This window comes from Chelmon rostratus, chromosome 5 (assembly GCF_017976325.1).
Source record: "Chelmon rostratus isolate fCheRos1 chromosome 5, fCheRos1.pri, whole genome shotgun sequence".
Lineage (NCBI taxonomy): Eukaryota > Metazoa > Chordata > Actinopteri > Chaetodontiformes > Chaetodontidae > Chelmon > Chelmon rostratus.
In genome coordinates this window covers 17731937-17963953 of record NC_055662.1, presented here as the reverse complement: position 1 = coordinate 17963953, position 232017 = coordinate 17731937, and the positions used below count along the sequence as shown (strand labels likewise).

Genomic DNA, 232017 nt, shown 5'->3' with positions numbered 1-232017 from the left:
AGATTGTCAAGGAAGCACTTCTGACCTGTGTTCAAGATAACCTGGACCCACTGCAGTTCGCTTACAGGTCAGGCAGAGGTGTTGAGGATGCATTAGCCACCCTTTTAAATCTTGTCTTGACTCATCTTGAGGGAGCCAAGACTTTTGCTCGTCTTTTATTTATTGACTTTTCATCAGCTTTTAACTGCATACAGCCACACATTTTAGCAGAGAGACTGAGGGACTTCCACAGCATCGATCCTGGTCTAATAGCCTGGCTAATGGACTTTTTAACAGAAAGACCACAACGTGTGAGGGTAAATGGTGTTTTTTCAGACACTCTCGTCTCCTCCACTGGATCACCTCAGGGCTGCGTCCTTTCACCATTACTGTTTGTTTTGTACACGAACGAGTGCCGTAGCCAACATGTGGGGCGTCACATCTTGAAATTCGCAGATGACTCAGTAATCGTGTCCTTACTGAGCAGTGACGACCCTGACCATGGCCCTGTAGTGAAGGAATTCACAGACTGGTGTTCCTCATCTTTTATGTGTATTAATGTGTCAAAGACTAAGGAAATGCTGATAGACTTCCGCAAACATCTGTCAGCCACTCCTCCTCTTGTCATCGAGGATCAAACCATTGAGCTGGTCCATAATTACAAATACCTTGGTACTAACATTGATGACAAGCTGTCTTTTGATCTCCATGTTGATGCTGTTTGCAGGAAGGCACATCAACGCATGTACTTCCTGAGGAAATTGCGGAGTTTTAATGTTGACTGCACTTTTATGAGAATGTTTTATTCTTGTTTTATTGAGTCTGTTCTGACATTTTCTTTTATTTGCTGGCACGGCTTACTTTCCCTCAAGAACAAAAACAGACTGCAGGGAATAGTGAGAGTGTGCAGCAAAATTGCAGGCATTCACCTCAATGATCTCGCTGACATGTACAAGCTCAGGACCCTGAATAAGGCCCACTCGATTCTCACTGACGAGTGTCACCCTTTGGTTGGTGAGTTTGTGCTGCTCCCGTCAGGCCGCAGGTTCATCCTGCCAAGATGCAGGACCAACAGACTTAAATACTCTTTTGTCCCTGCTGCCATAGGTCTTCTGAACAAGTGACTGACTAATGTACTGTCCCATCTATTTTCTCTGTGCAATATGTTGTTGTTTTTTTTTTTGTGATTGTTGCCTGTTTTTGTTACTGCTGGCTGTAGAGCAATTTGCCCCACGGGGACAATAAAGACTCCTTGAACTCCTTGAACTTGAACTCCTACAAAGCAGCTGACACTACACTGTACATCCACTAGTTATAGTTCTGCTGATATGAAAATGGACCATTTTAAGCATTTCTCGTGTGTTCCTACTTTTATCCTGAACTGAGTGTCTCTTTTTCCATCCCTCTCTCTCACACACAAGGCATTGTCTACTATCCTGTTTCTCTCATACACATGGCCCCACTATGGCCAAATGACATCACTGACCCAAGGCAGAAGCAGGCCCTGCAGAGCTAGGGATGAGTCACTCCTGTCCATACAGCCCAGCATAAAACAGCAGGCACGCAGTGGTGAGCCAGGCACTGATGACCGACTGAAGACAGCAATGCCTCTTAATCTCAAGGACGCAAAGCCACTCTTAGCGGTTTCTTACCGTCTAATGACCCAGCTAGTTAGAGAATGACTGGAAATGTAATTAATGCTGAATGCCTTGCCAGACTTTTTCCATAAGTTAACGTAGGCCTGGGATAATATACCAACCTAAACACAGAAACAAAGACAGATTTATGTTGGAGGCTGGCATTATTTATCAAGCATGATGATAGGGAGTATCATGCTTACTTGTTTCATATAGCGTAGATCAAATTTGAAATTGTAATGATTGCAATGCTGTGTCGTCCCATAATAATATAATAATGAAAGTTTGATTTACTTTCCAGTTTATTGTTTCCTTATTGTGAAGCTCACAGTACACAGTCCTACCATCAGGGGTTTGCTGCACACACACACTCCGAAATGCACAAGCTGAATAAAAACCCTGACGCTGCACCCAGGCACATTAAAACATTTTCACCCAAGGCACAACACGATTTGTCCCTTGGTACAATAGCTTCAGCTCCTGTGAATGTGTCTGCTCCGTCTGTGCTGCACCTTTTCTCTCCCACAATATTTTCATAATAGGTAAAATTTCTTCTCCGTGAACACACTCACAATATGTAGAGCTAACAGACTTGAACAAAGTATTATGTATTAATTTTAAATATTGAAAACTATGTACTGTATATAACTACAACCATTTTAAGTATTTGGCCACACTCAACTGTTTTAGGTTTGGTGTCCAGTTGCTAATAGCAACCGCTACTGGGCACAGTTCTTTGCTAGCGGCTTAAGCGATATTGTTAGCATACTGTATATGTAGCATTTTTCCAGAACTGATATCAAGCAATTATTGACATATACTGACACTTGTAGAAGTGTTATCTGTACATAGGCTACTTTTTTTATCATAGCTGTTTTGTAATTGTTGATTCGTCATTAGTTAACTTTTTCAGTTTAGTTCTACGCAAGCTAACACAAGCCATTGCAGCATAACTTACCAGTAAGCAGTGTGAGGTTAATGTGTTGTTAACATAACATTCTAAATAACCTTTATACTATTAATTATTCATTTCTAAATATCTAACTTTCACAGTCACCGATCCCATTAAAGCTCTGTCACTTCAACATTTTGTGTGTCGGCTTGTTCGCTTTCTTACCGAGAGTTTGATGTGCGTGCAGTGGGTAGACTGGTCCAGATGTGCTTGCCTGCTGGAGGTACAGGCTGTTAGCTTCCAAGTACAGAGAGATACGCCTCCCACGAACAAAAAAGTTGTCTAATTAGCTATGTTATTAGCAGTCTTACTAACCTCAGCCACTGGTTGGGGTACAGTCAAGAATATGTGTTTTGTTCAGAGTTAGCTAGTCGGTGTGTCCAGCTTTACTTTCTAAGTGCTGGCTGCAGTTCCAAATAGGGCTAACGTTAAGCTAGCTGTTGGTGCCTACATGCCTCCAGACTGAAGGCTAGCTGCTTGTTAAAGCTCTCGATTTGTATTTCCACACATGGTAAAAACAGAAATGTGGACATGGAGGCTTATGAACTGTTTAATGTAAAGTTTTTTACTGCTGATACATCTACTACTTCCTTCTGGCATGACAGACATTTTAACTAACCTGACAGCAGATCTTTGGTGTGTAAATCCAGTTTTCTTGTTACAGTACTAATTCCTTTTAACTATTAGTCTACCATGTGTTCATACTATTTAGCTTTAGTAAAGCAAAGACAGTGCCTTTGCTTGAGCAAAGATTTTCAGAGCTACCTACCACTGACCTACAAAAGCCGTGCTGCTAAACAAAGCAAGAAAAGAAAGGCAGATGGAGAAAAAGCTTTGACCAAAAAGAGGTTGGCTAAAGAAAGAGGTCAAACCAGAGTCAACATCAGTGAGGCTTTTCAATGATGGCGAGAACTGAGGGAGTTGACGGGCCGAAAAGTGACGCCACGGTTGCTGCATTTCTGTTGGACAGTTAATCATCTGGTTTGTTTTGTTTGGGGGGATATTCGCTATGTTCGTCATTTACTTTCATTATGATAATATTAGGCCTGTCAACCCTCCCGTTTTTCCCGGGATTCTCCCCTATTTTACCCCTCTCTCCCACAGTTAAATAATTTTCCCGTTGTCACACAGAGGGAAAGGCGACCAATCTACCAAACTTAAGCATGTCCAAGAGCGCAGAAACATGATCCAATGATTATATTTATACTATCTCAACCATTTATTTAGCTAATCACCCTCCAATTGTCTCACCATAAATAAATAAACTTCCCTTTTGTATTTTCATTTGTATAAAGCAACCACATGTCTGACTCTGACCACCTAATTGTAGTCACTTTCTGTATGTAGGAGCTAGTTAAGCCAATCCTTGTTGCCCTGATATTTTAAAGCAAGTTGTTGCCTAGTGGTGATTTTAGGATCCACTGTGTGTACCCTCGTCTAAATGTAAGTGGTATGTCGCCAGTGGAAAGGGGGGGTGGACAGCAAAGGGTGGGGTACTGGAAAATTACCTGTATTGTCAGATGCCATTGTTGGCAGGTATGTATAAAAATCCAATTTCTCTCCATAGAATTGTTTTCTAGCGCAAACGCACATGGTGCAGCTAAAATCAGCCGAGCTGTCCCGAAACATATGGTTGAAAGAAATGATGGCGCATGTAGTGAATTTTTTTGCCAGTGGAGGAGCTCCCTCCCCTGGGCAGGTTGTGTGCACGTTACACAGGGTGAAGTTAAAAGAGAGGTCTAAGGTAAGCAAATCAGACAAACCAATCAAGTGAGGAAAGGACTGCCAAAACCCTGCTGCTCTGAGGTGATATGTCGTTTCTCATTTCTCATCATGTTATGTAAAGAAGACCCACCCTCTGAGGCTTAGTTTGGCCTTGGATTACATGAGGAGAGCCAGAAAGCTGATTAAATATCTGTAATCTTATTTTTATAAAAACATTTCCAGTGGCAGAAATACAAGGAGGGCAGGGCCCGTTTCTCCAGTGAACCCCTGCGATGGTTCAGATTTGCCAGTTTGAAACTGCATCAAACCACAGAGAAAAGCTGGCTGCTGTTTACGTAATACCAGACAACCATAAAACCAAATATTTTCCAGCAGATATGCTTAACCAACATGCCCATCCAAAGAAAACATGTCTTATTAATTAGGGCTGAGCAGGATAGCCAGCATCTTCTCGGTGATTCAAAGTAAACTCTCGATTCCCCTCAGTTATTACAGGGAATTGGTGCATATAATGTAAAGACAACCCTTAGTGTACCCTGCATTTTGTCAACAAGGCAATGTGTGCAGCACTAAACTTCACCAAAGCTCATTCCTGCAGAAACTTCAATAACTCCATGACAGATGACCTTAGTATGCAGCAAAGCACACAGTCTATACAGTATATGTATTGAGCAAAATAATGCATGTTATGTATCCATTAAATTATATCCAGTACAACTCACTGTTCAAAGCCCTGCAACTGTATAACTTGATCATTTGTTTGACCGATTTATGAGACAGAGACAACTGCAAACCCATCTCTACACTACAGATCAACATTTCATGAGATATGAGATTAATTTAGGTCGGCCTGAGGCTTGTGAGCCGACATCCTTAGATGGTCAGATGGAATTAGACCCTGCGACTTCATGAAATACTCCTCGGCCCTCTGCGTCTAGAGAAACAGAGAGTAGGAGTGAGAACGCAACAAAGAGAGTGACGTTTTATTATAGAAGGCATTTATCTAGTTTGAACCAGTGAACGAATGAAACCAAGGAGAGCAGCAAACCCAAAGCTAAAACAACAATGTACCCTTTTTACACAAGGGTCTTATTTTGCTTAATTACTTGTCATTGTCAGGAGGGCATTTAGTGTATCTGTGTGTACTCCCATCTCGCATCCGTGTGTGGATAAATAACAGATAAATGGGATTATGAGGAGAATAAGAACATGATGATACATTCAGATATCTGTGTGTGATGGTGAACAATTATTGGCACTGTATTATTGCACTGTAACAAGAAAATTATGTGTTCTCAGTGTAAATGACATATTAGATAAGACGTTATTAATCTCACAATGGAGAAATGCACTATTTTTGATATTGATATTGATATATTGGCTTCTGCATTCAAGAAGGACTGTGTGCAAAACGGTTTGATGGTGAATCAAATACACCCAATTAAAGCCAATTGCAAGGAGTATATCTATTTACATGAGTGCAGAACACAGACTACAAACAAAGCTGATATTTAGTGTATGCGGGCTTTGACCCCATGACTCACACCACGCTCGCCATAGCAGACTGAGCAGCGATGATGACAGATGCCCCCTCAAAAACCGCATTAAATGAGCAAGGTTTATTTAAATCCAGAAAGCCACCTCATAGGCAGCAGTTGGCAAAAACAGGTCACTAATACAGCACGTTGCACACATATGGATGTTTATGTAAAACAGGGAAGGTCATAGAGAGCAAGCTCTCTTTTGCAGTCACGCCCTGATGACAACACATAAAATCCATCAAAAATTGCAATACGTATAAAACAACTCAACAACAACGCCAAAAATGCTTGTTTTGACATTTAAACGTGGTTTGGATCTTTGTAATTTTGCGTCACAGATGCATGCTTTTCAGCCGTAACCACTGAAGTCAAAAGAAAAAACATGGCTGGATTCATAATGCTGTGGTCTGCTGGTTAAGACGACATCTAAGAGTGTGGCCCTTTCTACATTTTTTGGATCTGGAGTGGTGGAGGAAATGAGCTGTGCGAGATTGAATTCAGCACAGAGATTTTTTAAATGACTGAAAGCATTAGTTAATTAATTAATGTCCATATTACTCAGGATGATAAATTCTGAACCATCACAGCAAATCATCTGTTGCACCCGTAGGTGCAGAGGATGAACAATGAACCCCAATAACTTTCCCAGTATTATTCTTCTTCAGACAAACACTTAAAGCCAAGAACCAACAGAGAAAGACCAACAATTTTTCACAAAAAACGGCACCTCCCTAAGTAGACCGATCGCACCGAAAAACAATATAGTTATCAAACAAAACAGCATTTTTAACTTTGTTCAACAACCATGTTTCAGAGAATATCAAAATGTCAGGGTCAGTTTGTTGCACCCAAACTCTAGCAAGTCCATTACTGATATAATACTATCACATTCATAAGGGAAATACCCACGCCATTGCAATGCAACAAGCTTTGCATGCTAAAATCAACGTTATGAGGTTCTTCCAAATCCCAGTCACAAAGTCTGGAGCCACAGGCAGAGTTGCCGACTGTAGCAGAGTCAGGCCTAGGATGGCTTGAGTTATCAGGTCTGCGACTGAGAGTCTGTGGCAGGTCTCACACTGGTAGAACTGGATGTGACAGTGGGAGACGAAAGGTCTGGATTGAGTCTTTCCGCAGTGCATATCAGAACAAGTTAGCAGAGGCCATTCCCTTTATTATGCATAACTCTAATATAATCAAATAGAGTGAGTTATATAAAAATTCACCCCCTGTACAGTTGCCATGAACTGGGGAAATTTCCTATAGACCAAAAGCATTTTTTGTACCAGGCTGTAAACATGTTTATTTCTGCTGTAAAGTTGGCCATTTTTATACTACATTTTCTGTGGGCACTGACTCACTTTTAGAGCCAGCCTCAAGTGCTGCCCAAGGAAACATGCTGGCTACATTATTCAGCCCTGGAGTTTGCTGCTTGAGAATAAACCGAAAAGCTCGGGAGATTACATGTGATGGTGTGAAAGCTAAAGCAAGCTATCACACTAACCTATTGCTTTTGATGATTGGAGGAATATGAAGCATGAGGCAAGAAAATGTGAATGCGACAAGCCGTGTTGTGTTTCACATGAAGCCAATATAACAGGAAAATAATTATATGAATGGACCGGGGACAGCTAACAATATGTTCTTAATTGCTGGCCCACGTGTGCAGTTAACAGGAAACAGTTATCAATAGTCTTATTGTTGTTTTGTTTCGTTTGTTTTTTGTCTTTACTCATAAGTCACCAGCATGACAAGACAAATAAGATCAGCCAACACAAGATATAAAAGCAGAGTTAATACTAATGCAAGGACTATTAATAGGTAAAAGTCTAAAGTTTAAAGCGGAAACTCGCTGCCAGCAGGTGCAAAGGCATCACATCAAGAAAGCCAGCACTGATACAGTCGAATAAAATGACATCTCTTACAAATATTGCCACAAAGACACAAGGGCAGAGCATAGACAACGACTCTTGTTATGCATGTTGCTGAGTTGAAATCTGTTTTCCTATTGATTTGTGTTTTTCTTTCCCTTATACTAACCCCATCCTGTCATATCTGTGATAGCGAACCCCACCCTGACCCCTAACCCCAGTACACTCCCACAGAAGTGCTAATCTGATGGGCGACAGGGTTCAAACTCTCTTTTTTGATTTACTATCTCTGTCACCTTTTGCGTGAACAACCGAGTGTAACACTACAAGACTGCCTGAGCGTGTGCGCCGTGATCCCCGTATTTCAACAATCATCGCATCTTGTCCTTTCAGTGACAGCAGGCTTTTCACCCCGCCTTCAAGTGTGGCAGTTCTTAATGGCTATAAACAGGTTTGCCTGTTGATGTGGCCAGACAACACGTCACACAAGTTTGCTCTTTTCAAGCATACCCCACCCTTTATTTGGGAGAAACATAATTCAAGGCAGCACAGTTGTAAAACGCGATTATTTTTACAAAACCTGACAGCATAAAAGAGAACATAGTTAGTTTGAAAAAGGTGCATTGGGAGAATTTACCCCATTCACAGCATTCTAGACCAACCAGAGTTCTTATCAGGGCCATGACCTGATAAATAATATAGGACACCTGAGTAAATGCCTGTGTTTTAATATAACTGTAGCCAACTGGCAAGCCGCCTCTACTGGCAGGAAAGCATATATGCAGTTGATGTCATTCAGAAATGAGGGTGGAGGCTCAACCTACGTAAATATCAAGAGTAAGCTCAAGCAAATCCTTTTTGGCCCTGTTGCAGGAAAAAAAAAAAATCAAATAATCCATGTGCCACCCCTATGTTTATTCATCCCTTCCTTGCACAAACACTAGCTGTCAAAGGCACTTAACTCCAATTACTCTGCGGTGTGTGTGCTCACTCCAGGCAATGCAATCAGTTCTCAGTGCTAGACAAGTTGATATGTTACAGTGCAACTCTATCCAGTTGTTTGGCTCGCTGTGGTGGGACTGGAACAGTCATTAAATTCTGAATGCGCTTATTTAGACTGTTGAAAGCTGCGTTCTTTTTTCGCTGTTGTGTGTTACACTGTCGGGGTAGTGGTGTTGGACATACGCTCTCTGTGTTTGTGTGCATGCGTGATTGCGAGTGAATATGGACTAAAAAACAAAACAAAACAAAACAGTCGGATTTCAAGGAAAACATTGCTGCAGTCTGCAGGGGCACAAAGCTTTCTTCATCTTTCGTCTTGTGTTTTTAAGAGCAACATTGCCCTGACACAGTCTAAACATAGAAATTGTCAACAGTTGTTTACGGAATTTTTTTCCGCAGCGCAGGAAAAACAAAGTATTCTCGATTTGTTAAACAAAGCGCCAGGATGTGCCGTGTGAGAGATGACCAAAAGATGACCAGCGCATACCATCACTCTCTCGAGACACTATAAAGCCCCCCCCCCCCCCCCCGACCCATTCCCTCCACAATCCAGGCCAAGGCAGATCCCAGATCACCAGCTCGGCGTCTGTTAAAGTAGAGTCCCTGTTACTGTTTTATTGTTTTTTAAAAGCGAACAAACACAATGACAGGACTTCCAGTGTAACAAGGGGAAAGTACAAGTGAACTCGAGGCCCCAGCTGTTTCTCTCTTCTTCTTCTCCTCTCTCATGTCCCTTGGAGGTCATTCTTCCTGCCTAACGTAACAAAGTCATCACACACAGATGCTGCAGCAAAGGCAGAGACCCTCAAGTATCGTCATCTCTTTCGTCAGCCCCTGCTTATGTTGGTGTACATGACATCAATTAAAGACTAAATCTGCCCCACTGCTGACCATAACAGTCTGGCTTAATAGTAAGACGTTGTGTTGTGGTTCCCTTGATACCATCCAGCTGTGCTGCAGGTCAGTGTTTATCGGGCTCTTCTGCAGAAAGGGAGACAAATTTATCCTCTTGCATGTTTTCCTCTATGCTCTTTTGGACATGTCTGTGTAGCTCATTATGTGTCATGGGATGATCTTCAGCCATGCCTATGGTGCTGCCTTTTAAGGCAGCGTGCAAAGGGAGAAGAGTCCATTAAAGGTTGAAAAGTCACGCTTGTCTTCGGATGTCATATCAAACAGCACATTCGTCACTGGATTCATGACAATATTGCCAAACATCTGGAGACAGGGAACATCGTTTACCTAAGCAACAAACCTTTCCTGGTTCCAAAAACCTGTTTCTTGTCACTTTAAAGTTAAAAACAGATGTACAAGTAATCGGTGAAAATACCTTCCAAGCATCTATTTAAAATGACTGGACTTCCACAATCAATCAGTCACCTCAGTAAATGTTATGTTAAACTCAATAGGCCAACAAAGTCCCAAAATGACCTAAAACCCTAAGTACACAGAGGCTTTCCTGCTCATTGTTATGGGAACAGAGTTTCCAATAAAAAGATACTTAAATGCCTTTGGCATTGCTTGCTTATACGTGTGCGTGCGTGCATGCGTGCATGTGTGTGTGTGTATGTATGCATATTGCACTAGAGCTTTAGAGGACTTTTGCATACTCTCCCTTGCCAGAAAAACAGAGGAAAACAAACACTGCCTCCATTACAGTAATGAATATGCTTTGGGAAGCAAATCATATAATTTTCCATGAAGTCCCACTCTTAAAATGCAAAGAGTGGCTCAGGGAAACCTGTGACATTTGACTTTGCTGGCACCAAACACTGCAGTCTTCCACTCTCACTTGACCTCTGACCCTTCACCTCTGGAAACTCATAATAGCTACATCACTCACTATGTTACTCGTAGCTGCTCCCACTAACAAAGCCATCTGAATACAACAAAGTGATGCATACTCGAGTCGACATTGTCTCTTTAAGCTGAGGTCTTACAGATTGTCGTCTTTGAAGCCACTGGAGGATTTGTGCACGTACAGTACATGCAGACACACACAGCTGCAGAGACTGATACTAAGACACTTGAGCAGCAGTGCAGATGCTTTTTGTCCCTCTAAAGTACACACAGAGTACATCGAGCCAAGCTCATTACGCTGCACTCCCATTCACGCAGCCACACTCATTCACAAAAGAGACCTTGGGGCAGCATTGCAACAAGGATACAAACAAAGGTTTTAAGAAGAAAAATTTAACGCGTGCTCCGTAATGACTCTCTCTGATGCTGTGTGGTTTTAAGGCAGTCATTGTCGAGTCAGCGCTGCCATCCATTATTCAGCCTAATCTGACTTGGTCTGATCTCTGCACCATAGATGCTTCATCACTAAACTAGAACTGAGGAGGAGGAGAGCGCGGACACACTGTCATATATGTCAGAGCTTCTCAGCTTGTGACTACTGCCTCTATCTCAGCACTCAGGTGAAGCACAGGTGAAACAATGGGCTCAGTGTGCGACATCCACGTGGAGGTGGAGTGCAGCACTGGCTGGCAGTCTGACAGTATGTATTTGCATAGTAGAGGTCAGGTACAATACAAGGCTCCCTGTGTTCTAGGCTGCAATAAAGGGGCTCAGACGCAAGAAGGCTGACAGACAGGTAGATATTAGAAACTACAGGCTAATTCCCCAGCTTTGAAGCAACAAAGGGCAGGAGAAAGCAGTTTGTTTGGATACAGTGTTTTTGTTGCTGTCAGATGCACAGCTTTTAACTTCTCATCTTTAGATGGCTTCAAACCAAGTAAAGACTGAAGAGCTACCATGGCAAACAGCTTTTTTTTTATTAAACAAATGTTATAACAATGCCCTTCAAGTCATGGTCTCCACCTACAATGGGGGCAGGGATATGAAACATAAACAGGTCCATATGTTTGTTAGCTGGTCAGCTGGCTCAACATTAAATCCTCCTGGGTCTAATTTGTGTGTAATGAAATGATGTAACTTTTTTCAAACTCACTCTTCCCATGCTCACACAAGTGAGCGCACATCATAACAAGACACAGCTCCGCTCCCCGCATGCACTGTAACGCTTGCAAAGTCGTCTGTGTCTACAGCAAGCTGCTTTGACTGCTAATCTGATAAGCCGTGTATGAAAATCAAGGGAGTTGTTCTTTGACTGAGCAGCAGAGGTGATAACTCACTCAGCTCAGAGGGAACTGTGGAGGGTCACCAAGTGGTGCTCCGCCACATGTGGCGGTTTAACAAGGAAAACTCTGACACATTTCTTCTTCTTCACACCGTTACATCCACACGTTCAGTACATCCTGACAGAAACACATGCATACACATACACTGACAGACACATGCTGTCACCTTCTGTCTACTTCTATTGTCCATCTCTGCTTATCTGTGTTTGCCCTGCTCTCACTCTGCTCCCCTTGCTGTTGTTATAATATTGAAGTTAAAATAAGGTATTAGGGCATACTCTAATTTATCTGCGTTTACGCTGGAGTCAGATTGTATTTCTGTCGTTGCTTCAACAATCAAAGTGCTCCTAACTCAAACATAAACAATGACTGTGTCATTTCTTGTTCCCTCTGAATTTACGTGTGACTGCAGTACAATTTGGAGCAGGCCTATTTATAGCCGACTACCACCACCACCACCCTGCAGCCTGAAAGTCACACCAGGAGATTTTGGGAGGAGAGTCCTTGAGCTCCTCTGTCAATGCAAAGCGTTGCAGTGACAAGTTTGCTGATGAGGTTGGTCACTGTGAAGTCGCACTGCACCGTTCCCTCCCCGAACACACCAAGGCTGCATCTTTCAAAGGCACAGAACGTAAGTACCTACTCTAAGTAATCCAGTGCATGTACACATCCAAGTGCATGCACGCCCATGCATGAACACATAAACACAAACACTCATGCACATACCATGTGCACACACTTGCACATGCACGCATACAACTTCTAATTTCAGAGTGTGAAATGTGGTAGAGAGATTATGTTCATGAATCTATGTGTGCATTTGTTATTGCATTAAATTTTGTGCCAATGTCATTACAATTAATGACGTGCTATATGTGACGTCTCACTTTGGTCCAATTGTAAGCCCACAGCAAGAAGAGCTACTGTACTACTGTTACAGTTATCACTAAAGAGGAGTCACAGGGAGGAAGATAATAAGGGTAATATAAAAACTTACTTTATATCTTTTTGAGAAAGTTCCAGAAAGAGTTTATTTATCCACTCCGGGCTACCGTACAATGTCTTCTGTCTCTGAGAGTCCCAATCAGAGAAACCAAAACAAACCAAAGTATCTGGTGTGCATCTCTAACACAGCAGGACCCACTCTGCTGCTGACTGATGCTCCCTGGAATAAGGAGGGAACTGTGCTCACAGCTCAAAGGCTCACAGCCAATCACATCAGAGTGGTTCCTGCCTCTTGGCCAATCACGTGCCTCTCGTGCTCCGGCCTCCCACCACCCCCCTCCTCCTGCTTAAAGTTCCCATGGTTGTGGACAAACTCGAGAGGAGAGGAAAGGAGAGCAGAGGGAGAGGAGTTTGACAGAGTGAGAAGAATGGCTGTAGTATTTACAGTATGGAGTAATCAGAATAAAACAGTTGTGGGAATATTTCCATTGCGAAAGAGTAACAAGCACGCAGAGAAACAAGACGGAATTGTGTAATCCTCTAATGGTTGCTAAAGATCCATTAACCTGGTTAGACAGCAAAGACGTCTTCACTCAGTTCTGTACTGTATTTTAGAGTTTATTTATCAGTTTTATCAGCATGCACTGCACTATTTCCTGGCCTGGAGCAGAGACTTCCTGAAGTCTGTGCTTGTAGGTGGATTTTGCTTCCTTTGGACTGAGCCAGAGTCATGTCCCCCTGATTGCACTCGTTGTGCTAAACTAAGGGATTATTTTACAGAAAACCAGAGATGATTGACAGGCCAGTGATTCCTCAACTTTTTTCCTTGTTCAACTTTTCAGGAACTAAATAACTCAGAAATAAAGACTGTGACATACAGAGAAATAAAGACTGAGTGTGTTTTGACCCGTAGTGCTAGTAGCACACTAATGAGATGATGTGACTCTCCCTTGCCTCAGCGACCTCAGGGAGGACAGCGTACCCATAGAGAGACATGAATTGCAAATGTTCTTTGTATGTAACAACACAGCGACAAGTCAGATATGGCTTGTGCTGCAGAGCCAATGAGCGTCTGCTCTACTTGTATACAGCTGAAGCAGGCTCTGTCATATTTACTTAGGCTCCGGAGCTATCAGTGACACACACTGACGCACACACACCTTTCTTTTGGCCCTGGAGGCGCTGGAGCCACAGTGTTTGGTCAAGAGAGATTCTCACCTCAGTCAGGAGGTGAATTTAGCCTGGCACGACTTTGAGCTGCTGCCTGGTGATGTGGAACATTTGGATAAGGATCTGAGATTTTAAAAAAACCCAAAACAATTGTAAGCAAAGCTTTGTGTGCATATTTCATTTGGAGGATAATGATGATGCCCTTATGCGTGTGCTTTTTCAAGAGTGGTAGTAGCCCGAGCTCAGAGGTACACAGATACAAATTCATTGCATTGTATTAGCAAGCCTTAGAGGTGCAGGTAGGTGGATGGTAGCTTCATATTGAACAGACAGCTATGACAGTGGTGTGAATTTTGTCAGCTAACTCTAGAAAGTAAATAAGCGTATCTTCCAAAATATCAACCTTTTGCTTTAACTCAACGTCCTCTTTTCCGCTAAGCTTTGTACTCACAGTCTTCCTCTGAGGATGTAGAACGTAAGATGTGATTGAAAGCTACGGAGAAGCTTAAAACAGGAAGCCTCCTGAGTCACAAACTGGGGGCAGAATGATTGAACAGCATGGCTTTTTGCTGCAATCCATTGCACTCGGAACGACCTCCGACATGGAAAAGTACAATGGAACAGTTATTTCAGCTGGAATTCCAAGCAAGATCCATCCAGCCTGAGTTCACCAGCACAGGCACACCTGTCATCACAGCAACACAGGAGTAGTGAACAGTATGCAGAATCGCCTCTTCATCAATTTTTACTGCATGTCGTGTTTGTGTTGTGTGCTTGTAGTGACCATTTCTGTTTCCATTCAGTTGATTTGCGCTTGATAGAAGTCTTTGCGAGCATGCAACACGAGCCTACTCGACCTTTAAAGTGTGCTAATACGTCTGTGAAGTTCAGACACTTGCCAATACAAACATCAGTGGTGCTGCTGGTGGCCATGCTTTCCTGAGCAGATGCACTGGGATGCATTTAGAATGAATGTCTGGAATACCGACCAGAGGCATCGACTTCCAACTTGCAATGGATTTCAGCTTTTTACCAGAAAAGGAGCGTTTAATGAGAAGACACTAGTGCATCATGGCATAATGGGAAACATATGATCCAGCATGTCTGCAGCTTGACTCATACAAATGACTAAAAGTTGGAATATTCTTCTTTTAATCTGCCTCTCACCTTTATGGAAGTGCAGTTCTGAATTGTTGGAGCAACTTTTTTAACTGAATAGGACTGCAGGTCAAAGTAAGTCCAATCGGTGCACGTGTGGATTTTCTGTGATAACAACGACTTGAGCAGCTTGAAATGGGCCACAGAGTGCCAAGCAGCACCTATTAAAACCCTATGCATGGCAAACATCAGCAATAATCAAATCAAATTAGATTGTGCACCTTATGAGACCCCCCTCTGGACAACAGTTGCCAAATTTTCGTCTGTCCTTTCTGACATGTCTGGAACACGTTCAGCTCAGGGCTCTCATCCAGACAAACAGCTGAAAACATCATATCACTCACGTAGCACTCGTGTTGCTGATTCCTGTGGTGGTACATTCTCCAACACGCTGTCCACGTCCACACCGCTCAACTAAAAGCGATGGCAAACAACAACTGCAATAACAACGGCGAACAAAGCTCAGAGAGTCCATAAAACCTCACACAAACACTCAGAGAGGTGATATAATAGGAAACAGCATCCAGCGAATGTAACTATGCTGTTGCTACTTTTGAGAATTTCTGAGAACACATTTTGGTAATGTTCCCATCGCTCCCCGAGTGAAAAGACTCACTTAGATAAATACACAGTGAGGCTAATGCACCTCTTCCCTCATCCAAATATTGACTGGGAGCATGAACAGCTGTAACAGCCCGCCATTTTCCCACAGTGGATAGTAGTGATGATATCTGAATCAGACTACCTTTGCAGACTGTTTCATCCATCGCAGTGGTGCAAAGTGCATAAAAAAAAACTCTTGAGAAATCTATTATTCTTTTATCACTTTGAGACAGATGTTTTAATTTATCATTCAAGGCTGTGCGTCAGTTGAATGAGTCAGCAGTAAGAGGAATAGTTCAGCATTTCGGCACACAATTATTTGCTTTTTTTTACCAAAAGTTAGAGGACTGATGTTACTCAATTCCATCCTTTAAATATGAAGCTGGAGTGAGGAGACAATGATCTTAACTTAGCATAAAGACTGGAAACAAGGGTAAATAGCTAGCATCGCTTTGTCGAAGTGTAAAAAAAACTGCCTACCAGCACCTCTGAGTCTCGTGAATGAATGCATTATAGCTCGGCTGTTTAATTGGTTTTACTGGACGTTAAGTGCCAGACTATTTCTGAGCCAGGATCAGTGACTTCCTGAAGTTTTGTCATCAGTTGCTAGGCAACAAGGAAATAGTTCTGCACATAACCCTCCGTAAAATTACAACTTGTCACTTTTGTTCACCGTTTTTTGTACAAATTAAAGAAACGAGGATTTGTTAATTAGTTTAGAGATGCTGGTAGGTGGACTTTATTACATGCAGACAAAACTAGGCTAACCGTTTCCCCCCTCTCTCCAGTCTTTATGCTAAGCTAAGCTAACTACCCTCTGACTTACTCAACAGAGAGATAGCAATCCTGAAATTACAAATTATTCATTTAAGATGCAACTTTGCAATGAATATCTAATTAGTAAATTTTGTTGTTATGACAGAAAGACAAGCGAGCAAGAAGCAAGACAGGCAGACAGGCGGTGGAGTAGGCAGGCTGTCAGGGAGCAGACAGGCAAACAGGCATGCAGGCTGGGAGTCAGCAAAGCAAGCAAGCAGAGTGCTTCACGAAGCCGACTGGCCCCAAGGCTCTGCAAATTCACAGGAGTGGAAGCATTATGCTAATACTGGGCAAAGTATGTACGCTTTGTTCCTCTTTCGTACTATTGCATCAATCATCGTACACTGGGTAAACAGCAGGAAAATAAATGCAAATTCACATGTGTAATTTGTCAGAGCAAAAGAAGGTAGTTCAGTCTTTAATCCATAAACCCTGAAGGACGTAAGGCTGAAAATTCCTTGAACACATGAAAAATCAGAAAGCAGGCTACAAAAATAGACTTTTTTCGCCGCCTGTCCATAAACAGATATGACAGCTCACAGCCACGGAGGCAGCAGCTGACACACACAGAGCACACCAGACTCCAGTGACTCTACCAGACTCTCAACTGAGGCCTTATTGGAAGACGGCGATCAATAAGTCGGCTTTGGGACAAGTGATATACTGCAGCGGGGTAGATAAGTACCTGGAAAACATCCCTCAACCTAAATGCACCGTATTTGTTCCACTGCTCTGCATCCAGAGTTACTGTAAAAACTGTTGACAGCAACCATCACAGAGGAGGGGAGGAGATGCTCTTTGTGGTGCGAGGTGTGGGGACTCAGTGTTCTGCAAAGGTTTGCCCAAAGGGATAAACACACAGTTGAAATTCTGTATCTAGAGATGCAAAGGTGCAGGTGCACAGAGTCGACACTGCCTGCAGAGCTGACTGCAAATACAGTTGTTCATTTCGAAATCCTGAATGTGAAGATTTTTCTGCTTTTATCTGTCACATATTTTAGGTTTGAGCAGACAAAACGAGACCCTTTAGGAGGCCAGTCATGACTTCAGAACTACCAGATTCAGACATATTATAACACAAGAAAAACACAATATGTACAGTAACACAGGAGCCTGGAGCAACACGTCATGGCAGAGGATCTGTTTGTGGTGACTGACATTAAACACAGAAACATGACGACCAGGTACAGACTCTAAAAACCTGTCTTCCTCCAGCGGCATAAAATCAGAGACCGGGCTTTGCTTTTAATAAGCACATAAAGCTCTAATCAGATCACACAGACATTTTCCATTTAATGGCAGCATGAATGAAAGCAGGCTCTGTTAGGTTGGTACAATGAGAGCAGCACACTGGCAGCACATCACTTTTCAGCCACCCTGACCGTGGTGTGTGTTTTTTTAATTTTAATAAGGCAAATCACACTTATTCTTCCTTTTTTTAGGCTGAAGGGATGACAATAGGAGGAGAAAAAGAGACAGAGTCGGGTACAGAGGAAGATTAGGCTGTTATTAGGGTAACCAAATACCCACAATTATCTAAAATACCAATAATTATTCTCAGAGAGCCATCTGCTCTCTGCTGACAGACAGTACTCTGATCTGCGTTGCTCTTGTTAATATCAAGGACTTAACAGACCACCTGGGCAACACTTTGCTCACAGAGAGCTCGGGCTAAATTCACTTTGCATAATTGCTATTTAAGAGGTGTGAGATGATGTGACCGAACAAAATTAAATTCACCTTCATCAACTGAGCCACTGCGTATAACCATGAATTTCGATTTCTCACACCAGAGAGGTTTAAAACGTCTGAGGAGCAGAACAACGAACTGTAAAGACTGAAGTTCTGCCTCCTCATCCTGGTTTAGTGTGGCCCCTCTTCCCCTCCAGCACCCTCTGTTGTCTCCCACACATTCAGTCAGTCACTACTTTGTTTATTGTTGTCCTTCGCCGGAAAGTTTCCAACGTGCTGTCGCCCTTCCCGAGACAGGAAATCAGGAGACGAGTGGTTGTGTTTTTTCCAAACCGTCACCACTGGTACCATTAAGAAAACAGACATGCTCAACCCGCTGTGGCGCACGATGGTGACACTGCCTGGAAGCTTTGTGATCTCACAAATTACAGCGTCCACAAAGAAAGGAAATTACCATTTCAATAGCTTTCATCTTTCTCTTATCTGCAGTCGGCTCTTCCTGTGGACTGTGACTCTGCCATTTTGAAGTCCTCCTGACAGCCACCACAGAGGCAGACAGCACCACATGTATGTCACCTTCAACAGTAACGTACTGTGACATCATGTATGGATAGTCACCACTGAAGCCCCTGAAAGACTGATTTCAAAGTTTAGGTTTTCTCTATAAGATTAAAGCAGATAAAATCAGTTTTTTTATATTTAAAATGGATCACATGACTGCTTTTATGTGAAAAGTGCAGCGTTATGAATCCACAGATAATTATGCTGAAGGATCAGACAAATATTATAGGTATGCTACAGGCAGGAATTTCCATGAGGGCCATAGCCACAAAGCACCCTCAGTTTGGCCTTATGTCCCTGAAAACATGTCCTGCAGCCCCAGTGGCCCTGATGACCCACCTGTACTGCCTCAGCTGATGTAGCCTCTTTTCCTGTCCTTGTGGTTTTTAGACACCAATGAAAGATGTTGCGATTTTTTAAATCTTATTGGACAAAACAAACACAAAGTGAAATGTTGCACTGGGTTGGGTTGGATCTTGAGCCTAGTGTGAACTTCTGGAAAACCAGACTATTCATGACAGACACTTTTCCTCAGTTTTAAAGATGCAGTCCTGTTATAGTCATATTCAGTGACACACACATACCTGCTTTAACGAAGCCCTACAGGTGGAACGCCTGGGTTTTAACCATCCCAGCAACCCATGAGCAGCAGTAGGAGAACTTATTGTTATGTGTTTTTCTTGTTGTCTATTGACACAAACGCTGCGTTCATGTTTATATAGATATTGAACACTCTAAGAAAGCAAGTGAGATTCATGTGAAATGATTGTCGTGAAGTCGAGGCAACTCACCATTATGTCTCCTGGTGATCCACAGATCAAAAATGGAAACATATACAGATGGCCACTATCTTGTCTCCAGTTCCCTCAGTGGGGTTTCAGGTTTGAACACCACAGTTGACCAATCACTGCCATGTGAAGCCTAGCGACCAGAGAAACGAATAACAGTCGGTGTTGAAATGAAAGGCCTCCTTCTCTTTTTCTGCGTGAAGATCTAGCCAATGGCAACCAATCTTGCAGATGACTGAAGCTTTGAATAACCAGTGAAATTCTGAACAGATGTGAGCACCTAAGAGCTTGGAACAAGTCTGGCACCAGCCCACCAGGAGAGTGAATTGAACTCCTTCTGATGCGCCAGTTCTGCAGAGCTATGACTGAGTGAACTCCTGCGGAGTGAAGGACAACTGAGCTGAGGGAAGAAAGTTTGATGAACTTGCAAACAAAAAACACAAGAAACTTAACATGTGATGTTACATGCAGATCATATAACACTACAACGTTGACTTATCTGACCCAGTGGCCAAAGAAGTGCTACATATAGCATATAGCTAATGTTTGTAACATTATTGATACTAGTAAAGCCTTTTGTGCTATATTACTTCTACTTATTACTTCTTTACTAACTAATTTATTTCACTGATAGATAAACTATGTATTTAAAATAAAATCAGTCTTAACCACTAAATTAGACTAATTATCTCTGTGCACTTAAAATGATTGCTTTATTCAATGGCCTTGCAGCTCTGGCATTCGTATATTTAAAAAAAAATGTTATCTTTCAGTTCATTGTTTTGGTTCTGCAGCCAGCAACTTACCTGTTTTGTTCAGTCTCGCTGCACAGTGTCATTCCCAACAGCAGCAGGCAGCTGTTTTCAGCAAAAAAGCACTAAAAACTGTAGGACTCACCTGGACTAGGACCAAACTGTACGCTATTTTTCCACCGCCAAGCAGCAGACAAAGAAAATGAGCAACCAGCTGCTGACAATTGACATTTAGCAGCTAAGGGCCAGATATTTCCCTTATGAGTTGGTGGAGACCAAAAACAGTGAAATGGAGATTAAAATTGGACATATGTTTGCCAGCTTTGTAGAAAAACAACTCAAAGTGAATGACAATGTGCTCCACATCTACTGGGTGTTGAAATAGGCAACTATTTGCTAACAAGTTCACCATTTCAATTTAAAGGTGATAATACTGTATGCCAGGGTTGGGTTTATAGCTGGTGTGTGCTGCCACCAAGTGGCCAATAAAGGGTTATCAGTTATTTAGATTTAATTATTAATTACTCAATGAGCAACAATAAAGAGTTTAACTCGCAAAACTTCAGATAATCTGCTTCATGAGGGCTGTGTGAGTGTGGCTATCAGATTTTATTGACAGTTGCCTGGTAACCTAAGCAAGCAGCCCAGCAACTGTCATTATATTTTGAGTCAAATGTTGCTACATCCTGATTGGTTCTCAGAGGTACGTGACATCACCTTTTGTTGTCCGCCCACTTCAAACCAGCAAGAAAAGCAAGAAGAAAAACAGGAATACAGAAATCTCTGACGCAGAACAAACGAAACTCCTTCAACTCTGGCAGAAAATTTCATTCGTTCATAAAAAAGCGGGACTTTGGATAATGTTAAAAAATGTCTTCATTTAACTCATTAAATTTTTTCGGTCAATACACTTTTACAAATGGTTTCTGGGCAACTAACATGGATGAAACGCTGCAAACTAAATGAAAGTGCACTTTGACACCACTGTCAATGGGCCATTTAACATTTAAATAGATTAAAATGCAGAAAAAATTGTCACTGCACTAATACAATTAGAGCCTGTTGAACTTATTATGGAATCACTGACAGACACGGCAATTAATGTTGGGTTAAAGTATTTATTTCCACTATCAGACCTAAATGAGACTGAAGTATCAACATGTCATTATGACATATGAATTACAGTTTGAGGGAGGGGAATAGTTTGCCTCTAGTTAATGATCCAGATGTAATTGGACATATCAGAGGTTTCAAAACACAAGGCTCTAAATGGCAGATGTTAGCAATTAGTCCGATTATCATTTTTGGCTCTTCTGCTGTTCTTCATTGAACAAATTTGAGTAAAACATTCTGTGCAATGGCAAATATGAACCATCAAACATAACTTAAATGATTCTAACATTAAAAAAAATCACTTTAAATTCACGTGGTGAACGGCGGGAACACATCCTGCTCGCTGGCTCACCTCATTTGTGTCACACATATTTGCAGTGATGAGCCGTCTCACACATTGAGCCTGGTAATGACCTAGTTATCCCAGGCTCTCCCACAGTGAAGCCAGGGAAGGACCTGCGAGGGTGGCTTGGAGACAGACAGGGGTTGTTGGAACTCATCATGGGGGAGCGCGGTGATCCATGCCCCCAGAAGTGGGCTGTCCTGCTGCCCGCTCTCATCTCTGCATTCAATCGGTTAGTTTCAGCACTCATTTACCACAGTGCATTTATGTGGAAAGCAACATACTTTAAATAATATCTGTTGTCTGTAGTTGCACCGATAGCAGCTTCCTTTTATGTATGAAAAGCTCTCACACAGCTAAGTGTTATTGAAACGCAGGGCCTGTTGGTTGGTGGCGGTATCATTATGTACCACTTATGTGCAGAAGGACATACTGATATCTAATTGACAGGTCAGTGTGCTCTCCTATTTCCTGGGTGTGATTGTGTGTGTGTGTGTGTGTGTGTGTGTGTGTGTGTGAGATGGAGAGAGGGAAGCTTGGGTTGACAGACTGTTAGAGAGAGGAAGAGCTGCCTGTTTGCATACATATAGAAATTGATCTATATCTGAAATCTAAATTACATGTACATATTGGGCCATCATGTAGAGGATAGTGTCTGTTTTATAGTGCCTATAAAAAGTATTCATCCCTCCTGGAAAACTCCATGTTTAATTGTCTTACAACATTAAATCAAAGTAGATGTCGTGTGGCTTTTTTATGCCTATCAACAGAAAAACAACTCTATAAAGTCAAAGTGAAAACAGATGCAAAATGTTCTAAAGTCATTGTAAAAACAAAATACAAAGTACTTGTTTGCAGAAGTATTCAGGCTCTACTAGTTAGTATGTAGTGTATGCACCTTTGGCAGCAGTTCCACCTTTGAGTCTGTGTCAGTAGGTCTCCATCAGGTCTGCAACATCTGGACACTGCGATTTCCCTCATTCTTCCATGAAAAAGCTTTGTCAAGTCACATTTACGTAGTGAGTGAAAAACCTTTTACGAGTCCAGTCACAAAATCTTAACTGGGTTGAGATCTGGACTCTGTGGGACAGGAATGTGTTGCCCTTAAACTATTCCAGTGCAGCTTTGTCTTTTTGCTAGTTTCCGTGATTTGACATAGAAATCTTATAAATAAAAATTAAACGTATATGCTGTTGGTTGAGAAAATACATTTGGTGAGATGAAAATCCTCTCACTATCCCTCAATGCGCATGAATAATATGATTATAGGATAAAATCTATTCCACTAACATTTTAGAGAGACAAGCTTTTCACCCAACAACAGCGAGAGGCGATTCACAGTTCATTATCCTGCAGACACACAGAGCAATATGGAGGTTACAGTCAGTGCTCCGAGATTGAAATGGAGCGTTGCTCAATAATGCATTCAAGCAGATGACTTATAGCAGGGGTGCCGTGCTTTTTCATGAATGTGAAATTAATTGCATCTATTGTTATGTGTGGTGATCTTACTGTAATGCACTGAAAAACTAGATGGTAAACCTTCAGTAGTCTGTTAAACAGCACCTCCTACTGGTGAAAAGTGATTATAATCAGGTTTAAGCATCACTGCTCAATAAAATGTCAATTTCATAGCTGGCATTGCTCTACTTTAGAGTTTTAACTTAACAATTAGAAAGCATCATTAGTGTGCCAATCTTATCATCCTTTGTAGCAATTCAGCTCAAGTGAAGCTGCTGCAGTCTGATGAACAGTAGCTTATACACCTAAAGTTGATTGTCACCCTATCAAGACTAGGCAACTAATCTGAAACTTTTTTCAAGTCAACTGCACTATATGCTTTTATTTTGAAGTTGCCTTGTGAGGCCTTTTTTTTTTTTTTTTTTTTTTAAAGAAACTTCAACAAATAAGAGACTAATTCAAAGCACATGGATCATTTATTTTTATATAAATACATATAAAATACAATATAAACAACATTTCATGTCACAATTTTTTACAGTATTAACTATTGGTATAACAGTATCTGAAAACAAAAAAAAGTTCACCCCCATTTGTATGCACTGTATATGTAAATCTTTAGTGTTAACAGGGGCTTGAACCGGAATAAAAAAGGTGGACCTCTCTCCACCCACATGCCAAGCTCGATCCTGTGTCCTCAGTCACCAAGAGTAGCAGAGTGTTACATTCACTTTTCAGTTGAAGATCATCATAACATATGTAAAAACTACTCCACAGACCTCAGTTCAAAGGCACTGCCACTGACACCAGCCATCTGAAGACCCTGTTAGCCACAGAGCCTCATCATATGAAACAAAATACTTAAAAAGCAGGCAAGCAAGGCTGCTTGGGTTTTCTGACTGGCTAAATCCATGCCACTGTGCTTATAGCAGCCCCTTAAAATGGTGTTATTTTTGCAATATGCCTCAGTAAGGAAGTAGTAAAACCTCTAGCTCTGCTCTGGATCCTACAAGAGCCACAGCGGGCCATCAGCATTCCTCTCTGGCATCTCAGTCACGCCAACGCTTCATAGGACAATTAAGTCAAATAAAACTTCCTCCACTGTATGAACATGGTAGTTTTCACTGGATGTCTGTCCCATTAGCAGCAGCTGTGACTCAAGCCATAGACGAAGGACATGCATGTGATCAAAACTTAAAAAAAAAAAAAAACACCCTGTTCTGCATGCATATAACCATTTAGCATGTGTAGCCTAAACACCATATGGACACAGAAGTGTCATTATTTAAGGTCTAGTGAAATAATCAAACCTTAACTTTTCAGTGTGCAACTTAAAAAAAAAAAAAGCAAACACTGGATTTCCTAAAAGTCTTGAGAAGTAAGATCAAGTCACAAATGGACAACGTGACCTCAGCATTTGAAGCTTTTTGAGGAGACCCAGTATGACTGTACAGCCAGGGGTCTGAGGCTTACCACGGCTCAGGGAGAATAGCAGTGTTGATTTATGTGTTTAAACCAGACTGCAGTAGAAAAAGGAGGGATATTTGGAAATAGAACTTGGGTTTTACCTTCAGTGTAAAGCAAAATTCTTAAAATAACCCCTTCAAGCTTGGGTCCAGTAAACCTCTTAAATATATAACTTTGGTCATAAGTTAAAGATTGTCTGTTGCAGTTGCAAGTAGAAAATAAATCAAAAAAAAAAAAAACAGTCCAAACAAACTGGGGTTCAATCTCACACTGCAGTGGTTTGCTTACGTAAAAGAGGTCAACCCCGAAACCCCCAGATGAGCCGAGTCTTGCATCACTCATATTTTTCATGGCTGGCGTCGCCATTCATAACTCCGTTGGTGTGGTGTGCCCACGTCTGAGCCTGCAGCACTTTAGGCAGCCTCTTGCCCTTGGTGTAGGCGTGGTACCAGAAGTTGAGGAAGAGGAACAGGAAAATCAGGCCGTACAGGCCGATGATGTAGATGAAGATAGGGAACTGGTAGGGGCAGTCGCTCATGAAGAAATACTGGCAGATGTGGCTGGTCACCATCACAAACTGAATCTGGGGAGCAACAGAGAAAGGAAGGGTCAGTTCTATTGCCAAGGTTTACTGCGGATCATCAAATACACTTTAAGACTGAAAAGAGAGCAGGCCGCATCAGATCACTAACATACCAGCTGAATGGTAGTGAGGTATTTCTTCCACCACAGGTACTTCTGGTAGCTGGGGCCCATGGCAGTCAGGCCGTAGTACGAGTACATGATAACATGGACGACACAGTTCAGCAGAGCGTGGAATGTTCCCATGCCACCTGAAAACAGGGAGTATCAGGAAGGATAAGTCACAAAATGTCATGCAACGTCATGGAAAATACTGCTTGTGCATGAAAGGAAAAAGGAATCCTACCTGGTGCAAACCGAACTCCAAACCACCAGGTGAAGGGCATGATTGAGTGGTGGTAGACATGAAGGAATGTCACCTGGCTATTCTTCTTCCTCAGAACAAAGAAGACCTGGAAAAGGGACACAAGCATAGTTTGTGTCAAAAAAAAAAAAAAAAAAAAAAAAAAAAAAAAAGGCAGGGTGGGGGCCGTTGATAGGACTCAAACATAAAAAGCAATGATTTGACTCATGATTTACTGTAACATTATATAAGGAAGGGTTTTCAACTCAAATGTCTGATGATGACTTTGTGACTTACCGTGTCCAGCATCTCAATGAACTTTGAGAAGTAGTAAAGCCAGCAAGTTGCTGCCATCTAGAGGAGACAAAAGAATATCTCAGCACATCCGCATCTTACACTGCATGGTCAATGCCGCATTCAAGTGCATGCTGCAATACATCCCCATCTGCGAAGGCTTGACTTACCCTTATAGCCTGTGGTGAGTCAGAGTAGTTGACCAGGTCGCAGTGAAACGAGTATCCTGTTCCCCATCCTGACATCACAAACTGTGGAGAACAACAGTGCAAAGCGTGGTCATTCACAAGTAACTGAGGCCGTCAAAACATTCATAATGACTGCACCTTGAAAAAAAGAACAAAAGCATTTCACAATGCCTTCAATGGCATGTGTCACGGCTCTGTTCTTCTCAAAGAGCTCAACAATACAAGCAGCACTGAGGTTTGCTCCTCTGTGAGCCTGTGGCATGCACTGCTGTGTAAAACTATGACTTATGTCAGCAGCAAACAGTAGTCATGAGCAAAAGATGACCGGGCGACTCACTTCATAGCACATGTAGAGCGAGAGAGCCACCACCCCGAAGTTGTACACTATGAGGACTCCTTTGAGGTCAAAGGCTTTGCGGTTCTCCATTATCCGAGGCCCCAGCGATGTGACAAAGTAAATGTACGCCGCGATGATGAGCGTCTGGGGGAGAGGAGACGACATGAGGAACCAGTTCTCCGTCCGCGAGTCTGGAACAGAGGCATGTGGGCAGGTTTGTGAGATCAAGGTGAAGATATAAAGAAAAAAAATGAGCCGGTGTACCTGCGGACTCAGGCATGTCAAGAGTCACCTTGGATTTTTTTTTTTTAAATGTGTTTGAATGTGCAAAGGGCTCACCTGCATTTTGGAAGAACTCATCGTAAATGAGTGCAGCCGAGGACTTTATATTGTCAAATTCCATTCTGAGACTTGCAGTTCACCTGGAAGAGCAAAGGCAAAAGGTTAGGAAGTCAGTTTGGACCGGGCACAAGTTCACTGGTATTTGGATGAGAGGCACAGAATCAGAGCAAGCAAAGGGGAAGAAAAAAAAAAAAAGTCAGTGGTGTCAACCTGTTCCTCCACTTTCACATTACAACAGGAAGTAAGCCTAGATGCACTGAACCATGTTCAGCTCAGTACGCTGATTTGAAGTTCTACATGAGTCAAAAACTGGACTGTATTAGGGTAGCAGGCCACTCAGCCATTCTTCGCTGCCCCTCTGAGGAAGACAAAGCCAAGAGTGTACGGGGAGTACAATGAGTAGCAGTCCGTGTCTCTGCTTTCAGAGAGAACAACTGAACACAAACACTAGTCAGACTTGGCCTTATAGTTTACTCAATGGGAAACGCTTTAAAGGAGGAGGAAAACCCCCAGAAAAAGGGTGATGAAATGATGGAGATGAGAAACAGCTCCGATGCAGTGGCTTACAAGTAATTCACATTATGAAATGTTAGAATGACACCAAGCTTAAACCGGCCAATTTCTAAATGTGGTGGTCAATGGGACGTTTCCCAGTGATCCTGGTGACAGCTGCAGCCATTAATGGTGACCCAACAGTCTGATGGATCAGGAGTCACATCAAGCTGCTGTATGAAAGGCAAGGACATGGGTGATGCCTGGCAGGGAGTCACAGGGTGACACATACTGGTTGCAGTGGGGTAACTAAAGTTCACAGACTGGCTTGACTGGTTTATGAAACGTGCCAATAGTATGGAAATGTGCCAAGGGGCGAGCAAACATCAGCAACACATCACAAATCAAACCAAATCAACTAACCAAGATTGTGTGTTTACAGAGGAGCCATTGTGGCATTTGTGTGGAGCAAGCAAGTAAATACACAAACCCCAAACCACATCAACCACCTGTCAGCTCAGGGCACGTAACAGGTTTTAAAGGTGTGTCTACCTGAACGCAGCATGCGCGGGGCCTGGGTAAAGGCACCGGGTGAACTGTGAGAAACAGGCATGGCCGTCTGGAGTTTCCACACTAATGAAGGCATGACAAGCCTTGACATGCCAATTAACGCTGGAGTCAGGATGTAAAGGCTGCTGCTGCTCCCACGGCACACCTCCACATTCGTGTCAACTCCCACGGTTTGCATAGATTAAAAACACACGTTTGAGTCAAACATGGCCTCACGGGATTCAGTAACCGAGGTAGACTCATCGATGTGTGGCACGGGCCCTGCCTTCTCACACAATACACAACACTAAAGTTGATCCCACTGCGGGTCCAAGCTGTTTAAAGTCTTGTTAAATAAATGGAAAGTGCGCCTTCATATTTTAATGTTTGGTAGATCCTTCAACTTTTTAAAAGGCATCGAAATGAGGAACTCGTAGTTATTTTTAGCCAATTTCAGATCATTTCCCGAACCAGTTTCGGTGTAATCCCAAACAAGGTGTGAAGCTGATGAGCGCCAGGTGGAGGGTGGAAAACAAGTCCAGCAGCTCCCGTCCAACGCACAGTGACAGGAAATGCTGCAGTAATCACGGGCACCACCGGTGTTCCCACAACTCTTTCTCTCCGTAGTTTTATTCTGATTTAACACCTCAACTCGGAATCTGTTAAGAAAAAGTCAAAATTCACAAACCTTTAGTTCTGCTACCGCTGATTCCCAAATAAAGCGCTTCCGGTCCGTCAAATTGTATCCAAACTCGCGGTTCACCTGCAGCTCTCCGACAGGTGTGCCTCCTTCTCTGTTCACGCGCTGCCACTGCGCGCTCTGCTCCCTCCTTATGGCAGCCGTCGGAGGGCGGGGCCTGGTCTCCAGCCAAGCCTCCTCGTTCGCTGATTGGCTCATCTTGGCCAACCAATTCAAGTTCATGACGTAAAGATGTGTCATTGAAAAGATATTGAAACAATACAGTACATCCGCATCAGGCTTCATTAATCATTGGTTTCAGTACAAAAAAAGTACAATTAGTGCTGTTTTTTTCCACAAACTCCCTAAAACAACATGAAGATCACACAAGTGGCTTAAAGAAATAAGTCAGCATTCAAAGTGCTTTTATTAGGTGATTTATTTATCACTTAGTTAAAAACTGTACAATTCAAGACACTTCAAGACATTTGGGAAATAAACAACTGAGTGGAACCTTAGATGATTAAACAGTGGGTGTAAATATGAACAGTAAAAGTAAAGACTTGTTTTCTTGGATTGGGTGTGGGGGCTCATTTGGGTTCCAGGTGTTCACATGGTAACAAAGCCAATATGTAAAACTGTGGGGGGGATTGGAAGAGAGAAGGGTTTCAGTATCAGTCCTGGCTGCTAGTATCAGCAAGGGCCACCAGCGGAACTTACACTGCGTGTTTCTGATAGCCCAGCTCCTCCAATGTGAGGATTGTTGGGCGTCTCTTTTCAATTCAGCTGCAGAAAGACACACACTGAAAGGCTGACACCAGCCTGTTTAAAAAAGCTTGCACATCTCTGAGCACTATAATGTCCCTTTAAGCAATGTCTGACATACATTTTACCAAATGTCCACACCTGATATAGTGTCAGCATCATACCAGGTGTGAGATGACAGTAAAGATGTGGACAAGTATGCTGCTTGTCCAAAAAACTCCAGTCTTTAAGCAGTAAACATAATTTGTACAATGTCAGACATCCCCCACAGCTACAATAAGTTATTAAAAATACAAAATTGGTTTGCAGCAGGTTAAGAGGACTTTAGCAACATAAAACTTATTATGCATACCAAGGACTGTGTTGGCTTTATGGTCAAATAAAAAAATATACAAAACATCAATAACAAAGCTATATCAAATGTAAAAAAAACACACAAACATTCATAACATTGTGCATATTTATAAAGTCATGCAATTATTTACACATTGTTGTTTTAAGGCCTTCATCTTTGTCCGCAATGATAAAACGGGAAATTTCCCTGAACCCATAACTATCTTCCCATGTATCCGCGGACCTGTCATTTTTTTTGACGAGTTAAACGTGAAGGATGTGCGCTCATTTGCATGGTCGCACACCTGCACATCTACAGCCAGTCCACATATTCAAAACACCGGCATTAATCTTCATCACTGCTCCATGCATCCTGAAAGGCGGGGTTCACTGAAGACTGGCCCGCAGTACCCTGAAAGAAGCCAAGACATCCAGCTCAATGTGCAAGTCTGAATTAACATCATTCTTTAAATGTACCCATTACAACAGAGTACAAATCACAACCATTTATGTGCATACACTGTAGGGAAAAAAAACTTGGCAGGTGACCTCACATGGCTGTCAAATTTGCCTGATAGCAATTTGTACATGCTTGATGACAACTATAGCTGAGTTTATCTGATAAATGTTCCAGTTGCACCGGAAAAAGACAGGTGATGGGGATCTATTTGTAATTCGATAAGCATTACTAGAATCCAGAAGAGGGATGACACAGTTGAGTAATGGTGTTTTTATTACGTGCTAACACTGAGGTGCCTTGTTTAAATTCCTAAGATGACGATGTTCAACTATGATTTATGTCTGACATGAAGACAAAATAACAAATAACAGTAGAATAATAGAAAGCGTTTAATAATTGTGTTCCCACTGAGATTGTCATTGAACACAGCCAATCAGGGTATTATGTAATTCCTCAATTGTTCCTAACAGGTCTTCTCCATATCTTGTTTCCTACCTTATTTGCATGGTTTGACTCTTCTTCTACATCTGAGGCACGAAGGACAGGAACCCACGCCAGGATGTTACAGTCTTTACCTCCACTATACAGCTCCTACATACAGGGAAGAACAGGGATGCCTCAGTTCTGACACATTGGTTCACACACTGCTGTCACTGCTGTGGGACAAGATGTAGTGGGAGAGGACGAGGACTCCATTCCTGGAGCTCTCCAGAGTGACAAGCTGCCAAACTGCATTCTTATGTTGCACATGCAAAGTCTGCGTGTGACACTGGATGTTGAATGAGCTAATACCGAGGGACTGGGTTGGATGCCCCTGTGCGATTGTGATGATTATGTCTAATTTATGTTCACTGACACTTAAGTAAAAACAGACCACCATATTAGGTTATTATTAAAGAACACTAGTAGAAATAGCTGTGTTATACAGTCTGTTTTGCTGGCACTGAAAGAAGAATGATGCGATAAACACACATCATAGTTGCACCATAAAGTAACACCTATATTTTACTCTGATGAAGGCGATGGCATTACATTTGTCTTATTTTTTTGTAGACGCCTGTATTTGCATTTATATTAGCTCAGCATAGCTTGGGAAATGTTGACTTATCCATGTTATCTGTCTGTGGGAAGCGGCTCATGTGAGACTGCCATTATAACTGCAAATTCCTATTTACTCTTACTGCAGTGACATGAAGGCCGTCACCATGCTGCCGTCTGCCGAGCGATACAGAAGTATCCGCTGCCATACCAGCACACTGCAGACCAGCTTCATTCCTCATGCTGTGACACTCCTCAAGACCATAAAAAATAGTTTTCTTTTTCTGTCTTATTACTTATTTGGCTACTCAAATAATTTTGGTTTCATGAGTAGCATAAAGACACTACTAGTAGCATTTAATTTTATGACCCTGCATTGTAAAATGATAAATAAATTAACCTTGCACCTTGAAGAGATAAATCTAGAAGATGATGAGCAGACATAAACTAACCTTAAAGCTCTAAATGTACAAGAAACCAACTAGACGTGACTGGCAAACAGAAACGGATGGATGGAAATACAAACGGAGGCAGACTGCACATAGATGGGTATATTGGCTAGATGTAACCAGTAACCACCTGGGACTCCGCTGCGTCTCACCTGGTAGTCTGGGTGGAACTCGCAACAGTCAACGTTGTTGTAGTGACCCCTGAGCATCGTGACCAGCTCTCCTGTGTGGAGGGCGTACACCGCGACTGAGCTGCCACATGGCACAAACACAAACTCTGGGCTGCAGCCACGTGACACTGTGAACTGTAGCCTCTTACGACTCTCGTTGCAGACCTTCCCGTAATTTACCTGAGGGACAAATATGAATATGAAACTTTTAATTTTTTAAACGCGGCATTACAGAGCACAAGACCAACACAACTACTTACCTATAGACGTCACTAAAAATCCAGGATGCGATTGTAGAACTAATATTATTTTAAGGTTTAAACAAACAAAAATTACGGTTACATTCCGTGTTACATAAAAACACGTTGCGCATCCTTAAGCTCTAACTAATTTGTTGAGTGCATTTCCACAATCCTGCATTGTTTGCATCCATGTCGACTAGTTTGCAGTCTTCTCCTGCACTACTTTTGCTGGCACATTACTGCATATCTTGGCATCATGTTACTACATCTATAGACGAGTGGAACAGTGTGAAACCACTGGCAGGACTGCGTATCGCGTCACACCTGTGTGGATGTGTGTGATAAACAAAACAATTAACAAAAAATGAGGACCCAACTAGAGGTCAAAAAGTCCAAAGGATACCTGTAATTTTTCACCAGAACAACAGCAGAGCAAGTAACCAATATTTCAAGGCTTCTAAAACTGAACTGAAGGAGTAAAATACCTCTCAGGGTATTCAAAACCATTCAATTTAGATAACATCTTCTCAGACATTCTAACAGTTTTCCAGGAATTGCAGTGACCCTGAAATCAAGATCAACAGGTACAAACAAGCAATTTACTTCACCTTGATGGTGTAGAAACCGAGTCTGGTGTAGACTGTTATACAATTCAAACCTGTTTCACAGTTTGAACCGTGTGAGGCTCTTCTGTCACATCCCCCAATGTGAGGCAGAAATTCCCACTACCTCATCTACAATCTAACTCTGATCTTTGCCCAGGAGAGAAGGTCACTTACGCTTTTAGTCACTAGTTCTCTTATGGTACAGCCTGAAGATGGAAAAATGCCCACCATGGCAACCGTACTATGATGCAGCAGAAAGTAGAAAGCAGAAATTAGAACAGGAGACTGCATGACAGCCCAGAGCAAGTAGCATAGCTTCCCGTGGCTTTAGGGGAAGGTTATGTTTCTGTGGAGTGGGGTTGTGTGAGTGGTTGATAATACGAATTTTCCATTATTTTTCGCAGATCCAACACTATAAAGCAAAGATTCTTAAATACTGGATTTCTGGCCAAACATTAATCCCTATTTCACTTGTTTACATACTAATTTCTCCCATTTCATAATTCCTGAAGGATAATTATTTTAGTAGCTCCATCTGTTTTCCTGATTGTATCCCAATTTGAAGGTTTTTGGAGGAGAAAATACTGGTGTTGAATAAAAATTCCCCCTGTGCTCTGTGTTGAAGAAAAGTGGCCATCGTCCCATGGAACTTCACAATTTAAAACCAAATTCCAGAAAAACAGCTCAAATTGTAGCTGAATCTGACAGCATTCTGCAGAAATTTCAATCACTGCAGTACTAAGTAAGTGCCAGTTAAGATCCTAAGTGTTTGAGATCGGCAGTTGCTAAGAAATAGTAAACATCATGTCTAGCAATCACCAGAGGGCTGTGTAAAGAATAATGAACAGGGTTGATATGGATGGTTTTCCTGCCCCAGTCAAAACAGTGCAGCAGCAGCATTCTGTCCACTTTACTGTCCAGAGGACAGAGGACACGACAATACAGTGATCTGCTGGTAATTAATGTGTCCTCAAGCTTCCATGATGTCTCAAGTCCGATAGCCCTTGTTTGTTTCTGGCTTTTTGGAAAGACACAGTTGCCAAGAAAAAGTTCTTGTTTCCTTTTTTGTTCTTGTTGTTGTAAGAAAGTCATAGATTAATTAATTAACTCTATTGCTTTCTCGTCTTGCAGGTCCGCATGAAGAGTGGTTGAACCTGGATTATGGATTATAGCTACATCCCCTGCCTGACATCCACTGCAACTTCTATTAATATTAGCTATACTACCATTATATCAATAGTCCTGTATTATGTACATATAGTGTCTGCTATTAATACGTCTCACATACATAAATATATCACATATGTATATACTATGCTATATGTACTTCAAACAGCTACGAATCTATTGTAATTGTATTTCTGTCCATCCCCTGACCCCTCCCCTAACCCCTCCCTCTCACTCTCTCTCTCACCCAACCCGTCGAGGCAGATGGCTGCCCATCCAGGGCCTGGTTCTGCTTGAGGTTTCTGCCCGCTAAAAGGAAGTTCTTCCTCGCCACTGTCGCCAAGTGCTTGCTCATGAGGGAATTGTTGGGTCTCTGTAGATGCCTTATATATCCCATTGATCTGGTTTTACAGCCTGCATGTAGGTCTGACTGAGCTCAAATATCTCGGATAAACTTACTACTTATCCATCACATGTTACCCATACCAACTTTTAAGACAATGCTGTGGTGAGAGCTAAATGAATGGTTCTACAGAAGCCGTGTCATCACAAGAAACAAAAACATGGACCTACATGTTTACTGCGTAATTATACAAAACATCATTCAAGTGTATAAACTGCACAACCATAGGACCCAAGAAGTTTCAAACTGAGACAAGGTATTGCTGATATGCAGGGACATCCTGAACCAGTGATAAATTGTACTTTGAAATTAAAAACAGGTGTCAAAAGGGGCACTGAGATCCAGGATAGACAGCTGGGCTGAACCTGTTTTCTAGAATCACAAAAGCACTGATGACCACAACAAGAACAGTTTCTGCAGGTTCTTAAAACAGACTACAGGGTATCAAGCGGGACATTCTGGGTCTCTATTCAAATTCTCCTTCCTTCTTCACTTCTTTCAAGGATCTAGTTTGGGAAAGGCAAATGAAATGGGTCTGTAATTGCTTAATTTGCATAATCCAAAAGGTAAATCTTGGTAGGTTATGAGGATGAGCATTCTTTCTCTCTCTCTTACAAACACAGACACACAGACACACAGACACACACACACACACACACACACACACACACACACACCTTACCAGTGTGTTTTCCCCGGTGGCACTATTCCATAGTCGCATTCGGTCATCAGTTCCAGTAGTGAGGAGGTAGAGGCCATCGGCAGTAAAGCACAGGCCATTCACTCTGCCATTATGAGCTGTGTTCACTGGTTAAACACAGGTAAAACATGGTAACATGCATTTGTCATCTCTTTCCTCCTCCGTCCAACAGTAAATATGTTTTCATATCACTTCTCATACTTATCAATGGAGTGCTTTTAGTGCAGTTGTTAAAACCGCCTTGTCTCCTATTATTACGCAAAACAGCTGAGATTAACTCATTGCAAACTTGTTTCCTCCGAGACACTTCCCCCCCTTAGCTGGAACACAAACAGGACCGCAGGCAAGACAAACAGAAACTGTATGTGCAGAATGTTGACCTCTCCTCCAGAAAGACATACTCAGCAGCGTTAACCTGACTAACCTGAAAGTTCTTACACATAACGTCTGAGAGGGGGAAAATGATGCTGTAAAAGGCTTCATTGTGTGCTTTTAAATGTAGCATTAGAAGCATCGGTTCCCAGGAAAGTTCACTCTGTGACTCTAGATCAATGTGTCCTGTAGTTCTTTCAGTTTGTACGTCAAGATATTTTTGGGTTTATGTGCACATCAGCTCCTATTGTGTGTAAACTGTATATCTGTGAAGCACATCTATAAATTATATGCCATATTGAGGGGCTGCTAAATGGACATCTTGGCCAGTGATTGGTAAATTAATATGGTCGAAGGAGGGGAAATATATGATAGGATGCATCAGCATACAAGCAAATTTTACCCTGCCAATTACACCCCAGGGGACCGTCTGACAATAATTTCTGCTGCCCTTCAATGCCTGCATTTGTCCATCTCCACAAAAAGGCTAAAATATCTACCCAGAGCCCTGCCCACTCAGGATGAATGAGGAAAAAGACACTTGATAAGAAAGAAAAGGGGAGAGGTAACAGTACCTGCCTCAGAGGACGCTTTTGACTTGTCTCCATTGTGCTGGTCCAGAGTGAGGAGACTACCGGAAGCCCGACGCACATCCCATACTTTCACTTTGCTGTCTGCACTTAGATGGAAAATGAGAGAATTAAGTCTGTTTTAGACTCTCCTGTTCAATTAATGAAAATATAGTCCTATAAACTATTCAAAATAAGGATAAGTTCATCCCACTAAGTGTCATATTGGGTTTGTTTTTAAAGGTCAGTTTTCTGTTGGGAATTAACATGCTGCTCCATAATAGAATATCATACACTTCTCTGAGTGCCTCCCCGTGCCAGTTGTTTTCAAAATCACTTACAGTCCACAGGGACAACAGCACACTGATCCCAGTTGGTTAATTAGCATGTCTAATGTAGCATAAAACAGGTGGGGACTGTATCTGCCATATGCTATACTGACAGGGCGACTAGAGTGCCACAGTTAGCATGCGATGTGGTGGCATTATCCTTGACTCAGGGTTGCAATGTGGCCAGATGGGCAGGAACTCAGATGACAAGAACTGCTGGGACACAACATGGCTGGGATTGTACAGACCTGGCGTTATTCTTTGATGTGGCTCTGAGGGCAAACTAGGTGATGATTTCAGCATGAATCTCCACAGAAAGACTGGCAGTTAACAGCGCCTACCTGGCAGTGGCTAAGATGTGCTCATATCTGGGCGACCAGCACACAGACAGGACCTCTGCTCTGTGACCTAGAGGAGTAAAGTTGTGGTTTATGTGCGTGAGGGAAAAACAACAGGAATAGTAAGAGTGTGTATTTGTGGTCTAGTCCACTAACCCTGAAGAACATGAATCCGTGAACCAGACTTCAGGTCACACAGCTGGATTTTAGGGTTTTTGGTGCCAACTGAAAAAGTAGAGACAAAGAAACAGTTGAGGGAGGAGACTAAAAAGGCTGCCAGTGGGATGTTATTTAAAACACTGAAAACGGGGAATTACAATAATAACTTAAAAGTTGAAAATTTCATTCATTTGCAGTTTTAATATTACATTCCTACTTATCAATACTGTCAACATTTATAGATATGTGAGCATAATCTGCTACAATATGTGTATAAGGGAAAGGTACTCCAGAAGTGTAAAAACTGGAGTCTCAGGTTCTCACAGAAAAGGTGTGGTAAACATGAAAACTCACTGATACAAACTTCTGATAAATGTGAGCTAACACACCCAGCATGTGTACATAGGAGGAGGGCAAGGTAGCTGGTGAAATTTATCTGGGATGTCATTAAAATCTAAATAGCCCAACTTATGCAGAGTTAGTGAGCTACATGTGCTTTTTGGGAACAGATTCCCTTAACATTGTCTTCCTCCTTAGATACAAGACTCCAGGGATGTGTTCAATTTGTTTGACAAGCATCTGTAACACCACTGACAGGGAAGGACACACTAAGACACAAAAACAGACACTGCAATTGTCTCTGGCTTAGAAGCAGGCGTGTCGACAAGACTGTTTTTTGTTAATGTGACAGGGTGCACATTTATGAGCTCATACTCAGCAGGCACGAGTAACCTGTTGGTCCGGCCTGGTGACGTGGTGACGTGGCACTTAAATTCCTATGGGGATTTTTTCCATAGAAATCTGTCTCTGAACCTGAATCCATGTATAACCAGCTGACGGCCCACTTCTGTCCCACCCAAGCACACACTGTATAACCTGCATTGTACTGTGGGGAAAACTGTTGTACTCTGCTTGTGGAAATTGATGAGATTTTTGTCTTGACTTGACTTGTTTTTTAGAACTCCAGCTGGTTCATTCTGCAACACTGAGATTAGCAAAAACTGTGGCTACATTCACACACACCTGCAATAAGACTGTGCTTCCTGGCGATGGGGGACAGGTGGTGACTGTAGACATTGCCCTCAAACTCAAAGACCTCAGCAGGCTGAAGAATAACAAAGGGAGAGAAAGAAAAGGAGATGGACAGACAGAGAGGGTCAGTAGGCTATGATGAAAATTCAGCTATCTGTATGCTTAGTGCTATGTATATTTGTGTATGTATGCTGAATGAACATGTTAATTTATGATAAAAGATACAGCATGACCTTAAAAAGGCCATGGCATTAAAGTCTGACTGTAGCATAAAGTCACCACAGCACTGGGAAGGGGTTCAGAGGATGAATTAGTCAAAAATAAAAGCAAGCAGAGAGGGAGGGCAGCAGCTTAGAGCTCAGAAGGCAGCTCACCCGAGCAGCAGTGGCGGTTACAATGCAAATTCTTCAGCAAATATAAAAAGCCTCTCTGTGCCCCATCTGTCAGTGTGTGCCAGCACCGGCGTGCACGCGCATACCACACACACACACACACACACACACACACACACACACACACACACACACACACACACACACACACACACACACACACACACACACACACACACACACACACACACACACACACAGAGGAGGCTCTGTTTGTATAAAAATACCACACATACTAATACACTGTGCACACACATCAATGCAAAGCACACAATAATGTGGAAATACACAAGTCCAATAAATAATTCTACATGCTGGACTGTGTGTGTTTGTATGGGGGACAGAGACAGAGACACACAGAGTAAAACAAATGAAGGGGCGGTGGTTCTTTTCTGTCCCTTCCTTGACCTTTTGAGGTAACCGTGGTGCCAGTGTAACTCTAGCACAGCTCAGGGCCTGCCATATGGGACAATGCGGCATAGAAAGGTAGAAAGCATGAAGCAGAAAATAAGAAAGCGATGGGAGAGATAGTGAAAAGAGCAAAAAGAGAGAAAGGGCAGTGGAGTTCTAAGAAAACAAATGTCAGTTACTTAATAAGCCATTCTCCAATATGCATCGAGTTACCTGTTTATTGGGGACATGCATATCATTTTATATGTTGATTCAGCTCTATTGTAACAAAGTTTATACTGGACAGCATTATAGTGAAAGGTCTTTCTTATTTTGTTCCAATTTACATACTGCACACATGGGAACTAATTGCACAGCTGTACCTAATAAACTGGTAACTCAATGTGTAACACATTTAACATGGAGTAGTCTAGTCTCTGTTCGTTACCTTCAGTGTCTCAGTGTCCCAGACTTTCATGGTCTTGTCAAAGGAACTGGAGACAAACATGCCTGTGTCATAAGGATACCACTGGACTGTCTCGACACTGAATTTGTGGACATGCCGACTGGACCTAAATAAAAAAATGAAATAAAAAAACATGATCAGAGTGATACCCAACTCCATGGGCACAGATTCTTGCTTAAACTCTTTAGTTATCTGCATCCTCCAATTACATTAAAACATAAAAATATAATAAAACCAACAGCTAAATAAATGTACTGTAATGCAATCTTTCCTGTGCGGACAATAAAGCTATATTCACAAGGCAAACGTCCACTGAACATTTTCTTGTAGCCCTGTTCAACCATGTAGATGCATGTTGTCACGACGGATGTTTTAATTGAGTGACAGCATAAACATTCCGACATGAGCGATCAGACTGAGGTCACATTGGCCCAAATTAGAACTGCATCAGAATTGGAGGCATGTGTTCAAGTGTACAAAATAAGGTGCATCATGAACTGTGAAAAAGCTTAGGACACGGTACTGTGAGAACTTGACGCAGTGCTACCCTCTAGTGGACATAACGAGTAAATGGAGTAACACTCACCTGCCGACTGTGCAAACTGCCTTGCAGGTGTACTGTGGTTTCCCACTGAAGTTCTCCAGGTCATAGACGACAATCACCCCATCTGCTCCACCAGACAACATGCTAAACAACACACAGGGCTGACGTCACAGACTGACATTACTTCCTCCAACACAACTTTCAAATTATTTTCCACTAAAGTATGACTGCCAGTAGCTGTCTGTGAAGACTTATCACAGAAAGGTCTGTGGATTACGCCAGGTGATGGGAACATTGCTTCAAGAGACTGTTAGCTTGTGAGATTTTCAAATGTGATTTCTCCACACACGCCAAAGAATAAATGCCATTCACCTCTATTGTGCTAGGCTCATATCACATAATCTATTTTGCAAAAGTTGGTATTAAAAGTACAACAGTTTCAGGCGGATTGTAATGTAGAAATCTATAAACTATAAATCTATAAATCTATAAAGCGGACTTACTATCTGCCCTCTACTGGGTCAATGTCTATGGTGTTGATTCCATTTCCATGGATTCTGTCCACATCTCTGTCAGGATTCAACTTCAGACTAAGCACTCTTTGGAGAAACAAAATCAAAAAAGAAATTGAAAAACAGACAACAAATAAATATAATGCAAATGAGACAAAATATGAAACCATGAAACCATTCATAGACTTACGTTAGTTCAGTTAGCCAATCAATAGAGAACTATGAAATTTTGATACATTTATTTCTTGAGTGAAATTTGCAATCACTGGCTAGAAAAATTTCTCAAATCTTCAGACATGTCAACTATTCTCTTTAACTTTCTATAAGACTGTCAATGGAATAACTTGAGACATGCCAAAAGGCTCCACAGCTCTCTGAGTATTTAATTAATAATGTACAAACGGTAAAAATAGTTACTTCCCACTAGCCGTCACCCTGATGAACAGTAAGCTAATTAAACAGTGTCACTAACCCTCTGACACCAGAACATTCACTGACTGGCCTTTTATCATCCAATAATGCAGTTTGTAACATGTAACATGCAACATTCATCGCTCACTATCACTGTCAACATATATATAATGTATATTTTGCTTATTGCTTCATAATTATTTCTATATATGTACTGCATGTCGTCTTTATTTCTCCTATACAAGTACATTGAGAGCAATGTTTAAACCGGAGTCGAATTCCTTGTATGTGCATACATACAGCCGATTCGGATTGTGATGTATTCTCCCTCACCTTCTCGTTGACTCTGCACGTCTCAGTCGCAGAGGGTCATCCAGACCAGCCTGTCTTGCTGCCAGAAATCCCAACATTGTTTCAACTTTCAGCACAGATCTTAATTTTAGAGCAAGACTAGTACTTAATCTATGCGACCGTAAACTAACCTAGCTCAACGGCTAGCATGTTACTTACACTGAAGTAAATTTCTAATCCAAACTGAAATTTTGGACGTCCAACAAGGCATGATATGATATTCAAAGCTCCGCGATATCTTATTGTGCTCTCCGTATGTTATTGGGGTATTCTGCTTTCATGATTTATTGTTTATTTGACACTAATTTCAACTATCTTCGCAGCAGCACAACACAAAAAGCCGCCATGTTGGAACGTCACGCGTGCTTTATGATGAATGCGACGATTGGCTAGTCAAATATAGCCGTCCAATCACAAAACAGTTTATTGATTCACTTCCCGAACCACGAACGCTTGCATAAACAGTCCAGTGAGAGGGCAGACAGCTAACTGGGGACACAAAACACAGCCCAAAACCTCCGGGTTTTTCTGTGAAAATGAGCAGGATTGCCGGCGTTCTACGGCGTACGTTTGGATTAGTACGAGATCACGTCGGGACAGATCATCTGGGGAATAAATATTACTTGATCCCAGAACAGAAGACATGGACAGGTAAGTCAAGTCTGGTTGTGCTAAAATTAGCCTGAGTCTGTCTGATCCCTGCAGTTTAATCAAGATAGCTTCAAATAGCAGCGATTAAACTTTATTTATCCTTCTTCTGCCCCTGACACTCCTCTGTCTGCAATTTACAGACTATGGTTGTTTTCACTATGACAATCTTTGCTTTTCTTGCCTAGTGTGTTTTCTGTACCTAACAAGGGATATAGTATTCAGGTTAAAAATAAATCTTGATATTCCAGCTATGTATTTGTGTTATGTCATCGCTCTGTTCTTAACTTGTGTTGCTGTGGATGACTTTACCTTTACCCTTTCACCCTTGTAGTAAAAATATCTCACCACTAGATGGAGCAACCGCCTCAATATGAGGATTCCCTTTTTAGTGTTTTTATTAAGATTTCTTAATATTGTATTTAATGCAGCTCACTGCTGTTAGGATTTTACTCATTTTGGGGGGCAAATTGATGGCAGCTCCACTGTCACTCGCCTTCAAAGAGGAAAGAGTCCTCCACTGTTGCAGATGAAATGGTAACTTGTCTGTGGTGAGGATTTAGAAGGAGGTCATATATCCCTACTGAGACGTGGCAGCGCTACATGTAAAGCTCAAGCCAAGCAGCAGAACTGTGTCATCAAGCTAATCCATAGTGGGATGCCAGTGGTGTCCTTCACACACCGTCCCTTGAAGGCCAAGGGTTTGGACTTGCTGCCCAGGCTTGCTGCAAGTCCTCTAGTTATCTGTTACAGGAAGACGGTGAGGCCAATATGATGATTCATCTGAGCATCTGGTGGCACCTTGGCACTGGGGCCTTTCTTAATTGAGAAACACACAACACACTTTGTTTGTAAGGTGTTTACAAGAAGGACACTCTGACATAACCAACTGTGTTTTTACCAGATCACTACGAAAACAGATTATGGAAATTTTCAGGAATTAAACATAAGTGATGCACTAAATGTGGCTACGCCTGTCTTTCCTAGTTTGACTCATTAGCAGATTCCAGGCTGGATATCCCACTTTCCCTTTTCTTGAACACCATAAATCATCATCAGCAATGGTCCTATCCAGACTATAGGTCAGGGGTCACAGGCCTAAGAGCATGACCTTTGCCTGGTCAAGACATGATGCTGCTGGTTGACCAGTCGTGGCCTTTTGGCATGTTAGTAACATACCTTGTGATATTTATCAGATTTATGCTGAGCAGAGATGACTCCCGTTCCAGAAACTGTATTTGTCTAATCTGGGAATAATCCATCCCAACTACACAAACTTATATTTGTCTCCCTCTCTTGGAGCCACATTGTACAACTTCAGTCTTTGTTCGACTAACAGAGGCTGAATACAGTATATATCATACAGTGCATACATTCAGTGCTACTTTTCTCTCTCTCTCTCTCTCTCTTTTTCTGTTTTGCTGGAGAGGAACCGACCTCTGGCAGGATGCAAGTCTGGTTTCTTTCTGACTGAACTTGACTTTGTGCTTCACCTTTTCTCAGCAGTTTGCGGGGAAACTTGCGCCCACCTCGTATTTATAATTCATTACAAGGCTGCTCCTCCACCCGTGGCTGTCAGACTATTCAAATGAGACATCACAGAAGCCCATTTTCTAGCACGCTACAGGCTACCGTATTCACTGTCCAATCACAATGACTGACACTGTGGAGAGGCTAGTTGGCCTGTTGAAAAACTGGTTCTGAACAAACACCCTCATAAACGCCAGACAGGCATGTACACGGGCTCACATATACATTCATAATAAACAAATACAAATATATGGCGCACACATTTGCCTCTTTTTTTTCTGCCACTCACCCCGTTCAGCCTTGTGGAAATAAAGCAGATGCATTATTCAGTCCATATGTCTTGCTAAAGCGAGCTCTTTTTGATCTTAAACTGATAGGCCAAGCGTGGGCTCAGGGCCTTAAGGCATGGACCGCAGGGCTTTTCACTGCAGCACACGAGTAGTGGTTGAAGTAGGTGAGGAGTCTCTCTCTCTCTCTCTCTCTCTCTCTATCTCAACTCTGCCTACTTCTTGTATTCATTTGTCCATCCCCAGTGTTCAGTCAATCCCTCTCTACCTTTATCCATGCTTTGCTGCTCCCATTTTCTACCTCTCTCAATCTGTTAACTTTAGAAAACTGGGGCGTAAGCAATTCCGCGTGTGGTAGGCTGTGCATGAGGACGTTAATGGCTGCTAAGACAGAAAAAATAAACTGAAGCAACTCCTTTTTTTTATGTGAATCTGTCCTATCTGGTCTCAACAACTGCCCAGATTTCTCCTCAGGTTGACCTCTTTATTTGCCTCCAGTTAGTCCTTCCTCCGCTTGCCCATCCCCTTCATTGCTGCCTCTTGATTTTCCTTCTTTGAAGCCAGTCCAGTGAAGATTTCTATTCACAACATTAGAGTAGTTCAGCAGTGTGGAGGGCTAGACCCAGCAGAGAGCTTTCTATCCCCCTCTCCTCAGATGCTGCTGCACATCAAAATGAAAAGGCCTGAGTCTGAAGTACATGCCTAGAGAGGGAGAATGTCTGCCTCTGTCTCTGTCTTTAGAAAAGGTCCAGCTAAAGAGGCCTACTGTGTGCTGCTGCCCCATAGAGAGAGAACTATGCTATGGGCTGTGGAGCCCCAGTGATTGTTGTCTATGGCAGGGCTACAAGAGAAAGCCACTGGCAATCTGGCCACTGGTCTTTAGAAGGTCTTTGCCTTGGTGTTGGCTCCATAGAGCTCAATAGAGAATCTATATTCTTCTCTCTTTCTGTATGCGTCTGTCCCCCAGGCCTCGCTCTGCCTCACACTGCATGGGGCGCCATGTCACGCTGCCCAGATGAAAGCAAAGCATTCTGCGGATGGGCTCATTCGTCTTCAGCAGTGGGCCTGCAGCTTTGACGCCTGCCTTCCCTCCCTTTATTTAGGAAGAGAGGCGCGCTGACATTATCGGCCGCTGCAGGCACATTTGAAAATAATTGCCTGTATGATTGCTATTTTTCTTACCTCTTTGAGGAGGTGTAGCCTTTGTCTTGGAATCAATGGCTGCTCAATACTGGACAGGGGAAAGGCAGTTTCCTTTCATGTCTCAGTGAAAAGGATGTATTTTTAGCGCTATTCATTTTAGCAGTGTGTGCCATGCAGTTTTAATCTATTGGTCCTCTACACTGTGTGGAGAATGGAAGGGATTCAGAGGTTGTTCAGAGGTGCGCCACACTGTTGCCGAGAAAAGATGCATTGACTTGTCGTCCTATCACTATCCCTCTCTCTTTGTCTATTATTTATTTGATTCCCCCGCTCTGTTCTATGAAGTGAAAAACTGAAAAGGCCTCAGTTCTGCTATTTCAGGATGGGCGACTCTGGGGACCGAGGGAGGAGGTGTGTGTGTGTATTGTTGTACCAGTGTGTGTATCTGTGATTGTGTCAGTGTGTTTGTGTGGCATAGCAACTACACACTGTGTGTGTGTGTGTGAGTGTGTGTCAGTGTGTGTGAGTGTGTGCATGTCCACGCGCTATTGTATCTGCTTCGTGTTTTTTTAAAAGAGAAAAAAATTCTGCCATTGTGTGTTTTCTCTCCACTTCATGCCCAAACACACTTAACACAACAACAGATGGCTGTGTGTCATCAGAGCGTTGATTCAAGCCGTGTATTTCCATGGAAAGAGTCACAGCGGAGAGAGACGAGGGTCCAAATGGCTGTTTATTCTGCCACAAGTCATCCCCAGGGTGTGATGAAGGAAGGTCTATCCTACAGTAGGACACCAAGTCTGTGTTTACCATAGAACAGCTATGTCCAGAGCCACTACAGTAAATCATGTTAATTGATCAGCGGCTTTGCAATGCATGGGGTTTAAATGAAGGTTGTTTAATCAAACCAAGTGGGCTTCACTAAACTTGCTGTGTACTGGTTGCCAAGTGTGTATTTGTATGTGTGTGTGTGGTGGAACATCATGGAGTGGCTTAACTACTTCATTAAAAAGGCATTTGAAAAGATAGATGCTGAAAATGAGAGACAGGCACGTTTATTTCTTATGGCAGAACATTGCAAATGGGCATAGCTCAAATAGCAGCATTTGTAGGTCTATTAAACGCTGCCTATCTACAGCTGATGCGTCTCACAACCTTCAAATTTTACATGAATGCAAGCGTTTGAACCTCCTGCAAACTGATTCGCTGTTTGGCCAGCAATCATAGTCAGTAGATGATTAATCAAATACATTTTTCCAGGTGGCCCGGATGTGATTCACTGTCCGGTGCATTCATGTCTCTCTCTGGTCAGATGGCCAGCGAGATGTTTTGACACCTTGGGGCTCCACGTCTGTCAGAAACTCAGCCAGAAAGACTGACAGACAGACTGACACACAAGCAGACATCTCCTGGAGCCTGCCGCTGCTTATTCAATTCAGAATATTTTAATAAAGCAGACAGGCAGAGAGAAATAAGGCTAGGAGTAAGGGAGGAAAGATAAGGCCGAGGGAGACTCACAGAGGGTGGAAAAGAAGGTGGGGTATAGAAAGTGAGTGACAAAGAACAAGGGGGATGCTGACATATGGGGTGAAATTATAGAGTGGGGGAAGAATGGAGAGAGTGAAAGTGAAAGGAGGGTTTCTGACAGAAAGAGGGTGAAATGAGTGGGTGGAACAGGCAGACAGATAGAGGGGGAGAGATAGAAGGTGGAGGTAGGTTAATGGAGGGAGAGAGTGGGGGGGCTGAAGGTGCAATGGAAGGAAAAGGAAGGGGGTTGGATGAGAGTGATGGAGGTGAATAGAAAGGGGTGGACAGCTTGGTGTATGGACATCACACGCAGGGGCCTCAGAGGAGCCGGGGAGGAAGGAGGGGTGTCCGCACTGCTCCACAGCCTCACAAAGGAGGCTGACTTCCTGGCTCGCCATGGTCCTTTTCTGTAACCCATCAGGCAGGGAAGAGACTTCAAGAGGATGGGTGGTCTTAAGTGGAAGTGGCTAAAGCATCCCTTCCACCCTCAAGTACACACGGGTCTGGTTAAAAGTAACACACAGGGGAAATCAGTATTCTTTTCAGCATGTTATTACTTTTATATGAATTATTCTCCTCTGTTCTGCCGTGAGTCGCTCAAGCCTCGGCGGGATCGACAGCAACAGGGACAAACAGAATGAGGGCTGAATGGAAAAAAAAAAAAAAAGACCAGCAGCAGCAGGCCTACTTTACGCCTAAGCTCCTCCTCTCACCAGAACCGATGCAAAACAACGGCTGGCCTTTTCCCTCTAAACCTCATCCCGCGTCACTAGGCTCAGGGCTAATGGGTAACCATGGTTACAGGCCTCACACATCCCCTCCATTTTTTTTCTTCCAGGCAAAGAGATTGGAGGAAAACAGAGAAAGAGAGACGGTGTCAGCATTGGTACCTGGTTGTCCTTGTATCACTGATGCTTTTCGGATCACTCCATCTTCATAAAGCTGTCCATTACCATGCACGCACTGGTCCCCCATCTCTCCCCAGCACACAGCTCAGCTGGAGGGGAATAAAGTAGGCTCAACCCAGGCTGATGGGCTCGCTGCCTCAGGACCGCTTTTTGTGCACCAGTGTCAGGCCCTAAAGTCGTTGCTTTACCTCGCACAACTAGGGCTGTGCAATATGACAAGAAAAACACCTATTGTTTCATATTCAGCTCTATCATTTCTTCCATTGTGTTGAAAATCACACAGTTTACGGCAATATTGTTCATCACGTGGATGACGTGTTGCGTTCCTCTGCACGAAACAGATGCAGGCATGAAATTTGCATGAAGGCGACACAAACAAACATGGAAGCGCCACACAGAGCGGGGTCGTTCCGAACAGGAAAAGGAGTCCGACCAGCCAAGACAAAACAAGAAGCTCGTACCTAAACGAGGGCCGCGCCTCTGTCGCATGGAGGGGGTTTAGGTATGAGAAGTCGGCATTGATTAGAAAACCTTACTTTGCAAACAATGCCGCAGACTCATCCCCAAAAACAGACTCAAACACCACGAACCCTTTTAGCGCCGGTGCAAGCATCATGTCAAATGTGCGTCCTTGAAAATTTGCACAAAGGTTCCTTTTATTTGTCCAGTATATCATTCAAAATGTGATAAGAAGTGGGCCTTTCCATGTGGTCATTATATGTAAACTTGTGATATGTATTTTTATCTGGGTGTGAAATGACCCATATTGGGATATGAGATTTCATATTGTGCCATGAAGCCTGAGAAAGCTGCCCTCTCTGACGTCTATTGAGAGGGAGTGCTGGAGCTGAATGCCATTGCAAGCCCTACAATCTGTTCAGAGACAAGTGAGTGTGGTGTTTCTCGGGATAGACTATATTGATGATGATGAGGAGGAGCATGAGATGCAGGTCCACTATTTGGAGTCAGATGCAGAGAGCTCATTCTGTTTTGTCTCATCTGAGTTTCTAGGGCTCTCCATACCCGGATGTTGCCAATCGAAGCAAGTTCCCCTGACATCTTGCGCCTGTAATCAAAGGCAGAGTGCACACCGCCAGAGAGACGGCCCAAGACACCCAGAATGACATTGTGGAGGTGAAAAACCTCTCAGGTCGCCCCTAGCAGTACTCACCTGGGAGCTGATGTGTGAAGTTGGGGGTTTGTGTCTGTGAGTGTGTGTGCGTGTGTGTGTGTGTGTGTTGAAGCAGGTGATGGAGTTTAGCGGGGTGTGTTTAGGGTTCAAAGAGCAGCCCTCGGAGTGCATCACGTCTTATTCTAACGAACGGGAAGGATAGGCGTACCTTCTGTTTCATTGGCTCCCGGTCTGGCTGCCACGGCAACCCCTCACCCATCCTGCCTCCCTGTCTCCTCCCTTTCTCTCCCCTCCCCCTCCGGTTCCACAGCCAGGCTCATAGATGAGTCGCGCTCAGACAGGTGAGATGGCTCATGAATATTTATGCTGTGGGATTTCATTCCTCCTGCCGCTGGCCCCTCCCCCTCTTCAACGCAGTGCTGCGTTTGTCCTTCACGGTAAGAGGCAGCGTCCTCGCTCCTGTCCCTCAGGTTAATCTGCCTGCTCCCTAGCCTGTGTGTGTGTGTGTGTGTGTGTGTGTGTGTGTGTGTGTGTGTGTGTGTGTGTGTGTGTGTGTGTGTGTGACTGGTAAGTAGGTTTCCCTTAGTGAGTGATGAGAAGGCAGACCTGTCACAAAGGCCCCGCTGAGATCGAGAGCTCCTAACACCTTTCATACCTCTCTCTCTCTCTCTCTCCCCCTCTCTCTCTCTCTCTCTCTGTGCGTGTGTGTACTACATGTAGCTAACATGAAGACGATATAACTCAGTCAATAATCAGAAAAAATAGGTAGTGACTGTTTTAGATAATCAACTGATCTTGCTTGATTATTTTAAGTAACACTACAACATTTACAGGTTCAGTCTTAAAGGTTAAATGATTTTATGCCATGCCTCAATTGGAAAGCTTTGTTACTTTTGAACATGATAATTTGTCATTTATTGCTTTTCTGTATTTTACATCATTGTAAAAAATGTACTTTCGTCTTTTTTGACTGTCAGACAAAGTAAGCGATTTTAAGACATCACTTTAGGCTATGCTGACTTCTTGTGGACTAAATTGTTAGATTGAAAAACAAATGCATTGATGCTTGGATGATTGTGTTCTGGTAGGCAAAGACGAGGCAAAAAAATGGAAAAAATCTCTAGATTAATGAGCGTTAGTTGCAGGGGGCCCCTTAAAATTAGAAATCACTGTGTAAATAATGTGCTCTGCTCTTCTAGATTACATGAAGAGTAGGGCTACATGCAGTGATTACATTGTTTTGTAATCCCAGTGTGCCAAAGTTAGTTGCTGTTGAATTTTTTAATTCACAAGTTTGTTTGTATATCGTTTTGTATATCAGCTCCTGTGAGGTTATTAGTTGTTTTTCTTTATAGAAGTGGTGCGTTTCTTTTCAACTGTTATTGTATAATGGTATATAGCCTTGGCCTGTGTGTTTTTCCGCACTTGTCCCAGATCTGAGATTACCAAGAGAGCGAGGTTCACCCCAATCACACTGACAAGCCTCCTCCCAGTGTGTATGTGGTGGGAGGATCAGCCGTGTTTCATAAATATATGTACATTCTGTATTTGTTATTCAAATCCAAGGATAAAAGCCGTGGTGGAAGGGGTTTAGTCATGCTGCAAAAGCAACAAGACAAGAGGAGAGCCATGTTGGAGTGTGACAGAGAGTAGAGGGGGAGATGCATCCTAGCGAGAGAGAGATAGAGACAGAAAAAGTGGGTGCCTCTCTTTATGCTTATTAGTTAGGCATTAGCTGTAGCTAAGCACATTGCTTGTGGGGACTGTATCGTAATTGTACCATTCCAGTCTGCAGCCACCCACACCCAATGCAAATATGGATACAATCTGTTTATAATTAGCATACCTGTTAAATGTATTTGTTAGTATTGCCTAGAGAACGCGCTCTTTTGTTTGCTGGCAATTGTTTTTTGTTCTGCTGTCGTGGGGGTTTTCTAGGAAAAAGTGTCTCAGAAGACGTTTTATGCCATATATGTAAACAAATTTGAGGATCAATAGGATGTGTTTTAAACATTGCAGGGACAGCTTTGGAGATAAGGTGAGAGAAATGCAGCATTTTTTTTTTTTTTTTTTGTCAGACCTGGATATCAGAAAACTAAAGCTGCAGAGCTGGAGCCTGTGAGGCCCTATAGTGACAATCTAGTGGGAACCAAAGCAGAACCAAAGCAATACTAGCCTAATTAGCTGACCTGATTACTATATAGGCTGGATAAAGTATGGAAAGGAATCATCCTCATAAGGCATAATTACAGAACAGCACATGCGTGAAAAATGTTTTTTTTTCTCTCCTCATTGAAATGAGCTTTAAACTGAACTGAGAAACTTTTATTACAAAGGCATAAGCACAGCCCCCCGTACACACACTTTGCCACTTTTGAGTGCCATCATTCATCCATCCCCGTGCCATAGCTATCTGTTATGGCTGAAGTAAACATTAAGGCCATCAGTCTGCGGTGTGCATGGAGGTGCTCGCCTCCATTTGTCCGTGTCCAGTCAGCTGCGGAGAAACGGTGATGGAATCCTGACAGATTGTCTGTGTTTTGGAGCGTGTTGTTTTCCTTGCCCATCCATTTCTCTCCTCCTAGCCATGTTTGCCATGCATCATCACTCTCTCTCTCTCTCTCTCTCCCTCTCCCTCCTTCCACCTCCTCCTCCCTTGCTTCATCATTTCTCAGAGGGATGGGAGCGATGGATGGACATCCGGCTACCTGCGAGGAGAACCTATCGAAACGCAGCACTTGTTATTAGTGAGCACTGTATGAAGCTGTGTAGCACCACACAAAGACACAACTGGCTCTTTTCAGATTCTCTCTCTTATTCTGCCTCTATCTCTCTACCCACCCCACACACACACGCACATACACACCCTCTACCTCCATCTCCATGTCATTGTGTGCCAGCCAAACTTGTCTAATCAGCAGATTCGACCAAAATAATTGGCGGTGGCCTTGCTGCTAGCGAGCGTCGTGCTGTATACAGATAGGGAAAGGAGCACTTAATATTCCACGCAGCTCGTGCCTCTCCTGTTCTCTGTGATATCTGACCTCTTTTGTCTCCTGCTCGGCTTGATGTTGATTTTGGAGGGCATTGTTAGCCAGAGCGCTGTGATTGGAAGAGGTTGTCAGCGAGGGGGGCTGTGGTTGGTTGGGTTAAAGGGAGGTTGATTTGCATAAAGGCTTAGCCCAGATTTGGAGCCACTCAGCGAGATCTGAGGAGAAGGGCCCGAGGGCCACGAGGTAATCATCCATGGCCTGTCACAGTGCTGTCATCCCTCTGTGTATTTGTGTGTCTGTGCGTCTGTCTGTATCTGCGTGTCTGTGCGAGGAGGAGACACAGAGCATTGTGTCTGCGCCTCTTTGTGTTTGTTTGTATTCCTTTGCGTTTTGTATGCATCATTGTTGAGCGTCTCCATCTCACTCGTGCTCCCTCTCGCTGTCTTGCTTTGTTTTTTTTGTTTTTCCAGGAAGGCTCGTCCGTGCCAAGCGGATGGTAGTGGCAGCCAATCCTACAGAATATGAATATATAGAGGGCAGCATACCGATGGAGTGGGACGGTAAGTCTGGACTGCAGCATCACTGTTACATACTTTAACTATCACTATCATGGATAAATGACAATGTTAACAAAAGAGCTACCCAGCAGAGTACACAAAGTGCTGCACAAATAGAATGGAATAACAAATTCATGGCAGCATCTATTGGGGCCTAGGCTAATCCATTGATTTTTTTTTTTATATCATACTGTGAGATGGGGGTTGGAGAAAGCGTATTCATGAGTTTATCAAAGACGCCTTCTGCTGGTGTTATACAACCGTACCATAAAATAGTGTTTCAAATTTCTTACAACTGGATACAAACTGTTCCCTCTGTCTCAGACTGGCTTTATCCACCTTAAACCCCTCATCCTGCTTCGCCCCATCCCTCATGCATTTTCATCAGGATGCAAATAAGAAAGGGATAAAAGAGGCCCAGAATCCCTGCGCTAGCTGGAGGAAGAGTTCGAAAATCTCTCCCTCTCTCTCTTTCTGGCTCCCTTTAACCTGCTCTGCTGTGCAGCCAGCTCAGCCAAAATAGAGCTCCTTAAAAAGAGAAAAGAGAGAGAGCGATGACAGACAGACACAGTTCTACTCAGGAGGAGAAAGAAGGACAGAGGTACTGATGGAGAATGACAGAGTGTGTACTTTTAAATTCAAAGATCAGAGCGGCTCCACACTTTCTCTTCTGAGACACAGCGCTCAGCGGCGCTGCTCTGCCTAGACTGAAGCAGCAGCGGTGCTTAGACTTCATCATGTGTGTGACTTGGATGTGTTTTCACGCCGCATGTTACCCTATAGTTCGCTAAGTGAAATGAAAGAAAACAAACCGAAAACCCTGGATGCGTTTTCCCGACGAGCTTGGTTACTCAGTAGTTGCACTGAGCTGCTGCGGTGCCCTGAAACTCAGCGATGCCGTAGCCGCAGCCTTTAAATATGACTGCAGGTTTTGTTTGTGCAGCGTATGTTTGTGTGGGTGTTTTCACTCTTCTCTTTTTCCTCCTCTCTCCTACTCCTCCAGCTTGGATCCGAGGCAAACGGAAGGAGCCCCCCACCATCGAGGTACGTTCCACCCCCCACCCCCCACTCCCCTCCGCCTTCCCTCTAGCCTCCCCGCTGTGCTGATGGTTGGACTCTGGGGGACTGGTTACAAGGGAGGGAAAGAAGCAGAGATGGAGAGGAAAGGCTTTGATTTGTTTTATCTTACAGTTTCGAACTGAATGCGGCAACTTTGGGGGACAGGTGTTAAAATAAACAGCAGCTGAAGTGCATTGATGGCGAGACGGAGAGCAAAGACAGCCTCTGAACAAGGGGCTCACTGACACCATGTCCTAGTTTACTTTCTTTTTTTCCAGCAAAAGCCTGCATCTCTGCTTTTTGTGTTTTATTTCTGGCAGTCTCCAAGATGGGAATGGTGAAGGAGTGCAGTTTTTCCCCTCGTGTACCTCTCACTGGGTTTATTGCTCTTTAAATGTGAGAATGCTGGAAATTATTTGGCCGGCACAATGTGGGTCTATAGGAAATCCCTTGGAAGGCCAATACCCCGGCACTCTTTCTATCTCTCTGTCCTCTCTCCCTGCCAGTGGCCAATGCCATCCCCTGCCTCTCCTGCCAGAACATTCTCTTCCAATTTTCTGCCTTGCGTCTGCCCAATAGCTGCCATCGACAGCTGGACAGTGTTGATGTGGCCAAGGCTTCACTCCCAGCACATTACCCTACCCCTTGTCACGCTCCCTCTCTTCCCGGTCCAAGCCGACATAAATTGATTGGATTAAATCCTGTCATTAACAGGCTGGAAAAGCAGCTCAGTATGTTTGTCTCTCCCCCCAAAAGCGGGGATTTTTGGCCACAGCTCTACCCTCTCTTTTCCAGTCCTTCAGTTCTGCCAACACACAACAGCATTATGCCCAGTCCTCCCTTCCTTTTTAGTTTCCCATGCTAGGGAGAGGCTAACATCACTGGACACACTAGCTGTGCCTCAAGTGGGTAACTATTCCACTGGTGGACTGTTCAGGTTATAATTGTTTCCATGAGCTGGAAAGGTTGTTTATATTGGGAATACCTCCTGTCATGTTGGTTTACCAGTCTGTTCCAAGCACTACACTTTTAACCAGGGTTTATTGAACCAATATAGGTTAACCGAACACGCTTGTTCTTTTTCTAGTAAATGCACTACTTCATATTTGACAGATACGCACATTTGTTCCTGGAAGCTGCCCAGTGCAACTCTGTCGGTCCTCTCGCCTTGCCCTGCAGTTGTTTTTTTGTGCCTTGTTCTAGGACAGAACAGAGGCAATTGATTAAGGATGGGGGATTGAAAGCTTTGCAGGACAGTTTGGAGGTTCCAAAAAGTAATCTTGCTGTCGCACTCCATTTTCTGAAATCTTCGGGAAACTGCCACCTCAACATTTCTAACACAACAGCCCTCGGTAGATGATGGGTGGGCGATATGACAATGAATTTGTCAAGCATCTGAGCTTTTGCCATGCCGCTTGTGCCTTTAACATATCTAAGTGCCATAGTGGACAATGCAGGGCTGCTTTATTGGATTGTATGATTTTGACATCAATGTGAAGAATTTTGATTAGTCAGGTATTTAATTAATATATTTGAATTGCACAAAAAATACATTCCTGTCTGATCAGTTTATTCAATAACAATTTTTCATTATTTTTTCAATATATCATGAAATATATTGATAATATGATGCTGACTTTATATATGGTGTCACAGATGACTAGAACATGATATCACAGTATCTGCTAGAATTGAGCTGCCTTACAAAAGGCCTTGGAAAGTATTAAAAAGTCATGAATTTACTTTACAAAGGTCTTGAATATTTTTTCTTGCCTGTCATAGACAGTAACATTAACTTTTTTGTATGTGGTGGCGGGCTGTCGGGAGACTTTATACATCTATAAACTACAAGTGGGATTGTTGTGACAGTGAATGGCATGTGCAGGAGGCCGTTTAATCCTTTTTTTGTGGAGTTCCTGTTAACGGCATAAACATGTAACAAACCCTGCTAACCACAGTAGGAAGGAAGCTCATCAACTAATCATGGGGAAGTGTCGATTTTTGCAAAAATTTAATTCTAATTGGTTCATCTATCCATCAGTCTTCTGCTACATGTCTGGGTCCATGTCATGTTAATTGATTCATAATACTACGAGGAATTATTGCTCTATATTGCTGGGAAGTACTGACATAAATGTGATATGAATGTCAATAAATTCATGTACTTAATAAATAATTCCAGGCCATATCATTCCTACTGGTGTTTCATCATTCTCTGACTGGTATGACCATGAAAAGGAAATTAAATTCCTCTCTATGTGGTATTAAAAAGGTCTTAGATTTAATTGGTGAACACTGCAGAACCCTGAATATGAATGTGTGTCCACCTGTGTATTTTATAGGAGCTGCTGAAGAATGATGCTTACAGGGACCAGATCAAAGTGAAGGCCAAAGAAGTGGAGGAGAAAGATCTGGCCCTACAAGCCAAGGAGTATGAGGAAGGTCTGGTGGCGACCCCTGCAAAGACTTTGGCCAAGGGCCACGCAGCTAGCACCAGCTTCGGCAAGCAGGAGATCAGCAAAGACCCCGTCAGCACTGCGAACACATTCCAGCCTGGCTCCTGGATGCCTGATTCCACAAAATAGCCAGAGACAGCCACATTCACTGAGACCGCTCTACAACGCAGTGCAATCCAAAAGAAAAGCCCTGCAATAAAGACTAACATGCGAATCTGTCACTCACTTTCAGTTGAGACTTTGAAATTTAATGTTAGGAGCACCTTTCAGTATAATGCAATCCAAGTCAGTAACCGAGGAAGTATTTATTTGAAGGATGTTTTATTGGACTGCGTTACATTATGTAAGGGGCTCTATTTTTCCACTCCTCAGTATATATTTTATACACAAAAGACAATATCCATCACTCATCTTGACCGTACAACTGGCCATAAGTGACCACAATGGTTTAATGTAGCTAAAAGGTTAATAAAACAAAGAAAAAACAAATGGTTGTACTTGTAGCAGTCATTGAGTGTACCAAATACAAATACCTGTATCACGTTGAAGAGATGTTGTAGGAAAAATAAAAATAAATTCTGTTGAGATAAATATTAAATGTTTTAAATTCAAGCTGATCAGAAAGACCTCAAGTATTTAGTCATCAGACATTCTAAGGATGAAAAGTATGACTTGTTGAAGGAGCATGTGAAAAAGCGCATCTTTTATCATGTGGGAGTATGTAGATAATATCACTGTTAACTCTAACATGCACTCTGAAATCAGCCAAGATAGAGTCTTGAAACTGTAGTTATGAAATACTGTGATAATGTGTCTGTTTATTATGGAGCTGGTGTCTGCTGCTTGTAAATCACAACTCAAAAGAATGAATAATATAACAGCATATTGACCTCCAGCAGGAGGCTCTTTCACTTGAGGTCAGAGTGCACAGAGTTGCCGAGGAAAGTTCAGCAGGGTTAGATACTCCAAGCTGAAAGAGCAGCAGGAACCGAGATCGTGCAGTTGAAAATGTGGTCTCCTGACTTGGTATGATTTAGCAGATGCTCTCAAACGATAACAGTGGACTGAGCCTTGGACTGAATAACATTTCAAGAGAAAGGGAAAAGAAATATGTAGAAATGTGCACATGTCCACCTGTCTGTATTTAGAGTCATCTGTTTCTGTAAACTGCTTCTATAAAAGTTTACACGTACTTAGAATCACAGTACTTATAAAAAGTATCCATCCCACTGGACTTTTGAATGTTTTATTATTTTACACTGTGTGACGGTGAATGTAGTTAGTTTTTAGTACTAATAACAAATAGGTGAACATAAAATAATTGCAAAACAATAAAATCTAGCCAATACTGGTTCATTCAGTTCAAGTCTTTCACAGCTTTTATATTTTCTTTGTTTTTATGTCTGACCAGACGGACTAACCACGATTGGGACCTTGCAAGCACAGGAGTATTTAACCTAAATTCAGTTAGTTACCTTATTGTTTTCTCTTTGACATTAGAACCAGTACATAAAAGCCTAATCACGGGCACTCTTTTTCAGTGTTACATCACAATAAAACATGAGGGATGAATACTTTTTATGTGCACTGAATTAAAAGCACTTGTGATACTTTTTCCAGTCCAATATTAAATCCACACAGAGAAAACATGATTTTCTTATCAACCATGAAAACTTTATTGATTAGAAAGTAGTATTTTGGACATTTGCAAATGACTTGGAAAAAGTTCCAGTATGCTCATTACATCATCAATTCAGAACGTGAACGCTAACAATGGAATGCGAGGTGTTGCAACAGCTGCACGATATTATCAGTGGCTCTCTGTATAAAAATATCATACAGATGACCACTGTGCTCTTGCTGACCAAAGTCCCACTGGGGGAGCCTCCTCCAGGCAGCACTGTCCATCTCAGCACTGTTAGGCCTGTGGGGCCAGTGTCCCTCCTCCTACCCCGGACATGAGGCATAGTGGCCCTGGGCTGACAGTAGGGCTGGGACAAGGAAGAGCACCGTGTCATTATTTAGAATAAAGAGGGCTGTGAGCATGGTGGTTGCTCCTCTTTTTTTTTTTTTTATGCCCTCACTCTGCCCTCAAAGGCTCAGTCTTTCTTGGTCCTCTTGGCCTTGGCTATGTTTTCCTGGCGTTTCTGCTTTTTCTTCTGTTCCCGGTCACGTGCCTCAATCATCTTGGCTAGTTTCCAGGACAGCAGTGCACTGGCAATGAAGAGAGGTGTGAGAGCCAGTATGACAGTGGTGAGGAAACCGTAGGGGTCTTTGGCAGCCCACTCCACCACATACTCTGCCCATGCCCGAATGTCAATCATCCTGTTCAGCAACGCTGAGGCTTAATCAAACCTGAGAAAGGGTGCCAGGGGAGAAAGCAGTGAATAGCCTGAGCAGTGTGATTACATAGAGAATAACATAGCAACAACCAAAGGACCTTCTAACAATAATTATATTAAGAGTGGGCAGGTGGGTGTACAATCTACTCTCAGAGTGCATACAATTTCATTGCCAACCTTTCAATAAAATACATAGTCATATAGTGCATTTTCTGGGAAACCAACTGAGAAACTGTTTACACATAAAACAACCAGACTAGTCAGACAGCAGTTGACTGAAATGTACAGTCAACTTTTTTGTTCAAGGCATTTTTTACGGAAAAATGCCTGATATTTATTGGTTCAAGTTGCTCAAATGTGAGGTTGCTCTTCTCTCTTTATAGCACTGTAAACTGAATACATTTGGGGTTTGGAAAGCTGGTTGCACAACAAAAAGCAATCTGACAAAGTTAGATGGGGCTCTCATAAACTGTGGTTAATCATTGCCTTAGACCAGATATACACAACCTTTCTGGCCAGACAGTAAATTACAAATCTGACAAGTTGAAGCAGTTTCTAAGGCTGTTGTATATTGTTGCCTTTCATACCACTCTCTCTCTCTCTTCCCTTGTTTCCTGTGTACCGCTTTCCTAACCTATATTCCTATCTAAAACAGGCAAAAATGACAAAGAAAAAAAAAACGAATATCGACATGCAGCAATCCTGCTCATTCATTGGCAGCATTGCCCACAATGAGCAGAGACTCTAAAGGTCTAGCATTATTAGTAATATTAGTATGACTAAATATTGCAATTTAGCATTAACAGAATGGCAAAATCTCTGACAGCTGACAAACTGATATCATCATATATCCAATCCAAAGTGATCTTCATCACGTGTTCATGTTTTGAGTAAACCTATTAGTTAAATTTGGTAAGTCGATGCTCATCACATTGGGCTGCGTGGTCAGAGGGAGTTAAAAATAAGCGCTGAAATAGTAGTAGCAGTTTTTCAGTCATCCAAGTCACAGGACACCCAGTGCTGCTGAATCAAAGGTATCCGGACAGGTTTTTCGTAACTCATTCAAGAACCGATGAAGCATCTTAGACGACTAACAGAACATTTATGAGAGTATTTGGAGCCATTTGAGTCATTTTGAGCAGGGCCTCTCAAGTATTTCAGAACTTCTTTTGGCGAAAACAAATCACCTGACTTCGTATAATTTGTCACAATCTTGTTAAAAATGACAACTAGCCTTGTAAATAGTTCTAACGATAGCTGAAGTTACAATACATTTTGCAACAGGGTTTTCACGCCCTGCCGTTAAGCTATCGTTATCGCAGTGTTACCCATCGGCATCACTGCCATGACAAATGGAGTCATCAATCGGCTTGTGTCAAGCCACTGAAAGTTCAATGTAAGCTCCGACCAAACAGTCCCTCATAGTACCGATGATGACCACCAGCAATCTAACGTTAGCGCCGACCCAAGTCGCGGCTAACTAGCACACGTTAGTAGTATGAAAGAAAGAAACCGTCACGAATCATTTTTCTTTGGCTACAGCCTAATACAAACAAGCTGAAAAACTAATTCACATTGTCTGCCAATAAAATTAGATTTGAATTTCTGAGATGCGGATGGCAGATTTAGTTTTCTACTGACGTTAGCAACGTTAGCCCATCCATAACGGCCTTACTTTAATTAGCAAGAGCACTCTCGGCTAAACAGCGCAACAACGACGCATATGAATGTGACGAACCAGCACTAGATGGAATATATATTTCCGTATTAGTTAGTGGTGGTAAAAATGAAGTAATTACAAAAGAAACTTACCAAAGTGTAGTGATTTTGTTTATATCCTCGATAATAAGTGCCAGCTCCTCCCTGTTCCGGGAAGTGTGACTGGTGCGGTCCTTACTCACTGCTCGCTCGTGATTGGATATGATGCTATCCTTCAAACATGGGAAATGTAGTCCTTTAACCTGAGAAAGCGGATTTATTGACTATCAAAATATAGGACAGGCTAATGTTGCACTAAAAGCTCCTAAATTCAAATACAGCGTTCTCCTGCGGTGACTTTGGAAGGACTATTGCCTTTTTATTGATTATGGTTGTCTGCAAGGGTTGACGTCTTTCCTATAAACACAAGAACTTAAAATTAAGCTGTAGTTAATGAAGTGATTTTGCTGTAATACTGTATGCCACAATTTGTGTAACTGTAAAGTGGTAGTGCACATATTTACTTTGATGATTTAGTGCTCTTAGGAAGCATTATGCAAGAACACCCAGTAAATGTAGTAAATGACACAATAAATAGACATGTAGAAGAGTGGGTGAAAGCAGAAGTAATAAATTATACTATTAGAGTATATACAGAATGTGATTAATACAGAAAGGCAACAGCACCATTTGTTGTTGTTGTTACTGTTATTGTTGTTGTTCTTCTCTTATCCCTTAACATATTTTAGGAATATGAACATGTGGCATAATGTTATTTGTTTTTTATTTAGCCACACTCAGAATTACTCTGAGAATAAAGCCTTTGAGATTGATTAATTGATTTATGGCGCAGAGTTTAAAATGCGAATTTCATCGAAATCAAATCAAATATTGCATCTTTGTGAGTAATGAGTGTGTTTGATATTCTGTATTATGATATGTTTTAATAATAAGAGGAGAGCAGACTTGTGACCAGACAGCTGCTGTTTGAAAACCCCCGATTTTTCTTTAAAAGTTTGGGTATAGCACTCTCTTGTCTGTCCATATACAGAAAGACTATGATTGTGTGCTATGAATACCGTGTAAAACAATGACTGCTGACTAATGATTAAAGTAAAATATTGTATATATATTAAGAATACAGAACTCTTGAAAAACGCAACAGTCCACTTTGTTTCTGAATATAGAATCAGATGACATCTACCTGTTGCTGAAACTTCTGAGCGTGTATAACTGCTTAGAATATAGCAAACAACAAGGCAATAACTGTTTTAAAAAAAGCAAAAGGCTCCGTTGGCCCTCTGAGAAAGATGACTAACATAACAAAGGAGGACCTGCTGGCTTTGCGAACTTCCTGTGGGGAAGTATTGAAACCAAATCAGGTTAGGCCACATCTGCTCTGTCCATACGGCATGGATCACTTTCAGAGCAGTTCAAAGGCCAGCCTTTTAGACCTACTCACAGAGGAAGGAGAGGGGCAGCTGGGAACACATGCAGACACATTGCAAACACACATTCTGGTTTACCAGCATAGTTTTGGCCAAGTTTTATAGACAATTTAGAAAAATATCCCCAATCTGGTGGCTTTTTTGTTATATGCTTATAATTATTAGCTTCTGCTACATGCGTCCCCAGGCAGGGAGAACCCATGGGGTGGGCAATGCAGCCGCACCCTAAACCCCTGATGACTATTTTACTCCTACAGAAGTAGGCCCCCTTTTCATGACACAGCTATGGAACTACCATTATCAACAGACAGGGAGGAGGACCATAAAATGACTGCACCACAATTTATAGTTAACCAGCTCCACTAGTGGTGTGTGTCATAATGGTTACTGGAAAAACCACCAGTCTGGCCTGATCTTGAGGAATTTTCACCATCCTTTGATTTTGCTTTTTCTGCTAGACTCAACTACTGCTGTGAGTAAAGAGTAGAGAACATGACTGAACCGGGAGCTCTTAAAGAGAGCACTCCAGAAATTTAGTGTTGCACTTTCATAAAGCTGTGAGACTTGAGAGAGAGACTAAAAAGATTTTTGAACAAATAGTTGATGCATCTGGATCTGAAGTCACTAGAATGGGTGAAGCTTCATAAACACTGGATCCTTCACTTCACATAGGCAACTTGATAGCATTGTAGAGCCTATATCCCTGGTAAGTGCCCGCTTGTGCTTGGAATTCTTGCTCTTCCCAGTGAGCTATATCATTTGGCTCAGCTCAGCAGTGAGAGCCAGCTCTTTCGGCTCCCAAACGGCTCTTAACTTAGTACCACTTATGGCTTTTAGAATTCAGCCAAATTTAGCCTTTTTTTAGTGATGGGAGCACATATTTCACTTAGATTATTAACTGTAATTATACTAAACTTATAATTTACAGAATACCATAATTTTACATTTTGTTTGGTCGAAAAACCTTAAATAGCCTAAAGTAAAAACATCAAACAGTATTACACATGTCTATTAAACGTTTATTTATATAGAACTAGGTTTTGTATGTTGATGACTGATGCAATAATGCAAAAGCCTCACACTTGGTTCTTAATGTTGTTACCAAAATCAGATTTTCTGGAGCATATTTAACATATATGTTATAGCATCGTCCAATTATTCTGTCTTATTTCAATTCCTACAAAAAATAAACAAAACTAAAACGGTTCCTCGGTGGGCGGCAACTCCCATCGTTCGCTTAAGAGTCCACTCACAGAGCTGACTTGTCCACGACCAACACATCACTAGTGTCCACATATTTCAAACTCAACATTCCCGGTTTGTAACAGGCTTCTGTTTAAAATTTATATTTCCTAGTCCAAGGTAACCCTGATGACATTTTCTCAGACCCATAGCCCTGAGGCCACATAAACTGCCTACAAGTTTTTTCCACAGCCTACTCTCCCTGTGTAAAATCTGCAGAGCAACTCTTTAAAAATGAGACAAATATTCTGTGTGTGTGTGTGTGTGCGAGACAGAGAGAGAGGCTGTCTTCAGAGTGTGCTTGTGATTAATTGTCTATCTAGGCTGCAGCACAGTCAGAGAATGCCAAACAGCTGACCAAAATGACTGATTAATGACTACAGAGGACAAGCATGTCCAGCTCCATAGCTTTATGTTCCTCCTCCCACGCCCTTTCTGTCTTTGACAGCTGAGAGTTCTTTGGACTGAAGAATCGAAAACAACCATCACGTTGTTATTGAAGAAGCTGGAGCCCGGGGTGGTAGCACAGACTCCAAAGGAAAAAAAGTCAGTTTTCTTGCCCCCTTTTGCCCCTGTGGGAAACTGCGAGACCGCCCCTGGATTAAGTCCCCGCCTTTAAACTCAAATAAGAAGGAAACTTCAAAGGCCGTCGGCCGCCGGGGCTCCGCCCTCGCGCTCCCGGACGGCTTCACAAAGGATTTGCCGACGTTCGGGAATTCCGCCTCCAGTTCCTTTTATAGCGCCACTCGTGCGCTGGCAGCGCTCCAGGATCCCGCCCATCCTGGTTACTTTGACAACACAAAGGACTTCACGGAACTCACAGGCGCCGCCTACCTTTCCAAATAAGGGCAGTCTCTCCATGTACGGCAAACAATCGGTGCGAGATTGCCCTTTTCTCTTCCTTATCCCGTTTATATGATCGGAGAGGAACTGCGCTTCAGGTTGGAAGCGGTGCGATCATGGCCGAGCGAGTCCAGCAGCCCCCAGCCAAGCGGCTCTGCTGCAGGCCCGGCTACAACCCGGCGTGCAGACAGGGGCAGCGGGCTGGAGGAGTCCTGTGTGGCGGCGCGGGGTCCGCTCCGGGAGGGTCGGGGAATGGAAAAACGCACAACCCCGAGTCGTTGCTCGACATCGCGGCACGCAGAGTCGCGGAGAAGTGGCCGTTTCAGAGGGTGGAGGAGCGGTTCGAGAGGATCCCGGAACCCGTCCAGCGGAGGATCGTATACTGGTCATTCCCGAGAAGCGAGAAGGAGATCTGTATGTATTCCTCTTTCAACGCCGGAGGAGAGGAAAGTGGAACTAGCGGGGACAATAATGACGAGACCCAGCTGCCTTTCCTACGGGGTGTCACTCTGCTGGAGGGTGGCTGGGTGGACAACGTATTGCAAGTCGGTGAGTGGACTATAACGTTACAATAATGCAGGAAAACAGCCGATAATAAACAAAACATCTAACTCCCACCGTTTCCCTTTTTCTATGGAACCATGCCAGACTTTTAAAGGGCTCGTGCTTGCCTTCCATAACCTTGTGAATTATAAACAATGCAGGGTATTTCCACACCAGTCTGCCCCTATAGCTGTGTGAGAACAGCCTATTTTCAGATAAGCCCGTAATAGTAGCCCACTTCTCCTTGTTTTTGCCCACTGAGCTGCGCGCATTGAATTGCTCAGAGCCATCCCAATTGGAAGCTTAGCACTTTGTTCCTATTTTTATGTCTTTCCAGCTCTCAATGCCCCCACCAATGGGTACGCAGACAAAAGCCCCCTATATCTTTTCACCGCTGGCTAAATAGACGATATTTAGAAAGGGTGGGAGGGACGGCGATTTAAAGCCACAGTGCTTCTATTTTGTTTGCCAAACACCTTTGTGAGACAGACTGAAGCTTTGCTGCTGCCTTCCCAATATTCAGTTAAAGCCCAGGCTATATGCAGCTGGTGGAGGCAAAGATGCATGTTTTTCTCTCTCTCTCTGCTGCATTATTTCTGCTAAAACTCCGAGTAAACAGAGGTGCTGTAGGCTCAGCAACCCCCTGCCTGGCTGCCTGGCTTGCCTTTGCCAGAGCCACAATATTTCACTGCAATCGTCAGTGCAATAGACTCAGCTGTCAATCCGACTCCCCACCCTTGGAAACGGTTCAGGATTCTAATCCCATTAACCCCCCCAGTTCATCTGAATCTTAATGCATTCTGCAAACAAGATTTTATGCATGATCTTCTTCCTCCTCCCTCCCTCCCTCACCCTCTCTATCTCTCTCTCTCCCTCGCTCCCTCTCTCACTTCTTGGCTTACTATCCCTCCAAAGAATCTGTGTGGAGATGGCTTCAGCTCTTGTGGGCTCAGAGAATGTGCAGTGCACAATAGTAGCCATGGAGCAGGCAGACAGGCAGGCAGCTCTCCCTCCCTCTCTGGCCTGTTTACCAGATTCCCCAGCATTAGACTCATTTATGTGCTCACTCTTTGGGGGCCTTAGGAAGCTAAACACTCACCACAGGGTAAAATAGCGTAAGGCGTCAGTAAGGAGATATGTGTGTCTCTCGGCGCGTGCGTCTGCGCTTTGGAAAATAGTAAGAAATAGTGACAAAGAGGGCAACGGGGTCATTTTCCTTGGCCACGCATGTGTTTTTTGTGTGTGTGAAAGAGAGAGAGAACAGAGTATGTGTGGGGGTTTGATAAACACAGAGGGGGGTTGTGCATGCATCTGTGTGTGCATGTGTGTGCCTTCGTCTGCACGGGCTGTCAGTCTCATCCTGCATGCTCATAGAGAGTGGAGGATGACAGGCGAGTACACAGCAGGAGGAGGGCATGTTATGCTGATTGCAATTTTAGCCCCAGAATTTTCTTTTCTTTTCTTTTTTTTAGCTGGTGTAGATAAAGCCAAGGAAGAGAAAATGATAAATAAAAGATGCAATCTACTCCAGGGGACAGGCAGCCACTGGAGGATGAGGGCTTAAAAGCAGGGCAGCATGGGAGGGGGCTGTCAGCCACATCACACACCACATGTATTGGCCCATCAAACACATACAGTGGGTCTGGCCTGGAAAAAAAAAAGTGCAGGGTGGCTGTGAGGGTGTGTTTGTGTGCGTACACAGGCGTGCATGGCTTTGTGTGGCTTCTTGTGTGTGTGCTGTCAGTGGGATGGGATTCAGTGTTGATGATGAAAGACAGCAGAGCAGTAGAATAGATGCAGAGGTTATTGTGTATGGGGGGGGGGAGCTAATATACTTGAATGGATCTGCCGTCGCCGTATTCCTCTCCTCCCCCTCTCATCTCCTCCTCCACCTCCCTCTCTCCCAAGTGAGCAGCTATAAAACTCTCCATATTTACTCCCCTAAGGCCAACTACCAGCCCCCAGTCTCCTGTGATTATTTATCATTTTCTCAAAGACATTAATCACACGCTTTTTCCTTTTTTCCTCCATCTCTTTCCATACATCAGCGCTGCAGAGAGAGAACGGATAGGGGGGTGGCGTTTAAGGGGAAGAGCAATAGATCGGGTGATATCAACAAAAAGAGGGGAAGCCTAGAGGGAAAAAGTGGGTGGAAATGCAAAAGAGGAAAGAGGCATTGAAATGGTGATTGCAAGAGAAGGGGATGTATGAAAGTAAAGAATGAAGCGCAGAGAAGGGGAGAGAGTGAGATGGATGGGTTGTTCTTTCTCCCATGCGAGCTCATCTGTTCCAATGCCAGCCTTCAAGATAAATATTCATATATGAATGCAAGTGTTATCTAGCAGTCCGCTGCTCCTCCTCCTTATAACAGTGTTATAACAGCCCCGGCTTGCACTCCTTCCACTGTCGAATCGGTGATGAATTTGTCAGCCGCTGACCAGGTAGTGGAACGCACACCCAAGCTCAACCTGCACGAGAAGGTCCTGTGTGTAATAATACATAAAAAAAACTGCCAATGAATACAATGAATAAAGTGAAATATGCATGTAGCTTCGGAGAAGAGTCCCATAACAACCGCTGTCTGTTATAAAAATTACATTGTCACGAGCTGATCACAGAAATATCAGCAAATCTCACAGATGTGCCAAGTTTCAGTCTTCTTTGGCTTGTCAATCAGACCGTGCAGTGCCGTCGCTGAGCATCATTTACCGGTGTAGAAAACTTCCAGAACTGCCTGTTCTGATCACAGCATCTGTTCTCCGGCCCCCTTGTGTAATTTAGACTCGGCAGCTCATCATGCTGAAAGGAAGGCTAGTATTATGGTGCCCCGTCCTCTAATTATAGAATTCTAATCCTATGGCTCTAACTTGGCATGACAAAGCATGTTTGCACTTCATTACCCTCCTTCCTGTTTTAGTCCTCCAGTCTGGGTCAAGTTCACCCCCTCTTTCTCATTCATTTATGACATGCACTGTCCCACTCCTCCTCCCTTTGACCCCTCATCCCTGTGTTTTTAACTCCCACCCCCCCTGTCTGCCTCCAGGGCTTTGTGCCAGGAGGGGCGGAGGGGACAACCCCCACCACCATCACACACACACACCACCTCACTCTTACTATCCTGTTACCGTAAGCCCCATGTCCCTATGGAGTGACATACTGATGCCTGGCATATGTCGCTCTCTGCAATGTCATTAGCGTAAGCTACATGCTACCGCCTATTTATCCAGCTCTCCTTGTTAGGCAAATTTTTCACATCAAGCTACATGTCATTTTATCATGCCACTGCCCCAAATCTGAGTGATGATGTGGACACGTTGTTGGGGCGGTTTTAAATTCAAGTCGAATGAAAGTAGATATGCGCATCCTGTAGCCTATTTTGGTGTATTTTCCATGGTGGTGTTGTTGGACTAGATAGCCTATAATATTTTGCCTTTCCCCTGCTTAAAATATCACTGAATGTCCATGGCAGTCATGCCTGTTTGAGTGTGAATGTCATCCTCCTCTGCTCCACCTATTTCAGAGACGAATTGGTGTGGGTGTGTGTGTGCGAGCATGTGTGTGTGTCTGTCTTGTGCTTCTGCATGCTCATAACTCAGGTTAATTTGTTCACGCTCTGGAGAATCTTAATTAGGTTTCTGCGTCATCTACTCTCTCTCTCTCACCCTCTTTTTATCATGATGTCAATGAAACGGTGAAATAACAACCAGGCTGGTGGTTCCCTGTTTTTCAACCTGTTCCTTTTTTTGTAACACAGATGGCGAAAATCATAACACAGACTCTCCTAAAGCTTACGTTTAGCTCCTAAAAAGCATGCTTTAGGTGTGTGAATAGAGGAGCTGTAAGGCCCTAAGTCCCCGTGTTGTTTCCTATTGAATTTAAATCACGTGTGCTTAGCATTCAGGCATTGTGGCAATATCGGACATGATTTACAGCAATACAACACATAGACACAGACAACACCTACGAGACAAAGGAGCTGATAAAACAACAAAGAATATTTGCACTCACTGGTAGGTTATTGTTTGTGTGACAAAGCAGTAAGCCCAATGCCAAGGAGAAATCTGTACCACTTACAAAGGTGGAGTAACGCTGAGCATGTTTGTGCAAGAACACACTCGTGCACATACACCCGTTTTTGTTCTCCGCACTTCTTTTGAACGAAGAATCCAGAAGGCCTCTCGACGACCCACGTCGACATTTCAAGCATTTTGTCCACGAAGGTGCAGAATTCAAGATGCCAAACGTAAATCTTGCATGAGCATGTTGTCTGCGAGACGCTATCAGGCTGAGCTCGGTTCTTGGTGGTTGAGGGCTTATTCTTTTTGTTTGTGTGTGGGCTGCTTCTTTTCATGTGGGTGGATCTGGTTTTATTTTCCTGTTAGGTTAGAGAGTTCCTTTATCTTTTTTACAATGCCCGTCGAGAATGAGCCCACATGCCTGCCACCAAAGAGACAGAACGCTTCCGAATGTGCTGTGTTTCTGTTTGAAACCAATTTGTTGTAAAGAGACTCAACTTGTGACTCAGGGCTTAAAGAGATGCAGCCACAATATGACTCAGGTCTTTTTAAAAATATTCCCTAAAAAAAATGTTTCATGTCGTTCAAAACAATAAGCCGAGGAGAGCTTTTGAGGAGCAAACCTTGAAGTCAGTTAATCAGGCGTTGTCTCTGGACCAGGCTCCGAGGTGAGACCACTTGAGGAGGAGTGATCCTGGATCCGGTGCCTCAGGTCTACCCCGAGCCATGTGACTGTCCCTGGGCTTGTATCGTCATGGAAACATGGCTGAGCCTAGAGCTAGTGTAAACAAATGGCTGTCCAAGGGGGAGAGAGAGAGAGAGAAAGAGGGGCAGCAACCACATCCATGTGAAGAGACACCGAGTCTTCAGGGAGAGTGCTCTCTCTCTCCGACTGTGTGTGTCTGAGAGACCGAGGGAAGCAGATTCCAGGCCTTTGTCCCATTATGTCCACTGAATGGAAAGGAGATGGGATACATTTCAGCCATCGCTTAATGGAAACACGTTAGTCTCTCTCTCGTGCGAGCGTGTGTGCATGCAGATGTTTGTATCGACAAAAAACTGTGCCTTTATATATGTTCATTGTTTGCTGCGTAATGTCAGCGCCGTTAGCTAACAGCTCAATTCGCAAATCGTTCAGGTAATGTGGTTTTTGTTTATCTCGATTTGCGTGGAGTATCTTCCAAGTAAACTGACGTTAGAGTAAGCATGGCTGTAAATCTGAAATGTGTGTACGTGATAATTACTTTCATTCTACTCATAATGAGTTTCAGCACAAGCTCAATTTCCACCTTCGATTACTTGCAGTCAGCCCTAGCCAGTTTCAGCGTGGGTGGCCCCCTCAAGGATTGAACCCATAAAGCAAACCCTGACGTTGCTGTGCTTTACCCATTGAATGATCGATGACCACTGGTTCTTTTGCCATCTCTGTTGTGTTCCCAGCGTGTCAAAAGTTTTCAGAAGGTCCCAATGGTTGTCACATCCCCAACTCCAAACTCTAACCAACCCCATTCCCAGACCCAGATGTGTCTCTAGATAGATTATTCCCACCACAGACCATAACTTCCTCTAGCCAGCCATGTTCCAGCTTCTACACCACGGTCTCCTGCTTTCCACATTTCCAAGACTGTTCCCAACATGTACCGTTACACTGTCCTTCTGCCATCTCAAGCTAGTGCTGGCTGCCTTATTACCAGTCCTTCCACCTGACTGGAGCCAGCCTCCCTCCCAGTGCCATTCCTGGTCCCAGACATAACTGTTTCCTCCCTGCACGTCTTAAATCACCCTTCCCTGTTCCAAGCGTAGCCACCATGCATCTGCCACACTCCCAGGCCTATTACCAAGTTGCCCAAAAAAACCACGTTTCAAAATTACCCTGCACGCTAATACCGGCTCATTTTCGGAGACACTCAGTGTACAAGATCGGCTGTATTGCCCCTGTTAAAATAAACCAGCTAAAGTAATAAAGTTGCATGAGCTCTCTAACGTCTGCCCCAGTCCCCGTTCCAGTTTGACTTGTCTCCTGTCCCAGACTGTGGCTGCTGGGTGTGCGTCAGCACAGCTCCTCGGCTGGCTGACTCTGTCTAGGAATTCAGTGCTCCTTCCACAGAGCTCCTGCCCCTCTCTTCTCTGTGAGCATGGGGAAGGGAGCAGAGGGAGCAGGCGATAGAAAGGCTACTAAATCCACAATGACAAGGCCCTATTAAAAGCCGTTTTTTCTATTTCATTTAATGACTTTTATTACCAGCCACCCTTCTCTCTTCGATTTGGCAATAATAACAACAGGGGAATGCAGCACTCAGCGTTCTCCTATCTGATGCTCCCTTTCACTTTTTTTTTCTTTTTAATGAATTCCTCTTTGCACCAATGGGCTGCTGAAATAAGCACAAAGCGGTCCAAAACACTGTGTACTGCAGTGGAAGGTTCAGTGTATGTATACTGTGTGTTTATTTGTTTGTGTGCGTGTGTGTGTGTGCGCGCACATTTACTCCTTAAGCATTAGAATATGTGTTAAAGACTACACATGCTTTCACTGTTGCCGCAGAACAGAGCCTCTCTGTGCAGTTTGGTCAACAGCTGTTTCACCCCAGAAGCCAAACAGCTTTGGATCAGCCCAAAGGCTCCAAACGTGTGTGTGTTGGTATGTGTTAGTGTGTGTGTGTGTCTCTACTTAGAGAGTAGAAGATTACCTGCTGTTGTCCCAGATTAAGGCCAATATTTTTTGATCCATCCTAGACAAAAAAATGAAGCGTAGAGCAAAGGACTTCTCAACTTTAGCATGTTTTGCTTGGTCTACATTAACAGTCTACAGTCTCTGCTTACTCAAAAGAGGCTACCGAGACCACAAGGATGTTTCAGTGTTGTGACAAAGTAACTTTGACTCGTGACGTTATTGTTAATGATTGTTGGGTTGAGAACAGAGTGTGGATTTATCCAAGCTGCACAAATATTCTCACACAGGATCGAGAGTAGATTCTTTCAGCCCCGTTTTTATCTGTGTGTGAGTGCGAGCGAGTGCATGTCGGACTGTGTGTGTTAATGGCTCAGTGAGCGTGTTTATGGCTGTGTGTGTCAGGCTGAATAAAGGTGAGGCATGTTAATGATAAGAGGGTGGATGACATTCCCGTCTGTCATCATTCCCACCCTATCCCATTTCCACTCTTGCACGCACACACACTTGCTCGCGCACATGCTTTAAGACACACACTTGCCTCGCGGTGCCAGTGACTAGGCGCCTTAGAATAAACAACAGCCGAGGATGAGGGTTTACCTGCCGCTGACCTCTATCGCACACACACTCAGACAGTGGTGTTCACTCATCGACGGGTCCCTCCCTGAGCATTGAGCTGGCCCAGTGTTGACCTCTTCACTTGACCCCCAGGGATTTACTTAAGTCAAAGGTCAATCTGGTCAGATTGTCCCTCCAGTAGCTGATTGCTCTGCTTGAAAGACGGGCCCATGCTCACATTATTGTTTTCCAATAAATAGCGCCTGACCGAAGGAAAAAGACCGCTTGCTTGATTGAACGTGTCTTTTGCATGTTCCAGTAAGCAATTTCTCACATGAGAGATCAGTCCGAGAGGGGACAAAGTATATGCCCAGGTTTTTTTTTTCTTTTGTCCTTTTGTGGAACAATCGGGAATCCGAGCCAGGTTGAGAGGGGCAGTTTACCCCCTTCTCTCTTCTTTGCCCGACAGCCTCAAGTGCCGTGTGAGCTGGGCGGAGGAGGAGGAGGAGGAGGCCCTGAGAGTGTGAGGTGCCTCTCGCTGTGCCTGGTCCAACGATGTCGTGGCTGTGTGGCATGTGAGACATGCATTCACTGCTCTGTGGTGGAGCTGAATAGAGCTAGAAAGGCTCTCCAGGCATGAGAGACAGAGAGACGGACAAAGAAAGAGAATGAGAGAGATTCAAAGGGAAGGAGAGGAAGGCTTTCAATTGGCTATGGAATTTAGTTTGCCCTTCTAGATAGTTTTGTCTTGAAGGAGTTCTTTCTTTTTCTTTTTCCCTGGTTGTTTGTTTTCATTCTTATCTAATTCCTGCCCACCGTCTTCCTGTCGTCTTATTCTCTCGCTCTTCTACTCCTAATCTCGCTGTACCTGTGCCTGTCCTCCTTCTCCTTTGTGCATTCCTTGCCTGTGTTTATAAGCGCTCGTGATCTCTTTTTCTCCCCTTCTCAATTTTCCAGTTTCATTTCCCAAGCCAGGCAATAGAAACTCATATCTTATTTACACTGCCCCTATCTAGATACAGCATGTTTCCATAGTGTTTCCTGTGTCGACGCTCCCAAAGGAAGGCTAGCGGGCTAGCTAGCTCCTGCTCTCTGTGCTGTGCTCGGAACAGCAGTCTGCATCCAGACCTCAGAGGCTATCGCTGTTTCTACATTTAGAAGCTCTCTGTTTACCACTGTCTGGAATTAGGAGAGGAGCAGCACTTGGCCTATTTGCTGTGGTGTCTTTCTCTGAAGTTCTTAAACGATCCTCACCCCGATGCTTTCCGGCCGTTGAGAACCATCCTGGAGCCTTTTCAGGGTTCGGCATGCTCTGCCCTTCAGAAATTCATCTGGTTTCCTTACTCTTTGTATGCAAGTCATTTAGCTGATGCACCGAATGAACCGTTCAATTGGTCCAACTCATGGTCTTGTTTGCTTATTCTTTGATCAGATGGGTCCCGATTTAAATGAAAATGTATATAAATAAAGAGTAGAGTGGAGACAAAGTCCTTGTACGGTTGCCTTTGTGAGTGCTTTGGCTTTTGTTTGAATTAAGGGGATTTTGTAGAAAATCATGCTTTTCTCAAAGTAAGGCATCGAAAAAAATATTACTTTCATATCCGCACTAAAACCTGGGCGTCAGCATTACCAGCGAAACACTGGAAGCCATTGCCAGCCCTTTGTTTTTCACAGAGCATTGTAGTTTGAATCTGAGACAAAAAGCTGTGACCTCTTTTCTATCATTAGAGGCTTATGAGACATTAGCATTATAGATCAGGTTGTCTCTCATGCTGTGCTCGGAGAAGCATACAGAAAGTGAATGGAGGTGAAGTACAGATCTTGTTGTTACTTGGCATTGTTTAGGGTGACTGTTTGCCGCTGTGTGTTATTTCCACCCAGTCTGTCCGCATTCTTGCCCAAAGCATACTATCTGGCTGCCTGTCTGTCTGCCTTGCTGTCTGGCTAGCTGCTAGCTGGCTAGCTGTCCCTCCTGGGTGGCTACATCACCTCACCTCCTACCCTCCTCGCAGCCAGTGACAGCCCAGCCCAGGGAGACATGGGTAATGGTCCTCTCTGATGTACAGCCTGACTCAATTGGGCTGGATGGCAGACACACGCCTAAAATAACAAAAGGAGGGGAGAGAAAGGGAGGGGGTGCGGAGGGAGGAGGGGAGGGAAGGAGCGAAGCGATCGATAAAGCAGGGACACATCGCCTAATAAAGATTTATTCCCTTTTTCCCCCCCCTCGCCATCCGCCTTGGCAGGGCCGAGAGGGGGAGGAGAGAATGTGATTAGTGGACTTCTTCTCCCAGGGTGCCTCTGATAGCATGTGCGTACGCGTGCACAGGCGTATGCATACCCTGATGCCTTGTGTGTATTTTTGCATCTCTTGTGTTGTGTTTATTGTATGTGCCCCCCCCTCAGCTCCCGAGAGCAAGTAGGGTTAAAAACAGTCTCTGTCGTTTGTTCTGCTGGCAGTGGCACTAGCAGCTGCAGCTGTGTCCCTGCCTCTCTCTCTTCCTGTCAGCTAATATTTAGTTAATCTTTGGTCTGGGACCTACGGGACTGGCCGGAGCTCCTGGTGCCCCATCCATCTCGCACTGATCTATATTCCATGCTGGATCCCTGTGCCATTAACCACCACCAAGGGGAAGAGAGAAGGGGATAGAGAAGCGTAGAGGTAGAATGAAGAGGAAAGGGCAGATGGGTGGAGGGAGAGCCGTAGAGAGACAAGAGAGTGATGGAGAGAACGCAAGGGTGGGGGGGTGGGGTTGTCTACCGTCTCGACACTAAATGAGAAGGAGAGGGGCCGGCTATTCCAGCCATGCCCAGAAATGTCTCCCCCTAATTTTGAGAAAGAGCCAAACGGAAATATGCGATGCAAGAAATGTGCGAGGGGACGCATTTGTCAGGGTTTTTTGTTTATTTTTGGAGAGCACCGCTCCCATTAATTCTCTCCCACCTCCTCTTATTTCCTGCCCCGATAAAGTCTTTTATATACAAGAGCAGGTGGAATTACTTCAATCCAGCTGAAAAGAGAGCAAACAACAGAGAGTTAGAGTGTTTCCACAAGGAGGTGTGAGAGGTTGAGGAGGAAAAAGGTGGTGTAGGTGGAGGAGAAGGAAGAAAAAAAAAGAGGCATAGGTGTGGGAGGGAGTGATCCATATGCAAAGAGCGGGCCTCCTCATTGATATGCATTGTGTAGTTATGAGGGGGTCCACCTGTGAAGGCTCCAAGTGCTGAGTCACTCACTAACGCACAGACTAAATGCTTTTATCCCAGACGCCTGGTCCATCTGAATGGAATATAATAGCCCATAAAGTGCTTTGCTAGCAGTGGCTGCTTGCCCCATGGCAAACCCTCGCCCCCCGCTCCCCTACTCCAAATCTCATTTCCCCACTTTTATGGAAACAAAGCGTGTACGTGCTCTGCTTTAATTGCATTGTTTTTTTTCTACTCCTTTTCAGTGTTTTCTCTTCTTTCCATCCCTCTTTCCTTGTGCTTCTCAGAGAGCCCTCTCCTCTCACTTCGCCCCCCCCAGCTTCAGTCATGTGTGATCCCTTTGCTGCTGCTGCTGCTGCTGCTGCTGCTGTGTGTGTGTGTGTGTGTGTGTGTGTGTATTTGCGTGGGGCACCTGTTTGGGATCTCGGTGTGTGTTTAGGGTCATGCCTGCAGGTCGCGCGTAATGAATAGCAGGGCTGTTGCTGAAGCACTACTGGCTGAGAAGGAGGGAGCTAGAGAATAGCGCACCAGTGACGGAAGGAGAGGAGGAGGATGGAGGGAGGGAAGAGAGGAATGAGGGAGCAGGAGGACCAGCGAGGGAGGAAGGGAAGAGTGGTTGCGAAGCCAGTGAGCCTTAACCACCTTCTGTCAGTCTGTCTGCTCTCAGTGCTGTTTTCTCTCTCATAGGAATCTAATGGCTTTTCCACTGTCCTCTTTCCAAACCTCCAACACCACCCTCTCCCCCTGCTCTCCTCTTTCTCTCCCTCTCTATCGGCGTGCTATTTTTTTCCTTCCGTACTCCTCTCCATCTCCTCTCACTTTCCATCTCTCCGTTAAAACTCTCCCCCGAAGTCTGTGCGCTGTCTTCCCCTGCTACCTCCCCTCCCTTTCTCTCCCTTCCAGCTGCTGGCCAGGGGAACAGCTGACTAAATCTAAAGCTGGGGCCCCTGGCTCTGGCCCCGGCCCCAGCCCCAGCTCTGCCACAGCCTCCTCCTATTCTCAGCCCCCTCCCTCCCTCCTCTGGCCTCTAGCCCTGGCTCCTCTCTCAGCAACCCCAGCTCAGCCCTGGCCCTGCCTCTGAGCCTCGGATCCAGCTCTGCCTGACTCTCAACAGTTCTCTCCAACCACCCCCCCTCCATCCCACTCTGGAGCTGAAAAGCCTCAAAACTCCTCTCTTTCTCTTTCTCTTTCTCTTTCTCTTTCTCTTTCTCTTTCTCTCTCTCTCTCTCTGTTTTGCCTATAAGCTGCCCTCTCTCCTTCTCTTTTTCTGTTTTTTTACTCTGTATTTCTTGCTAATTCACTTGCTCCCCCTCCTCCCCGTTCTGACGGGCTGTAGCTGGGCCCCTGGTACTGTCCCAACTTATCTGGACTGAGGCCTCATCCAGGTTGGCTGCAGTTCAGTTCTCTGGCTCCCATACCCAGCCTCTCTAGCCAGGCATCTTTCTCTCTCTGGCTAGTAACGTTAGTCACTGTAACTCATTGTGGCTCGCTTTACTCCAAGCCACGTTTAGCTTGTACATTTGGTCGTTTCTGGCTCAACACTTCCTGCGAAGCTCTCTGCATCCTTGTGTGTCTCTTTGTCTCTTCGACTCTCGCTTTTGTGCATCTCTTTAACTTGCGCAGACAGGCTCAGCCCGAGCGCAAACACATACACTCAAGCACACGAACGCACGCATCGTGCGAGAGGAGAGTGTGAAGCATTTGACACATGATTGGCAGCAGGGGGAGGATGGGGAAAAGCAGGGAAAGGGGAAGTGGGCCTTGTCACATCTCCAGGCAAGCCGGGGGCTCGAGTTTGATCGCTGCCCAGGGAAGGGAGCCTTTGTCCCCCCACCCCCTTTCCAGCCTTTGTGGCTGTCAGAGCAAGGCTGTGGGCTCGTGTGATTAGGCGCAGGCCCAGGTTCCGCCATCAGTCGTCTGAACAGACGTTGCCCACAGAAGACACCTGTCAATGCTCTTCCTCCTCTCTGACACCCAACTGCACCGAGATGAGCGACAGAGGGCTGACAGAACAAAGTTCAGAGAGCACCCCACAGCTACAGTGGGATGCGCTCGCACACACACACACACACACACACACACACATACACATTCCCTTTGTGTGGAAGTGGGCCAAGGAAGCCCAGGCAGGAAGAAGCAGAGTCAGTCTGCACCAGTTGAAGCAACATCAGAATGTTCTGGAACACCTCGCAACTCCTCACAGATTATTATTCAGCCCACTCCCTGTCTGTCTAATGCCCAACACAGCCTTTGTCGTTCTGGCTGTCTTTGTTGTCATTTTGTGTTGTTTTGTTTTGGTTTCGCGTGCGTGTGTATGTGTGGAGAGGAAATTGGGGAGAAAAAGCAGCAAAAGTTTCCTTTTGGAGTTACGTTTTCTCTCGCTGACTGACAGATGCGGGACGATGAAAGCAAATCACAACGTGCCACAGACTTCAAAGGTTCCTGTGTTCCGCCGTTTATTGGCAACAGCGCACAACAACCTCTCTCCCGATGTGGATTCTTCAAAATAGGGAGGGAAAAAGCTCGTCGAAACAGAGGCAGATGACAAAGAAGCTACCATCCAAACAGCTAGAGGGGGTACAGGGAGGAGGAGGGGTGCTAAATAATCAGACCTAAGCACTGTAACCGAATCGGACTGCTTTTCAAAAGCGTTTTCAATCAAAACAGGCTTTTTGATGCGCACTGATTCTGATACCAGGGATGTTTGAGTAGAGAACAAGTGATGGCTTGAAGTTGTAAAGAACTCTCTCTGCTTTGGGGGGAGATTTGGTTCTTCACTTTGAGGCTTTTTTTTTTTTGGTGTGTTTAGAGAGTGTGTGTGTATATGTGTGTGTGTGTGTTTTGTATGGACCAGTGCAACAGTAATTAACTGAGTGTTAAAGCTAAGATGAAGTAAGCCGCTTGGTTCTGCTCTCCTAACCTTATAGATGCTCTCTCTCTTTTTCTCTCTGTCCCCTTTATTCTTTCTCTTGTCCAGGATGGCACCCATTGACTGCCACTGACCTAATTTGGGCAAATTTCACTGACCTACTTCATGGGTGAATGCTGACTTGCCCACGGGAGGGGATTCTCTCTCTCTTACACACACACACACGCACATACACGCATGCATACACATGCGCCCATATTCTCTTCCATCCTTATGATTAATATGCAGACTCTCAACCTGCTTTATGGCTGCTATGGCGCTAGGCATGTACCCCCTCGGTTGCGCGCGCCCTCCCCCCTCCTCATCGCCTCCATACAACCCCCTGTCGTTGCCTCCGTCGGCTCGTTCGCATCCCAGATGAACATAATGAGGATCTCAAAGTACAGACACGTGGCAAAAAATAAACAAAGCAGTTGGCCTTTGTTTCGTGCGGTCTCAGAGGTGACATAGTCCTTCACTTCACAAGTCTCTGCAGAGACATAATCGGCGTAATTGCATACAGATATGATTATTCTTCTCTCATCTATGAAAATGCTAATTTGAGCAAATTTGATCAAACATTGTAGAGGTGCTCTGAGCATACAGACAATCATAGTAATTCCTTTACAAAGTTAGATGGATAGAGACCGCAGTCTGTGGAGCAGTGGCGATCCCACAGGAGGATTGGCATCTTTAACCCACTTGTATTAAAACGAATTCAAGCATCATTGCCTTCCTCAAGCATATTAATTCCCAGTTGACCGAACACATACGATACTCTGGAGGGTTTTGGAAAGTGTGTTGTCATAGTTGGATTCATTTTGCCCTTTTTAACGTGAGGATGATTAGTAATAAACTTCTCTGCCTGCAGCCTCCCACGAGGACATGGTAGTTGGAAGCAAGGCTAGCCTGCTTCAGCGTTTTGGTCACGCTCGTGAATTATTCCTCGCTAGCTTTTGTGCAGCCGTACTCGTGTGTGTTTGGGAAAGAATGAGAGGGGTTCTTGAATTTTTGTATCTATGTGTGTGGACCTGCCCGCCTGCCTACGTCCTCTTCTATGTTTGCCCACATGCATTGCGAGGCCACAAATACAACCCGCGAATGCAAACACACACGTATGCACACGCTCGCGCAGGGCATAAGCGTGTCGTCATGGCAACACATACAGATGTCAACAAAAGAGGCTCCAGGGTGAACATAGTCTCCCTCTTGTCCGGCAGGGTGCAATTTATCTCAATGGAGCCACGAAAGGCAGCTATTTACATGAAACGAGAGCTGTTTCTGGGAAATAGGGGTCTCTCTGAAGGTTTTGATGTCAGCTGCCTGCTTTTAGCTTGAGAGTGGAAACCTAAACCATCTAGAGAGGGAGAGGGGCGAGCTGTAAACCTATTGAGAGAGCTTGGTTCCCTCATGTGGTCGCAGCTCTTCACCCTGAAAGTCTCTCACCGTTCCTCCTCAGCACGCTCCGAGAAGCGTAGCGTGGGTTTTCAGATGCTTACAGTTTGCACAGAGTAAATCTAACCCCCTTGCTTTATAGCTTATCCTTAAGAGAGTGGTCCTAACATCAACGTCAATATTTACAGGAATAGCCCGCAGGCAAGAGAATCGACCACCGCGATTCAGCAGAGACATAGTCAACCTTTCTCTTGCCCCCACCCCCCACCCCCGCCTCCCTCTCTCCTCTTTCCCTCACTTGTCTTCATCCCGGTTATTCCCGTTCTCTGCAGCAGCCCGTCGATCACGGCGCCAGGTGGCTGAGATATTTGTCTTTGGCTCGCCTTTGTTTTGGATTTGTGTGTCTGTGTGTCTGCACAAGGTGCGCCCTGTATACGCGTGCGCAGCCGTGGATTTGACACAGGCTCAGCGGCCGTTTGAGAGATGCTGCATGACGCGTGTCAAGTGATATTAAATGTGAGAGCACCTCCCCTCGTTCACTCCCCCCCCCCCCCCGCCGCTGCTCTGCCCATCCCTCCGCCGTGGACTGTGTCTGCTGCGGTTAGTGTGAGCTATGACACTTTGCATTGGGGTTTTAGGGGAGAAGGCGCCACGTCTGATGTATGAGGCCTCACATCTCTGTCCGTAGAGTGGACACTTTGGCCTACATAAGCTCACACAAGGTCAATGGATATACAGCTGAATGGATACACCGTGCACATTCCTTACTGGCCACGTGCTTGCTCTGTGTAATGTCATAATACAAGCAAATCTGTGTTAAGGCGGTTAGTGTTTGAGCTACATATCTGTCTGTGGCAATGATAATTGCTTGGTAATTGTTAATTATTGGTTGTGTATATGTACTGCGGTGCGTTTGTTTTGTCTTCAAAGAGATATGCAGCTGTAAATATAGGTCGCTCTCAGACAGGCTACCTGCACTTTTTGTTTTTTTTACACAGTTTTATGTTCATTATATGTTATATTAGATTTTTTTTTGTTCACGACAATGAAGAGGGAATGTAAACCACATTCATTCCATGCAAAAAGTTAACCTATTTCCTGGTGAATGTATCATTTCTCTGTGGTGTTTGTGTGTGTTCTGCACACGTGTGTCTATCTGCTTCCATCTGTGTCAGGTAATAATGTGGAAGTATGAGTCGTGGGCCAGTGTGCTCAGTGCTATAATGGGACAGCCTGAGCCGGGGGATGTTGGGGGATGTTGGGGGCCATAGGGGGATGTTGGGCAGGGGCGGGTTTACGCCAGGATGTGGCATGCGCCACCGAACAGAGAGCGGCGGGTGTGACCTCAGTGACTCCAGGAAGGAAGGGGTTAAGCACGAGCCGGCAGGGCTGCATGGGCTGCGTTACGCAAACTGGCGGCTGGCTGGAGCTGAAAGGGGAAGTGCTGAGCTCAGAGGAACACTGGCTCAGAGCCATCGCTCCCTCCTCCCTCCTCTGAAACTCCCCCCTTCGCCTCCCCTGGCCCTCTTCCCCACCTCCCCGCTACAGCTGAGCGCTCCCCATGCTTCCCACCGCCAGGCGTGGTGATGTGTGTTTGTGTGTCTGTGTGCCTGTGCTGGAATGCAGCTTCCCCTTCGGCTGGGGCCTGTGTGTGTATGTGTGCGCGCATGTGTGTGCGTGCGTGTGTGTGCACGTGTGTGTGTCTGTCTGGAATGATGCCTCCCCTTGTCTAGTGTGTGACGTCAGTACACACAACGGGTCAGCTTAGGGCTAGGCAACATTCTGTGTGTGTGTGTATGTATGTGTGTGTGTGTCTGTGTGTGTGTGAGATAGGAGGGGGGAACAGGGGAGGAGTCAGTTATTGGAGAGAGAAAAAGGAAAGAGGAGGGGCTGTTTGTGAGCAGAAGGAGGTTGACTGCAGGGAGTCACTGAAGCCAGTATGCGTGCATGCATGAAGGCATCATGAGTGTGTGTCAAAGGGTGGGGTTGTGTGTGTGTGTGTGTGTGTCTGTGTCTGTGTGTGTGTCTGTGTGTGTGGTGGAGTGTGTTGGGTGACTTTCCAAATGAAATGGGAAGGGTAAAGAGTGTAAGGTTATTTCCTGGCGTGGACAAGTGAGCCTAAAAACGCACACATACTGGTACATGTGCGCACACAGTCATGCTGTAGTTTTCAGCCCAGTGCTGTTGCTGCTCAGCTATTTTTTCATATGCAAATCATTTCTCTTCACTCTCAGCCATGTTACTTTCCACAGTAGTGGCTCCTGGTCTGTGTGCTCCGCTAGCTTTACCGAATCTTTTTGCTACATTTTGTTCCGTTTTCAACTCTTTTTTTATTCCAAATCTTTGTTGTTTTTGAGCTTTTGATGTCAAGACTCATTTTTGAAAGCTGTTTTTATCAAAAAGATTAATCACAAAAGGATTTATAGGGCAAAGTTCAAATTAAGCAAGAGAAACACACCTGTAATCAGTTCTGACAGGCACAGATAATGTCATTTTGGCTCACTTTCTGCATGCAAATTATGGTCTAACAAGGTCTAGCAAACGCAGCTCTGTCATATTCTTTGTTTATTCTTTTCACAATGTCCTCTGCACTCTCTGTCCAGACGTGCCTTGAGAAGGACGCTAGCGCTATAAAGTCTGGACCGTATACGCTTGTCATTAGAAAGATACTTCGACCCTGAAGTGGCAGACAATGGCTTTTCAATGGATCCCATTACCTCTGTCTATAGCTTGCGTGGCTCTACTGGGACAGACCTCTGCTAATTACACACATTCATTTCCAGCCAGCTGTAATTTCATTCACACTAATGAACCTTGCACATGGATTGGGATAATGTATAGTTAATGTACAGCCAGGAGACGGAATTAGCAGGCTACTGACTTCTCCAGTGACAGAGATTTGTTGAATTGCGGCTAAAGGGACAGTTCACCCAATACCACGCAAGTGCCTTTCTGATGCTGCAGCTATAGTCATTCAAGTGTTTAACAGTTAACTATGACAATCATATCTGGCTTTGTTGGAAATATTCTACACAATCAAAAACATATCTAAACATCCATTCTTGTTTTTCATTTTTTAGCGTGCAGTCGCTGTATTGGACAATGCTATTATTTGTTTTATGTTGTCAGTAGCTGTGGCATGAAGGTCTGTTGAAAAATATTTTAATCTGAAATTAAAAGAATAGTTTGACATTTTGAAAGACATGATTATACGCTGTCTCACCGAGAGTTCGATAACAAGATCGATAGTACTTTGATTTTGCAAAGTAAACACGGAGTTGTTGATTAGCTTAGCTTAGCATTAATAGTGGAAATGGGGACAAACATGTAGCCTGTGTTTGTCCAAAGGCGACGAGATCTACCTACCAGCAGGGAGACCAGGAAGTCGCTGCTCCTGGGCTGCAGGAGTCTAGTCTGAATAGTCTGGAACGTAAAACTCAACTTTGTATTACAGGCGCTGGTAGGCAGAGTTTGTTACCTTTGGACGGAAGCGGGCTAGCTCTTTCCCCCTGCTCCCAGTCTTTGTGCTAAGCTAAGCTAACCAGAGGCTGGCTCCAGCTTCATATTTACTGTAAAGACATGACAGTGGTAGCAATCTTCTCATTTAACTCTCATCTTGAATGTGAAAAGCAACTTTCCCAGAACATCAAACCATTCCTTTAGCAGAATCTTGAAAAAGATCCATGCGCTAAGATTTTTCTCCCCCTGAATTTCAGGTTTTTTCCAATCAGGTCTTCCATCTGTTACTAACAGAACTCATTTTCTCACCACTTTATCTTTTTTTTGTCTTGTGTCGATCACGTCCCCGAACAGAGGCTTCACTGTCTTTTCTGTACAGGTCAGCCTTCTGAGCGGCAACCTTTGGGATCAGTCAGCAGAGCGGTAACACCAGCTCTGCTCTGACAGGCCCGATCCGGCTAAATTAGAATCCATTTTGAAAGTGATAGTTAGAAAATTGCAAGTCATTCCTGATGTACCGCATGGCACCTAAGTGGCAGCATCCCAGTAGTCGACTGTCATTTCAACCGCCAGCTGATGACAACTCCAATCACCCACACAGCCGTCAATGCACACACATACACACACACACATACAGATATTCTTTCCCTCCCATCCCGATGATTAGCATGCAGATTTTTGCTGTCAGAATCTCGAGCGGAAGTAAAAGCATTGAAATTCATAGAATATCTCAAAACATTAATTTATGCTCGTTTGTGTCTGTCGGGATAAGCTTTCAGACTGCGAGATAGTACGACTATGTTGTGTGTGTGTGTGTGTGTGTGTGTGTGTGTGTGTGTGTGGATGTGCGGGTGTTGAAAACACACCCGGGGAGAAAAAGGCTTTTTGGTCTAACAGAGGGTTTAAGGCATAAATACGGCCGCTCCTGGAGCTCAGCTGTGTTATTCCAGCCCGTCCCACACCTAGGACACACATGCACACACACGCCTGGAGCAAGGTCTCCTGCAGAATAGCATTGATCTCTGTTTATAGTCCCCGTATGGGTGCTTCCTTATAGGACCACACACGCATGTACTCATTGTTACTCACATAGACACAGACCCTCTACGATGCTGAAAAGCCTTGTATTTATCTTAGCAGCCTTATTAATTGGGCCAGTTCAAGGAGCCGCAATGAAGGAAATGCTCCTTTAGCTGTGGGTGGGATGGAGGTAGTGCTAGAGGTGGGGGTTGCCCAGCAGTTCTTGACCCTTCCTCGACCTGCTGCAGGGCCTTGCTTTTCTTCAGTTGTGGTTCAGATCTCCTTTCAGTAGGGCCTCTCAGTTCAATCCAACCAAACGGATTGGATTCCAGTCCAGCAGCCTTCGCTCAGTCAGGCCTTAGCAGGCTATCTTTGGTCCACACAGAGTAGGATCCCATGTTAAAGCTCCAACTACTGCAGGTGCCCCCCCCTGGATCAGAGCAGCTCCAGCAGGGCAGAGACGGATTTAGGTGTTGCTCTCTGTCTGAAGCTCATGAGGTAATTTGATTAATGTGCAAGGCTAAAGTGAATCAGCGCAGGCGAATGGGCCTTAAATATCTGTTTGCTTTCTCTGTTCCTCCCTCTTTGCTTTTGTTGACTTGCTTTCACGCCAGCCCATTTGTTTCATCTTATTTCTCGCGCTGGAATCGATCATGTATTCACGATCTCTCTCTCTCTCTCCCTTTCTCACACGAACCCACGCACAAATACAATGTGTGCTGTCTGAACTGCGTGGTGCCATATTAGATTTAGGTGACAGTCACTCACGAACCAATTCAGCCAATAAACGTAATGACCTTCCCACTGCTGGGCCTGAATTTTCTTCATTGACTTGGAATCTTAATTTGATTGCGGAAATATATGTATGTTGCTCAATCTAATTTACTTCAGGGATTTTGAAACACTGAGCACTTTTGTGCTTAGGCAAGCAGACCTTTGAGGCCCGGCCTCGATACCCGCCGCCCGCCTTCATGTGGGAAGCTAAATCCTGTTTTATAGGGAGCGTATAAAGGCAGTATTCTTCCGCCGCAGCAGACGCATGTTGAAGGAGTTGCAGGTCTTGGTCTGTGAGTTTCCTAGTTGAAATAAGAGCAGGAGTCCGGTATTTCTGGGGGCCCCTTGTTGTTGAAGAAACAGAAGTGGTCCTAGCTGGTCAAGAGAGCGCATGCTGGCTTATCGGCGCTCACACAACTTCAAAACCAGAGAGAAAGATAGAGCAAAGGGTTATTTGGGGGAATGCTTTGATGTGGGTCCCCCAAAGAGAGTGGGTGGTCTGCAGGCCTTTGTGGGATTTGAACATATATATACATACACTAATTCTCGCTCTCTCTTTCACACACTGTTCTCGCTGCCTTCCACAGCTCTTCAGGCCAAGTGTGATTTCACCAGGGCGGTCAGAAGGGGTTTCTAGGGCAACCTCACAGAGGCCTTGTTCTAAAAATGGCCGCCATGGTTACTTTGAAAGCCAACCCTGGCCTCTTGAACATGCACAGAAAAGAGCCCTGAGCACCACTCGGGGAGGGGAGCTAGATGGACCGGGTGAGGGGGAAACCAGGCTCTTTAATAGCTAGCACATGAGACATTGAAGGTTTCATACCCACCCAACCAGGAGTCATGGGAGGTGTGTGTGCGTGCGTGCTTATGTGTGTGTGCGTGTGTGTACCTAAACAGTAATATCCCTGTACTCAGTGCTTGGCTAAATTAAAAGGGCATTTCTGGCGTGGGGGGCAGTTTTTGGTGCCCAGACGATTGGACGGGGAAAGGCGAAACTCATTACCTACCCATCTGTCAGAGAGTGAGAGCGAAAGAGCTGTGGGAATGTGGATGGAGGGAGGGACGCATGAAAAGGGCCTGGAAGGCGAGAGAGTGAGAGTGTCCATTAAGGCGAAGGGAAACACAGCAGAGGTTTTTTTTTTTCTAACAAGGATACGTCTTTTATCGCTATTTAGTTTTTCATACTCCATGTGTTTTAAATAAGAAAAAAGTATCCCTGTTAATTTTCCCTGTGGGGGGAAAAAAGAAAAAACATTTGCAAAAGAAAGTGCAGCTGCTTTTACGACAGTCTGATATGTGTGTGTGTGTGAGTGTGTGTGTGTCTGTGTGTCTGTGTGTGTGTGTGTGTGTGTGTGTGTGAGTGTGTTTGTATCAGAGGTTGATTTTTCTTTGAGCTCTCTCAATCCCACATGTTTTTGATGTTCTCTTTTTCTCTCCGCTCTCTGGACCAGGGGCCACTCTTGAAACATAAGCTCGTGTCACACACACACACGCACACACACACACACACACACACACACACACACACACACACACACACACTACATGTATCAGCAAGTATTAAAAGCCATTGCTCATTTGTATGTTGTTACTCAGCTAAGTAAGTTAGCTCTCCATTCTGCAACCAGCTGCACCATGTAAACCTTTTTGTCTCGTTTAAGAGTGACTCAGTGTGTCTCTCCCTCTCTCTCGCAGCTGTAGACGTATAGGCTTTGATCACTGCAGATGCAAGTGGCTGCCATATTCGATCCACACCCCTCTTCTGTGGATATTGTTAACGAACATGTACTTCCTCTGCCAGCTGGCTTTCAGAATGGAAAAGCATATCTCCATGGCAATGTTCTGGAGTTTCTGCGCTGTTAGACATTTGCAGCCAACCCTTCTTAGTTCTGCAATACAATAACAAAACATTGCTATTTCTGTTTTGATGCTCGTGCAGTTTAGCAGGTTTGCAAGATCCCCGCTAATGGAGCTTTTTGAATTTTGGATGTATATATTTGCGTTAGGCCTCAGCCTCACTCACGTAGAAGCTATTTAAATGGGTTTCATGACAAACAGCTGTAGGGAGACGACAGAGGAGAAATAAAAGGCCTCTATGAGCAGCTTATTTTATTTTTATATCCATCCTGAGGGCGTAGCTCGCACTATAGGCAAGGGTTGCAACCCTGTTTACCTCCGTCTCTCCCTTTCTTCTTCTTCACCCTCCTTCTTGTGCACCTCTTAACCATCAGGGAAGAAGGAGAGCTGCTTTGACCCCACCTCTGTTCCGCTTGCTTGTGTATCCCTCACCCCTCTATAGCCTATGAAATATTCAACCCCTGCCCCTCCCTTCCTACCAAACGTGGAGGCCCAGAAAACGCTTTGATATCTGCGTTAATACATGCTTGATATCACAGCAATGCAAGTGCTCAGCCCTTTGATAAACATATTTAAGAGATGTATGCCTTTGCCTGGTCCGCATGCATTTCAGAGGCCTCTCCTGAGCACATAAATGCATTCATAAGCTACTCTCTGTCTCCTCTAACCACTCCCATTATTAATAAATGCATGATCTCACGCTGCGGCTCGGTGTGTGCGTACATGTGTGTCTCTTTCATATGCTCATCAGTGTGTGTTTTAGGCCGCTGCCGGGGACCCCGCCCTGCTCATTCATATTCATCCTTGCATAATGACTAGCCGCGCCTCCGGATAGCGCAGTCAGGATAAGATCAAACATTATATTCGAACAAGAGGCTGTATAATTCATACTGTAACAGCCGCACTCGCCGCTCACTTCCTCGTATCTATCTCAGTTCCTCTTGCAGCCGATCTCCGATCTGACTCCCTGCATCTAGATTTCTGTTCGGCTCTTTCCCTCTCACTCAGAGTCATAACAGCTGGTCCCGATCATGCTGTCATGATAAGAAAACATGGGGGCATTGGCAGGTGACCACCTGAGTCTGTTTCATGTAATTGTTCAACTCCATCTTGAGTGCATTCTTTCTTAAAGAGATTTACTCAATAATGTCATTTGCTAAAGGGCACCTTCAATAAATTGTCCTGCTGCTGGCTCTGTGTGGAGACGATAGACGCCCGATCTTATCTCGGTCTTGCTAAATGATTGTTGGTTAAACCTCAGATCTCAATAATCTGAGTTGCTGGGGATGAGACTAATGATCTAAAATAGCTGTATTAGTTCATTACTAAATGAGCAAAACAATTGAATTATGTAAGAATTGTTTGCATTATCATTTAGTCTGAAGACTATTTTCTTGACAGATTAATCATTTGTTTGTTCCGTAAACTGTTCAGAGCCCTTGGTGATGTCCAGACAAACTGAAGCCCAAAGATATTCAATTAACTACCATATAAGACAAAGAAAAGCAGCAAATGTTGACACTTGAGAGGCCGGAACCAATTAAATGTTTGGTGTTTCTGCTTTATAAATGATCCAAATCGATCATCAAAGTTGTTGCAGATGGATTTTCTGAGTAATCGTTTCCGCTTTATTTTAAAGGCAGAGCAGAGGGATACGTCCACATGCATTGTCATTAATAATTCTCTCTTTCCGTTCTCACTCTTTCAGGTTTCCACCTCAGCGGCACAGTGACGGACCCCGCCACGCCCTCATCCCCAGAGCTCGTCTGCAGCGTCAGCGTCAGCTTCGACCGCTGCAAGATCACGGCGGTAACGTGCACCTGCGGCAACAAGGACATCTTCTACTGCGCCCATGTAGTGGCGCTGTCGCTTTACAGAGTACGGAAGCCCGAGCAGGTCAAACTGCACCTGCCCATCTCGGAAACCCTGTTCCAGATGAGCAGGGACCAGCTGCAGAAGTTTGTCCAGTATCTGATTTCAGTCCACCACACCGAAGTGTTGCCTACCGCGCAGAAACTGGCAGATGAGATTCTGTCGCAGAACTCGGAGATCAACCAGGTCCACGGTGAGGGAATGTGTGTGTGTCAGTGAGTGTGGAGATGGTAGAGGGCATGTTTATGACCACGTGATCATGCAGGTGTGTGTGTACATTTGTGTGTTCCTGCCGCTGCGTACATACATGTATTGACTGCCTGATGAAGGTAAAGCGTGGCAGGATCAATGTTACTCATTAGTGAGATCCAGGCAGTAAAGGAGAGACTGTGTGCCTCTAATCAACACTATAGACCTGTTATTTACCTCTGAGAGAGCGAGAAGGATACAGAGACAGAGACGAAGAGGTTAGCAGAGAGATAAAGAAAGGTGCATATCTCTTGTTATCAATACTGTGCTTGCTGCTTACCTCAATAAAAGAAGGAGGAACCGAAGGTGTGGAAGCGGCACCAGCAAAAACAGGGAACAGCGTGAAGAGGAGGACGTCAATGTCAAACTGGTTTTTAAGTAGTGATAAAGAGGGCGAAAAGGAAGTCCGAACCAGAGGCATTCAGGAAACAAACTTTTTTTTATTTCGAAGAAGAGCGAGACGTGAGAAATGGGAAGAACGACAGAGACAGAGACTTCTGGGAACAGAAGACAGAAATAAATGGAGAATGAGAGAGATTTTCATCACAAGAGTGCTGTGATGAAAAGCAGGTTTTTTTTTTGTTTATGTCAGTTTATTGATTTGTCGCCCTTCCATCAATAATTCTATAAAAACTGAAACGTGCCATTCGGATTAAAGCATCTAACTGAATTACTTCTATTCAGTTCATCTGTTTGAGCGACAGCGTTCAGGTGCACATGCTTGTGTTTTTACTTTTTCACATCTTTTTTCTCAGCTGAATGAAGGAAACAGGCACAGGCTGCACTGCCCTCATAATATGAGGCTACAAAATCAGCGCGTTTCATTGTTGCAACGACTTGATGCGTCAGTGTTTAGATTAAACGTTTGAAGGGACGTTACGATATTACTTTCTGTCACGACTAATTGATCATTTGTTTTGCATTGGGCTGATTTTGCAAGATACACCTGAATGTGGTGCAAAATAACTGAGGATAGTTTTAATGGAAGAAGGTCGACTACGATGTCACATTAATGTTGTTGATGTCAAACTGCTACTGCAGCCTGTTTTTAAAGTGTTGCGATGAAACGACTGAGATGTTTGCTTCTAAAATTGTTCCCACTTGCATTGTCAGTGTGCTCAAAACCGTTTATTAAAGGCTGAAAAACACTGATGTCATCGGTGAATGTAGCACGTTACTGCACATAGCGACCATTAGATTAAACAGCTTCGGAAGTAACATTTCATTCGGGCTGCGACTAGTGATTATTTTCATTATCAATTAAACTGACAGTAATTTTTTCACATTTTCTCAAATAATCATATAAAATGTCAGAAATACTGAAACATTGTTAATGGTTGCCCTTTTAGTTCAGAATGAGGTTCAAACTGTGATCGGTAACAATAAAATGTAGAAAAGTCGAGGTTGAAGCTGGACAATATGCAACCTTAGTCAGGATACAACATATCAGGAGAAGAGATGAATGAATGGCCTAATGCTCATATAACATATCTGTATGTATCTGTGTGTGTTTGTGTGTGCAGGGGCCCCGGACCCCACGGCAGGAGCCAGCGTGGACGATGAGAACTGCTGGCATCTGGACGAGGAGCAGGTCCAGGAGCAAGTCAAGCTCTTCCTGTCCCAGGGAGGTTACCACGGCTCGGGCAAGCAACTCAACCTGCTCTTCAGCAAGGTTAGGAGGCAGCAGCATTCATTCATCCACATACAGAACATAGCAACACACATACAACGCATGCCAACGCCAGCCGCGGCCACAAGCACATACTTCATGCTGCCTGTGCAGGTTCCTCCCTCTCCCTTTAGGCGCCCTTGTCTATCTCCGACATACGCAGTCTCACCCCGATCCTTCCTTCTGCATCCTACTAATGAACGTCCTCTCCCTCTCTGTAGTGCGCTTGCATTATTTTCTATTCCCTCACGAGTAGAGGCCGTCTCTGTTCGAAGCAATCCCAGACAAAACAACTTACGTATATCGGCACATACATTAAAAGGCGCGCTGCCTCTGAGCCAGAGCTAATTGCAGAAAGGAAATGCAACGAGAGAGGAAGAGGTGTAGAAAGAGGAAGAGCTTGCACTGTGTGCTGCTCTGTACCCGCAATTAAACGATTACATGAGAGGTGTGCGGTTCTCTCTGTTGCCTGGTATTACAGCGGCACAGCCAGGCCAGCATTAATGTGTTGTGCGCTATGTAAAGACTGCAAGCCAAGGCCATTATCATCCACCCTGCCCGGCTTTTAGAATGTCTCCCGGCTTCATGCTCTTTGATGACTGTTATATCCTTCTCAGCACACACACCCACTGACAGCCATATATACGCTTGTCCACTCGCACAATGGCGTGGAGAGTCACGTTGAGCTGCCCTCGAATGACAAACACGCGCGCACTTTGCGTGCTTTTGTGCGCACACCTCCATGAATCTTACAGGATCAAAGAATCACTGTTTTCATGGCTTTTCACCGAGAAATACCCAGAGTTTTTAAGAGAAGCAGGTCGTTTTAAACCAGTGTTTACCTGGATTTTATATCCCCACCCACCCTAGAGCGGTTGTGTTTCCTGCTGCTGGAAGATGCTGACCACTGTAGTTTACTTAAAACGAGTCCCTCTTGCGATCACGTTTGCTCTGAGAGAAAGTGAAGAGAAAAGAAGGAGAAAACTCTGCTGCTGGTTATGCACCTGAGATGAATAAATGAAAAGTTTAAACCTCTTAACGGTTGTTTTATAAATAGTCTTTTGTAAAAGCAGTTCTCCACACAGATTTTTGTATTATTTGAATTAATTCTTTTTTTTAAATCAGGTTTTCTTTCTTTTAATGTTTGCAACAAAACGCTGACAAATGTCTGGATCTTTATTCCAAACAGAATGAGGCAACTGAAAATATTAAGCCTTAAAGAACAAGGTAGCTCTCTGTGTTGTGTGTAAGTAAATGGATTTTCTTCGCGACCTCTGGTTTTGAAGAATATTTCTTCAGTGAAGCTGCATGAATTTAGTCTGAATGGCACTCCAAATTCCAAGTTGAGATTTGAAAAAAAATAAAAGAAAGGAAAAAAAAAAAAAGCAAGGACAGGTGTCTTAAGTACTTACAACAACATCTGAGAGCAGGCAAGGACGGTACTGATTTGAGCAAACATTAATAGTTTCGGTTACATGCTCTCAGTTTTGCTAGTTTGTGCCACTTACAGGCAAACATGATTTGACGCAGGCCTGTTAGTAATAGAAGACCGCTGCCCAGTCTGACCTGTCCACAGACATTCAGTAACTGTCAAATAGATAGAACTACAGCAAATGTAAATATGGGCCAGTCCTCTTTAAAGCATGCCAGTCAAAAACTGTGAGAAAGTGCCATCTGAGGTGTGTAAAGAACCGTGTTTGCACATAAGCAGAAAGACACAGTCTGCAGTCATCTTAAAATAAACTGTACGTGGACGTAATAGTAAATAATAGAGATGTTCAAATTAGACTCGCTGGCTTGTCAAAAAGTAAGAAAACAGTCGTAATTGTGCACAGTTTAATCTATGAGGTTAAACATCATCTGAAAAATGATTGCATTGATCATAAGGGCCGTTTAATCATCTTCCTCAATAACCAAATTGTGTTTTAAGTGCTGCTGAAATGTGTCGCACTTTGCGCCGTGCATTGTGAATGCTGCACACTATCCTACAATTTAAATGTGCACATTAATAAAATGATACTGACTGGTATTTCTGGTGCCGAATAGCGGGGGTAGCAACGTTTAATCGACTGGCCGATTGATAAATAACCATAGAAATCTAATGAGGAACATCGAAAAGCAGAAGAGCACTGCAGTCCAGTGTAGCTCTGTGTGTCTTTGTAAGTGGAGAGAACTGTTTTGTGTTTCATCCGTCCTGTATGTATCTGTTTGTAGAAGCTACACGCACGTGTGGGTGCATATGTAACCGTCCTCCCTGTCTCCTCCTCTCTCCTTCTGTAGGTGAGGGAGATGCTGAAGATGCGTGACTCCAACGGAGCGAGGATGTTAACACTGATCACAGAGCAGTTCATGGCCGACCCTCGGCTGGCGCTGTGGAGACAGCAGGGCACCACCATGACCGACAAGTACAGACAGCTCTGGGACGAGCTAGGTGAGGGGGAAAAACACACCACACACACACACACACACACACACACACACAGATATCTCACACCCAGTATGCACAGGCACGGACAGATTTAGCGAGGTGGTCGATCGAGCCCAGACGTCGACACACAGGTACACGCACGCATATTTCTATCCCCTGCATGTTTATTTGTCCTTTGTGTTCAAGACAGCCCACACAGACACACACTCCCAGACACACGCGCTCGTCGCTGACAGCACCGTCTCTCCCTCTCACTGTGAACGCAAGTTTGGCAGCTCAGCAAGAGCGTCTTTGTGAATTACAGGCCGTTTAATGCGGCACATCGCGCCTCATCAAAACCCCGAATATTATGACCTCCGTACTGTTTTCAAACGCTTCACATTATATATTTAGTTGATGTGACGGAGTGCTGCTCGCCATGCCGTCATCTGGTTTGATAGAGTGTGTAGTTCTTTTGACAGATGTACTGTACCTACAGCAAAACGCTTCCTCGCAAAACCACAAACCCAACGAGCCCGTCACCAGGACAGCAGTCCTGTTGTCTCCTGTCTTTGTTGTTTTCCCTCTAATGTCTCGGTTGATGTCGCTGCTGCCGCTGCTGCCGCTGCCGTTGATGATGATGTTCTTTTTCTCCCTTTGGTCTTGTTCTGCACTTTGTGAGGACAGCGCAGTGATCTCATCTGTTTCAATCCCACGTATTTTTGGAAGTGTGTGCATGGTCTCTTTGAAGTCCACACTTCAAACCCTTCTTCCCAAGTCCTTATCACTCCCCCTGATGTGTGGTGAATGCTGCCTCTCGGCGCCGCTCTCTCTCCTCCTCTCTCCCTCTCTCTCTCTCTCGCTCTCTCCCCCTCTTTTGTCTTTCTCCTCTTTGAGCCGCAGCTACTCCTCTCCTCCAGACACAAAGCCATGCCTCATTCACTTGTCCTCACCCATGTCTCCTCGTCCAAATCATCTCCGCTCCCATTTCATTTCCCTTTTTTCTGCTCTCCTTCTGTTCTGCACCTTTTGTATTCTTTTTCTTTCTTCATGTTCTGTCTCTGTCCTTGTCTTCGTCCTTCCTCTCAAACTCTCTCCGCCTTTACACGCATATGCACAGCACAATCACACACACACACAATCACACACACACACCCCCACTGTAGAGTCTACATATCTCCAGCAGTCTTGAGAGTAAAATCCCTGAATGTGCTTGCATCCCCAGAGACGTAGCCACTTTTCATATTCTGTTTGTTCCAATTTACTCCAAAATGATGTGTGTGCAGTCAGCATTGCCTCGGGACTAGTTAAGTTCTCTGTTTTCACAGACTTTTGTATTCCAGTGCAAGATGGCGGCAGCATACAAAATGTGCACTAAAAGAGAAGAAACAATGTTATGAATGCTGCACATCTTCGAAAACTGCCTCCAGCTCTCGGTCTAGCATGATGACTGTATTTAGGAGTTTTTTAAACCTTGCTCTCTACCTGCATTGTGCGACTCACTGCTCCCGTCATTTGCACACATCAGGAAACGGGGCACCTGACTGAAGTGCGTTTGTGTGTGTGTGTGTGTGTGTGTGTGTCTGTGCGTGTGTGTCCAGGTGCCCTGTGGATGTGCATCGTACTGAACCCTCACTGCAAACCAGAGCAGAAGTCATCGTGGCTGCGCCAGCTGCGCAGATGGAACAGCGTGGACGTCTGCCCCTGGGAGGACGGTAACCACGGCAACGAGCTGCCCAACCTCACCCACTCACTGCCTCAGGGTGCCCATGGCAACCAAGGTGAGAGATTGACAAGTTTTGTGTGTCTGTCAATTTACATAAAACATATTTACTTTCTAATCTCTGAGTTGTGAAGGTGAGAGGTTCTGCAGTACATGTGGTATTTGTAAACAACGTGAGTAAAGTCTGTGTCTCACACACACGTGGAACATTACTGTTCATCCGAAGCATCAGTCAGGGTTCGTACAAAGTCTGGAAAGTTTGGAAAATGCTGCTGTGTTTTCAAGATGAGGAATATTGAAGGTTTAATCTGCACGATCACTCATGGAAACCAATAATCTTTTAATATTTGAAATGAAAATTTGTTTGTTGCCTCCTGGTGTTGAAATTGGTGTTAAACGTTAAATAATCATGATCAAAACATACAGTTAAATCTTAATATAAACATCTAGTTAAATGAACAGTATACATTGATTGCTGTGGGTATTAAGACATTCTTTAAACTTTATTTTTCACAATTGTATTTATAGTAATAATTTAGATGTGAAACGAAAGCCTTTGTAAGTCTAGAAAGTTTTTATTTAGGTACCTTGAAAGTGCTTAAAAAGTGCTTGAATTTTCCTCCTGCAAAGCTGTACAAACCCTGATCATGCTGCATGTGTTTGTTTTCCTTTTGCTTCACTAAACCTGATCAAAAAAAAAAAACAAAAAAACAATCAACCTGTTGGAAGCGATTTTTTTTCCCTGTGCAGTTTAGCTGAAAACAGTGGCTCTCTCGCTGAAAACGCCCCAGCAGATTTTTGTACAGAGTAGAAGCTGGTACAGGCTGCCAATCTTGTCAGCAGTGTAGGTGATGGTTATGTTTGTTTATAGTAATTATGCTAATGTACCAAAAATTACCATGTTATTAATAGTTATTAAAATGCAAGGGCTTTTAAGACAAAAAAGGCAACCCAGCAGCCGGGTCCTTCGGCCTTGCCTGCCGTCTTCTCGCCACGTGAAGCCGATGAAGTCCTCTCACACCTCCTCCTCACTTCTCCACCTCTTCCTTCTGCAGAGATGCGCCCCCACAGGACTGTATTCACACGGGCCATCGAGGCCTGCGACCTGCACTGGCAGGACCGACACCTCCAGCACATTATCGCCAGTGACCTCTATGCCAACTACTGTTACCATGACAACCAGGAGGGCTCCCTCTTTGACTCACGCGGCTGGCCCTTGTGGCATGGTGAGTGTATGTGTATGTAGGTGGATGTGTGAGCGCGTGTGTCAGATTAGTTATTTATACGCACTGAGTTGGACTGAGAATGCACAGCAGCCAATGGGAGAATACTTGTTTTTTTTCCCTCAGAACACGTCCCAACGGCCTGTGCCAGGGTGGATGCCCTGCGTTCACACGGCTACCCAAGAGAAGCCCTCCGGCTGGCCATTGCGGTGGTGAACACGTTACGACGGCAACAGCAGAGGCAACTGGAGCACTTCCGCCGGCACAAGAAAGGTGGAGCTAGTTTTTATTGCACAGGTTTTACTGTCAGAATACAATTTTGCAAGCAAACCATTCTCACAAATTATACACACAAACACCACCATCCCACATCCATCCCATAGATAGATACCTTATAATATCAACGGGAAAGAAAAGAGTGGATAGAGGAGAGAAGGAGAAAATTCTCCAGACTCCTCCAGCTGTGAAGCTTGTTTTTAAATCATCAACTTTTGGAAGCTGGAGTAATTAATAACCACTAGCAAAGAGACCAAATGTTGGAATAACCTCAGTTTTCCGGTTTATTTTGCGTGCATTGCCCTCATCACTTCATTGTCATTTTCCTAGTGCAGGTCATTTCATAGCAGTTTTTGCAGGGGGAAATTCAAAGTACATGATTGTGGTTAACTGTGTCTTTATCTGCTCTGTCTTATCTCAGAGTTGCTCCATAAAGGCCACACCTCCATAACCAACATGGAGGGCTGGGTGGGCCACCCCCTGGATCCCATCGGCACCCTGTTCAGCACCCTGACAGAGTCAGGACGAGTGGGAGAGGAGGGCTCGAACACCTGCTTAGACCTCTCAGGTGCTGCTGCCTGGCATCCCAAACTCAAACACATATATAGTTGAATATCGCTTTGCTTCTGTGGCAGCGTGCGACACAATGAAGACAGCCAACACACGTCCCAGAAGATCATACTGTTTATCTTGTGTATGCCTTCTTAGTGCCACATACTTTGCATATGATATGTATGAGCATATGCTGCATAATAACATACTGTATACATGGGTAACATAACTACCACTTACAAAACAGTATAAAAAAAGTATAGCATTATACAAAATAGGCTATAATCATGAAAGTACACAAAACATTTGTATATTTATGCTTTATATAGATGTTTATAAAATTAAGATTTTCAGCATGCTGTGCATCATTTTCAGGGATTGATTTTTACTTGGCAAGATACGTATATTATGCTCACATGCCGGCCTTGCTGACAACAGCAGAGTAATTTTTAGTCTTTGTAGCCGCATAATAAATATTTTTCATTTCTTGACTTACATTCGATTGCAGATGTTAGAAAGCATAGTTCAGATTGACCTTCAGTCTCTTTGTCTTGTCTTATCAAGCCTCCTCTCATGTTCTCTTCTCCTCCGCTCCTCGATCGCTCTGTCCCTCATTGCCTCCTCTGCTCACAGAAATAGCTCTCTCCTCTGAGGTAGAGGAGCGAACAGAGGAATGCTCCTGAGGCGTTGATCTTTATTTTGGATGGTCGCTGGGTTCAGGCCTCTACTGTGTGACTGACACAGTGGTTTTCCATAGGAGACAGGCTCATCTAGTGTCCAAAAACCTCAGAGAATAACACAGACATGGAGCACCGCTTTATGCCAACTCAGTTCCTTCGTTTCATCTCCCTTCCTTCTCGTCTTACCCTCTATTTTCTCTCCCCTCCTCTTCCTCGCAGACTGCTCCAGTGTCGTAAGCCGAGCAGAGCTCCAGCGAATGCCTGTGCAGCGACTGCTAGGAGACGGCGAATCGTACGTGGCGCTGGCGGTGGAGACGGCTCTGATCGGCTTAGGCCAGCAGCGGGTGATGCCCGACGGGCTGTACGCTCAAGAGAAGGTGTGTCGCAACGAAGAGCAGCTATTGGCCAAGCTGCAGGAAGTGGAACTGGATGACTCTCTGGTCAAAATCTTCCGCAAACAGGCCGTCTTTCTGCTAGAGGGTGAGAGCACTAACCATTAATATTTCACCCTTTTTGTCCTTTTATTTCCCTACGTCTCCCAGCGGTCTCCACACATACAGACACACATATATGGACATACCTCCTCTCTTTCTTTCCTCTTACTCCCACACACCAAGAACCTACACATTCTTGTTAAAACAGGAAAAAACACATTGGACTCCGTCTCACTATTTATTATCCTTTCATTTTGTGGTGCAAATAGAGGCTGAGCTGCCCTGGGCCAGACCAAAATGAGCTCTTTACACAGTAACACCAGGGGCATTGTGTCAGCACACACATGCGTGCACACACAACAGTGTGTACATTTACAGGACTGGAGCTGGAGCAGAATGAGGTTTGGTTATGGGAAAGGCAGGAGGAGGAGGAGGAAGGGAGGGGGGGGGGGGGCACATCCTGACGGGGCCCTGCCCAGTCAAACTCCCCTCAAGTCTCCACCCAAACCCCAGCCCTGCCTCGGCCCCCGGCGCGACCACCCACCTCTGGCTCCGTTACTAATAGAGCACCAGGCTCCGAGGCCGCTGCGGCCCCTGGAGGCTGCAGCCGCGCCACTGTGTGATGTGGTCTGTGGCTTAGGAGCCTGTTGGGGTTTAAAATAACCCACCAGAGACGAGGGGAAGTGCGGGAAGAGATGGGGGTAGGGAAGGGAGAGAGCGCGAGGCCAAGTCTGCACACACGACCATATGGCTTCTTGACGTCACAGTTTGTTTTAATGCCGCGTGGCTTTGCCTCTTCCTGGGTGGGAGGGATGGTCCAGATAAGTCTTTCGTCAGTGTGCTGCAGAAAAGGCACAACTCAGTATACAGCACAATAGAATTTCACTTGTTTTTTGATGTCTATTTATACTGTATATACCATAAATTCCAATGCCACACCATAACATTTATTGTCCCGACGAGACAGATTTATGTTTTATGAATTTGTTCCACGTCTTTGTTCCATCACTACAAACCGCCTTTTTCATGTGTGTGTTGTTTTCTGTGTTTTTCTTTGCGCAGCTGGTCCGTACTCCGGCCTTGGAGAGATCGTCCACAGAGAGAGTGTTCCCATGCACACCTTCGCCCGCTATCTCTTTACCTCTCTCCTACCTCACGACGCTGAACTGGCGTACAAAATTGCACTGAGAGCCATGCGGTAGGTCTCTCTTAAGTGCGTGTGTGTGTGTGTGTGTGTGTGTGTGTGTGTGCGTGCATGCGTGCTTGTGTGTGTTTTGTTGTAGTGATGTCAAAACCTTGTAAATCAAATTTTATTGATTTTCATTTGTAGAATTAAATGCAGATCCTTGGATTTAAGAAAATCCACCCGAGTTTGGGCTAATGGAGCCTTTTAAAACAATACAATGGAAAACTCTTAAATAGAGGGTGGCCACTCGCAAAATATGTCTGTTTTTCTAAAGCAGAGACCGAAAACCTTATTGTAGATCTGTCCAGACTTATTGGAATCACCTGACTGGAAGTGGACTTTGCTTTGCTTATTTCGTACCTTTTGCAGTCAAGCTCACAGCTTTCATATTTTCCAGAATCCAACCTGAAAACCTGTAGAAATGTTTGATATTGTATGTTTGTCTCCAACTGATGTAACTAAGCTAAACATTACAAGATAATGTGTCGCGGTCTCTCCTTTTGTGTGCACACTAGTCCGTTAAAGTCCGTCCGAATCGTGGTTATTATCAGAGGATTTCAGAGATACAGGGCCGGTATAAATGTAGAGCGTTTTGTCTGTGTTTATTTGGGGGTCTGTCCTGGGTCTGACTGTGTGTTTTCCATGTGATCTCTCTATATTAAGCTCCTGTGTGTATTCATCTGTGGACAATGTGTACATGTGTATGTGTGTTAATCAGTCTGCGCTGCTGTGTTTTGATGTTGTGACTAGTGGGAGCTGGATCAGTGAATATTAATTACATTAATGAGAGTGTAATTAGTGTGGCTGTAATGAGGAGGAGGCACACACACACACACACACACACACGCAGGGCCAGCAGGGAGAGGGCAGTGTGGAGAAGATGTTTGTTGTGTTTCTACAAAGCTAGGCTTCTTGGAGTCCATCTCTGAAAAACTGGCAAACTGAATGGATGAGAAGTGAGTTTTTCCTGGCTTGCGCCATTATGTGTCACAGCCGGACAAACAGAGAACAAAAGGACAACAAACACATCATTCACACTTTCCTGCATTCGACCAGTTAGGCGGCGTCAGGAATTGAAATAACGTGCTCACTGAACCAAAACAACACGGTTGGCTTTCTCATTGAGGGGCCGCGTGGCCTCAAGGTTGCGCCTCCCAACAGCTGAGTGTCCCCTCCTTGCCTCTAAACACACGTCCCAGACCTGTTTTCCCTGAGTCAGCCCCTCCCCTCCCTCCCTCACTACTTCCCGTCACCTTGCCCGTTTCCTCCCCTCACCTCCTCCATCCTCACTCCTGTGGTGTGAAACCGGCGATTTAGAATAATATGGCCACTTATGGGTGCTCCTGGGAGCCAGGGGTGTCTACTCAGCACATAATGAATGTGTGTAATGTAGCGTAGTGTAATATGATAGCATATACCTCCCTGCTCCCACGGGACGGCGGACAGTTAAATATAGAGGAGGAGGTAAAGGAACCAGGGCTATTTTAATGGACCCATTATAACACTATCATTGATACAGCGAGAGAGAGCGAGAAAGTCTATCTCTCTCGCTAGACTACACACACACACACAAACTTTTCTGCTTTCCGCTTGCTTTCTCTGTTTGCCTTCTCCTTCACAGAGCTGCTCTTAAACCAGCGTTTTATTCCCTCTTCCAGCACGGGAAAAGTTAGACTGCCTCCATACGCGAATGCATATCCACTAGATGTAGCGGCGTGTTTTAAAGCGTGTGCATGTGTGTGTTTATGCACTGTGCATGAGGTTAATTAAAGCGTGCGAGAGCAGCATATGCCGTGCGGTGGCTTGGTGTGAGCGGCCAACACAAAAACAGTGGAGCTGCCTACTGGTTCACAGGCTGCCCAGAATGCGACTGCAGCCACAGAAGAAGAGGCTCGCTGCCTCTCCAGAGACTGTCCTTATCGCAACTCTTTGGAAGCCAAAGAGACAAGTCCCAGCCGCCTGTTATCATATGAGATTTCCATATGAGATACCAATCTTCCAATGCTAATGAATCTAGATCCTTGCCGTAATCCACAACCTTTGATCCTCTGCATAATCCATAATCTCGGAATAAATAGCGCTGCCTATAAAGCTGTGTACTCCTGCACAGAAATTATTTTTTAATATTTTCATTGTTTTATTATGCAAATGTTTATATGAAAATTGCAGACTTCACGTTAAGATGCAGGGAATGCATAGTTGCAATAGTGGAGGAAATCTTTTAATTACTTACCTTAGCCGTGCCGCACTGTAAAAATACTCCTGCATTCGGAATTTTAAGTAAAGGCTCATGCATTTTGGCAAGAAAATGTACTTAGAGTATCAAAAGTAAAAGTAGTCATAATGGCCCCTGAGAGTGATTCCGAGTTACATTATTGAATCACTATTTCTGATGCGTTGTGCAAGTGTGTGTAGCTGCATATTTTCGTGTGTGTTCATGTTTCACCTGGGTGATTGCTTACGCCTCTGAGTTAGAGAAAAATCTTGCAACCTTTGGTGCTTATAACACTCGTTCCCCCATTGTAAAGCTAAAGAAATGCGCAGAGGTCAAGCTAAAAATAAACCTGTTTTCCTCGATTACTGAGAAGTCTGTAATTTTGAGATTTTCACCTGACAGCGGAGGCATTTTCATGAGGTACTTGCTGCGTGGAAAACAAGGCCTCACCCAAAGCAGACGTCATTTCAAGCGTCCGAGGCACTTAAGAGGGGCGAACTGAAATGTGGGTTTACGTTTCGGGTCGTGTATGACTCAATCCCCCCGTCAGGCATTGTGGAGGTTTCCAAACTTGAGTTTGTGTATAGAGTGGAGGTCTTCCAGCGGATGTGACACTTGGTTGATAGAGAAGTGCTTGATTGATTATGAAAGTGAAGGGTGTTTACAGTCAGAGGGGGGAAAGAAGCATGAGGTAGAGGGGTCAGTAGTCATGGTGATGCTGACCAGAAACCCAGCGGGCCTCAGGATTTAGGTAAAACCTTGCTGGACTGCTTTTTATCAACGTCTTTGTTCTTCTCCTCCACTTCTTCTGCGGCTTGCTCTTCGCATATGTTGACTTCAGCGTGTTAATGTGCAATTCAGTGTGCATGCTATAGTTACTGTTCCATAAATAATCCTCCCAATGCACCGAAGCTGCGGCCGCAAGTTGTTGCAACCGCTGTGTCTGCTCGTTATGAGGCATCTGTCCTCCGTGGCCCCTCGCAGACGCCCTGCGCCCCATCGCCCTTGAATATTTGTGTAGCGGGAAGCATTGCTGTGTCCCTCTCAGATGTGACAGGGTGCTACAGTGCCACAGGACCCGTTTGACACCAAAGCTGCCCCCTCGCTGCCTCACGCAGGGATTGATTGCCTCTTCCAGCTCACTCTGTTGGTGTTTTATATACCTTTGATAATGCACGTTTATATCCAGCCGTGGCGGCGCTGTGAAGAAATATGAGTTTAATTTGATGTTTTAAGCGCACTTGACATTGAGTTGAGAGTTCGCATAATGCTACTGCACAGAGACGATCGCGCTCGTGGCCGGCGCACACCGTTTTGCAGGTGCTCCATGAGAGCGCACACGTAGCTGGGAGGATACTGTACTTGGGCTCGGATTGAATGCTTCAGAGCGCCCCATTAGGATTTTTTTCATCATTTATTTTTTCTGTTTGCTTCCCATGGAACAATAGCCCAGTATGGATTTTCCTCCCAACATTTTCAGGAGGTTATTTTTCAGCAGGCCAGGCCTCTCAAGCTCCTATCCAATGGAGGCCTCTGGGTCTCTGGTGAAAACCAAACAAAGACAGGAATGTTGATGAGGCCTCCATCTTTACCCAGGGCTCTTTTTTTTTTTTTTTTTTTGCTTTGCTACACCCCAGGAATCTTCCAGAAGGCCCCAGTGTGGTGGAAGCTTTTAGCAGCTCTTTAGATGTGTGTGGAGTGAACGCGGCTGTTGCTAGGGCTTCCAAACTTCCCCGTTTTACACCAAGTGTCAGCGTTCACACTCGCACGCATCTCGACTGGGTTTTTGTCACCTCCTCTCTCGCTGGGACGAGCCTCGCTTGTGCCCTCGTGGGCAAAAAAAAAAGAACAAGAAAAAAGAAAAAAAAACCCACGATGACGAAGAGGCTGTTTTTGTACATGCCTTCACTCAGGTGGCAACAGTATCACATGGACTTTGCTCTGAAATTGAAACTGGCATTTAGCATCACATTGCTTTTACCGGGCTGCTTTGATGTGTTTTCAAAAGGGCAGGTGTGTGCGCGCCTGTCTGAGCGTGTGTGCGCGCGCGTGTGCTGGCTCTTTTCATTCATGTGTGTCGGTATTTGTTTGATGTGTGTCCAGCCTTACAGGGCTGGAAGGTGAATTCCTTAATTTCCCCGTGGACTCAATTAGCTTTGTGATTGGCTGAGAGAAGGCCAGGTTGTGCTGTCTTCTGAAGGAAAGAAGACCTTTGAAACTGAGGTGGGAGCGGAGGGAAGGGAAGTGAAGCAGAATAGGAGATGAGCCGGCCACAGTGGTAATGGTGGTGGTGCTGGTGGTTCTGGAGAAGACTTGGCCCTGTCAGTGTTATTATAATGAGAGAGAAGCTGGTGGAGCTCCTTCATCCGCTAGCAGGTGCTGCACAGCTCTGACTTCATTATGACCAATTAGAGTGAAGAAAATACTAATTATACCTTGGTTTCTAGGTGATTAAATACAAGGTTGGAAGTAAATTGCAGGGATAGGCTAACTGTAATCCCCCTGTGATCACTAAAGTCATTTTCATTTTGAAGTCACTTTCAGACCATCATAATGAAGACTTTTTCAGTCTGTACAGTATTTCTGTCTGTCTGCTTGTTACTGTGTGAAGACAGAAGTAAGTTCGCTGTGATTTTGATGATTCGTGGACCTTTGGTGTCTCTCTTTGATGATCATTCTCTCCATTTCTTCTTTTTCTGGTTAATCTACATGTAAAATAGTTCATTATTTGAAGCGTTCTAAAACACGATCAAGTTTTGGATTATGTGTTTCGATTGAAGTGAATTTAATTAAGCTGCAGAAAAGTGGCGCCTGGATCTCATTTTCTGTGTCCGTTTCTCCGTCAGGTTGCCGGTGTTGGAGTCGACGGCCTCGTCCGGTGACCTGTCACGACCCCACCACATTGTGTCCGTGGTGCCCAACCGCTACCCGCGCTGGTTCACCCTGAGCCACATAGAGTCTCAGCAGTGTGAGCTGGCCTCCACCATGCTCACTGCTGCCAAAGGTGCAGACATATTCACAAAACACACACGTTGCACACAGAAAAAGCCAGACGCTGCTAACTTGATGTTAGTGAGTTAGTATATAGAACGAGTGCAGCAGTAAAGCGAAAGCATCCCTGTGTTCGAATCCCTTCTAGGTGACAGCCGGAGGCTGGAAACAGTCCTGGAGTCCATCCAGAAAAACATTCACTCCTCGTCTCACATCTTCAAACTGGCACAAGATGCGTTCAAGATCGCCACTCTGATGGACAGCCTGCCTGACATCACACTTCTCAAAGTCTCTCTGGAGCTGGGACTGCAGGTAACGCCAACGCACCCACATCGTTTGTCAAAATGGGCACCGCTGTATATTTATCGGTCCTGTTTTTAGGGGGTTGTCAGGCTGTACATTTTTATGTGTGTATAAATCAGGCCAGTAGAAGCACCATTTTAGTCTGGAGACAAGCAAGGAAGCAAACCAAACAAATTTCCATAACATCCCTTTGTTAAAAATGTTTGGTTTTATGTTCAGTATGTATGATAGTAATATTCCTCTCACATCAAGCCCCTGTAAGGCCAGAGTGTCTCTTTGAAATGGCTGTAAAAGTCTCTTTGACTGAAATTTACCCTACTAATTTTTATCTTTCTGTGACTAGATATTTGGTCATTTTTAAAGCTTAAAGCTCATTTTTAAAGCTTAAAGCTTGTCAATGAAATCTGATGTAAATGCCATAAATGTGGAGTTCTGTTGAAATCTAGAAGAAAGTGATTCTGCTGCTCAGGAAACGTATTTTTTAGAAAAAGTGTTGGTGGCGTCATCGTCTTGTAATGTGGGAACATCAGGAGGGAACAGTATTTGCACTACAGGGTGCACTCGTTCGAGTGAAATGACTCCATATTCCACGGCCATTATACGACCATGCAGAGCAATCACCAGACCTCACGACTCCCACGAGTTGTCTCCCATACCTTTACAGATCCGGCTCTGTGCGTGCTTTAACTTTCTAAAATGGAATGTCTTCTTCGAAACTGGTTTATTATGCTGGAAGAACTGATGGTCAGACTGGCTTAAAGGAACATACGTGCTGCTTCATGCATTGCATACATTCTTTGCTATATATGAGTTGATTGTGTAATTGGGTTTTGCACAGAAATTGTAAAGAAAATGTGGTGGGGAGCATTGTAAAAAACAAGCCTGCACTGCTGTAGTAAACCAAGCTTGGACGGACTACATTCCTTGCAGTGCCCCCATACGTTCCATTATTTAAGTGTTCACTTTGAAGGTTTGCTTGAGGGTTCGTCATCCTCACAGCAGCTGTGTCCCTCAGCCAGCTGCAACATACAAATGTGAAGTGAAACTGAGAGAAGGTCTGAGTGTCTTTGATGAGGGAAAAATTAGTTTAATGGTTGATAAAATCTTTGCCCTCATAGTTCTTCAGCTATACTCGAGGGACAATTTAAGTAGGTAACAAAATATTCTTCAATAGGAATGTTTAAGATGTTTCAGCTGTGCAGTTGGTTTTAAAAGATGTTGTTTTAAGTGTCTCCTCTACAACTCACCTGCCATCCCCTCCTTTTCTTTCCCATCTTCCTCAGGTGATGAGAATAACTCTGTCCACATTAAACTGGAGGAGGAGAGAGATGGTGCGCTGGTTAGTCACATGTGCCACTGAAGTGGGTAAGTGAGCCCAGCTACTTGTTTCTGTTCGATTGTTCCGAGATGCGCTTGAACTAATCGCTTAATCTTCCAGCTTTGCATTCATTCTGTCCTGTGTGTGTCTCCCAGGTGTGTATGCCCTGGACAGCATCATGCAGAGCTGGTTCACCCTCTTCACCCCCACGGAAGCCACAAGCATCGTGGCCACCACTGTCATGTCCAACAGCACTATTGTCCGCCTCCACCTGGACTGCCACCAGCAGGAGAACCTGGCTTCATCCGCCCGCACCCTCGCCCTGCAGTGTGCCATGAAGGACCCCCAGAACTGCGCCCTCTCTGCTCTCACACTCTGTGAAAAGGACCACATTGCCTTCGAGACAGCCTACCAGATTGTACTGGACGCTGCGGCGACAGGGATGAGCTACACACAGCTTTTCACTATAGCACGCTACATGGAACACCGCGGCTACCCGATGAGGGCGTATAAGCTGGCGACGTTAGCCATGGCTCATCTGAACCTTAGTTACAACCAGGACACGCACCCGGCCATCAACGACGTGCTGTGGGCCTGCGCGCTCAGCCACTCGCTGGGGAAAAACGAGCTCGCCGCCGTCATCCCCCTGGTGGTGAAGAGCGTGAAGTGCGCCACCGTGCTCTCGGACATTTTGCGGAGGTGCACGCTGACCACGCCCGGCATGGTGTCGGCGCTGCACAGTCGCAGGAACTCTGGCAAGCTGATGTCCCTGGACAAGGCGCCGCTCAGGCAGCTGCTGGACGCAACCATCGGGGCCTACATCAACACCACGCACTCGCGGCTCACACACATCAGCCCGCGCCACTACAGCGAGTTCATCGAGTTCCTGGGGAAAGCCCGGGAGACTTTCATGATGGCTCACGACGGACACATTCAGTTCACCCAGTTCATAGACAACCTGAAACAGATCTACAAGGGCAAAAAGAAACTCATGATGCTGGTGAGGGAGAGGTTTGGCTGAGGGTGAGGCTGGGGGTCGCCAAACGCTCCCCTCCCACTCTAGTACTTTTCTATTAACTTGAGTCTGCCTTTTGAACTTCTTTTGGACGTATAAAATAGACAAGTAAAAAGAGGGATGTGACTTGTAGAATGAAGCAAAAAGAGAAAGGAAAAGATGACAAAAAAATCAACAGAGCCACACGCGGTATTATTGTTCTTGCTGTTGTTATTGTTATAAACATTATTACTATTATTATTATTATTAATAATATTATTACTACTATGTGTACAGAAGTGTTTTTATTTTTCAGAAGAGAGGAAATTTGTCATGTTGTGAATGTTGTGTGTATTTCTCTACATGTGTGCGAGAGGAAAATGAAAAGTGAAATGGCTTTTTTTTTGTTTTTGTTCCTTTATTTTTATGATTTAAAGCATCTCTCTTTTTTTTTCCCTTTTTCAGTGTATATTGAGTTACATGTTGTCAAGTGGCTGAAGCCCTCCTACAATAGCGCTCATGTAAAAACAAAAAAAATACAAGAAGAAGAAAAAGAAGACAAATAAAAAGCAACGTCTCGGCATCCTCAAAGAGAAACTAAGGCTTTAAACCACACAGAGCACCTCCCTCTGTCCAGGCCCTCACCGGCGGGCGCTGGGCAGCACTGCACAGCTTAGCTCGGCTCGGCACAGCTTGGGTTAGCACTGACAGAAAGCCGCCATCAGCATTTCTTTAGACACAGCAGTAGCAGCAGCAGCAGCAGCAGCACTTGAGCAGCCATTAGTTTTCTCTGGGTCCCTGGCATTAGCTCCATTACACACAACAATGCTCTTAGCTAACTCGTGTTGTTGTTATTGTCGCAATCTTCCCCACCTCCATAATGAGTACCTGTTTTTAGACCGAGGACAGTGTGCAGGCGCTACAGTGATGGCACATTAATGATAATGAGTATTCTTGTTACACTAATGTAATGTAGCTGTGATTTTTAACAGCCTAAGTTGGACTAAATAGCGGTTATGGTTGAGTTTTCTAGCTGACGTAGATACCCAGAGGGAGACGACTACCTCATGATACGGTATTGAACCTGCTCCCTTTTCTTCCCCCCCTTGCTATCGTGATATTTCTCATCTATGATAGCTGACAGTGTTAATTAAACAGTGAGACCAAGGTTATGAGGAGATGTGGAGTCAGATTCCTGCTGAGGTGTTTCTGCGCTCGGCTCTGCTGTACGTCACTGCCCCTGGCATCGGTACTTACACCCCCACCCCCACCCCCCGCCCCCTGAAAATTGGCTCTAACACACTTGGAAGATGTGTCAGTATGTCAGTCCCCTCTCATCTCTACAGCCACCATTGTACGGTATTTCCAGACTAGGCCAGTGTCATTTCCCTCTGTGCATGTGAATCATAGAAATTAGACTTTCTACTGTTACAGTTCATTGTGTGGAACCTTCAGTAATTGTCAACCAGAACGTTCTCAGGGATTTCTCTACACAGGAAAAAAGGCGGAACAAATGAACGACTGACTACAGGAAAAAGACAAACACATGACACAACATGAGCGAGCATTTATTGTACTCTGTATATATGCCATAGTATATGTCTGAATATGGAGGATCTGAAAGTATATGTTAACTAATTTATACAGAGTATTCTATGTAATGTGAAATACTTGAAGCCGCTGTAGTTTGCTCTCTCTCTCTCTGTCTCTCTTTCTCTCTCTCTCGCTCTCCTTCTCTCTTTTGTCTACTCTTTTTTTTTCTCCTTTTGTTGAAACCAGAACATATCAGAAGGACTAGACTGACCTTGTTGGCTTTTCGGACTCACAGGGCCTAGCGTGTCCATACTTGAGACGCTGGATCCGGTCGGAAATGCAGGCTGCGATTGCGGAGAAAAAAAACATTTGTTGTTCATTCCCGCTGACTAAAGCATAGAAAGGGGATGGAGGTAGACTACGTCAGGCCACTGGTTGGTAAATGTTTGAAAATACAGGATTTCTTAAAGTACTTCATTATGCATGTAAGCGGTTGCACTAGCCTAGTTTTCCATAGGATCCTATGGGGAAAATAACTATAATGTGCTTTATACAGGAGATTATTGGAGATGAATCTGGTTTCAAAAAATGTATTATGTGTCCAGCCTTACATGCATTTAAGGACATCTCTTGGCTGAAGTCTGCCTCATTTAGCAGTAATATAACCCTTGTCAGAGAAACTTCATAGTTGTGCAACTGAAAAAGACTCACACTGATAATTATGCACAGGTCCAATCTAGCTAAGATGAAAAAAAAAAACGAGTCTCCTCGGCTCTCCCTTTCATTCACCGCAGAATTTCCAGTGTCTCCTCTGCAATGTTCAGCTGTCCTATCATTACTTGCCTTTTTACCTTCTTTACATGTCTGATTTTTTTTTCCCTTTTTCCGTGCATCTTTTTCTATCTTGCGTTCACTGAAGATAAAAGCAGCCTTTTCTCTTGCCTTGTCTTAACGCTTTAAAGTAACCAAACAGGAGATCTATCTAACAACCAAACGCGTTCTAAGAGGTGAGAGACAACCCACCTTGGTCCCAGCTTTAGTGTCCTTAATTAGTAAGTGAATGGCTGTGTAACTCATGCTTTAACAAAGCAATTCCTCACGTGTGTTTGGTGAAAAAAAATACGTTGTCCAGTGTCTCTTGTTCTCTTCAGAAACAATTTCCTCTGAGTCTTTCTAGCTGTTTTATTTTGTTTGTTTTTTTTGTTTGTTTTGTTTGTGTAGGAATCTTCTGCTCTCCCATTTTATTTATTACAATGACCCATGTATACATGCTTATGAAATTAAGATTTGATACACCGATATCAATTTATTTATGTAACTAAATCACTGTTTTATAATCTTGTTAATGAGTCAATAATTGATTTTTTTTTTTGTTTTTTGTTTTTTGTTTTAATAAAAGTTAGTTTTTTGAAATGTATATTCAAGTCCTCTGCTTTCTTTCCTTTATTTCGTGCGCCCTGACACAGGAAACGTTTTTTTTTTTTCTTGCACAGCTGCACTTTTGTCTGTCGTGCATCGTTATGGGACGCGGTCTGTGAGCTTGAAGGCGCGCGTCGGCCGGCGTATCAGCCAGCGCCGATCAGTCAGGACGGTTCAGATCTCCATCAAACAGCGGTGTCAGAAAAAGGCAGAGAGGGATCACTCTCGCTGGCAGCAGCTTTCACGCTGTCATCTCGGCCGAGCTGACGATGAATATGAAATGTATCAATTGATATTCCCATGGTCTTTGTAGCTTCTGTCAGGCAGCCAGGCTCAGCCAACCACAATAACCTGTTTACATGCGTCTAACGCTGACAGTGGTGCCACAGGATGACTAAATCAGTGTATGTAGTTTGTCAGGTGTGTGTGTGTTTGTATAGACATGTTTTTGTGTGTGTGCTCCTTCTTGTTTGCATGCCTGTGTGTGTGTGTGTGTGTTAAGGCCTTCGGGGAGCGAAAGGGAACAGGTGGTAGCTCCAGACTACAGGAGCTCCTGACAGCAGTAAGGTCCCCAGACTCCCAGCCCCTCATTAAACATTGACACAAAAACACTGCAACTGTCTATGTGTGAACAGTAATGAAGCGCAGACGGCTACAGCGGTATACACACTGCAACTTAGCACAGCACGAGCTCTCAGTCCGCGTCTGTGTGTGTGTTGTCCATCTGTGCGCGCTCATTAATGAGGCACATTTGTCCACAGAGGTGTCCACTTAGATATTGAGGAATTCGTCAGGTTTTGCAACAATAGCACCCGTCTGCTGTCAGAGGCCAGACAGAACTGTCCATTTGTTATGTGATGGATGCATGCCTGTGAGAAATTGCGGGTGTGTGTACGTCCACGCAAGTAAAGGTACACTTGTTCCTGTGTGTGCGTGCGTGCGAGACCACTTCCTGTGTGTCTGACCTGTGCTCAGGTCCCTGCTCACTTCCAGTTGGTAATGACGTCCCTTGGGTGTAGCGCGGTACAGCAGCCTCCTCCGGTCTGTCTCACTGTATACTCCTAATGACATCATGATCACACGCTGGCCCCTTTCATGCCAAAAGCCCTCTTCCTCACCGTCACCATCAAAACTCCTATCTGGAGCATTCGCTCCCTCTCTTTCACCGCCACCAGTGCACACACTCACTGCGCCAAGGCTCCACAGCACATCAAGGCCTTGCCATTTTCTTGCAGAACTGTAGCTCTATTGTTCTTTATAGTTTCACCTATAGAGAGCGTATTTTTAAGTCAAATCAAAGGTTCTGAGTTTCACACGTAAGACATAAAATATGTTGGCAGGCGAATGCTGCAAATGCAAAATGTAGTGCATCTTTTGTTTTATCTTTATGTTGAAAGAAAACTATACTATACTATACTATACAGTTCCCTGCTAGAGTCTCCTGACAACAGCTATAGGTCCTCACACAATAAAATCTATAGCGATGCACTGGAGGTATTTATCCACCGCTGTGAATTCTCCTTTCAACAATATTCTCAATGTTCCTCAAGATAAAAACAGGGGAGTGTCGTGGATAATACTATGATTTTTTTCTTTCAATAATATCAACATTATTTCTGAGAAATGCTTTTTTTCCTATAGCCCCGTTTGTGACCTCAGTGCTCCATGTGTTGCTCCATGATTTGTCCACACGGCGCTCCAAATGCAAACCTTGAAAGAGTGAAAACCTTTCTTTTTACCTGTTATCCGGCATCTTCACAGGTGTTTTTAATAATCCCACACTGAAGTTTTCACTCAGAATTTCCACAGTCGTTCAGTCGGCTGCACGGGCCGCAGGTGGGGCCAGCAGTTTGCAGTCATATTGGATTTGAAAGTGGGATGAGCACACTTTCTGGGCGCACACTAGACATCATTGTGTCGTGAAAACCCTGTGTAGGTTGATATTGCAGATGGCTCTAAATACTGCAATACCCATGAGCCTGAGCTGCCACTGCTACGGAGAAGAAACCAGCTGGGAATCAGAGCAACTTCAAAACACTTTATGATTGCTAATGGGAAGAAAACGCCACATCATAATTCATAACCAGAATTCATTCAGAACTGACCCAGAGTCTGACCTGATTGAAACTGCTAAATGTTTTAATTAGTGTCTAAACAGCATAAGCTTTAGCTTCCACTCACCATTTTCATTTGTTCTCTATCAGTGGCTGATGGCACACAACAGAAGGCACTGCATGTTTCTTACCAAAATGCTCCTTGCTGCACCCTCTTCTTCTGCAGTGGTTTAACTGTACCTGAGTGGAGAATCAGCTCAACCAGCCGTTTATCTCGACAAGCCTAATAATCGCACAACAGTAGTGTTAATACGTGTATAAATCTGAGTTTTCTTTTGCAGATTTTCTCAAAATTCAGTTAAATGGCACCACATTTGAATGAAAACCAGCAAGAGTCTATGCAGAAAATGACGACCATAACTTCTAGGACACAGGATCCTCAAAGTAACTCTTCCCTCTTCACAACTCTATAATTGCTGGTACACAGCATATTCATGAGGGTCCGGGGGTCCACAGCATATTCATGATCTTTAATTATGCTGTGGACCCAGTTTTATCCTCATTCCCTAATCACCCCTCTCTGCAAACAATAAGACTTTCAGTGATCTTTTCAGTACCCGTGGAGTCGGGCTATCCAGGAAAAGCCCACAGCCAGAACGTTTACAGTATCTGAGAATGTGGACTATGTTCTTCTAACACTACAGCTTTCTGCAAAAGGTCCAGGGCCTTTGTGGTGCATCGAGCTTGCTATCATTACAGGAGTACAAAAAAAGGATCATAGACATGTGTTCTTCAACACAGCCTGCAGCATCAGCCCGGCTACCACAGGGACTGTCTTCCTTTCCTCCTCTTCTTACAGAAGGCCGTTGGAGTTTGATCTCCTCTCTCCCCCTCCATCGGCCCCGAGGCGTCTGATTAAATGCTAATTAAAGCCGTTAGCGCTGCTATCACCGCTGCTAACTCCTCTCTCTCTGTCACAGAGATTAATGCCCCTCGTTCATCATCCCACCTCGCCCAGCCTGAGTACCTGCCCAGCTCGCAAAACCTGATCAAGTCATCAGCCCCCGAACCCCTCTCCTCCGCTCCCTCCCACTGCATGAAGATGGACGAGGGGTTTAAATTTTAATTTGAAAATTGCCCTCAATTACTTCTGCGGCGACCACTTGCCGGAGCTTCTCATGTGGTTGAGTGGAAAGGGGTTACAGCAGCGGGTCAGTGGCCGTGATGAGCGATAAGGGGACATTAATAAGAAAGGCAGAGGTTCATTTAAAAGCAGAAAGGACAGTGGGAGCAGCTTTCTCATTATTTAACTCCCCCAGCTTTATTTAAAGGACTTTATTTAAGGATACCAAGTTAATGTGTCCTCCAGGACAGACGGTTAAAGCGCCTGACAGAGTGAGAAAGTTACGGCCATAACTTACACCCTGAGCACACACTGTGGTGCCATCTTTTTTACCTCTTTTGACATTCTCGCCATTTTCAGGCAGAGCGGAACGAGCCTTGGAGGGACATAAAATGTTAGAACAAAGTTACACACATCATTTAATTTTATTCTTTCACAATTTCTGGCCCACAAATGTTTTATTGGTTCCAATATCGGTAATCATTATAAGCTATTGGAAGATATTGAGCTATGTATAACAAGTCAGCCAAATGTCATTTGAACTACCACCAGATCGGGGGAGCTCTGCCCTGAAATATGCAGCTTCTCTGCAGGGCCTCATCTGGTGTTTGTTTTATGCATATCATTTTAGCTGAACTGCCCTCATGCCTCTTGCATGATATAGTTTTTTTTCTCTTTTCCAAATACACCTTACAGCAAATAGGTTGCCGTTAGTGCTCAGTATCATTAGTTTGTGTCTCGTGGACGTCCAGCCCTGCCACCAGAATAAAATGTTGGCATGAAAGCTTCTGGAAATCGCGGATATGTTAGATTTGTACATTTCACATGTATCGTATCATTGTTTGTACAACAGGTATCAAAGTGGCGTGGTGCACGTGTATGACCTGAGTTTTTCTCACCATGAGGTGGAGGGGATGGTGGCGATCTAACGAGACCACTGCCAAGCAGAAGACTGCTGCTCCAGCCGTGTTTGTGGCAACAAAACCAGGTATTTTTTAACACGTCTGTGATGCTTAAACTAAGTATTATAAGGCAAAATATAATATTTTCCTACCTCTAACCAATTGGTTTTTGTGCATAAACCTAACCAGACCTTAACCCCAGCGCTGTCACAGCATAAAATTAAAAACTGAAACATGAAGAAACGTAAAGTTCGAATGCAAAGGACTTAAAGAACCTCAAAGTTTCAGCGTATCAGTCGTTTGCAGAAAGGTACAATCCCAACATTTATTCTGGAGATTGGGTTGGAATGTCAGCATCTTACAGGTGAGTTAGGATTTCGTTCCCAGTTGAGTTGCTGACTTCCTGGACCAGCAGATCCTGGCCAACAGTGCTGTCACCCAATGGTTTCCAACGACAGTTAACAAATATACAGAGATTTACGTACCTGCGACCTGACGGCTCCCACCCGAAAATACTTTCACTTCATGTCTCATTGTTATTGCCAACACTCTGCCGGATGTCTGTCCAAAGACTCTAAATCTGTCTGCCAGTGTTTATAATGTCACAATGAACGCTGAGAAACGGAGGAAAAACCCACTTGACTCCTTTTTTCCTCTTGTAATATGTTTCATAGACATAAAGCACACATATAACTAGACACCATGCATAAGTTGCATTTGAATTTGAGATTCTACAGTACGGCAATGGCAAAAATGCTCTGAACTTTTATCTGGACACCACAGAATTGGAATTTGAGCTGAAAATGACTTCATGCCATCCTCCACATTCTTTTAACATAGCCCTCAGAACCAAACCGAGCTCCAGATTCCAGGTAATGTGACATTTAATAGTGTCTGCAGCATGTCTGCAGGTTCTGGGCCGCACTGCAGGAATAAACAACACCATAGTCAAGGTTAGCAGGCTTCACAGTAAGAGATAGCTTTAACATTCCATCGCCGGCTGATTAAAAGCCTAAATGAGTAACAGCGTGATGTCCCACACTCACTCCATCATCCAGTCCGCTTTTTTTTTCCTTTCCGGCAGCAGCAGCCACCCCGTGCGTCCGGCGAACGGGAACAAAGAAGGGGGAAGAGAGACAGAGAGAAAGAGGGATGGAGCGACAGGAAGAGGAGAGAATGAGAGCATATATCAAGGCCGTTTTCAGTGACATTTGTGCTCTCAGTGTGGAGAGCCACTATGAATATCAATATGAACCCATGGAGAGGAAACATGGTCTTTTTTTCTTCTTCTTCTTCTCACTGGGCTATTCATGCACACAAGAAATCTATTCAAGTCAATGTAATGGCCGATCTCTGAGCCTGCCCATGGTTGTGTGAACAGTGCAGCCTCGGCTCTGCATCTTCTCCCTCCCTCTCATGAGTGTGGCCGGGCTTGTATCAGTGAACAACACTTTATGTCAAGTGCAACTGTGGCGAACACTACAATATGTAAATCAGGTTGGATTAAATGCTAGCATGAGTAGAGTTCGCCGGCACCACTCAGCAACAGCTCCCAACCCACAGTTTTCTCAGTATCATTTTTTGGTGTTTTCATACAGCCTCTCCTCTCCTCTTCCTCGTCCTTTTCCTCTGGTGCTTAGAGATATAGAGTCAAAGGGATGCAAATCTACCCACTTCCTTCCTCCCTTCCCCCATCTGCAAACACAGATAGCCCCAGGCCAGTCCCAGGCCTTTCTATATGCAGAACCAGTGACAGGAGTTACGCATCATTCTCCCCCCGTTCCCTCCCTAACAAGCAGCGAGCCTCACTCTCACTCGGCTGCATGTATGAAGCTGTGTGATTGGTTTGGTACGGTAATAACAATACGGGAATAGTGTGCAGGCTGCCTCCTTCCTTTTGCATGTGGATCTCCACCGCCTCCTCTCTCCTTCCCTTCGCTGCTCACCTTTTGTGGGTGTATGAGTGTGTGTGTGTGTGTATCCTGTATCTGTGCATGTGTGATTGTGGACTGTCGGCTCCAGGCTTATTACTTTAAGTTGTCTCCAGCCCCAGCGCTAATCCCTGTCTTCTTCAGGGAGGGATAACAATAATACAACAAGATCCAGAGGTACTAATGAAATCCTATCAGGTTCCTGAGTCTGAATGTCAGGGAGAGAGCGAGGCAGAGAGAGAGAGGAGGCTGAGAGTGTATGAGGTATTGATTGAATAGAGGCCAAAGTGAGCGAGGGGTGTGGGGGCGAGGGGGAAAAAAGGAAAGGCAAGGAAGTGTGGTCATGACGAGAGAAAATAGTTACTGAAAAGTGGGTGAATAAACAGAGCGAGCGCGGGGGTTCGAGGAGGAACATAATCAGAGAGGGAGTGTGAAAGGAGGGAGAGCGGAGAGGATTTACGCCAAAAGAAGAGATTAAGAGTGGATGCGAAAGTTGGGTTTGAGTGGAGACAGAATGTTTTCTCTTCGGTGACTGAGCATGCGGCAGCTACAACGCATCAGCTCTGACTTGAGTAGGTTTCAGACCCAGGCCAATTCTCCCTCTGCGTCTCCGCCAGACCCACCATTCGCCCCTGGGATTGAATTAGGCCTGCCCCATTATACAGTTGCCATGGGGACCCTGACACCTCCACTGACGAAGTGAGAGCCACGCAAGGCTGAGTTGCTGATCAGAATGTGTGTGTGTGTTGTGTGAGCGTACACATTCGTTTGAGTCTGTTGGTGATATGTATGCCTATTCATTCCTAAGTGTGTGCATGTGTGTGTGTGTGTGCATGTGTGTGTGTGTGTGTGCATGTGTGTGTGTGTGTATCACTCACAAGTTAGGAACAGGTTGAAATAATTGGCGCCTCTAAAAGTCTTCGGCTAATATAAACGTTTGATTTTTATTCATGAGCCATTCTCTTTTTGGATGTTGTTCTTTAGCGGATGGTCAAAGCAGCAAACATATACATGTTTCTGTCCCTGCTCTGTGAAAACCACGTATCTCCAAAACACCAACTTTTCATGAGAAAAACTACTCCGTTTTCAGCGTTGTGACAATGCATTTTTCGAGTACATCAAACAGGTTTTTAAATAGTTTATTTAGCTTGAAAAGTAGGCAATGCCACCCCAGCCTGATTACATATAAATTATAAATTATAACATCAACATTTGGAGATACAGTCAATACCAAAGCAAAACCCACAAACACCTGAACAATCACAAAGACAGAGAGACAGAGGGCAGCTGGATGGACACTTCATGGCTTTTAATGATAAAGATCATCTTTCTGACACTATTGCGGTTCCACCAAATACCATGAAGACATACAAGGGAGTCAGAGTCACCCTGTCTCACAGTATAAAAGAGGCCACCAGAGATTTTTTTCCCTTGGGGACTTTTCCCAAGAAACCGACCACTTTTGGAAACAAGGTGCAGTTGTTGTTTCCCAGTCTCTAAACCTGGGTTAATAGTCTTTTTTTCCTTCTTTTTTTGGCAGAACTTGAGCAAGAACAAACTTTTGACATATTATTGCCTTATAAAGTTTATACTACTAACATGGAGCAACATTAGCATTAATTAGGATCTGTTTTCTGGGCTACGACTACATTCTCTCTCTGCAGTGTAACATACTTATGACAGGCCCCAGTGCAAACACACACTTGTGACGCATGGACACACACAACCACAATCGCAAGGCAGACAGTGGCAATGTCACCATGGAGAGGCTCACCATGCTACTCCCATCCTGCAAAGTTTGACCCTGTCAATGCTAAGACGACGTAACTTAAGTCAACTATAATAAGAACAGTTTACTCACAATCCAAAAGGGGGAAACAGTGCCAGCAAAGTCCTGCTTGTAGCAGCTTCTGGGCTGCGCTGCAGCTGCACCGGTTTCACTGACGACATCCACGGCAATGTTTGCTCTCCCCCACCTTCTTTTAGCTCTGGTCTGGTCTTCAAAAACTCCTCAGAGAAACGTCTTTAGCTGCTAAACGCTGCTTTCTGTTGGGCAGCTTGTCTCTGTCTGTCTGCTGTCTGGTGGCAGTGGGTGTATCAGAGCATTTTTGTTAAAAGCAGCTGCCTCCTCCAGCTGCAAATGGGGTCATTGAGTGTGCTGAGAGTGAATGAAAACAGTGAAGTCACATCCTGTTAAACCAAAACAATGAGCTGAAAGACGCTGACTGCAGATTTGGGTGATCTGTTCAAGATTCAAGATTCAAGAGTTTTTAATTGTCATTGCACATGTCAATGAAATTTTCGTTGCAACCCCCATGTTAGATGGTAAGAAAGATAAGACTAGAAAGAGTGAATAAAATTAAGATAACTACAATAAAATAAAATAAACCAACATGCAATAAAAAAAAATATTCGTGAAGCAATTAAAAATATAACAGAATGAAAATATACTTAGGCAATAAAATATACTAAACAATAAACAATAAAATATGGAAGTGAAATGTGCAAACAGAATAAAATATACAAGCAGAATAAAATATAAAATATACACAGTGAAATGTACCGACAGAATAAAATATGCCAATGAAACTGAAATGTGCTGATATACTAAAATGTATATAATTATAGTATATGTGTGTACATAAAAGTCAAGTACACAGAAGGTGCAAGTACACAGAAGGTGCATCTGTGGGTTCATCACTATGAATAATCCTTTCGGCTACTCATTTGTCCCATTGTTCACATGAAAATACTGAATTCTGCAGCTGTAAGAGTCTGATTTCTGACTAATGCCAAACCCATCATCAATGTTTGCCCTCCAACCAACCAAAAATAACCAAGCCTCTGTGAGGATGAACATGTCTTCTGTGACCAAAATGAGTTTAACATTAAACAATCCCAAAATAAATGTTATTCATTTTGTTTTGTTTTTGGATCCAAAAGGTGGGGCAAAGCAAGAGTAATTTAAGTTCCTAAATTAATCTGGCATAAATTGTTTTTTCCAACCCTTTCCAAGTCCCTGTGGCATGCAGACACATTTTTCCAATTTCAGGTTGCAAATTCTAAAAACTTTCATTGCATCTAGATTTGTTCACATATTTATTTGTTTCTCTAATTTTACCTGAGCGAACTTGTCCCCTGAGAAAACCTGAGCTACAGAGATCCCATTTACCCACTTATAACACCCTCACTGCTCACACACACACACACACACACACACATTACAAACAACTGGATGGATGCTGAAAACAGATACCTTGTCAGTCTCCTCACACTGGAATTTTGTCACCAACGCAGCTCTAATGGATGGCCAGAGAAAGGATGCCACCCACAGCACCATCTGGCTAATGCCCCGTCCTCTGCTTATGAATTACGCTAAATTGTGCCCAAGAGAGAGAAGCCACATGTTCATTATGAAAGCTGCAGGGGTATTAGAGATCCCCTGAGTCGCACCAAACGAGCTGCATGTCACAGGACGGCGTGACACACAACACGGTGCCATGAAGGGGGAAAAAAAAGACACAGCCTTGTCTAGATTTAATAGGATGCATTCATCAGGCAACCTTGAGTGAGTCCTGACAGGGTTGGTTTTCCATAGTTTCAACTATGATCGACTGTTCTGTCAGAGCAGAATATGTTTGGTTAGGCTGTTAGGTAAGTCATACTGTTTCACAGGCCTTAGGAGCCACTGTAGGTTGGGTGAAATCAAGAGGAACTGCGCTGATGGATGTCACCCCCAACACCAAGTGACACCTGGACTTGAATTGAAACACGGTAGCCATTTTGTGGCAAAATGCTTACAACTGCAGCCAGTGTACCCGAAACACCATTAGGTATCTTTATCTGTGTCTAGGCCATCATGAGACCAGCCTAACAGCATCTGTCAGTCCCTGCAAAAACCCCTCTGGTACCATAAAAGACCGAGGCCCCTCAGTAAAGGAACCGAGGCTGGAGGACCCAGCGGGGACCCATAGGAAGGTATGGAGAGAAATAAAATGCTTTGCTGTATTTTTTTTTTTCTTTTTTCATCTCACCACGGTGTGTGCCATGCATCGCCATGCAGGCAGATGGGGGAGGTGGAGGTGGAAATAAAACATGCATGAGTCGCCTGCAGCCCAGGAAAATAATTACTGTCATTTAGCAGACATGTAGAGGAGAGCAGCGCAGCCCAGTCTGCCCACAGTATACCGCCACACCGCCTGCATACCGATGAACTGGAGGGAAAACGGAGAGGGAGGGACACGCTGAGTGGTAGAGAGTTGTGCGAGAGGTGGCACAATGTTTCCTTGTTTGATGGAAATAGATGCCGCCGTTTATTTTCGGCATGTTTTCATTTGTCACTCACGGCTGACAGGATCTTTACACTGCTGCAATCACAAGAAATTAAACAAAGAGGCTCCACTTTTCATCTGTCCTCTCCTCTCACAGGGGTTCCAGCACGGCTCGGTACATTACGAAGCACTGTTCTGGATCCAGTAGTGTATAAGAAGACAGGAAGTGCAGTATATTTCTCCAAAGATCAGAGAGCAGGATTTGACCTCTGTGCCTCGGCTGAGGCTAAATCATGCGCTCCCTCTCTCTCTTTAACTCTGTCACTCATCTCCTCTCTCCCTCCTCCTCCTTTTCCTCTACATCTGTCCATCTCCTTCCTTTTTCGCCTTCTTCCTCGCCTTCTTTTTGCCTGGAGTCAGACCACAGCACGAATTTATAGGAGGTGGAGGAATGCCAGTGGAGGTCAAACGCGTGAGCGGCTCCCCGTCTGCCTCCCCTATCATTCTTTATGGCTGATCTAGTGGCGGAGCCTTCATTACCCTGAATTATACGCTGCGATTATTACCTCTCCCCCTCGGCCCATGCAGGACGGCCATGGCCTTATCATCTTATCATCTTACCCAGGAGGAACGTAATGCGGGAACTCTTGATATATAGCGCAACATCTGCCTTCAACATGACTCCACTGCGGATCTTTGAACTTTACATCCTCACATCCACAGTATGTGATGTATGTGGTGTAGGGCTGCGATCACAGGCGTATTTGTGGAGAGCTAAAATGGGCTGCAGAGGCATATTGTCTGAAGGGGGGGGCGGTGGGCATTCCATAGATCTATGCAGTATCTATGCTCTAGATTTAATCAGACTTACTGATCCCTACATGATTGGAAATGATAACTTCTTCTCTCTGGCACTAAAGCAGAAACCCACCAAGGTTTTGTTCCATGGCCTGTAACTCAGCCCGAAGTTCCACCACACCTCAACTATAAAAATATCTCAATGTGATTAAAGTATTTGAATGAAAAGCCTGCATTTTGTAAAATACTTTCCTGTTGGCTCCTCGGTTGCAGCTGCTTCTACATGGCTATTTGTAGTCTTTTTTTTTCTTCTTCCCATCTGTTTTTGATGTTTGAGGGAAACCCAGCGATGGCCCAACTGCAAAGACATCTGCAAAGACTCACCCTCATTGTTCCTGATTTTTGATCTAATTGGTACAAATTATATCCTGAAATTCAGACGGTAAAAATCATCTGAGTTGGACTCACTTTGCTGTTGCTCCATGTCTCACCAACAAACCTCCATTACACATGTTTATTACCACAACTGAGGTGCCAGTGTGAAGCCTGATAATCTGGGAAATCAGCGGGGCGTTCAGATAGCAGCAAGCTTTGGCAGACTTGATATATTGTACTTTTTCACAACTCATTTTCGAGTGGGCACACTGAGAGAACCTGCACTGTATCGTGTTGTAAATATCAATGCAGGCACAGTGGGGGGTAGCAGACAAGGGCTGGATGACACATGCAATGCAGCAGGCTTCATCATCTCAGCTACAGATCAGAAATTTCTCAGGGAGTCTGCGAAAGTTTTGCACCATAGATTTCTTTCTGTCATATCAGACACCCCGAATCAATTTTCTTTGTTCAAGTCAAACCTCAATAGTAACAAATGCACACCAGGTGGAGCTGAGGGTACAGTTACATTGCTTTTTCCACCTGAAAATGTGTCATCAGCTAGTGGTGTAAGTCGTGCTCAAGACCTTTACTGGAGTTACGATTGCAGCATAATGCAGAAATACTCCACTGCATGTAAAAGTAAAAGTCAAATAAAAGTTTGGTGTTTCTAATATTTCGTCCAGAAACAACTCTCAATATAATCCAGCAGCACCAGTAAATCAACTACAGCATATCTTAATCTATAAATATGTATCAATGTGCCATGCATGAGTATGTGGTTTTGATGAAAATTGTATTAAGTTGTAACAAGTAAATACTGTTATCAAATACATGCAGTGAAACATAGATTAATTGAAATATTTAAAGGTGTACTCAAGTGAATTAGGCAAGGCAAGACCATTTTATTCATGCAGTACATTTCATAAGTGAGCTAAATGTGCCTTACATGAAAGTGTGTACAGCAACCAACAGTATGCAGCAAAAGTATTTAATAAATCCACCCACTTGAAGACAGTATGCAACCCACAGACCTAAACCTCAGACACAAACATGCACAGACACACATATAGAAACCATTAACATGAAACAAGGAAAGGTCCAGATGATCCAAACTGATGCAGCAGAGACTGATATATTCTGACTTTTAATCCTTATAACCCTCCATTAACTTTGGTTCCTACACAACCCAAAATGCAACAGGGAGCTGTTTATGTTCTGCGCTCTTGTAATTTTGTATTCAACAAGTTTGCAGGGCGAGTAATGCTTTTTCCTACAGTCACGGATTTAAACGCGTCCTCTGTGGAGTCTTGCGATTGGTTCGCTCCCTTGACGTTCCTGCCACATTAATGCTTTCATTCACAACGCAGCCATTTTCCCTGAAATGTTACCAGGTCTTGAGGTGGGAAATTGCCGGTTTGCCCAAAGAAGACATTATAGTCTACAACTGCTTACACAGGCTAAGCAGTGACAACATTTCTTACAATGCCAACATTTCATGCTTTCTACGATATCGGCACATGACAACAGTAAGGTTTAAGATCAGGGAAAGACTGTGATTTACTGTGTTCATCGTGAGCGGAATTGTCCAATATGAACTTATTTCCGCGGGACACTTGTAAAATTGGTGCATTGCCTCTTTAAGTAAAGCAAAAGTACCTCAAAATTACATTAAAGTGCATCTGCAAATGTGCTCTATCACTGATGTGTTAACTATTCTTTCTTTCAGTGGTACACTTCTTGTAGTTTACCTCCAGGGAACATGACATGAGGACTGAAAGTGAACTCACCCTCAGTCATCAGCTCCACCAATGGACACAATTACAGAACTTGTTGTGCTGTATCATGACCGAAGTGTAAGTACAGACTCAGCGGGGGGTTGTAGACAGGATTTGGATGACTGACACACACACACACACACACACACACACGGCTCCCCCCCTAGTGGGCTGCTATATCAGGCAGGCAGGCAGGGAGTCAGGGAGCAGTAACAGGGCTATTAGGACTCCCAGGGACCCTATCGATCTCCTCATTGATCCCCTCCTGCCTCGGCTAGTCCACACAACTGCGAGGGTTTATACAGCTACTACAGGGAAGAGCAGTGAACACTACAGGCAAGAGCACATGTAACACCGGAGGATGGACCTGGAAAGAGCGGTAAGAAAGCCACTTAGAAGTAGAGTCAAAAAGACACAGAGAATCAGGGTGGGAGTTAAAGTTTGAAAAGTTTCAAACCTTTCTGCCGTTCTTCTTTCTCGCCTACTTACCTCTTACTTCCTCTTTTCCCTCACTTTCCCTCCCTCCTCTCACTTCTTTTTGACCAAGTTTTAATATCACTTTTTTCTTTCACATTTGATATATCTCTTTTATCTTTAATAGCATCTCCAAAATGCTAAAACACCACGGCTGGTGTGTAAGTGAATGGTTTTACAGTATGAAGACGTTGGAGCTGAGGAGATTTATAATCTGTGACAAAATGGGGAAAAATCTCAACCACAATCCCCAGTGAAATAGAGCATCATGGTTATTGAAACCAGGCAGGCTGGAACCTTCACCCTGCCTCCAAATGGATCCCATTAAAGTTACATGTGTGACTGAGAGATGCTTTAACTCCACATGATGCACCCTCTGGACCGGCTGTGGTAGAAGAAAGTGATTGTTTTAGTTAGACGTCCTAAATCTTCCCTTATTAAATTGTTTTTACCAAGCAGTGCTGCAGGGCTCTTGCTCACTGGCCACTGGCACTGCTGAAAGAAAATAATGCAACATCGCCCCCACTGGACCTTTCAGGGTACTACTCCTGCATGACTACAAATGCTTGAACAGACCATGTATATGACATGACTTTATACACAAACTTATAATTGATATCCACCGACTCTTACCTTCCGATGTGATGACTATATATAGAGTAAAACTGTGTACTGCTGAGTGTGCAGTCTGACCCTGATGTGTATTAATGACAGAGGGGATGGCAGGTCCTCATCAGAGTCCAGCTGATTAATAACCGTCCCTTCACTCCTTCCCTCACAACTAATGGCTCTCTGTCTCACCCTGTCTATAATTATCGTTCAATAATGAGGTCGTGTGTGTGTGTGTGTGTCTGTGTGCAAGATAGAGCTTAATTGGGAGGTTTACAGCCTGCATGTGCAGTAGACTACATAATGAATTCATTAGTTCTTTACATGTGAAAAACTCCTATAGTAGTGGAATGAAGTACAAAATTGAGGTACTTTATGTGAGCATTTCACACGTTATACTTTCACTTCACTACAAGACAGACGGATATTTTGTACTTTTTGTTCAGATACATTTATTTTTCATCTTACTTTACAGATTAAGATTTTACATACTCCATGGAGTCCACCATGTTTCACCGGCATGTTTCTGCAGTAGTGACCATCCTAGGTTCTCCTGCATGCTTGGAAAAGGAGGGATGAGGCGAGGGGTATTCACAGTCCTGGCATCAGCACCATATACAGCACAAGCAAGACTATGACAGCATTCAACTCAGGGCGCATTTTATTCTACTCTCACGTATCTATTACTTAATATTGCCCAACATCCACTGAAATATTTTTATTTATACTGTATACAACGACCCGAAACCTGGAAGACAACTCAGAAAATAATAGGACTAATATGATTGTGGCCTACTTACGACACGTCGGTGGCTCAGGCTGGAACTAATGCAGTTGTTGCGTTTCCCAGATGAATGGAATCTCCTCAGTAAACGGTGTTTCCATTCTGTCTTGCTTTTCTTGGTCACGTCCTTCTCAAAAGTAAGTTGAATCAAGTAAGCTTTCCAGGGTTGTGGCATGCTTCTTCGGTGCTCAGTGAACACATTTTTTCAAAGTGGGAAAAGAGTTCTCTCATCCTTTTACTGTAAACATTAAATCCAATGATGCATGAGCCCTAAACTGTCTACAAGGGAAAAGTCTGCAGCATCTCAAGTACTCAAGCCAGTGTCTGTTTTGGCACCATGCACTGGCAAAAGTGTGTTTCTGCCCAGAGAGGAGCTGAGCTGGAAAACTATCCTGGAGAACCTGTTTGAGTTTATCCACCCCAGGGTCATCTGGAATATATTGCTTAGTTCTACCAGATGAGGGTTCGGAGATGGACTGCTAACAGATGCACAACTTCCATCCCGTTCTGAGGTAGCTGCCGGTGCTGATAACCGCTACCAAGGTCCCGTTGGTGGTGGTGGTGGTGGTGGCGGAGGAGATGGGTGAGGAGATGGTGGGAGAGATGCTGCAATACTAGTTCTCATTTCATGACTGGAATCTACAAAGATGCAAGCAGCAGCTGATTCTTGTAGTGTGGCTGTTGAGTGACCATCCTCATTAGGTGAGCTGGTCTTTTTTTAGTGTTGTGAGATTCACACACAAACCCACACTCACTTCATTGGGACTGGGAAGGGGGATTGATGCAAAATTTCTAATATTTGGACAAATTCTTTTTTCAGCATTTTTTTTATAAAGTCAACAATAGAGAGGGGACAAAAAAATTGTCCCTGACTGGATCACTGGGGATCACTGGTGGACTCAGGAAACACTGGTCTGCCTCAGGGTGACCTGTGTGTTTTTATTGCAGAGGTGTAGTAGTTACAATTTAAATCTGAGTCACATAATAAAACAATTGTAATCTTTTGCATTTTGCCACCACTGCTGGGGACAGCTTGGCACCAAGGCCACCAGGGCGTACCCACAGCTGGACTAATTATTGACCAAAACTACAAATAGGTGGGGCTGAAAACGTGAGTGGAGAAACATAACTAATGCACATGCTTCCATGCAGGGCATGAAGAGTCACTGAACGGTTTGATGAGTATGAAAACTGTGTAAATCATATGCTACGGCCTTCAAAGTTACCAGATCTCCAGACCTGACAAGGAGAATGTAATGCAAATGTAGTGATTTTGTTTTGTTTCCTTTATTTCATCACTGATCTGCAGCTGCATGGCTGGACATGTGGTAAGTGAGAAATGTTTACTTGTCGTTTGGGTGAAGCAGCCCTTTAAGTTTTTTCAGGGAAGTTAACTGAACATGTGAAAAACAGTCACTGTTTTTTTGCAGCTACTGTGCAGAGCTGCTGTAAAACTCCAGTAATACCAGAGATAGTGTCAACTAATCTGTTAATGATAGAGACCCTCATAATGAGACTGCTGGGGTTTTTTCCCCCCTCACTTTTCAGCAGTGTGCCAAACAGGTGCTTATCAGATCACCAACAGCTCCCTCCAAAGGCCCCAAACACACAGCCACATACAGTGATTCTGCACAAATAAAACAAGCCTCCAGAGGAACGGAGGAAAAACACTTTGAAATAGCGTTTCTAAGCTACAGTGGCTCTGTTACTGTATAATGACACAGACGGTGAAATCCCCATGAGCAATAATGCATTCCCAGATGAAGATTAAACCACAGCACAGGTGAACACTTGCCTTTGATTATTTGCTGACTACCTGCTGTATACATGCAGCACATTGCTGTGTCATTCTCCTGATCTTAGGTGTTTAATTTCTCTCACAGGTCAGCTCATTCGTGCCAGATAATGACACTAAAACTCAAAACTGTACAATCTTCAGGGACGTGTTGCTTACATGCTGTTTAAAGTGTTTAAAGTACTGCAGTTTGCCATCTCGCAGGGACTGCATCAGACTGCTGAATGTGTAGATCAGCCACATTTGGAATCTGCTGAACAATTATGATTGCCACTATTAACACTCATTTCTTGGTAATTCCTGCCTATTAAGAAGCTGCTGCTGTTTCTGACGTGGGCATCAGACACAGGGGTGTGTTAATCTGTCGGAAAACATCGCCGTGGTGCAATATCTAGATGCTAGCCAAGCCGAGCTCAGGGGATTCTCCACACTCCACACTGATAAGACAGATAAGGTTGATAAAACCATTACGCTCTCAGAGTGCCAATAACGGCTCTGATGACTGTTGCTGCATTCAAAACAAGACTTGTTGAGGAGGTGTGGATAGGTTACATTTATAATAACATCCAAAAATAGCCTACTGTGCCATTCACAATGAAGTGTCATTAAATGATGTCAGTAAACACAGAACAAGGTGCACAGTAGAGGTGAAGGACAGAATGGAAAGAGCACATAAGTAATGCATGCCACACAGCAGAACATAATGCAATCTTTCTTACCTTTACATTTAAATTACAGAAAAATTTTACCTTTGCTTGTTCCGAGATTATTTATGTGGTATCATCTCTACAAAGCTTAATATATTCATACATTTAGAGAGGAATTGTACAAACGTTCTGATTTGTCTGATATGTTCCAATAAAATCAAAGCACATGAACAAGCTTAAAGCTGTTTTGTCGCTTTAAAAAAATCCAAGAAAATACCTGATTCATGTGCACATAAACCTTCAGTGAAGAGGATCATATATAAAAGATCTAGAAAAGATTAACAGAGGTTTTTATGTCACAAGGAAGTCATATTTTCACTGCAAAGGATATTTGAACATCACAGCTTGTTAAAAGCATCAAGGCCAAAGTACATGCAGAGCATTTAAGGGTATAATTTATTGGATAGGACTTACGTAATCTCATATTTCAGAGGAAAGATAAGAAGAAAAAGGTTCCATAGAAAATCACAGAAAAAAAACACATGCACAGCATTACACAAAAGTAAACTACAATTATTATATAGACAATTAAGAGTACTTCACCAGTTTAATGCTGTGCATTCATCTTCTAAAATCTTTTTTTTTTTTTTGATAAATATAACTGCATGAGTGACCATGATAAAGCTGAAATCTTTTTAAGTCTTATCTAAATCTAAAGCTATACCTTTTTAATTCCAAACTGTGTTAAGTTTGCATGTTTGTGCACTATCATGCTGTGCACATGTGAACCAATTCACAGGCCTGTGAACACAGGTTTATGGAGCATCTTGTGACTTCTGCACTGTGCTGTGTCAGAGAAACGTGTTGTGTAATACCTCAACATTTGATCAGCACGGACTGTCTCACACTGGAGGCTCACTGCCAGCTGTGCAGCTGGTCGAGATGACTTTTTGTGAGAAGGAGTCCAGTGTGTTTGTATTAATAATATAAAAAAGAATCAAAGATTACTGAAGAATACTGTTCGGCTGTAAAATGCTCAGGAGCTGTTGGTTAATTTGTAAAACTGCCTGTTTCAGTGCCGCAACCTGGTGATCAGTTTGGACTAGAGTTGGGAAAATTTTAAACCTATCAACATAGTTTAAGGGCTCCAAAATCGAAATTATTTCCCTCCTTTCACCATTTTCTTCAGTATTACAGGTAAACAGTTATATGTATAAAAAACAGTAGATATAGGCAAATTTAAGAATAACTTTAGTGACCATGGTGCAGCGTTAAATGTGGTTAGATGCTAAACTGAACAGGTATTTGATCAGGCTTGAATATTTTTTAAATTAATTTATGAGACTGACACAACATAGATTAAACGCAGCACACGCAAGAATTTATTTGTCAGATATCACAAAAAATAATCACAAGTATGACATGACTGTATTACTGTATACTTCTTGCATCAAGATTTAGAAATTAGACCTTGTTGTTGTCTGACTGTAAACTAGTCATGATTTCAAACCTTTTTCAGCACTCTGGTTCTCAAAAAGGAACATGTTGAAACAAAATCAAATAAAGCAGAATAAATATGATAAATTTCATTTACTAAAAAAGGTTCTAGCATTACTGTTGAATTAGACTGCCGTCATTCTTAAGATGTTACACTGAAATAGTGGTAATAGCAGCAGTATCAGTCTTATTGTATATACAGTGTATTTTGTACAAAATATCAATTAACATCATGTTCAGAGTCACAGTATCTTTACCTGCGATAAGTGAGTGCACTGTGTATGGAACAATACACTTTAACTACCACTGAACTAAAATTAAAGGCCATTTTTAGATAGACCTCTCTATTGTCTATTGTCATGTTTCTGTCTTGTCAGCTATCAGCCCAAAGTATTGTCTCTGACTGTGTTTTTGTTGTTACGTGATCTCTCTTTTCTTTCTGTCCAGAGATTAATTCTGTGTTAATATACAACCAAGAGGGCAGGAACATCCCAGTCGCCTCCCCTTTCACCTGCAGAGGCAAAGACTCACACACCTTCAACTGCAGCTACATCTGTTGGCGCTCAAACTGAGAAACTTTATTTATGTTTAGGCAAGTCTAAAACTGTCCCAGAACAGGCACTAAAGAGATCAAACCGCTAGACTCCTTAAAAACCTCCTGCCTGACACTGGTGTCATCAAGACTTGTGAAGGTGCTTCTCTACATCAGAGGACAGCAAAATAAAGAAAAAGGCAACTGGAAACTCAAATAAAGAAGCAGCAAGTGAGTTAAATGATGATGAATGTGACGAAGAAGCTGTGGTCCATGGCCCGTATGATCCTGCCTGGTGTGGGATTTGCGCTGACCTGCACCGGGGTCTACTTGGTGTCTCTGTGGAAAGATGACGGGAACACGTGGAGGGTGATCCCTGCCTACGTCATGATTATGTTCGGCTTCGTGGTTGCGCTTATCGGAGTCTTTTGGACCATCTGCCACAGCGTGAGGAGCAAGACACACCAGAGAGGAAGACACGAGCAACACGTCCATGTCTACTCTATAGAAAGGTGAGACCACCTGTGACCACAGATACACTTTAAAAAGAGAAACCATAAGAATAGTGGAAAACCTGCCTTGATTTGTATTGAAACAGTGAATTACACAGCACCTCTGCAAGCCTCACAGGGATCATTGTAACTACATAAAGAATGTTTGGGAATGTATGCACTATCCTACTTTTTAGGTGAGTTTTTAACAGGCCAACAGATTTTGAGTGATGAGCATTGCAGTGGTCAACTAAACTATTAAAACAAAACAAATGTCCCCAACGCATATTATGTCTTTTCCTCTGCAGACCGAGCTCCTTCCCTCCATCGTACGAAGAGTCCCAGGGCAGCCAGCTGCGTCCTGATACAGCCCCTGAGTACGTGGTTGTGGCTGACGGGGTGGATGTGGTGCTGAGCCTCGCTCCTCCTCTGTACAGCCGGGACGGCTCGGAGGCTCCAGACTGCTCGTGGAGCTGGGAGCAGCCTCCCCGGTACAGTCAAGTCGAGCGCCCTCCTCAGGAGAGGGAGGCCTCGTCCGGACACTGAAGGAGACTTTTTTCTGCCTAACTGGCTGAGAGGGAAGGGATGAATGGAGGAAAATGGGAGGTATCCAATGATGATTCCAATGATGCACCACAGGGACATGTGACATCACCTTTGTGCCATCAGTCTACACCCAGCATTAAACCTCTGAACTGTAGTGTGCTGACCCTGTGTTAACAGGCCCGTGTAAGCCCAGACGCCTTTAAAGAGGTAAAACCTGTCAGGTTTAACTGTTTTGCGTTGACGTTGCTCTAATGGTTTAGCCTCCGCCTTCCTAAAGCAAGGATGAGCTGCACTTTTCAGCTGCAAAACTGCTCGGTGTTGCGACAACTAACTGCGGACAGAATTGATCCAGTTGGATCCAAGAACAGCACTTAGTGCACTTTTACTTGCACAGTAGCTCCAGTTTGCACACTGTTCAAATCAAACACTCCTGCATGTTTCCAAGCATAATACAACAGGAGTGAATGACACTACCCCTGTTCTAGGGAAATTTGTGTTATGGAATAAAAATGTCATGTCATTATCCTGCAGTGCTTCTGTTCACAATGTTTATTTCTCAATATATAGCCAACGCTTGGTAGACTTGTTTTGTATTGTAAATCATGACAATGTCTTTTCACACTGCTCAAAAGTCTTTAAGAGTAAATCCTCTTACCAGGCAGCCCGATGTAATTTAAAAGTCAGCTGAATCAACACTCCGAAGTGTATTTTCTAGACCACTGAGTCGACTATATTTATGAGCTCTGTTGATTGTGCTACAAAAATAATGAAACTAAATTACACAAAATCAAGTGAGTAATGTGAAGTAAATGAAGTGAGAAGGAGACAACGTGCAACAAATATTTCCTGTCGGACTTGAACCGGGACAGCATCTCAGCCACCACAACAAGTTAGGTGCTTTTTTGTTTGATTTTTATACACAGGTTGAAAACCTGTTTCATTAGGGAAATTTGGCCAAGGTGGCAGTATGAAAAGTTGTAGAGAACACAAGACAAAATCAGATAATGGATAAAAAAAAATACCAGAGAAGGATCAAATTAGAATTCATCAATTTAAATTCATTATACAGACTACAGACATTTTGAAGCCTTTCTTCCCAGCCTCTGTCCATCCATTAGAGACAGACAACAGTTAAATGTTTTGTGATCCAATCTAATGACTTCAATGTGGACTTTGTGAAATACATTTGCACTTTATATGCTAAAATATTAACCCAACATTTTTGTTTTTATTTTTTAGGAGTTGAAATTAAAGCTCAAAGACTTTTTCTACGCACAAATTCAAATTTTGTTCACAATTTATTTATCTCTCCTTGAGGCAGTCAATCCAGCTGACACTTGTGGCACATCAAGATGCTGATTAAACAGCATGATTGCTGCACAGTCGGGCCTTGGGCTAGTCACAATAAAAGGCCACTCTAGAACGTGCAGTTTTATCACACAATAACGCAAATTCTGCAAGTTTTGAGGGAGTGTGCACTTGGCATGCTGACTGCAGGAATGTTCACCAGCTGATGCAAAAAACCCATATCTGTAGCCCGAGTGATGTGAAATCCATAGCTCAGTGCCTAATAAATGTTTTTATCAAGATAAAACTGCTGCACATTCCAGAGTGGCCTTTTATTGTGACCAGCCCAAGGCACACCTGTGCAGCAATCAGGCTGTTTAATCAGCATCTTGATACGCCTCACCTGTCAGGTGGATGATTTATCTTGGCAAAGGAGAACTGCTGACTAACGTGGATGTGACCAGATTTGTGCACAACATTTGAGAGAAATAAGCTTTTTGTGCACATAGAGACAAATCTTTTATTTTAACTCATGAAAAATGGGAGCAAAAACAGATGTATTGTCTTAATTGTTCAGTTGAATAATGGAAATCTGCTCTGAATGGCTTTGAGAAGTTCACAACAATGAAGATACTGCTGGAGCAACAATGTCCTGCAACTTTGCAGCTTGTTCATGTCTGTGCACATTATAAAAATGAAACAGGGGGATCTTAATTACCAAGTAATCATGTAATCATGCCCCTACCTATCAGACACTTGCCTCTGACACATGAACAATTTCAGCTAAAACCTAAACCGTCTTCTTACCGACAAATTCAAAGGCGATAAAGTGGCAGCGATCCTCACCCACCCTCAGAAATAACCCCTGACATTATAAAACAGTTGGATGGGGCAATAACCTGCAACGGCTGACAGGTAATGTCTGGCTGACTGAGCAAACACATCCTTGCGGATATCCACTGGCACATCCTCAACTCATAATGACGGTAATCAGCGTGTTTATGAGTTCCTACTCTGCGCGCCTCATTCAGGCCGTATAAAGATCAACCCTCTTCATTTCTTATCTCAACACAACAGCTTCAACACATTTCACACTCGGTTCAAAAGCAGGTGCTGCGCTCGGCGAACAAAAGCCTCCTTTTCCTCAAGGATGTTCAATCACCACATGATATATGGTACCAGCACAACGCGGTGCTCTTAATTATGAAGAATTTGTTTAATTAAAATCCAAAAATGCCTAAGGGCAACATACAGGATCTCACACTGATGTGTTTTTATTTTTCCCCATCAGACCTGTCCGATTCAATTAAAAAGGCGAGCGCTACACACAAAAAGTTTATTGGGATTTAAAAAAAAAGAAGTAATATATTCAAATATGGTTATACACATTCCCAAAGGCCTAAACTGATCAAATAAAAGGCAAAGCCTAATAAGTAAACAATTCTAAAATATTTCTTTTTCATCTGCAGCCCAATCACCAGAATAAATGTTGGCCTTGTACATTTCTCAAACCACGGATATGAAACCGAAACTTTACAAGCTTTACTTTTATTCACATTTTAATTTTAGATTTCATGTTGTGAAAGCACTGTGGCTAAGGCCTGCTTGGTTTAGGCCCAAAAACCACTTGGTTGGGCTTAGGAAACACATAAAAAACCCCGCTCACGGACCAGTCATCTGACGTACGACACTTGTAGATGTAGTAGAAACGTTGCTGTGATGCAAATGAAAAGTACAAATTTAACATATCTGTGGTTTGCAGAAACGTTCAATGCCAACATTTTTATATTTATTTGCTATTTTGCAACAATTCAGTTTGAGTGCTCTGTCCTCAGGTAGTAAACATAAGTGGAGATATGCATTGACATTAAAATCAAACATCAACGGATTGCAATTCACTTCACAGATACATGAATTAGCCTGTTTTATTTTACGCATAGGCAACAGTTCAATTACTTTTTTATGAAATGGTTGAAAAAACAAAACACTGTGACAGACAGTATGTGAGAGGGAAGGTACAGGCAAGTGAACACTGCACTGTTGTACAAAAACAGCACAGTGAATGAAAAAACAACTCTCTTAGGCTCCCTCAGTCAATAAATCTTGATAAAAGCGAGCCGCAAACATAAACAGTCACATTCATAATATGTCTGCTGTTAACATATTTTTCATTATTTATCCATGGCAATAATTAAATAGCCTCCCTGGTTTAGACGCTGAATAATTTGCTTGAAGTTTTCCATGGCTGAAAGATGATAGTGGTCATTAAACAATAGTGAGAGCAGTGTGCAACATTAACTTTCACTCTGAGAGATAAAGCACCCTCGGTTTAGCCATCGTGTAAAGAAAAATGAAACAAGAGAATGAAGCCACAGAGGGGGGAGTTTTAAAAAAAAGGCAAATAAGCACAGGAAAGAGTATTTTGAAGGTATTTTTCTCTGTATGAGCAGGTAGATGCATGTGTGTGTGCGTGCCTGGTTGCTCATGTGATGACGTTAGGGCCATGGCGTCCCGTCCTCTCGTGGATGTTGGAGATCTTCAGGCCAATGGCAATGAGAGGACTGAGCACCACCTGCAGCCAGGAACCCACCACGAAAAACATTCTCAGCAATGACGATTCAAAGAAATGTTTCGAATCATGGCGGAGGAAAAGTTTGGACTCCTTCTTCTTTCTTGCATAATCAGACTGTTTTCTGTGGCCATTGATAGCGTGCAGTAAATCGCTCTCTGTGCATAACAGGATTTCATAAATCTTTACTCTTTATGACCCTGGAGCATCACTATGAGTTCATATAAGTTCAGGTCAGGTGGTTAGTCAGATATTTAATTTATGTTAGCTTTTCTTGGTATTGTCTCTGTTGCTCTGTGTGTTTTTTGTACTGCTTCTGTATATTGTTTGTATTATTTAGCATCTTTAAGTTAAATTCACGTATGTCAACCAAGGCCTACAAAAAGAGCATTTTACAGAGGCCTTAGTCCAGTTAGTAAGTTCACGTTACTCGTTAGAGATGAGTCATTCATAAAATTGTACAATGGGAACACTGTGGCGTAAAAAAGAAATGGGTTGTGTATGAGGAAGTGCTGAGTTGCTTCAAGACAGGTGTATAACCTGGGCCACGTGGAGCAAAATATCTTGTTAAACATGTCTTAAATTTAAATGCACATACTCTAAAGAATGAAAGAAGGCTTGGAATAAACAAAATGTTTGTATAGCATGTAAAGGACTGCAGGTGAGTATATTTGCATTGCTATTGTGCACTGAACATCACTAACGTTGCATTAGAGTGATTCACTCTGGAGTTATGTGTTATGGTATTGTTTTTAACTCTTCCCTGCACAGGGTTGTATGATGGAACAAAACACAACACCACACATCATAGAGTGTACAGTACAGTGTACATTTTCGCTCCAATGCAACAAACTTTCATGCTCAAGTTTGCATTTTTATGGCTCTGCAAGCTGAAGACATCACTTGCTGTCTGACTTGTAGATGTAGGAAAGAATAGCACACAACGGGTTTACCAGTCTTGGTGAGAGCACACACGTTTGGTGAAGTTGTACGGTTCGGTGGCCAAACCTAAGTAAGGCTGTGTAGCAATCATGACTGCGGCTTTACAATTTGTCCAAAGTCTACAGGTCGTTATGAAATTGCATTTCACCATCACAGCATAGGCTCAGCTGCAAGTCCCCTAGCTGCAAAGATCATTGCATTTTCTCCTTGTCGTTCATCGAATATGAAGCACAATCTAAATTAATATATCTGAATCTATGTCTTCCACTGAATATAATGTGTAGAATCTTCTGATATCAGTCAATAAAGGATTGATCTGTTTTAATGGTGACTAAACTGGCAGAATGCTGCATATCAGATTCATCTTGGATGAGCGAACATTTCAGGTCATAACATTGTAAAGTGACAGACACTAAGTGCTAGACACTTCCACAGAAAACATAAACAGAAGTGGACATGCTGCACGTGCACACACACTAAGAAATACTGTCTCTCATTCACACACACACACACACACAGATATAATCTCGCACACACACCATCACACTCCCTCTGTACCTGCGTCTCTCTGCTGTGTCTCTCAGGGTCTCTCTCGAAGCTCTCGGCGTAAATGCGGATGGTGGCGCCCATCCCTCCACCGCTCCCGCTCATCCGAAACACCAGGCGGGCGGCGTCGGTGAAGACGATCCTCAAACCCTAGAAACATACAAACCAACATTTTCATTATCAATTTAACTATTCATATTTTGTTTTACTTTACTGATTTAATCTCTCCTATCTCCAAATGCCCACCACAACCTACCAGATACAAAAAAAGATAAAACTCAATAATTAAAGTCACTAACAGCTAAAAAAAAAACAGCCAGTACCAAATATGTACATATTATGTTTATAATAGTATGCACCGGAGAAAAGCAACTACTTTGAGTTTGAAAGCAAAGGTTTGGCACATCCTCTTGATAAGTTATCAAAATGACCAACAGCTGTAATGGAAATTTTCTGTTGCTGTAGAATAACCCCATTAGCACTAACACATACTAAACTAAATTTACAACTTCATTTTACACACAGCATAAAAACCCATGATGAGCTTCATCATACAGCATAAATCTTTTAGTATCTGATTATGAAGCGTTAAAAGTTTATCTACTCCTATAATTTAAATAGGGCACTTAATTATTCATTATTTTCCAATCATGCAAATGAGCAATGCCGGCCATATAACACAGGAAAAAATGGTTATGGAATCAGTAAAAAGGAAAATCTGCAGAGAGGGCATCAGCTCTTTAATGTGCAGTAACTGCACTCATCCACTAGATGTCACTATCATTGTGTGTTTTAGGATTCCTTTACACTCTATTAATGCTTGCATCCTCCATAGTACTTTCTATAAAATTACATAAGGTCTTAACTCCTCCACTACTTCAGTGTTACTCCAAGAAGCTTTATGAACTCCAGCTGAGTTCATTTGAAGCTTGACAAGTGACCATTTTGTTCTGTAGCTCACAGAGGTCATATTTCCACAGTTTCTTTATGTTTCTGACAGTAAAGAACAATTTCACAACAAAATAAAAAAATAAACACAACATATCTTAAAGGCCTTGACAGCCTCCACTGTTAATGCTTTGAACTTAACCTCAACATTTTCAGGAAAAACAGGATATTGTTTCACCAACTACAACTTCTCGCTGGCTGACGTAACGAAGATAAGACTCTTTGACTAATGGATGTGTGATGACTCTTATCTGTCCTAAATTCCACAGTGCCTCTTCCCTTATCCCATTAGAGCAAAAGTCAAGCTCAGGCGGAAAGACAGCAATATGTTTTGAGAAAAAACAAGGAGCATGAATAAGAGAAATATCCCGGTGGTTTTACTAGGACACACCCGTGGCACTTTTTACATGTCACATGATCACCTTGACGGACTCCGCTGTAATTGTCCAAAGCAGTGCTGTCAAAACATTCACCATTTATGAGTATTACAACATTATGGAGTAGGAATTATAGGATTAAAAAGTCAAGTGGGTGCCCTGCCCAGTCACCCCATCTCCCCATTTCAGACCAATAGCTGCAAACCTCTTCAAACTGTGACTCAGCGTCATCGTTTATATGCCGGCGTTCCTCCTAATCTGACTGTGGCTCTGGAGTGAAGTCCGGGTGAGGAGAGACAGCGATGATAAGAGATGTCCGTCCGTCCGTCCGCCTGTCTGTCTTTCTTTCTTTTTGTGAGTGTGTCAGCTCATCTCTAACAATAGAGCAGCAGTTATCAGGAGGCTGACTAATGCCTGTTAAAAACAATGCCAGCTGCAAAGCTCAGGGGCCTTGACTGAAGCGCATTCCAGCTACAGTGTTTCTGTCTAACTGTACAAAGGCATAATGTAGTAACTTAGCTACATTTTTGCTCAAAATTGAGTGAAGTTAGTACCTAAACTTGACTTTTTGACATCTGCTTTACTATATAAGAAAATTAACGGACAGATATGTATAATTTCTGTGAGAACAGAACCCTGGCTATGTATTTATCTGGCTACTGCTACTGAGAGAGCTAACCAAGCTAGGTAAAGTTACATACCACTAGCTAGCAAGAACACTATAGCTAACTAGTGAGCTAGCCAGGGCTAGCCTTAAAGCTGTAACTAAATTCACTTGTTGATTAGCTTATCACTAAATGAAAAATTTGTATTTTAATGAACGGAAATCTTGGTAATTCAGCTATTATTTCAAATGACTACATGAAGCTATAAAAAAGTAGGCTAAGCTCTTGCTAAGGGTAGCCTAGCTAGCTTAGCAAATCTCAGAAAATGCCATCCCAGCTTCAGACTCTTTATGTGAGTAACTTATGTGATTCAGCAGTTGAGAAACAATTCTAGTCACATATTTACATTTGTATTATTTTATATTCATATCAGTATGAATATTAATAGTAGACAGACAGACACCTGGCCTGGCAAAACAGATGCATTTAATTTCCATGAGATAAATTATATGTATATAAATAAACTATGATTATTTTCTTAACTAGTTTAAATGGACATGGAAGCTGAAAACATTATGTTGTTACATGCCGTATTTTCCAAAAGTAACCCAAAAACACAAAGCAGTATCTGCACAAAGGTATTCTTTAGGCTCTATGGCAATGATTTCTATTCATATAATCATCTATCCATTCGTCCATCCACTATCTATCTGTGTGAGACATGCAGACAATCCAGAATGAATTCAGTAGTCGACTACAAAAGGCTGCCATACCTCTGCTGTGTAATTCCCCCATACTCTACGTGTGTGCGTGTGTACGTGTGTGTTTGTATGTGCCAACTTTTCCCCCTTCAAACACACTTGCAGTGGAGAGACGGCAAGTGAGACGACAGCTGATATAATTCTGTCCTGGGAGGAATGTGTGCTGTAATAACACACACTGGGGCGACTGGGATGCTGAGGATTTGCCAGTGAGGTTAAATGACATTCTGGGGTGACTGACTAACTAGCTGTGGAGCTGCTGTAACCATGGTAACACGGTGGAGTAATTCACAGCGGAACAGCAAGACCTTTACTGCTGTTAAGGTACATGAGGTGAAATTGACGGCACAACCTTGCCATCGAACACAAGTGTGAACACGTGCGGGCCATGCAGGCGTATGCACGTGTTCACACTTATGCACAGGGACAACTGGACTGACGGACGGTGCGCACCAAAATGCAGAGAGTGTGTGTGTGTGTGTGTGTGTGAGGTATTAGGTGGGGCAGAAGCAAAGAAGTGTCGACGCCAGGGATGAGTTTCCACACATTTCTGGGCTGAACAGAGGGAGTCAGCTGGGTAAACTTCACAGAGATTGAGGGGGAGGAGAGGAGGGAGGCAGAGGACTAGAGTGTACTAACAGAGCGAGGTCGGCTTCCTTCAGTGTGTGAAGGGACATGTGTGTTGTATGTAATGTGTGCGTTTGCATATGTTTATGGTTTGAAGATGGCAGATGGACATTAATGTCCAAACATGGAACCTCTCTACTGAGACATCACTGCTTAGTGGGTGGTCTAGCTCACAAAAAAGGCTGATGAGTGAGTACATGACTGTTAGAGAGCACAGAGGAGGTGTTAGTGTGATTGGGTGTGCATGCTGGGGATGCCTTTGGGCAGATCACATGAGAACTGCTGCATAAGCTTATCTCCCCAATTGATACTATCACGATACGTGGGGGCCGATTCAAATATATATTGTCGTATTGTGATTCTTAAGTACTGAGATTCAATATGATGATTTTTGTTTACTTTTTTTGGCGCTAGATGGAAAAATGTTGAATGGGACACTTCTATAGACTGGAGATCATCAGTCATATTTCCAAAGACAATGCATATCGCATGTCATTGTGTCTTTCTGAGTTTTATTCAGCAGCATCATTACTATATTGCATATAAATTGGTAAATAAAATAGTTTTTTAAAGTGAACAGCTACATTTGGCTCACATTTCGTTTCACTGCATGTCCTCTTAGATACAACATAGATAGAAAGAGAACTTCTTTCCTGTGTTTTTGCTTCTCTTAGCCCAGACTGACCTGGTTTCGAGCCACTGTTCCATCCACGGGGTCGATGTACTCAAAGTTGTCGGCCCTCTCCACGCTGTATTTGTGGTCTCCTACGGCAAACTTCTGGCTGGTGAATGCTTTGTCTGAGATTACTGCCTCCAGATCCCTCATCAGGTAAAAGGCGGCGCGTGGGTCCAGACCTTCATAGTCAAACCTGACAAACACCAACACACGTAAACACATAAATGCTCAGCTAGAAGCTGGTATGTGGCTAATGCAGGAACACAGTGAGAGGAGATGAACATCCACTTTAAAGCACTGCTTCTTGGCACAGAGTTGACTCTCATTTTTTCTATAGTATATTTTAAAGTTGATTGAAAGTCTAATTTGCCCTAATAGCAACAAAAAGTCTAAGAAGGCAATTTATGGTATTACAGTGGTACTTGAAATGGCCCTAAACTGCAAGAGACGAGAGGTTTGTCACGGTGATTAGTTGATTTTCCTCAAAAGGAAGACAGATGTTTATGTTTTGAGGACTTCTTGGGTTCTGGTCCTTGGCCTGTCCTGTATGTCCTCTCCATCTACATGTTGTGGAAAATCTGCATCAGATTAGGAAATTCTCTGTGGGAACATGAAAAGCTGCAGCAACTGTCAGTGGGAACATTGACTGCAGTAACTATCTGTGACTCTCACAAGGGAGAGGTTAAAATAAGAACAAGTGACAACCAGCGAGGAGGAGGAGAGGAGAAATTGACGAAGGTGAAGGCCTGGGAGACATATTTGGCTTTATTGGGGATACGAGGGATTCAGACTTTTGGGAAAAGGGAATCCCAGAGCTTGTGGATTTAAATAAATTCAGTAAATAATGGCTGAGGAAAGTGGCTCCGTGATTTAAACAAGGACAAACCAATAAAGAGATAAACGATTGAAAACAACAGGCAAATGATCAAATCCATGATGGAAGCACAGCTGCACATTCAGATTATTTAGCCCTTTTACCTGCAGAAGTAGTTCCGTCCAAACTTGGCCCAGTGTTCTCTGACAATCTGCTCCACACCCTGTTTCCTGGCGGCCATGATGGACAACCACGCCAACACCGACCACAAGCCGTCTTTCTCACGAATGTGGTCCGAACCTGGGGGAGCACCGAAAATACCACAACTCTTCACCGGCTTCTCACGCTTTAATGAGCTGAATTGAGGTGATGAGAGGTGATATATAACCACGACACAACTCTGCTTTGCACGTAATCTAACTTTGGTGTCATGCAAAACATTCAAAAATCAAGTTTTAAGGAATTACGAGAAAATGGTTGGCAGCCCGTTAGCTTAGCTTAGCACCAATGCTGGAAACAAGGAGATGCACAGCTAGTGTCTCCTGCTCCCCACCCTAAAAGACACATGCAAACAAAGAGAGGACAGGCTCACACCCTTGTTCAGCCTCCTTCACTGGGGAGCTATCTATCAGCGCTGGAAAACAGCTGCACAGTAAAGGTATCTGTAAAGGGGACACTTTGACATTCTAATATGATCGAGCGTGTTAGTAATGTTTCCACAGCAGAGCTTGGAGCAGAAAATGGACTCGACTGTGAGGCATCACTTTAAGTTGCGCAGACATTTATTTTATGAGGAAAACATGATGGTATTATTATGTCTATTTTATAGCAAACACAAATCTTGGCTTTTGTTTTCTCCACCAAACTATGAGAAGAAGACGTGCGCTTCCTAGCACTGTGTCCGGCCCTAGCAGCATACAGCTGTTAGGAAACTGACAGTTATCATTTAATCCCGGACTCGCTGTCTGTCCTCCTTTGTCTCGCTCTCTGGCACAGAAAGAGACAGAGGGCTCACTTAGTAGAATGTACAAATCTAATTATTATACTACCAAAGCTCAGCCTGATCTCTTCCACCTACACTGTAAAATATGTCAGAACAGCTTCTCTTTTCCGCTCAACTCGAACCTGTGTTTGCTGTAAAGAAAAAGTCACGACACAACTTATTTTAACAGCATATTGATGAAACAAGAAAGTACTAAATCAATGTTATGGCTACCCCATTGTTTTTGGAGAGGCTGTTTTTAGCATTTTTGACTGATTTAATTGGCAGTCAGACAACACTTGTCTACAGACAAGCATGGCTGGTTGAGCAATATTACAACTCAGATTCCAAAAAACGTTGGGAAGCTGTGGAAAATGTTACTGAAAAAGAATATTATAACAACAACTATAATATTATTAATTTACAAAGACAACAGATTTAATGTTTGACCTCATCAACTTCATTGATTTTAGTAAATATCTACTTATTCTGAATTTGATGCAGCAACATGTTTCAAACAAGTTGGGACAGGAGCAACAAAAGACTGGGAAAGTTGTGGAACGCTCCAAAAACACCTGTTTGGATCATTCCACAGGTAAACAGGTTGATTGGTAACAGGTGATAGTATCATGATTGGGTATGAAAGGGGCATCCTGGAAAGGCTCAGTGGTTCACAAGCGAAGATGGAGCAAGGTTCATCACTTTGAACACATGATTGTATGAAGGATGTTACTTCATGGGCTCAGGAACACTTTGTTAAACCATTGTTGATAAACACAGTTAATTTGTAAATGATTGCATTCACTGTTCATTTACATTTTCCACCCAACTTTTTTGAAAGTTGCCAGTTGAAAGTTTTTTCAGATAACATTGAACTGTATGCTGTGTGACTTTTAAATTCTGCAGCTGCCGTTTTCCAATTGCAAACCAGGAGAATATAATCAAAGCAACAATAACAAAACCTGCACACCGAAGTTTGACATAACTGGCCAAATTAACACTTGTGATAGTTCGTGCTGTGTATGTGAGAGAGTAAGTGTATTAAAGTTAGTAAAGAGCAGGAGTGGCGTGCAGCTCTGATGATTTACTACTCAGGGCTCTCTCTGGGCTTTTGGCCTTACATGGGTAGACAACGAGCCAGCTCCCATCGTCCTCTGTGCTCACTGCGTCTCTGCTCCTTCCATTGCTCTCCTCCTCGTCAATACCTCTCATATTTGGACTCTTCAAACTCCCACTGCTCTTTCCTACAAGCTTCTCTTCACTACCCTCTTGTTCACACCTGCTAACATTATTCTTCTGACTTTGAGCTTGTCCTTCCTCGTTCCCTCCGTTTTAAAAGTTCAACTTCACCTCCCGTTAAAAGAATGAGTCAGAGAAGAGGAAAACCAAAGATTTGAAGAGACAGATAAAACTGAAATTGAAATATGCCAGAGCTGTAAAAACAGAGGGCAGGGCAGTAGAAACAGAAAGGGAGGGCAAAAGCAAATGCAAGTGTATTATTTGTGCATGCACATTGTTTATATTTTCTGACTGCATATGTGTGTGTCTGCGTTTGCATTCATAGAAAACATTGCCACTGGAGGCCTGTCTGCATGTTGCAGTGATTCAGGGAGCCCCTGTCTCCTTTTATAGCAGAAGAATGGGGATTATTTACACATGCAGTCAGGGTCACAGCCCTCTCATCTATTACGCGTCTCTGACTGGAGCTACAGGCAGTCAGGATGCACTGCTGACGACTCAAGACCTGGAACAGGCTGGTGAGTGCAGCAGGAAGACTGTGAGAAGATTTTTCACCTTTAAATGGAAATGGTGACTTCATAAACACTTGAATGTTATTTCTGTAGTTTAAGTCATCATTCCAATCAGTAATAATAACATTGTACGCCGCATATTAATTGATGAGATCTGGCAAAATCACTGAAAAATCAAACGGGGCAAGAAACACGAGCGGTCAGACGATGATACAGCTTTCAAACAAACCTCCAGGCTAGTAGAAAAAAATCAATCAGTGAAATGAAACAATAATGATGACTAATTGGTCAAGTTTGACCTACTCCACTTACCGTACCAAGGACCCAGGAATAGACGGCGTCATATGCTCTAGAGATTGTAAAGCTTTTGAGGCAAAAACTTTTGTGATTTTAAGCTGTATAAATAAAAATGACTTGGCTTGACTGTAGTTGTTTTTTGTTTTTTTCCTGTGCAATAACAGATTATGACCTACACCTCAGTTGTACGCACTTTCATTTCTACCTCCAAATAAAGTGATTTACAAAATCTGGGTAAACTGCTAGCTTCTTTAAGATGCATTCACTGGCATTAGTACTGCGTGAAAAACACAAGCCTGCATTCATTCCAATGAGGCCGTGTCAGAACAGCAGGTGTGGGGGGGGGGCTCCTGTAAAAAACTGTCTTCCAGCAAAAAGTTGAATGTGGCTCAACTCTTCCTGCTGCACATTGCACTGTGTTGGCCACATTCCTGAAGGATAAAATGATAGAGTGGTAAAAGTTGTGATTAGAGTTGTAAAATCCTGTCTTCATTCAAACTGCCATGCAGTATTTTGGCATCTGATTAGCTTTCAAACCCACGGTTTTGGTGTTTCAAACTGGACTCTTCTGATTCATTCATATTTCATCGTCTCACCTTAAAGGACCAGCGAGTAGGCTTTATTGGCATGTAATGGTGAGGCTGCAGGTTACAACTAACTGAATACCCCTCACCCTCCCCTTCTAAGCGTGGAGAACCTATGGTGGCTGCAAAAGTTGCTCTCTAGAGCAAGTATCTGGTTTGTCTGTTCTGGGCTACTGTAGAAACACGAGGGCACAACATGGCACACTCCATGGAAGAAGACCCACTCCCTTTATAGATAAAGAGCTCATTCTAAGTAACGAGAACACATTTATGAATATCTTCCACTCTGGTCCTTTATAAAAAACTTACCAATGCAGTCATGTGAACGCCCCGTTAAAGCCTCTCTAATCATCTGTCCGCTTATGTTTGTTGCCCCATTGGACTTCACTGTAGTGATCACCATGTTCCCCAATGTCTGAAATTACTTTGGTGTGTACACTGTTGTCATAAACAATACCAACAATGGCCAAAACTACAAAAATAAGACCCACATTGGAATAAACTGCAATTTCCCTTTAATTTTGTGGGACCGGCATTGACCGGACAGATTGCTGTGTCGGTATTTCAGTGCACAGTCCCTGGTGCATAATCACAGTTAGCAGCAGCTGGCCAGTGCAGTCTTCTAGCAGTGGCCTTGTTTGCAGGCACCTCAACAACAGTTGTTGCTGAGGGGAGGGGATTTCTCTGTCACACACCCACTCACATTTTCCAAACCGGTCCAGGGATTCGTATCTGTGACCTTCTCTTCACACACTAAAAGGTTGCTCCTGCCTTGTATCTGTACTCATCTGTATCGATGGCATTCACCATTGACAAATCTGTGTTGTTTGGATTGTGAGTGAGTGTACTGTCGTATAGTAGACTGTACCTGTCCCAAAGCTCTCCTCCCCACAGAGGGAACAACGCCCAGAATCCATCAGGTTCCCAAAGTACCTCCAGCCTGTGGGAGTCTCATACAGTGCCAGCTTCATGGCTTTGGCTACCCTATAAAGAGAGAAACAAAAACAAAGCTCGTACTTTATGCTCACAAACACACAATCTCTTTGTAATATCTGATGCCAGCCTTCCTCAGTTCTGATATAGAGATATGCTTACAAACAATCCCCTGACCTTTGAAATAAAGCAAACCAAATGCTGTATGACAAGTATAATCTGCCAGCAGCTCATCCAATAACTTAATAAGGCAAAGGCAGCAAGAACAAAGTGAGTTAACCTTTTAGTTGATGTTTGCTTTGAACCTGAGCCATGTGCTCGCATAGAGAGAGGAGGAGAGGGAGTATGTATGTGTGTGTATGGATGTGAATATGGTGTACGATGGGGTCACAGGGAGGGATAAAGGTGCTGACAGTGTGGGAGGGCAAAGAAACAGACTAGAGGGGAAAAGAGCAAAGAGGAAGTCTAATAAAACTTTTCAGTACGAATTTAGAGAGCAGTAACAGGCTGGACATGATGGAATTACACAAACACAATCATGAAGCCAAGCATTTTTAGAAAAGGGTTGACACATCTGGACAAAAATGAAACAACTGAAAGGGTCATTATGAGCATGACCATTTACATTCAGTAATAACATACATATGAGTCAGCTGTTGGCACAGTGTCAAAGCGTCATGGACGTGGTCATGGCTGGCGTTAAGAACACCAAGATCATGTTCGCATTTTTGTTTCTGGAAACTGAAGGTTTTCATGAAGATGTGGGAGTTTACATTCTACCACGACGTGCACAAAGTACCGTAAACATGGTGGATTTATTACAGCTTGTCAGAACCATATCAATTTAAAGCCACCATGATCAATATTTTTATGGTAACAATGGATCAAACTACTTATATGTGAAAGGAGTCGCCTGTAGTGTTAAACCCACAGAGAATTATCATCTAACTCTGCAGTTCCCCTCAGTTCTATGGAGCAGTTCAGCAACTTTCAGCTAAATGTTTAGCTTTTTTACAGCCCACAACTGTTTTGGTTTACTCTCAACGCTCTCATAGCAGAGTTTTCAGCAGCAGCAGGCACCCGTTCTAAGCAAAAAAGCTCTGATAAACCCATAGTACACTACCTGTCTGGCACCAAAGGGCAGACAAAGTCAGGAATTGGCGGAGATCAAAAAGAATAGCAAGGTGAGGGGGAATGACTTTCTGTTTTGAATAATTTGAGGTTGAATAACAGGATACATTTATAATGAATCCATCCAAACTCAGGCAGTCTCTATATTAATGTATTTAAAGTTACCATCCCAAGCCGGCTTGCAGAGATATTTAGTTTGCAACAGAAATATCTACCCAGTGTCCTCCCATTCCCCACAGATCACCACTCAACCAAATCACCTCCTCAGTGGCCGCTGTAAAATGTAAACACAATTCCCAGGGCTCAGCTCAGAAATGCTGTATGCAAAATATTCAATGCAACAAAACAGTTATTGCTTGCAAAGAAACAAACGTGTAGAAGTGTCAGTCTCAAATGCTTGCAGGGTGGGATGCTGCAGGAATTCACAGTGCAATATGTGTGGATTTGGGTGGGTTTTTAATTGATGGTACACATCCGCACAATCATCACGCACATAAATAAACCCCACGGTGCCCTGTGCATTTGTTTACATGAGGATGGGATAAATTTCCAAATAAGAGTAACCAGCTTTATTCCCCTCTGGGGAAGCGAGAGCTGGAACGGAAAGCCTGGCATTCCTAAAAGAAAACAGAAACTCTGGCCTTCTGATGAGCTTTTGACGTTTTAAACAGCACGTCCACGGCCAACATAAGCACTGAAACTGACCCTACCAGTGCTCAGCTTTCAAACAATGTTGCAAAAATGTAGGGACAAAACAGTGTGAGAATATGGAGAATCCCGTTTTCTCAAGTTTGACCACCATCCGAGCTTTAACCGAACACCGGCATATAACACGCAAACACATATACGCTGTCTTTGTGCACAGATTAAGACTCTGAGAAACAAGCAAACACTCGAAAACGAGTTCAGCGATGTCTTTTCTACACGTATGCTTGGACATTCCTCAAAAACAGCCAGAAATAAAGCATTTTCTGGTTTTAGAGTTTGGTAGTCAAGAATTGGAGGCACAAATACCAACGTATGCATATTTAAACAGACACAATACACTGTCTCAGGCCAGGCAGGCTCAGTGGATGCTGCCTCTCTCTCCAAAAGGATTTGCCAAAACAAAGAAATTCTGGCAGATAAGTATGACTGGAGGAATAAACTTGGAAGGTTTCTAATTAGGTCTGTAATCCCTCGTGTGTAGGCGTGACCTCTCAACTGTCAGGCAGTGTTTCAATGTCCATTTTCTCACAATAGTAACAGGAAGAATATGCGTAAAGAGCCAACGTGTGGTCAAGCACCTTCATTGTATACAACTCAGATTCGAGGCATGAAATTCAACTGCGGCATTGTTTTTTTCTTTTTAAATCAAGGCACAGTTTTGACATAAGGATTTATTATATGGGAGCTGGCGAGCGCCACCAAAATAATTCTTATTCGGACTTTTTAAGAAGTTAAGAGTCGCTTGTTTCATTCATGTATATCAGTTTGTGTGTAATTTGCAGTAAATAACTGCATTTCAATATCCTGTCTTAAAATTCTGTACAAGTTAAACATCATAAATTTTAACATACAAACTGATTTTAATAAAGCTTTTGACATTTTTGACAATTTGGACTTTTATTAATACTTTACAATGAGTAATGATCATGATAAGGTTGCATTTTTGCAGACAATTTTCACTTCTTCGCTAACATGAAATGTGATATCGTGTAAGATGCCTGGTGCATTTCTCTTCTGGATGGAGGCAATTATGAAAACAAGGATTTCTGCAAGACCTGTTCTTTCTCTAAGATTCAATGAAATTGAAATGTCATGAGAATGATTTGGATGCTCAGGTTCACAAACTGATGCACACACTTATAGTCACACACACACATGCACACACTAATCAACCACTTCTTCTTTGTTTTCTCACCCTCTCTATCTTCGTGTATATCTCTCTCATGCATCGGTAAATACTGGGGAGAAATGAGAGGGATGAGGTCTCGCTACATCTGCAGAGTGAAATATTGCCAGCTTTGGGCCTTGGCTTGATATTTTACCCAAACATAGCATCCAGTGCCCCCTTTCCTCACCTCCCCCTCTGAAAAGAGCTCAGCCTGGACTTAAAAGCTTTAGACTGGCATTCAGACAAAAAGTGCAGCAAGCTGGAGCTTTACTAGGGCTTGAAATGTGAGTTCATCTTGACCTGAAGTGGACAACACACAAGTCTGATACATTGAAGATGTTGCTATAGTGGCCGACACTAAAAATACTTAATATAAAGGACTTTCAGTTGAGATTATTTCTGTAAATGGTCATAGCTGTTGTTTATATTGCTTTGTGGAATCGGTATCAAAATACCTTCCTGGAATCAGTTCAAAACTGGGCTCTTCCAAAGCCGTGTCAAAAATATATTTGCCGTCTTCTAATATTATATCGGGGGAAAAGTGAGCTTGTAGTGCCAATGTTTAACTTGGCTACCTTCTGCATCTTGCTTCCTATCAAAATATTGGTGTATAATACAACATTTGAGCCTGATGACAGCATTTCACAGTTTTTCTTAGGAGGTTTTTAAGCATGTTCCTTCAGTTTTTTCAGCGTTATAAATGAACTAAAACCTTGGCAACTTTACATGGGAACACAAGTCCAGCCCAACCAAAACTGGTCTGGTATTGTGTTGCTGGGCTCAGGCACAGTGTTCACTTCAAACAGAGCAAATGCCTACAATCCATCTCATTCTAGAACAGTGAATCCCAACCAGGGAGACTGCAGGGGGGGCCATGGCCACCCTGATACAATTGCACAAGACACACCTCTCAGTTTCAGCATGTGTGAAAACTCAGGAAACAGAGGAGTTGAAATAGATAGCTGAAAGTGATGATTAAAATATTATAAAGTGGGTGACCTACGAACACAAGCTTGACCAAACTTTTGCCAAGAAGTTTTTTTTTAAATTAATTTAAATGAACACATTTGGAACATGATGGGTGGCGTTCATGAAGGGGGTACTTGATTTCTTCTAATAGGGCAGTGTGGGTACATTGGACAAAAAGGGTCAGGAACCACTGCTCTATAATAGCACAATCACTCCTTAATTCCAAATCAGTCCAAACTGACCCCCTTTTTTCAGTTGCAACATCCTACATCTATACTAATCTACTGCATTTATTGTTTCTTGGTTTATTTTTCTATTTCTCACTCCCACCAAAACATCATGAAAAACATGATGGAAGTACCGCGGTGCTTAAGGGCACTGAGGGTGGAAATGAATCCATAAAACACACCCTGTGGTAGTAGCACATCATGTCTTACAAGAGCATTGGCAGCTGTGAGATACAATTCAGTCTTTTGATTGCCTTGGTCATCCTAGTAACCAGCACAACAGCAGTAAAAAAAACAGTTCAGCTCCAGCTCAAAGTTAAGCATTTGACCCCTCTACTGTGCAGCGCTAATCAACGATTCAGTACAAGAACTTGGACTTCATCCTGGTAACAGGAGGCACCCCAGCGGCTCAGCCCTCTCTTCTCCCTACATCCTCCCATCCCTGGAACGGTTAAAGGAGAGGCAGATGTTTCCTTTACCAAAATCTCCCTCCCTCTTTCTCTTCCTCCGACCCCTCCCTCGCTCCCTGCACTGAAACACGCAGACACCCTCAGGCTGCCCAAGAATGAAAGATTTAACACCTGTAACTCCAACCTCGTGTCCATCTGAATCCAAAACCGCGCACAACAAAACATCCTCTGCTCATCTCCCTCATTCTCTCTGGACACCCACGGCTACATACAGTATACACACAGTCACATTTATCAAGGCTTTTATAACACAGTTTGCTTGACTACGCATAAACACGCAGCAGGGAGGTTTGCTCAGTCTAAACACTCAGCATACAGACACACACACACAGGCCACTCGCTGTCCTAAAAAGGCCCGCGCTTGGGCCGACTCCAGGGTCCAGCACCACACTACTAAGTACTTCAACACTTCCTGGAGTTTGTCAAAGACATGCAGATATGTGCATTACATGTCCAGAGAGCAGCAGTGCTGCGTGAGGAACTTAAGTGGTGATTATGAGGCTAACAAAGTGATCCTGTCCTGCAACAATGTCAATAATTATCAGTAAGCGCTCATAGAAGAGGTAGGCGTGCTTCGCATAAGACCACATGCCTTAGAGTATGCAGGTGAAATCCAGTTTAACAGGGAGAAAATGAAAGTCTTATATAATGGAATTTATTTCAGCTCTTCACAAACCCAAGAGCATGATATTATCTGTAGTTTAAGTATTATCTGTAACAGACATCATATTGTAAGGTAACTCTAGTTCTCAGCTGATTGCACGACCACGTAAAAGTTTTCAGGAAATTAAATTTATGCCATCGTCAATGCAAAATAAGCAAATGCTGATAAAAAAAGACAAAGAGAGATGAAGGAGATATTTTAGTTGTAACTAGCGAAAAGCCCATTTTATGTACAGTAAGTGTGTGTGTGCTGTCTGAGAAGTTTATGGCTCGGATTTGCAGTGGGTCATGTGACATTTGTGTCTCAGGGCTCAGTGTGTGTGTGTGTGTGTGTGTGTGATGAGGCAAGGCGCCAGTGTGAGCAAAACTTTCAAGCAGCTTTTCAGTGTGATCATTATAGTTTAACATCATAAGACACAGCCTCAGGCATGGAGCAGTGCAACACCACACAACAGTGTCCATGTGATCTGTGTGTGTGTGTGTTTTTGTGTGTGTGTGTGTGTGTGTGTAGGACTCTTTACACCAACAGAGACGACCAATAGTTGTGTGATGTAACATCCCACTTCATATATCTAAGCATCACTTTTCCTTTGCAACTGTGAAACCCAAAGAGATCGGGATTTGCAGTGAGGTCACTTCCTCAATGCCTGCCAGTGCTAACACGTACTAATGCACACATTCACTCACACACACACACATTCAGTGTGCATGTACACACCAAGACAGACTGTCTTGTAGGCACTTTCTGTATAGGTCAACCTATGAATCCTGCTCATATGCAGCAGCTGTGGTTAAAGATATAGGGTGTTTCCTGGCAGTGTTCAATGCTGCTACAGTCTCTTCACCAAGGATCAAGAAAACGAAAACTTGAACCATCAGAGTAATCAGAAATGTTCTAAAAATGTCTACACATGGTGACTTTAACCAAGCAATTTCAGTTGCTCACTGCATACAGATATGCAGACAACTTTCTACATTCTTCAGACTTACTGGAGTTGGCAGGTGAAAATCTTGTACATCTACTTGATCTATTTTTCACAAATTAAGAAACCTTGAAATGCAATAACTCATTACACATTAGAGTCTGAATAGGTTTTATGGACTATTTTATGGAGAGAACTGCTAAGTGCATGGGCACTGAATCTATATTAACTCGTTCAAGTCAATAGTCGGTTAAAATATAGCCTGAACTAACTATAGTTGATCTTTTCTGGATCTCTCATTGTATTAAATGACACATTTCCATAGAGCGGCATTCTGCTGAAGTCTCAGTGGGGTGCAGTGCTGGGATCCCTCCTACTGGAACAATGTTAATGGGGATGACTTTAGCTGTGATCACATCCTCTCACTCAGCACCCTCTGCTCGGCTCTAGCCTTACATAACGGCCAATATTTATAGACTGTGAGTAAATGTGTGTGTGAGGGTTGTGCATATGTGATCTCAGAGTCTTATTCATAGTGGGTGAGTCTTCATCTGAGAGTGTCATCCCTCTCCAGAGATTGGGCTGCTGCAGGAGTTTGTGGACAGAGGTTGAGGTGGTGTGACAAGAGAAGGCAAAACGCCCTGAGATCTGCTGAGCGTGTGTGTGTGTAGAGTGTGTTAGTGTGTGTTGTACCTGTCGAGGGCGGTGCTTGTGGCCATACTCCTGGCAAAGCCCTTGGCTCCCAGCTGTCTGAAGTAGGGGATGGCGGAGAGGTTGGCAGCCATGATGGCCACCGAGTCTGACGGGTTCACAAAGAAGCCGTTTTCTCCGAGGATCATGTAACGGTCCTGAAAATGGCACAACAAATAGTACACTGTCAGACAGTTCATGAAACTCGTTGGTTACTTAGTTAGTTATTAATGTGAAAAGAAACACAATTAGACTAAACTTGACTGATTTATCATTGCAGGTGGCAACACTGTGATCTTCTATATTTTGCACAAAACCAACAATGAATTCATCGTACTACTAGCTCATTCATCCATTGTTGTCAAAGAACTATTAAAAACACGCCAGTAAGTCACCCCGTTGCACTGGGTGACATGTTCCGTTATTAAGTTGACCACAGAGACTGTAAATGCATCATCCTGATGATCACTAGCTCAACAAATGTGTATGAATCCGCTGCTGAAAATAGTCCCCAACAAATGCCCTGTGTACTCCAGCTGAAAAAAGCTTGCTTAAAACTGCCCTGCGCAGCTGTTTTAGGAAATGACTGCGCTTTTTTTAAAAATAAACAGCTATATATGTGTGACCATATTTTACTGTACCATCAGTAGGAATGAATGGGCTTTGAGCTAAATGCAATACAGCAGTGGTTCCTCTTGAGACAGTTCTGCTGTACAGAACAATTTAGGACACAAATAAGTCACAGTATGATTTGCCAACAATCACAATTACTGTTTAGAGTTTGGAAGATATTGGTTGTGGTATTTTGTAACAGTGACCCCAACAAAGAAGCATTCACCCCATAAGATTACAACCGGCGGTGCTAATCACTGTGAAGATACCGATCCTGGTGGGAGAAACAGAGCAGATATGACATAATTCTCCTGATGCTATCCTAATTGACTTAGCAAAGGGTGTGTGTGTGTGTGTGTGTGTGTGTGTGTATACGGTAGAAATGACTATTGGATGACATTGTGGAAAAAGTGAGCTGCTTGTTGGATCATCATGGATACAGTATTATTCAGCCCCCATTTCCTTTCTTCCTGCTATCAATGAGCAAACAAAAACAAATAAGAAACAAATGAGGCTCACTCTGGTATCTATGGGTTGAGTCTAAATCATATGGATTTAGTCTTAGAGGTCAGTGTGAAGGATTTAGGGACGCCTATCGGCAGAAATGGACGAAAGTATTCATAATTATGTTTCATTAGTGTATAACCACCTGAAAGTAAGCCTTGTTGTGTTACTGTTATCTTAGAATGAGCTCTTCAGCAAACCATGGATATCACATGGTACGTGATACCATAAAAGTATTTGTAAAAAATTAACACATTTAAAGTATTGCCATGCTAATGTATAATATAATGCAATGTTTATATTAATGCCGAGTGTCTATGACTGTACTGTTGATCTTCTTGTCAGCATACTGCCCACTCTTATCATACTTATGTAATAGTACTACACCCAGAGAGCAACGTGAATGTGATGTATAAATACTTCATATGCAATAGAATAAGTGTTCAAGCTCCCCTAGATGTGCTTTCAGACATATGAAAATATTCTGCTTTGGCTAATGAGCTGTGTCTGATATGTTTTTTCCACAACATTTCAATTGCCTTGTTAAGAATTCCCAAAATACAACCACTCTTTCTCTCTCACAAAAAATTCAGTATCCGATCATGCAAACATTTGTAGATAGAAAGTTTCACACATTTTTTGAGTGGAGGGGGACTTAAAGCATCACATAGACATCAGACGCCTTACCCCATCTGCGTCAAATGCAGCCCCAAAGCCAAAGTCGCCTCCTTTCATGGCATCTACAAGAGAGGTGGCGTAAGTCAGGTTGGGCTCCGGAGGTCGGCCACCAAAGTCCTCCAGAGGGACACAGTTGACTGCAGAGTTGGCAGGAGCTCCCAACTCATCGCACAGGATCCTCCGAACATAGGGACCCATCACTGTAACGCGGCATGAGGAGAGGCGAGTGGAGGAGAGAAGAGAGGAAAAACAGTTTAATCTCCAATATCATTAACAACAGCTCAGGCTCAGGGGGCATATAAACCAGATGATGAACTGTCTCACCTCCGTTCATGGCATCTATGTGTATCTTGAGCTGATCTGGTCCCGTGAGAAGACTTTTAATGGCATTAAAGTCGAAGATGTTTCGCAGCAGTTGTAGATATACATCGACTGAGTCTACGATCTCCACTGGAAACACACACATGACATGATTAGTGCCGGATGACAGTGTGTTTGTTTGCTTTGTGCATTAAAGAGAGAAGGGTTGTGCAAAGGGTGCTACCAGCGCATACAGCTCTGTGCCTGAATAATGAGTATTTACCTAGGAAAAACTTGCAATGTGCAGGGTGTCGATGGATTTGTACTTTTAGGGATGCTTCAAAGTATAAGATCATCCTAATATGCAATACTGGTGATTTGTGATTAAATCCTGCACCAAAAATTATGCAGAATGCAGTTCTTATGTGGTTTATAAGTCAGAACCAATGCTTTAACAACAGCTTAAATGATTATATTGTAATGCTTCATGGATCATTTTAATGCATTAATTACAAAAAATTCACTTAGCTCTTTAGTTCATTAAGTAAACTGTTTGACCAATCAAAGGGATTTTTAACAACCTGGCAAACCATATATTCTTCTAATTAATGACTTAGAACTGATCTATAAATGAAAACCATATTAAACAATTTTCTAACCATTTATAAGGGCACTAGTTACAAATTATGAAGCCTTTCTACAGAGCGCTTTAGTAGAAAAAGCCTTTCCATTTTCAGTTTCAGTTGGCTATTTTGTTTAAATATGCACTAATTAGTGAGTGCACCTCTGAATGGTTTGAACTTGTTCTCCAGGTCAAATTCTTGTCTTCCCAGCCTGGACAGGTCGATGCGGAGATCAGGGCAGATGGCGTACTCCTCGAGAGTCCGGCTCACCTGGTGGATCCGCTCCATCACTGTGTCCGGTGACGGGCCTGCCGTGCAAAGAAAGACAAAAATGTAAACTTAGCAAACACTGGCCTTTATTTTTGTCCAGTGAAAAACATCCCTGATTTCAGATGTTTTCAAACTCTCAGTAGGAGGAAGCAACTTCAAGAATAATCATAAAAAAGACTCCCTCAGTCCTCACCTCCATTTGCCACATTGAACTTGATCCCAAAGTCTCCACCGGGGCCTCCGGGGTTGTGACTAGCTGTGAGGATGATCCCTCCTATGGCCTTGATCTTCCTGATGATGCAGGAAACAGCAGGGGTGGACAGGAGGCCATTGTGGCCGATTACCAGGCGACCAATCTGCACAGCACAGATGTTAACGAGGAGCAATGTCAGCAGCACATCAACCCGGGATAATGCTTTCTGATCAGCTGGAACTGTCTCATAAGATGAAAGTTTAGGCTTCTGCCTTTGATATTTCCAGAATGCTGTGTAAATAAAAAAGTGTTTGTTGAGCTGGCTGTGACACAACATAAAACAAAATACTTTTTCTATTCTGGCCTGAAAATTTTCAAGAGTCCATCTGTCTATCTGGACCTGAAAGCAACACTGGCCCAAAGCATCTTATTGTTTTACAGGTGACGAATTGACAGCCCGCTTTAAACAGCAAATGATCTGCCCCAAGAGGGTGCCTAACGACCAGAGCTGGACTCTCTATTTATAATTTCTACACTACTTTTAAAGTGGTAATACCCCCAGCATCCCATAATTCCCCTGCATATCAGCTATTCTAAATAAAAGTTCCCTCACTGGAGAGGAATTTGTTCTCCTGACGTCAGTGTATCCTCCTAACATCCACCATGCTGTATGTGTACATGAAGGACAGACAAGGAAAGTGAGGGAAAACCCTGAGAAATGCACTCATTTAGCCTGCTTAAAGTTGTGTGGAATAACCAAAGAACATGTATAAAACCACCCATTATTTCCTACTATGTTTAGATTTTATTGTCATAGTGTAAGAAGGATAGTGCATGCAGAGGGTGGGTTAACTCCAAGTGTTGCCACTATCCTGACTTCTGGTTCAGTGCCATATGACAGGGGATCCCCAAAGCATAAAGTTTGTCTCGGGGGGGGTGGAGCAGCTCTCGGTCCCTACTTTCACAGTACGCAGGCAGGAAAATAGAGCAGGATGGATGGAAGTGCTGATAAGGCCGTCGTCAAGAGACATTTGGCTTGGCCAGCAGGAAAAAAAAAAACATACTGATCTGAAAAACAAATTATATTCCCTTCAGATTTTCCTTTGGAACCTGTCCAAACCAATCACAAAGATCTCAGGGTAAGCATTTCCAAACAAGCGGTGGGGATTTCTCCCTCCTCTCTGTCTCTCTCACTCTGGCTTCCTTTTTTCATTATCTGCTGCTGACACAGAGTTCAGGCACATTTTGGATGGGTGACAAGTTGAGGGAGTGTTGGTACCTTCTCCTAAAATGAACCTAATAGCATGAGTTTAAAGTGATAGGACAGCCAGGATTGTAATGTTTAACAAACTGTGTAATGCAATATGTGAATATAAATGCAGTTCTAAAATTCGGATTTAACACTTTGCCAGAAAAGACCCCCAAAGTCCCACTAATTATGTTTTTGAAGAAGTGGTGGAACAATTTCTGCGGACAGTGAATGTGTCACCTATCACTGTTCATGCTGAGGTTACAGCAGTGCCTCTCCTCATTTTCTTGCTTGTGACCCCGCCACACAAAGCGTGGGTCTTCTTGTGAGCCCTCATCACAGAGTGCATGTCTCTGAGAGGCGAGCAGTTCAGTGGTTGATAGTTTTACAGGCCTAGTGTGAGGCCTGAGGAAAAAAAAAGTCTGAACAATAGTGTTGTTTCCTACACTCTTGCGACCCCTCTTGGGGATCCTGACCCCTACGTTGGGAACCTCTGGGCCACAGCATAGAAATATTAAATGTGATATTTATGTAGGTAAATCTTTCACAACTACCTTTGGCAGTTTTATTAAATCATTGCTGTCCACTGCAGTGATGAGATGCTAAAATCTAATTAGGCTTTGCCTCACTGATGACTGCTACTTTGCTTTATTTCCACGTTTACTTGTAACAGTTCCTTGTGGAGATGCACCAACGTGGACTCATTTTACTTCAAACGGGAATCACAGAGAGGTTAATCTTTTGCATGGTTAGAAGTGGTTGCAATATGCTGTTACAGTGGAACAACTGCATGCCAGCCTTGAGACCGGTGGTCGCCCCCTCCCTTCTTACCCCATTGGCAGCTGCCATCTGCACTATCACCTCGGTGGCAGCTCGGCTGAAGTAGCGGCCGTCGCTGCCCACCACCATGGTGCAGCCCTGTCGGTCCCGCAGGTCGATGGAGGACAGCAGGCTCTGGATGTAGTTCTGCAGGTAGTTCTTCTTCCCCTCGAACACCGCTGTCTTCCTGCGCAGCCCGTTGGTACCGGGCCGCTGGTCCTCGAAGGGGGCGGTTTGGACCGTCACCACCGGGATGGGGCTCGTCTCCATCCTCCTCGCCGGGACCCAACGGGAGGACGCCGATGAAAGAACTTGGAGTTAGTTTAGGAGTTTGCTGCTGGTTGTATCCGTTCACAGAGGAAAAGCAGCGGTAATGTGGAGAAATAGCAGCCCAAAGATGAAGCCTGACAGCCTGGAAACAGTTGCCGAGGAGGAGAGCAGTACCAGCAGCCCCACACAGGGATGAAACGACTAGAATGAAAGGAAACTGTTCTCACCTCAGTAACTTCTGTTATAGCCTACAGAGCTGCATCCCTCAGCACTGAGCTGAACATTCAGCATAACGCTCCTCTGCTGCTCGACAACTCCCTCTTCTCCTAATAAGCCTGAACAACTGACTACAAGAAAAAAAAAGCAGGGAGGGCCAGAATCTTCAAGGCCCACAATCAGCTGAGCCTCCGGCCAAAAATAGACCCTTGACTGATGGCAGAGGGGAATTGTGTCGGGACCGGTCTGCAACCGGACACTGCCTGTGTCTGTGCTGTGCGGTATGAAGCCTGAGCAGCGGCTGTGGTCACTTATGGAGTTTATAAGTAGGAGATGACAGCAGAGCTTCACTCCTTCGCAGCAAGGTTTCTACTTCTCACTTGAACCACATTTGTTTCACACGTCGCTTTCTCTTTCCCCTGCATATATGGCTTGGTGCAGCTTTTAAATGCAAAAAAAAGGAATCGAATCTGTGTCACTGCAATAATCACATTGTAATCTCTGTTACCGGAGTGGGGAAGGCCCTCACATGAAGTGTGCGACACGTCTGCGCCAATATTTGGTGAACAGTGCCACCTGGTGGAGGCAGGGCGAAGGAACTGAACTGCCATACATTAAAAAGAGCGCTTATGATGCTGGTAATAAGTCATAACTGGAGGGATATTTCAGGGGGTTTTCTAAATGTGTTGTAAATTAACTTTTAACCTAGGTCCTCATTTATTTGCCTCCCTCGAAATCGATCTGTTAAGGTAAAATAATAATAATAATAATAATAAATGCATGAGTTTCCTTATATATCTGATGCTTGCAACACTTAAGTTTTATTGACAGCGCAGGTGAATACAGGCTGGTTTGCCAGGAGGAAGAGACCTGTATTCATTGAAAACTTCGACTTTAATAGTCGAGAGAGGCTCATTGTGAATTTGGGAGAGAATAAAAGTTTTTAAACTGTCTGCTTTTTATCTTTTCTAACTTTCCACAGCCAGACACCTGATGCATCACCTCAAGATAACAAAAATAGTCATATTTATGACTGCATAATAAGCGAAAACATGCATTAATATCAGGTGTACAAAGGCAAATGACTGCTTTAAGAACACAAATAAAGAGATGTAAACAGCAAATATCGCCGATATCTTTTAGACATTTATTTTGAAACGTTAATAAAAACAAAAACAACTAGGGTCTCCACTCCCGCAAGTTTCACAAATATATTACCACTTATCTTATTTACATTGATTTATTTTTAAGACATAACTTTGAATGTCAACGCACATAAATATCATGCAATTAAAGCATTTCTTTAAGAAATGAGCTACACCAACGTGTCTTCACATATCGAACATACGGACACTGTAAAGTTCTTCTGACCAAAGGCTTCAGCAGTGAGGGTAGGAGAGTCTGAGGTGTTCGTTCATTAGAGGAGCGGTGCTCAGCATGGCAGGAGGGCAGAACGGGGTCCTGGGAGCCTGCAGGAGCGCCGGAACCAAACATGCAGCGGGGCCTGACATGAGATGAGTGTACCCGAGAGCGCCGTGGCGGCTCTGCTGTGGATTTGGGTTGTGTGAAGTGATGGGAGAGGGTTTGCTCATGATGCTGTCAATGCTGAAGGAGCACTTCGCCTGCGGGCCGGGCTTTGGATCAGCGGGTTCTGCTGCGCAGAGCTGAGTTCTGAAGTCTTTTGGCCCAGTACACTTCCCGTGGCTGTTCAGAGTTTGTGGTAGAAGTTGGTAGGAAGAGGGGGGCATCATGATGCCATCTTGCAGGGGAACGTAGCGGATAGGAGCAGCAGGCGGGGGGCTTACCTGGCCCTGTACGCAATATGGTTGACCGTACGGCCGGTAGCAGCTCAAGTTGGAATAAAACATGAGTCCGTCTTTGCCAAGCTCGGGGTGGTTTCTCTTGAAGCGCTTCCTTCGCCGTAGAAAGCTGCCATTGTCGAACATGTCCTCTGAGGCAGGGTCCAGAGACCAGTAGTTACCTTTGCCCGGGTTTCCAGGCTCCCTCGGGATCTTGATGAAACAGTCGTTGAGGGAAAGATTGTGCCTGATGGAGTTCTGCCAAGCGGGGAACTTGTCTCTGTAGTAGGGAAACTTGTTGCTGATGAAATCACAGATGCCGCTCAGCGTCAGCTTCTTCAGCGGGCTCTGCAGGATGGCCATGGTGATGAGGGCAATGTAGGAGTAGGGGGGCTTTACCGAGCTGCTCTGGGCTTTCCTGGACGGCGGTGCGTCTGCGCAGAAGCTGTTCTCGCTTTCCCCCGAGGATTCTGGCTCGGAAGAGTCACATTCAGCGCCAGATTCTGCCGAGGAACCGGGGTCCGTGGAGCACTCATTTCGATACAAACGCCCGTGGTCAGGCTCATCCTCGCCCACTATGTCAATCTCATCCTCATCTCGAGGCAAAGCAGCGTGTTGAGAAGTTTCAAAGTCACTGGAGAGGGTCATAGTCACACGCAGATTGTTGAAAAAACGCGTAAAAACTCAACTGAGCAAAAGAGACATAAATGGTTCGTCGTGCGTAAAAACCAAAATGGCTCTATTCGTGCGTAAAAGCGCATCTACCGTCTGGTTCTTCATAAACCTCGTACACCGGCTGTTGGCTGTACGAATGAAAGCAGGGACTTTATATTCTGGGAGGCTGCTGCCCTGAAGGCCAGTCCCATTAACCCTCCGGACCTATCAGAGTAGCCCCTCACCGCGGGGAGCGAGACAAGGCAAGCGTACAGGTGGGGGGGCCTTATTGAGTCCTCCGGTGCGCATGGCCGATTGATGCAAAGAAAGGCCAATTTATAGGTCATAGGTTTATAAATTGATGTATTTTAGCAAATACGGGACGATTTTATATATTTAATTTAAATTATACCATTTGGCGTGAGTGGCAGCGCAAAATCAAATAAAGCTCCGATACAATAATAAAAAACTGAAAGGTAACTGCTTCAAAGCTTACATATCTTTGTATTATTACATTCACGTATAAATTCATGAGTACGGGCTCTACACATTGCCAAAATCACTATAACGTTATTTTGTCTCGTCACTTTTTGCACTTCTGCAGCATACACAGTGAACGGTCACAATGGCTGGTCTGCACCATATGTACAAGTATGAATGTCCGTGTGTGTAGTCTGTGTCTGACACAGGCTGCCAAAATACGAGCTTTAAGTTAAATCTTAACTGTTGAGTCATCTGATATTACAAATCGTACAGCAGCACAGTAGGAGGGGGGTGTCCTTGGGAATTTTAATACCACGCCCAGCCAGTGATAAGAAACAAAGTGTTTCCTTCGTCAGACCCCCACGGGTTCGTTTAGTTTGCCACCTCGGGATGCCCGCGGGTGGTGTGACCATGAAAATGGCCGTGGTTGGGCTTCCCGCAGCCAGCAGAGAAAAGAGGTAATAGTCGCCTTAACGAGGCCATCAGCATCAGAATCGAGTAGGAAACGGCTCAGCTGCGCGGTGCGCCCTGGGCTGCGCGGCTCAGCTCGGCTTTACGACCGGGATGAATGAGCAGAGCCATCCTCAAAGCAAACCGGTCCAGCAGCGGATGTGTGATAAAACCGTGCGGCTAAACTATCTCCATTGCAAATGAACAAGTTGGGAAAACTCCACCTATTTCGTCACCTGACTGCGTGACGAAATAACTGGAGTGACTGTGTGTGTGTGTATGTGGGGGGGGGGGGGGGGGGGGGGGGGGGGGGGGGGGGGGGGGGGGGGGATGGTTCTCACATGATTGTACCAATACAGGCCAAAGTAGCAAACACCACAAAGTTGCATGGCTGTAATTTGTAAAGCATGACAAGCTGCAGAGTAAGAGCACGCGACAGCGCTGCAACAAACAAACAAACAAACAAAACATTGAGTCTTACATGTAATCCTGAGTAAAACACAGCCAGAGGTGAGAGATAACTGTATCTTTCATTTTTCAAAAGGATTTTTTTTTTTTTTTTTTTTGCAAAATTCATCACAGACAAGCACATGTGACTCATTTAAATAAGACCATTCGTCTCCATCGGGAACAAGTAAAAACACAGTTTTCAATGTAAGATTAAACAAAACCAGTAACAACTGTGTCACCGCTAAGCTGTTAATGCTCTTGGAAGCATTTTTCACACTTTGTTGAGTTTCATAGTGAACTTACCACTGTAAGACAAAGGCACTTTGTCCCTGTTGTTATGGTAATATTCTGCCGTTGTCAGCTTGAGCTAGCCATTTTTAGTAATGGTTAAAAACATTATTTTGTTTAAGTACACCAGAGCAGTCATAGATGTTCAGAAAAAAAACTTTATTTTGAATAATTAAAAAAACAGGGTGTTAAAAGCCAGAAACAGAAGCAAGGCTACTTCATTTACAAAGCACCACACCCAATACAGTATTTGCAACTTCAAACACTACTAGAGTTCCCAACCTTCAAATTTGCAGATTTTATAAAGTAAAAAAAAAAAAAACAACAATATTTCTGATTGAAATTCTGGCCCTTTGTAGCATCTTTGTCCGCGCACACGTTTTGGAGGTTGAGTTCAGGAGAAGTTTCCAGGGTGACACACAGGATTTAATTCAGCCACTACAGCAACATAAACACTCTCTGACATACTGTAGCTTTTAAAGCAGGTCGTGAGGAATTATCAGAACTGTAAACTACCGCACTGATCACTGCTGTAACCATCCTCTGACGTACCTCAGGTTCTTGTAGGAACGGAGTGAACGTCTGAAGCACAGTCCCAGATTTATGGATGGCCAAAGCTGCAGAATTTAGGGCAAATCAACAGTTTTCCAGTGCTTGTGGCTAATTTCTCTCTCCTCTTTGCACCACTGCAGAGATGAACTGTTCCTGCAGAATGTCCCTGTCCAGGTTCCTACCTGCAGAACACAGTAGAGACAGACGTAAGCATGAACACAGACATAGATATGTGTGTTATGTCTTATGTATTATGTATTACACTGGACAGTTTTTCTCAAGGTAAGGACTTGCTGAGCCATCCATGGGTAACACTTTATATTAAAGGGTGTGTAATTTCCAAACAATACATATATATATACATATATATACATATATATATATACATATACATATATACATATATATACATATATATATCCATATACATATATATACATATACATATATATATATACATATATATACATATACATATATATATATATACATATATACGTATATATATATATATATATACTATAATAGTTGTTACTCATTTCTCATTGGAAACTTTACTTTCATTATCTGCTTGTGTGTTGTTAAATGTCACTTTTGCAGGTTCAGCTGAGCTGCTGTTTAGTAAGTAAAGACTCAAACGAACAGTGTGTCACTTTCTCCAAATAATTTGTACCAAATTCCATGCTTTCTTCACCCAAAACCATGATGAACTCATGGAAATGTATGCGAGTCATATGTGAAAGATGTGTGTGTCTTCACCTATAAAGACCAGTCGGTTGATCCGCGGGTTCTCCTCCCAAAGCTGTGGAGTCTCATTCAGGTCATACAGCTCGTGGACCCCCTGCAGCATCACTTGGTGGGCTTTACCTGCAAATGATACTATGCCCTGAAAACACACAAAAACACACGTCACAAGTCACGAGTGACACATTAACCAATGCTGAATGAAGCGTTTGGAACTGATTAATACAGATAATAAAGTGGCATTTATTGATCACCGCTGCCACTGGGGTGACTATTGTGACATACTGTACCTTTAACCGAATGACAGTCATGGGTTGCCCTTCTTTGTTTTTGAACATCTTTTCCCAAAGCAGATCCTGAAAGAGAGAAAACGGGTGTTTACTTTACAAAGGGCTGTATTGTGTTAGAGCTGCTTAGTGACGGCGACAGGGACACAACGTGGAGGGTCTGAATGACGCAGAGTGAGTGTACCTGGATGAAGACATTCAAGGCATCCTCAGAGAGATCTCCAGCCACCTCAAACGTTGCAGTTAAAATACTCTGAGGATGACATTAAATGCAACAATGAGACATTTTGAAGTTTTGTGTTTTCCAACATATTTAACTCACTGAAATACGGAGAAATGACACTCTGCAGGAGAGAGGAAGAAAACACACTGAAGTGTATTCATGCTGCAGTGAAAGAAGTTCTCAGTTTTTTTACTTCAGTAAAAGTAGCAGTATCACAATGAAATATACTTGATTACAAGTAAAAGTCCTGCATAGACAGAATGTATTACCACTAGAGCTGCAACGATTAGTTGATTAATTGATGAGTCGATTGAAAGAAAATCAATTTGGATCATTTTGATTCATTGTTTCCTGTCATTTTTCAAGCAAAAAAGTCAAAAACATTTGCTGGTTCCAGTTTCTTGTAAAGATTTGCTGCTTTTGAAGACGTCACTTTGGGCTGCTGGAAAATTGTGATAGGCATTTTTCCACAATTTCTTGACATTTTATAGACTAAATGAATGAATAAGTGCCAGATTAATCAATAGTGAAAGCAATCATTAGCTGCAGTCCTAATTATCTGCAAAATGTACATTAACTTTCAAAAGTAAAAGTACTTAAAATGACTCCATTGAAATTTTTATAGGTAGTTAACTGATTTGTGGCGGAACAGAAGTATATAGCAGCATAATATGGAAACAAAGTACTGGTATTTAAGTACAACAGTTGGTGAAGTGTACTTAGTTACATTCCCTCACTGCATTTGTTTTGAAATGTATATTTTCAGGCTGTTATTAGGACTTAAGTTGACTGATGGCGTTTATTTAAAAATACATTCTAACATACATTTTCGGCTCACTGAAACCAGAAAAAGTCATTATGAACGTTAAACAAAAGAAGTGTTTTTACGCCCCGGCTGATGACTTTGTCAATGACCGTGTCGAAAACCACAACTCCACTCGGCACCTGAAACCCGGTAACGGCACCCCTCTTTATCTCCCACCACGCCGCCCCCCCCCCTTGCTCTTCTTCCCTCACACACACACTCCCTCCTCTCCATACTTCCTTACAGCATTAAGAGGGCACTTTGTAGATATTTGGGGGTTTTGTGTTGAAGTGTTAAGGTTACACACTTCCTTGTCATTTGGTATAACAACAGAAAAACAGCATTCTCATTTGCATGAAAAGAGCAACACGGAGAAGAGGGGGGGGGGGGGGGGGGGGGGGGGGGCAGGGGGAGGGTCTGAGGGACGGTTGAGCTTCATGCGGGAAAGGGAACCAGGAGAAAACAGACAACAATGCTGTTATTTACTCACACAAACAACCCTCATCTCTCCTCATCCTGTGATAAAAGTTCATGGGTATAAAGCACAACTGACAACAAGATGAGGCCTGACTGCTGCGAGGAGTCATTTGATCTAAAGCCTGAAGAAAACATCGAAAAAATGGGATGAGACTAATCCTGGAATACATATTTTTTAAGAATTTGCAGCTTTATTGACAAGAATTTGACTTAATTGGGAATACGCTATTATATTTTCTTATAAAAACAGTACACTAGAGCTTTCCCATTCATATCAGACATTCAGTTGCTAATTAAATGCTGTAATATGGCCTGTATGCTGCATTTTATGAGTTCAGTTCCAACAACTGCAACGCCATAACACTTAGCCAAGACTCTCGTCAGTCTAGCCAAAGCAGTGTGCCGGGGGTACCGAAGTCTGCTGGATGTTTATGCTGCCGTGTATGACTGAGGCTGGGTCTATTTGCAGCGTAACAAGAAAACATCAAAAAGCCTCGAGTTGATCTCAACACAAAAACAAGAGTGGGGAGGGAGTTTTCACTACAGTGTCACGGCCCGGGGGAATGCAAGGCACAATGTTAGCCTGAGAAGAATGCGTGCCTTTATCCCGCAGGAAATGATGTGTTGAAATAAATTAGCAAACAAAAGAAGGAAAACCGAACGAGAGGCACAGAGGGTAAGTATTGACGGTTAATGAATAAAAGATTGAAGTTGCAGAGGGGCTCACAGACAATACCTTGTCAAGATGCGGTCGTGTAGATTTCACAAGCTGGAGCTTCTCTGCTAGACTTTCAGATGAGAGAAATGATTAAACGTCATACTTGTTTTTTCAGTTTTATCCAACACAATAGACTAATCTCCATTTAAAAGGGCTCAAAGGAAAACCATCAAATTCAGTCATATCAACATTTATTTTGAAAATATTTTATTCAAAAATTGTTCAACAAACGCATCTGTCAGATACACAGGGCTAGTTTTGCACACTGTGTCATGACGTATGTCATTATAAGATACTGACATTTGTGGCTATTTGAGAATCTTGATGTCGCTAACTTATCGTTTTGGATTAGTTATTCAACTTTTGAGTTGACTCGCTGTATAATTTTACTTCCTCGGGACTCTACACCACAAAACAACGGCAGAAAACCTTTTTTTTGATTGAGCTGGAAGACGTGCAGGTTGTATGCAAAGCAGTTAAGAAGTTTCACAAATAGATAATGTATTTTTACGGCTCACGAGCCAAAAAGCTTGAAGCTGCATTTAAGGTGTTTCAAGGATAAAATCTCTGACACGATTATGTTGCACATTTAATTTGTGATTCTATAACTGCATTTGATTTTGTGGCATATTTTTTACTGTAAATCATTTAGATTGCTGTCTATGAGGATGAAGGGATTCTAACCATCTGAAGCAACAAATATACTGAAGACTTTTTACGTTCTTTCTGTTTTGTGCCTGAGGAGACAGGACTATACAGCTTTTCCTTTGGTGTTCTGTCTCACAGTACAACAAGCTGTATCAGTGCTTAATGACACAACTTTGAATGGACTTGTGAAAACTTTAGAAATGGCAATTAAATCCTACAAAACACCCACCAGCACCCCCAAACAAACTACAGCCCTTGTTCTCCCCATCAGACCTCCTCTTCCTCCCCCTTCTCCCTGACCTCACAAGGAGGCTAAATGTTGTGTCCAGCAGCTTGAGCCCCGCGTGCTGTTAGTACCACACAGGCGGAGCGGCGGGGGGCCGCTTCAAACAGCCAGCGTGGGATCGAGGGAGGAGGGGCCCAGACTCTCAAAGGCAGGGGGAAAGGAGCTATCTGTTGGGACAAGGGGGACTCCTCGGGAGCCAGTGGACACACACAGCTCTAATCCTCTGCAGCTGGTCTCAGAGACACTGACTGAGGGCATGTAAGAGAGCTTTAACGCCGCGGCCCGTTTCATTCACATGAAAGGATGAACACTGACTCTATTCATGAGAATGACATTCTGCAGGGGATACAATATGATGACCACCCTGCGGTGCAACAGGGGGACGCTCAATAAAAGAGTCCGTTAATTAGAGAGGAACATGGTGAGCAACAGTATCAAAGACCGCTGGATGCACAGTTCAGAGACACAAAAGCCCTGATTGCAGTCAAAATAAGTTCTTGATCTTTCACTGTAAATGTAGGTACTAGACACTGGGACGGCCAACATTACCAGCAGACACGTTGCTATCAGCATATACGGTACGTCAACTGATAAGTAGCAAGAAATGTCAGCGTAGAAGATACGTCCACCAGAGAGGACTGACAAGTTTATTTTTCAGCTGTGAAAAGTCTGCGCGGTACATTTTTCCCACATTCTGTTGCCACAAATTTAGCAACAACAAAACATCTAGTTTTGGTTCTATTCTAAAAGGTCTGTTTCCTGTCGATAACATAATGATAATCATGTTGTATTTGCCACCTTTATTAAATAACCCATCATTCAAAATGAACGGCAGTGTATCTGTGCAGCGTTTTGGGGTTTTTTTGGACAAAATTTTTAATAACTAAGTTTCACGGATCCTCAAAAATGTTCATGTATCACCTGAAATATTATTATTACATTAAAATACTGAAAGATCAAACTGGTTTTAGGCTTAAAATACAGTATTTGTTTCTTTAAAGTAAATTTCTTGATATTTACATTCAGTAATTTTCTGAATGAAAGCATTTTGCGTACGTGAAACTTAAATGGGACAAACCAACTCACTTTGCTCCATCTTTACTGTCAAAGGAATGCAGATCCAGCACTTCAGAGAGATCCACCCTGTGGAAGACGATCACTCATTATTTCACTTTTGTCCAGTTTAATTTCAAATCCAGCTACACCACTGTGGGTAACAAATCAAGCAACACATTTCAGCTTTTGGCACAAGTTTGCTTTTTAGGGCATCATTCAGGGCAACTGAGGGAACTGGCTCGAGCAAAATGTTGCGGGGCTGTTTTTCCGATTAACCCCTCGAGTCTTTCATCTGCTCACCCTGGTCTGAACTCTGTGGGGGGGGGGGGGGGGGGGGCAAAGCAGACCCAAAACACACCCAAACCTTTGAAACACACTGCTTGTGTTAGCCAGATGCTACCTGGGTCCAATAACATGCTAACACAGAGGGAGTATATACATACACACACATTTGCGCGCACACACATTCACGCAAATGCAACCATGTCTGCTTGAAGACCCAGGGTCAAAGAGCAAAGACTTGTGGGTAACTGGACACCACTGAAGGTTTGGTATTTACTCAGGGTGCAGCAGTTTGTGTATGTATACGTGTGTGTGTGTGTGAGTTTTGTCTTGAACAATGTCACGCCTGGACGGCTTCATCTTTGATACAAAGATCTGAGCCGGAGCAGCACGTGGTATTCATCTGTTACACTAAACAAAGCAGCTACATGTACAAAAGGCAACTTACCTTGACTTCTGAGTTTCTAGAATCTTCACGAGACCATTTATAGACCTGAAATGAGAGAGAAAGGGTTCATACACATGTTACATAAGGTGTCTAATAATACGAATATAGACTAAAAAAGCCGAATACTACTTGATAATAAGCAGTAAAAGTATTTGAAGCTGACCTGATTGCGTCTCGGATCTGAGTCAGTTCCTCCTCATTCACCAGGTCTGTCTTGTTGATTATGATCAGGTCAGCGACAGCAATCTGCCTAAAAAGACATTAAATACAACATTGTGCATATCTGACAGTGACATAATTTGAACAAAAAACCAGCAACAGAGACAGGAAAGAGTCACACAAAATTCAGATCACATGTAAAAACACTCAGCCAGCGTGTCCACGATTTTTATCGGAAAACTTCTGATTGACCAACTGTGCGCGTGTGTGTGAGTTTTCATGGGTGGCAGCGGCAATACGAGCCAAACTCAAATGGGAGCCGAGCGCTGTTTAGCTTGGAGGTGAAAACACAAACAAAGACCAAGAATGCAGAAGGTCATGCAAGTGGTCTTTCTTCATCGGTGTATTTGTTCAACAACAACAGCCACGCAGCTGCTGGAAGAGACAAACAGAGAGACGCCCAGGGAGACAGCCAGGCGGGTGGCAAGAGTGCGGCCTGCAGCATGCTATGAGGCCTAGTGTGGTGGATACAGAGTGGGTTGTTTAGTCTTAACGGAGCAGTTTGGCATTTTGGGGGAACATGCTCTCATGTCTGTATGGTGAATGTAAAGCTAGCAGCAGCCGGTTAGCTTAGCTTAGCACGAAGGCTGGAAACAGGGGGAAGCAGGTAGCCCTGCAGCCCAGTCGCCAGAATGAAATGTTGTGCATTGTACGATTCTGTAACTCATGGCTGCGTTAAATCTGTGTGTTTCTAATGCATCGAGGTTTCTACAACAGGCGTTAAAGTGATGTAGCTCAGATTAGCGTTGCATGTGTACGAGCCGGACGGCTGCCACGCAACAGACCGCTGTTTGAGCCATGTTTATGCTGACAAAATCAGGTGTTTTAAGCAGAAACAGGATCTTTTCCTAAGCCTAAATGTGTGTTTTTTGGACCTAAACCTCACCAGATTGAAGACTGAAATGTAAGGAATCGTGTTTGCTTAATCCATAAACAAAAAGTGCAAAGTTTCTCTTTGTAAGAAGGCGAACAGGCATATTTCCTGCCAAAAACACCTACACCAAATTTACCTGGCTGCTTCATTGATGAGTCCATCAGCTTTTTCCTCTGTTAGTTGCTACAGAAAGCAGAGATAGCAGACAAAATGTACACATGAAATCAGGAAATGAAAGAGAAAACGATTAAAAAGTGCAGAGATTGCTCAAGGTGACCCTACAGATTTACCACCTTTAAGCACACACTTGAAAACAATAAAAATATCCGTGAATGTCTGTATTCTTGGTGAGCTAAGCGACTTTCTTAACACACAAAACCACAGGAGATCACTCTTCATTTTCTGTTTGCGTCTTGCGTCTGCACCGGGGACGCAGCCTTTTCCAAAACACTTTAATATGTAATAACAGACGGAGCAGGAGGTGTTAATCTGGATCCTGACCCCTGACTGTCAATCTGACATTAATCTGTCACTGCGTGCATCACCAGCGCTTCATCCCTGAAGGAATGAATGACAGAAATGTATTATAAAAAACTTAATAGAATGGCCACTTGGTGCTTTTTTCCAATGACCTCTGTACCAGGAGACACAGGCCTCCCTCTCAGAGGGTGTGAGGGCCCGGGGCTCAAGTTAACTTGGAACCCCTCAGACAGATGGATATGTTATGGGACGGATGAGGGGCAGGGCAGGTGAGTGGATGTGACAGTCCTATTACAATGGTCACATCTCTGATATCAATTACTCCTTCACTCTCAGTTATCCCCTCCTCCTCTCTGTCATCATTTCCTTCATCTCACCTCTCTCCAGCGAGAAGACGGAGCAGCACCTAGGCCACGAAATGTGTCACCTCGCCGAGCGTGACACCTTCAAATTAGAGCCCATTATCTAGGTGTCACTTGTCCTGTTCCTTTTAAATACCACAGGGAGGGCAGGATGTGTGTGTGCTTCTATGCACTGGGGGTTTTATGAACAATCTCACAGCTTTTTTTGGATTTAAAGTAAGAAAAGAAACACAAGTTATTTAGTTATTGCTCAGAAGCAAATGCTGCTGACGCTTTGAAGTTTGGCAACAAGAACACTTGGGCTGCAACTAGTGATTACTTTCAATAGTGAATCGTTTTTTGATTGTGCTTTTGGATTAATCAAAGAGTCTCGAGAGAAATTGTGCGACTTGTTTTGTCCAAGCAAAAGTTCAGAACCCAGAGACGCTGAATTTACAGAGAGACTGAGAGTAGTGTACTTCAATAGAAAGTTCAGGTACAGTTGAGTATTTTATTCTCTTGACACTTTTTTTAAAAATAATTTTGACTGATGATTGAACAAGACAAAACACACAATGGTGGGCTCTGGGTTATTGTGACATTTTCAGCAATTTTATTCCCACTGTTTCACAAACAATCAATTGATTAATGGAGAAAATAATCGGCATAATAATCCATGATGAAAATAATAATTAGTTGCAGTCCTATACAAAATGAGCTCCACCTCAACCAACTACAGCAGTGAAATCCTTTCACATTAATGTACGAGTAAAAACTAACATTCTAATATACATTAGAATGATCATTTTTACTTTTAATACTTAGAGTACTTTTTTGATTATATTCAAATACTTTTACTGAAGTATTTTCAATGTAGGTGTTTTACTTGCAAAAGAGTATTTTTTACTGTGTGGTATCCGTACTTTTTTTTTCAGATCCTGTACTGTGGTATCAGTACATGATCTGAATACTCCAACCACCGCTGCATTTAAGAAGCTAGATCATGACATGTTCTAAAATTAAGGAGCCTGAATATCTGCTTGGCACATACCTGCAGTCCATACTTGGCGTCAGTGACAGTGACGATGCCTGTAGGATGAACAGAGTAACTGTGATCAGTGAATCAGATGCAGTGCGTGCTCTGCTCTGCTCTGAACTGCCGCTGCCTTTTGGTGTTTAGTTTTGTCCGTTTGTCTCTACCACTTTCTCCGAGTTATCTGAAGCACACTTTTGGTCTGCTAGCCTGTCACCACACAGCGGACAGCTGAGTATTTAGTGTGAGACACACACACACACACACAGCAGTAAAACAGATATATAAACAAGAAAACATGTCACCTCTACAAATAAGACAGCCAATATTTTGGTAAGTTAGAAAAAAGTCTCTTTAAAACTGGACTGAAGTTGGAGTTCTTACAGGGTCAAATTTAGAAATCTTTCATTGTAGTACTTTCATCACTAACTGATGTTTATTTGCAGAAATTGAGTGAAAAGCACCATCCCTGCAGGCTTAGGAAAAGAATTGGCCAGTGGTGTGGTGGTGACTCAGAATATTAGACCTATGAGTGTTAAAGAAGTCTTTTAAAGCTGAAAAATATAATCTTAAATTACACAGTAAAACTTCCATTTATCAGTATAATGTTTTTAAATGGTGGCATCACAAAGAATTGCTCCTGTCTAGTTAAACCAGCCAGACCAGTGATAACTGAGAGATCACTGAGATCACACTGCATGATGAACAAAGACAGGCTGCGTCGTTACAAACATCTTACCATCCAAATAGATGTCGCTGCCGAGCTCTGCATCGACCCAGAACATGGAAGCCACGGCTCCTACAGGATACGAAACTGCCATGTTAGACTGTGAATGGTTGAAATGCACACAAACATACAAACCCAAATGTTTTCGAAATGTCAGGAAAGGAATAGAGGCCATATTCTTCCTTTTTTGTTCAGAAGTCCTTCAAAATAAGAGAGAAAAAAAAACATAAATGTGCAGCATGGATGGAATGACTGTGGCTAATCTGTTACACACTGTAAGTCACCTGGAAATGATTCAATTTACAGCACTGCTGATGAAAATCTGTTAAAGGAGCCAAACTGCAATTTACTGAGTGTTTTTCTTATTTAATTCAAGTGCAATACCTAACTATATCATATTACTAATACATTTAAAATAGCATTTAAATGAAAAACGATCATTTTCATTATTGATTTATTTTTTCAATTGATCATTTAGTCTACAAAATGTCATAAAATAGTGAGACATGTCCATCACAATTTCAAGTGCAAAGTAACAGCTTAAAATTACTTGTTTTGTTTGGCCAACAATGCACAACCACAGATTTTCAATCTGTAATAATATAAAACAGAGAAAAGCAACAAATTATCATATTTAAGAAGTAGAAACTATTAAATCTCTGGCATTTCTATTTCATAAGAGACACCGGATAACTAGTTCATCAAAATTGTTGTAGGTTAATTATATGTTGATAATTAATCATTTCAGCATTAAATGAGTTAAATTTATTCACTGACATTGAAAGATTTTGTGTTTTAAGTCAGTATTGTCCTATTTTATGAAACCCTGCATGCATTTTATGTTTCTGGCTGAACTCTGTGAAGCAGATAAAACCAATATCAGAAGCTTTCAATTGTTTATCTCCTGCTGGTACATTTGGTTTGTTTCTATTTTCCTGTGGCCGTGGTTATTACAAGACCCTATGTTGCCATGCCAGCCACAGCTTGTTCACATAATGCACTTTTGTCAAACTGCCAGGCGAGAATAAGAAAGCATTGTAAATATTTGATGGGTGCGTAATGAAAACACTGTTTTTGAGTGGCACGTTTCACATAACTCATCCAACCTCTTCTCTGAATGGAAGAGGAGAATCCCCCGGGAGCCTCTATGATTGACAGCACTGCCAGGGCCAATGACAGGCCTGTCCTAGTCGATAAAAAGCTTGTCTCAGCCAATGACGTGGCAGAGGAAGTGAGGACAGCCCCAGTCTGAGCGTGCTCTGTTGGTTCGGTCTGTGAGGACAAGTGGTGTGTGTCTGCCCATGCTGCTACCTCCTGACACCTGTCACTTAGCGACACACCCCAGTTGTCTCCGCGCTCGCCCTGTAACGGCCTAATATTGATTTCCTGATTCGAAACTAGGTGATGAACGGACAGATAGGTTGTTTTTTTTTTGCTGCCCTGATGGAAATGGGTTCCTTGGATGCTCCTGTCACAGCAAAACAAGTCTGGTCCTCAGAGTTACAAAATGTTTAACTTCTGATTTGGACTTTACAAAGAAATCTGCAGGGGTTTAACATTATTTACACACATTAAAAAAAGGGGCTTTATGGCATTGCTTGATCCATAGGTCACTCCTAAATATTGTGCCACGAATGCTTAACAACATAAAAAGGCAGAACAGGGCACAAGGCAGAAGTTTACAAAAAATCCTTTACTTATAAATAGTAGAGTCCAGATTGGTAATAAAATAATAGAGGACATTCAACAAGTAAACTCTAACATGGCATACAGCTGCTGCTTGTTCATAAATATCTATAGATATAAACTATGAATACTAATTAAATTCAACATACTTCATTTCACCATTCAGTATTAACAATGCTATCCAGTGAGTCCTGGATACATTTATTGATTAGAATAACCACCTCATAGCTGTATTCCTCCACCAACCAGTCAAGTTGCAGTTTTACATCCATGTCTGTCCACACTCATATACATAGTGAAGATTTTGAAGGAATTTAGTTAAAGGTATCAAGAGTCTTTTGTCGTGAAACTGAAGTTATCACTATAAACATGGTGCAAAGACAATCACCTGAAGCTCAACATCAGCAGAACCAATGAGCTTGTGCTGGACTGCAATGCTTCAAATATGGATGCTGCTGCAAAGAAGCTACAAATTGTAAAACGTGGATGCTTCACTCACATCTTCAACCCGCCGGCACAGAAGATCTATACAATCAGCACAGTCTCAAGGTAGACACCCAAGATTAGTGTCACCAATTTAGTTTGTGATACCTGGATCAGCAAGTCCTGTGGTTTCTAACAGGATGTAGTCAAACTTTCCTTTCTTCTCCATCAGGTTCTCGATGGCTTTAAGACCATTGTCCCTGAAAAATGAAGTAACAGCTTAGTTTTGTCTTGTAGATGTACTTATATCTCAGTAAAATAAACATACAGTGTTATTACTGTGTACTTGTATCATCATTACCACAGTAATTCATACATGTATCTAAAAGGTGTAACATTAGCTGAAAAATTTAAACTATAGGACCCAAAGCAACCAGTTAAAACCTTTGATTTTTGTTTTAGTTAATACTGTTATTCCACGCACTTGACAGAGCAGCAAAGGCAGCCATTTCTCAGTTCCAGCCACTCCTCATACAGCTCTCCTGCGTGGCTCACTGCGAGGGACTTCTCCAGGGCGCTGCCTGCAAGTGGAGGATGAGGAAGGAAGATCAGTCAGAATAAGATTAGATGATAACAAGTGAGCAATTTCTACCAAAGGCTGTGTGTATTTTTACCAAGATAAATACAAATTTCAAAAAGCCAAATATAACAGATTTTTAGACCACTTCAGCAAATTTAAACAGAAGAGAAAACTGGCCAAAACAGGATAATTCAATATGAAAATAAAGTAATGATACTGTCAGGCAATATTAAGAACTCTGGATTTTTTTTTCAGTTCCAGGCAAAGTTGTCACGATGCTGCTCTCTTGTGGAAAGCTGAGGAAAAAACACAACCCCCACCTGCCTTGCCTTAAGATTACAGTGTATGCAGTCTGGAACATCTTTTTGGCCTGAGCTAAATCAGTTCAAACTATGACTAGTTTTATGACGGTCATTCCTTTGTTTACCTTCTCCAAACTCATTGAGTATGACAGCAATCCGCTTGTTGTGTTGTTCTGTTAAGATATAGTTCAGGAGTGTGGTCTTTCCAGCACCTGTAAAGAAACAAAAACATAAAAATAATATGTATGAAGCAACTTGACTCTTAGGTGCAGGATGAATAATTGCCATCTCACTCTGATGATGTAAAACAACCTAATCATTATAAGAGTGAACAATATACTCTATAGAACAATGTACTGGTTGTGGTGAGGATGGACTGACAAACGTCTGAGACTATAATCTCCTTAATAAGAGAATTAAAGCTGTGAGTAATACAGATCTCTCACCAAGGTAGCCTGTGATGATGGTGACAGGTATCTGCTCTGCAGGAGGACCGGACGGGGTGTCAATGGGCACCAACTCTGGACAATCATCTTCCTCCTCCATCACCAGAAATAATGCTTATCAACAAGGAGGCAAGGTGGATCTGATCCGATGAATCAGGAAACAAGTAGAAGAATAAGACATCCAGTAATAATGGCATTTCTGAAGAAAGCTTTGGACAAAAACAGTCACATTTGTTCAATACATATCACACAGCTTCTCCTGACATTTAGTCAGATTTACTTTATAACGATTTATCAGTTCAAAACATGCAGCAAATATTCAGCAAATAAGACTGATGAACTGGCTTTTGGTTGCTTTATACTGGACCAATTCCTTTCAGGGCTAAACAACACAGAACACTTGAGGGAACTACATGAGGTCGCTGCCCACAATGATAGCACTTAGTGAAAGTGTGTAATCAGTGAATGAGCATGGCCAACATTTAGCATATTTAGCCGTTGCCCCCTCCTAATCCCTGCTCAACACGCCACGACAACAAAACAAACCGAATTTCTTTGATTTACAAGACTGTAAACAAATTACCTGATCGTTCCTCGTAGGGATACAGATATTCAAAGTTTTCAGCAAAAATTGTTCTCCACTGCACTGCTGCTGCTTTATGTTTTGACAGCGCGCTACACTGTAAAGACTCCGTGGACTTCCTGAAGCGACGGTTAATGGTTCCGCTTGCGTTCACAGCAGGCTGACACAAGGTCTGCAGGAAAGAAAGAAGATTATAACTACGATTATAGTTACCGATGGATAGAAGCTATATCATTACAACCTTTTTATAACAACAAATATGCAGACATTTTGTTTCTCTCCGCCCGGCGGCAGTTTCTCAGAGCAGACTAATCCTGACGTGATGGGAAACATCAACCACAAGAGGGCGACAGAAGCAAAGAAAATGGAACATGCTACCAGATATAACTGACACCAACAAAAATTAAAAGTATAACTTAAATTAACTCAATGTTGAATACCATAGACCCACCATTTTTTAAAATAAACTTTTTGTAGCAGAGTACATAGCACAGAAAATGTCTAAATAATAGTACTCTCTGACAATAATAATGAAATAAAACACATAATGACTCATAATGACATCAAAATATTACAAGTCGTTGGATAGGACATTGGATTGTGGCATGCATAACACAGTATCTATGCCCTGAATGAAAATATTTAAAATCCCACATCAGGGATATTCTTGTTATAGGAATGCTTAACAGATAAAAAACACAAGCATAGGCCAAATTATGCTATGGTATATTTTTCTTTTTCAACCATCTGCCAAGTGGAAAATGGAGGAAAGAATGGATGTTGCAACTGAAGCATAACTATTGTTATTGCTCAAGATTATTTTAACTAGACTTTCATTTTGCCATTAAATTACCATTATTTGTCAAATAAAAACTTACTATGTCAACCCCAAACAGTATACTTACCCAATGGACTTTTCTTAAAGCAGGAATTTAGCTTTCCACAATAAGTGGAACAAGTATGTGAACTAATAACATTAATTACTGATTATTTCCATTTAGTTGTCCCTAAAAGACAGACAGCCATGCTGTGTCTAGAATCACTCCTAGAATGCACTATATTTGCATTCTTCACAAAATCAGACAAGCTATCTGATAAAATATTAAGAAATGCATCCTATATCAAAACCACACATTTGTCTTCAAATGGGCAGCCTACTTCAGCAATGTTTTGAACTTTCTTGAAGATGGGGTACAAACAAAAGACAGATTAAAGAATATCTATTTCATAAATGACATCCAACTGAACTTTGGCTTGGAAATTTGTGCCATTTTACATCTTTTAGTCATAAGAGAGGAGTTGGGATTAATCCCCCCCCCCCCAAAAAAAAAAAAAGAAAAACTGATTGCTTATATCCTTGTTTATATTACTGCACAACAACACAATACAAGGAGCAGGCAGCAGAGAAGGAGGGGTGTGCAACTTGGTTGCAGTAAATGCATGAACAATGAGAGAATAGACAATTAAATGTGATACAAAGCTTTTTAGTTTAAAACTTGTGGAATAATGTTGTTAAACTGCCTGCCATGCTAGCTCTCGTAGTTAATACCAACTTCTCTACCCACGCTATTTCCTGTCCAACTAGCTTTAAATGGGACAGCAAGCATCCCAGCCATGTTAATTTCTTTTCCCCCTGGAACCAGTTTCTGTTGTCTTCTGTACTACGTTTTTCTGTATTTGGTTGTGTTTTTCTACTTTGCAGCCTTTTTTGTAAACGACACCCATGAATTGTCAAATTGATGAAGATTTTGTTCTTAATTTGCTTATGCTTTGTCTCTGCATGTGTTTACATTCACATACACTGACAATTGAAAACATTTCTTTGTAGATAAACTTTTGAACACTATGAACAGTAGTTACATATTAATCAACTGTGTTTTTTCATCGAGTGAGGATTGAAATTTAAAGAATGTAAGTGAACATTTTTGTCTTATTACTTGCAGAGTATGTTTATGTCTTAAAACATGTATGGAGGGCTATGGTTATAACACAAACCTGTTTCTACATGGAGAAAATTTGTGACAACTGAACTAGTTGTCCCCTAATATCAGTCTGTTTTACCTATATGCATCATAAGCAACTGCAATGGGCCCCCTAACCACTGGGGGGCCTGTGCAGTAGTGATTATTTTTATTTATCGTAGGGAGAAGCTTTTTAATTCTCTTTATATTTAGCTATATTTAATTTGCCACTTTCTTTTTTTATATTAATATACACTTTCTCAGAAATATTGATTTCATATTGCATTGGAATAATCTTGCATTGGAACACCAAGACTTGTGTTATTCTGTTTTTTTATATTTCATTTGTATATTTTTGTAAATAGTTGTTTAGTGTTTTCATATTGAGCTTTACTTGTTGAGTTGTTGTTGAAAGGATTAATGACAATTAAGTATGCCTAGACATTCATTTTCACTCAGGGGTATTAAAATGACTGAAGCAAAAGCCAGATGTGTGGTGGTGGTATGGGGGGACGGGGGGCCAGTCTGAGACGCCACTACTGCTAAAATGTTCGGAAACGCCACTGCACACTATTATGGGTCTTTCATTTTTACTCAACAGAAATTTCATGTGCTTTCTCTCTCAGTCTCCCTCACTGTCAAACGAGGGGGGAGGTGGCAGCGAGGCAGCGCGCGTGCCTCATCCAGCCTGTCCCGTCGTCCCCTCCCACCCCTCGCGCCTCCGGTGCGCTCCGAGCCGCGCGCTCTCCACGGGATGGCTCAAAATTCAAATGCGGAAGTTGACACCCAGTCAAGCTGCTGCCGCCACAAGCCAAGATGAGTGTTGACATGACAAGCTGAGCTGTAGCGAGGGGAAGAAGCGGCGCGTCGGTGACAGCGAGGCGGCGAGACCGCAGGAAAACACCAGAGCCAGCCCCGCCGAACTGGACTTCAGACTCACTCATGGCCTCCGTGGGCAGCGCGGACCGACGGGCTTTCGCTCTGAAAATCAACAGGTAAGAGAAAGCTGCGCTCGTTTTGCTTTCAGGTTTAGTTGAGGGGTGGACGTGAACTCTCGGAGCCTCCCCAGAGACAGAGGAGGGAGCCGTGTCTTGACAGGAGGAAGGGCTTCCACGGAGGAGCAGGCAGCCACATGTTGTGAATGTTAATGCGGCAGGTTAGTTCAGCCTGTCCCGGGGGAAAAAAAAGACAGCCTAGAGGATTTAAAAACAGCCAACTTTCTTCAACTTTCTCACTGGGACACCTTTAACTTCTGGTAATAATGGCAGCCACGTGATCAACCACGAATGGTTTCCTAATTTATCACACAAACTAATACTCTGAAGTGGAAAAGCTGACAAATCTATAGTCTTTCTATATTCTGTCAGTGTCATTTCCTTATAGGAAAGGATGAGGATGCTGATTCTATATCTAGTGTTTCTAATGTGACCATTTCCCGTGGTGTGTAAGCTCTGACCGGCCTGTAAAGCATGCTATAAATGAGACAGGGATGTGGTCATAGTTCCTGCTGTGACACTGGCCAGGTGTGGAGGAAGTATGTACATGGAAGTCTATTGTGTACCATAGCCCCCTCTGTAGTGACACTCATTACAACAAATACTGTAATACTTCCTCCGATTAGCAGCACAGGATTATAAAGCGTCTCCGGGGCCGACATGTCAAACTGAGTGCTTTTTTTGTACGTTTCGTACTGATGTTGCAGCAGTTTAACGGTGCACTGGGGTTCATTCACACTGTGGAAGTGGATAAGGGCAGAGCGGGTGCAGAGATTAGATCTGGTCAGAGTTAGGATGGTGGGTGATAAGGAGGCGAATTGTTTACATTTGTTTTTATGGTCCACAATCAGCACAGTTTTAATCCCCCTTGATCCTCTTTTTAAAGCACTCTTTACCAAAAAACCTGTTCCCTTACTCCTGCAGCTTTCACAAACCCTCACTAGCGTGCCTTTGTAGCTTTGTAACTTTGTAGCTAGGATTAATTTTTCAAAATTTTGTTCTTACATAAGGAATTTTAATGATTCAGCTACAATGCAGTCATGCAAGCTTTTTCGGAAAGAGGTTTAAAGAGGAGTTGCAACTACTGGTTTCTGTCATCATTGCTCGATCTGATTAATTTTTTTCTGTCTATAAACTGTCACAGTACAGTGACATCCCACTACTCAAGGTGACATCTCCAAATTATATGTTTTGTCCCACTACAGTCTAAAGTTATTCAGTTTACAATGATAGAAAACATAGAAAAGTGACATATCTTCATCTTTGAACAGTTGAAAACCAGCAAATGTTTGGCATTTTTGCTCAAAAAAACGTCTGCTGATCAGTTAACCAACTAATCGTTTCAGCTCTAGTCTCAAGCATTCTGTCTTCTATCTCCCACCACAGTGAATGCAGTGTACTGTTGTTTTTAATAGCCAGGAGAAATTGCGGATACTTGCAGTGCTGTTCTGAGCAGAGCTGAGCTCAGCTGCAGAGGGATGTGAGGGATCTCGGGTCACAGCCTGAATCCATGAGCCAGCAGAGAGGCTGCATGGAGGATGCTGCTCTGTAGCAAAGCACAGTGTTGTGAAATATGTGGTTGCAAAAGTGTTAGACAGCAGAGACAGTAGGTGACGATGAGACACACATTGCTTTCATTGACAGTGATTTCTGAAGCTGAAAAAAAAAAAGATCAGATCATCATTTGTTGGATATGCACAATTTTTTTTAGGCATTTTGTTTTGTTTTTATTAAGGTCGACAAAGTTCTTCTGCTCTTAAGACACCTATAGGCTACTAGGACACCCCGGATATGTGTCATTTCAAAGAATCATGATACATGTGACCTAAATTTTGGGTGTTTTTGTCAATATGAAGGGAAACAACCTAAATAATCACAGCAACCAAAGTCTGATACATATAAACCGCATAGAGAAAGAGGAACACTGGTCACAAATTGAAACTGAGGCTTGTGGTATGCAGCAGGCTGGAAAACCTGCAAACTGATACAACCCATATGAGTAGAGGTGTCGTGAGACGGTCACTTCAGGGTTAAACAAGGAATCTTCTTTTATCCACCCTGAAATATTCGGTGTGTGCTCCTGAGCAGTTTCTCTCTACATCTCGCTATCAAGATGGAGTGCGAAGGGAATCCTGCACACTGTGGACACTGTGTCGCTCTGGTTTCACTTCGCTTTTTTTCTTCATGGCAGTTTTGAATCAGGAAATGTGTGTTTCTTCATAAGCACATAAAAAAAGAGGAATGGAAAAGAGGTGTGCGAATGTGTCAGCCGCAAATGCAAAATGCTATCATACCAAGTGTGGCGCAGCGCTCAGTTTTGGTGAGTAAATCGAAGGTCGCTGAACACTTAATATTCTACTGTTGAGCATGATGTTACTTACTAGCATATGGTAACAGGTGTGGGGACAGCTGTGGACGTGGGGCCTCTGTCGTTCAGTGCTCTTAAGTGGCGGGGGATCCGGATTGAGTTGCATCTGATTTCCTCTGGGCTCTGGTTAGTGACATCTGTTAATCCTCATGACTGCTGGTGGGCCACTGAGTAATTGGGTGGGCAGAGTGTCAAAAAAAGACACATAGCTTCACAAAACGCTTTTGTGCGTCAGGGTTTGTGGTTAAAAGGCGTTCAGACTCAACTAGAAGTTGTGTTTAAAGTTTCCTTTTTCTTGCTCGGAGCTGTCTGTGACCCGAGTCCTGCCAAATGACTGCTGTGTTTGTGCGTGCCTCGCTCTGACAGGAAGCTGAGCCGTGATGGTGCTGATAGCAGTAAGACCCATTAAGTCTGGAGACATATGATAGTATGAGACACATGGTCGGGGCATCCCTTTGGTCTGCTTCCCCCCCTCTTGTCATGTTCAGCACACCACTGTCTGTTTTCCTGTGTTTCTTCTTGGCTCACATGAGGAAGAAAGGACTTATGGGAGAGGGTTTTTTTAGGCCATAACATGTAAGCTAAAGGAGCCACCCACCTCGAGTGGATTGACCTGATAATAATGATGATAATAGGGATAATTGGAGACAGTCAGAGCAGCTTGCTTGGTGGAAGTCACGACATGGACTAAATACAGACAATCCTGAATGAAATTATAGATTTGTTATCTTCTGGGCGATGGGGCAGTTTATCAGAGCTGTGAGAAGCTGTGAAACTGCAGTTTTAGAGCTGGACTCAATTTGAGGAATGCTTGGCCAATGGTTCCAGAAATGCTGACGGGAACACACACCATATGCACACACAGCAAGTGCAGACCTGCCATCGACAGCATGACGTAACAAAAAGAGGCCGACTTCTTTCCGTGGGGAGGGGGTGATAAAAAGTTTTTCACTCCGGAACCCACAATGAGATTTTTTTAGCTTGGGTGTGAGACCTGTCAGAAATCACCCAGTTACGCTGAAACCAAAAAAGTTGGAGCGCTGTTTAAAACGTAAATAAAAACAAAATGCTTTCATTTGCAAACAGCAGTTTTATGAAGTGATCCTTTATACAATCAAGTGCTCACAAAGTGGTGAACCTCGCTCCATCCTTGCTTGTGAACGACTGAGCCTTTCCAGGATGCCCCTTTCATACCCAATCATGATACTATCACCTGTTACCAATCAACCTGTTTACCCGTGGAATGATCCAAACAGATGTTTTTGGAGCATTTCACAACTTTCCCAGTCTTTTGTTGCTCCTGTCCCAACTTGTTTGAAACGTGTTGCTGCATCAAATTCAGAATAAGCAGATATTTACAAAAATCAATGAAGTTGCTGAGGTAAAACAGTAAATATATCGTCTTTGTACTGTTTCAATTGAGTATATTTGAAAAAAGGATTAGCAAACTATCACAATCTGTTTTATGTTTTACACTGCGACCCAGCTCTTTTGGAATCGGGGCTGTAATTATAATGTCACAGGAACATGAAACAGCTGTTTGGCAGCTGATGGCACCTAGTATTCACATTAAATGACTCTCCGTAATTTGAAGTCTAGCAGAACTGACAGATTAGAGGTCTGTTTGACAGTTCATGCATACTTAAGAAATATCGGGGTCACACACAAAGCTGCTTTGTCAAATTTCATTCTGATGAATGATGAAACATCTTCTGGCCACATGGCCTTCCTCATTTTCTTTGAATAAGAGACAGTTTCTTTTCTTTCCTCGTGCGGGATGATCTAATCAACACAGTGTGACAGTGGATACAAAATCACTGGTTATGAGAATATCATAACCATTGCTAATATAATGCAGTGTTTTCCAGCTGGCATCAGTCAAAGTCTGATTAATCTAACAAGTTATTTTCTACCTCTGTTTTCTAGTAATATATGAACGAATTAAATAAGTAATCACCTAAAAATCCTAATCAGTGCTATGACATGACATAGTAATGCTTTAATTGATGATCCATGGTATGATTTATCATATGTTTTGAGCTCTTTTATCAACAATCACTTGGATAATTGTGCCAAAAATGTGCTGAGTCTTGATGTGTTTTAATAGTGTGCTTCATCTTTCATCAGGCCTGATTCATAGCTGGAGTTTGCGGTCAGTTGTAGTTCTGGCTCTACGTCAGCTCCCTGGTTGCAGCTGTTTTAAGAGTGCCATCCTCATCAGTGTTGATTACCTCTTCTAATTATACCTCATGAAAAAAAAAAGACAAAGGAAGCTGGTAATTATTGTCATCAGGCTAGGACAATGCTTTCTGTCTGCCAATTGAAATGTTCCATACCAAAGAGGGAGGATTTATTGACATTTTGCAATTGATTTTCTGTGGTTTAGCTTGATCTCAAGGCCTTGATGGCTGTTATATAGTGACAATCATTATGTTGACATGCACACAGGCCATCAGGTTACTCACAGGTATCAGGTTACACAGGAAATCAGATGTGTTCACATGCTGTGTCGTAACCTGGATACCATAAAACTGTGTATATGCAGCAGGCTGGTAGTCAGAGTCCACCCTTACCCTGACCTTTTTCGGAAGCATGGATTACGTGTTTCAGTGATACACTATATCATTACAGTATGTTGTAATAGAGGCCATTGTGATAATAGTGACTGCACTGCCCGTAAAGGACTTTTAGGAAAACATAACAACACAATATACTCTGAGAGAGCCATGGAATTCAAATTCTGATCACTGTGCTGTCCTCACTGCCTGCTCACATTTTATTTTAAGATAACATCCTCACACTGAAAGAGTGGTGGCGAAGAATATGCCTCTCGGGGAATGCCGCTATGGTCATTCTCAGAGATGTCAGACCTGAAGCCCTGTGCCCTGGTGAGGCACAAAAACCTCAGAGGGCAAGCTGCTTTCAAGACCAAAGCAGTCACCTTCAATAACAGCTGTTTTTACGCATCATATCTGTCTCAGACCAAGATGGTGTCACTATGTTATCATTCAGTCTTCTTGACCTCCGTGTCCTCTCAGCTAACAGCATTGCAGGTATTGCTGGCAGCCCGATATTTGTGCCCTTTAAAGTGTTGTCTCTGGGTTCATCCTTAGCAAGAATTTATAATTTATTCAGTCTCACTACAAAGCCTTTATCAAGACCTTGCTTTATACTGCTTTTGCTATCATTTCACTTAAATGACAAAAATCCAAACCTCTGCTTTTTGTCCTCCTGACAAGAGCAGACATTGGCCATTTAAAGAGACTGACAGATGCTGCTGTGACAAGCTGTTTGTCTACTACTGCTAAAGTAATGCCTACTTGCCTCTGCTGGCAAGAGCTGATTACTGTTTTACTTGTTTGGCCTTTTTATAGACAGGCCCTGAATGCATGTCAGTGAACGCAAGTAAGCAATCCCACATGTGCATGTGACAATATGTGTATATGCAAACTTTATATATACAGTACTGTAATAAAATGGGTGGGTATGTCTGAGCTTTGTCTCTCCAATGGCAATGAAAGATATAGAATAGGGCACATCTTAAAGCTGGGGTGGTAACGGGCTCTGTCTGTACACAGGGTAGGGCTTGTTTCTTTAGAGGAAACAGGGTAGGGCATGTCTCTTTAGAAGTGAACTTATGAGAAGGTTTTACAAGGCTTAAATTGCCTTGGGTGCAAGCTTAATACACCCAACAGACAATCTGCCCTCTGGCAAGAAAAAACTTTTTTGTTTGCTTATGTCAGAATAGAACCATCAAACTCATGCAACAACTAATCTGACTGCATAGGCTGTCATATATAGGCCTGTTTCTTCTGCACTGGCTATTTAATCAAGTTAAAGCAGCAGTATGTATCATCAAATATACCCGACCACGGAGGCAGGAGTCATAACTCGGGCCTCCTGTCCAGATACCTGGTGAGATGGAGCAGTGAGGACTGCCATTCCTTGTGTTGGCCTGAAGCTTTCTGGAGCTTTAGTTTCTTACCCACAGCTCCTTTAAGCTCCACGGGCTTATGTGATTTGCCTCATTGCATTACGAGGAGTAACTCAGGACTTTTCTTGTAGACATTAGCAGCAGAAAAAGTGGGCGTGCAAAGAGACTTTAAGTTGCTGATGTGCAGGTGCAAAGTGGGATTTATATGCAAGATCCCTCAACAACCATTTCCATGTGCTGTTTTGCAAGGCACAAAGATACTACTCTAACAGATCTACTTAGTGTCCAGCTGTGGATGACTGTGGTAGTATTGAGCAGCCTTCTCTTACACCACCCCTTTATATTCTGCTTTCTGAGTTAAGCTATATGTTGTAAACTGTGTAGATTGAGAACGACTTTTGCACAAGTTAGACTTGCATTACAGAGCTGTTGTTGCTAGTGATTAACGAGTAAAACTTGATAATGTGGTCATGCATACCTGCATGTGTGTGTCTGTGGCTGCTCATAGTGGAAATCAGCATGCATATTGTAATGCGCTTCATTCTGTCGTCTATTTTTGCGGCCATGTATTTCTGCAAAGTACGCAGCACGTGTTTAGATAAAACACTGTTGCACTGCTGTTCTTTGCTCATTGTGTAAATTTGTATACTGTTCTCCCACCCATGGTTTAACCTCCCCTGGCATTCAGTTATTGTATTGACTCAGCATGTTATGTGATTGACAGGAGGGGTGGGAAAGTGTTATAAGATCAGACTAAAATCGAGTATTGTATTCTTCATTATGGCCCTTTAAACTGAATCATAGAAAAAAATGCATGTTTGCACATTAAATACTAGCTAGCTTTTATACTTGAAAAACAAACTGGTTTGGTGATTCAGTGCTGCTGCAGAACATTCGTAATATTAGTTTTCAGATGTTTGCATGACGCTGTCTGATGGATTTTGCATGCTTCATGACTCTGCAGGCTCAGTGGTTTTGACATGCTGGCATTCCTCCTTTGCACTGGTGTTTATGGGTTTGTGGTGGTAATTAGTAACAGGGCTGTCGTAACAATGGCCGTGAGGACTTAATGAACCCATGAGACTGACCACAAGGGAAGCAATCGGGAATGTGACCCATTTACTGAAGGCTTTGCCCTCTAACTTTCCCCTGTGTGGAGATGCTGTAATAAACTGTTTCTGACACTCACGTGCAGAAATTCAAACAAATATGAGCAATTTTAACACAAACAAAAATACTCATACACAAACACATGCTTATGCACTCAAAACTGGCCTTCGTCATTGCAGTGCAGAGAATAAAGCAGTTATTGTGTAGAGTTTTGTAGGGCTCAAGTGATATGGTAGATTAATTACAAAGAAATGGGCAGTGCATTAGCTCAGCATCGCACAGAGATGAAATGTGGGTAACGAATTGGGACACTGGCTTTGTTGTTGTCATTCTCTGTTCTCCCTTCTTTTTAGAGAGAGAGCTACAGGCAAACACACACAAACACACCATCCCCATCTACCCAATATATTTGAATGGTACTCCGCTCCTATGTCATGTTGATTTTATGCTCAGTCTGACCCTTAAATCAGGACACTGTATTTATTCCCCTGCCTGTATGGCTGCCAGCATGACAAAGCCTTTACACCGCCAGCAGAGATGTGCTTCTGTAGAGAGCGAACAATAGTTTGAATGGAATCACCATGGCTGACCAATTCAAACTAATGCGAGTAGGAACAATGGTTGAATTGCTGTTGCATCTCTCATTAAGATACACTGTGTGCATGTTGGTACAAAAGTTATAGTTTTCCACTAGGCTGTTTTTCGATACCTGTTTCTGTACAATTATCAACCATCAGATAGCCCACACATATAATACACAGGTGATGCAACTATTTTTCTCTGCCTGCTGAACACAAAACCTCATGAATTTGTATGTGTTTCCAGGCACTCCTCTGCAGAGATCAGACGAAACTTCAGTGGGAACTATGGCTTTCATCACAGCCGAACCAACTCCAACGCTTCGGCCACAGGGTACCTCACTGTGGTGAGTTCCCTTCTATAGAAAGATACCTTTCGCTTGTGGAGTTTATTCATTTTCATCCTGCAGGTATTCGTCGCATTATCCAGGATGTGTATCTGTAATTTATTCACAGCTACCTGGAAAGAAATGGTTATTAGTTGTTTGCATTTGAGCTAACGTGTGACAACATCTGCAGGCAGGTTTAAATGTTTGAATACATTTTTCAAATGGCAAATTCCTTTTTATGCACATTGTTGCTTAACCAACTGTCTAACATGCTAAGTGGGTTTAAGAAGATAAGCAGACTAAAAATGAATACTGTTTACCTCACTTAATACTAGTGATGTAATGCTGGTTGAGAATAAATTCGTACAGTGACTAGAAGGGCAAACAGAGTGTTTTCCTCCAATGCTGCACCCACACAGCTTCAGTATTTGTGCTTACACCACCAAAGGGCTATAAGCGTATCTCCTTCACATCCTCTTTACCATCATTAGTGCTGAGAATGTCTGACTCAGTGTCGAGTCTAGTCTCGAAGATTATAATTTGAATCGTAGAAATTCTGCTACAGCATAAGTTACTGCTGCAAAAACAGCCGTCTGCATTTCTGCAAAAGAGCTGGGTTTTTTTTTAGGAAGAATCTTTCTTCCTCTTACAATGGATGAGATGAGAACTTAGTCATGGCTTAATGTGCTTTTGTTAAAAACCGGGCTGACTCGACTTGTTCTTTGATTTAGCAGGACTTTGAAAACCTAGTACCCCTTAGTTTCTGCGGAGGGTTGAATGCCAGTATGACAGGCTGTTTTCTCACCTCTTCACTTGAAGCCTAGCAGACAGTTAGAGTGATTCCTGCTCTCCTAAGCAAGCAGACAGAATGATGCACAGTAATCCTTTGTAGGGATTTGTTCCCACTACACTCTTAGTCTCTCTCTGTGGTACCCTCTGAACTTCTGTCTCTGCCTCCCAGATTCATATTTCAGTCTTCCTGCTTTTTTCCTATTTCTGTCTCCCTCACGTTTCTTCGCTTTCTGTCGCCCTACATCTCTTTCATTTAAAGTTTTCTAAAGCTCTTAGGCGCTAAGTCTCCTGACATATCTGTGTGCATGACTAACTCAGCCGAAGCCCTTTGATACTTTCCCAGCGATGATCCTTGAGCTTGTCAGCTGACAGGGTTTGAGGAGGAGTGCCCGGACCATCCATCCCCTCCCAAGCTTGTAGAATGCAAGACGGTTAATCTGTAACCTGCTTGGGAAATGGGTCAGCGCCTTGGCCACTGACAGGCGCTGGATGGGGTCTGCTTACCTTGCAGCTTACATGGGCAAATCTTTAATATGGCCGGATTTGGGATGCGGGAGAGGGATTTTAATACTATAATCTCCGGGATGATAGTTTCCCATTATTCAGCAGTCGCGTCTAGCACAGGGATGAGGGAGGGATGTTTGTTGAGAGGAGGGAGGCATGTTTGTTGCTGCAGTCGTCACATGTGTCACTTTGTTGATTATCATAACTCCTTCTCTCTTACTCTTACTCTACGCTATTTTTAGAGCCTAAATATGAGGAATGTCCACTGATCTGCGTTGTTTGTTGTAGGTTTAATATAGAAATTAAGAGATTAAGTGTGTGTGTGTGTGTGTGTGTGTGTGTGTGTGCGCGTGCGCGTGCATGTGCGCGCAGCATGCAGCATGCATGTGTGTGTATATGTGTGTGGTTTCTGTTCCTGTCTGTTGAAACACCAGTTGATGGATTGACGCCACGCTGATGTCACTTCCTTTTAATGTCTTGTGGTTTCTCCCCTTCAACTCTAAACTGCACAACACTTTGTCTGAACACTCGAAACTGCTGTAAAAACATTTTGTGGCTTCAAAGACTCAGACCCAACTTAAACATTCATTCTGCTATGAACGGCCCTTCCTCTCAGTGCCAATGAAGTTGTTAGCCTCTAGGAATATGAGGATCAATTTAAAGAAGATCTGTGCACTGCGCTGTGCCTTGGCTTTAAAGAAGAGCACTTAGCGTCAGTTGGTGCGCCCTGCACGTTCCCATATCCGGGGTGCGCCATTTTGTTTGCTTCCTCTTTATGGTGCAGTTTTCAGTTTTCAGCCGGGTAAGTCTCCAATAACCATATGAGCACAGCTGTCCTTAAGTGAAACTTCAGAGCGAGATAATTGCTAAACTTGATTGTCTTAAATATTGTGATTCAGGTCAAATGTGGCTGCATTTTGTAAGAACATTGTTTGTCACGAATGTTTTACATGTCTGTTTCCCTGCCTGCACATTTTTGCCAGTGCACATTGAGAACAGTGATATTTGTAGATGCAAAGGTGGATGAATGTTACTTACTTAAGGCTCCAGTGGTGATTGTTATAACAGTTATTGGCTTTAGAAATGTGTAATTTTGTAAAAGAAGCTTATTTTGTTTGTTTATTGTTGTATGTGTCTGCATAGAATTTTCTCAGTTGTAGATTACAGTGCTTCCTACTAGTAAAAATCTCCTCTCTCATAAATAGTTGCAAAGGTATCACCTTTATAATCACCACTGAGTAATCTGACAGAAAGTCTGGCTGTTGGTTTGCAAGGGGAGACAGTTTTCTTGCTAGCTCCTCTCATGACTCCATAGAGCAGCAGGCGCTGATCAGAAGCATGCATAGATTTGCATTCATTTGTTTTCGTTAGCCTCCACATTAAACAAGAAAAAGAGGCCATGCAACAATGATTGTTTGAACTTTGAGGCAGAGAGCCAGAGAAATGCACATATGGAGGAGGCTGCCACTGTAGAGATGCTGTTGAGGGTCACGCCTCCTCTACAGAAAGGGTGGATTGATGTGCAAAAACACGTCTGAAGGCAAATGGAATTTGCTCTGCTTTTAAAAGCTGAGCACAGCAGTGACTCACCTTGTTGCTGCAGCTATCTCTACCTCTGTGCGTACATGTTATCTGCAAATGTGTCTACCATGAGCAGGTTTGGCTCTGCACTTTCTTTTTTCTCTCTCTTCTCTCCTGCATACACACTCTTCTCTCACATCCAGTCGATCACACGCTACCCGTTTGTAATGCAAATGCTTCCTGTGAGAGACAGCGTGCATAATTAAAAGCTTGAATATTCTTTTTGAATGGTGCTAACGTGGATTTGTATAGGAAGTCTCTCAGTATGACATTGTGGTATAAGTTTATTTCCAAGCATTGGCCTGCATCAGCCACAGCCTGCAGACTATAATCAGATTGGACACCTGCCTAGTTTGCTGCCACTTTTCACAGAAACACCTGCTCCATGCAGGTTCCCCTTTTACAACCATAGCCAGCTGGGCACCACAAAAGGGACATGTGTTATCTCATCAGTTGTGTTTTTTCCCCCTGTGAGTTCTTTCTAATGATGAAAAGGATGTCTATTCTTCCCCTTTAAGTGCCAGTGGGATTTTGTTTCATGATGTGCGCTGATGATTTGAACAATATGTACTGATTCGAAGACCCAAATGAAAATTTCTGCCCATTTGCACTGTACATAAAAGTGATTACAGCTTTGCCTTTGATCTGCTGTAGCTCTGGAGTGCAGGCTGATAGAGTTTCTGTCTAAAAATAAGTTCCCAGAAAAAAAGGCCTGGCTGTCTGATACACGCCAGTTTGTTCCAGTTTCTATTTGTGTATGTGCGCCAATCTTTTGTTCCTTGTCAGGTATGAGCTATTAGAAAATAGTCATGATTCAACATGTTTGGTCTCACCTCCTCTCCTAGCTTTTCTTTTTCCTCACTGCTCTTCTGCGCTATGTGCACTGTGCAAACTTATCAATCACCCTTAAGCTTTTCACACATGATTAATGGTTTTTTGCTGTTTGCTTTTTATATTTTGCATATTTTCTTTTGTTTTTGTTACACTAACCTTAAACCTCATCAGACAATTGTTAGGCAGTGTCTTGGCATGATTTACATTACACTTTAATTCATATTTAGAAGCCTGTCTCATCATTCACTCCACTCTGTAAGGATTCCTTACTTGCAATTAAGCAAATATTGCTTCACATATGTTCCATATATAGTGATATTTGGTGCTATGTGTCTTAACTCTTGCCTTCCTCCATCATCCCTTCTGTCTGCAGCCTCAGGCGTATGAAGCGGTGGAGCCCTTGGACCTGGAGGAATTCCTGATGTCGCAGTTAAGAAGTGGAGATGCAGCCCTGATGCAGGAACTTGGAGACTTCCCTGAGGATGACCTGAAGGTGGAGCAGGTCGAGAAAGAGTGTCGCACGGTTCGACACTCTGTCCCTGAAGATGGGTGGGTCACCAAAAAATCCCCCCGAAATGAAATTGGCACGCTGTTTGGCAAAAAGTAGTCTAGGGAAGATGTAAAATAGTGAAGAACTGTGGAAATTGTTTGACTGATTTATTTTTCTTACAGTGAAAGTTTCACACAAAAGCTTCTTGACAAAAAGATCAACAGTATAAAAGACTCTAATTAGGAGTTAAGAAATAGTGCAGACAATAATGACATTTATATAGAGAATAATAAATAAGACTTGCAATAAGATCAGATGCATAGATAAAAGGCAGTTGAATAAAGTGCCAGAATTGTTTATTTATTAAGTTATACATCAGGTGTAGACAGTTAAAAGATGCTGGCTGGAGATTTCAGGAGAATCTCTGCATTAACAAGTAGCATAATACGTAGTCATTTTTCTTAACTGCCGTCAGTGTTGTCGGTACAAAATTATTCTGTTATCTCATTCACAGCATTCACTTGTAATGCACCTTGACCATGAAGTACATATGAAGATAGAGGAGGAATGTAGTTTTCAGTCTGTGAATGTTTGCATGCACGTCTGCATGAGAATGTGTGCACATGACTTCTATCCTCCTTGTCCCTCTCTTTGTAGACTGGAGTTGGATCCACATGTGAGAGACTGTGTGAAGAGTTACATCCAGCCGTGGCTTCTGGTCTCTAGAAGGTAAATTGTCTCCTACAAAAAGCTCAGCGGTCCTGAGTGTCCAGCACTCTCAGAGCACTATAGGTGATGTTCAGCACATATTGTTTGGTTGTTTGGTTTTAAAATGACAAAATTTAAAATTTGGTGTTCAGAAAAGGAAAACTAGATTTCTTTAGTATGGGAATAGTACCTGATTTTCTCTGATGTACAGTGTCTGTGTATTGTCGATACATGTTTTTAATGTCAAATGTGTTCCAAGCTGTAGTATTTTAACCAAAGATCCCCCTAAATCACAGGATTAATGCCCTCATTGGTATTTTAGCTGCCAGACTGTGCAGCAGGTGCCAACTGTCTGAGAAGCTGCACATGTCTGTGAATCAGGAAGGAAGAGGCCCAAGAGAGCCAGATAAAGATTTTACACTGGCATCTCCTGTCTGATGCATTCTAGTTCTCTCTCTCTCTCTCTCTGTCTCTCTCTTCCTCTCTCCCTCTCTCTCCCTCTCTCTCGCTCTCTCTCTGTCTCGCTCTCGCTTCTGTTTTTCGTTCGTTTTCGTTATCTGGTTTGATTATAAGTGCAGAGGTGTATCAGTCGTAGCCATGTATGTTGTTTTAGATGTGTGTGTTCCTGTTTGGGTCTTTGACCTGGTGTGTCTGTGTGTGTGTGAAGGTGCCAGGGGGATGGCTGGAGCGCGTATTCGGAGCGAGCAGGCCTACATAAACTCCTCCGGAAACAGACCTTTGAGTCTGATGTCCAGCCAGAGAACCCACAGAAGCCAGTAAGAACCACAGACACAGCCAACCATTTATTAAACACACACAGTCACCTTCTGCGATAAATGAAACAAACAACTCTTCAATGAAAGAAGCCCTTATTAACGTCCTCATTCAAACCTTTATATATATATATATATATATATATATATATATATATATATATATATATATATATATATATATAAACTATATATATATATAAACTATATATATATATAAACTATATATATATATATATAAACTATATATATATATATATATATAAACTATATTTCATATGTTCAGGACAGGTTTAACTTAACACCAATGTGTTTCTCAATAAAGGAGAAGTATTGGCCTTCTTCAGCGTCAGTCTTGCCACACTGGAATCATTCTTGACTTCTTTCCTTCCTTAGTCAGTCCTGCCCTTAACAATTCTGTGGACCTGTCTCTTTACTACTCTGTGTACTAGTCTGCTGTTGTGTAGCAGCTGTGGTTTATCAGATCTACTTCCACATGTGCTTGTTGCTGTTGAAACTGTTAGGGGTTTTGACTACGCCACTTAGTTAGGTTCCATTAGTGAGAGTAAACAAAGGATAGGATACATCATTTGTATGAACTTCATACTTTTGAAGAGTCTGAATTTAAAGAAATAGTTTGAACGTTGTAATAGATTTCCTCTTATGTGAAACCAGAGCCAGTAAGAGATTATCTTGGTTTGGTAGATTCGTTTGGTAGGATTAGCCTGGCTGTATCCAGAGTTCAAAAATACACCTACCAGCACCAATAAAGATCGCAAGTTAACACAAAATATCTTGTTTATTTTCTACAAAACACGTGTCAAAATGACTATTTGTAGCTGCACAGGGAGTTACGTGTTGTAGCTTACCAAAATGTTGCCAAAGAGCACATGCGCTGCAGAAGAGGACTGGCCAGACCAATGGACTGTTGTTCCTCAAGTAATTGTTACACTACCAAACTCCCTGTTCAACCACTAATTGTCAATTATACATTTCTGTTTGTGTAACAAACAAGATGCATATCACAAGATGCGTATCTGCAATGTCCACACTTCAGTTCTCGGCTGGGGGACCTTTGTGACACCTCTTTCCCTGTGTTTCTTGAAAATGAATGAAAATGAAAAATGACAAGGTACAATGTGTAAATTATTCTTGCTCTGTATGCATAATTAACAATACTGGTACTGATCATCTAACCTAAATATTGGCAAGAAAGCAAATAAGTGCATTTCCCAAAATGTCAAGCTGTGCTTCCTAAGCAGCACTACATGAAAAGCTATTTTCCAACTTTGTCCTTGAATGCCAATATGTTGCACTTAGTTAGTGTCTTTTGTGAGAGTAAGACCATTAAGTGAGAGCAGTATGGTAGTCCATACTGATCAAGGCTTGAGAGAAACAACAATACTGAATGTGGATTGTGAGGGAGGTGTGGGAGACTGGGGTGGGGGGAAGCTTTAATAGTGAACACAACAGTGTTTTGTTATTCCTATCACTCTTAACACTGTGACAGTGGCTCTTTTCAAGTGTACTCAGCCTGGCTTGCTCAGAAATAAGCCTGAATGTTATACACTCTAACTCTTTTCACCTCTATGTGTTTAGACCGGCAGTCAGAGATGTTGTAATTAAATATATATTATATTTTTCACCCTACTCTGCTATTTAAATCAGTTGCTTATGTCTGCATGCCTCAGTCCTTTGCTTTCATTACGCATCCATGCCTCAGTACTCCACCAACATCACTTCTAGCCAAGTTCCCATCCTCTCTCACTTCCCTCTCTTGCTCTTTCTGTCTCATAGTGGCCAAATCCCTGGCTCCTAGCATCAGGCAGTCCCGGCCAATCCAAGGCCCAGTCAGCGCCACTCCCAGCCTGTCTAGTTACCCAGCCAGTCTCACCAGCCCCCTCCTGTCACCCCATCCTTGCCAATTCTGGTTAATCACCCAAACCAAAAGGCCCTTATTACAGGCTGTGGGCTTCCCATGATCTAGATGCCAGAAAGAGGGTGACAGAGAGGGGAAGAACAGAGCTATTGTCCTTCAGCGCTTAATGGGTCTCTTCTCTGGTCCAATCTGGTTTAGCAATAGCCCTGGGAGCATGGTGTGATGGCCCCTTGGAGCCTCAGCAGGGTGAAGCTTCACAAGGGTGGAAGCTCGGTCAGTCCTTGCCTGTGGTTGGAGAGCCGGGATGTGAGATTGATGGATGATGGAAAATGAAGGAGACAAGAATGCAGGGGTGGCAGGGGATTGTTCAAAGCTTTATGTAGCATAGGAGCAGTGAGGTTATGCCCTGCCCTGTAGCGGAGTCTGAGTAATTCCATATAGTGCCAGCCCGAGAGATCTCTTACTGATGGGCAGATGATGCTCAAATCAGCTGATTTTAATACTAACTCTTGATATGTTAAGTAAAACTGTCCAAACGGATGAAGAATTTTAAAGCCAAGCTGTGTTAATGTTAATGTCAGAATTTGGATTTATGCCTATAAGGCGGTAGAAGTTGGTGGCATCCATACATGGACATTTGCTGAATGTACGAATCCTGTATGTTTGAAGCAAGACAGCAGAAAACAAGGTGAAGCTAACAGAAGCCACAGGGCAACATAAATATTTCAACGATGTACAACAGAAAGCATCTTTTGTGCATCTCTGATGCTTAATTCTCCTCTCAGCTCTCACTCCAGGGTGTCTGAGAGGACACATTTGAGTGCATTTGCATATCCTATTAAGTGAGTTCATTAAAAGGCACTAAGCTCATTTCTCTGCCTGCTGCTCATTTTTTTTGTCCAACAGGCCAATGATGTCGCTGTCTTTGCACTGAATGTCATAAATAAGCAGCATCTAGCGAGATTATTTTCCAGGGCTATTCCAGTCGGCTCTGCACTCTTTGCTGCTATCATTTTTGTCTGCCAAACATCAACCTGCTGGGAGATCTCTGATTACAGAACTTCATAAGCTAATGTGCACTACATAGATATTGCTAGTGACGAGTAACCACCCTACTGTATGTCAAATTCACTTGCTTTATTTCCTGCATTCTGGTGTCTTTTCTATGTACATTACTATGATAATAAGACAAGAAAACTGCGTGTTTGGAACAAAAAAGGAAGCACCTGCTGAATGTTGTCCTGTAAGGGCTCATATTGCTTTCTGGAGCACGCAGAAAACATCAACATAAGCCTGTGTCGTGTGTTCTATACAAAGAGGGAGCCTTGATCAGAAGAAAACAGTGACTGTTATTGTCTCCAGGCCAAAACAGAAACTGTCTAGACTGCGTAAATGGCCGTTAGCTGTTTGTTGTGTCTGCTGACAGCATAATCACGGAGGCTGCATTTTCAGTGTGCAGTATGTGGTTGACGGATCGTAAAATGCTATAGATTTGAGTTTGTTAAAAAATACATTAGAGTTCAGGTAGATTCTGAAATTTGACCGGGAGAAGGGAGAAGGAGATTTAAAGCCATGTGGGAACACTGGGGACTAGAGTCATAAATCTACTGGGAAGTTCAATCGGGTTGGCAAGTATGGATGTCTTTTTTTCCACTTACTCAAACCTCGGTCAAATAATATTGTTTAAATAAAGGAAGAACATGCTTTGACTGAATATCCATTAATAAAGTGTTCATTAGACTGTACCCATTTTCTTTGATGTCCCTCTTAATAACATCCCTCTGGATATTCTGCCTTAATACCCTCTTATTTTGCTCATCCTTTGCTTCTCTCTTATTGCTCCATCTTTCCCCCCACATTTTATTCCCCTCACCCTCTTTTCTTTTTTTTTTTACCCCACCCCCAACTCCGTCACCACCCTTACCCCACTCTTTTTGTCTTTGCCCCAGGTCAAGTCTCCAACTCTAGCGGGGCTGAGTGATGACTCTGGCCGCACGCTGGCCTCCTCCGACTTCGACTTGCGGTGTTTGACCCCAGACCAGAGAGTGGAGGGGCTTCTGGCCTTCAGCAGCCACGAGGAGCTGGACCGTTTCAACCAGGAGGCGCGGCAGGGGAACAGACACCCTGAGCTGTTTGCCCTGTACCCACCTGCCGACGAGGTGGGATATAGTATGGAGAGAGTTGGTACTCTAAATGTTTTAGAGAGCAAAGAGATTTAAAAAGGCGATGCAGAAGGTTACAACTTTTTTGCTTGCAAATTTTCTTCTGCACCTTGTTAACACTTGAAGTATATTTTTCTATTCTGTAGATCATTAATTCCTAAACACCTGCAGATCTTGTTTGAGATCCTCCATCTCCTCCGAGTGTAACAGCTTCTCCATTTCTTTTTACAGAGTTTGAACATTTTTCTCCGCTATTGTGTTACAGGAAGATGCAGTAGAGATCAGGCCCATCCCTGACTGCCCCAAAGAACACACTGGAGACCGCATTCTGATCCGATGCCAGTCCATCAAGTATGTCATAGATTTTCATAATACTGTAGGGTGGAGGGGGGGTTAAACAGCTGCCTTCTGTTTCTCTTAAAAGTTGGACAAGGAACCAACAGTTGTGTTGAAGGGAAATTACTCCAACACACCCTTGTTTATGAAACATGACCTTTTGCTTAGTGTTTAACATACAGTACATTCTTGTGTGTCGCATCTGATCACAACTTAAAAGTCTGAGTAGTCGTTTCACAGAAGGGCTTTGCAGTAGATGTGGCGGACAGCGCAGTGTGGGAGAGTGGAGGATTGCTGTGCAGCGGTTGTTGTTCTTCTCCAGAAAATCGCTGTCCCTCCCTCTCTCTGTGGGATTTTGTCTCTGTGTCTCGTTCTCTTTTTTTCTATTACACACACACACACACACACACACACACACAGTGTCTTTGCCTTTCAGTCTTGATCTCACTCGTCCTTGCAACCCATAAAACGGCCACATGTTTTAGTTGAACTCATTTCTCTGCTTGCAGTGGTTTGGCAGCTTCATCCCCTTATCCTTTAGCCCTCAGTTCAAACATGTCATCACTTACTGTATTACATTTTCCCAATGCAACAATAATCTACAGGAATAGAATAGAATAGGAAAAAATAGAACAAATCTAAGTACAGCAAAAGGAAATGAGTATGTGAAGTATTCATCTCTCCCACCATTATTGAATTACTCATTTCCATTTCCCTCTTGGTTTCATAGGTTTGAGATTGACATTGAGCCCATATTTGCCTCTATGGCCTTGTATGACCTGAAAGAGAAGAAAAAGGTAAGAAAAAACTGTGCCTCACTTTGTCCTCACAATTTCTGGTGTTGTCTTAATGGTGTTTCTAATGTTGACTGAAAGTATGTTGTAACTTCCATCCTGGACACTTACCACATACAGTACAAGGATAGGACAAAATAACAGACGGCTTACAATGCGCAACAGCCCTGCAGTAATAACAGTTTGCTCATCACGCGTGTTTGTTGTGGAGACGGTCTGAGTGTTGTCAGTGTTGGGTCTACCTTTGACCGCAGTTGTATCTAAATCTTTAACTTTTACATTCAGTTTGCTGTGTGAAAATGCCTCAAATATGTATGATCTAAAACTTTGGTCTGTTACTATCAATGAGAAATACATGTCTGATTTATTTTTGAGGCCATAGTCCGTTGTGTTGTAGTGGGTGTATGAGAGGCAAATTGTGTTGTATGAATGCAGTCCATTTACCAAAAATTACCATGTTAAGCCTCAGTCACTGTGGGTGAGGGTTTGCGTGTGGTTATGTAGTAAGAAGAAGCATCTCGAAAATCATGGTGACATATGGCAAATAGAGAAAAAAACTTCATTAACAGCGAGAAAAACTGGTAAATCCTCACTAACACTAGCAGGAATTTAAGCTTGTGATTTTGATGACATCACAAAATGACAGAATGTCCAAATCAAAAGTCAAAGCTGACTGAATGGCATGTACTGCACATCTGATTTATTAGAAAGTGTTGCTGTCATTTTTTCCTCCCTTGTTTCATGGTAGCTTGTGTGTCATGTGACTCCGGTTGATGCAGGGAGGTCTCGTAGTTTCTTTTGGCAGTCTGCGTGGCAGTGAGGGATCAGCGTAATCTACAAGGTTTAATGTTTCATCATCCTCACATATTTATGCCCTTGGGGGTCGGTGTGTTTTGGTTCTATAACTACTAATACTGCGCCACCATTTCCCACTCAACCATTTTGATTTGATCGCTGTTTGTGTGTTGTCTGTGGATTTACACAGCCGGATAGTTTTTTTTTTTTGGGTGAAAGGGGCTGGAAGGATTTAGTTTGTACTTAAGCGCTCATGGATCTCTCAGATGAGACAGGGCTTTAGCCACGGGCCTTGCCCTGTCCTCAGGGCTGCCCAGCTGCTTTCCAGCTTGTGTGCAGGACTGATGGCTCTAAGATGGTCTGCTGGGTGAGATGGAGCAATTTAATGCCCTGTAATTTTCAAAATGGACTGCATGTAAGACGGTCTTGGCACAACATAAACATGTGTTGCCTGTATGTCAAAGAATGGACATATAGGCAACAGGATATTTTCAGTTCTGCTTGTTACTGACGTCAGTCCGTAAGAACAGTGTCACATTGTCAAACTGTGTTTTACGTAAAATGGCAATTTTTTTTTATGTGTTGAGCCACAGTGTGTCTTTGTGAAGGTTAATACAACTTCCTGCCTAGCAGAGGCAGATCCAGACTATTAAGGGCTACGAAATGTGTCTCTGTCTGAGTGAAGGAGAAAATATCAAGCTTGTTTTGTCAGTTATATGTAATTGTAGTGGAACTGTGAAGCATTTGCTACTGACCCATTTATCTCTGAACCCTCCACTCTTATACTTTCTCTTTTGTACTTTGCCTTTCTCCAGCTCTCCTCTGCACACTTGTTTCTTTTGCTCTGCCTCCTCTGGAGTGTTATGTTTTATTTTCCGCCACATGCCTGCTGCCTCTTTGCCTCGTTTTCTCTCTGTTTTCCTGCATCCCTTACTGTTGTCCCTCATGGGAATTTTGTTGCTGTGTCTGTTTGCTTTTTTGTTCACATCAGGTTTGTTGTTTCACATCTGTGAAATCTGCAGCAGATGTTCATATAATTCCATATAATACTCCAGTTATTAATCATGCCTCTCCGGCCCATCAGCCAAGGTGCAGACACCGGATTTGACCCAGCAAGTGGCCTACTTATGATATCACATTCATGGATATAAACAGAGGAAGGTTTTAGAGTAGACATGCAAAGAGACAGATATGTCCTCACAGTAAAAAGAGGTAAGAAATGTCTATTTCTCCAGGCATTTGTAGTCTTCTTGTTGTGACAATACAAGACCAGGCAAGCCTAGTTTTGCTGGACTGTTACTTCAGCCCATTGGGAAGACACAAACAGTGATCAGAACAAGTAAACTACATTGTTTTTTGTTGTCTGTTGTTTGGTTGACAAGACATTTCTTATTCACTGCAGCAGCAGCCTTCAGTAAGCAGTAAGGCTGCAGATTCATGGACCTGTATTGCAGAATGTTTGAGGAAAAATAGTTGCTAATGTCTGCCCAAAAACTTGCACGATTTGTCATATTAGAATAAAGTTGTTAAAGGGGTCTTAAAACACACCACAGCTTGCTACACAGATGCTAAGTTGGTAGCGCTGGGGTGGTCGCGAGTGTGCATCAGTAGAAAATGTTAAGCAATTGCAACAATGTGTGCCAGTCAGTCAGAGACATAGCCTCTAATGTACGCAATGTAATGTTCAAAAGGCCTACTATGCTCCTCGTGTCCCATTAACACGAGGAATGTTGAAGGGTGACTTTCTCAAGTGAAGGTTGTCAGAATAAATTATAAATATTAACTCAGTGAACACTTTGTTTGACATTTGTTTGACAATGTGAAGCACAATATGCTGTTTATGTCAGCTGGATTTGATTGTTAAGAAGTGATATGTGTGATTCCAAGACGCCATTTGTCAGTAAGAAGAGGTCTCCTCCTCTGCCGTCTTTTGAGACCATTCACTCTTGCAGCAAGTGTGCTTTGTGTTAAAGTGGACAGGGTCATTTCTGTCATTGCAGGAGTTTGGCTTTCTGGCTTGTTCGACCACAATTAATGAAATCACATTTAAAATAAACCAAAAGTGAGCAACCTAGGACACTTTTCCGACTGTGCACAGTTGCTATCTTGAAGGCTGCTGTGGTGTGTTCAGTGTAATGGAGGTCCTATGGGATGAGCAGAATGCAGGACAGTGGTTAATGGCTTTCTAGTGAATAGGATCACATGACACACAGCAGGCCAAGCCAGATCAGGACATATGGCTGTGCTGCTAGCCTGAGGTCATTAGGAAGGCGAGTAGAGCAACAGTGGAGTGGAATGAATGGATGGCGTTCTAGGATCAGCCATTGGTTTACATGAAAGCAGTGTCCCAGAGCCCGTTCTGAACTAATTCCTTCAATCTTTCATAGGAAAACACTGGACCTTCCAGTGATGTTTTGCATTTTATTATGGCCTGAATTTGCTGTCAATAAAAGATTTCATCAACAAAGTAACCACGTATGTACTTTTGGTAAAGAGACATTTTTCTGGTTCTCTGTCTCCCTTCAGATATCGGAGAACTTCTACTTTGACCTGAACTCAGAACAGTTTAAAAACTTCTTGAAACCTCACACCCCACATGTGGATCAGTCCACCCTGGCCAGATCTGGAATCTTCTCCATCACCTACCCTTCCCCAGATATCTACCTGGTCATCAAGGTAATAATGAAATCCATAGCCCCTCAGATAAAATGCTGAGAACAGCATGTATCAAACATTACAGGATTGTTTTTTTATTCATGGAGTTCATTGCAGAGCTGTCTTTGGCATACAGCAAGAAGAGACACAAACTATGGATATTTTTTAGTTTGATTATGTACCCTTGTACTACCTGTCTTTATTGTAGATTGAAAAGGTTCTCCAGCAGGGAGAGATCAGCGACTGTGCTGAACCTTACATGACACTGAAGGAATGTGACTCTGCAAAGGTAATATTGTAATATTATCTATCACTGAACCGTCCAACCACAAAGAGGATACTGCCGACTTTTCCTTGTACCATACTCTTTTAAACATGTGCTCTTAATGTACTATGTTCTGAAGTTAAAGGCATTTTTAATATAATTTTTTTAAAACTTAATTTTACTTTTGGTCTTCCAGAACAAAGACAAGCTGGAGAAGCTGCGAGGTCAGGCAGAGACGTTCTGCCATAGGCTGGGACGGTATCGCATGCCCTTTGCCTGGGCAACCCTTAAAATCATGGATGTCATCTCCACTGCTGCGATAGACCGCGATGTTGCTGACTCTGAGAGCTTGAAAGGAGGTATGTGCTTGTGTGTGTTTGTTCTAATGGGTAATACCCTGTGATGACTTGCTTGCATATGTGTGCATTTCCATGGATTGTGTATGGCTCTGTGTGTGTCATTTGACCCTTGACCCTTACACTCTGTTTTTCTAGGTAAATCCAGCAGCATTGACCGGAGAACACAGCTTCCAAGGAGGAATTCTGAACGTTACAATACCATTGATGATCAGTTTTGCAGCATTTCTGCCTTCAAACCTGCTACCATTACTATCAGCACCATCTTCAAACAGGTCTGACCTCCCCTGCCAAGCACAAAAAGACAGACTTTTCTTTCTGTTACTTCCTTGAGATACACCATAAAGTATGACAGACAGATAAACTTGTAGTCACAGCCTGGCCTTGTCTCATTCTTTGCTCAACCATGCCATTCCATTAGTACTAGCAATCTTTCTACCATAAAACTATGACTTTGGATTGATGCTTTTTTTAAAGAAAGGCTGCAATTTATGTTATTTTATCCTAACATTCTGAGGCTAATTCTGTGTGTGTGTGTGTGTGTGTGTGTGTGTGTGTTTGTGTTTGTGTTTGTGTGTGTGTGCGCTTGCGTGCGTGCCAGGAGGGAGATCGTTTGAGTGATGAGGACTTGCACAAATTCTTGAGTGATATCAAGAAAACCTCCACTCCACAGAGGAGAATCAAGACAATACCAGGTCATCTATCATCACAACACTCCTTCTGGAATTTTATTTTATTTTATTAGTCGTGAGAATAGTTCTACATTAAAGGAATTGCACCTTTCTTGCACAGAGTTGAGAAGATTGATAACACTGACTTTTAAATATGAAGCTACAGGTAGCAGCTGGTTAGCTTAGCTTAGCTTAGCCGAAAGAATGAAGACATTAATCTGTATAAAATAAACCCAGTGTATAAACAACATGTTAAGGTTTGACGCCTCGGTTTTTGTTGACAATTTCTTGGGTGGCTGCAGTAACTTCCTAGAGTCCTGTTGTTCCCATGATGTTACTAGGCAACAGAGACTGCACCTGGCCAAGAAATAGCCACAACTTGTTGTTTATACACTTTATTTTTTCTACATAACTTATATAGATAGATATAGATCATATTAATTAGTTTGCCCTAGTTATCCTGGTCGGTGGATTTTGTTACCTGCGGAGAGAGCCAAGCTAGCTGTTTGCCCCCATCTCTGGTCTTTATGCTAAGGTAAGCTAAGCTAGCCATCTACTTGCTGTAGCTTCATACTTGATGGACAGACATGAGGTTGGTGTTGATCTTCTCAACTTGCTCTTGGCAAAAAATGTTGGTGAAAAAGTGTATTTTTATCTGTCTGTGTCTGTTTGTGTATTGATTATGCAAAGAATTCACATGGCATGACGTGATGTCATGTGATATATGCAGTATAGTGCATATGCAGGTCACTGATTTGTGAATTTCACCTATCTTGTGTCTTCCAGGTTCCATAAAGTTGGACATGTCTCCAGTTCACGACACGCCACCGGCATGTTTGTCCACTGAGCTCATCCCACTGATACCTGTGGCTGAGAAGAACATTCGGCCAGTCAAGGAGGTGCTGGAGTTTCCATCTAGCGAGGTTTATGTGCCTCACAACATTTACAGGTGGGTTAGAATATAGGTGTAATATATCACTGAATGATCACACACTCCGTTTTAGATATGGTATTTTCTTATCCAAAGCCACTCAACACAGTTGTTGAGTTTATTGTCTCTTATACAAAACTTGCACTTCAACAGGAAGAAATACACACATGGTTTTGGAAAGCAAATGATTTGTAGCTTGAGGTGTAAACAGGTTTGTTTGCTCTTACAGACAGCTTATTTCTCTGAAAGGCCAGAGGCAACAGTCATGCTGTACTCGTCACTCAAGCTCTGCTCATTTTCAGTGTCATGCCTATTTTTAGGTCTTTCCATCCAGGCTACCTGTGAAATTGCCTTGTAGTGTAACAGCAAGGAGGCAACCTCTGTGAGCAGAGGTTTAAATCAGCCCTCAATTCTGAAATGGTTTCGCTCGTAACGAAACATTAGTAACTCCATGTGTGAACAAGTCCCCTGCATGGTAATTACATACTGACGTTCTCTGAGCATTTGTTCAGTGGAAGCTGCGGTATTTCCCTGTATTCCAGGTTTCAGCACAGATTACAGTGCTGTATTAAAACCACAGGTCACACTAAATTACTGGTTGTTGGAAATTTTCTGTGACATTACTGTCACCTTACTGCTACATAACAGTGCTGCATACATAGTGCCATCTAGTGATGTATATTGGAATTGCTGCATTTTATACATAAAATGGATTATTAAGATTTCTTGTGTTAATTAAACAGGAAGTGTGCCTGACACTCTTTCTCTCCCCATGTCTCTGTAGGAACCTGCTCTATATCTATCCCCAGAGGCTGAACTTTGTCAACAGGCTTACATCAGCAAGAAACATCACCATCAAAATCCAGTTTATGAGTGGAGAGGACCCAGCCTGCTGTCTGCCTGTGAGTGCTGCTGTCTTTAATCTCACAGCACTGTTATAACAAAGAAATTGATTTGTTCTGATAATTCCACTAGATTTGCTCTTGGAAGTATGTCCATTGCATAATTTAAATTAATGTAAGATGAATTTAAAAAAAGACTGAAGGTATAAAGGATAAAGTTTCATGTTTTTTCAAGTTAGTCTGAAAACAAAAGTCAAGTATCTGTATGAATTTTGGAAAGGTTTTTCTTGATGTAATTATTCATCCTGATCATGCTGACCATTAAGAGATCCCTTCCCACAGAAATGTGCTCTCAGTATAAGTGAGGGGGTTCAAAATCCATAATCATTTTTCAATTAAATACATTTTTTGCACAGAATGAGGACTGTGGATTTTGTCCCACATCACTTACATTGAAAAAACATTATGAAGGAACCTTTTACTGGCTAGTAGGAACAGGAGAAATGACAGGAAGAGAAGCAAGAAAAACCTCTTTCAGTGTTTTAAGACAGGCTTAAAAAATTGTAAACCTAAACAAATCTTTATTATGGGTGTTCTGGGTGTATTATGTTAGTGTTTTGAAAACCATCATTTTTAGAACCTGTTACGTAAACTACAGAGTCACGTGCATAAATAAGCAGCTCTGTCAGCTTTAGTCTACGCAGATGTATTATGCATATTTTTGTTGTAACTTTTAATGTTTTTTTCTTCCCTCTGTCCATTCTCAGGTCATTTTTGGGAAATCAAGTGGCGCTGAATTTTTACATGAGGTCTACATCCCTGTTACCTACCATAACAAGCAAGTACACATTGTTGAGTCACATAATACTTTGTGAGAGCTTATTTTTGTCATGTAAAAACAGTTTGAGTAACTCTGTCTCTCCCTTTATCTTTCTCTCGCTCACCCTGGCTTGTGTTTTCCCCTGCCTCTGTGTTTCTTCCTTTGGTACTTCCTATTTCCCTCTCAGGTCCCCAGACTTCTATGAGGAAGTGAAGCTGGCTCTTCCTGCCCGTCTGACAGTTAGGCATCACTTGCTGTTCACCTTCTACCACATCAGCTGCCAGCAGAAACAGAACCAGATCGGCAGCTGTGAGACGCTCATTGGATACTCTGTGAGATTTTGTGCTTTACTACCCAACCATACTTCTAAACATACACACAGGGAAAAAAAGTGAGCTAGCATGCTAAGATTAGCATTTACGTGGAAGTGCTGATTCAAGATTTCTTTATTGTCATTGAGCATGACATGTCAATGAAATTTGCATTGCAACCCCTATGTTAGAAACAAGATAATAAGAAAGATAAGAAAGATTATAAAATAACATTAAGATACTAGAATGAAATAAACCAACATGCAGTAAAAATATTCGTAAATGCAATTAAAAATATACCAGATATGAAAATATACTAAGACAATAAAATATACTAAACAATAAACAAACAATAAAATATACCAGTGAAATTTACCAACAGAATAAAATATACTAGTGAAATGTACCAATTGAATAAAATATACCAATGAAATGTACCAATATACTAAAATGTATATATTAAATGCAAATGGCTGACCATTTAGTTAAGTGTGTGTGTACTTAAATGTTAAGTACACAGAAGGTGCAGGTGGAGGTGAAGGTGTAAAAGAGCAGTGTGCAGTGGCTCATAGTTACTTACAGTCTCTCACTCCAGTGAGGGGCTGCTGGGGGTGATAGCCCTGACAGCCCTGGGGAAGAAGCTGTCCCTCAGTCTGTTGGTGGTGGTGCGGATGTTCCTGTACCAGCATCAGACTGAGGTACTGCTGTGCGTACTTACATCCTTACAGAGCCACTAGCATGACTGAAGAGTCTCACACAGTAACAAAAAGTGTTTTTGGAAGCAAACCTGCAAATGAATTCAAATTAAATAACACTTCGCTTTTCTTTTAGTGGCTGCCTATATTGAATAATGACCGACTGCAGACTGGTCAGTTCTGTCTGCCCATTGCCTTGGAGAAACTACCTATCAACTATTCACTGCACACGCCTGAGGTATACACATCTATTATTATATCATTCTGCATGGCCATATCATGCTACTTTACACGTGTAAAGGAGTAAAACAAGATTGTTAGAAGGCTGTAGACATATGAAGGATTGCACACAGACACACAGTAATATTTCCTGTGTCTTTGTTGTGTAGAAACTTCCTACTCAGGCCCCTCCGCTTAAATGGATGGAGAGCCACAAAGGCCTTTTCAACCTTGAGGTCCAGGCTGTGTCATCTGTACACACACAGGTGAGTAGTGGTTGCACACACAAACACAACGTTGTCTTTTTTGCTTACCCTCTCTTTCTCTCTTTGTCTGTCTTGCACATAAGTAGACATGAATGTGCACACACACAGCACATTCATGTCTACTTATGCAGTGTCCACTCTGCTGTGGTAAGACATTCACCCTGGAGCATTACACGCACCCTGTCTTCTTACATTTGTTTCGCTGTCTCTTTCCTTATTCCTCCGTCACGTTTTATCACTCTGCTTCCCCTGCAAGTACAACACTGCAGCAAATCATCCGTTTTCTGTACCAGGACAACCACCTGGAGCGCTTCTTCACCCTCTGCCATGCCCTGGAGGGTGGAGCTACATTCCCCTTGCGGGTCAGGGAGGAGAAGATCCCAGAGAACAAGCTGGAGCATGAGCTGAAGCTCAGCATCATCTCCCTTTCGTCCTCCAGTTTAGAGCCACTGGTCCTCTTCCTCCATCAGGTGATGGATAAACTCTTCACCCTCATCATGCAGCCCATGGTCATCGCTGGCCAGACCGGTGAGGAGCTCGCTTGACTCAAATATCTTATTGAAGTCACTGTTGCCGTGGAAAAATGGCCATCTAACTCATTTTGGGAAATCTCTGGTTGTCACACATGGTGCTCAGTTTTTTTTTTTTAGCAATCAGCAGGATGTCAAGTAACCCTTCTGTGCCAGCTTCTCCACTGTGATGATTTGCTGTTGGATAACATTCTGTCTCATTACGTAGTTGATATTATAGCTCCAACATTATTGCATGCATTTCTATGTCTGTGTCCTACAGCCAATCTGGCCCAGATAGCCTTCGAATCAGTGGTGTCTATTGTCAACAGTCTTCATAACAGTCAGGAGCTTATCAGGGACCAGCAGGGTAGGAACAGCCTCTTGGCGACTTACCTTTACTGGGTGTTTCGTCTACCTGATCCCCCTCAAGACATGCAGAATGCAGGTACTTACGTGAGGATTTATAAATATGAATTTGCTTTCTTTGTCTCCTGTTTGAAATTTTTCCTTCCGTCATATTTGCTGTTATGAGTTTAAGAATTAAGAATTGATCTTTTTTGTGCATCCATGGACTCAGGTTCAGGGACTGTGATACCTTCAGCAGAGAGCCGTTACAGCACCATGGGTCGAGCTACGGCGGCCACAGTCGGCTCTATGCTTCTCCAGTCCAGAGTCCGCAGCAGTAGCAACCCTGACATCCCCGCTCCACACACCTCTGCTGAAGACGCTGAGGTCAAAAACATCCTCTCTGCCAAGGTACAGAGGGTTTCCTCAAACCAAATGTCTCTGGACAGTCACCACGCCTTATTGATTTGCAGAATATTCATGTACTCTTAGAGGGTAATTTGCATTATTGAAAAGGTGTACTATATAAACCTTTATTAAATTTGCACTAATTTTTCCTGAAAGTGCATATTTCACCGGGTCAATGTATGGTTTTATATATTTACATATATAAACTATGCATTCTCACACACACACAGTGCAGTATGTAAATATTCCAGCATGATTGCACATGCACACAAAACAGTCATTTGCTATTCATCCCCACAGTACATTAGGTATTTTAATAGGCCACTTGACAACCCACTCTAATGAATGCATCCATCACGTTCAATGTGATGGAACCTGTGTGTTTCTGTCTCCAGGGCCACAACAACCCAGGCAGCCGCATGTCCACCTATGTGGAGGTAAGCAACCACCAGAACCTTACAGGAAACACCCGGCCCTCCAACAGAAAGGTAAAAAAGAAGTTCTTACTTTCTTTAACATTTTCATGTCCTACCACCATCATATGTGGTGTGTAAGGTAATACATCACAGGTACAGTTCAGAGCACCTTGTTGCATACATTTGAATATTAATGAGAAAAAAATCTTGAACTGCTTTAATTCATACACAATAATGCAGCTGACCTCCCTCTGTTTAGAAGATTTTGCATGATATTATCAATTATTAGATGGACATTGAAGTATATAATGGTGCACAATGAGGTGTCTTGATATGAGAAAACATGATATGATTGTAACACTAAATGATTTTAGTTGAAACCTTCCTGTCTTCTAATTAAGTATTTTGCAGGTTGTAGTATAATATGGTAATACATTTCATTTTAAGATGAATATAACCTGCAACGCTTAAGTAATTGCTCATTTACAATGTGTAGACTCATTGACTCACATTAACCTGGAAATGATTGAATTAAATAATGTTATCATTAGCATAACTGGCTATGTTTAACTAGAAAGTGTGCCTTGTCTTATACTTAATTAAGAAAAACAGCTTTTTGGAAGAATTCTACTTCTCACTGTTTGGATTATGCATGCATTGAACAGCACTCAGACTTTAAACATCCTACTGTAAAGCTTAATGAGCAGAGCTTTCAGCCGCCAGTACCCTCTTGTAACCACAGGGTGGTGGTGTGACACTGAGGACACTGGTGATGTGGTTGTTTCGGTTTTGGTCGATGTTCACTATCCTGTTCAAAGCTCAGCCAGTATTTCAGAATTAATTCACTGTAATACTTGCAGATAGTCTTATTTCCATTATTGTCCAATGGGAGGCTGTTTCTTCTTGACAGTTTGTGTATCTCCTCTCTTGCAGCAGTTTCATGAGGAGTTGGCCCTGCAGATGGTCGTCAGCACTGGGGTTTGCAGAGAGAATGCTTATAAATATGCCTGGTTCTTCTTTGAGCTGCTGGTTAGTGCGTTTTTTGTTTTTCATTTGCAGAGAGTGTTTTTTTTTTTTTTTTTGGATTGACACCTGTATAAGAGAAAAAGTAAGGGCTACTTCAGATGTTTGATATGATAAATGGATAAAGTAATAAAAATGAGGCACAAGAAACAATGCATGACCTCGTGGCCACACACTTTAAAAGATTAATGGTAGTTTTAATGTGTGGTGTATAAATGGACATTTTGAAATCGCTGTAGTAGTAATTTATCGAGCTGCTTGACAATTTATCACTCTTTTGGAGTTTTGGAAGTGCATCATCACTCACATTCACTCTCATCCCTTCAGTTCATGTCACTTATTTATGTTTCTTCCTTCAATAACTTCACTGCAGGACGCTCACTGTAGTTAATAAAAGGCCTCTTTTGTAATTTGAATGAAAAATGAGGATGGAAAGTGATGATAAATAATGAAAAGTTACTCTTTTATTACCAGATCATCATTTTTATCTAATCAGTTTTGCATCTGTCGGGTTGCTTGACAGATTATTGATTTACATAACCACTCTTGCTTTCAATTAACATGCATTTCCTTTGCATTTTCCTCAGTTGCTTTTATTTGATTCACGTTTGTGACGTGTGTGTGTGTGTGTGTGTGTGTGTGTGTGTGTGTGTGTGTTTGCTTAAACAGGTGAAAAGCATGGCTCAGCACGTGTCTCATCTCGACAAGCACAACGTCCCTCGAAGAAGCCGCTTCTCTGACCGGTTTAAAGATGACATCACCACTATTGTCTCTGTGGTTACAGCTGAGATTGGGACCATCCTTGTCAAACAACATAAGGTCAGGAGTATGATAATGATGATAATACATTTTGCTCATCAGTATCTCAGTCAGACGAGTGTAGCTTAGTCCAACCCAAAACTTTTCACTGCATCTGCGTGCCTTCTGTTCTTCTGGGTTGGGTCAGCGCCCTCCTAACAAGTGAGGAGTCGGAGGAGCTAATTATATTTGCCTCTGTAGCATCAAAAGCTTTCACAACGAGATGCTCGGCAAGATCCACTCAGCTCAGTGATAGCCGTTTGTTGCTTGTTGTTGCTTTAGGAGGTTGAGCAAGCAGAGAAAGTCAACATCAGCCTGGCCTTCTTCCTCTACGACCTGCTGTCTCTCATGGACCGAGGATTTGTCTTTCAGCTGGTGAAAAACTACTGCAACCAGGTAGAAAAACACTGGGAGCTAACCAAAACTATTTAACATGCATCTTCAAATACATGAATTCAGTAAGTTCCTCATTGGGAACTATTTCATTTTTGATTATGAAAGAAGAGGCTTCCATGAGTGTGAATATGTGTCCCTTTTTTATTCACCTTCTCTGTATATTTTGAGGTACTGTCATGCATTAATTGATTTTTTTTGCTCCATTTGCCTTCAAGATGTCAGCTAAGAGTGTGTCAATGCCAACATTGATCAGCATGCGTCTTGAGTTCCTGCGAATCCTGTGCAGTCACGAGCACTACCTCAACCTGAGCCTCTTCTTCAGCAGCCCTACTTCCGCTCCGGCCTCACCATGTCCATCCATCTCCTCACAGGTTTGTCAGTCAAACTTTGCACTTAAGCATATTTTAATTCAGCCATTCAGGTAATTGTTTCACCACTGACACTTTTCAGAGAGTGATTTGGGGAGATTATTACATAAAGTAGATGAGATTTCATGGGATACCTTTTTAAAAGAGCTGTTGGAAAAAGTACTTTGCTTTGCATTAAGGAAAACATGTCACCCTGATTCTGCTTCCTGCCCCTCGCGTTGTGTCTGTTTATTTCACCTGTCATCTTTCCTTTCAGAGTTCCGGCTCGTGTAGCTTCCAGGAGCAGCAGAGGATCTTGGGGCTGTTTGAGCTTTCTCAGGAATTCAAGCAGCAGCACTACCTCACCGGTCTGCTGCTGACGGAGCTCAGTGCTGCTCTAGACATGGAGTCAGAGGGGTATGGAGACCATGAGATATTAACCTCCGAATGACCTCGTTATTACAAAGCTGTCATGCATATACAATTTTTTTTCACTTTCTTTCAAGGGTCCCACATAATGGACCTTAAAGTGCCAAAGAATGTATATAATGTCTGTAAATATTTGAATGGAACATGAGTGGATTCAGCAAAATTTTAAACATATGTATGTGTGTTGACAGGGGAAAGGTCCAAAGAAAGGCCATCAATGCCATCTACAGCCTGCTGTGTTCCCATGATCTTGACCATCGCTGTATTAAACCCGAGGTCAGAGCCAAAGTGGCTGCCCTCTACCTCTCTCTGGTGGGGATTATCATCGACTCCACCAACTACTTGGACTTCACTGGTATATACACACAAGCACTCTGACACATAAATGCATGCATGCTCTTACACTTGAAGTCCATGTCAACCCATAAAGTTCAAATCTTTTTGTCTTTTTGTCTCTCATTGACGCAAACAGTACACATAGACTTATTCATGGTACATTAACACACAAAAGTCTCATTTTGCAACCAACTTTTTAAGCTACACAAAAATTATATTATACCCAGCCTCAACAGGTGAACTCCCTGCCTCTTAGAGAAACTTATTGTAATTACACTTTAGACACAGTGGCATTGCTCCTTTGTCCTTACTGAGGAGCTCATTTTTGTCTAATTGTCAATATATTATACCCACTGTTATCTAATGGTAATTTGGTCAACATCCTGTATTTTTTTTGTTACGTAGGACCCATAAGAATCAGGCATATGTTAAATTTTGATTCCTATGTTAACTCTGATAAAGAGTCTGTGGTGTCAAAGCTTTAGTTTGACATATTTGTCTCCTGTTTGTCTCCGTAGTTTCTGACACGCGAGGCGGGAAAAACAAGACGGGCGGACCTGAGGATGACCTTGAAAATGTCCCAGCCATCAATCAGTCTGTTGCCATGGCGATTGCCGGGAACCCTTTCAACACACTAGGACGTAATGTTCTCGTTTCCATGGCATCCATGGTAAAATTATAAAACAAATTCTTGATTTTAAGATGATTATGATTGTGGCATTCTTTTCATTGCGTTTCAAAGTTCAAAAGTGCACCCCTGTGTATGTGTGTGTATCTGTGAGTATTCTGCCTCCTAACAGGTGAGCTGCACTGAGGTAGATTGATTAGCTGTCAGAGCCACACACACATTTCATCCATCCTGAAAAACCACACACACACACACAAACACACACACTCAAATCTGCGGGAGATGGTTTATGGGCAGGCATTGCCATCATAAGTGAACAGGGCCGTCCTCCCTGACAAACACATCCATCAAATGTAGCTACAGCAACAACACAGGCACTAAAACTGAGCACTGCCATTCTCTTCCTCTTTCTCTGCTTCTTTCCAAGGCATGAATCAGTTCTTTGTATGTTGTACATGAAATACTGTTGTGGAAAAACTGATTTTTACGAAACTGAGCCATCGGCCTGGTATCCATCACAAATCCTTGTTCCTCATTTTCAGACAGTTCCCCTTCAAACAATCTTTGAATCTTTTACTCTTAGCAACCCAAATGATTTTTCACATGAAACATATTTTCAAATAAACAAGTGATGTTTTTGATTACACGCTACAAATATTTGATGTCTGGTTCTGGTAAGCCTCACTCAGTCCTTCTGTGAAACAGATACCTGGAAACCAGGTTTTAGGTGGGACACCTAGAGCACTAGGAGGTTAATGGCTACATTTATCAAAGCTGCCACACAGTGAAGCAGCAGTAGCCCTCTATAGTAGCGATTCATCATCACAGGAATGAAGGTAAATTAATCTACTGTAGATTTAATGCCTATGAAGATGGGGAAGAGAAGTGTACTTCACTAAAGCCAGTGTGGACAGAAGCAGCCAGCCGTGTTTGTGGTTTAGAGAAGCTTGTGAATGATATGTTAGTTTGTTAGATACACTTGTTATATACTTAGTGGGAAGAGCAGGAGACTACCACTATCTAAATATATACTTATTCTAAATTTGATGTTAGTAATGTGTTTCAAACAAGTTGGACAGGAGCAACAAATGACTGGGTAAGTTGTGGAACGCTCCAAAAGCACCTGTTTGGAACATTCCACAGGTAAACAGATGTATTGGTCAGAGGTGATAGCATCATGATTGGGTATGAAATACTGATAGATACTGTCTCCTCTCCTCTTCCCAGCAAGGTAAATCCGTAGCCACCCTGGCAGCAGACACCAGTCGCCACCTGTTGGTGTGTTTCCTGTGGGTGATGAAGAACGCTGACAGGAGTCTGATTCAGCGCTGGACCGTCGAAATGCCTCCCTCGCAGCTCAACAAGCTGCTGGAGCTCCTCACTATCTGTGTGTCCTGCTTTGAATATAGGGTCAGTTTATTCATGTATCAACTTGTGCATCAGTCACAATTCATTTTCTGTTTACATAAATACAGATGGAAACTTTGCATGGCATGGCTGTGTATTTGTATATTTTGTCTGCATGTTTATTTATCATACAGAAAAGGTTAAATGCATTTGTCATAAAATATTAAAACTGTACCTGCTTTGTGTTTATACCTGGTGTATGTGTGTTTATGCGTGCTTCTAGGGAAAGCAGAGCACTGACAAAGTGAGCACCCAGGCCTTACAGAAATCTCATCATGCCAAGTTGCAGCTGGAAGAAGCTCTGCTAAGAGGAATGGGAGCCCGCGGGGAAATGATGAAACGAGTTGGAGGTAGTGTATCTCCTCGCACTTTAAGGAATACTTCCCGGAATTGCGTGTCTGTCAAATCTGGATCTGCATTTTCTGCAATATTTTAAAGTTTTGAACATGAACTCCTTCCAAAACTAGTGGGCACAGATTATCGAGCTGTCAATGTTATCAGTATTTTAGAAATGTGCGGTCAGCAACAGCGCAAGAACCAATTTCAGGTTACACAGTCTGTGCTTCGGCACTTAGGAAGTTTGTGCAACTCGTGTCTGCTCTGTGTTAAACAGCATTTCAAATATGAGTATATGTATTTGGCACCAAGTAAATGTTGGTTTCTTGTGAAAATACACTTCTAATTGTTCAATATTTATCAACAGTTGTTAATTAATCTTTTAGACTGCATGGATTCCTAAAATGCAGTTAAGTACATACTCTGTACTCAAGTTACTCAGGCTGCTTTGAATCCCTCACAGGTATGGATAGGACCATGGGTCAGAGAGAGCACCTACGATGGAGGAAAGACCTCACTCAGTGGAGACAAACCAATGAAAGACAGGATAAGTAAGTTATGATTTCTTCTTGCTTTATCACTGTCTGTCTGTCTTTCTCCCCGCCTTTCTTGTTTGGTCCGTTCCTCTCTTAATAGCTGTCTTACTCTCACCACCTCCCATCAGGACTAAAGCAGAGCTAGACCAGGAGGCTCTGATCAGTGGAAACTTAGCCACGGAGAGTAACCTTATAGTGCTGGACCTGCTGGAAACCATCGTGCAGGTACAGGTCATGCAATGTCTTTGAGCACCTTATTGGCAGAACATAAACACATGAAAAATATAATGCTTTCTGGCATTTGGTATAAGATTGCACTATATTGTCAGGTTTTCATAATATTTTGCAGATGCAGGGGGATCCAAGAGTCCACAAGAGATTATCTTTCAATGGGATTTCATATTAAAAAATCTTTTATGCACAATTAAAACACCAACAAAGTTCTGGATTAGGTATTTGCACAAACTCTGATCAGCTTTCTTGAGAATGGCTTGAAAGTACTAAGCTTGTGCCGAGCAGAGCAAAGGCATGTAGTGTGAATTCAACCTGTCTTTTTACTCATAAAACAGAGTAAAAAGACAGGTAGATATTTTTAGTTGCTGAGAGTAAACACAGCATTGTGTTGAGCACAAAGATGGCGTGATGTGCCATCCATTTTTCTATATTTTTTTCTACATATTTTATTTTTCTTTTATATAGTCAAATTCCATTTCGCTTGTACAATATGTACATTTATATAGTCTACTTTTTACTTTGTATTTTGTTTTTTTTGAATGTTCTCTACCTCTGCTGCTATTTTTCTTCTCACTGCTATCACATGCTGCTGTAATGCCCAAATTTCCCCATCTGGGGATAAAAAAAGTTTTATCTTATCTTATCTTATCTTAGCTACACATCTACATACTTAGCCTGATTTATATCTGTGTAGACCGCATATTAAACCACCTACCTGTTACCTACCTGTACGGTTCACCTCTGTGATTTCTGAGCTGGAAAAATATTTAATTTGGCTTTCAAGGGGCTTCCTAGTATATTCACAGGTATTACCATTTGTGATTTCTGATATGATTTAGTAATTTCTTTCATCTGTGTCCTGTTTAGGCACTGCCATTGGCTGAGTGTAAGGACAGCGTGGTTGGCGGGGTGTTGAAGGTGTTACTCCACTCTCTCACCTGCAACCAGAGCACCACTTTCCTCTCTCACACCTTCAGCACACTCAGAGCGCTTGTTGTCAAGGTACTGTCATTATAGTGTGTGTGTGTGTGTGTGTGTGTGTGTGTGTGTGTGTGTGTGTGTGTGTTTGGTCATTAGTCAAGTTGTTGTCAATCTGTAACACAGTTGCATTGTGGGGATTATGGTGACAAAATGTTAACCAAAACATAAATCATTGAAGTTTAGGGTGAAGACTTGGGTTCAGGTTAGGGTTAGGGTTTGGGTTAGACAAGTAGTGGTTATGGTTATGGTATGTCTCCAGGAACTGAATGTAATTCTATGTTATGTCTCCAAAAGTGATGGAAACATGAGTGTGTGTGTGTGAGTGTGTGTTTGGTTGCACTTAGTGATAATTTAGGAGGAGGTGTGTGGGTGGGTGTGTATACACAAACACTATCTGTGTCTAAATTAAATGTTCCTATTTGCTTGTGGGGGTGGCAAACTGCTGATACAAGCCTGAATTATTTGTGTATCTTTGTGTGTGTGTGTGTGTGTGTGTGTGTGTGTGTGTGTGTGTGTGTGTGTGTCTCCGTGTCTGTGTATATCACCATGTGTGTCTGGTTTCATTTGTCCGGTTTTGTGTGTTTGTGTGTAGTTTGGGGACCTGTTGTTTGAGGAGGAGGCGGAGCAGTGTGCAGACCTGTGCCAGAAGGTGCTTCAGTACTGCAGCAGCCCTGTTGATGAGAACAGGAGCCAGGCCTGTGCCACCCTCTACCTCATCATGAGATACAGCTACAGCAATGCCAGTGTAAGCACACACACACATCTAAACACCCACACAAAGAAAATGTCAGGCGAGTGTTAACCTTTCTGTCAGATAAAACCTTATCCAGCATCTAAGATTGCAGAATAAATTGCATTTATGTCAGATTAAATTTAATCTAAGTGCACATGAGAGAACTGCTTATGATGCACGTAGAAGCGGGGCATCGCACACATCCTATCTTATCCTCTCCACTTTTCCTCTCCTGCTCAGCTTTAATGTCTTTTCCATGTCTATTTTGAGCGTGCCGCAGAAAGTTTCTGCTGAAGGATGTGTCTCTGAGTAGAGAGCAGAGAGATATGTCACTGTCTGCCTCCCCATGTTCCTACCCCTCTTTAACTAATGACAGCCAGACCTCTGTGCGCGTGTGTGTGTGTGTCAGCACATATGTGTAAATGTGTAAGTGTATGTGCCTCAAGGGCTGGGGGAGAGAGAGAGAATGTGGAAGGGGCGGAAAGGAGGAAATCATGATAGAGATAGAGGAGTGTGTTTGCCAGAGGTAAAGCAGTGATGGAGGGAAATAAAAAGATTGAAAAGAGACAGATCTGAAGGAAGGGAGGCTTTGGATACAGTATCTTCTTTCATTTTCTCTGCTCGTTCGATAACTGCTTATGCAGTCGATATTTCCTGTGTTTACAGTCTGTACACTTTAATGAAAGTCAGACACCAGCCTGTGGAGCACACTGACACACACACACACAGTCACAGTATCTCTAGTTTAAAGAGCGTATTTCCCATCTGCGTGTCCCAGCATATGTTTGTTTATATGGTGTATACAGAGGGAGCTGTGATCTGAATTAGCGTAGCAGCCGTATGACTCATTCACACAGAACTTACTCTCTACCTCTTCCTTTGTTTATGTTGTCATCCCTTCATCTGCCCTCGTCTTGCTCTCCGTCTGTCACACACACTCTTTCCCTCTCTCCGTCATTTACTTTCATTTTAGACTGCTGTAATAAAAAGAGAAAATACCAGGCTGCATTTCCAGAAATGGAACAAATCACTGAGAAGCAGATACCTGCGGTTAAAACTTGTCCAGTTATGAGAAGGTTGAAAAGACAGCTGGAGGAAAACGGGGCAGATGAGAAAGAGGAGAGAGAAAGACGAAGAGGGTTATGTGTTGACTTAAGCTATCATTTAGGCTACTTTTCAGTGCACACACACATGTACACACTGAGTTAGAGGGCAGTGATGGGTGGTTAGGCTCTGGCTCCATGCTCAGTTGAACAGAATGGGGCCGTAGAGATGATCCATGGGTGATTATGTCTCTGCTAATGGGAGATCATTTCCCGCTTAGCTGGTCATGCTGGAGATAGATGGGACTTCACACATTCACGAGCACACTCTGTCTCTCTCTCTCACACACACACACCCTCACTGCAGAGGATGGAGGGGTGTTTGTCAGGCCTGTTATCTTGGACAGGTAGTGTGAAGGATGGAGAGACAAGGAAAGGGAGGGGACAAGGGACAAAGATTGAGGACAGGAAAAAGCATAAACAGCTTACCAATATTTTTCTTTTACAATTGTATAGTAACATATCTGTTGCAGCTTTCTTATTCTGTGTGCTACCAAATAGCGATAGAATAGCTGAAATGAGCATGGCATGAACAAAATGTTTGCAATGAGTTATGTTTTCATTGCATGTTAGAAGATCCTCTATACATCCAACAATTGATGATTTTCGATTTATATGTGTTTTTCTAGTTTATTTAGATTTTGTATTACCTCTGTTGAGAACTTAAAGGTCAGATAAAGAATGGTTGAATTCCCAGAAAGGAGTCTAAAATTTTTTTATTTTCTATAATATCAGTGAAATTCAGAGAAAATACATGCATGCTTAATTGATCCATACAATTACCCATGCATATGTGTTTGTCTCCAATTGTGTGCATACAGACATTAGCATAACAGATTTGACTCATCACACAACATAACTCTTCTGTTTAATTCCCATACACAGCTATTTTTTTATTCCATATATTATAATAGCTTTTGTTCAGATTTATTGATGTTTTTTCAAAATAGATGATTATTTGTAATGATATATTTATTAATTTTAAGAGGACAATAACAAAAAGGATTAGTAGTAACCGCAGTAGTAGCAGTTGTAGTGGTAGAGGGAACAGCAAAAGCATTATTTGTATCTTGAATCTGTTGCCTTCACCAGTGGTATATTAGACCATAAGAATGAAAATTAAATTATATAATGTATATTATAGGACGTTTTAAGACTAATGTGGTACTTAGTAACTGACAAACAAACATACATAAAGAGCCTCTTTTGTTGAAGTTAATACATGCCTTAACCATTATTGGAGGTTATATGGTAACAAGGAATTTAGAGGCAAAATGTAGTCAAATTGAGCCAGAAAAAGGATTGTTCATGTCTTTTTTAAACTAGTGAGCTGTGCCAAGCCATTGAATATATTACATTTTCTTTCTTTAGGTTGCATGAAATGCATCAAAAGGAAAAAAATGTTAAAATTTTCAGAGAAATCCATTATCACATGAAATTCAGCATTCTGCACTTTGTCTTATTGTGCGATAAACACTGCAAAATGTTAAACAGTGACATTCACTGTGGTGTCCTCTGTCTTCGTCAGAACTTCTCAAGAGTGAAGATGCAGGTCACCATGTCTCTGGCCTCGCTGGTGGGCAAGTCATCAGACTTTCAGGAGGAATACTTGCGACGCTCACTGCGCACCATCCTGGCCTACGCAGAGGAGGACACCGACATGCAGAACACTCAGCTGCCCTCACAGGTATACAATAATGCACACCGTCGCATGCACACGACTTCTGTGCTACGCTGCCGATGCTGATCATATTGTAGCCTCATACATGTCTCTTGTGTCTTTTCAATTTCAGGTGGATGAGCTGCTGAGAAACCTCAACAGTATTTTGTCAGACACAGTGAAGATGAGGGAGTTCCAGGAAGATCCTGAGATGCTCATGGACCTCATGTACAGGTGAGAAACAGAAAGCATCACCAGTCAAAGGCTGTCTCCTTGTCTCTGTGTTCAGTGTCTGTCTGTAAATATCTCTGTGTCTTCTCTCTCTCGCTCTCTCATCACCCTGTGGCTTCTCTCTATGTTGCGCTGCTGTTTCCTATTTCTCTGTGGTCTGGGCTGTTTTGCTTCTATTTGGTGCCCTCACTATGGTAACCATGTGGTAGCAGTTTAGTCCTCTGATCTGGCTTTGTGTATATGCAAATGCAAACGGTGTGTGTGTGTGTGTATGAGTGTGTGCGAGAACACGAAGGGGGAAACACTGAGACAAAGAGAGCATACATGTGCTGTATGTTGATTTAGGCACTTTACCTCCACATGCTCTAATGTCACCTACATGTGTCATTTATCATGCACCTTTGTTCATGTTTGGGTTTTGGTCCCAGTCAGCTGGTGAGTATTTGGCAGCTGCACAGAATGACCCGTTAGCTTTACACCCATACCTAGACTCACCCCACCTCCAAGCTCCCAAACACACAGGTCATTGATGCACAAGACATGTGGTCTCCAGATGCCTGAATTCATTTGTAAGTATAGTATAGTGACTCACCTGCTTTATAAACAAATTCATTCAGAGTGTTTTAGATTTATTCCCATGTTGTTACGCTAATGATTATTCATGCATTCCAGGAACAGGAAAACATTTTCCATATTTTTTCTTGCTCATAAAAACACTAATCGACCCAAATACTTTCATTGCTGCTACACTCAAGCACACATTTTGTTTTTAGATTTTCAATCTCTATATGTATTGTGTTCTACAGAATGCCATACACAACCATTATAAATGCCAAAAGGGGCTGAAAAAAAACATTACATTTGTAATACTTTAAGAACTGTTAAGAATATCAAAAAGCTGAGCAAAAGCTGAGTAGTTCAAATTCTTCTGCCAGAATATATTGGCATAAATGTAGTCACTAAATACATCATGGCTGCAGCACTTGCACTAATAACTAATACAATTTTTGAAAAGTCAGATATCCATATTTGTATCTTTTCTGATTTGGTGGATGTTAGTCTCTTGTTCGTGTTGTATTTATTGTCTTAAAACTGGTTCCAAGTCCAAGTCCATTACCTGGTTAAATAAATGAGATAGAAAAGAATAAAATTAACAACAATATCCTCCCTCATCTCCCCTCCTCAGGATAGCGAAGGGCTACCAGACGTCTCCTGACCTCCGTCTGACCTGGCTGCAGAACATGGCGGAGAAACACAACAACAGGAAGTGTTACACTGAGTCTGCTATGTGTCTGGTGCACGCTGCTGCCCTTGTGGCCGAGTATCTCAGCATGCTAGAGGATCACAAGTACCTGCCTGTTGGCAGCGTCACCTTCCAGGTAGAGAACACAAATACAGACACAAATTAGCAAGGAGCTAATAGTAGACGCGTGTTCAGACTGAAAACAGGAAAAATTACAAACTCACAAAATAAGCATTCATCACTTGTTTGTCGTGACACTTGGTTGTTTTGTTGAACAGAGGCAGACGCTCCCCTGCACAACACACCACATCACACATCTCCCAAAGGAATATTTCCAAATTTGGTTGTGTGTGTCCAGAGGGGGGAGCTGTGCACTCATAACGTCAACATATAAATATGGTCCCCTGGTAGCACTGCTTAACACAGCGCCTTTGAAGTTGAAGGGGGGAAAAAGGCAAATGTGTTCCTGTGGGAACATGTGAACAGACTGTTTCCCTGAACTGAAAGCAAACAGTTACAACAGTAACTATGAAGATGCTGTTATCGATGAGCTGTGTCACACACAGAACCTCTGAGGCGCTTTGGTACAGGACACTCTTACCTGCAGGAGTCAGCAGGTCATTGATCGAATGCTCATCAAATTAGTTCCATTTCCCACTGTAGGACATCTCCTTTTAAAGTCAGCCATGTGACTGATTATTTGATTAAGAAGGCTAATTGATTGATTACCTGGCTGTTTGTCTCCTCAGAACATCTCCCCCAATGTGCTGGAGGAGTCTGCAGTGTCGGATGACATCCTGTCCCCGGATGAGGACGGGGTGTGTTCAGGACGCTACTTCACTGAGAGCGGCCTGGTGGGATTGCTCGAGCAGGCTGCTGAGCTCTTCAGCAATGTGAGACAATGAAGCTGCACTGATTTGACATTTATATTCAGTGTTCACCTAGAAACCTTTAGCTGTGTCCCAAATTCATACTACATTTTACTACTTCTAATTTTTAATCAAGTTTTCTCTGTTATGTTCACACTGGAAAATAGGAAAAATAAGTATATGCAAAAAAGTGAAACAAAAAAAACAAGATTTTTTTAGTGAGCTGCTAGAATAGACACTATTATTTGTTTCTCAATTAAAGCTAATTGTAGAAGACAGTCAAGCAGCTCAAACATGCCATTCGTACAGTCACAGTTTGGTTACCTGACGTATTGCCTCATTTCCTGCTGGTATGTTATAGTAGACTACAACTCTGATTCAAAACAAGTTGGGACGCTGTGTAAAACGTACTTAAAAACAGAATGCAATCATTTGTCCCCCTTAAACTCCTTTTAATGCAGTAACTATCAAGTTAATAGTTAACACTACACTGTGCAGTATGGAATTGGGGTACAGCAGATGTTTGCACATGTTTCGGTCATGGTTGATATTAGGGCGGTCATGCCACAGAACATCTGGTTTTATGTTTTTCGTGTTAAATGCAAGTATTCCCTCTTTATATACTGTATGCGGTCATGCTAACCCGCAGCGATGGCTGTCTCATCAGGGTGGTCTCTACGAGGCAGTGAACGAGGTCTACAAGATCATCATACCAATCCTAGAGGCTCACAGAGATTTCAGAAAGCTGGCATCCACTCATGACAAGCTACAGAGAGCCTTTGATAACATCATTCAGAAGGTAATAACAGTATGGCACTGGAGGGGTTGGTTTATTCGATTAAGATTAAAGTAGAAATAGGAAACGCAGTAGCAGCTCATGTAGATCTTTATCAGAATGGAAAAACTGAATTTCGTTATTCAGTATTTCTTAAGTACGTAGAACCTGTTCCTTTAAAATGACTTTGGATAACTAAGATCCTTGAAAAAGGCAATTAACATTATAGTTGTGCTCAGTAATATATTTTTTCAAATTCTTTACAGGCGTATCAGATTTTTAAACTAAACTCCTCAAAGTGCTCTTCATAATAAAGACCCCATAAAAGGCTATTAATATAATGAGAAAGAATATGTTACCAATGTCAGACTGATTAGAAACTAATGTAAAATCCTCTCCTTCGTTCCCCCCAGGGCCATAAAAGGATGTTTGGAACCTATTTCCGGGTTGGTTTTTATGGGGCCAAGTTCGGCGACCTGGACGAACGGGAATTCATTTACAAGGAGCCAGGGATCACACATCTGCCTGAGATATCACACAGGCTGGAGGTACGAGAGAGAGGAGAGGGTGTGCGTGCGCACTGATATGCATGTTGTGAATTAATGTGTGATTGAGGTGGAGTGAAAGGGGAAGATGGTGACTGGCTGGACTGGTGGAATCTGATAATGACTGAGAGACTTTGAGTGAACAGAATGACTGAGGGCAAGACTTACAATCATCCATCTGCTTTGAGTGAGTTTTTTAGAGAGCTTGGAAAACTTGGAATTCATTTACATGCTTAAAAGGAGAAATAATGTCATTTAGAACAATACAACGTCAACCTCACTCTTCAATCAAATAAGTCAGTGAGTCAGTTGCAAAATGAAATTTAAATTATTTCATGCTTTCAAGAGTTCTTTTAATATTTTATTCTTACACGAATAGCCTTGAATGGCAATGAAATCTGAATTCTATTTGCATAAAAAGCACAATCGACTGTATTATGAACAACCCTGTATACTAGCTACACAATTTCCCCCACTCACAGAACTTCTACAGTCAGTGTTTTGGAGATGAAACTTTGGTGATGATCAAGGATTCTACACCAGTGAACAGAAAACAACTCAATCCCAACAAGGTAGGTGATTATTAAAAGATATTAATGATCCTGCTGCTTGAATTTAAAGTTTGCATTGCTAAAAACTAATGTCATGTTACTAAGAACATAGGAAATAGTCAATATTGGTTACTTTTAGTAAAACCCCAAATTTGAAAAAAAGTTGCTGTGTAAAAATGATATACAATGTAAAACAAAACAATGCAATAATTTGTAAATGAACTGTGTTTACCGACATCAGTTTTATGAAGTGTTCCTGAGCCCATGTAGTAACATCCTCTATACAATCATGTGTTCACAAAGTGCTGAACCTCGTTCCATCCTCGCTTGTGAACGACTGAGCCTTTCGAGGATGCTCCTTTTTCATACCCAATACCCAAACAGGTGTTTTTGGAGCATTTCACAACTTTCCCAGTCTTTTGTTGCTCCTGTCCCAACTTGTTTGAAACATGTTGCTGCGTCAAATTCAGAATAATCATATATTTAGAAAAATCAATGAAGTTGATGAGGTAGAATATCAAATATATTGTCTTTGTACTGTTGGAGTATAAGTGAAACAGGATTAGCAATTATCACATTCTGTTTTATTTATGTTTTACACAGCGTCCCAACTTTTTTGGGGTTGTAAACACAAAACCAAACTACTGTATTAAGTATGTATAGTAAAATATTGTATAGTATTGTAAATAGTGAGTATAGTATATAGTATACAGTAGGCATGAAGCAAAAATATGGATTGTGATATTATGGATAGCAAAAATGTGTGTATAATATGTAAAGTTAGAGCTTGAAGCAGGCACAAAACATGCTAAGAAATTGTATTCATGTTAACAAGCAGAAAATATTAAGACATGTCATGTAACCATTATCTTATATACGGGTACAGTGTGTAGACATCATATATCGAACATACAGATTTAAATGTATGCAGAAACAAACATCTGTAAAACAACTATTTCTGTCAGTAAACTGTAAACTCCACCACTCCTCTCCAGGCATATATCCAGATCACTTACGTGGAGCCCTTCTTTGACGACTATGAGATGAAAGACCGTATGACAAACTTTGAGAAGAACTTCAACCTGCGGCGCTTCATGTACACCACGCCCTTCACCAAGAGCGGACGGCCGCGGGGTGAACTCAACGAGCAGTACAAGAGGAAGACCATCCTCACCACCATGCATGCCTTCCCCTACGTCAAGACTCGCATCAACGTCATCCAGAAAGAGGAGGTAAGTAAAATAAAAGAACATGTAGCCTCTTTTAAGATGGTTTCTCCACATTTGGCGCTTGATGATTGCGACAATAATAATAATTTATGCATTCCCCTTTTTGGTTTGCAGTTTGACCTGACTCCGATTGAGGTGGCCATAGAGGACATGCAGAAGAAGACTAGAGAGCTAGCAGTTGCCACACATAGAGAACAGCCTGATGCTAAGATGTTGCAGATGCTGCTTCAAGGCTCTGTGGGAGCAACAGTTAACCAGGTAAGAGCATTGTGGATTATATCTGTGTACGAAGGCACTGCTTCTACTTTACACTAATGTCTGCTCCTATTATAGCTGAAATGATCTCTTACTTCGTGCCTAACCAAATGATGTCAGTTCTCTCTAAATGATTGCTCTTTGTATCACATACAGCCCCTTTGTCCCCCTGAGTGTTCCTTCTTAATGTGCAAGGGAAAATAAACCCGAATAATTTACCTCTATTTATCTTATCACATTTACAGTTTCCATTGTAGTCACAGAGTGCAGGTGGGAGACATGACAGTGATCACACATCAAAGCCTTCACCCCATCCATAACCCTAATCCTTCCTTTGCTTTTCCCCTGATTTAGTTAAAACGTCAATTCATGGCCCCTCTTCCTTTCATGTCTCTGCTGCACGGCGTGCTGAACCGGAGGTCTCTTTGATCTGATAGCTTCCAGGTCCTGCCAGCATGGTGAATGTTGGAGTAATGATGAAGCTAGCTACAGCGTCTGCGCTCCCTCCCCCTATGCTTTATCTTCCAGCGTCTAATCTGACAGGTCCTTTGCTCCAACCTGATGGTTGTATACATAACGCTAATGCTCAGCAGCTCCGTAAACATATAACTCTTGACTGTAATCAGCACAGGAGGCTGGGTTTCAGCGTGTGGGTCCGCAGCTCAGACCGAGGACTGAGGCCCAATGTGTTTCTGATGCTAATCAGAGCTGTTTAACTGTGCCTGTCGTGATACAGGCGCTGTGCGAGCGTGCTGTGGTTTTATGATGAATATAAGTTAGGATAACAAGATCTCATACTGGGCAAATGGGAGCCAAATGGTGGGTGTATGCAGGGTTAGTGGTGACATTAGCCATGCAGGAGGCTAATCATGGCTCCTTCTCTGATCTGATATCTTTCTCATGTTCTAGTTCAGCATCTCGGCCCTTAGCTGCCATTAAGCATTCAGTTAGGAAGTCATTTCCCCCTGTCTGAATGAGGGACATTCTCATCCTCCTTTGTTCATACACTCTCAAACGCTTCCTCTCTTTCCTTCCTCTGCTCTGTTTTTGCTTTCTCTTTCTTTGTCTCTCTAACTCTGTCTCCTTGTTTTTGTCCCTTTCCTCCTCTATCCACTCCCCCTCCATTGTAGGGCCCATTGGAGGTGGCGCAGGTCTTCCTGAATGAGATCCCAGCGGACCCGAAGCTCTTCCGTCACCACAATAAACTGCGCCTGTGTTTCAAAGAGTTTATAATGAGGTAAGATGCGATCAAAGAAACACCACCTAGTGACTACGCAGTCGGCACCAAAGTCATGCAAAAAATGAGTAAAAACACCACAGAAATCCAGAAAAACATGAACTTTCATGGTGAGCTGTAAACTTAAACTAGTTCACCAACTATTTTACTTGAATTTGCATTTCTGCTTCTTTTTATTGCTCCCAATGGCTGGCGCTGGCTCAGAAGGTGGAAGTATAGAACAATACTTCAAAGAGATTTCTAAGTAGAAAATTCAGTATCTTTGTGAGACTTGACTTAGAAGGAGTGAAAGTCTCCAGGATGCTGTATGTAGACACCATACTTGTGTCAGTGTAGGAAGATAAAAGAGCGCCGTCGACAACTGTGACTGATGGAGACTGATATCCTGCTGTTTAAGCAGAGTGTCTGTCAAGATGCAGAGATGGAAGTGATGATCTCCTCCAAATTGCATACCACATGATAGTTAAAGAAACCAAACAGGTACAGTAAGAGGAATGTGAATAATGTAACTCCCTGTGATGGAGGGTATTTTCTAATTTCCCATATGACAGGGGAAGATATTTTTCCTCATAATGTCACTAAGCACTTTTTCTTCCTGAATTGCAAAGGTGTATCGTTCCCAAGAGTTTCATTATATTTTGGATGTTCAGAGCATAATTTAGGGGGCGTGAGGATTTGCTGATTTTGTGCAGAAGACGCGTGTCATTGGCGCAGGCATGTGAGTGCGCATGTGCGCGTGTGTGTGTTTGTATGTGTGTGCTCTCATCTCGTGGGCATGTGCTGCTTGCCTCCAAAAGGTGGTTTTCATTTTCTAACCCTCATGTCACATTCCAACTGCCTTGATTGCTACAAGCAGGTTGGCAAATATTTACTGTAATTTCAGAAAGGTTTATTTCCTATCCTAAATCCAGGCAAGCTGGCACCGGACCTTTTGTGTGCCAATCTTCTTGACAGTGACGTCCTGAAAAAATCCACTCAAGAAAACACTGTTTTCTAAGTGGGTCAGCTTTTTCCCCACTGACTGAAATCTCCGCCGACACATAGTTTGTCTCCCTCAGACATCAGGCCTCACACCCACCACAACTTGTCATCTGCTGTGCAACGCATTACTGTAAATACTGCTTTTTAACTGCTCAGTCATTAAGTGTGAACAGATGCAGTGTAATGGGCAGGGTAGGTCAACGATAGGCCTGCATCAACAACATCTTTCACAACAGCAAGAATATTCTTTCAATACTTTTACATTACATTGCATACTTTTTACCTCAGAAAAGCGGCTATTAAGAAATTCTGTTTGGTTGTTAAATCACAATTTGTGAAAAACCAGAAAGCTAACAGAAGTTGTTTAGAGCTGTAAGAAATGTTTTTGTTGTTCAGGTATAAAATAGCATAAAGGACACCAAAGGAAAAAAAAACTAGTGTCATTACTATGCAGCAATCAACTTGTCTTTAAGAAAGTACTTCACTGTATTGAAGTCAAGAAGAAAATCCTCTTCTTCTCTCTTGAAAATCAAAGGCAGTTTATTTGTTCTGCAAAATCGAGCTCAAAAGCTAATGTGTGCTTGCATTTCTAAAATGTATTGTTTTACAGATTAAGGCTCAAAGGGAGGAATGTTTGGACCGGTTGTTTTCTTGATTGACGTTTTGCTGCTGTCTCGTCCCACTTCCCCTTTGCCCTTAATTTGGATTATCTACCTCCAGTAAATGACAAATACGTGCATATTTTTCACTGAAGAAAGCTTATTTAGTCAATTTTAAAATACCATACTCATCAGTAGAATTCATTTTTATAAATTCAAAGCAATCAGATAGAGAGCTACATAGTAGATGTTTTTATGGCTCGGCTTTTAATCTGAACTGTCCTTAATGCTCTTTGCCCTCAGTATGTACTGTATACCGCTACACGACATTGCAGTTTCCATATTACTCTCATTAAAAGCTAAGAGATAAACTCTGACATGTGTTAGCAATCACCCCAGTCTCTCTGATTTCCTGCAGTCTGCTCTGTATGTTGGCCATTATACATGCCATGGTAGAAGACTGCGGGGAGACCCCATACCTGCTTTCTGCTCTTAGCTCAGCTCAGATCTTGTGGCGCTCTCCTTTACCATAAGGCATTTTCCTTTTTATTTGTTAGTCAGTTGTGATTTGGAGTTTTACCTCTGCTGGTCCTTCTAACTGTGTTTCAAAACAATGTTGAGGGTCATTCACAGTTTAGCTCACATTTAGCTAAAGATCTAATGGGCATATAGGAGTTCCTTACAGTCAAGTACATTGTTAGCTCATTTAGACTTCTTGCATTCAAAGGAGTCCAATTTATGTCAAGTGGTTAGAGGATGTTAGCATGAAACAATGCAATGAATTTGTGAAGGCTTGAGGGTATTCTGCGGATTACTGCAAGACTGGTTTGCATAGAGTCATTGCTGAAGGTGTTCCTGAGTTTGAGGCTATTGCATTAAAAAAGCATTTAAATCTCATGCACATTTAAGAACATGCATAATAAAACCCTGCTCTATGCTCTGTCCTGTAGGTGCGGTGAGGCCGTTGAGAAGAATAAGCACCTGATCACATCGGACCAGAAAGAGTACCAACAGGAGCTGAAGAAGAACTACAATCGCTTGAGAGAGAGCCTGAGGCCCATGCTGGAGAGGAAAATTCCCGAGCTCTATAAACCCATCATCAGGCCTCGGCTGGAGAACAGGTAAACGGGGCCACCAAGTCAAGCAGCCAATACCACTTTGACGAGAGACGTATCATTGATCTTTTCATCACTCCGTATGATTGCTGAGCCCAAAGGAAAGGCAGAACAAATGGAATTGAGCAGAGATCCATTCACAATGTCCGTGTCACCTCTACAAATATTGATAGCTAAGCCAGAGCCACAGTACACAGATTGAGCGTTTAACCAATTCCATGGCCAGATTGCACTATTACTAAAGGCTGATTGTGCTGAAGTGCTTTTCTGAGCAACTTTAAATATCCTGATGCATCTTGTAGCGATGCTGAGGAATGAGCATGTATTTCAAAGGGATACTGGTCCCCTCTGGAATGTGAAGAGAGTTTGAGGACTAATATTAACACCAGCAAAACAATCCATTTAACATTAGTAAAATCAAAAAAAAAAAATATAGGCCCGTTGTTACTGGATTTTTGAGGTCAGTGTCAATATTGATATTTAAAGTTTAAGATATCTGATAACAATATATCAACACAAACTGTTATATACACATGAATCTAAATAAGCATACCGGTAATCCAAATTGCAATAACCTTAATATCTAGTACTGAAAGCTTGGAGAGGTATCACAGTCAGTAAACAGTGAGCAATTGATATGAAAATTCCTGTTTTTGTACCTTGCTCATGGAAACATTTACCTTACATCTCTACTCCCACCTGCCCTGACTGTTACTCCTCCTCCTCCTCATCGTCATTTCTCGTCTTTCCTCTCTGTCTTCTCCCCCTCTTCCCTCATCCACTGTCCTCTCCCTCTCGCAGGGATTCCTTCAAACGTCTAAGTTTCCGCAGAGCTCAGGAGGAAAACTCCTGAGATGCCACGGCTCGTCTGAGAGAGAGCGACAGAGGGCTACAGAGAGGAAGGGGAGGCTGTCACACAGCCGACAGAGGAAAAGAGAAGATGAGATGAAAGGGGAGAAAAACAAGGAAAGGAACTGCTGGTGATACCCTTGCACTCCCCTGCACTGGAGTAGTACATTGTGTCCACAATGGAGGACTCACCGTTTCTCAACAGCCCAGCAGTGTTCTATTAAAGCCTGCTGCATGTCCACTTTTATGATTTCATGGTTGTTCGTTACAGGAGGCAAAAGGAGAGTGAGCACATAGAATTAGAGAGGTGGCGATTTCAAGCAAAGTGTAGCTTTTGGAGCATTTCACTGTAAGATCTTCAGATGCTTTGGCTCTGTTGATTTCCTTTTTTTTTGTTGTTGTTTAGATAACTGCGAGTCCTAATAATGCTGCAAACATTTCCTCTTGGTTGGTATAGAAGCAGACGGAAGTCCCTTTCTGGCCTACAGGGCCTGTATGTGTGCCGATAATGCTTGTGTCCTGTGTGTATTCATATATAAATGTGTGAATAGCTGTGTGTTTATTTGTATAATGTTTGGAGTAGGAGATTTTGGTGCCAAACTGAAGTCACTTTGTACATGGTGATGATAAACGATTCTGCTATGTGCTAAAGGGCCTTTGAAATTCCACTCTGGGCGTCTGTGCCTGACATGTGCCAGTGTTTGGATGGATTTGTGCACTGGAAAAATAGACACAATTCCCTGTTAACTCTTCAGGTCATTCTTGTCTTATTATGTTGGACATACAGCACCTGGCCATGTAGCTAATAGAGGAGTTAAACTTATTTAGAGTTATCTGATGTAATTTCACAGGAGGCAAACAGATTTATCAGAGTCTCTGAATTACACGTGGCTGAATCCACATTTTGTATATAGCATCACGTCAGATAGTTACAGAGATGTTTACAAAGGTATGATAAACTATTTTGCTTTTTATTTTATGGAAATGTATTTTTAGATGAATAGAAGCAATAATGATGTTAATTGGAAATATTATTCAGTAGGCACGATTCAGTGACTAAGTGTACTGTAACAATCTCAGTGTATGTTCCAGCAGTTTCCGTACCTGTTTGTAAATAGACCACTTCCTATGATACACACAGTGCCAAATTTAATTCCTTATTTACTTAGGAACTGAGATAGACTACTTCACTAGAAATGCAATATTTTAAAAAGTCTCTCCACACAGCTGTGCTTTGCAGTGTGAACAGTGTTTACTGCATATTTCAGAATACATTCCAGAGGAGAAATTTACTGCTGCTTTGCAGTACCAAATAGTGACAACCTGATTTTATTTGACATCCATGAAACAGCTCATTTCATTGGTGTTATGTTGCAGCTCATACTGTATTTCAGTAATGTAAATGTGCTCAGTGTTTCGAAAGTGGGTATACATTTTTATGTACATTATTAATACTCACTTGTATATTTTTCACTTCGTTTCCAGGTACATCTCTTATTTATGAACTGTTGAATGTTTTTTAAAAATGGCTAAATAAGATTAAAAAAAGCTACAGTGGGTGTATTAATCATGAGATTTAAAATGTATACCTATTCTTGAAACATGCAGTATATTGCAGAAAGTTGGTGTTATAAGATATATTGGTGGCATTCCACCACTTGAGACTGCATTTATGTTTCTTTATCAGTTACGCCTTATGTTCATACTTGTGTTTTATTAAATATGGAATTTTAACGTGTCATGCATACAATGCTTTTGAAGCACCTGAATAAAACTTAATATATGCACGTTTGTCACCTTTGTGTGTAGTGACTATTGTTAAACTTTGACTTTCAATCGGTTGAAACTGAAAAGGCCTTTAGAAAATCATTATTATTATTATTATTTTGTTATTACAGAACCATATCACTGGCAAGTAATTAATATTTGCAAACCTAGATTTAATTTTCATGTCATCAATATGCCATACCTTCACTCTTACTTCTGATTTCAAATTTTAGTCACATTTTAGGGATACAGTTTTCTAAAATAGTACTGTTAACTATTTTATTTTAAACTATACCAACTAATTACTTTTTAATTAATTAATTAATAAAATGCATCTCGTGAACATCTACTGAGAGTTTTTTCCCTCCATAAATCTTAAATAAACCGAATACATACTACGAACTACAGAGCAAGTTTAAAAGGCGGGAAGAGCCTGAGGGAAAAACTACAATCTGCTGCTGTCGCGTCGGTATGACGACATCGCTGCGCGACGTCGACATGCCGGATACAGGTCAGTTTTCAATTTCATTCACAACAAACGACTCCTTGTGATTCCCTGTGCGTTTTGTGGGCAGTTAGTCTTTGACGTGTTGTTTAATACACCGTGAGCTACTGAGAAGCTTGTTTATTTCCGGTGGCACAGCTGCTGTAGTTTCGGACGTTGAGTTTTGAATGGCAGACTAAAACTAGTGGTGTGAAGTTAGCCGAACTCTCTCGTGGCGAACTCGCAGCTAGCTTCAGACCGCCTTTACATTTAAAGCGTGAGCGTTAATTCAAAACGATATCTTCTTTAATGAGTCACCACATGTTACTCCGCACATGACCAAAATACCTTTATGTATGTGTGTCAGGGTGCTTAATCATGACTCCATGGTAGCATGTCTACTTTTGCTCTTTAGTCTGTAGATTAATAAAACAGAAAAAAAAGATGAAGGCTAACCATTGAATGAATTGGAACAGCAACGTTGCCTTCTTTCTGGTCTAACTTTAGCATGCATAAAAGGCAAGCTCTTACCTGTTTTGCCTGTAAGGACACTGAATGCGTCCTGACCTGTCACAGTTTAAACGTTTGAAGTTTATCACCCAGGTCCTGCCAAGCAGTGGTATGATGATGATGTCGGAAGAACTCCGCTGATACAAGCTTGAGTTGAAGAGACCTTTATTAACAAGCGGTATCAGATCAGATGCCGGCCATACGAGAGAGCTTCAGGGTCAGATCAGACTCTGCCCTTAACATACAGACAACACAATATATAGCATGACTGTTTATCTAACTCCACCCATACCTTTCCCTAGCTTACAGACCAGATCATGCTCTGGGCATTGTCCCACTGAGGAATGTTCTCCTTTGTGACAATCTATGTCGACATCTAAAGTTAATAGTCCTAATAGCCCCCTAAACATTACTACCTCTGGTTTATCTTTTCTTTATCTGACCCTACGTGGCCTCTCATACCACAACTAAAAATGGTCTCCATCCCAGACATCAGTTTACCCCTGAACATGCTTGATCCGACCATATACCTCACGTTCACAAGGATCTTTCTGTAAACTTAAGAACATTTTACCTATTTAATCTTTATATTTACTCCCCTAAGCCCATTGCAACCCATTTGAAAACTCCTGGAGCCACTCTTGTTATTCAGTTCCATAGTAACTGTATGAAGAAATGCAGTCAACGCAGTCACAACTATACTCACGTCAGGAGCATAGTTAGCACCATAGTGGTCGTACAGGTGAGAGGTTGATACTTTTAGCCAGCCTTTAACATTAATGGGTGATATTACAGCTTGTTTGCTTGTAGTTTTATGAATATGCTCCTGCGCTGAATAACCTCTGAGGATTTCCTGCTTTAAATGGTAATTGCACCTC

General features: G+C 42.8%; 10 protein-coding genes across 13 annotated transcripts; 4 read left to right on the top strand and 6 right to left on the bottom strand.

Moving 5' to 3' along the window:
* Positions 1-23712: 23712 nt before the first annotated feature.
* Positions 23713-28653, bottom strand: elovl7a (ELOVL fatty acid elongase 7a). Its single transcript, XM_041936291.1, has 8 exons — positions 28538-28653; positions 26806-26888; positions 26467-26657; positions 26112-26192; positions 25945-26001; positions 25651-25756; positions 25419-25555; positions 23713-25305 (listed from the first exon to the last, which is right to left on the bottom strand). The coding sequence occupies exons 2-8, from the start codon at positions 26867-26869 to the stop codon at positions 25057-25059; spliced, it is 885 nt and encodes a 294-aa protein (XP_041792225.1). The 5' UTR covers positions 26870-26888; positions 28538-28653; the 3' UTR covers positions 23713-25056.
* Positions 28654-28955: 302 nt separating this feature from the next.
* ercc8 (excision repair cross-complementation group 8) lies at positions 28956-41073 on the bottom strand. Of its 2 annotated transcripts, XM_041936818.1 has the most exons (13): positions 40885-41073; positions 40708-40765; positions 39955-40050; positions 39494-39595; positions 38890-39013; positions 37651-37732; positions 36625-36693; positions 36472-36538; positions 35808-35911; positions 34843-34967; positions 31726-31923; positions 30582-30677; positions 28956-30038 (listed from the first exon to the last, which is right to left on the bottom strand). In XM_041936818.1, the coding sequence occupies exons 1-13, from the start codon at positions 40934-40936 to the stop codon at positions 29973-29975; spliced, it is 1239 nt and encodes a 412-aa protein (XP_041792752.1). In that variant the 5' UTR covers positions 40937-41073; the 3' UTR covers positions 28956-29972. The 2 variants fall into 2 exon arrangements, with proteins under 2 accessions (XP_041792752.1, XP_041792753.1); XM_041936819.1 differs by having other exon boundaries at positions 40708-41027.
* A 104-nt stretch (positions 41074-41177) lies between these two features.
* ndufaf2 (NADH:ubiquinone oxidoreductase complex assembly factor 2) lies at positions 41178-55668 on the top strand. The gene is made up of 4 exons (XM_041936952.1): positions 41178-41376; positions 51364-51453; positions 52454-52494; positions 54852-55668. The coding sequence occupies exons 1-4, from the start codon at positions 41262-41264 to the stop codon at positions 55092-55094; spliced, it is 489 nt and encodes a 162-aa protein (XP_041792886.1). The 5' UTR covers positions 41178-41261; the 3' UTR covers positions 55095-55668.
* Positions 55669-56982: 1314 nt separating this feature from the next.
* Positions 56983-59215, bottom strand: smim15 (small integral membrane protein 15). The gene is made up of 2 exons (XM_041936953.1): positions 59120-59215; positions 56983-57320 (listed from the first exon to the last, which is right to left on the bottom strand). The coding sequence occupies exon 2, from the start codon at positions 57287-57289 to the stop codon at positions 57065-57067; it is 225 nt and encodes a 74-aa protein (XP_041792887.1). The 5' UTR covers positions 57290-57320; positions 59120-59215; the 3' UTR covers positions 56983-57064.
* Positions 59216-62621: 3406 nt separating this feature from the next.
* LOC121606361 (zinc finger SWIM domain-containing protein 6) lies at positions 62622-107982 on the top strand. The gene is made up of 14 exons (XM_041936629.1): positions 62622-63087; positions 86649-87005; positions 88585-88733; positions 91011-91161; positions 92739-92918; positions 93916-94086; positions 94210-94356; positions 94781-94927; positions 95811-96071; positions 97088-97223; positions 102273-102430; positions 102566-102729; positions 104004-104085; positions 104194-107982. Exons 1-14 carry the CDS (start codon positions 62655-62657, stop codon positions 105057-105059), a joined length of 3402 nt encoding a protein of 1133 aa, XP_041792563.1. The 5' UTR covers positions 62622-62654; the 3' UTR covers positions 105060-107982.
* A 19818-nt stretch (positions 107983-127800) lies between these two features.
* LOC121606227 (transmembrane protein 252-like) lies at positions 127801-128591 on the top strand. The gene is made up of 2 exons (XM_041936423.1): positions 127801-128066; positions 128354-128591. The coding sequence occupies exons 1-2, from the start codon at positions 127801-127803 to the stop codon at positions 128589-128591; spliced, it is 504 nt and encodes a 167-aa protein (XP_041792357.1).
* Positions 128592-131182: 2591 nt separating this feature from the next.
* pgm5 (phosphoglucomutase 5) lies at positions 131183-156076 on the bottom strand. Its single transcript, XM_041937153.1, has 12 exons — positions 155985-156076; positions 155500-155758; positions 153420-153582; positions 153118-153264; positions 152358-152483; positions 152043-152233; positions 150243-150397; positions 143226-143341; positions 138908-139043; positions 137939-138122; positions 133948-134085; positions 131183-132450 (listed from the first exon to the last, which is right to left on the bottom strand). Exons 2-12 carry the CDS (start codon positions 155755-155757, stop codon positions 132361-132363), a joined length of 1704 nt encoding a protein of 567 aa, XP_041793087.1. The 5' UTR covers position 155758; positions 155985-156076; the 3' UTR covers positions 131183-132360.
* A 1276-nt stretch (positions 156077-157352) lies between these two features.
* On the bottom strand, positions 157353-158420 carry foxd5 (forkhead box D5). The gene has a single exon (XM_041937893.1). It carries the CDS (start codon positions 158418-158420, stop codon positions 157353-157355), a length of 1068 nt encoding a protein of 355 aa, XP_041793827.1.
* Positions 158421-160254: 1834 nt separating this feature from the next.
* On the bottom strand, positions 160255-174439 carry cbwd (COBW domain containing). Its single transcript, XM_041936259.1, has 16 exons — positions 174318-174439; positions 173735-173874; positions 173414-173500; positions 172891-172987; positions 172575-172666; positions 170310-170369; positions 169589-169626; positions 167853-167899; positions 166787-166873; positions 166624-166668; positions 165924-165980; positions 163922-163973; positions 161865-161933; positions 161684-161749; positions 161409-161535; positions 160255-160831 (listed from the first exon to the last, which is right to left on the bottom strand). Exons 2-16 carry the CDS (start codon positions 173832-173834, stop codon positions 160758-160760), a joined length of 1098 nt encoding a protein of 365 aa, XP_041792193.1. The 5' UTR covers positions 173835-173874; positions 174318-174439; the 3' UTR covers positions 160255-160757.
* Positions 174440-177105: 2666 nt separating this feature from the next.
* On the top strand, positions 177106-230163 carry dock8 (dedicator of cytokinesis 8). 3 transcript variants are annotated; one of them, XM_041936205.1, is made up of 48 exons: positions 177106-177273; positions 185511-185610; positions 189677-189852; positions 190451-190522; positions 191169-191277; positions 195103-195312; positions 195581-195666; positions 196382-196448; positions 199767-199916; positions 200104-200184; positions 200357-200519; positions 200655-200791; positions 201118-201211; positions 201974-202136; positions 202903-203020; positions 203728-203798; positions 203968-204112; positions 204923-205024; positions 205176-205271; positions 205565-205799; positions 206064-206228; positions 206361-206539; positions 206932-207024; positions 207889-207981; positions 208645-208794; positions 209056-209169; positions 209385-209540; positions 209794-209933; positions 210137-210300; positions 210800-210951; positions 212137-212319; positions 212540-212666; positions 213116-213203; positions 213317-213413; positions 214290-214424; positions 214996-215148; positions 217768-217926; positions 218033-218133; positions 219317-219509; positions 220123-220266; positions 220910-221041; positions 221431-221565; positions 222045-222134; positions 223109-223345; positions 223457-223600; positions 224728-224834; positions 227365-227535; positions 228331-230163. In XM_041936205.1, exons 1-48 carry the CDS (start codon positions 177221-177223, stop codon positions 228380-228382), a joined length of 6282 nt encoding a protein of 2093 aa, XP_041792139.1. In that variant the 5' UTR covers positions 177106-177220; the 3' UTR covers positions 228383-230163. The 3 variants fall into 3 exon arrangements, with proteins under 3 accessions (XP_041792139.1, XP_041792138.1, XP_041792140.1); XM_041936204.1 differs by having other exon boundaries at positions 207886-207981; XM_041936206.1 differs by lacking the exons at positions 177106-177273; positions 185511-185610 and adding an exon at positions 187547-187690 and having other exon boundaries at positions 207886-207981.
* Positions 230164-232017: the final 1854 nt, after the last annotated feature.

Excerpts from the sequence above, each read along its gene's own strand:
- elovl7a (XM_041936291.1), bottom strand. The coding sequence starts at position 26,869 with ATGGAATTTGACAATATAAAGTCCTCGGCTGCACTCATTTACGATGAG. Across the intron at positions 25,757-25,944 it reads TCATTGAGATGCTGGACACG|GTCTTCTTTGTTCTGAGGAA; the intron begins GTAAGTCACAAA and ends TCCCTTTTCCAG. Across the intron at positions 25,306-25,418 it reads ACCTCACTACCATTCAGCTG|ATTCAGTTTGTGATGGTGAC; the intron begins GTATGTTAGTGA and ends GTTGCTCCCCAG.
- ercc8 (XM_041936818.1), bottom strand. The coding sequence starts at position 40,936 with ATGCCTTGTTGGACGTCCAAAATTTCAGTTTGGATTAGAAATTTACTT. Across the intron at positions 39,596-39,954 it reads GACCCAGTAGAGGGCAGATA|CATGTTGTCTGGTGGAGCAG; the intron begins GTAAGTCCGCTT and ends TGTGTTGTTTAG. Across the intron at positions 37,733-38,889 it reads GGGACACTGAGACACTGAAG|CCTGCTGAGGTCTTTGAGTT; the intron begins GTAACGAACAGA and ends GTTATTCTTCAG.
- ndufaf2 (XM_041936952.1), top strand. The coding sequence starts at position 41,262 with ATGAGCAGGATTGCCGGCGTTCTACGGCGTACGTTTGGATTAGTACGA. Across the intron at positions 41,377-51,363 it reads AGAACAGAAGACATGGACAG|GAAGGCTCGTCCGTGCCAAG; the intron begins GTAAGTCAAGTC and ends TTGTTTTTCCAG. Across the intron at positions 52,495-54,851 it reads AGGAGCCCCCCACCATCGAG|GAGCTGCTGAAGAATGATGC; the intron begins GTACGTTCCACC and ends TGTATTTTATAG.
- smim15 (XM_041936953.1), bottom strand. The coding sequence starts at position 57,289 with ATGATTGACATTCGGGCATGGGCAGAGTATGTGGTGGAGTGGGCTGCC.
- LOC121606361 (XM_041936629.1), top strand. The coding sequence starts at position 62,655 with ATGGCCGAGCGAGTCCAGCAGCCCCCAGCCAAGCGGCTCTGCTGCAGG. Across the intron at positions 96,072-97,087 it reads GGCCGTCTTTCTGCTAGAGG|CTGGTCCGTACTCCGGCCTT; the intron begins GTGAGAGCACTA and ends TTCTTTGCGCAG. Across the intron at positions 97,224-102,272 it reads ATTGCACTGAGAGCCATGCG|GTTGCCGGTGTTGGAGTCGA; the intron begins GTAGGTCTCTCT and ends TTTCTCCGTCAG.
- LOC121606227 (XM_041936423.1), top strand. The coding sequence starts at position 127,801 with ATGAATGTGACGAAGAAGCTGTGGTCCATGGCCCGTATGATCCTGCCT. Across the intron at positions 128,067-128,353 it reads CATGTCTACTCTATAGAAAG|ACCGAGCTCCTTCCCTCCAT; the intron begins GTGAGACCACCT and ends TTTCCTCTGCAG.
- pgm5 (XM_041937153.1), bottom strand. The coding sequence starts at position 155,757 with ATGGAGACGAGCCCCATCCCGGTGGTGACGGTCCAAACCGCCCCCTTC. Across the intron at positions 143,342-150,242 it reads ACAAGCACCGCCCTCGACAG|GGTAGCCAAAGCCATGAAGC; the intron begins GTACAACACACA and ends CTCTCTTTATAG. Across the intron at positions 139,044-143,225 it reads GGAGGAGAGCTTTGGGACAG|GTTCGGACCACATTCGTGAG; the intron begins GTACAGTCTACT and ends GTGCTCCCCCAG.
- foxd5 (XM_041937893.1), bottom strand. The coding sequence starts at position 158,420 with ATGACCCTCTCCAGTGACTTTGAAACTTCTCAACACGCTGCTTTGCCT.
- cbwd (XM_041936259.1), bottom strand. The coding sequence starts at position 173,834 with ATGGAGGAGGAAGATGATTGTCCAGAGTTGGTGCCCATTGACACCCCG. Across the intron at positions 170,370-172,574 it reads CACAGGACTTGCTGATCCAG|GAGCCGTGGCTTCCATGTTC; the intron begins GTATCACAAACT and ends CGTATCCTGTAG. Across the intron at positions 161,934-163,921 it reads CACGACCGCATCTTGACAAG|AGTATTTTAACTGCAACGTT; the intron begins GTATTGTCTGTG and ends TGTCATCCTCAG.
- dock8 (XM_041936204.1), top strand. The coding sequence starts at position 177,221 with ATGGCCTCCGTGGGCAGCGCGGACCGACGGGCTTTCGCTCTGAAAATC. Across the intron at positions 200,520-200,654 it reads CTCTGAGAGCTTGAAAGGAG|GTAAATCCAGCAGCATTGAC; the intron begins GTATGTGCTTGT and ends CTGTTTTTCTAG. Across the intron at positions 206,540-206,931 it reads AAAACATCCTCTCTGCCAAG|GGCCACAACAACCCAGGCAG; the intron begins GTACAGAGGGTT and ends TTCTGTCTCCAG.